Raw genomic sequence first — 288,358 nt, forward strand, 5'->3', positions numbered from 1 at the left:
CACATTTACTTAACATCTACAATATGCAACACAAGACGCAGACTCTGAGGGGAATACAAGGCTATATAAGACAAGAGTCTTACTCTTAAACAGCATGCATTTCAGTAGAAAGAGGATGCAGATTTATCACCAACCTTTTGCTTTAAAATGTAGGTCATGGAGGAAATCTATCAGTGCCCATCATTGCCCAGTCACTCCTCTATATACAGCCCAAATCCTAATGCTTAATGGACCATATGACCATATGCAGGGTCAACTTCAAGGGCATGTGAGTTGTGCAGTTGCACAAGGCCTCCCTCACAGGAGGGACCCAAGCTCCATTTAATCCTTTGCTGTTGCTATTTTGAAATTCCTTATAATTTTACCTTTGAACTTGTGTTTGGTAAGTGAAATCCAATGGGACGAATGGAGCATGCTTGTGAGCAGTGAGAACACCAGGAGGTAATGCATGTGTGTGTGCAGAGGGCTCAGGTCATGTGACACCACCCTGCATGCAGCCCATGCTTCAAGGACATCCAGGGTGCAGCTAGACCAGGATTCGGGCAGGCATAGCAGCAAAAGCAACAGTGGTGGCAGCAATGGCCATAGCTCCAGAGATAAGACGGCTGTCACTGGAACTTTAAACTTGCCAGAACTTGTAGTAGGAGGTCAACTTGCCTGTCCCTCCCCAGAACTGATCCTGCATCACTTGCACAGATATTAACTCTTCAGCATATACATAAACATTGCCATAAAAGCATAACAGGGACTTATTAGAATTCTTCAAGAATTTAGATTCTTTAGTTTTGAAGACTGTTGCAACATTACAAAGCAAACAATCATAGGCTTAGAAACAGAAATTGCAGTTAGAGTCCTGCACAGTGGTGAGCACCTGTGGTCCCAGCTACATAGGAGTCTGATGTGGAAAGATCACTTGAATCCAGGAGTTCAGACCAGCTTGGGTAACACAAGTGCAAATCTATCTCTGAAACACAAACACACACACACACATACACACACACAGAGCTAGGGATGTAGTTGCCTAGTATGCACAAGGCCCTAGATTCAACCCCCAACACTGAAAATAAAAAAATGGCATTTCAAAATCATCAAATACTACAGAAAAAAATTTTTTTTTTTCTTTCTATGAGAGAGACCAAGCTGGTCAAGTGACCCTCCCATGTTAGCTCCCTATTAGCTTGGAACTCCAGGTGTACCACAGGACTTTGTTTAAGAACATTTTTGTGTGAAGAATGAATCAAGCTGAGTGCCGTGGCTCACACTTGTAATTCCAGTGGTTCGGGAGGTCAAGGCAGATCACGAGTTCAATGCCAGCCTCAACAAGTTAGCAAGGCCCCAAGCAGCTCAGTGAGGCCCTGTCTCTAAATAAAATACAAAATAGGGCTGGGGATGTGGCTCAGTGGTTGAGTGCCCATGGGTTCAATCCCTAGTACCAAAAGAAAAAAAAAAAGAATTGTTTATAAGGAAGAATATTTAAATATTTTCTCTTGTGATTGGAGATACAATGACAAAATGCATAAACAGACTTTTTGAATCTTATATACAAACTATGAAGCCACTTTTGGTTTCTTGTATGATCTCCACAAATTTGAGGAAACATTTCTTCATGCCTATAGAAACATTAAAATACCATTGTAAAATCTATATACAAAATTAATTTCAGACTTACATAAAATTATCTTGTATGAAGAGTTAAATCTGTTTAGAAATATTGTTCCACAAGAATCAACAACTACTAAAGTATTAAAATTGATATTTTGATATAATTTATCAAAAATTTAACTGTGTCGTCAGTCTAAGCTATTCTTAACAGTTGTACCAGCACAAAGATCCTCTTCAAAATGAAAAATTATCAAAATTGACTTCTGATCTTACATTTGCCAAGAGTGACTGGTGTTGTTTCAGTCACACTTTGAAAAAAAGAAATTGCATGACATGAATTTCATTATCAATTAAAAAATGAAAGGAAATGTATAGTTTTTGATGAATTTGCAAAAAAGTAAGCCAGAAAAATTTTAATAAGTAATCAAGATTATCATATTAGCTTAATACATAATATAAAATTATGTCAACAAGAATATTATTTTGGCAGTTTTTAGTTTATGTGGTTACTCATGTAACTCCATTATCCCTATTATAGCAGCATTTTTGGGAGGAGAGGGGTACCAGTGATTGAACTCAGGGACACTCAACCACTGAGCCACATCCCCAGTACTATTTTATATTTGATTTACAGACTGGACCTCACTGAGTTGCTTAGCGCCTCATTGTTGCTGAGGTTGGCTTTGAACTTGTGATCCTCTGGTCTCAGCTTCCTGAGTGGTTGGGATTGCATACATACGCCACCACTCCCAGCAGCAGCATCTTTTTACTCCCCTTTTCCTGCTTTTTTTGAGTGCGGGAGGAGATGCCACATTTTCAATTTGCACTGGGCTCAGTAAATTATGTTGCCAGGTCTGAACACAGGTGAAAATATCACTGATTTTTGTTATAAGTCTTGATGAAAGTTAATGTATGCCCTTGAATGCTTAAGGAGTATGAAAAAGAACAAGAAATCCAAGAAATTGCATGTTCTTGATGCATTTCATACAAAATGTATCAGGTAGTAGGCATTTAATATATGTTAATAGTAAAGCAATGTACTACTCTGGGCTATAGCACAGAATATGGCATACGGTTTGCATTTGGTCCAAGACTGATGTCCCAAAAGAACAATCTGGGACAATGCCTTCAATGAGTGGCATCCTCATTAAAACTACAGATTTTGCCATTGAAAACAAGAGTTTGACAAAAATGTATACAAATGAGATCAAATTCAAGTATTGGAAGCCTGTCAAATTGTTCTCCTGTGAGCATTCTATGATTTTCAAGTGCAAAGAGTTATTTTTTCAAGGATCAGATAAATGACCACAAAGATATGGGCCCACTTTCTAGTTTTGGTTTCTTTAGGAATGACAGCTTTCAGTGAACTTTACAGTAGAAACAAAATCACAATAAAGATGTCTTCCTTTTGAAAGGGTGAAAGGAGAAAAGAACTTTAACCAGAAAAAACAAATTTGCTTCCTATGGAAAGCTCACCAAGATCCATTGAATTATAATTCTTTTTATTTTTGTGTGATGGTAGTCGAGTAAAACAAACTTACTGTGGAAATTGTCACAGAGCTGGGGCCTTCTGAGAAACTGAAGCAGAGCAAAGGCCCTCCTTCAAACCCCAGTTCTTGAGATCTCAAGTCAGAAAGATTTCAGACATGTTGCTCAGCGTAACAGGCATGAGTTTATTGAAGAGAAAGGAAAATAGAAAGGGGTAATCTCAAGGGAGAGAGTGGGTCTTCTCAGAGAGTAGAGGGACAGGATGCCTCTTTCTCACTCTAGTTTTATTGGGGATCCCAGAGAAGTTTCCAGAGAGTTCCGCCCAGCTCCACCTCTTGATTTTTGACTGACAGCAGGGTGGCCTTAGACTTAAAGTCCCCACTGCCATCACAATTCTAGGTCACCTTGACCCATGCTGACCAGTTCTAACTGAATTCTTAACCATAAATTGTTACCGATTTATGGTTAGGAGGAATTATCCTTATCCCTGTGAGTTTCAGGATCTGGTCTGTGAAAAGTGTCACAAAAGTCTCCCCCTGAAGGGTAACTAGGGTTGCTCTTATCAACATTGTTTCGGGCTGACATTTGTCCTGCAGATAACAGTAGTTTGCTGAGGAATGTGACATAGCCTCTCCACTTAGACCAGGCAGGGCTGCAAGTAAATTTCTTCTTGGAAAAGAAAGCATGCGGGGATCAGCACAAAGGGCCCATTTTACAGAATTATTTCCTTAACTTCGTATTCACACCATTTGCTCCTATCTGTCCCCTTAGCGAATTAAGAAACATAAAAAAGCTGCATTGTTACCCCCAAATTATTTTAGTTCTATTTTCTAAACTTTTAATAAAATTAAATTATGGATTCCTAAGTTTTGCAATTTATATGCCAGTGCTTACGAGGATCCATTTCAGTCACATACGTAGTAATTAAATTGCTCAAATAGACACAGAAAAGCTGCTTAAGCATGTGCAGTATTACAGTGAAGGACATCATAAACAATGTTTTTAAAATAAGTAAAACCAATTATAATCCATACAAGGAACAGAAAAAAATTTTTTCATAATATGTAAAACTTGCATAGGAATTAGTGACAAAACAGCTTTCACAGCATGCCTCCATTTTCTAGGCTGTTTCGAGGTCAACTTTGAAAGAGAAACACAAGTTGAAATGAACTGTGTGAGGAGAGTGTGGGTGATTTTAGGCCTGAGAAGGGTTTTTTGCTCCAGTTCATTACCATCCCCCATTAACCCTCTTGCCTGCCTCCAGTCAGTCTCTAAATTACTACTAGCAACATAAGTTTGGGTTTTACAGTGAAAATAATTTAATGAGTTGGAAAGGGGCCTGGGAGAAAAATGTTTTGTTTATCAAATAGCATTCCATTGGCCAAGTAGTTTAAAAAAAAGAAAGAAAGAAAGAAGAAAGAAAACCAAACCAACCAACCAGGGCTATCTATTTAAGAACAGTCTCCCAGGAAGGGTGGGACTTTGAAACTTACTGCTGAAACTCTTGTCAGGGTGTATGTGTGATTCCAGTTAAATGATGAATTACTTTTACACGTGGGTATATAAAGGGCCAACCTCCTTGCTCCACCATGTAGAGAAAAAACTACAAACTGGCAGGTTCCAAGTCAAACCCAGCTCATAGGGAAGTGCTATTATGCCACAGTTTTTTAAAATTTTGAATTACTGTAATGGTAAACTTAATGTGTCAATTTGGCTAAGCAATAGCGATTAGCCTTTTATTAAAACACCAATCTAGATGTGAATGTGAAGAAATTTTGTAAATGTGACTAACATTTACAATCAGTTGTCTTTAAATAAAGGAGGATTACTCTCAATAAAGTGGGAATCAGTTGAATGCCTTAAGAATATAATTTAAGGTTTTATTCATTTATTTATTTAAGAAAAGGAATTCTGTCTCAGGAAAATAATATAAAAACATTGCCTGTGCTTCCAGGCTGTTGGCCACCCTAAAGAGTTCCAAATTATTGTCTGTCTCCTATTGGTTCTGTTTCTCTGGAGGATTCTGAATGATATAGTTACTATGACATAGACTATTAATTGCTGATCCCAGGAGCCTTTCTCCCCTTATTCTCTATAGGAAAATCCCTGACATAAAAACTACATTTCCCAACTTCACCTGGGGCTAGCTGTGGCCCTGTGCCTAAGATTTAGCCAAGAAGATGTAAGCACTGTGGTTCTGTGGCAGCTCCCTTAAATCATGCCTAATGAGTACCTTGTGTCCCGTCCCCTTTTTTTCCTGCCAATTTTCCATCCTGCTGTCTGGAACATAGATGGTAGGGCTCTTGCAGTCACACTGGGTCATAAAGATAAGCACCACACCCTAAGAGTGGACAGAGCACAAAACTAGCAGGAACTTAGATCCCTGATCTCTGTGGGGCTGCTGGGTTAATTCTGAACCACAACTAATGAAGGAAACATTTCTAATTGATGCTAATTTGATTTGGGATTTTATGTTATATTTAGTGAATCCTAGTTTGATACACATGCCAACTTTTAAAAATTAGGAGATTTTGCATAAAAACTCAGCACTCTGGTTTCTATCTTGAAAATTTGGAATATCTGACAAATTTGGAATCATGTTCTCCATTCTAACAATTAACCAGCAAAGGATAATGGATGCTTATCTCAGAGATGGAGAGCTTTATCTTAAAAAAAAAAAAAAAGCAAGAACAAAGGTCCTGAGGTGGAAACAAGCTTGGCTGGGCATGGTGACCAAGAGAAAAGCCATCTCTTGGAGAAAGCCAAGAGATTAGGTCACACAGAGAGGCAGGGGTAGGTAGAACTTTCTTTCATTCAGAGATAGGAGCTTAGAACTCATTTAGAAATCATTAGAGAATTTTAAGTAGGCTAATGAAATTCCTTTTTTTTTTATTTTGAAACCTCTTTTTGGATGCTGGTTAGATTATAAATTGGCAAGAATAGAAGGAGACCAATTAGAAGGCTATTTAAAAATCCAGGTGAGAAATGACTCCTGATTTGGAAAATGTGGCAATAGTAGAGACAGAATGAACAGATTCAGGATTGAATTTAGTGGTAAAAACAACAAAACTTGACAGTAGATTGAATGTGATGTTTGAGGAGATGATAGGAATCCAATAGGACAGATGAGGGTTGCATTTACTGAGATGAGGAACCTCAAGGAAAAACAGGTTTTTGAAGGGAAATCAAGAGACCTATTTTGCCCATGCTTTGTTTGAAATGCCTGTGAAACATCCATATAGAGATGACAAGAAAATATTTGGATAAATGAAAATGGAGCATTGCTTCACATTCATTTTGTAATTTGTAATCTAGTTTCCTAGTTAGGAACCTCTGAAATTCCATGAATTCGTTCTGGACTGCCTTTTTTTTTTAAGATTATATATATATATATATATATGAGAGAGAGAGAGAGAGACAGAGAGAGAGAGAGAGAGAGAGAGAGAGAGAGAGAATTTTAATATTTTATTTTTTTTTTAGTTATCGGCGGACACAACATCCTCGTTTGCATGTGGTGCTGAGGATCGAACCTGGGCCGCACGCATGCCAATCGAGCGCGCTACCACTTGAGCCACATCCCCAGCCCCTCTGGACTGCCTTTAATGAAGGAAACATTTTTAGTTTATGTTCGATGTTGTTTGGGACTTGCCCTGGGCCAGCTGAGCTTCCCAAGAAGGGTCCAGGTCTTCATCACTTCAAGGGGCTTATCATGTCTATGGGTATTGTTATGCTCTATTTCATGTATTAGGTGTGCTTTTAAAAAAATCAAGAAGGTCAAGTTGCTATTTCTCATTAATTTACATTTCAGTTGGTCAAGTGCCTTTGCTTTAATTTTGAATGATCTTCAGCTGACTCAGTGTGAAGTTTCTGGTTTACATTTCCTCTTCTCCCTTTTTATTTCTCCCTGCCTGGTATCTTCTCTAACAAGCTTTTACTTCATGAACTTATTAAAAGGGGGGGGGAGGGCTTTAATTCATCCTTTGATGATTCTGAGGTGCTGAGGGTGATTTTTCAGAGAGTTTAGGAAATGAGTCACTTCTTTGCTATTTCTGAAAAGTTGAGGATAAAATCAAAGAGCAAAAAAGACAGGAGTCCAGGTTGGAAGGAGTGGTTGGAAGGTCTGATAGCCAGGTGAGCTGGTCTCATACTGACTTTCAGATTCAGAAGTTGTTCCACTCTGCTGCAAAGAGTTTGAGTTTGGGGAAGTCACTAGAGAGAGAGTAGTTAATGTTTTTCCCTGTGAACTGCATCTTCCAAGAACAATAATGCACGGAAGTAAGTCCAATATGCCCAGTTGTCTTGTCCAAATTACTCTCGGTCATCAGAGGTGGAATGGTAAGGAATTGAGAGAGGCCAGGAAATAGTTCTTCTAGAAATTTGGAATGGAGGGGCTGGGGATGTGGCTCAAGTGGTAGCGCGCTCGCCTGGCAAGCGTGCGGCCCGGGTTCGATTCTCAGCACCACGTACAAACAAAAGATGTGTCCGCCGATAACTAAAAAATAAATATCAAAAATTTCTAAAAAAAAAAAAAAAAAAAATTTGGAATGGAGAAAGGACATTCTCCAACAGGTGATGGAAATGTTTACCATGAATTAATTGGTTTGTTCTGTATGTTTAAATTTTCATAAATTGGATTTTCAGTTCGTTGGGCACCATTAAATTCAACAAGCAGAAATCACGCATGATCCTGCCACTTTCTAGTTGGATAAATTTGGAAAAATTCCTTGACCCAAATTGTCATGTTCCTCTTGACAAAAACACTCAGGTTCACTCCAGGGGAACTGGGCTACACGAAATAACCACACAAGAGACAGAGATACCTTTTTCTTTGGGGTCCTATGACAGCTCCTCTGACCTTAAGGGTCCACAGAAAGAGATTGAGCATGTGCTGAACCCTTTTATTGAGGAAAAGCCATTCAAATGAGGCAAGGGGTCAGGTTTCAGAGGGTTGAGTCCAGCTTCATGATGTCTGCTATCAGCAGGTTGACTGACATCTAGGAAGGCCACACCCAAAGGCAGAGCAAGAGAAGGGAACAGAGTGTTTCTATGGAACATTCTATCCCAAACAGGGCAAAGGGGTAATATTACAAAGGAACAGGTGAGTGTAGCTCAATCCATGGGGCAACATGCCTGCATCTGAAGATGCATCCTCAACCTCCAGGACCAGGGCAATGTCCAGGATACTAGGAGATGTAGTGACGATCAGAACCTCTCTGCTCAGGGAAGGAGAATGCGAAATCATTCAGATTGGCACCCCACACCAAATCTTGCATTTCTCATTTGTAAAAATAACGGCAATAGTACAACCTTATGAGATAACTCATGCAACATACTGCTCTGCCTGGGTCAGAATAAGCACTTGATAAAAGTTTACTACTCTAATTATACTAATTATCATTACCATGTTGGATAATATGCTGGGACAATAAAGATAAAAGGTATAAATTTACCATCTAGAAGGCTTAAGACCCACTACAGAAGTATTCCAGAGTTCAAATCTTAAGTGTTCCCCAGAAGTCTATGTATTAAAGACTTGTTCCCCAGCTTAGTACTGTTGAGCTATTGGAAGGTGGTAGAAACTAAGAGTTGGGCTTAGTTGGAGGTCTTCCAGTCATTGGGGGTGGTCCCCAAAGGAGACAGGGGAACCTCAGCCCCTTCCCTTTTCTTATTTTCCCTTTCCAGCCATGAGGTGAGGGGCTTTGCTAATCCACACTTTTTCTACCATGATGTTGCTGAGAGCCACCCCTTTGGGACAATTCTTTATCTCTATTACTGCTTTACCTCTATTACTGCTTTACCTCCATCTCCTGCTAAACACCTTTGCAGCTTTTCCTCTGAGCTACTTTGTGCTCAGAATCCAGTGCCTCAGCATCCTGCTCTGTACCCCATCAGTTCTCACTGTCTGCTAAAGTGACTGGAATTTGGCCAGGAGCCCTGGCAACCAATCCCAGAAAATAAATCAAGCACTCTCCAGCAATCAGTGACACAACCAGTTCACATTCCCAACAGGGTCTCTCTAAATCACAGAGGCTGATATTGAACTTGTGATCCTCCTGCCTCAGCTTCCTCAATAGCTGGGATTATAGGTGTGTGTCATCATGACTGGTTCATGTCCCTCTTAAGCAAGGCAAACCTTGCATGCATTAAGGGGAGGTGGTTGAAGGAATATAGACTTTCAACATTTTTATTAGTTCTGCATTGTGAGGGCTCAAATATTTGCACTCCAGGGATGAAACAAGAGTTGCCCTCCAAATGGTGTAGAAGACATCCTGTTACTTACACAATACCAGAAGCATAAATTAAGAATGAATTCTGTATGGGGAGCTGTTGGGGAAGACGTAGAGTCTTTTAAAACAAGTTTTGACAATAGCAGTAGGACTTTACCAGGAAATAATGGAAGAAGGGAATTACAAACAGGAAGAACAAGATGAACAACAGCTTTACCAACACACATGACAAAATGTTATCATCAATTAATTCAAAGCAAATTTGCACCCTTTGCCACAAACTTTTTTGGAAGATTAATTTCTTGTTCCATTAGTCATAAACTTCCTTACCTCTTTACCCTGTACAGATTTAACATATGAAAATATATGTAAAGTACTTATAATAGTGCCTGGTACATGGTTAAAACTATTCGTTCGTTTTTAAAACCAGGGGCTGGATCTCTTGAACTTTTGGTAACTAAGTAGCTGAACTTCTCTTATCATGAGATATAAATAAATTCTCGAGCCTACCAATTATTCTTTCATGTCTTTTAGCCTTGCCCACCTCGACCTCCATCGTGCAAAAGTGCTCAAGATTCAATTTCAAAAGCCAGACGTTTTAAGGGGCCAGTCCAAGGTGCAGCACAAAACCTGAGCCTCCAAAACGGAAAGGTATTCAGGACCAGTCAGATAGTTTGGGTTTGGGGCTATTTATGGGCAATAACATCTTTTAAAAAAAGGCTTGAAATTTTTAAAATCTATTTCTGAATCCTATTACAAAGCTCAAAAAAAATAGCATTCTGAATCCTTAAGAACGTTCTGTGCAGTAGGTTGACACGCCCAACCCGGAGAGGTGTGACAGTTCCTGCAGGCAAGGTGCCACGTAACCAGCGGCGCTGGAACTAATTTAACATCTAAGAAAGGTCGAGAGTAGGCAAAGGCGGGTCTGGATATTAAGGCCGAAGTCGCGAAAGGAAGCATAAGTAATAGCTGAACAGTCTTGGGACAGTGAGGCACAGAGCGGGGAGCCGGGTTCCAGATGGGATGCGGGAAAGATGCCCACAGGGAACTGTCAACCCGCCCTGGGTACCTGCCTGAGTGCCGCGTCCAATGGGAGGGGCGTGCGAGCCGCACCTCAACCTGCCCGAGGACGTCACGACGCCGAGGCGGACGCCGGGCCAATGGGAGCCCGTCAGAGATAGGGGGCGGGGCCCGGAGTTGGGGCAGGGCCGCACGGAGGCAGTTAGAGGAGTCGTGTGGCCTCCGCGGGTGAGGGTGCCTGCCCGTGGTGCGGCTGCGGACGCGGCCTGCCTCTGACCTCTCCCGGTCCTCTCCCACCACCCGCATGGTTCAGGCTGCTCACTGAGCGGCGGCGGGGCGTGACGGACGCGCCGTCCAGACGGCTCCGGGTCGCAGCTTGCCGTCACCGGCACTTCCTCCTGCGGTGCCCGTGCGCGGGCGGCTGGGCGGGCGGGATGGCGGCCCGGGGGAGCGGCCGCGCATCGGCGCCCCGGCTGCTTCTGCTCCTGCTGGTTCCTTTGCTGTGGTCCGCGGTCGGGGTCCGGGCCGGCCCGGAGGAAGACCTTAGCCACCGGAACAAGGAACCGCCGGCAGCTGCCCAGCAGCTGCAGCCGCAGCCCGCTGGCGTGCAGGGGCCCGAGCCGGCCCGGGCCGAGGTGAGCGGGCCGGGCTGGGCAGGAGGGGGATGGGGCGCACGCGGCTGCGGAGCCGGCTGCTCTGGGTACCAGGCTCGAGGCCCGCGAGAGCGCCGCCCTCCGCCCCGGCGCCGGCTGGGGGAGGGGAGCCCGCCCCGGCTCGCCCGGGCTCGCCAGGAGGAAGGCGATCCTCTGCGTCCTTCCCCGTGTGAGGCCAGGCCTCGCCCAGCTCCTTGTGGGGGAAGGGAGAGGGAGAGCCAGCGGAGAGCCTGCCGAGTGTACCTTCAGTTCCGCGGACCTAGATGCTGCCCGGAATCCGCGTCTCGATCACATGTGTTATACTGGAAAGACTGGAAATGCGGATCCCAAGTAGAAAGTTTTTGGCAGCTGGGAGAATTTTTTAATTCCCTAAGGATGATCACATCGGCCATTTCGTTATTGAAACAGCATATTCAAACTGCTTATCAGGCCTGTGGGTTTTGCCAAATTCAGTGTGTGTGGATTATGTACCCCGACTCTGACTTTTTAACAACGTGGCATGGTTTGCCGGGAGTGGCCCTCAGGAACGCGGAGGAATATCACTCTGGGGTAGTATAGATTGATAGAGCAGTGTGGGATGTCAAAACTAAATTTATTAGTAAACCAGAATCTGTTTTGTTTGGCCTTACCTAAATAGATGTAAACTAACTTTTAAATCGGCTTTAAGAGAAAGCTTTAAGAGAATCACCCCTTTCTCATTCACTTGGCAACAATTAAGAATTTTCCTCTTTCAGTCTTGGGCGCGCTCTCCATTTCCTGTTCAGCTCTCAAGTTCTGGACCTTTTATCTCCCCTAGTAGGACTAGTTTGGGGTCCAGCTGCCCATCCCTAGCCTCCATTTTATCTCCCCTAGCCTCCATTCAGCCCATCTGCACCTACTTTTTCTAAACATTGAATTCTACCATCATATCAGCAATCTAAAGTGAATTGCCCCTGCATAGTAATTTCAGTGCAGCCTTGTTTGTGGAATGGATATTCAGGTTTCTAAATGTTCTGGCTCCAGCTAACCACCACGCTTTTGCGCAACCACTCCCTTGCTCATATGGTGTACTATTAAAAAAAAAAAAAAAAAGAATGTTTCAGTGAGACTTTCAGACATGCCAGGTGATCTTTTCTGGTCTTCCCAAACAAAAGACCTCTCTAAAAGAAAGACTAAAGTATGAAGCCTGTGGGTCAGACCTTTCCCACCTTCAAGAACTTGCAGATACCTACTCTGTCGCCTTCTCTAAAATTTCATTTATTCACATCATTGGATGTTACCTTGTTTGGCTTTTCCAGTTTTTGTTATTTTATCTGAGTATAGAAATTTCACAGAGGCCGATTTTGGTTTCAACACATCAAGAACTTTCTAAGAATTAGAGCTGTCCAAACTGTAGTAGTCAATTTTGAGAAATAATGAAATTCTCTTCACTGGAAGTACTCAGGAAGAAGTTGAATAACTAGCCACCTCTGAAGAGATTTAAAGTTACAGGGAACTTTAGATTCTGGGAGCTGATTTAATCTTCAAAACTGCTGTTCAGCAGGTAGAGCAGGTGCCATTTCCTGTTCATGGATGGGGAAAACTAGATTTGGAAAGAGTGATGTTTAATGTCTCAGAGCTAAGAAATTCATTCTCAGTAGAACCAGAATTAAAATTCAGGTTTCAGAGTCTTACCAGGTGTCCTAAGTGTTCATTGTATCAAACCAGAGCTCTTTTAATCTATTTATTTATTAATGGATTTTAATGGTTGGTTGGATATTGGGCCGATACAGGTCTTTGATCCTGATGCCTAGCTTTCCTTTTCCCCTTTATGGGGTGCTTTAGCCTTTTGTTTCTGTTTCTATCTTTACAGTTACATCCTGCTACCTTGGGTTCCCATAATTTGTGTACATGTTTCATCTGCCCCTGTTAGCTTTTTAGTGTCTGGACAGCCATGGTTATATCTTATCTTTGCTCTCCCATAAGGCATTGCCTGTTGGTGTTTATTGAGTAATTTTCTGTGAGTGAATTAAAGTAATTACATTTCAAGTTTCTATCAGTTATTAAATCCTTCTATGGAAAAACTATGAAGTGAACTCAACAGAAAATATTTTTAATTGTATCTATCTAGTCTCTTTCTCTCATTTGCTGAAGGATCTGCTAGATGAAATTAAGAAAAACCAGGTATTAATCACCTGTTGCCTGAAATGAGATCATATCCATTCATAGATTGGTGTTGGGTTTAAAAGTTTTAGCTTTAGCTGGCTATATAGTTAATTCTGAGATTTTTTAAAGTTAAAAAAAAAAGCATAAGAAAAGCATTTGAACTCAAGAGTAATAAACATACCATGATGACAGAGATGTGCAGTGTAAATCAAGTCAGAGGTATAAAAGAAGTGTGCATCATTTACCATCATGAGAAGTCAGGGTCTCTACTGGTGCAGGGGAAGTGAGGAGTGGGCTTCTCTGTCCTCTTCTTTTGCCTAGCCTCCCTGCTCAGCCATGCGTCAGGAGTGGGGCTGCCATTCAGACAGCTATGCCTGTCACTCCCTGGCTCAGCTGATGTGCCTCCTCACATCTACTTCTGAAGTTGAACTGATTAATGAACTTTATTCTTAGTGTTCATCATTTAGCCCATTGTCATTTAACTCAATATCAGAAGTTTATTTTAAAATAACAACTATTTTGGGTTAAGTAACTGTGAGAGTGAGATTTATGAATGAGTAACTTTTAGGCATTTTGTTGAAGTTTGAGTCATGATTTTTAAGAAGACTAGTGGTAGATATTAATAGTAGTTATGGCTATTAATAACCCTTTTTAGGAAGCTGGGAAAAATGCAGCTATGTAAATAGAGGCCACAGTGGCAGAAACATGTCTAGTGACCATATTTGAGTGGTCAGAAGGATCTTTGTCTTTAAAAAACTAGGGGTGGGGAGGGAAAGGAAAGACTCAATATAATGTTATTTTTTGCCTTCTAATATTTTCATGTATTCTTGGTCCTTTGGAGTTAGGAATTTATTTTTAATTCTTATAGCAAATATAATTGCCTTGTTTTTAATATATTTTTACTTAATTTTTTGATGTCAAAAATAGTTGATGCTCAGCTTTTTATTTACAGTGCTACTGTATGTTGACAGTTTTTGCTTTCACATATTTTCTAAATTATGCAATATAATTATCATTTGCTTTTTTGGTCTACCTAATGGAGGTAAAAAATGATCAAAGTACAATTTAATAGCCACATAAACAAGGGTTCAGCATTGCTGAATATCGAGTTTCAGCTGGCTTTGCATCTACACATAGTATATCTTTTAAAGGGACAAGATGTTTAAATTTAACCTTTTTTATGCAGCTGTGAGTGGACTTCTAAAAATGAAGGGAAAAAAAAATCCCTTAGTAGATTCATGCATTGAAGTGGAAGATGAATTGTCAACATGTAGTTGCATCTTACAGGGTGCTTTAAAGTGAGGAGACTGAACTTCTAAATTGGGCTTTCTGTGTGGATATGTTTTTGTTTAATAAGCAGGTTAAAAATAAATTGGAGGAATTTACTCTGAACTTAAGTCATGAATAAACTCCAATTTACAAACCATGGGAATAAAGTACTCTTGGATCTCAAAAGTATCTTTTGGATCCCTTCTTCTATGCAGTTTATGTTTCTAGTGACCTACTTAGGTTCCCCCCACCTTTATTCCTTCCATAGGTAGAGTACATATATACGAAGCATAAGTCCTTAATGTTGGGGAAGATCAGGTCAATTTAATAAAGGTAATTTATAATTTGCTGAATATTCTGAAAGTCTAAAGGAGAAATATTCTGGTTGCAGTTGCCAGATCACTGTTGATAAGCCTGCAAAAATCCTATTACCTGACCCAGTATAGGTTCTCATTTTCATATTTTTACTGTATTGTTACTTGACATTTTTAAAAATTATCTTTTAATCATGAGAACACCTTTTACAGGTTCTTTTAAGATTTCCCCCATTTTTATTAAGTTGCAGTCCTGCTTCATTCAGTTCAGCCTCCTGATTTATTACTAGGATTGAGCCTCTTGCCTATGAGGACTTTAACATATTCATAATTACCCTCTCTGTTATATTACTGAATTTATTTGATGGTGTCCTGTCATCAAAGCAATTCAGTAAGAAAAATTGAGTCCAGTGTGTTAGTGCATACCTGCAATCTCAGTTACTTGGGAGGCTGAGGAAGGAGGATGGCAAGTTTCAGGTCAGTTTGGGTAACCTTTTTAGCTTATTAGCCCCTATCTCAGAATGAAAAGGGCTGGGGATGTAACTGAGTATAAAGCACTTGTCTAGGGTGCAACAGGCCCTGATTTCAATCTTGGATATTCCAGGAAAAAAAAAAAAAGAAGTGTGGGAGGGAGAAGAGATAGAAGAAGAAAGAAAATTCAGTGAAAACTACATACACTTGATATATTTCTAATTCTAAACTTTATGAAGCATTATATAATGGTAACATAAAAATAAAATTGCTAAGCATTAATTATATTTTTCAAAAGTGAATGTTAAACATGAATTAACATAACATTAATAAAATGTTATTTTAAAAACAAGCTGAATCATCTACAAATACAAAAACATAATAGCGGAAATTTAAAATAAAATGTTATATCTTGGGCTGGGAGTTTAGCTCAGTGGTAAGAGGTTGCCTCGCACACAAGAGGCTCTGAGTTTGAATCCCACTACCACACACGCAGAGTTACATCTTTAATTTGAAAGTTATGTCTTCAATTTGCAGTCTTGAAACCCGGCTTATCCATGGTGTCATTGGTTTAAGTCAATGTGTGTATTTGTGCACATTTTTATAACTTCTGAAAAAACTTTTCAGATTCATATCAGTAAAATAGTGTTGAGGAAACAGTTCTGAGCTAATGATAAGCATCTTCCTCTGACACTTAAAAATAAATTCAGTAGAGTCCTTGCTGCACATGCGCAAGACTCTGGATTCAATCCCCAGCACCACAAATAATAATAATAATTTCACCTCTTGTTTGATAACTTTTGTTGAGCAACTTTGGTTTTTTTGCAAGGACATAAGTCTTTTTTTTTCTAGGTATCAAGCTCTAGATTTCGTTTCAAAGCAAGCGTCTTCTCTAAGTTTCATCATGTAGATAGATGGAGATTCTGGTGCAGGTTATCTATTCATTTTAGCATTTGTGTTAATTTGAACTCTAGAGCCAGAATAGGAATTATTTTTTTCTTTATTGATTGTCATTTTTTTCCTTCTTTTGAGTATCAAGAAAGCATAAAAGAATACCTTCTAAATGAGGACCACACACACAGAATTTTCTGATTTGGAATCAAATTGTAGTAGAAAAGAGTTTTATTCAGCAAGGTTTTTAAATTACAAATTGTTGGTCCCGTTCTTAAGATATTATTTCTTTTCAAACATTAAAGTAGTGGTATTTATACCACTACTTTAATACCAAGAAATAACACAAGCATTTGATGACTTTCTCTGGTAGATTATTGTGTAACTGAATAGCGGAATTGTACTAAATGGGAATTGTACTCTCTGCATCTGACTCCTGTATGCTTCCAAATATTTCCTTCTGTGCTCATACTTTCTGCTCTTTTTTTGTGCTTTGGACAAAACTATTCATCCTTTCCATACTTCCTCTCTGTAACTATGTTCCTATTCTCCTAAGTCCTTTAGTACTTTCCTTCTTTAATACCTTTATTCTCTTCATTGTTTTCTTCCTATCTGCTTCTATATAGTCATGGGTTTCTCCTATTTTGGTAAAGGAAAAAAAAAAAAAAAAAAACAAACCATCCATTTAGCCCTGCTTGACAGCATTAGTTTCTGTTCTTCAGTTTTATAAACCAAACTTCTAATTAGGGAATTAGCTGCTTTTGAACTTTGCTTTAATATTTCTATCTGGCTTCACTCCTGCCTTTTTGTTGAAATTCCGGGTACCATAACAGCAAATTGCCAAGTCCAGAGGTCTTTTCAGTTCTCATTTGACACTGTTAACTGTGATTTGAATTTTTTAAGAGTCCTACACCATTGGGCCTATTTGGCATCCATTTCTCATCCTCTGTTAAATTGAGCTAATAACTTTTTGAACAGCAAGTGAAACAATATGTATGAAAATATCTGGTGTATCTAGTTAATGGCTCAATAAATAATAACTGCCCCTGCTGTTAAGTACAGTGCCTAGCTGTTTAAGACAACTTTTATTTCTGTTTTTGTTTGTTTCTTCCTTCTCCACCCTCAACCCCTTCCCTAAATAATGTCTTTTCTAAGATTGTTTGTGGGGTTTTTTGTTTTTGCTTTTTTTTTTTTTTTTTAAATATTTATTTATTTTTTGGTTTTTGGCGGACACAATGTCTTTGTTTGTATGTGGTGCTAGGATCGAACCCGGGCCGCATGCATGACAGGTGAGCGCGCTACCGCTTGAGCCACATCCCCAGCCCCTTGTTTTTGCTTTTTTAAAGATTTATTTCAAGAATTTGGCAGTTGCGAGGCATGACCAGGCAAGTTACTTATCTATAGGGCAGGCCAATCCAGCAGGCAAGGTATTATTCTCTGGCATGGCTTAAAGCTGCTTTAACAGTTGTACTTTGTGCTTTGCAGAGGAACCTCAGCTTTGGTCATATGGCCTTTCAAAAGATTGAATGCAGTCTACTCAGATAATCTCAAGTAAACAGTAAACTCTCTTACTGAAAACCAACTAATTGTGGACTACAATCACATCTGCAAGAGACCTGCATTGCTGTAGCACACTTAATGTGGGATTGCATAATCAGGGGCTGTTGCCTAGCCTTGGTGGTCATAAAACTGACCATCACACAGATCCCTGGCTTAAAACTGGTTCAGTAAAAAATGACATTTAGTATGTCAGAACAGTTTGCAGACATTAACACTAAGGCTGTAGGTCAGTTATGCTGGAGCAGAAAATATATGCAAAACAATCCATTAAGGATGGTAGTTTAGGGATAGGATGTATAGTATATACTTATTTTGTTAAATTCTATAGAATATCATTTTATTTATATATATTATATATATTATAATATTATATATAAATTGTATATCTTTTATTTATATTCATATATATATATATATATATATATATGAAGTGTGCTCACCAGAATATTCAGAGTAATGAGTTTCTACTAACATCCCCTTTCCTCTTCAGGCTTTTAAAGATGTTCAGGCATTATTTATATAAGAAAAATATGAGTGTGCCTTTTTACTTTGAACATTTCAAAAAGTTCAACTGTCTGGTAGGTTCATGAATGGTTGGAATGGCAAAGTAAAGCCACAAGGAATTATTCAAGTATTTCTCTTAGATTTGGCATGTGCAGTAGGGCATGAAGTTCGCAAATGATTAAGAGATGGAGATTCAGAAAATAATTTGTTTAGAATTTCCATATTTGAAATGAGAGCTATTGTGGTTTTGGATTCAGATCCCTAAATGAAAATCATATGAGTATGTTGAGACATAAATAATGTGGGAAGCTCCCTCCTTTTTAGAAACACAGAAAAATGATATAACATTACCTCCAAGTGTTAAAATGTAACCAAGCTTAAAGTAATAGAGAAGTACTCAGGATAAGAAATGATAAGTCCAGGCCATGTTGACAGATGGGAGCTGGAAAATAGGCTGGAAATTAATCTTAGGGTATAGATGAGAGTCAAATTTAAAGGCATTGTGAACTTTGAAACACATGACTACATAATGCTACAAATGAGACAGCTCTCTTCCCTTGAGTTGACCAACCTGAAGATGAAGGTAATTCAAGAGGAACACTGTAAATCCTACCTTGTTTTTTCCATGTCTGGGGAACAACAGAACTGTTGTAGGCTTAATCTTAAGACTCATTTTCTGAGTTATCTCTGCCTTTTGTGGAAATCACATCTACTTACAAAGTTTCAGCTAATTGAGGTAGCAGCAACCAGGTACAACTGTGAGGCTGTCCTGTCTTAATAAGAGCCACTTCTGAGACCTTTTAGAAAACCTCATTTGAAATGCTCCATGTCACTTCAAATTGAACACATCTGAAACCAATCTGATTCCTCTTTCCCACCTATCTTTTAGGAGTACTAATATTTTTCTCATTCAACGAGACTCAAAGCTATTTCTGATCCTATGCTCTCTCTTTTTAAAGGCCCATTGATCTGTTTTTTTCCTTTCTATCATATGTATACTTTCTTCCTTCTCTAATTTGTCCTCAGCACTGGTGTTATGCAGCTGACCTCCTAATTAATTGGTCCAGTAGCTGGTATTCTCAACTCTGCTCTGATTATTTGTCACAGTGCCTATGTCTTTTACTGTTGCTCCTAAGTTAGACTATAACTAAAATATTTTCAGTCTACACCCAATATCTTTCCCATCTTGCCCAGTCATTCATCTGATGGCTTACTGCCTGGTCTCAGAACATGCTTGTTTCTTTCCCATTGCCAGTACAGGAAAGGAGATGAACACTCCTGGTGCAGCTAATTCAAGTTAGCTGCACCAGGAGTGACTAGTACTGCATAAAACTAGACCTTCAAGGAGCCTTATGATATGAATCTCACAACAGACTTCCCTAATTGGTCAAAGGTTGACCCACCATTGACTCCCCACATGCCCAGGTAGCAAAAGTTAAGTGCAGAACAGTGTGCTTTCAGGTTGGACCTGCCTGAAGCCGGCCTTAGACTGCAAGGAATGATCTCCAAGAGCTGGAGTAAGAGGCTAGGTTAAGAGGTTTTTGAAGTGATGCACTTCATGTCTATAATTGTGTGCGTGATAAAATCTAGAAGGTAGAGAGAAACCTATAGTGAGAAATATGCTGCTTTTCCCCCTTGAATTCTAGTTCAGGGATCAGTTTTTCACTAACTGCTTGTTTTTGTGAATAAGGTTTTATTTCAACACAGCAATACTCACTCAGGTATCACCTATAGCTGCTTTCAAGTTGCAGCAGCAGAGTTACCATGGAAACTAAGTAGCCCATGAAGCTATTAAATATTTGATTAAGAAAAAGTTTGCTGACTCCTAGTTATTCTGGTTCCTTCCTTCGAAACATCCATTACTGTTTCTTGAGATTTGGTCCATATTTACAGTTGTATACATATTATATATTACATGTGTCCCCCATTATGATGACTACAGACATATTTGAAGCTTCTTAATGATTTTTCTATATTAGTATATATAGAACATCTTTTAGCTCCATATTATTGTTACATGGATTTACCATTTAATAGTTTCTATTGATAAAAATTTATTTTTTTCTTTACAAATGATAGCATTACATTTATATATGTTTCTAATACAAAAAGGTGAGTTCCTGAGTGTTTCAATCTTAAACTTAGTTTTTTTCCTGTCTCTGCTGTGACTTACTGCCTATAGTGTGTGTAGAGTTTTATTTTAGGGCGTGCAGGATCATTAACAGCTGAAGTTACTGGGGTAGGCTTTGCTCAAGAGGTTCTACTTGAGTTGTCTCTTGAGGAGTCTATTTTTACTTTGATTCTAATTAGTTATACATGACAGCAGAATCCATTTCATTTCATTGTATACAAGTAGAGTGCAATTTTTCATTTCTCTGTACATGATGTAGAGTCATACCATTTGTGCAATCATACATGTATCTAGGGTAATGATGTCCTTCTCATTCTACCGTCTTTCCTACACCTCTGTCCCCTCCCCTCCCCATCTCTTGAGGAATCTTGATTAATAGGACCATAATGAAAAGGAGGTCAGGACGGTGGGACTGTGTGATTCACTCAGGGCCTGTGGTAAGCAGAAGCTTGGCAGATTCTCAGGTTACACTGCCAGTACTGTAGCCATGAGCCATGTGTCATGTACACTAGAATTTAAAGACAGCATGAAAAAAAACCAATTAACATATTTCATTAGTAATTTTTAAAATATTGCTTACAATTTAAATAGTAGTTTAGTGGTATTGGGTTAAAATAGTTCAAATAATTTTACTTCTTTTTATGTTTTAAAATGTAGCAACATGGTATAATTAGTTTCACGAAGATAAATAAGCTGGTCATGTTGTGTGATGCTACAAAAACTAAGTGCTAGGCACCATCTTAAGGACTTTATTCATATTCATTAGCTCATAGCAATCCTGGGGCATAGTTACCTCTTACTTTAGAGATGAACTTGAGTCACAGGAAAGTTTACTTACTGGCCTAAAGTCACAGTAAATGGTAAACCCTTGGATATGAACCCAGACCTTTTGTTTCCAGTGCTACGGATTCTACTGCTGTGACGGTAGAGCAGAGAAAATGATCCTTGTATATAGTGAGCAGCCAGTGAATGATAACTGATAATTTTCCAACCCTTCCAGTATTTTTATAATATTTTTATTTTAAAAAAATCTTCTGTCATTCCAATGCCCTGGTACTTTTTGTCTCCAGTTGTTTTGGTTTTGTTGTTGTTTGCTTTTTCTTTCTTTCTTCGTTTGGCAATACTGAGGACTGAACTCAGGGCACTCTACCACTGAGCTGTATCTCAGCTCTTTTTTTATTTTTATTTATAGATAAGGTCTTGCTTGGTTGCCCAGATTGTCCTCAAACTTGGTGATCCTCCTGCTCCAGTCTCCAGTTGTCATAGGGTTTTATCACCAGGATCATATTTAACAGTATGATTTTGGCTATCTAGGGCTTTCTACACAACAAAAGCTATAAATTAACTTTTCTTATGTTCTCTATATAGGAAGGTGTTTAAGATTATGTAGTTTTGTTGTAGTCTCAAGTTTTATTTTAACCTCCACATCTCACAGAGGAACAGAAACTAAATAATGTAGCCAGGGTTTTGTGGCTAGGAATTATAAAACCATGGAAATATGTAGTTTTGGTCACTATTGTGATTTGATTTTAAAAGTAAACATTTTCCTTTTGACCTTAGTGTTAATTGATCATAAATTGCATATATTTATCCCTCAAATTTTCCTTCAATTTAAGATTTTGAAATTTTACAATGAATTTTTTTCATATAAAAAGCTTATCCAGCAGGAAAGCACTATGTTAAATAGAGCCTAGGTGAAATGCATGTGTCTTTGGGATGCGTAATGCTAGGGTATCAGAAGAGACCAGAGCCTCATTTTTAAAGGCACACTGGATAGTGTGGTGTAGAGAACTGGTGGTGATGTAGAGAACCTGGAAGCCCTTAAGATGGTACATGCACAATCCAGAGCTGACTGTCAAGGCTGGAAAAGTTTTTTATCAGTTGTTAAATTACCCCAGTTTTTAGCTCAGAGGTCTAATCTGAGTAATACTTAAATTTTTCTTATTTGTACCATGGGTTTTGAAGTGAAGTTTTATGCTGTGTGTTAAGGAATGACATGTACACTATAAATTTAGGATTTTATCCTTTTGATATCTCTGATCAGGACCTTCAAGGACCTTTACCTTTTGTAAAACATGTTACTTCGTTTTTACCTTTCCAAAACAATTTATGTTCTCAGGTTTCTTTTTTATGTCTTGAATTTGTAGAGATTGATAAGCTTTAAAAATTAATCAAAGATAAGCTCTTAGGGTCAAAGTGAGTTATCTAGCCCAGTGTTTCTCAATCTGGGAACTATCTTGGATGTATAATTTTTGGATATATAATTTTTTGTTGAGGGGGAAGTCCTGTGCATTGTAGGATATCTAGCAGTATCTCTGCTTTTAGATTTTACCCACTAGATACCAGTTGTTCCCCTTCATTTGTAACAACCAGAAGTGTCTCCAAACATTGCCAGCTGCCCTCTTGGAGATATAGGTGTCCTGGTTGAGAACCAGAGTGAAGTCAGTTTCTTGGAGTGGTGGTTCCCTTCCCTGGCACTCGGACATTGAGAAGGGAAGTTCTCATCTTCTCTTACAGCCCATTCCAGCTTTGAGTGGCTCTTTTGAATAGGAATCTTTTCTCTGAATTAATCTGAAATCTGCACCTATAATTTTTTTTTTTTTTTTTTTTTTTTACTTCTGCCTCTTGGGATCATATAGGGGGGATAGACTAACAACAGACTTTACCAATTACTGTCTTTCCTGGTTTCTTGTGATTGTCTTAGAGTCCAAGCCAATACACTTTTTGGTAATGAGCCAGACAGTATTTTAGGTTTTGCAGGTTACATCTTTGCTGGCTACATGAGATCACTGTTGTGTAAACTTATTTCTTTCCTTCCCTCTCCTTCTCCCATCTCTTAACCTCCCTTCCCTATTTCTTATTTTTTTACATCTTCTTAAATAGGTAAAAACATCCCTTTCTCAAACAGGCTGCGTTGACCTCCACAGAGCTTGCCAAGCCCTGGTTTTAGATTCTCTCTCCATCTTGGGTGATCTTCAGAGGATGGTGCTTTCAAGAGTGGGACCTCAGAACTGTGTACAGCACTTTGGGGAAGGGCCAAGCAGTGTAGAATACTACGGGGCTTGCCATTAACTCCTTAAAGCACAATGCTTATTGCCTTTTTGAAACTTTGACACATTTTCAACTTCATGCCAACCAAGACTATGGTTTGTCTTGTTATTAGGCCACATTACCTTCAAGAATTTTTTAGACCTAATTGTGGGACCATGTACACATCAATCTATATTAAACCTTGTCTTAGCTAAAACCAACTCTTTTTTTATTTTTATTTTTTTTTTTCCTGTACTGGGGATTGAACCCAGAGCATTCTAGCACTGAGCTACATTGCCAGCCCTTTTTATTTTTTGTTTTGAGATAGAGTCTTCCTAAGTTGCTGGAACTACAGGCATGTGCCATGGCATCCAGCTTAGCCAATTCTTAATATAGCCTGTGAGAGCTTTTGGGTCCTACTTTGTTAATTTTATAGTGTCTCAGTTGAAGTTTGTCTCTCAGTTCATGTCACTTGAATGCTTGATAATCATACCTGGGACTTCCACCCAAGTTACTAATAAAAATTTAATGGAACATAGCTAAGAACTAAATCTCAGATAACAGATACTTAGAAAATAAGGTAATTTTAATGTTTGAACATAGCTGGTCTATATTTTCTTTAAATCAGTTTGGAGAATTTTTACATAGCTGTGCATTATAGGATCGACCATCAAAGTCATTACCATTGACTTTGAAAGTGATAAATATGATCATGACAAAAAAAAATCTTATTCACATGTAAAATAAAAGAATGTTAAATAATTTATTTTAAAAAGTAACTAATAATCATTTAATAATTTTTTTTTCTTCCAGAAAGGATTTACACCAGCAGCCCCAGTTCACACAAATAAAGAAGACCCAGCTACCCAAACCAATTTGGGATTTATTCATGCATTTGTCGCTGCCATATCAGTCATCATTGTGTCTGAATTGGGTGATAAGACATTTTTCATAGCAGCCATCATGGCGATGCGCTATAACCGATTGACGGTGCTGGCTGGGGCTATGCTTGCCTTGGCCCTGATGACCTGCTTGTCAGGTGAGTGGTTTCCCCCAGTGAGAGGTGAATGAATGGAAAGCATTGTGCGAGGCATTGACTACTGAATCACTGGGCCAGTTATATTGGAATGTGTTTTATATTCTAGAAATTAGTCAGCAAATGATGTCAGTACATAAATTCTTAAACGCCACATCTCACTTTTAAAATGAAATGTTTTGCTGTTCACAGCCAAGATGCATACTCCCTCATCACTTATTCAGTGATGTTTTATCCTTACTTTTATTCTGTTTCAGCTTTTTTTTTTTTTCTTTTCAGTCTGGATAAGCTTATTTATATTTGATATTTTAGAAATAGGATTCTAGAAACAACAAAAGAATTGCATATTTTCCTGTTGAAGGACATTTAGGGAGGTAATCAGTGAGAAATAGCTTTCAGTTTATTGTGATATTAAGCTGTTTTTATCCATTATGGTCAGGTACTCCCTGCATGTGCTGCTGTTTGATATACTACTTTATGGGCATTACTTTTGAGTATCAATTAGAAGTCAATGCCAAAATAACTGAACAAAGTATGGTCTCTACATTCAAAAGCTACCTCAAGCCACATGGTTTCCTGGAAAATATTGAGCTTTTCCCCTTTGAGCCAGACTTGTATTTGAGTCTGAATTGCAATGTATTAGCTTCACAAAAGTTATTTAATCTCTTTGATATTTAGTTTTCCCATCTGTAAAATGGAAATAATGATGCCCACTTACACTGTGGGCTCTGGTCTATATTAGTGAGATGTTTTATTTAGAGTGCTTTGCCACTCACCTCTCTTTCCTCAGAATGTTTTAGATTTATCATAATGAAACTCATTTTTGAAAGTACAGAATAAATTATTTTCTGGCTATGGGATGCCTTAATACTTGTTAAAAGATTATGTCTTTATAAACATATAAATGAGTTTTTTAACAATTAAAACAACTTGAATGCTTATCACTTTTTGGAAATTAATAAGGGAATTATTAATTTTTCACAGTAAAAACAGTTTCTCCTTGAAGGCAAGTACCTATGATGGTAAATACGAATAGGAGAGAATTGCAAATGGCGACATCACTTATTTGGAATGAGTTTGAATAGTATCAGAGAAATCTTTTGTTGAAGCTTTCGCTTCAAGGGGGCAAGAGGCTGTCATCTCTGTGCCCTTCCTACCCTGGGCTTGTGGATATTTGTCCCAGTGTCTTTTGTGTGTTCGGTTCCTCCTCAGCTATGGTGTCTGTCTTCTGTCCCAACCCTTTCACATCATCCTCTAGCCACTGGTTCTGACAGCACTTTTCACCTTTACTTTTTGAAACAGTATCAGGGACTGGCACACCTTTTTCCTGTGTAGTCTTGAAAATAATTTTGAAAAATTATGCCTCCCCCTGCCACTGAACTGCCACTTATCTGAAATTTTTCATTGCAAATTTAAGAAGGAATAGCAAAGGTCTAGTGTCTAATATATTTTATAAAATAAAACTGTTATGGTGTTTTGAAATATACCCAATTCCAGCTGGACAAACTCTTTTGAGAGTCGGAAATTTATTTGGCTGATTTTTTTATTTGATTTAAACTTTCTTCCTATAATTATTTTTATTTATTGAGTTTTATGATGATAAGGTTAACTTAATGCTAAGGTTTTGCTTGAAAAATCTTAAATGAATCCTATTACATATATCTGCAATAAAAATATACTGAATTTTAAAATATAAAATATACTGAATTTTGAAAGAAATTGAAAGTTTCTTTTGTTAAATCTCTTACAGATTGAGTTATAGTTATTAGTTTATTAAAAGCAAATCTATGCCAAATTTAAACTGAAATTTAAATTGAAATATATATAGAATTTTTTTGGTATGAAGATTGAACTCAGGGCACTCGACCCTTGATGATCCTCAGCCCTTTTTAATTTTTGAGACAGGGTTTCGCTAAGTTGCTGAGGTTTGTCTTGAACTTGCAGTTTTCCTGCCTTAGCTTCTCAAGTCACTGGGATTACCTAGCTGAAGTTATGCATTCTTGACTAGAAAACTCTATAGATGATACTGTGTTCCTCGAACGGTAGCCCATCTGAAAAGCACACAATGTCCATTTTCCCCTTATTGGGATGTTCATTTTGATCACCTAGTTCAAATTTCTCTGGTGCTCTGTTTTTGTTTCTGTTTTTTCTCTATAGGGAGTCACTTGAAGACAGTACAAATACCCTATTACTTGTGACAGTTTCCCCATAGGTTTAGGATGACTCTGGGATGATGTAAACCTTCCCTCTATGCTTGTAAATTGATGACTTTGTAATTCCAGTATTTGATTCACATTTAACAGTGAGCTTTGGAATTCTATAAGCAAGTTGCCATTTGTTTGCCTGTTCAATATAGGCTCTTTAACTCCTTTTTCTAGTGATTTTAATTATTAAACTGGTGTGTTGCTACACTGCCCCAGATTTGGCCAGTGGGAGCCCCTTCAAGCTGTCTCTAGGGCCTCGTGATATCCTCTTTTGTTTTTGCTTTTCCTTACTTTCTAGTATAACAAAATATTGCAGGTTCATCTTGAACTTTCTCTGCCCAGTCTTGGAATGGACAAGTTCTCTGACTAAGGAGCCTTGAGGAGTCATTTAGTGGCTAGATCTAGTATAAGGTGGACTCTTTGTTACTGAGACATCTTTGTTTCTTGCTTTTCAGTGGACATATCTAGAAAATGTATGTCTATGTTGTGTTTATGTATGTATACACACATATCTATAAGGAATTTCTAGTTTTCTTTTATAAGACATACTTATTACCCAAAATAAGGGGATGGGGAGAGAAAAAGGGGAAAAAGGGGATTTCATCAAAATTGAGGAAAAATCAGTAGAATAGATGAATGGGATTGAGTGGGGAGGAAGGTAGGTCAGGAAAAGAGAAGAAGAGTGGAATGAATCTGACTGAACTTTCGTGTGTGTGTGTGTGTGTGTGTGTGTATATATGAATATAGCATAGTGAATCACATCAAAGAGTTAAAAAGTAGAGGAGTTTGAATCATTTAAAGATTTGTAATTAAGAATTTATACCTACATATGAAAGGGGTGTGGCCTCAGGCTGTAGAATCCTTATAGGACATCAAAGTTAGCCTACCTCAAGTCTTAGGCCCTGTACAACATAAGTGGCAAGCCAGACCCTGGCTGAACAGGTCTGGAGGGAAGGTCAATATGCCATCTTCAACTATGCCATTGATGTCTTAGTAAGCTGTGTGAGGGCCATGGTTAGACTTAAAGGTTCAGTATTGGTGGAGGGAAAGATGGAGTTGTTTAAGGTTATTACAGTAGTTGCTAATGTGAACCATCTTTTCTTTAACAGTGGTAAGTTATGATTTCTTGATGTTAACCCTGTCTTTGGTTGTTGTGGTAAGGCCAGTAAACCAGACACACTGTTGGCATTTTCTTTCAGTTCTGTTTGGCTATGCCACCACCGTCATCCCCAGGGTGTACACATACTATGTCTCAACTGCATTATTCGCCATTTTTGGCATTAGAATGCTTCGGGAAGGCTTGAAGATGAGCCCAGATGAGGGTCAAGAGGAACTGGAAGAAGTTCAAGCAGAATTAAAGAAGAAGGATGAAGAAGTAAGTTATAGCACTGTTAAATATCTGGGCCAAAAAGGCACTCAGTGAGGAATAAGCACTGTTCAGGGTTTTTCAGTGGCCACGTGTTGAGTCTGAGCTACAAAAAAATATCTTGTTTTGTTCAGCTTCCCTTCTTAAAGCTGACGGTGACAGAATTCTGGGTTTTATCATTTTAAATGTTCCTTCCATAGCATCTAGGATAGTAAGTGATCAATAAATGCCATTTGATTTGTTTTACTGAGGAACAGAAGAATTGAGAATATAACATATATTACTACATGAAATCAAAGGAGAAATCTGGGGTCACAGAAATTTAGTTTCTTTGGAACATATTCTATAGAACTTAAGCAAATAAAATAATAATGATTTTGTGCTATTTCTATTGATTCCCAGTATTGATGTAATTTTTTGTTTTAGTTTCAACGAACCAAACTCTTAAATGGACCAGGAGATGTTGAAACGGGTACAAGCACAACAATACCTCAGAAAAAGTGGCTGCATTTTATTTCACCCATTTTTGTTCAAGCTCTTACACTAACATTCTTAGCAGAATGGGGAGATCGCTCTCAACTCACTACGATTGTTCTGGCAGCTAGAGAGGTGGGTGAGACTTAATACTATGATTATATTAAAAGTAAATACAATCAAGTGACTTTGCTCAGTGTCAGTGGTCAGCGAGTTGTTTCCCATGTTAGACTCTCTAATCATCTCATCTCATATTAGCCTTCTTGTTTCTGCTTCCAGTCTGATGAAGTTTTTATATCCAAATTAAATTGTTTTCTCTTTTCCCCTTGCTTGGTCCTTTTCCCCGATTTTCCCAAAAGTTATGGCCATCTTGGCTTGGCTTGCTTGCTTTTTTCAGAACCTGCCTGTATATGCTTGTTGAAAATATAAATTGTCCTAATATTTTTGAAGACCAGTTTGGCAATAAATGTTTATGGCCTTTTAAAGTGTGTAAATTTTGGTTTCTCTATTCCTTATACTGAAGAAATAATTGAGTGTTGCACAGGTTACTTATGTTTTTATTATAACTGAGTGAACTAGAAACAGACTGAACTTTTAATGAAGAATTGATTCAGTTATCCACAAATTGTTATGTAGCTCTTGGATTATGCACTTTTTAACATCATTTTAATGACAGAAATTTTAAAAGGTATTCAAAGAACAAGAAGCACTTAAGGAAATCAGAATGTTGACAGTGCTTATCTTTGGGCACTACTATAATGGGTGAATCGTTTCTGTATAGAAAATTTTTGTTATGTCTTAGCTCTAGATTATTGAGTGCTAGGATGGTGAGATACAAGAGACCTCAGTTCATCTCTTTCCAGCCTTTACTCAATAAAGATAAATAACCTGAGGCCCAAAGAAATTGGGTGACGACAGGAGTTGGTTGGTAGGCAGGGCAAGGACCAGACCGAGGCCATCTGCCTTTGAAGCCCTTTCTTCTCTGTTTTGTTCATAGTTGTTGAAAGCCTCTTATTTTAAAGATACTTGTTGGTTTAGTTTCTTACTTAACCTTTCTTCCTTTTGAGGGGAATAGACAGAATATTTTAATGTTCACATAGATTTATCAAGATTTACTGAGGAGAGGGTTATGGAATAGAAGTTGCAACTACTTTTCAGGCTCTTCTTGATCTTAACTAGTATACTTATCTATATTTACATCCAATTGTACAATTTCAGATTAAAATAGTTTTTAAATCCTTGGAAATGTCTTCATAAAAGAATAAGTTTATTAACATAGGCTGCAGTTTAAAATATAAAGCATTTTGAGGGCCAGGACTAAGATAGCTGGGGAAAGGCTGTTTTGTCAGAGAAGTCTCAAATGCTGTATTCTGGGAAGAGGGGGAAAGAGAAGAAAGGATCTCTATTTTTCAATTCCCGTAAGACAAACTTTGTTTTAAAATGTCACTTTATTGGCTGTATCCGTATTCTTCTTGATTTCTAGTCTTTTGTTGACTTTCAGATTGCCAGAATTGGGACTTGAAAGTAAGTGACCATGTATGTGGTGGTCGTGGGAGGTTCTGCAGGGTGAGCTCTGATGGCAGAATCCCTGCTTTTCTTCTATACACTCTTCTGTGTGGCAGTAACCGGGCAAGACTGGACTCCCTCTCTATGCCGGACACTTGGTCCATGCCTCCTAGAGCATGGCACATGCTGCTGGTTTCTCGTTGTGTGACCATATCGCTATACTTCCTCACTCGAAAAGGGAGATCACCTACTTCATGGGTTGATGCTGCATGTAGGCAGCACAGCCTCCAACACAGCACTCCATCAGCCACCCTTCCATACCCAGCACTGCAGTGGTGTTTAGTGAGCTGTTAAAGGGCAAATGGTTGTGTCTATTTTGTTCGCTTAATATTCCTTTTTTTGGTATCAAACCATTTTACTCTGCATCTCTACTTCCAACATTGAAGTTCCTAAATTACGTATCACAGAACCCTAGTGTCTTTGAAATGTTAATGGGTACGAGGTGGGTTGGGAGTAGAGAACTTTGGGTCATACTTGTCAAGTGATGTTTCCTTGGTTTTTTTTTTTTTTTCTTTCTTTTTTAAGGATTCAGTCTATAAATTAACAATCTGAAAAATGGGTTTTACTTAATCTAGTGATTTTTTTTCAGGTATCATTCTCAAATAGAATGATGCTATCTTCTGGGGTAGCAGTTATAGAGGTTATAATACACAAATAGAATTTGGGAAGTGTAGTCCTAATTTTCCATTCATGCTTCATACCATTTCCACTTCCTGTCTGTGCACATACACTGCCCTTGCCAAGGCACTGGGCCCCCTCCTGCTTCAGAGAGCAATAGCCTGCTTTTCTTCATTTCCATTTCCTACCCCTCACAACTTCAGGTGCTTTCTCCTATGTCCTGGCTCTCAGCTTCTCGAATATCTCCCCTGCCCCATCTTAAATCTTTACCTTTGTCCCAGGGCAATTTGGGGGGCATTTTTAGCATGAGTCTTTTCTCATCTTTGTTGGGGGTGAGAAGCCCCCTTTCTTCAAGTCTAGTTCTCTGCCAAATAGCACTTTCTTCCTCTTCCCACAGTCTCAAAGAGCTTGGCTGTGATAGGAATAAATGTCATTGTACTTGGCTGCCTTTGAAACCACAGATCTAACCTCACCACGAGTGCTGACTGGGGGCCTTGAAGAGCTTACTGCAGCCACTGACAAGACCTGCTGTGGTCTCTTGGGAGGCTAACTGCCTGGCCACCTTTCAGTCTCCTTTGATTCCTCTTACTCTGTCATCCTTTGAGGATTGTTTATGAACATCCTTCTTTAGCATCCTCTCCCAGGGTTATTATGTTCAGTCCCTTAGCTTCTCCACCATCACATTCATCTGATTCTTACACTTCTTACTCCTGTCAGCAACTTTAAGCCTTTCTCTGCTCCTCCTCTCTTTTTAATCTCAATGGAGTTACTTTAACTCACCCAGATAATCAAGAGAAACTTGGGTGTCATGCCTGATTTTCAGAGCACTTATCATTTGTTTATCCTTGAGGCATTAATTATGCCACACAATTTCTCTTAAAGTCATCTGCCTTTTCTATGCCTATAGCTTCTCACCTCAACCAGGCCAGTGTTGCTTCTTTCTTTTTTTATTTTTATTTTTTATTGGTTGTTCAAAACATTACAAAGCTCTTGACATATCATATTTCATACATTAGATTTAAGTGGGTTATGAACTCCCATTTTTACCCCAAATACAGATTGCAGAATCACTTCGGTTACACATCCACATTTTTACATAATGCCATATTAGTAACTGTTGTATTCTGCTACCTTTCCTATCCTCTACTGTCCTCCCTCCCCTCCCCTCTTCTCTCTCTACCCCATCTACTGTAATTCATTTCTCTCCTTGTTTGTTTTCCCATTCCCCTCACAACCTCTTATATGTAATTTTGTATAACAATGAGGGTCTCCTTCCATTTCCATGCGATTTCCCTTTTCTCTCCCTTTCCCTCCCACCTCATGTCTCTGTTTAATGTTAATCTTTTCCTCCTGCTCTTCCTCCCTGCTCTGTTCTTAGTAGCTCTCGTTATATCAAAGAAGACATTTGGCATTTGTTTTTTAGGGATTGGCTAGCTTCACTTAGCATAATCTGCTCTAATGCCATCCATTTCCCTGCAAATTCCATGATTTTGTTATTTTTTAGTGCAGAGTAATACTCCATTGTGTATAAATGCCACTTTTTTTTATCCATTCATCTATTGAAGGGCATCTGGGTTGGTTCCACAGTCTAGCTATTGTGAATTGTGCTGCTATGAACATCGATGTGGCAGTATCCCTGTAGTACGCTCTTTTAAGGTCTTCAGGGAATAGACTGAGAAGGGCAATAGCTGGGTCAAATGGTGGTTCCGTTCCCAGCTTTCCCAGGAATCTCCATACTGCTTTCCAAATTGGCCGCACCAATTTGCAGTCCCACCAGCAATGTACAAGAGTACCCTTTTCCCCACATCCTCGCCAGCACTTGTTGTTGTTTGACTTCGTAATGGCTGCCAATCTTACTGGAGTGAGATGGTATCTTTGGGTGGTTTTGATTTGCATTTCTCTGACTGCTAGAGATGGTGAGCATTTTTTCATATACTTATTGATTGATTGTATGTCCTCCTCTGAGAAGTGTCTGTTCAGGTCCTTGGCCCACTTGTTGATAGGGTTGTTTGTTATCATATTGTTTAATTTTTTGAGTTCTTTGTATATTCTGGATATTAGGGCTCTATCTGAAGTGTGAGGAGTAAAAATTTGTTCCCAGGATGTAGGTTCCCTGTTTACCTCTCTTATTGTTTCTCTTGCTGAGAAAAAACTTTTTAGTTTAAGTAAGTCCATTTGTTTATTCTTGTATTTAACTCTTGGGCTATGGGCGTCCTATTAAGGAATTTGGAGCCCGACCCCACAATATGTAGATCGGAGCCAACTTTTTCTTCTATCAGACGCAGAGTCTCTGATTTGATATCAAGCTCCTTGATCCATTTGGAGTTAACTTTTGGGGATTCAGTTTCATTTTGTTGCATGTGGATTTCCAGTTTTCCCAGCACCATTTGTTGAAGGTGCTATCCTTCCTCCATTGCATGCTTTTAGCCCAAGATAGTTGTAACTTTGTGGATTAGTCTCTGTGTCCTCTATTCTGTACCATTGGTCCACCCGCCTGTTTTGGTACCAGTACCATGCTGTTTTTGTTACTATTGTTCTGTAATATAGTTTGAAATCTGGTATCGCTATACCACCTGATTCACACTTCCTGCTTAGAATTGCTTTTGCTATTCTGGGTCTTTATCTATTTCTACAAGAAATGCTGGTGGGATTTTGATTGGCATTGCATTAAACCTATGGAGAACTTTTGGTAATATCGCCATTTTGAGTGTTGCTTCTTTCCATATCTTCTCACCTTATCTTCAGTCTCGTTCCCCTCCAGTACATTTTGTCCATTTAGATCTTTAAGCATAAGCCTGTTATGTCATGCCCCATGTAGAAATCAGACAGTGTGTAAAGACAAAGGTTGAACCCCAAGTTTACAGTATCCTTCATGACCTGGCTCCCTTGTGGAATCCTCTGGTGCCTTGTTGGTTCTCTGTAGAAAGGCTGAAGAGCTCTGCAGTTGGTTTTCTTTTATCGTTGGTCTGATGCTTTCTCCTTAGCATTTCCTTCCCCTACAAAACAAAAATCAAATCCACTTGCTAACAACACCTGCTGCCCTTCAGAACTGTTTTCTGGAAAACCTTCGCTGATTCTAATTTGACTGGATGAAAAGTACTCCAGGTACTGAGCTAACAGCATGAAGACTAAAGAGTGAGGTTTTTTTCTCAGGAAGCATAGACATACTATACCATAAAGGTTTACTTAGTTTTTTCTAGTTTAGGTCAACTGGTACATATGCCTTCAAGAAGCTGTTATATTCCTTTCATGAAGTTCAGTACACCTGGGTTTTTATACTGTTTATATTTTTTGTGACTGGCCTCCATCTTCAGTGCTTCTTAACAGCAGCACTTAGTAGCAGTTTCAACTTTCGTTTCAAACTAGTAAATTAATGCTGGTTATGTTTCCTTTCCAGGATCCCTATGGTGTAGCAGTGGGTGGAACAGTGGGACACTGCTTATGCACTGGATTGGCAGTAATTGGAGGAAGAATGATAGCACAAAAAATCTCTGTCAGAACTGGTAAGTCAGTTGTTTTTCTTTTTTCTCATTCTGAGAGGTTAGAAATAGGGTGTGTGTGTTAGTTCTGTATTTAAGTTCTTTCTTCTAAAATACACCTGGTCTTTGTAATTATCTTCTTTGAAGTCCTAGGTATCACCCAATGCTATGGACTGCTTTCCCCATGGGTAGAAGTCAGTTAAATAAAACGTGCATCTAAAAACACCAGTGATATCATAGTAATTATCATATTGGAATATGGGAAATTTTGGATCTTAAAAACACATTAAGACTGAGAATCAGGTATGAACCAGGTGTACTGATTCTGCTGAACATTTCGTATGCAGCTATAAATAATCTGGAGGCCTACCGATGAAATAGGGTTTTGGGATGTATAGTTGTAATGTTGTTTATCAGCACTATCTCAATTTAATGCTATGATTTCCCAAAATAGTGTCAGAAAAGAAATTGATTAGGAATGTTAAGTGTTGTTCTTTGCTATAAAAATAGTGTGAATTTGTATTCAAGCTTAGTTTACTAGACTAGAAATAAACAGGTAAATTCATTGTCTCCCTCAAAATTTTGTTTGTAGAATATCAGGGTACAGGAGAAATTTTGCTTCATTTAATTTTTTTTCTTCTTTTCCAGTGACGATCATAGGAGGTGTCGTGTTTTTGGCGTTTGCATTTTCTGCACTATTTATAAGTCCTGATTCTGGTTTTTAACACACTATTTGTTCATCTGTATTTAGTATAAGATAGGTAACTACTGTCATTCTGTACATAGTGTACATTACAACTAAAAGCAATGGAAAATACTGTATTTTGTAGCATTGATTTTTGAGTTTGACCCATTTAATGAAAGTATTATGTCCAAAAAAAATAATCACTGATTTGTAAAATGGATTTTTAAAAGAAACCCGACTTCTCAGTGTGGACTTTTTGCAACATAATTGTCAATACAGTCCCCATTTCTGTTTGGTATGTGTAGAACCATTGTGCAGTGGGGTCTACCACTTGATTTTCTTTCAACATGACCCCTTTATAAGGAATATATTCTCCTTGGTCACTGAGGCATTTCAGAGGTTTACCTTAAAAATTTCCTTGTGGAAAGAATGAATGAATTTCTTTTAAAAAAATATTTCCCTAAGCCACTAAGCAGTAGTTTAATCATGTCTTTTCAAAATTAGATTGTTTTTAAAAAGAGACAAATAAGGTAATAATTACTATATCAATAACATGATGCAATTAGAATTGTTTGCTAAGTCCATTCTTTTTTTTAATTGGGTAGGACACCCAATATGAAAATAGTCAATATTTGACAATGTGGAATTACCAAATTAAAAGAGAATACTATGAATGTATTCATATTTTTTCTATATTGAATAAACAATGTAACATAGATACAATGTAAATAAAAGTGGTATGACCAGTGCTTGTTTTTCCTTGTGTGTTATACAAGTCATTAACTTTTCTAACTTACCGAAGTAGTATTGCTATTATCTAGGCCATTTCTAAAGTAGATGTAAAAACAAACACTGATGTGTAGCTAAACAGGAGATAGATATTATTCTGAAGCACTGTCTCACTTGGCCTTCACGATTCTATTAGGTAGTAGGCATCAATACAAGGTTTTTTAAAAAGGGCAACTTACCCAAGGTGACATTGTAGAGCAGGGAGGCAAACCAGGCAGTTTAATGTCAGAAATTATTCCTTATGCTAAGGATGCCTCATTTTATCATAGCAGCTTCAGTCATTTAAAGTCTACTCGAACTTTACCACTCCACTCAGTCAGTACAACAGCTGTTCTCCCAGCCTGTGTGAGGTCCACAATGTAATCTATAACTTGACAAGACTGTGAAAGGACCCAGCTAATCTCAGTAGCTGTGGAAAGGGCAGCAAGTGGTCCTCAGCTACAAAGTAGCTTTCAGCTGTTAGGCAGCAGCATAATACTATCAAAGAAAAACATCATTTTTGGAAACTTCTAAGGAGTTCTCTAACTCCATAAAAAATGTATATTATAGGATAGAAAAAAACAATATCCATGAATTAAGACAAAACACTTCAAAGAAACAGAGCCTCCTAATTAACTGCCTTAACTTACAAACAAAGGAGGAGGAACTATTACTAATATTTAAGGAGATTTTCTGGTAGAAAGTAGCTGGTACCATCACAGACTGATGAAGATTAGGTGGCCTGGTACCACACAGCCTGGCCCCAGTAACTAGCTTGCTATGTGAATAACAGCATAGGCTTTTGTTGTTGTTTTGTTTATTGTAACAGGACAGAATTAACTACTTAGAGATTCTGGTAATTCAGACCTAAGCTACAAGGTAAAAAATGCTAATACAATTAGCTTCTGTTGAAGAAAAGAAAGGAAAATGTCATTGATGGTGATTTTAAAATATTTAATAGTCTTTTAAACTCCAAAATGTGATTCTTACAAGTTACGTGCCACATAAAGCAGATGTTACTTTTGGAGAAATGCAGGTGATACTGAAAACATAGCACTGAGGTATTTTTTATTTTTAAAACTGAAGAAGGAAACAAAGTCTGGATCTAATTATTTTTACATTTCCCAAAAAAAAAAAAAAAAAAAAATCCACAATACTACTGCTTGGTTCTCTTGATATAATTTTAGGTTCTGAATATACAAGAATCTATGGGAAAGAACATTATAAGAGTACATGTAGATTTGAAAAGCTATGCACATCATAACTTGGAAAAATGATCACAGAGCAAGAAGCCTGAGTGGAGGTAGGCTAGTCACACATTTTGACTTTGTTTTCAATGGACAACTTTGAAAAGTGAGTGTAGCCAATTGTAACATCAAATTAAAATGGCAATATTAATTTGGTAACAAAATGATCCACATATTTTATACAATATTTCCAAACATAGCTCACAGAAATCAAAGACTCTAATATAGCACCATTGAAACCATTCATTATCCCTCATGCTTCTATGCAATTTAGGACTTTGGCAGGAGACAATACCTGAAAAATGCCAAGTCTCATTTTTGTAAATTAATTTGGATTTCATTTAAATGTTTGCTTTAGGGGAAAAAAAGGTATTCAGTAGCCATTTAATAACAGCTCTACCCTTTTGGAAATAAGAATGACAGGCTACGTCTACATTTTTATTTTAAAACCAAGAACCAAGCAGTAAAGACAGCAATGTCAAGAATAAAGAATAGCACACTAAGAACCACACAGAACATTAGAAAGAATTTGGTGTGTGTTTTTACAACTACCAACTTGATGTTAAACAATTAAAAATTTACAAAGATAAAACTTTTTTTTTCTTTTTTGCACTAACTGGTTTCAATACAGCACTGATTTAACTCATCTTTGGGTTTTGATCTTCACACAGAGTGAATATGAAAGTGCCATACTGAGGCCCTTCCCTAACTTAAACCATAGTAAAATAGATTTCAAAATAATTCTAGAATGGTTTAAATTATAGCCGTTCACTCTGGCTGACATTTTTTTTTTTTTTAATTTTTCCTGGACAACTTTTTTGCTTGAAGATGATTGTCTAGGTACACATCAATTTGAAGATAACGGCTTTCCCCACATTCTAGCTTTTAGTACTGGCACAACCATTGCCAGCAGTGAATCTGCACCAGTACAAGCCAACTCTCTCTCTCTCACCTCACACACACACACACACACACACACACACACACTTGAATGTTATTTCTTAAAGCGATGTCACAGTTTGTTTGCTCAGAGATTTAAAAGCATGCATTTGAAAACAGCATATCTTTGATTTAAACCAACATGTGGTTGACATGTTTTAATTAACATTCTCTAAGGGATCCCTGTGTGTGCTATTCCTAGCCTATGGGACTCCAAAGTTACTCTGGGAGCTCTAATGTGGAGGATTATGTAGCAATACATGTAAGCAAGAAGAATCCTCAAATAGCTAGGCTTCAGAATGTTCAAACACTGCTTTATTGGACAATGCTATGTATGGAGGTTTGGTTTGTTTTTAAAACATCAAGCAACACTACACTATATAAAGACAGCAAACTTTTGTAGTACAAGTTTTCAGTGTGTATACATTATTCCATTTATATTTAAGGACTTTAATATGGATATGATAATGACAGCCATTAGAAGATGCTGTTTTACTAACATGACTTGAAATGAACAAAATAGAGGCAATGCATGCCATTGGTTCTGTCATACTGGCCTTTGGCTGTATTGGGGGACGTAATCATACAAAAAGTGCCTGTAAAATAGAGAAGGCAGCAAGTGAAACTAGAAAAAGATCCGAGTTATGTAAAGCAGAGTTTAAAGGAGTTACCTTTTAATTTTTTTTTCTTCAATTATTTGAGAGCAGGAGGGAAGTGTAGAGGCATCTGAGTTTGGGCCCTCCACTGCCATCCTGCAGTGAAACAGATTTGGATTGTTCATGGAGTCATCAAAAGAGCTAGCAACAGCCCCAAATAAGAGCCAGTTCTCCAAGTACAAGATGATGCAAGACAACCAACCACAAATTAGATACATGACACTTAAATCACAGATGAGAAAATAGAATGCAAAGATACCTAAAAATATAAATATATTTAGCTGATTTTTACTCAAGAAACCCAGAGAACTGCTTTCAAAGCAATTGCTTCTTTCAACCACTTTCTAAATACTTACTATTTTGATTGTCATTTAATGCAGCACCTCAGTGTTTGCTGGTGGTGGAGATGGAATTTTACTTAATAGTCTCATTAGAAACTATATCCTATTATGCTAAAGATCATTCCCTAGGAATAACCCAGGTATTGTACAAAATATCAAAACCTGCAAAGTATTATTTAAGAAAAACAAGGAATGTAGTGTTATGACAGTGTGGGGGGGAAAAAAAACTATGCAAAACAGTCACATGGAAAGAAAGTATTTTAATTTTTAAATATCCAAGTTTGCTTAATTTCTTGTGAGCTGTTCAACACTGTTTTAAATATCCTGAATTAATAACTATACCAACAAAATTTATCCCCAGTGCTTCCACAGGAGACATTAAAATAAGACCAAATTATACTTTTCTTTTTCTTCAACCAAAGTAGTCTTTTTCTCAGTTCTTTTTGTGCAAAAATATTACAAGAGAATTCAAATGGAAACGCTGAAATGACATGCCAACATTTCAGGGCACATTTAAAACACTCAGAATAATTCTTGAAATTACTGTATTCTAAAATATCACTACCAATCACTTTTAGATTAGTTCAGTACATCTACTCACATGGATGCAATTTTCCTAGACCTCTGAAAATAAACAGGCTCATTGGTCTCTTTTGGTGTCCACACAATAGGCAAGATAGGTTTACAATAGTGTTTAAATGGAACTAGGCATCTACAGTCTCTTAATTCCACCACATTCAAAACAAAAGTCAAGAGTTCATTTGGCTATCTTGAGATCACTCCCATAAACCTACTACGGTTCACTGGATCTAAACATTTCTCAGAAATGTGTCATTTTATCATTTCACCTAAGTGGTGATTTGGGGATCCTTTAGAAATGGTTAATGCCTAAGATAAACTTTATCAAAATGAATAATTGCAATAAAGTGCTTGTTACATTTCAAAATGATGCTTTTAGACTGCAGTATGTTAAGTGTGTGCTATTCCTCCCATAAAGGATCCCCAGGCATGAGAGTCTGGTCTTCTCACCTGTCTCAAAAAGCAGCAGCACTATCTTTTGGTAGGCTGACAATAGGCACATTACCCATGCGGACGAGGCTATACTAGGGCTATGGCAAAAAGGGGAGGAAATTAGAAAAGTGGGAAGCATGTGGAGGGTTTCTACTATACTCATAGTTATATACAAATATATTAAATATGCTATAAAAATAGTCGACTCTTTTCCTTTGCAATGACTTCAGAAGCTCCTTTTATAAGAATGCTCACCCAATTCAGACAAACTTAAAAAGATCTCTCTCTCCAAATCATTATTAAAATGGCAAGTGCCTTTGTGCTGTGTTTTCTCCACCACTGAAAAGTTCCAATCAGCTTCCTCCTGGCTAGATGCACTCAGCAATATTAATATCCAGTGTTTATACTTTCCAATGTGGACTCCCGTGGGACTAAGAACAGGGCCACAGATATAGGAAAGGTTGTAGACTTGAATGAGCTTTACACAAATGTTCAAACAAATCTTCAATCACCAAAGAAATAGAAAAAAGTAGAAAAACTAAAGTTAAATGCTATCTGTAGTCCACTTAAAAGTTTGCCTCAATGTAGTGGAGACATTTTTAAACATAAAGAATAATGTCCAGTTGAAAAGAATTTCTACCTTTTTAGGCTATTTTCAGGGTCCTTTTCTAAGGCTTCTTGAACAAGGGTTCCTATCTCCCTTCAACACAATGCCCTTTACAGAGCTGGACTGCTTCAGTGCTCCTAACTTCAAGAGACTGCTTTAAGGCAACAACCAACAACTACAGCACATCTGAAGAATTCAAACACACTCACTATTCTGCACTAAATATTCTCTAACAAACAAGATCACTGGCATCCTTTTATTACTAGTACATTCCTAAGCCACATCTAAGTGACAAAGCAGAGCACATCACTCTAAAATTACCCCCTGAATTTAGGATGTAGTTCGGAAAACTGAACTGTAGTATTTACTTTCACACTACACCGCCCCTTCCAACCCATTCACCACATTTACTTTTCTGCCCATATTTTACTCAAAACAAAAACAAGTACTTTTCAAGTGTCTAGGTTCTGGTGTGACATCACTCTCAGCAGCAACTTTATTAATCCCTGCGGTTCTCACTTGTATTTGCGAGGCAATACTGACTCACACTGTGCCCCAGCAGTCCACAGAAAGATAACTGCAGGGGGGCTGGCATCTTTCCTTTACCTCCACAGTTTCTTATCTAAAAAGTGCCACCCAGAATAAAATGTTTTTAAGAGAAACTGAATCCCTGTGAGAGTGAAGCAGAGGGAAGCTGAAAAGGGTTCCATTTGGCATCTTTTCATGATTTAGGTTTGGGATTTGAATGAACAACTTTGGCTATGAAAATGGAATACTGAACAGACAACTGCTGAAATCTCCCTCTCAATGCTTAAGTCTCACAGGGAAGGAAGGGGACAGGGACTAGCCTTGCAACTCAAATTTAGGAGAAGCACAAGGAAACCAAAGTAAAGAAGGGGCAGCTTGTGCTGACCAGTTTTTCCAACACAATGCTCCATACTGACAGCAAAGGAAAAGCATGGCTACTTCTTTAAATTTAGCAACTGTAAATTTCAAGCAGGAAAAAGATGAATCATGAAGAACAACAGGAATTGTGACATAAATTTTTTTTCTTCCCCAAATATTCAGTTTAGATGGAAAATATTTAAAGGAGTTAAGAGTTGAAGAATGTGAGTTAAACAAACAACCTGCAGATTTACTTTGTGGCCTGTTTTGCTTCTGTTGAGTACATAGTATTCACAGTTCATAATCTTTCTTTTAAGTATGGTACTTAGAGGGCAAGCCTGAACATAATATTTCATATCTTTTGTTAGCTAAGTCCTTATCACTAGGTATTGCCAATAAATAAATGAGGCACAACTCAAGATTTATACGGAATGGCATAAGGTCAAGAAAGGCAATTTGGAAGGGGAGAAAAGCAATGCTATTGTCATATTTTACAACACTGATTTTGCCATGTGCACACATGCTCAGGTACACACATTCTGACAACCATTCTTGACATTCATGGGAATGTCAGGAATCTCTTCTGGATGATCATTTAGCTAGAACTCCATGATATGTTAATTACTAACTGGTATTTAGTCACACTTCTTTTGTAGAAGGGTAAGTACCATTTTCTTTGGTTGTTTTCTTTTACAGTATTAATTTTCTAATTTAATTATAGACAGTTATGGTTTTGTTTTTGTTACAGAAAAACAATATGTCCCTCAAGGATGATAGCAAAGCTAGGACAGAGAACTGAATTGGCATTCCCCTGAGCCTTTTATCTAGCACTTCTGCAATAGGTGATTTTCATTGCACAAAACCATTTCTGTTTGACAACTTCAATTCTGTTACATTTTCTTTTAAGGTCAATTTTGATTTATTACATTTGTCTTCCCCTTTTTTAGTAATAATTTTTTATATTATAATAAGAAATTTCCACTAATCTTTTGTTCTATAGTTGTAAATTTCAGATTTAGTACCATAAAATCTAAAAAATTACTATTTTTAATATATGTAACTTGTGTTGAAATTTATTACCTTTAGAACATGATATTGCCAGGTGAAATCTTAGTTCATGTTTACAAAGCATGTGAGTTACAATATCCCAATGTAGTGAAGGCAAAGCCAATACTTGCCCTTTTTGGGTAAAAATATCAATATTATATTGAGCCAATATTTACTGGTAATTCTTAAATGACTGTTTAGGGTTTTTTGTTTTGTTGGGTTTTTTTGGGGGGTCTTTTCTTTTGGAGGAGGGGTACCTGGGTTTTAACTCAGGGGTGCTCAACCACTGAGCCACATCTCCAGCCTTATTACATATTTTATTTAGAGACAGGGTCTCACTCAATTACTTAGCGCCTTGCCATTGCTGAGGCCGGCTTTGAACTCGCAATCCTCCTGTCTCAGCCTCCCTAGCCGCTGGGATTACAGGCATGCACCACCACGCCCAGCAACTATTTAATTTAGGAAACAAATTTTGGAACCTTTAAAGTGTGTAGTGTTAGGTTGTCATCTTTTTTTATTTCTAAATTATTTGTACCCCAGTCCAAGAGACTCACAGCAGTCTTCATAGGAACTTAGGTAATGACACTGACACCCACATGCTGTTAAAAATGTACTAAGGTTTCAAAAACTGCTACTGAAACCAGACAATAAGTTCAAGATGGTGAGTTATCACCTGAATTAAAATCAAGGCACTATGGGTTCCCCCCCCCTCAAATAACCCTGAATCATTTCTGACTAAAAGAAGCATTGAAATTGTGAAGGATAATAAAAAGATTCCAACAAATCCTAAAAGTTAAAATTCCCACCATTGGGAATGTTAAAAGTGCCTATAATGTTTGTGTGCAAATTTTATTCCTATAACTGAAACATTCTTGAAATTACTTTCAGGCTTGTTGAAAACCATTTACATAAATACTTGCAACAATGAAATATATCAAAATATGTGATCAAACTCCCAACCATCTAAAATAAAGCAGTGCAAATCCTATTTTCAAACAAAAATAATGAAATGAGGGATATTTCTGAATAACTCGAAAGTCTTGTTGTATCAATAATTTAACCTAAAAAAAATTCCATTCCCAGCAGCACATCATACCTCACTGAACAAACTGTGACATCACAGCCAAAGTATGAACAAAAAGACTTGTGCCCTGGAAAAGTGAATAGAACACTATTATGTTGTAAACAAAAGGAAAAACAGAGACTGATGTATCAGTTTGTACATGGTGTCGGAATCTAATGAAATGTACTCATATGGAAGAGAGAATGCTTTCATGCAGCTTACACAATGTTTTGCTTTCTCTCCTTCATCCAGACATATACATATTTTTACAGTATCTGTACACAAAAAATTTAAACCCACACAACATTCTGAAATTACTGTTCCATCATTATCTGAAAAGGGAGAGGGGCTTAAGGTGGGGGCTATTGACTACTAGATTATCTTCATGGCATCATTGTAAGCAAACCCCTGACATGGCAGTGGTGTGTCCTCTGTAACACTTGATAACAGGCACAGACCACTAGAAGTGACTAACATTGTTAGTGCCTTTCTGATTCACTGGAGGTCATTTCATAGCTGAGCTTCTTAACATTTGGCAATATACTCTTTTTCCATCAAAAAATATCTGGGCAACTGAAACACTGTCAGAATTGGCTATGTCCCTATGATCATCTTCTGCTGGCTGGTATTTAATGTACATCTATAGCACTAGGCACATTTTCCCTACCAACTAATTCCAGGAACTAGAACACTCAATACTGTATCTCATGAAACTGCTGGAACTTTTCCTCCTAACCTCAGGTCATCTGAGCAACGTTTATGGACCACCACCTTCCTCCTTTGGCGCTGGAGGAAGTACTTGTGCTACTGTGATTGAACCTTAGAAGGATCAGTCAAACTGTCAGTCCTGTGCCGACTAAGTTGCTGCTGTTGCTGAGACTGGTGTTGCTGGTGATGTGACTGAGAGAAGGTGCTCTGTTGTAGTGGAAACGCAGCAGAGAGGATGAGCTGAGTTGAAGGATTCCCATGGAGCAACCTAGAAGTCTAAAAAGGAAAAACCAATGTATTACCCAACATTATTTTACCCTCTCCATTATACTGTGCACATAAGATTTGCTAAAGTTGTGCACTATCCAAGGGACATTTTTGCTAAGATTAAAATCATATTTTTGCATGCTTAAGAAGCTTTTCCTCTCTGAAAATATAACAAAAATTTCACTTTTCGAGGGAATCTGGACTGGAGATTTCATGGTATAGAAAGCAACTAATGTCTTGAGAGAAACCACACATTCTTAGGATGTTACAACAAAAACAACCCAAACCAAAAAAGGCCCAGGATCTGTAGTCAGAAGCCCCGCATTTGGGTTTTGCTCTGCCATTTATAAGTTACCTGACCTGATGCAAGTCTCAATTCTATGCACCTCAATTTCTTTTACCAAGTTTTTACTTCTGGTATATTATTTATAAATGTAACTCCAGTATATATATGAAACTAGCTAAAAGAAAGTTAAGATTTTAAAGTCCTTCCCAAAGACAATACATTTGCCGCAAGATTCTTAATTTTAAAATGGAGTTGTTGTGGGTGATGTTTGTGTGTATGAAGGAGTCTGTCTCTGTCTCTCTCTGTCTCTCTCTCTCTCTTTCTCCCTCCCTTAAACCTGAAAGACCATTAAGCTTTTTGGTAAGTACCTTTAGAGTTTTCTTTCTCTCTGTTATTAGCAAAACTCTGTGTGAGATGAATTCAGGATATGTAAGAGCTTTACAGGATTACAACTTAAGTACATTTTGGGACAGAGAAACAATTTTAAAAAGCAAACTGTACATTTATTATACACAAGTAAGTATATTTATGAAGGGCATCACTCATCTTTTTCTATGGATATCTTTAGGTGCCTTTTTTGAGAGAATCAAGAAAGAGAAGGTTAATTCTTTTAGAGGTCTTTCTTCCTTGACAGACTGAGATCTTAAGGCAAATCCTCTTTTTTTATATAAGTTTCTGCTTAATTATCATTGGATATATTTCCCTTAGATAATAGTTTAGGACTTGTTTTAAATTCTTATTACTTTATATTAATAGCAAAGCCATTTATTAATGGCTACAGTACAGGCTGTATGACTACCAGATGTATTTTGGCAACTAATCTGTTTTTGTCTTCCACATCATCAAAACAAGGATTATATCTGGACTAGGATACAAACAGTGATAAATTAAAGCTGTATTTACTTTTTAATATATAGTATACTTTTGAATATTCTAGTTGTATAACTGTGAAATTGATGACAAGTGCCTGTTCCAGATGAGGTGGTCTCCAGTACAAATCAAGGCTAATCTACATACAAACGTGCTCAAGGTAAAAGGGAAGGGAAAGAGCTGGACTTCCAAGTGAGGGTACCGAGATCCAGAGACTGTGTTTATTTCTTTGCTGACAACCCTGCCATAGGTAACTTATGCTGTAACCTTTGGATAAGGAGATCCTATATAATTTACCCACATACCTGTTTTTTGGTTAATCTGAGTGCTTATTACATTTGTCAACATAGTGGTTATACATGACAGCTAGCTAGGTGCATTATACTACAATCAGCTATTTATACTTTTTAAATATCTGTGAACTATTGTCACATCCCGGCAATAAGTGAGGCTTGTCAGTTTAACTTGCCAAAGGTCACACAATATGTGGTATAGCAGTGATGCAATCTCAGAACAGTCTGATTTTAGAATCCAAGTTGTAACTATAACACATACTGTGTACCACCACTATTTCTCCTCTGACATTATTTATAACAGAAAAATTCCAATAAACTTTATTCCAACAAAATAATTTAAGGTAATATGTAGACTGATACAGAAATCCCTTTTATACCCCTGCTTATGCAGGGCAGAATTTGTTGGGTATTGAGAAAGGAAATAGACAGAGAAAGGAGTCTCTGCTTGACTTCCAGAAACTGTAGTTCCAGAGAGGAAAATAGACTTTACAAAAGTACCCTCATATAGGCCAAAAATTACATATTCTACCCAGCAGCTCAGATCACTATCCAGCAGCTCAGATCATTGGTATACCAATGGCAGGGCTAAAAGTCTTTCAATGAAGAGAAGGAAAACAATGGCTACCCAGGACAAGCTTTCTATCTTCGTAGAGATTTAAATTGTACATAAGCTTTTATGAGTTTTTGAGATAATTTACAAACCTTTAATTTAGCACCTAATTGTATTATAAATAGGTTTAAGGTGGCTTCTTATAGGAAGAGTTACCTGTAAAAACTGCTGTGGTGTTTGAGTCAGTTGAGCCTGAGATGGTTGCTGAACTGGAGGAAGCTGCTGTTCCTGGGAACTCTGCTGCTGCTGCTGCTGCTGCTGCTGCTGCTGCTGCGTTACTGACAGTGTCTGTGCCTGCTGCTGTTGTGCAGCAAAAGTAGGATAGGCAGTCACCACCTGACCCATGAGCATAGTACTAGGTACCATGACTGCCCCACAAGCTACAGGAGCAGTCACTAATTTGGTCACAAGTTGCTGACCTTGAGAAAATCTGTAGAGGAAAGAAAGAAGTAAACTCAAAAGTACAAAGTATACATCACAAAAAGGCAATGAGATGAACCCTTATCTAAGATAATAATACTGCCAATTTATTTTTATAAAAGCTATATGCTCCTATTTTGCTTTTGTTTTTAAAAATTCTCTTTGGGATTTCAGCAAGACATAAATGTATGTGGCAAAATCAACATATGACAACAAAAACAAATATAATAAAAAATAACTTTCTAAAATATCCATATTCAAAAGAATGAAGTTAATTAGTTCTTGATTAATTAGTTCTTTTGATTTACGTCATATGCAAAAATCAATTCAAAAGGAAGCAAACACCCAAACATAAAAGCTAAAACTATAAAACTCTTAGAAGCAAATGGGAAAAGTTTTGCGATATTGTAATTGGCAATGATTCCTTGGATAACACCAAAAGCACAGGTGTCAAAAACCATAAATAGACTGCCCAGGCATGATGGTACACACCTATAATCCCAGCTGTTTGGCAGGCTGAGGCAGGAGGATCTCAAATTCAAGGCCAGCCTGGGCAATTTAGTGAGACCTTGCCTCAAAATAAAAAGGGCTAGAGATGTAGTTCAGTAGTAGAGTGATTGCCTAGCAAGTACAAGGTCTCAGTTCAACCTTCAGTATCTCTCTATCTCTGTCTGTCTCTCTCTCTCTCACACACACACACACACAGATAAACTGGACTACACAAAATTAAAAATTTTATGCATCCAAGGGCAAAACTGACAGCATGAGGCAACTCAATAATGGGAAGAAATGCTTGCAAATCGTGTATCTGATTTATCTGGTTATTATAATAACCAGAACATATGAAGAACGATAACAACTAAACAACAATCAACCCATTTAAAAAATGGACACAGGTCTAACTTGAATAGGTATTTCTCCAAAAAAGATATATAAATGGCCAATAAACACATGAAAAGTTGTTCAACATCATTAAGGAAATGCAAATCAAAACAAGAAGCAGCAGCCACCTTACACCCATCAGGATAGCTATTACAGAAAAATCCAACAAAAATAACCACTGTTGGCAAAGATGTAGAGAAACTGGAACCTCTGTGTACTGCTGGTAGTATTGTAAAATGAAAGACCATATGGCAATTCCTACAAAAATTAAATAGAATTACATTATATGAAGCAATCCTACTCCTGGGCATATAATTATATGAAGCAATCCTACTCCTGGGCATATAATCCAAAAGAAATAAAAGGAGGGACTCAGATACTCTTATACCTATGTTCATAGCAGCAGTGAGTAATCATACTTAACAAAAGGTGGAAGCCACTCAAGTGTCCACTGGCAGGTGAAATCAATAAACAAAATACAGTATATAATACAATGGGATATTATTTCACCTTAGAAAGGAAGAAAATTCTGACACATGCTACAACATGGATGAACCCTGAGAACATTAGGCTAAGTGAAATAAGTCAATAACAAAAGGATAAATGCTGTATTTTGACTTACATGAAATACTCAAAGTAGTCAAATTCATACAGATAGAAAGCAGAATGGTGGTTGCCATAGGATAAGAGGCAGAGCTGGGCAAGCTAGGAAGTTGTTTAATGGTTATGAAGAATGAAGACTCAGTTTGGAAAAATGAAAACAGTTCTGGAGACAGATGGTTGAGGGTAGAGTGACAACAACTGTGTGAATATACTCAATGGCCATTCAACCATATACTTTAAAATGGTTACTATGGTAAATTTTTTTATGTATATTTTACCACAGTTAAAAAATTTTTAAACTGAAAAAAAAAATGAACTTTTTCTTTTCATAAAGTGGCTAGGTATTTAGGAGTCAGATAAAGTGGCACATAATTCAGGAACAAACTTAAAGCTACCATATGGTAATTTTTTAAAACTTTATATTTATGTAAGAAATGTACATTTAAAGGTGGTAACTTAAAAAACATAAATCAAGGGCTGGGATTGTGCTCAGCAATAGGTCACTTGCCTGGCACGTGCGGGGCCCTGGGTTCGATTCTCAGTACCACATATAAATAAAATAACTACAACTAAAAAATAAATATTTAAAAAAACATAAATCAAAACAAATGAATAAAGTACTTGTAGTTTATAAATTTATCATATTTTTTTTTAAATTTAGAGATAGGGTCTCACTGAGTTGCTTAGCACCTCACTGTTGTTGAGGGCAGCTTTGATCTCACAATCTTCCTGCCTCAGCCTCCTGAGCTGCTGAGATTATAGGCATGGGCCACCGCACTCAGTGTCCCCAGCCCTTTTAATTTTTATTTTGAGACACGGCCTTGTCAAGTTGCTTATTAGAGCCTCACTAACTTGCTGAAGCTGTCCTTGAACTTGCAATTCTCCTGCCTCAGCCTTCCCAATCACTGGGTTTATAGACGTGCACTACCACACCCAGTTCCTTGTTTTGTTTTTTTGAGATGGGTTCTTGCTAAGTGGCCCAGGCCATTCTCAACCTGTGATCCTCTTGCCTCAACCTTCTGGGATGCTGGGATTATACGTGTGTACACTATGCCCAGCTCCTTCTTCTATTTTCTTAACAAAGACAAAAAATAATGCCTCTTTGGGGAGCAAAACTTTTTCCATTTCTTTCTGAGAAGAAGTTGGTTTCTAACATTGACAACTACAGCAAGGAAACAGATAAAATCATACTGTAGATACAGTATGACATAACCACATTATAAACTATTTAAAGTAGGTACAAATATTAAGCTTAGTACACATGTACTTTATTTATATATTCACAGACAAAATAAATTTACTTTTATTTATTTACTTATTTGTTTTATGGTGCCAGAAATCAAACCTAGGGTGTTGTACATGCTAGGCAAACATTATACCTCTGAGCTAAAACCCTATCCCCTAAAATAAATTTAGTTTGTGTCCATGCCAGATCTTGTAAATAAAATACTGTATTTTATATACATCAGGGCCAAACACTTGAATGCAACAAACAAAAAACAACAAAGAAACAAAACAGAATTTTTAAAAATTCTGTATAAGAAAGCTCAAAGAAACAACATGAACAAAGTATGTTTAATCACAGAAGAGCTAAGTGCCAATTTCTCTGTAATCTTAAACAAAATTAATACCTGAAATGCAATGAGTCACTTTTAAAGATAATACTTTATCTATCTCATCCCAAGACATTCTTTAATCTACTTATGCTCAACCACACTCTGTGGCTTTGTATATACTGTTTCCTCTGCCTAGAATTCCTCCTTGAATTCCCTGCCACAGGCAAACTCAAGGCCAAGCTCTTTAAGACAGGCCAATTATCTCCTGTGGTGAAGCTTTCCTGACCACTCCTCCCTTCACCTGCCTGCCTCAATTCATAAAACTGCTCACTTCTTCCCTTCTAAAAGCCTACTAAGTATTCATTACACCAAATAATATGACTTGTTTCCCTTTCTATAACTTTTTAAAAATATTTTTTAGTCATACATGACAGCAGAATGTATTCTGACATATAATACATACATGGAATGTACATACATCAATCATATTGTCTATTCTATTCTGCTGCCCTTCCTATCCCCACTACTTCTCCCCTCCTCTCCCATCCTTTCTCTCTATCCAATCTAATGTGACACACTTTTTTTTTTCTTTTTCTCATTACAACATCATATATGTATTCAATGAGGTTCTCCTTCCATCTTCCATGCAACTCCCCTTCTCGTTCTTTTCCCCTCCCATCTCTCTTCCCTATTTAGTGGGAGTCTTCTTCTCATGCTCTTCCTCCCTATCCCATTTTGAGTCATCCCTCCTTATATCAGAGAAGACATTCGGCATTTGTTTTTTAGGGATTGGCTAACTTCACTTAGCATAATCTGCTCTAGTGCCATCTATTTGCCTGCAAATGCCATGATCTTGTTATTTTTTAGTGCTGAGTAATATTCCATTGTGTATAAATGCCACATTTTTTAAATCCATTCATCTATTGAAGGGCATCTAGGTTGGTTCCACATTCTAGCTATTGTGAATTGTGCTGGTATAAACATTGATGTAGCTGTGTCCCTGTAGTATGCTCTTTTTAGGTCTTTTGGGTATAGTCCGAGAAGGGGAATAACTGGGTCAAATGGTGGTTCCATTTCCAGCTTTCCAAGGAATCTCCACACTGCTTTCCAAATTGGCTGTACCAATTTGCAGTCCACCAGCAATGCATGAGTGTACCTTTTTCCCCCGCATCCTCGCCAGCACTTATTGTTGTTTGACTTCATAATGGCTGCCATTCTTATTGGAGTGAGATGGTATCTTCCTTTCTATTACTTTTACTACTCTGGTCCCTCAAGGGACAGGACTATGCCATATACAAATATGGTAGGCTTCATATGTCTGCTGAAATGTTTTCCTCTCCTCAAGAAACAGATATGTATGTACAAAGAGTTGCTAAACTGCACCCTCTAAAATGTATGTCAGCATTCAAATTTAATGTCTTTCCACTCAGGCTTTAAAATTAGTCCTCTGACTACAGGTGTAGCTCATAGTAAAGTACATGCAAGGCTCCGGGCTGAATCCCCAGCAACCTAAACAAAAATCAGTTCTCTGAATTTCATTGGAGCACATTTATAAGACTTCCTCTTCAGGATGTGAGAGCTAAAAGTTGAAACTTTTTTTAAGTTGAGGGAAATAAGCTTCAAAGAGAAGTAATAAGTTCTCTGTTTTCACTGTCTAGTAGTAATCTTGCAGCTTCTTTCCTATGGAAACTATTAACATGATTTTAATAAAATTATGCTTAATAATACAGAAAACTGTATATAAAAGAACATTTGAAATAAAAAATAAAAGCATTTAAAATTGCAAAGATCCTATAGTTTTTATTTAAAAAGATAGCTTCCCAGTATAAAAACAGAAACAGATTTTTCAAAGAAATGCTAAGCCAGCTATTTGAACTTCTCACTAAAATAAGTCTTAGACTGTTGTTTGTCTAGAACAGCACACAGAAACTTCCTGTAATTTATATGTTTATTCAATGGAACTTTGAAACCAGACACCCAGGTCCAAAGCCTCCTCACTGACTTAACCAGTGACAGGCCCTTGTCTAAATTATTAAAAATTCACTTTTTCTTGGGAAAGAAGATCTGAACATACATTTTAAAAAAATGAAATAATATATTTTGAGCACTTAAATACTTTAGAAGCTACCCTAACCACTGTTACTACATGAAAACTCTCTAACATCTATATCTTAAAGATTAATATCACATAGCCCTTGTACAACAATGAGCTGCAGAATTTGGATTCTGTAATATGTGGTAACTCTTTTTTTTTGGGGGGGGGTATTGGGGATTGAACCCAGGGGCACTTAACCACTGAGCCACATCCCCAGAACTTTTTTGTACAGGGTCTCACTGAGTTACTTAAGGCCTTGCTAAGTTGCTAAAGCTTGCAATCCTCCTGCCTCAGCCTCTGGAGCCGCTGGGATTATACGTGAGCAGCATAATGCCTGGGTTAATAACTCATGTTTAGAGAACAAACAAAATTTGGTACTCTTTTATTATAAAACCTTTAAACAATGGATATATCTTTAATTTCAAATTTAAGAACCATGGCTTCAATGAGCAACAAACTAAAATCATGTTTTAAAAAAATCAACTTATCAGATATTTTTGTTTTGTGTTTTATAGTGCTAGGATTGAACCCAGGGCCTTGTGCATATTAGGCAAGCACTCTACCACTGAGCTATGTCCTTAGTCCCAAATCACTGCTTTAAATTAAATCAATTTACAACTCTGAAAATAACAAATGAGGTATGACAACTACCTTATCTGTCTGTCCTGAGTGAATGTAGTTACTGCAGCACTCTGGGTACTGTTCTGTGGCATACTGGATGGAATCTGGACCATGCTTCCAGCTGCAGGCTGAGAAATCACCATAGTATTATACAGTGGGGCTGTAAGAGTGCTCTGCGTCTGACTGGGAAGAGATGTTTGCTGACTGTGCCCACTCAGTACACTTTGTTGATTCTGCTAGAAAAGAGAAGGTTTTACAGAAAGATTAGCTGAGCAAAGTTATTTGGGATGTATGCTTCTACTAGTCACTGTTTTAACAACTAACCTAACAGTGTGTGGCAGGACATATTACTCTGAAAGAGATCTAATTACAAAGGAATGACTGGTAGTAACAATGAATTAGTCTTGACTTCCCTGTTAGAAGGTAAGCTATAACTTTAAAAGGAGTGTGATCCTAACAGTGATGAGAGAAAACATACATGAATGAGTGACTGATGGTTAGGTATATTTATTCATTTTTCATTTTATATTTTTCATCTATAGTCACAAATATACACTAGATACCAGAATTTTATGGAATGTTAGTTAAACCACCACTGATCTCAACAGTCTATTATGTACATGTGAGATATGAGAACATGTTTCCTGATCAATCTCCTTCGCAAAATTTTAACATATGGTAGTAGTCTGTAAGTTATAAGAAAATTGTATAATTAGGCTAGATCCTTAAACAGATCATAAAATTTTTTAAATGTCAAAACAGAGAAAATATTTAACATGAACATAATTTTGTACAAAATATTTTAGTGATCATCTCAGTATTTTGTGTTCTAATTACTATTACATTTTAAAAGACGGCGTAAGATAGGACTTTATTTTCGTTTTAACATTAGTTCATACTTCAATTACTCAACATTCCATTTCCCGTTGTACTTGACATTACCTGAGTAGATGTACTCTGTAAAGTCTGTTGTTGTATCATGTGCGGACTTGTACCAATATGTCCAGTATTCATTCCACTTTGAATTTGGTTAGTAGAAACAACCTGGCCTTGCATATTTACAGGTGTGAGTTGCGGGATGTTAGATGAATTTCCAGAAGTAAGCTGAACAGAACCAAAGTTCAACCCAGGGTTTGACTGCTGCAAAAACATCTGTGAAAATAAAAGATTACATTTAAATGAGCTTTTTTTCTTTTTTTGGTGGGGGGGGGGCAGTGATGGTGCTGGGAATTAAAGACAAATGATAGCAAACAAAGTTTCAAACCAAGTTTAAAAGACAATAAGTAACAACATCATAAATCATTTTGATTGATCAAAAATAATTATTGAATAAAATGTGAAATTTCACATTCATAATTCCAGTCATCCTAACCTATTGTGTTTCCAATTGTAGTGTTAACTCAGTGCCACTCAAAGGTCTGTGGACTGGTGGCTTTGTATCATCCATCATTTAAAATTTATGAAATTAGGCAGAAATAATTCATTTAAAGTTTTCCTTTACCAAAGTTCTAGTCACCTAGAATAGTCCTGTTGGTTGGACAAGTAAGACAAATATGTAACATACCTATTGGTATTTACTATTACTTACAAATTCTGCACCTTAAAGCTTCTTTAAAAAAATGTAACTTTTCTATTAAGGATGTAAATACTAAAATTTGTATTTCAGTAATCTGGAAAGACAAAGATGCTGGTGGAAATATCCTTAGGAATGAATATCTTTGGAGAAAGTAAATATAATCATATTGATCATGTAATTTATGGGTATTTACGGAATGGAGTCTGGGAAATGCATCTTCTTTTCATTAAGAAAAGCCAGTTTCCTAGCAAAACAAAATGTGAATGGCACACTTTCTTTGCACTCAAAAAAAAAAAAAACAAAAAACAAAACAAAAAAAAACATTAACTTGCCTGCAGCCCTTGACCATGGACCATTTGAAGTTGTTCTTGAATTTTCCTTAGTTCTTCTTGTTGCCTATGAATATTTGCCTCTATCATCCGTGTCCGTTGCTCCAACTGGTCTTTCAGATGCTGCATGGCTCCTAGCTGTGCTGAAAACTGAAACTGAAGTACCACGTGTGGAAAAAAGTATAAAATATTTTAGAAATACTTGCTTCTTTTAATTGTGCAATGTGAAAAATAAGCAGTATACCATGAATTAGGAATGTTATGTCAGTTATCATGTATTGCCTCTCAACTTCTAATCTGCCATCTTTGCTTTGTGACATGGGACCTAGGACTTTCTCCTTTCCTGGCATGTAAACATTAGCCATGTCAGCAGATGGTCCTAGAGGGCAATGCAAACAAAGGTGCTTATTTTCCTGCTTCTGGTGCTTTTCCTTCGTGTTCGTATATCAGTGGTGCCAGTGGAAGGCTTTTCAGTGAGTCTCAACAGCATCTCAGCAAGTCTCAATGATACCTTAGTGGGCTGTAAGTTTCCCAAAGCAGTTGACTTCCTGCTCTCCAGACCTCCTTTGTGCAGCTATTTGAACTTTTCCATCACCCAGTGGCTATAGCCATGCCTCCCCAAAATGAGATATGACTCTCAGCCTGGCATAGGGGAAGAGATGTTTGGTCAGTTAGTGGGAATCCTTCAAGTCTGTCTTTCTTGTGTGCTTTCCCTGACATCTAGTTAGTGGCTGCTGTCTACATCTCCTATTCCTGTATTCTTCAGATTTTCTTAGTTACTAGTTAATACTTTTAAAAAATATTATCCCTGTTCAAATTTCTGGTTTGCTTTTGACTTCTGAGTGGATCTTGAATGTTTACAAGTATACCTGGAGTTAGAAGACCGGAGTTCAAATGGTGGCTCAGTACTTACTAGAACAAATTACTTTTTATGTTTGTGTCTATTCTTCACCATGTGGAAATGGAGCCTATACCTAGAATTCATTCATATCAAATTCTGTCATTCCTACAATGTCCTTTTACTTGCATTATCAGTAGAGATACCTAGAGTGACAAAAATCTGATAGATAACTAATATTACTATTTTCACTCATGTTTTTAACTGATACTGTCATCAGACAAGTTTAAAGCAGGCTTTTAAAGACTAAGCAATTATGAATAAATGCATGTATTATGTAGGAAAACAAAGTTACTCTACTTCCAGGGCTTTCAATCTTATTTCTCTATGATTTACACTTAAGTAATAAACAGTGCCTGTTTTCTACTGCTTGTAATTTAGCCACATTTGATAATTCACCTCTTAAGTCAACATAGTCTCATTTGATTATTTCCATGAATATTCAGTACATGATATAGTATAAGGGCAGAAAAAAATTTCAAGTTACTGAAAATCTATTTTAAAATATTCTCCTACAGTGAACTGTATGGTTTACCCCATGCTTTTTTATCCTATCTTCAAAAGTTTGTATTAAGGATACCGAAAACTACTTTCCAAAGTATACAAACTTGACTTCTGAAGATGACAAACAACAGACCATATTATATATACATTAGATTCTACTAGGTTTGAGAAAATATTACAAATTTAGTACCACAACTGCTTCATGTCTTCTTTATATTAGTCAAAATATGTTGTACTTATATTATCGAACATATTTTAACTAATGTTATTTGAACCTGTAGGTGAACATTATGTTGTCACCATTTAATGGACTTCTATTAAGTACATAAAAGAAAATAGAAACAAACATAAAACAAAGGATAACAGGAAATACAATTATAGAACAAAAAGACAAAGTATTGGAGCTTTATTAGTGAATGAAATGTGAAATTTGAATGCTTACTAGTATGTTTGACATAGTACATTACTTATTGCATAAAAATATCCCTATGTTATGAAATGCTTGGGCTGTGGATATAGCTCACTAGGTAGAATGCTAGTCTGTAAGTACTTGAAAACAAATAGCATTTTTTAAATTTTTATTTGTTCTTTTTAGTTATACATGACAGTATAATCTATTCTGATACATTCATGCAAACATGGAATATACCTTATTTAATTAGGATCTCAGTCTTGTGAATGTACACAGTGTTAGGATTCACTGTGGTATATTCATATATGTAGACAGGAAAGTTACATCATATTCATTCCACTGTCTTTCCTATTCCTATCTTCCCTCCTTTCCCTTCATGCCTCTTTGTCTAATCTACTGAATTTCTATTCTACCTGCCTCACTTCTCTTGTGGGCTAGCATCCACACATCAGAGAGAACATTCAACCTTTGGTTTTGAGGGGACTGGCTAATTTCATTTAGCTGACAGTCTCCAGTTCCATCCACTGGTTGGCTAATGTCATAAAGTCAGTCTTCTTTATGGTTGGGAAATATTCCATTGTGTATAGATAACACATTTTCTTTATCCATTCATCTACTGAAGGGCACCTAGGTTGGTTCCATAGCTTAGCTATTGTGAATTGAGGTGCTATAAATATTCATGCAGCTGCATCACTATAGTATGCTGATTTCAAATCCTTTGGATATATATCGAGGATTGGTATATATCAAATATATACCAATTGGTATATATCAAATATATACCTGGGTCAAATGGTGGTTTCATTCCTAATTTTTTGAGGAATCTTTATACACCGCTTTACATAGTGGTTACTCTAATTTGCAGTCCCAGCAGCAATATATCAGTTACCCTTTCCCCCACATTTATTGTTACTTGAATTCTTAATAACTGCCATTCTGGCTGGAGTGAGGTGAAACCTCAGTGTAGTTTTAATCTGCATTTCCCCAGTAGTTAGAAATATTGAATGGGGAAGTTAGTTCCTAAGCTGACAATGTTGGAGTGCTGGGCCTATACTTTCTTCTAGTAGATGCAAGGTTTCTGGTCTAATATCGAGGTCTTTGATCCACTTTTGAGTTGAGTGCAGGATGAGACGGGTTAAATTTCCTTCTATTATATATGGATTTTCAGTTTCCTAGCACCATTTGTTGAAGAGATTCTCTTTACTCCAACGTGTGTATGTGTGTGTGTGTGTGTGTTTTGGTGGTAGTTTTGTCTAGTATAAGATAACTATATTTATGTGGGTTTGTTTCTCTGTCTTCTATTCTATTCCATTGATCTTCACACCTCTTTTGGTGCCAATACTATGCTGCTTTTGTTACTGTAGCTCTATGGTATAATTTAAGGTCTGGTATGACTGCTTTAGCTATTCTGAGCTTCTTATTTTTCCAAATGAATTTCGTGACTGCTTTTTCTAGTTATATGAAAAATATCATTGGAATTTTAATAGGCACTGCATTAAATTTGTATGGCACTTTTGGTCGTATGGCCATTTTGACAATGTTAATTCTACCTATCTAAGAACACAGGAGATCTTTCCCTCTTTCTAAGGTCTTCTTTAATTTCTTTAGTTCTGTAGTTTTCATTGTAGAGGTCTTTCACCTCTTTTGTTAGGCTGATTCCCTAGTATTTTTTTTTTTTTTAGGCTTGTGAAAGGGGTAGTTTTCCTATTTTCTCTTTTAGCTGATTATCATTGGTGTATAGGAATGATTTATGGGTGTTAATTCTGTATACTGCTACTATGCTGAATTCATTTTGAGTTGTAGAACTTTTCTGGTGGAGTTTTTTGGGTACTAAATATAGGATCATGTTGCCAGCAAACAGGGATAATTTAAGCTCTTCTTTTCCTATTCATATCCCTTTAATTTCATTCTTTTGCCTGATTGTTCTGGCTAGAGTTTTCAGGACTATGCTAAATAAAAGTAGTGAAAGAGGGCATATATGTCTTGTTCCAGTTATTAGAGGGAATGCTTTCAGTGTTTCTCCATTTAGAATGATGTTGGCCTTGAGTTTAAAAATATAGCTTTTATAATGTTAATGTTCCTACTATTCCTAATTTTTCTAGAGTAATGAACATGAATGGATGCTGTGTCAAATGCTTCTTCTGTGGTTCTTGTCTTTAAGTCTCTTTATGTGGTGAATTACGTTTATTAATTGCTGTATGTTGAACCAACCTTGTATTCCTGGGATGACACCTACTTGATCCTGGTGCACTATTATCTTTTTAATGTGTTTTTTTAAATGAGATTTACCAGTATTTTATAAGAATTTTTGCATCTATGTTCATCAGGCATATAGGTCTGAAGTTTTCTTTCCTTGATGTGACACTGTCTGGTTTTGATAGCAGGGTGATACTAGCTTCATAGAATGAGTTTGGAAGGGTTCCCTCCTTTTCTATTTCATGGAATAATTTGAAGAACACTGGTGTTGGTTCTTCTTTCAAGGTCTGGTAGAACTTGGCTGAGACTCCATCCAGTCCTGGGCTTCTCTTTGCTGGTAGGCTTTTCATGGTGTTTTCAATTCCATTACTTAAAGTTTTAAAAGTTTCTATGTACTCCTGGTTTGATATGGGTAGGTCATATGTCTCTAAAAATCTGTCGATGACTTCAAGATTTTCTAATTAACTGGAGTATAAATTTTCAAAACAGTATCTGTTATCCTTTATATTTTTGTAGTGTTTGTGGTGATATTTCCTTTTTCATCACAAATTTTAATAATGAGTTTCCCCCTCTTTCTTTTGGTTAGTTTGACTAAGTTTATTTTTTTCAAAGAACCAACTTTTTGTTTTGTTGATTTTTAAAATTTCACTTTCATTGATTTCAGCTCTGATGTTAATTATTTCCTGTCTTCTACTGATTTTCATGTTGATTTGTTCTTTTTTTCTAGGACCTTAGATATAATGTTATGTTATTTATTTGGTGTCTTTCTATTCTTTAATGAATGAGCTCAATGCTATGAACTTTCCTCGTAGAACTGCCTTCATAATGTCCCAGAGATTTTGATATATTGTATCACTATTCTCATTTACCTCTATGTATTTTTTCATTTCACCCTTGATTTCTTCTGCTATCTATTCATCCTTCAATATTGTACTACTTAGTCTCCAGGTACTAGAATAGCTTCTGGCAAATAGAATTTGAGGACTAAATCGTAATACCTAACAAAACATTGATGTTATAAAGTCCTTATATGATAACATATTATTAGAAATCAGAATTATAAAAATATTTAATGACAAACAAGTCTTAAGATTTTATATTTATTACTATTAAGAAGTATTCTTAACATATCTGAGGCACTGAACAAGTTATAAATCACAAGTTAAAATGTTAAGATCAAAAGTAACAGCATCACTTTTGGAATCACCCTTGTCTTGCTTATTTATAGACCTTCTTTGGGTTGTGGGCCAGACAACAATTCTCCTAGAAAGGTTTTCTTCACTTCTTCAGGCTGCATTAAGGGTCTATATGATGTACAGAGACTATATAATAGTATCATAATTAACTTTTTTCGCTTTAGATGCAATAGCCTTTTAGTAAAGCTAATATAAATATTGTCAACACCTACAATTCCTGCTACACCCAGGAAATCAATAAATATCCTATATTTGAACACAAAAACTAAAATATGCATAAAGTTACTCAATTCTTCCAACATCCATAGGAAGAACAAAATGAACTGTTACACTTCACCTTTAATAACTTCATGTCTTTAGTATTTTTCAACAGAGGAAATGGTGTTTTAGTATATTAAATAGTACACTTCTTTGTTGTACAAGACTGCCATGCATCTCAAAAGACACCTGACACCTCTGGCCCATGTCTACTAAGGGCTTGTGGTATTCCATAATCATTGTATCAAACAAAAATGTCCTTAGACACTCTAAATGCCCCTAGTTAAGATTCATTGCACCTATAAGTGTAAATAAATAAATATGCATGTGTACTTACATAGATATGTATATATATATACACACACACATAATAGTTATATTTTATTTATTTTAAATATATGTAAAACTATTTATAAACTTAATCATATTTACCTAAAACCAATTTATCATTTGTAAATACTCAACTAAAAAAAAACAAAAAATACCTGGGACATGCCTTGTGGAATTGGTAAATTTGCAGCTTGCGACATCACTGGCTGTGTTAATGATGGACCAACAGACTGGGAATTTATGGACTAGAAGCAAAATAAAAAATATCACTGAAGTGACACTCGTTCTCAAATATGAGTACTTCCACCAGAAATATACACACGATATACTGATCACTGGAACTTACAATATGCCTCATATTTTTGTAAATTGAGTACAGGTATGTCTCCCTCTCTACACTGGAAAAGCCTTTTCCCTATTTATTTTGTGTCTTCCAAGGCACTGCCGTAGTACCATGCATGAGGTCTCAGAAGTTGGCTGGACTTAACAATAGGTGATTGGCATCTGAATGTAGATATAAAATTGTTCTTAATTATCAGCTGTTCACAACTGGGAAAAAACAAAAAACAAAACAAAACAAAAAACAACAACAAAAAAAAAAACCCCTAACATTTTACCTGAAAAATAACAAAAATGACTTATATGTATGGTAACCACTTCAAAAATTAAAGAAAAATCTTGAGTGTCATATACCAACTACTTTTCCTGAACATTTAGATAACTTTCCCTTTTAATTAATCTTTATTCAAAAGTGTATTAACTATAGAGCTTACCTGGCTACTAAATGATGACCTCCTTTGAGCTATCTTTTCATGAGCTGGTAAATGTTGTCTGGGAGGAGTGCTAGTATCTGTTGGGATCTTTGTTGGTGTTGCTGAAGTTAGTCAATAAAAGCAGAATAGCATTAATATTTAAAAATACAGTTTTCAAAGATCAATCTCAAAATGTACTTCAGTGAATAAAAACTTTTTTTAGTTGGTTTTCTAAATCAATAAAAGTAAAGTCCATGACTATGAAATTCATTTAAATTGCTTCTATCTTCTTTAAAGATAAAAAAAAAAAACATGAAATTGAAAAAATTTCAATCTAAAAATAGTTACTAGTCATTCCCTGAAAAGGGACTGATTCTAGGACTCCCTGTGGATACCAACATCTGTGAAGCTCAAAAGTTCCTGACACAAAATGGTGTAGTATTTGCACATAACCTATGCACATCCTTGTAAGTTCTTTAAATCTTCTCTAGATTACTTATAATACCTAATACAAATACTATGTAAATACTTGATATATTCTATTACTTAGGAATAAGGAAAATAAAAAGAAGTCTGTACATTTTCAATACAGATACAATTTTTTTTGAACCATTTTCTATGTGCACTTGGTTGAATCTACAGCACAGAACTATTGATATGGAGGGCCAACTGTAACATAAGGACAATTAAGCATATCTTCATAAAGAAAAAACACTGCAAAATTTTTTTAAAAAACAAATTTAAAGAACATTTGCTGGCTTTTACAGTAAGAATAGTTTTGTTTTATTTTTGAGGGATGATTAAAAATTTAACAATAACAACATTATAACCTACATGTTTTATAGGCCACTTGATGATCTTAATTCTTTGCTAACAGTGAGCACTGCACCTCTTACTCACTGGAAAGGTTAATATACCTCAAAATTATGAAAATAAATTATAATTTTAGAGAAGCATTTGACAAATAACCTTTAACACAAACAGTTTAGTAGTACTCCCTTTAATGGAAGTTTAAGTTAAGTACTCACAGGAAGGGTCTGAGACTGCTGTATGAGATGATTTTCTTGAACTCCGGGAGGAGGCAGAAGGGGTTGGACTGTGATCAAATCTTTCCAATGCTTCCTTGAGACTGACTGTGTTTATGCGATTATCAGACCCAGAATCTTGGCTCTAAGGAAACAAAGAAATGTTTTCTTGAGGTTCAGTTTAGAAATCTCAAATTAGAAATACTGCTTACTAACAAAAAAATAAAAATAAAAAAATTCATTTTTTTACCTGTAAGACAAAACTACCTATGTAATATATAGTAGGTAAAAAAAATGATAAATTTTGACTCAGGAGACTAAAGGTAGGAAGATCGCAAGTTCAAGGCCAGTCTCAGCAATTTAGGAGGCCCTAAACAACTTAAGTGAGAATCTGTCTAAAAATAAAAAGGGATGGGGATATAGCTCAATGGTAAAAGGCCCCTAAGTTTAATCACCAGTACCCCCCCCAATAATAATAATAATAATTATTATTATTATTTAGTGGGGGCAACTGGAGATTAAACCCAGGGGCCCTTTACCATTGAACTATTTATTTTTCTATTTTAAGGTCCTAGAACTTTTTGTTTACTCATTATTTATTATTTATTTATTTTTTATTTTAAGGTTCTACTTTAGGGTCCTAGAACTTGTGTTCTTCTTCCTCATCCTTCCCTAGTAGCTGGCATTACAGGTGTGTGCCACCATACCTGGCTTGAGAACTTATTTTGTAAAGCATGAAAGTTTTGGCTTCATTCTCTATTCAAGGAAACAGCAAAAAGACAGAAGTTGGACTACACCTTACCATATATCATATACAAAAATTAGAATGAATCAAAGACCTAAACATTGAGAGCTGAAATTATGAAACTCTTGAAGAAAACATTGAGGAAAGGTTTCATGATATTGGATTTGCCAATAAAATGACTTTTACCAAAGTTAAATGCATCAAATGATACTATGAAAAGAGTAAAGAGCTCCCATAAATAAACAATGAAAAACAAATGACTCAATTAAAAAATGGGCAAAGCACAAAATAAATACTTCTCCAAAGAAGATTCACAAATGGTTAATAAGCATGTGAGAAGGTGTTCAGCCTCACTAATCAGGGAAATGTGAATTAAAATCACAATGAGATATCACTTTACACCCATTAAAATGGCCACTATAAAAAAAAAAGAAAGAAAGAAAATACCCAGTGTTAGCAAGAATGCAAAAAATCTAAATTCCTGTGCCTTGATGGCATAGTCACTAGGGAAAACAGTGTGGCACTTCCTCAAAATTGAAAAAAAAGAATTACTGTATGACCCAGCAATTCTCCAAAAGAAATGAAAGAACTCAAACAGTTATTTGTACATGTATGCTCACGGTAACATTAATCACAATGATTAAAAGGTAACAGCAATCTATAAGCAAAATATGGTATGTACATACAATGAAATATTACCCAGCTTTAAAAGGAAAGGGAATTCTGACACATGCTACAACATAATCAACTCAGACTACATTATGGCAAATGAAAAAAGCCAGGACAAAAGGACAAATATTATATGATTCTACTCATATGCAGTAATTAGAGAAGTCAAGCTAAAAAAAAAATACTAAGTAAAATGTTGGCTGACAGGAGAATGAGAAGTTGTTTAATGGGTTTGGAGTTTGGAAAGATAAAGAAGTTCTGGGCATGGATGGTAGTGATAACTGTATAACAGTGGGAATATATGTAACTACACCAACTGTACCCTTTCAATGGCAATTTTATGTTGTTTCTTATCACATTAAGAAAGAAAAAAAAGATAGTGATAACATTTTACTTTATATTCAAAATACTGTAATGACCTTTGGAACTCAGCATTTGATGGCTCAAAATCTTTACTCCAATTCTGATCTTTCTCCAAAATTTCAATATCCATAAGGAAGAATCATCCAATATCCTCTCTTTATCCTACTTCTTAGCTTTGTACTCATCTCTAGTAATTTTTTCCCTTCCCCTACCTTCCATCCCTCGGTCTCTGCCTGGACATCAACACTGTAGCACCTCTAAGAAAACAAATTAAAATACCACTTTAAGTCATACTCTTTTATTCTTCTAGTTCAATTGCTCAAAGGTTCCTCTAGGAACAAGTGCAGTCTGACTAAAGGATCATGAACTTCAGATGGATACCCAATACTAGGTAGTAGCATTATTTACGTTGGGCTCACTTTCCTACCCTTCACAATTATTCCATGCCTTTTCTTTTCTTTTTTTTTTAATTAGTTGTTCAAAACATTACATAGCTCTTGACATATCATGTTACATACATTTGATTCAAGTGGGTTATGAACTCCCATTTTTCCCCCGTATACAGATTGCAGAATCACATCAGTTACACATCCACGTTTTTACATACTAATGTCTGTTGTATTCACTGCTCTTAAATCTGTCTCCCTATACCAGCCCTGCCTTATACAGATAAGAACAATAATCTTGCCACCATCAAAAATATAAACTTATCTGCTAATATAGGATGTATATACAGTACACCTATCTTCTTTTCCTCTAAATTATAATAGAGCAAAGTGTCCTATCAAAAACTCTCATATGCAGCAGTAAAAAAGAAGTAAATACCTATTCTTACTGCAGGAGAGCACAATATATATATGTACACATATATACAAATCTGTATAAACCCATGCACACATACACAAATAGTATGATCTCAAAGTTACTTGTGCTTAGGGGAAAAAAACAGGAGTGATATCACCCAATGCTTTGTTTCCTCTACCGTAACTACTATTCATTCAGTCCTTCATTCTATTTGTCTCCTACTTTCACTGCTTCCTAGCCTTCTAAACCTCCCGCTTGCATTAAGCGTCTACAATTTTTTTTTTTTTGAGAGAGAGAGAGAGAGAGAGAGACAGAGAGAGACAGAGAGAGAGAGAGAGAGAGAGAGAGAGAATATTAATATTTATTTATTTTTTTTAGTTTTCGGCGGACACAACATCTTTGTTTGTATGTGGTGTTGAGGATCGAACCCGGGCCGCACGCATGCTAGGCGAGCACGCTACCACTTGAGCCATATCCCCAGCACCAAGTGTCTACAATTTTAAAAATGCTCTGTATTCTCAACCTCAGCTCTGAACATTCCTTCACAGGCTTGCTCTAACTAAAACCCATACTGCCCCAGAGGACACTACTTTCCTTGTAGTTTTCTTCAGCAGTGTCTATTCTATCTCTCACAACTCTCAGACCACAGCTCTACAAAAGTCCTTCTACTGATGGTTCCAGACCACTTCCCCTTCCTTCTTTCCCCAAACTCACAACTCTGAAACTAACATTAAATCATATGCTATAATTCACTGTCTCTTACAGTTATGTACAGACCCCATGGTCACTTCACAGCAGTTAAATTTTAGAATCTGGCTCAGTATTCCCCTCATTAACTATTAATCCCAAGGTTATTCATAGAAACATTCAATACCACAACCTCTCTCTTCCTTATTGTACTCTCCTCCAAAGATCTCCTCTTCCACCAGTCCTCATCCACTGATTCTTACAGTCATATCCTAGAGTCATTTTCAATAAGAATAAACCTTCCCATAATCTCAGTTTCAATCATCTTTTTCTCTGACCACAATTCCCATATTTCCTACTCATTCCTTTTAGTATCTCAATTCCAATAATCCTTTGGCTTAAATGGAACCAACAATATATGTATTCAACCATATTTTCACAATCACATTCTCTCTTTTTGTGTCTTCTCTCTTTATCCAGCTTAAATCCATGGCTAATTGTTTATAACCATGTATGTATCTTTAATTTCTTAGTTCCTATATCCCTTAATCACACTTGCTTGGCAAAATTCTCAGTGTTGGTTAAACCCATTTTTTTTTTTTTTTTTACTTCTCCCATATCTGCTCCTACAGAGCTGAACATGGCAGAAGAAACACAATATGATTATTTTTTCATATCAAATAAATGACCAAGAACTGCTAGTGGCTTTTATTCTGCCTGCCAAGCAGACTATAATTTCCTAGAATAGTCACTTTTCCATTTGCCTACACAACCATTTAACACTTTCACTTCCCTTCTCAAACCTCCAAAAACTCCTGTCCTTACTTGACTCTTGGCTGATAACTCTTGGTACCTATTTACTGAGAGTACTGCTATAAGCTCTCACTACTATACCTATCCATTTAACAGCTGGGTTTAACCAGCACTGAGATTTTGCCAAGGATTTGTGATAAAGGGTGACAGGTGCTAGGGAGCTGAAGATACATGCATGGTTACAATAATTAACCATAAATTTAAGCTGGATATAGACAGAAGACATAAAGTGAGAGTGTAACTGTGAAAATGAGATAGTCACGTATTTATCCTTCTTCATGTTGCTATAAATCAGGGATCAATCAATTATTTCTGTAACATTTACTGGTTCTTTCAGAGAGTCAATCTCTTAGGTTCTGTGGGCCATAGAATATGTCACAACTATTTAGTTCTGCTATTGCAGTACAAATAGAGCCACAGACACTTTATAAATGAATGTGTGTCGTTACGTTATTTATGAACACTAGAATATGAATTTGATTTACTTTTCATGTGTCATAAAGCATTATTATTCTTTTGATTTTCTTTCAACCGCTTAAACATGTAAAAATATTTGTAGTTTGTGGGTATTACATTCAGAGAGCCAGATTTGGCCTCAGGCCTCAGGCTGCCAACTCTTGCTATGGTCAAATAATCTGTCCCCCTAGCTAAACATGATCTTTCCACTTGTGTTCTAGATCTCACCTTCTCTTACCTAATCAAAACACTGCTCAACTTTTCTTGCTCTACCAGATCATTCTCTTAGTATACAAACATGCTATTATTTCTCTCATCTTAAAAAGCAAAAACTTTTTAAGTACAATTGCCTGGTACTTTCTCTTCCTGTACTTTCTTGCATGCTTGCTCAGATGGAAAGGGTCACCTGGAAAGGAAATGAAGGTGGCCTCTGTCCATCAAGGAACTAAAGCCCTTAGTCCAACAGCCCATGAGGAACAACTGGGCCAACAACCACTAAGTGAGGTGGAAATGAACAGTGCCTGAGTGGAACTTTGAGAGGACTTTAGACTTCTGATGGATCCTCAAGTGGAAGCCCCAGCTAAACTGTGCCTGGATTCCTGATGCACATGATCTAAGAGATAGTAAATGTGTGTTGTTTTATATCACTAAGTTCTGGAGAAACCATTACATAGCAACGGAGAAGTAATATACTATACTTCAACACGAGCAAAAGAAAGAAACCAAAGTTCAATTTCTGACTATAATTTCTCAGTCATGTATCATGAAGGGCAGGTTCAACCCTCTCCTTTAAATCTGAGTTCAGTGGTTCCAAGAAGTAAATCCAAGGAGTAAATCACACACCATAATTCATATGAAGAATCAAGCTAAAGTCCAGCACATCAAAGGTAACTAATAATAGTAGTTTTAATCTGAGATTAGATGTCTATCCTTATTATTGCTAAATGGTAAGATCTTCAATTTTTTTTAGAAGTAAATGAAATTTTAAAATGTTAAATGAAAAATGAAAGTAAACAGTAAAGTATAATCATACTGTCATACTTGAGAAAAGGATGTATTTGAGACGCAATTTTCCTACTGATTGAGTTTGAGTTTCAATGGCAAGAAATTAGGTAATTATATTTTTAAAAGACTATAAGAAACATACTTTGTCAGCAGCTGTCTCAGGAAGAGACTCTTCAATGCCAAGTTCTCGTCTTCTTTCAGCCCTAACTTCTGCATAACTATAAATTGAAAAAATCAAATTTTAGTGTTTGTTCATTCATTAAGATATTGCAGAGTTGCAACCATTCAATATTTGTTATGTGCTTCACTTAAATTCTTCACTAATTCTAGACTCTTTTCTATGTACTACACAAACCTAAAACACATCCACAGGGTACTCTTAATTCAATTTGCATTTTTCTAGGTATATGAAAATTTTATATGCTACTATAAATAATCTCTGACAACACAGTATGTATATTAAGAGGAACTAAAAAATGAAAGAATATGCTCTTTCCAGTTTTCCAGTTGCATAACTGACTTTGGTACATAAGTGATAGTATGAATTCTACGGTAAAGCACAGAACTTATGTCAAGCATTATATATCTACTACTTATATGACATTCCTAAAATGCATGTAAGAAAATTTAATAATATATTAAAAAAATATTACTTTGTAGTTTGACACATTAAAACATTAAGGTTAAGTTACCTGTGATTTAGAAACTTATATACTATGTCAGGCATAAAAATTACATTGCCAAAATTGTTAAAGAATGTTATCATAATTCAAAAGTTCTTTGAAAGAATTATTACCTTACTACAGTGTGAGTACAAACAATAAACTCTGGCCTTGAATTCCACTGATGATAAGTGATATAATAATGAGTTTGAAGCCAAATCCACTGTTGCCCTTTGGTCAGGAACCTATAATAACACGATTTGCCTTTTCCATATTGCATTACTGAAAAAGAAAATAAAAATATTTTCTTTGATTCATACTTAGTTATGAAGAATCTGGTTTTTTTAAATCAAAAACTATCATTTACATTTAAATGATACATATAGTTCTTCTACATATAGTTCATTCTACATATAGTTCTTCTCTTGGTTTTTCAAAAAATATATACACCAATGATAGGAAAATGCAATTCTTTAGGGCTGGTTTAAGTTCTCAAGTAATTTTCACATCTTCTATACTGTCAAACTTTGAAGCCAGTCATTGCTGATCTTATATACTTTTCACATACAATAAAAGTTCCAAATATTCAAGGATTCAACTGCTGATTTCCTTCTATATTTACTAAGGGTAGCAACAGGAAGTAATCACATCAGACCTTCTTTTTCCCATAGACACTCTCAAGTACAGTATCTCTGAGGCATTTATTTTGTAACCCTTAACTAACCAAAAGCAAAATAACATCACTGTTTGAAGTAATTGTTATTCCCAACACATGCTCTGCAGGTTTTGAGTTCTGAAGTCTTTAACAGATGGTAAGCAAAGTGTGTGTGGTTTTTGTGGTTAATTTGAGAAACTTTGTCTTTTTAAAATACTAGATTCAGCTTTATATGGATAATCAATCAAGTAGGAATCAGATCAAATTTAAACTAAACTTGTTTCTATTTTATATACTTACAAAAAATTACAGCAAATCTACATTTTACTACCTTTCATTAATGGGACAAGATTTCTCTTTATATGATTTTAAAAAGTTAACCTTACCAGAAATATTAAAATTTACTTACAGTGTTCGTGACATTTTGCCAGATTTTCTAGGTCATCCACATGATAGTAATCATAGCCTGATGTTCCCAAAACTTCAAATGGCAAATATCCTATTATTGGTGGTGCCCTAAGTTGAAAAACAATAACATTATAAGTACCCCACAAGAAACATTTTAACCAGATATTAATTTGGGGAGCTTTTTTTTTAAAATGGAAAATGGATTTGAAAATCCTGATTAGAAAAAAAGTTTGTCCTTAAAATCCATTAGTCAAGAATAATGTAACATAACTATTACCTTTTTTATAAAGTTTAAAAATGAAGTTAATTACCTGTGATCAAGAAATAGAAACTTCCATTCTAAACTATGTCTAGATGTAAACTCTTCATTGGGTTCTTCAACAGTACACATTTCCTACAAATAAATCGATAATTAAAATTCAGAAATATTTCCCTGTGTTCTTAGAAGAATCCTAAATATTATTAGATATAAAAGTCACTGTTAGATGACTTTTCCCTAAATAAATTTTTAACAAATTTAATTTTTTAGTACTAAAATGTGATAAGCTAGAGATACAGCTCAGTGGTCAAGTGCAAGCCTAGGAAGGCCAGCATTTGAACACCTTTGAAAAAAATTAATATATTAAAAAATATATTTTCTTTTGGTAAGTTTGAACCCAGAGGTGCTTTACCACTGAGCCATATCCCCAGCCCTTTTTATTTTTTATTTTGAGACAGGGTCTCCTACTAAATTGTTTAGGGCTTTGCTAAGTTGCTGAAGCTAGCCTCAAACTTGCAATCCTCCTGCCTCAGCCTTCCAAATCACTGGAATTATAGGAGTATATTACCACACCCTGCTTTGATAACAACTTTAAATGGAGCAATAAATGATACTAAACGCAGACTGTAGAGTTATTGCTTCAGACTTCTCTCCTGAGTTACTGTTCTATATTTCTCTTCAGATAGCCCCATACACCTCAAACAGTATGCCCCCAAAATGAACTAATTGTACAGTTGTACAATTTTCCAACTAATTGATGGACACTTACCTGTGCAGTGCCAAAGTCTAGAAATCTGATTTTCATAACGTACTCTTTCATTTTTTCCTTTTAGCATCCAAGTGGCCACTACTAATCTTCTCAATTTCACCTTTTAACATTCTTTTAAAAAAATCTATATCCCATCCATTTTCTATGGCTTAGTTTAGATCATCACCATCAGTGATATCTTACTATGCTAACATCTAACTAAACAGCCTCTCTGTCCTTCAATCTGTCTTCTATTCTGGGGTCACAATTACTCTACTAATACTCAAATATGCTTATGTAACTTTCTTGCCTAAAAATCTTCTGTGGGTCCTCATACTGAAATTTCTTCAGCATGGAGAAAAAACAGAAATAAGTTTCATTTCTTGCTTTTGCTTACTTTTCTAGCCATACTTCCTACTATCCTATTTTCTCCAATATATGAACCCTAGACTCTGGTCACACTAGCTAATATATTATAAACTTCCTCTGTACCCTTAAATAACCTCCTGCAGCACAATGTTAATATAGTCAAGGAGCTGGGCTCTGAAAGAAAAAGAATCAAGACTCCAGTTCTGACATTTAATAGAGACTTTGGGGAAGAAACTTAACTTCTCTAAGCCTCAGTTTCCTTATATACAAAATAGGGACTATAACAGCATGTATTTCAGGGCTGTTATAAGAATTACATGATAATGCATGTAAAAAAGTATAGCATGCAATAAGTGCTCAAACACTAGCTATTGTTATTACTTCCTAAGATCAAAACAAACAGAACAAGACTTATTTTGGATCTTCTAATTGCTAACTCAGTACTTAGTGTCCTACACCATGTGTCTCTCAAATCTTGTCCTGGTTTCTTCATTCCAGCCACTAAGTGGTTGAGCTAACCCATTTCCTTATTTGTCTGCTTGCTGGGCCCAGGAAATAAAAATAAATTACTTAAATTTGAAAATGTAAAAGGTAAATTATATGCAATAAAAACCACTTACACATTTCAAAAGAAAATTTCAAAAACAATCTTTAAAAAATTACCTAGATTTTTTTTGGACTTTCTCTTTTAGTGAAGAAGGTGAATTATATACCAAGTATCCTAAATCTGGCACAAAAGCAGGGCAAATGGTGACACATAATCACTGGCTAACTGCAATATATGCTTAAAAATTACTGTTTTCATAACTCATTGTTTCTGAAATATCACAATCATAATCATAATCATACAAATTTAATAGCCACTCCTACTTCAATGCTTGCAGAAAAATTCAGTCATTCTAGAGACAAAAATTATGTAAAATTATATTAAAAATTATATAAAAATTATATAAAAACGGAAAACCTCTTAAGCACTTAAATTAGAAACATACCTTGATAAATTGAGGTGTAGCTAACCTGACAGTAGCTACAAAACAAATTCTATCTTCATAAGAAGGTCTATGTGTGCGTTGTATAGTTCCTTCAAAACCATTATGTGCAGCAGTAGATACTAAAACAGTAAGGAAATATGTATCATCAGTTATTCCAGTAAAATCTGGCTGTTACTTAGAAAAATATGAAGTTTTAAAATACATTCTAAGAGAAGCATTTAACTCACCACTGTTTAAAGATTTGAAATTTCCTATAAATCTCACATACTCATAGGTAGATGGCTCCTTTGGATCTATTGTTCCTCGAAGCATATGACAACAGAACTCTAATTGATTTTTTGCTGAAATAAATGATTGAAAAGTCAATATCTGTCATATACCACATGAAATAAGATTACAAAAGTTTTTTTCATTGTTGAATAAGTTCACATTTTCTTCAGCAGACGTCTTCAATGACAGATTATTTAGTCCATAAAAGTAAAGTACCTTCAAGAGCTATTTCACCTTGTACACACAACTTACTGTTCTCTATTTTTACCTGTCCTTTCTCATTTTTCACTCTAATTTCAAAGAAAGGTTTTGCTTCCCAACCTAAAGCTAATGCTTCTACTTTGAACAGCTGCTGTTCCTATCTTCTAAAGACCAGGTCTACATCACTTTTTTTTTTTTTTTGGACAGTTGCTAATACATTATAGAATTTAACAATTCAAATACAAAGAAGCTCTAAGATGACTGATGTCACTATTACCAAATAAGGCAACATTTAAAAATCATGAAAAGATGATTACAGAATATATCTAATAACTAATGGCCATGAATTTTCTTCTTTAGGTCCTTAATTTCTACAATTTTAAATTTGATCAGGTCTTCCATTTCAAAGAGTTTTTTTTTTTCATTTTTTAGTGTCAGAGATCTCCTTTCTTTTCAGTAAGTGTTTCTGTTTTCATGTATTCACTTCCCTTTACCTCATGCACTATGGCTTGCATCCTTGCACCTCTACTCTCCTAAAGCCTATCAACATTTTTACTGTCAACTTCAATAGTTTTTCCCTCATTCCTGTAACATGAACTTGCCTTCTTACCTATTGACTATTCCTCTGTTTTCTGCTAAACCATCTTCAAAAACTAGCAAACTTCACAAGGGTTCTTTTGATCTTCATCTTTTGAGTTCTGCTATAAACTGACTGGTCTTGGAAATCTTATTTACCACTCCATATCTTTCCCCAACACTAACATTTTATGTAACACAAATTCTCATATCATTATTTGCTTTCAGGATATTTCCACTCAATGTCCCATCAGTAATTTAAACTCGAAGTATTTGAAAGTGAATTTTTCCTGTTTCTTCCTAAGTTAGCTGTCCTCTTTGCCATATGTATATTTATTTCAAAGTTAGAAACCATATCCCTACTTCCTCTACATATCAATTTGCTCTCTTCTCTACCTATTACAAATCCCAAAGCTAATATGTCACCAGGCCCTGCTATTTATTTCACCAAGGAAACTCTCATAAATCATTTTTCCACTTAACACTTAGGACCATCAACTCAGTGGAGTCACAAATTGCCTTGCACCTAGATAGCTGAAACATTTATTCATTGTGCCTCCACTCTCTTGCCTTGATTCATCCCTTCCTACTACACTTAGACTGTTGCAAGCCATCCATGGGCTGTGTATGTGAGCTATACTCATTGGAGCTATATGAGGGGACAGGTCTGGCACTTCACACTGATTGGGCTGTGCGATGCAAGTGCGCCGCTTCTCTTGCTCTGCCTGTGATCCCATACAGCACCAGTAACTTGCCAAGATGTCAATCAATCTGCTGACCACAAGACACCACGAAGCAAGACTCTACCTTTAAAACCTTAATCCACGCCTTATTTGGTGAAGAACATTCTCTGGAATCTCCTTTGTGTGTCCCCCCTATAAAAATAAAGAGATTCTGGGTGCACGCTGTCTTTCCAGCACCTTCCAGTGTGGAAGCTGACCCTTAAGGTCGCAGAGCCATCCTACCCTCGACATGAAAACTACTTCTGTATTGTGTGACTTTTCACCATTTTCTTAGCTTCATGTTGCAGCCAGCTCTTTGGAACCCAGCTCATCTTGTCAGAGCAGATCACTGGTAAGACTTAGACTAATACTACTTTTATAGCATTGCTTCAACACTCAAGGATTATTAACACTTTCCTTCACTCACCACATCAAGCTCATGCTCTTTTATTATCAAAATAAATGGTTTTATCATCTAACTCAACAGGTTCAAAATCTAAGTATCATCGTCTTCCCAAAACCCTCCCCAGCTTGGTCACCAGTACCTAACATAGAGCCTACCGAGTTTCCCTACATAACATTCATATACTTTCCTCTTCATCCTTACTTTGATTACAACAATAATATCAATTTTCCCTTTTTGTCCTGAGTGCAGTCCTTTTCAAAATTTTTTACTCAAGTGACTCCCCTTTCACCCTTCTGATTATAAAACCACCCAAATCTCCTTCACTCTCTCTCCACAATGTAAAACATTAAAACCCTATAGGATGAAATATTAGGCTCTTTATAATTCTGCCCTTATTTCCCTTTCTAGACATAAGTTACATCAAATGTACCACCTTTATCACAACCAAAATGACCTACTGAACTCTCTAAGCAATGTCCCCTAAGTTTTAACACACATCAAACACTTTTTTTTCTGGGGAAGAACTTCTTTTGTGTATCCAATGCTTCAGGCACTTAATTCATTTATCTACTGAAAAGTAGTATTGCTGTTCTCATCTCTGATCTTAGAAACAGATGTCTATGGTCTCTACTTTATGCCCGATATTCTGATTCACTTCTATGGCCAATTCTGTCCTTGTGAGGGTCTCTAAAGCCAATTCCTTCTTCTTTGTCCTCCTGTTTCTCTCTCCCAGGGTCCCTTTCTAATTCTTCTCTCCTTACTCTACATATTTACCTCAAGCAATATTGTTCATTTCATTACCTCAAATACTACTTATAGGCACATTATTGGCTTTTGTATCTATTAGATCCAGTCAAATCTTTCTCCTAAATATTAAGATTATAATGACCTAGGTCAATGTCATACAAACTTGATTATAAAAAATTACAGCTAGGCTTCAAATGAATTCTCTCCCTGAAAAGCTAGCCATTCTTAAAAAAAGATAAACACCTGTATATCTTAATTTTTGGTCATTAATAAATTGTAGAATTTTAGGATTTAAATACAAAGAAGCTTTAAGATGATTGATGTCACTATTTCCAAATAAGGAAACATTTAAAAAACATGAAAAAAAATTATTAAAAAAGATGTCTAATAACTAATGGCCAAATACAGTGATGTAACAATTCTGAAGTTCATACTGAGTAACAGTGAAGAAAATGTTGTGCACTATTTGCCTAACAAATCTAGTAGAAATGTTCAATTATACCATAATATTTTGTGTTTTTTGATGATAAGAAATGTTTTTCACTATTTTGGTTCTTTTTATGATAAAGCATAAGTGCCTAGCACATTACACACATCCAATAAAAGGTTACTTAAATCAGTTTAATTTAAAAAGTAAATAATTTTTCTTTTAATTTAATAATCTTAAAAGATTTGCAATTTTTTCCTCCATAGTTTGAGTGCCCACTTAGTCCACAATGAACAAAACAAGAAGGTTTAATTATCTATATCAATAAATACAACATGATTTTATTCAAATATTAAAAAGATATTGATTGCCAGGTTTCCATTTCTGTATAAAACAATTTTATGGCTTAGCTGTGGTCAGATTTATTATAATAAAACAAGATGAAATTTCAGTTTACTTTGGAACAGATTTCAGATTTAAAATATGAACACAATTCCATTATATATAGATACATGTATACACATATACATATATTTTTAATATTTAAAAAGCACACAATAGGGTATAGGGAACAACGCTGTATTTTACATTTTTGTGTATGTGCAGGAGTACCTGGGATTGAACTCAGGGACACTCAACCACTGAGCCTCAACCCCAACCCTATTTTGTATTTGATTTAGACAGAGTCTCACTGAGTTGCTTAGCGCCTCGCTGTAGTTAAGGCTGGCTTTGAACCTGCGATCCTCCTGTTTCAGCATCCCAAGCTGCTGAGATTAGAAGAGTGCACTACCATGACTGGCTGCATTTTAAATTATTAAATATGTCTATTTTTCACAAACTTAAAAAAGTAAAGGATAAGGCTATCAAATATAATATTTGAGTTTGTTCTTCACAGTCACTACTTACATTTTAAGTATTCAGGAGTTAATGAATCACTTTCCAGCAGATGGGTAGAGAGTATTTTATAAAACTCTGAATGTTCCCCCTCTGGGATAAAATTAAATATACTTTGATCCACAAGATCAGACTGAAAAATAAATTTTAAAAAATAAAATAGTTTAATGATTCAAGAAGCATTTATTTTGAAAATGTAAAATCACTATCAAACAAGAGTATGAATGATTAGCTTTCAATTATCTAAGAAAACCAACAAATGTCAAGTAATAGAATACATCTTTAAAAACAAGATTGAAAAACTGGAAGAAGGTTAATATTACCCTCATCCTCCGATATTAGTATCATCAAATCTATGACCAATATGACCTAAAAGGCTGGCGTATTATTTGCAAAGCTGAGTTTTGCTAAGCTTGAACATTTTAAAATACAATAGGACTAAGAAAGTTAATCAGAAATCTCTGGCTACAAGATATAGCCTTACCATTTATTCAAACCTATGCTAAATGATGGTAGTAGACATAACTACAAAGGACCAGTGTCTGGTTAAACAAAAAGGAGATCTGACTTAGTTGTCATTTCAGTTGTCCAATGTGCCCTTTTGTTTTTATTCTATCTATTCCAGGCATCTATTCGATATTTCATTGTTAAAAAGTTCTTGCTCAAACAGAGCATTCTTGCTGATATATGGCTTTAATTATGATTCATTAATCAACAATAATTTGAGAAGCTTCAGGGTGCCTACAGTATGTGATGGCTGTGGAATTAAAGATGAATATGATAATATGAATAGGATAATTCTATCATGAACTACTAATGACAACCAAACTCCAGTGACTTTCACATTTTTTACTGAATACAGTCCATTCTATTTGATTTCTCTACATTTTCAATTGCCCTGTACTATCCTAGGAATACTGAGTGGGTATCTCAAGGACTGTGGAGGCAGGGATGAAGAGATTAGGAAGTAAAAAAACAGGAAGGTAGGTCTGTTTTCAACCAAAGTAGTTATGCATCCATTTTGTTTCTATTTATACATCTTTTAAGATTTTCTTTGAACAGCTCTGTTGCTTAAAAATAAAATCAATAAAACAACAAAAAAGAGTAAGAGAGACACTGGAGATGGTAGGCTAGAGAGGAGTGCTTGACTACTCCTCACATAAGCCATACATCCATATTCGTTCTGTTTTTCCTCTAGCCCTCAAAGTTCACCCCACAAAGTGAAACAGCCTTCCCCTACCACTATATATCAGTACCCTCCATTCTTTTTTTTTTTTTAATTTTTATTGTTGGTTGTTCAAACATTACATAGTTCTTGACATATCATATTTCACACTTTGATTCAAGTACCCTCCATTCTTTCAAAAATTTTCAAATTATTTCCTTTAAAAAAGCTTTCCCTTAACACCAAAATCCGCAATAATTTTTTTACTACTTATTGCATAGTATTTCATACTTACCATTAATTAATGATGTGAATTATTCACTTCCCAATAAAAATATTTGTTGTTTTAATGTTTATGTCCTGTTGCCCCATAAAGGATGAAAGGGCCCCATCTCTTATACCTTCTTCTTTCTCCCATCCAATCAAGGAAACCTAAACCCTGCCCCTTGCATTTAACAACTATTAGCATAATAAGTAAGTTATTTGGGGCTAACAAGCTATTTAATAATGGTCTAAGGGGTAACCACACCAAAACTGTTATCTATATCTTAATAAGGAATTATTCTAGAAGTTTGAAAAGTCCTAGAACTGAAGGAATGAATTAAAAATACAGGCTTCTATAATAAAAATGCTAGAAAAATATCTTGTATTGACAATAATATATCAAAGATAGTCACTGATACAAATTTTAAAAAGTCTTGATAGAAAAATAAGATATACCATTTGAAATAAAAATTTCATCTTGAGAATGATTATTGTTTTCTACTACTGTTTATTCTTATTATTTCTTCTTTATTTCAATAAATTGTAATCCAGTCTATTTTACTCTTGTTTTTCTATCTATAACTTCATAGGATGTGTCCTATTTACAGAGAAATAATTATGAATGGCTAAATTTAGAGTAGGGTCACAAGTACTGCTTCTCTTCCACTTTACTTCTTCTGCCAGATTATGAAGAGTGTCAAATTTTCCATTAACTGCTATAACTCAAGTTTCTTTATGAGGTTAATCATACTTGATGTTGTCATGAAATCCACTCGGTTCCCAAACACCATTCCAAGGTAAGAAAAAAATGGTAGCTATCTGAATCCTTTTATATTCCTAAACCATTTTAATAAATAAATAAATGTATTGCTGATTTAGTTATATGACATGTTTCTACGTTAGATCAAGGTTACCATCTAGTGGAAATTAAAATTACGGCCAATTATCTTTTCCCTTTGGTAGACAAGAGACAGTTAATTGATCCCTATATACAACAGCTGCTTAGGAGGGATGGAAAGCTCCTTTGAAAAAATGTCAAAGATATTTTAGATATAAGCAATTTTTAAACTTTTATATTTCTTACAGACATAAAGGTCAGAAATTCTGACCCTCTCAAATTGACCTTTGTTACCATCACATAATTATTCAAAAATTTCAAAATTATATTTCTGCATATTGTATCTTATACCAAAGACTGTATTAACTTTCCTAAAACACACTCGTGTCTGTTCTTAAACTACTGGGTTATGGCTGGGCACATGGCACATGGTAATCCCAGCAACTCCAGAGACAGAATCAGGAAAGTCACAAATTGGAGTCCAGACTCAGCAACTTATTAATACCCTGAATTACAATAAAAAATAAAAAAGGTCTAGGAATATAGTTCAGTGGTAAAGCATGCTTGGGTTAAATCCGCAATTATTACAAGAAATAAAAATTTTGAAAAATAAACTACTGAGTTATGGAAAGTAGCTAATGAGAGGGCCATCGGTTTCTGAATAGTGTAATTTTTAGTCCTGGACTCTATGAGATTACAACATGGATAAATCACCTTCCCTATGTTACCTGGCTAAAAATCTTAATAAATTCTTTCTCAGGAACACATCTAAGCAAGAATTTTATAAATTTTAAGTATTTATTAGACTAAGAAACAAGACCTGTCATTTCTGGCACTTCCACTCAATTGCTATACAATTAAGTCCAGTTTTTCTGGACTTCATATTTTTTGCCGATAATGTAAAGGGACCATTAATGATCTCTAAAATCCCTCTGGCACTGAACTATATGACTCTTATGATTTTGTTAACAGAAAGGGAAGGATAAAATATTTCTTAAATTTTGTTTCTAATCTTAAAAGTGATTATCAGTCATAAATAGGTTAAAGTGCACCCAAATAAATTATAAAATTACTGATTTTTTCAAGTATGAGATAAAGAAAATTGGTTTTGGTAGGACCCATATATAGACTTTTATAATTTTAAGTCAGTCTTATCATTTTAAATCAGATTTAAATTGAAATTGAAAAATTTTAAGTCATTACCATCCACTCATTAAAGTGGCAAGTTTTAATTTTTAAACAGAACTGAATTGTAAATGCTAAAGCCAAATCTAGGGATTTGCTAGTGTTTCTCTTCTTCTGGGCAAAAGTCAAATTCTCTTTTAGACAAAATAGGAATGCATATTAAAATACAAAAAAAGGATATCATTGTTTTAGACCTTTTATTTAGCACGATTTTTTTATAGTTCGTAGTTTAATTATTAATGACAATGCAAAACAGAAAATCAAATTTTTTTCTTATGTTGGATCTTAAACAAGGATTAGTTTTTTCAAAATAAGCTGTGTCAGTGATGCAAGGGAAAAAAGCCATAGTAACTAGAAAGTAGTTTTTTAAAAAAACTTTCTAATAAAGTATATTATAATTCAGTATGGAAAGAAATGGTCCCTTGGATCGGCAACAATCTCCCTTGCCTAAAAATTCACCTGTCAATCTATATTCTTTAGACATCACAAACAAAAACAAAACCCAGAAGATATTAATAACCAAGGAACCGGAGTGTGAGACACATGGGAACTCTCTGTTCCCACTGTCAGAATTTTTCTGTAAACCTAAAAATGATTCTAAAAAGTTAAAATTCCATGAGGAAATTGGGAGGGTTTTTATTGAGTGTGGGATGTTAATGATCAAACACTTGACTCCAATTAGATTTGTCACATGTTGCTTATTTCAAAATGTAATTAAACTTTCCCTCACAAAAGACTCACCACCAACGTGCCATTAAAAATAATTTAAAAAAAAAAAAAACAGGCACATCAAGTGGCCTGCTCATTTCCATCTACTCAGTAAATAATCACCACATGTCTGAGAAACCAACTAGAACTTCTAAGAATCTTACAACTAACCTAACAAATCCAAGTGAACAAAATGAGAGTTTACTCAAGTATGTAGAAGGTGAAAGACAACAGACACCAGAGGCCTCAAATTCTGAATGGAGTTCAAGGACACCATCGAGAAGCAGGTTTTTGCTAATGATGCTCTCATTATGACTAAACAAAAAGTTAACATATAGTTACACAAATGAAAGAAAAACCAATACAACTCTACATGGCTTAAAAGTATATAAAATATACTCATTACTATACTTATTCTCATATTACTTACATCATGGCTTATTCATACAAAGGGATTCTTTCCCTAGGTTTTCTTGCTATGCAAATTTTAAAAAAAAATAGTTGCCCAAATAATCCGCTTGGTCTACCCTTCTCTCTGTCCATTCTAGTTTACTTACATGCTGTTATAATCTCATGCTTTGCTCAGATAATTTTTTAGATGTTGGGTTCATCACCTACTATTTGAGCCTATTGGAAAGAAAGTCCCCCGTCCCCCCGCAGAAAAGCGGTAAAAATATAGTCATTTTCTATGTGAACCAAAGATATCAGTACATCACTCAATGCCTGGCTTTAAGTGTAGAGTCCATTCTCTTTATGAAGTATGAAGTAGCACAGTTACCAAAGAGAATTACTGCTTTTCAATATCTCTTAAAAGTGACATTTGCAGGGCAATTTATTTGCATTGTTATGAATTATCAAAAGAAAGACATTTTAAGACTAATTTATTAATAATGTTAGAATATCTATACTTCAAGAGCCAGTTTAGATAAGAACTATTAAATAAAAAATGCAAATTCATTTCAAATACCATCAACTGCAGCAGAACACTTAACAAGTGTTTGACACAGAAAAGATGTACAAAACATACATGTTAAATGAAAAAGCAAACACAATTTAGGTATTCACTACCCTTCTCACAATTACACATTTTTTTTCTAATTCTTTATACCTTCAGTAGTATTGACAATGAACTAAGTATGGTCATTATTACATTATCAATTTAAGTCATAGCAAAAAGTTCTGCACCCACTATTTTTAGTATATTTTTATAAGTCGTTCCTTTGAGAAAATTATTTGAGTTAGCCTACTTGCAACAGTATCTCAGCAGAACATTGATTATTCTCAATATATTCTCAGTGTTTTACCACCTTCATCAGACTGATTAAAAAGGAAACACTAAAAAGTTAGCATTAGAATAAAGAAGGGAAGAACAACCAAGATTCAAGTGCAGTTGAATATTCAATTACCACAGATTAGAGTGATGACTGATTTGAGAAAAGACATACTTAGAGCTTTTATCCCCACCCTTAATCACTGTTCAACACTGCTCTCAAGTCTTTAGGATATTTAAAATGGACATGAATTAAGAAAGAGACTGTAGGATTTTATACTCACTGGCAAATGCTCAAGTAATGAAGTTACACTCTCAGACACATATATAATACTTCCATCTGTCATGATTGCTAAAAAAAAACCATCAAGAGCCTGAAATTAAACATAATGGTCAGTTAAATGAAAAAAGTATTTAACAGGACAGAAATAAGATAAATGTCTAGGGACATAACATGGAAATATCCATAGTACTGACCTATCTTTTCCCCTTTATAGTACCTTTAAATGTATTATTTATGTATCTTTAAATGTCTTATGGGGGGAATCACTCTCTGGCTATCTACTGAACAGTTGATTTCTATACATAAAGACTAAAGTTCTGCCTTTATCACTATATACATTATACAATCCAACTATATATATAACATGGCTTAAAAATGCTAACATCTTCAAAGTATACATACTACCAATAATACACCGTCAGCACAAAAGAGAACACATCATTATTATTTTGGATATGTATATTAACAGAGAAGTGTATTATTGAAATGTAGGGAGATACATAGGTAATAAAATAAAGGAAGTGGTAGGGATATTAAGTGCAAAACTAGGCTGAGGCCAAATCATCAAAGCCTCAAATACCAAGTTAAGTCACAAAGACTTAATTCTATACACAATGGGAAGTCAATACATTTTAGCTCCCTAAAATGTGCTTTAAAGAGAGTAGTCTAGAAGAAGTGTATAAAATGGACTTAGAGGGAACAGAGGACTGAGTCAGTGGCTTTTGGGAAATTATTCATGGGATTCTGAAAGAAATTCTAATAAGAGGAAAAGAGAAGAAAAGATTTATTAGGTGAGCACTGAGAAATATGAACTTCTTTGGGAGAGATGTTAGACCATCTTGCTGTTAGACTTAACAACAAAACAATCCTACATTTCATATTTTCCAAAGTATTTTCATTTGAGAACTCTAGGAACAGAAATGACAGCTGAAGAAATGAGATCTTCAAAAGACAGAAACATGCCAAAAACAAATACTAGGAAGAATGACCTGCATATAGGGATGAGAAGAAGAGGAGAATACACGGTCATTAAAGAAGCGGATAAAAGCTGGACTTGGCACATCCTGTAATCCCAGCTACTCAGGAAGCTAAAATAGGAGGATATCAAGTTCAAGGCCAGGCTGGAAAATTTAGCAAGATCCTGTCTCAAAAATTTAAAAGCTGGAGATATAGCTCAATGATAAGAGTGCTTGCCCAGCATGAGCAAGCCCCTAAGTTCAATCTTCAACACAATTAGAAAAAAAAAGGTGGCAGAATAGAGTATGACAAGGTCAGTGAGGATAAATAGGAGTGAAATCAAATAGGATAAGGAATAAGGAAATGAAGTTTGTTGATTTTCACAAGAGTTATGTCAACAGGAAGGCAAATAAGACTCTGATGAGTTTAGAATGAGTGGGTAATAAGAGGCTAACATAACCCACTCATTCATAAACTTTATTAGGTGAGCACTAAGAAACAGTCCTCCCTGAAAAGGAAGGAGGGAGGGAGGGAAGGAGAGAGGGAAGGAGGAGAGGAGGGAGGGAGAGAAGGGAGGAGGGAGGGAGGGAAGAAGGGGAGGAGGGAGAGAGGGGTGGAGGGAAGGGAGGAGGGGTGGAGGGAAGGGAGGAGGGAGGGAGGGAAGGAGGAGGAGGAGGGAGGGAGGAAAAAAAAAACAGTTTTAAGGGGACCAAGTATTAGGGGAATGCATTTAAACAACAACAAAAGAATAATCAGGATATCTGAGGCTGAGAAAAAGGAAGATCCAGTGGACAGCTAAAGATAATTTCTTTTTAATTAAAGAGTGCTCTCATAGGACAGTAACCTTTGGTAGGAACAAAGCAAATCTTAGTTTTCTTTATATCTGAAGTACCCAACATATGGTATAAGTAAAAACTTTTGATAGTATATAACTTATGAACCTGGGAATGAAAGCAACCTCTAGTTCTAAGTAACTGCTGAGATTACAGAAATAGTACTCCTCTACCTCCTCTGCTCTTGAGGGAAGAAATCTGGACAGCAGAGAAAACTTATTTTGAGTAGATCTCTATCTTCTAGAATGGCTCAGGCAAACCCATATTAGTTAATTGAAGAGGAGAGTAGAAATCTTGTAATTTAAGCCAATTTATAAATTATTTTTAAAACTCTTTAATAAAATAATACCAGTATTATTCCACTATTAGTAATTGTCTTATTATTGTTGTTATTTTTAGTAGGGCCAAAATGATTTTAAGAAGAAACCTGTGCTTTTCTCATGTGAAGCTAGACTGTGTTACCAATGATAACAAATCAACATTTACTATAATATATCTACTTGCTATTAGGTCATTTGCTATAAATTGATTGCAGTGCGTCTCTCTTCTGTAAAGAGAAATGAATTGAAATCAGAATTTCACTTCTAGATCTAAAGCCCGATCTTTTCCTCTTTCAAAACAGGCAGAGAGTAAGCAAAGAAAAGCCTCCAATTGTATCTTGCCAAAGTCTTGACACAGAAGGACACTGAGTGTCCATACACCTTTTGAGTGAGGGACATAATTTCCCATGAGGTAGGTGTATATCAAAAACTAAAGATTCCCTGAGGAGTAGTATTAGAGAGACGCAGAGAACCATTCTCATCTCAAGAATGAAGACTATGAAGCCTCCCCCACATTGTATGAAAAAAAGGGCCAGAGCACATAGTTAAAAACCACTTGTTTTCCTATTTGATATCCACTTGACCCCCAGCAGTGATTGTTTAGTTGGGAGAAAAGTAGAATGCAAATTCTAAGGAAGGGAACAAAAGTTCCTTGTGGATCTACAGCAAAGATAAAGAGCACAAACCCTCTCCTTGTAGATTACTGGAGAGACCTGACAGTTGCCAAGGGATAAGAAATATATACTAGGACATTACTTCACATAAAGGTGATTTTGCAAAGAATTGATCAGATTCAACTATCCTGATTGCCTTGCCTATTCCTTCTCCTTCAAGGGCAGCAGGAAATATTTCTCAGGCAACAGAAACAAATAAGAGAGGGGAAGAGGGGCAGGTGGCAATGAGGGACGGGAGAGAGACAGACAGCACCTAAGTTTTAAGTGAATTTTAAGACCTCAGTTTCAGTTCTTCCACTAATTTGCTACCTGACTGTGGACAAACTGCAATATCTCAGTATCTCTGTAAAATGAAGAAGAGGTTGAACTAAATGATCTAATCTCTTCTACTAGCAGCTCTGACATTCTAAGATACAGCCTACATCTGAAATTCTGCTGAAAATAGTAAGTGACCTGCTTATCTATAATCTGATCAACATGACTGGTCAAGAAGATAATAAAGCTAGGTTATATTCTGGCCAAATGAACTTCACCCTCACAAAGTCAGTTTTATTTAAGTTATGAATCAAAACTTTTCATATTCAATAAACAAATATGGAAAGACTTTAGAAATGTAAAATCTAACATATCTTTTGAATTCTATCTTTCATTCTGGCATATTAACGTCAGAATGTATATTTACTTAATAGCTGTACATATTAAAAATGCTTGACATATTAAAAATAAAGAAAAAATTTTTTTAGGAATGTATACTAAAATCTATGAAGGTAATCATGAGAGAATTATATTCTCAAAGTTCTTACATATCTGTTTTCTGTGTTACCACAACAAATGTAGTAATCTCAAGAATCTTAGGTTTAGTTTTTCTTTAATGCTTATCTATTGACAATTAATAAAAAAAAAACTTTCCATTAGGAAGAAATATTTGTAAATAACCTTTTAATGTTTATTGGTAAACATTAAGGATATCAATAAATGAGAGTAGATATTACACCAATTTTTTAATTTATAAGAATTTTTCATGCCAACAAAGCAAATAGTTTATGATTAATATTATTAAACAACATACGAAACGACTTGCAGACAATGATAATATTATCATAAAATAAAATTTAGAAACAGTTATTTCCTTTTTCTGTTCTAGACATTAGCACATTATATTAGCATGTACGACATATTTTTTGACAATATCAAACTCTTTTATAGAGGAAAAAACAAACAAAATTTGGGAGCTAAGGTTTATAAGTAAGTATATACTAATTTAAAGAACTAACTGCTGGTTACACAGTAAAAAGTTCCTTGCCATGGCTGACTTTCACTAAAAATAAAAATTTGGTGGCAATGTCCACAGTAACTAAGGGCCTGGGATCAGAGGCCAGTCTGCCTGCAGTGAATCCCAGCTGAGTCACCTACTTACTAGCTGTGTGATTTTAGACAAGTTTCATAATGCCTTTGTTACTTAATTTCCCTATATGGAAGTGAAAAAGATATTAATATCTACTTCATAATATTAGTTATTATGACACACAAATACTACAGTCTAGGATTGTTATGAGGATTCAGTGAGTTAACAAGTGAAAAGTGCTCAGTTATTTTTCAGTTTCAAAGTAGAGATTTAAATTTTACAACACATTTATATTCCAACAAATTTTCATAAGACAATGTTTCTGGGGAATACACAAAAACTTAGTCCAACAACTAACTGTTCCACCTAAAGTATAAGCAGAAAAACTCTAATTTGCAAAATACTTTGCTTCAGACTTTAGTAAATATACAAAGATATTTGAGACACAGACATTACATATACATATGTTATAAAGATAAATGCTTAATATCTAAAATAATAAACACAAAGGACAGAGGTGAGTACATTTAACAATCTCTATATCCTCACTTCAAATGCTTTCTTGCATTTATGTCTACTTTATGTATTTTTCTTGTCCTTAACTTTATCTCCAAAGCAAACTACCTCTCTCCTATTATAAATTTTTGTGGGAATTTGATACTAATTTCTGTATACTTTGTATGCTTAGGTGACACCTACATTATTCTCCATGGGGAAGGATTAAAAAGTAGAAAAGTAAAATTAATAAATGTAAGTAATTCAAAACTTTTGTGGTATTATCACTGGTTGTATGAGGTATTAGGTTCTGTTATTACAAGCAAAAGTGCTCTGAATTGTTCTTCAAATAATTTTGTCACAGAAGAACATCTGTTCATTTCCTTTTAAAAGCTTCTACTAAATTTCACTTTTTATTTTTCTATTTATATTTTTCCAAACTCTTCTTTTATTATTATTTTGTGTTATTTGGGGCAGATTTTAATTCAGGGTTTAAAAAAATAGTCTCCTGCCCAGTAGGATACTACTATAGACTGAATGTTTGGGTCCCTCTGAAACATTCCTATGTGGAAATCTAATTCATGAGATGAGTGTATTTGAAGGTTGGACTTGATTAGTGTCCTTATAAAAATGGGCCTACAGAGCTTCTTTGCCCCTGCTGCCACATAAAGTCACAGAAAAAAGATAAACCAGGCATGGAGGCACATGCATGTAATCCCAACAGCTCCAGAGGCTAAGGCAGAAGGATCACAACTTCAAAGCCAGCCTCAGCGAATTAGTGAAGCCCCTGAATCAAAAAATAAAAAGGGCTGGGAATGGGATTGGGATGTGGCTCAGTAGTTAAGCACCCCTAGGTTCAACTCCCCATACGGGGGGGGGGGGGAGTAAAAGCAAAAAGACAACCATCTATGAACAAGGAATCAAGAGCTCTCACCAGACATCAAGTCTGCTGATGGACTGTTAGCCTCTAGAACGGTGAGAAATAAATTTCTGTTTTTCACAAGTCACCCAGTTTATGGTATTTTGGTATAGCAACTCAAATGGACTAAAACAGACATATTTCATAATAATATCTAACATGTAATGAGTAATAATTCTACTCTTTTTCAGATGCAGTTGGTATAGTCTCAGGTTCAGAATTCAGTATAGACTTTCATTAAGTATCTCAAAAATTCAGGTACTGAAAATATAAAAATTTGGTGCTACTCTACCAAACAGTATTATTTGTTTATAACACTTGATAAACTTTAATTAAATACATAATTGCAGTGAATTAAGATCTTCCATTATTAACAACACTTCTAAGACTATGTAACAGTTAATCACACACCTATGATTTCTTTGTGGAGGAAAACAAAACTTTTCAAAAATTAATTCTGAACATACCTCTAACATTAATTGTGTAAACTCTTCATTACTAAGGAATGTTGGTTTCCAGTCCTGTCGAATTTCACTAGCATCTGACTGTGCAGTGATTTCTGTAAACAGATTGACACATTAGTGACATCCTCCAATCACTCCAATTAAAGATGAGAATGACAGGCAACAACATTTATTGGTCTACATATCAAGAGGCCAGGTTCTGTTGTAAAATAAAATATTTGTGTTAATGTGGGAAGTTATCTCTTTGTTAATACCAGTCAACGTTTTTTTGTTTTTTAAACCCTAAGGAACTATCTCTGATAGCCTTTATGGATGATAGGCAGGCCTGAGATTGCACTCTGTTTCATGCAATGACCAAATAAGTATAAGAACAAGCAGTTGGGCAAAGTGGTGCAGGCTTATAATCCCAGCTACTCATTTGAGAGGCATATAATATATGAAGAGTAATTAAAAGGCATAGTTACTAATTCCATGGAATATAGTCATTCTTTTAAAATTTATATTAATTACATAAATTTAGAGAAAAGTCTTAAATTCTCAAGCAAACCCAGTGAAGTTTAAACACAGGCCAATTTCACAGGGTTAAGTACTTAAGAATTACCCTTAAACATAAATTTTATTTTTGTAAAAATTATATATTCAATTTTGGAGGGAAAAATGATCTACTTAATGCTCAAATTAATCCTCTACTGTCAGAGGGAAAAGCATGCATTTTGAGCCATTTCATTCAATAATTATTTATTAAATTCCTATAGTGTCTAAGAAACTGATTTTATAAAAATGCCATCTATCAAAGGGTGATGAGATTAGTAAGAATACTATTTATAAAGGTAAAATGTAATGACAGTCATGGCAATAAAAGTGAAGGAAAGCAATTCTAATACATTTACAAACAAATCAACAGAATTTGGTAACTCTCTTATGGTGCTGAAGTGTATAAAAAAAATCCAAAAGTATTTTTAAGTTTGAGTCCTGGCTGACTAAAAAAATGGTGGGATAAAAATGAAAAAGCTAAGTTAAGAGAAAGAAGTGACTTGACAAAAGGAAAATGAAATCAGTTTTAGATGTACTGAGTTTGAGGAGACTATGCAAAAGAAATATCTAGAAGTTATCTGAAAATACGAGGTTGAATATTTTGTATCTAAAAGATTTGATAGTTTAACCCATTAAGTCTCAAGTTTTCAATTCTGCAAATATTTCAATGAAACTGATGTGGGTTAAAATAGGTTGGAAATCATAATCCAGAACTTGCATATTATTAATATTAGTAAATATAATAAAAATATGGTAAAAGTATAATATTATATAATATATAATACTATATTTAAGCATTTATAGATGTTCCACATCTGGGACAAATGAACAAAATGGGTTAATAGAGATACTACTGCCAAATCTATAGAAGGAGGCAACCAAGGAAAAAATGTAGAGAAATTAAGAGCACAAGGATAAGCCTTTGAGAAACATCCATTTATAGAAAAAGAAAGAAGGAGGAAAGTAATTTTAATTAAGAAAGGGAAGAAGCAGTACAATTTAGTGAAGCCAAGGGAAACCAGTCTAGTGAGGCATTACTAAGTGAGCTAGGGAGAAGTAAAAAAGAGGCACTAATTACTATCTCTCCTCCTGAAAAGTTCTGCAGTTTCATTTAAATCTGAAAAATGAAATATCCTTTTATCATTTTTTCTAATCTAGTATATCTGCTACCAAAACACTTGATATTCTTGAATTTTTTTTCCCCTTTGTGCTAGGGTTGTAACCTGGGGCCCTCCAATGATAGGTAAGTGAAGTGCTCTACCACTGAGCTACAAACCTCAGCCCCCTTCAAATTTTCTTTTCATGAATTGTTTAGTTAAGGTGATTTTCATTAATTAACAAATACTCAATTTTTAAAATATCATGTTTATTTCTCAGCTATAAACTGAAATTACCTTTTAAAATAACTTACAAGCTCACCCCCCCCTTTTTTTAAAGAGAGAGAAAAAAGAGAGAGAATTTTTTAATATTTATTTTTCAGTCTTCGGTAGACACAACATCTTTATTTTATTTTATTTATTTTTTTTATGTGGTACTGAGGATCGAACCCAGCGCCCCACGCATGCCAGCGAGCGCATTACCGCTTAAGCCACATCCCCAACCACCCACCCTGTTATAGATTATTTTTTTTTAGTTGTAGATGGACACAATACCTTTATTTATTTGTTTTTATTTTCATGTGGTGCTGGGGAATGAACCCAGTGCTCACACATGCCAGGCAAGTGTTCTACCACTGAGCCACAACCCCAGCCCCTTACAAGGCCCTTATTAGATGTGATCTTTTCCCTTCTTTCAAATCACCCATAACATTCCAACAAAACATGCTCCAGTTACAATGAAGTCTCCTTGCTTCTCTTTTGCATATGCTACCTTCTTTTATGTAAAATGAAGTTTTCCTTACTTAATCTAAGACTCAGTTGAAAAATTAATTATTTTAAAGTTTTATCTGATATATTCTTTCCTTTGTGTTACCATTGCGAATTTACAGTTTTTAAGCATTATTCATATCATGGTCATTTGTATTATAATTATCTACTTAATGTTTGTCTCCCCTGGCTTGAGATACTTGAGGACCAAGAATGTTATCCTGCATCATAAAGATCTAGGATACTGTAGGCACGAAATAACTGTTAGTTGAGTAAAAGAAAGAACATACCAGGAAATCTGTTTAATAAAGGTGATTGGTTTCTTTCATGTCCATAATCCAAGCTACTTGAGAGACTAAGGAGGAGGATTGCTAGTTTGAAGCTAGCGTGGGCAACTTTGCAAGATCTCTTAAAAACCAATAACAACATTATCAACAAAAAACTCTTTGAATAAAGTTGAGGGATGATCCAATCTTCCATATCTGTGCCAAGATCCTAACTCATTATACTTTAAGAGATAGTCTTATTCAAAAACAACAACAAAAAAATGTTTTACAAATTAAAAATTTACCTTTATGTTTTCGTAAAAAATCAATGCTCTTTTGCAAAACAGTAGATTTGTCCATCTTTCTAGCATTACCAGGAAGCATGGATCCCAGTTCTTTAATAAGAACATTAAATTGATCTCTTCGTTTCTTTTCAGATTTGTTTCTTGATACTCTAATGAGAAAAGAAATTAAATAAGCAGGTTTTTTTTAAACAAACTATTACAAAACAATTTAAAAACTCAATTTGGATGCAACATAAATTTCTGTAAATATAGGCAGTGATAAATATTTATTTCCAAGGTTTCCAACAATATAGGGTTAATCTCGACAACAAATTTTCATCTCAGTTTACCACTAAAAGAAGCTTTGATTTATCCAACATTTGACAAACATGTTTTGTATGAAAATACCAATAAGACAAACTGAGTTCACATTGTAAGTTTCAGTTCTCTAATATTCCCAAGGATTATAAATTTACAAGATTATGAACATTAATGAGATACATTTTATGGAAGTATATGGAATATGTATTAAAACTAGTGAATAGGAAAAAATTACCCACCTAATGTAAGTTTTAAACTATACACACGTCTAAAAATGAAACTTTCTCTACTCCTAGATTTACTCACAATGGTGAATAATCTATACTTCAAAGACCCAGCCTCCAATATAGAGTTGTAACATTTTGTATCTCTCTGTCCATTAGGAAATGAGCCCTAATTTTTCACCTAAGCATTAATGAATAATTATTGTTATTCTATGTGAAGTAGCAACCAATAAACAAAGGGCTCTTGAGACAAATAAACCCAATTATTTATAAAGCAATTAATCATTTTATAAGAACTCCAATTACTTGTTCTATAAATCAGATTTTCTTTCAGTTTTTGTTTAAGCATAAATATTTTTCCAAAAGGTCAAAGAATAATTTTATTTAATGTATAAACTGCATATTGATGTTCTAAACTCTTCTCCTTTGCTAATATACATAAATTCTAAAAGAAGATAACTCTTGAAAATCATTAATTTTCTATTTACTCACAATTACACTTATGTATCATTCATTTATTTCCTATTTCACATCTCATATCAAGCTACCTTTTTGCTTTGTCCTTGTCATCTTCTTCCACCAACCCATCAAAAATACTACTGTCATCTCTAAAAGAAAGAAGAAAGTATATAAAGTAAGAGCAGACTAACCAAGCAACAGCAACACTAAAGTACCAGGTGAATTCATTTGGTTAAATCCTAGGATGTTTGTAAAGTCAATGGATTGCACAAGCTCAATAACTACTAACCTATTTTCTAATAAAGTTCAGCTATGTTTAAATTTTGAAAGCTTTTTACATATGTAAATTTTAGAAGTATTTATCTTAGCACTACTATAGATACACAGCAACAATGCTAAGCAAGAAATTAACCATTTTAAATATCTTGTTTCACACTTTTAATGACCAGTGAAAACCTATAGAAAGTCCATTTGTCATTATATAAATTATTCACTTGGAATTATTTTTATTAACTATAATAACAGGGCTGTGGTTGTGGCTCAGTGGTAGAGCACTTGCCTAGCATGTTTGAAACCCTGGGTTCAATCTTCAGCACCACATAAAAATAAACAAAATAAAACTATGGTGTCCAACTAAAAAATAAACATTAAAAAAACCAAAAAAATATAATAACATAATTTAACATTTTTAAGACAGTCACTTCATAAAATCAAATTATTCGCAAACATCAAAATATCTAACACATTAATACCCTTTCATCCATTTACTGATCTATTTGACAAATATTTATTAGCACTCATGTGCTGGGGTCTATTTTGGATGTGGTTACAAAGCAGTGAATAACACATGTAGCTGCTCTCTTATAGCTTATTTTTTAGTAGAAATAAACATGAAAATTTGTGACAATAGGTCTTATTTTTATAAAAGAGATAATGTTTTAGTTACTGGGGGTTACTTTAGCTTGAATGCATAAGGAAGGACCAGTCAAGTTCCATTTAGGGAAGGAGATATTGAGATGGAGAGCAGTGATCTAAGTGACAAGACAGAGTAGCTATGGAAGGAACCGAGGGAAGAATATTATAGAGAATTACATCAAGAGTACTAGTGGCTAACTTCTTAAGCTAAGGAATGATATTAAACAGTTTCCAGTGGCTTATGAATTTTTGTGTGGATTCTCCATTTACTACTTTAGCCACAGCTTTCTAGGACTCATAAAGCCTAGTAGCCAGGACTGGGGTTGTGGCTCAGCGATAATAGCGCGATCGCCTAGCATGTGTGGGGCAGTGGGTTCGATCCTCAGAACCACATAATAAAATAAAATAAAATAAAATAAAGGAACTGTGTCCAACTACAACTAAAACAAAAAAAAGGCTAGTAGCCCATAAGGTGCTTGTTGGATTCACTATTGAGGTAAGCCATAAACTGTGTTTCATGGAAGTCCGTGACTAGATTTTAGGGATTCTATTTATGCCCCCAAATCATAACATTCAGAGACATAAGGAACCCACTTTATGTATCAACACATAGATATCAGACCTAAAGTCCTATTTTCTAGAATGAAAACTGGCAATCATTAAAAAACCTAGGAGCAAAATCACATTTAATCCCTCTGGGGCAGTGAAGAAATATCCCTTCCTAGGGAAGAGTTCTCAGAGATTACATATGCAACTATGGCAGGATCCAAAGCTATAGTCATTGTGAGGCAACCTCCCTAAAGAAATTCCTTGCCCCTCAGGTCTTACGTTCTGGTAGAACACAAATTATCACTATTTAGTTCACAGAAAGGGAAGAGGGCTGCCTTCAGATGTCAATAGTCACTTCTGTGTGCAACTCATGTAAAACTCTTAAAAAAGAATCCTCCACAGGCAAATCACAGTGTGCAATATAATAAAGGCACGTAACTTTAGGGTCAGACATATCAACACAGGTTAAGATTCCAGCTCATTGCTTACCAGCTATGTGACCTTAAACAAGTTATTCAACCTCCTTGACCTACACCTGTAAAATCCTATGAAATTATTGTGAGGTTAAATAAAATAATATGTAAAAATATTTTGGGGCTGGAGTTGTAGTTCAGTGGCACAGTGCTTTGCCTAGCATATGTGAGGCACTGGTTTGGTCCTTGGCACCACATAAAAATAAACACATAAAACAAAGGCATTCTATCCATCTACAACTACCAAAAATTTTCTTTAAAAAATTCTGTTGAATATTTTTTTAAAATCTTTTTTAAAAATGCTGTTGAAGGGTAGGTGCTTCAAAATTATTCTATTTCATTAAATTTAAGACTCTACTGGCTATAAGATTCACCATTACTTATGTATGCTAAGAAAAAAATGCTACCAATTAAATTATAAGTTAATTCTAAGACTCACCAAATGTTAGATGTTAAAATGTTAAAATACAAACAACAACAACAACAACAACAACAAACCACCTTAGAGTCAAAGAAATAAGGAGGTTTGTCCTTTCCCAAGAGTGAAATTTAAAGATTACAATTCAACTAATTCAAAGAGATTCTCTTTGAAACTACAAACACCAAACTGTTTTAACATCCGAATTTCCTCTAAGAATGAAGGCTGAGGACCTGACCCCTGGATCTAATGGGCACCAGGGAAGCTGGTAGAATTGTTTCCTAGTTAAACCTACATATATAGATTTATGTATATAATATATGTATATTTTCTACCCTACCTTTTTTCACACTGTGACTTCTCACCTCCTATGAAAGTTTTCTTTTCACCTAAGTCCCCGAAAATGGAAATCTGAGAAAGAAAAAGATCTCTATTTTCCTCAGAGCTGGCTTTGAATAAAACCTATTCCCTTACCAACCTGTTTTCTGAGATTTAGTGGAGCATAATAAAAGGTATTCTCTCTCCCCAGTTTCATAATAATCCCAATTATAGTTACCTCTCATCAGTCACAAATGCCAAGATGGTTGAAGGGATGAAGTTAGCACCAAGAGATTCTAGAAGGTGCTAAGGAAACATTTGAAATTGTTACAATTTCCTTCAGAGCAGCTTTTGACCAAATTATTCAAAATTACAATTCAAGACCTATTTAAATCACAAGCCATATGCTGCTGACTTTGGCTCTTGTAAAATACTTATGTACCTTACTTTATAACATGTTTGTCATGTTTGTTCAATACAAAAATTAAATATAATAGTAATTATGCTTAAGCACAAAACTTCTATTGATTTGATATAGACCATTGTTTAATAGTGAATTTAAAGTAGCCTTATATAATTCAAAATAAAGGAGTTTCTAAAAACATACCTGTCAACAATTGAGCTCATTTTACTACAGCTTACGGTAAACAACATAACATATTACGTTTTCGTCTTGTGGTAGACATTTGTACTTCTCCTTGGACGAAAAGAAAAATAATTGTCATTAGTTTTCTAAAACACTTCCTTCTACAAAGTTACCTTGAAAAATATCACATGTTATCATGTATACTATATGTTATATATTATATGTTACCATTTATGTTAATTCACTGATAGGGCTAGGCACTGGGCTAGGTAGGTATGCTAGGTAGGTAGGTATGCTATGGTTGGAGGAGGAAGATCAATGGGAGGTTTATATTTTGTCCCTGGTGAATGGAGCCCTCTCTCTGCTCCCTAGTTGCCATGTCCTGAGCTGCTTTTCTCCACCATGCCCTTTAGTCATGATGTTCTGCCTCAGCTCAGACCCAGGACTTCAGAGTTTGCCTACCATGGACTGACTTTGAAAATGTGAGCCAAAATACACTCTTCCTCCTCTAAGTTGTTCTCTTCTGGTCTTTTGGTCACAGCAACAAAAACTTAATAAACAATCAGCAATAAAAAATCTGATGAAACCCTATTTTCCCCTAACCAGTAGGGCACGCTTTGGAAATGAAGGGATGAAAGACACAGTCTCTGTAAGCAAAAATTTGCAATGAACACAGAAGAAGATACTAAATAATTACATTAAGATACATAATGAGGCAAATATTGGCAAATAGCATCCCTGGTAAAGGAGTAATTAGGTTTGCCCATGGAAATAAGAAGGCAAAGTCTGAAGAAACAGTCTTGAGGACAACAAGTCTCCTTAAGAGTCAAGGTTCTTGTTATTGAAAGTATGTTCCAGATGCCAGCAGCATCAGCATCTTCTGAGATTCTGTTAATTGGCAAATCTTGGGTTCAATCACAGTCCTATGAATCACAATCTACCTTTTCACAAGATCTCCTTGTAATGTATATAACCATTTAAGTTTGAGAAGTAAAAGACTAAAAGACAGGAAGGGGTAACAACAGCTGAAAAGACTCTAAGCCAAAGGAATGGAAATTTACAAAAGCACAGGGCTTCATGAAATGAGAGAACTTATTTGGTAACTCAAGAGATTCAGTATTTTCTTCATAGAAAAACTAGGCATATTACAATGTAAAGTTTTAATTACTAGAGCATAAAGTGAAAAGAGAAGTGGTGGAGGGGTGAAGGCAAATCAGTACAGAAGAGCCTTAAATAAATAAAGGGCCTCACACCTTTTATACACAGAAGTAATTAAAACTCACTGTTTTTAAACTGAATCACAAGTCTAAAATTTGACTCTCTAAATTCTATGTAGATTTACTGAAAATATAAGGCAGATTTATCTTATGTCTATAGTCATGAATTAAATACTTAATAACTATCTTGAGTCTATGAAACATACTAACAGTTTGAGGCATAAGAAATTCTACTTTAAACATAATCATCTTTCTTTAAAAGTTAGAATACGTAACTCCAGCTAAACCAAAGAAATTTAAAGTACTATTTAAGAAAGGAGAATCTAACATATTCTGCTGTTAACAGACAAGAGTAGTAGGAATATGAAGTTAAGGGAATAATTCTACAGACCGAGCCTGTGCATTGGCCCTCGACAAGCTTTCTTTTTTAAAAAAATTATTTTTGTTTTAATTAGTTATACATGACAGTAGAATGCATTTATATATTTTGATATATTATTCATAGATGGGATATAATTTCTCATTTTTCTGAGTGTACATGTTGCAGAATCATATTGGTCATGCAGTCACATATATACATACAGTAATAATGTCTGTTTCATTCTATTATCTTTCCTATCCCCACATCCCCTCCCCTCCCCTCCCATCACTTTCCTCTACCTAATCTAAGGTGATGTTATTCCCTAGTGCCACCTGCCTTATTGTGAATTAGCATATGCATATAGAGAAAACATTTGGCCTTTGGTTTTATGGGACTGGCTTATATCACTTAGCATGATATTCTCCAACTCCAACCATTTACTGGCAAATTCCATAATTTTACTCTTCTTTAAAGCTGAGTAATATTCCATTGAGTACATATACCACATTTTCTTTATCCATTCATCTACTGAGGGATACCTAGGTTGGTTCCATAGTCAAGCTATTGTGAATTGAGCTGCTATAAACATTGATGTGGTTGCATCACTATTCCTACTAAAATCCCAATGACATTCTTCATAGAATCAGAAAAAGCAATCATGAGATTTATTTGGAAAAATAAGAGACCCAGAATAGCTAATCCTTAGCAAGAAAAGTGAAGCAGGAGACATCACAATACCAGACCTTAAACTATACTACAGAACTGTAGTAATAAAAATGCTTGGTATTGGCACCAAAATAGATGTGTAGACCAATGGTACAGAATACAAGACACAAGAGACAAACCCACATAAAAATGGTTATCTCATACTAGACAAAGGTGCCAAAAAACATTCACTGAAGAAAAGATAGTCTATTCAATAAATGGCAAAACTGGAAATCCATATGTAGAAAAATGAAATTAAACCTCTAGCTATAGTCCTATATAAAAAATCAACTCAAAGTCAATCAAAGACTTAGGCACTAGAACAGAGACCCTGAGTCTAATAGAAGAAAAAATAGGCCCAAATCTTCCACCTCGTCGGCCTAGGATCTGACTTCCTTATCAAGACTACTAAAGCGCAAGGTGTAAAATCAAGAATTAATAAATAGGATGGATTCAAATTAAAAAGCTTTTTCTCAGCAAAGGAAACAATTAATAAAGTGAGGAGAGAGCCTACAGATTGGGAGAAAATCTTTACCACATGCACCTCCGATAAAGCATTAATCTGTGGGATATATAAAGAACTCAAAAAACTCAACACCAAAAAAGCAAATAACCCAATCAATAAATGGGCTAGGGAACTGAACAGACACTTCAGAGAAGAAGAAATACAACTGATCAACAATTATATAAAAAAGTGTTTGACATGCTTTCTTTTAAAAGCAATTACCTAAGACCAGTTTGGTACTGCTCTGGCTTAAGTCAATAGGATGTTACATTCGTTGCAAAACAACTTGTTATCCTCACAGCTATTCGCAAGAAATGGAATACCCTACCCTGCCAATGAGGAGGACATAACTTGTCCTGAAAGGGAACTTTTGAGACCTTTATACAGACCAAAGATTTGAAGACTCAGGAAGAGAAGATAATTAGAAGCAAAGGTCAATGAACATAAAATCTCTAAAACATGTTCCAAATAGAGTTGGTCACCATGAGTCACAGTGACCGAGAGTTGTCTTCAGATCTTCAGCATATCATTTTAATATCTCTGTAATAGTAATATCTACCGTACCCCCCATAGATTTTGCCTGGGTACCTGTCGGTAAAATAACGCACAGCAGAGACTTAAAAATCTGATGCTATTCTACTGTCAGTCAGGAATTGGGAGGTAGTAGCTAGGTGGGACTTTCTAGAAACTTCCATAAAACCCCAGTTTTAAAAACTAAGGAACAAAGGGGCGAGTTGTTCCTGTCTGGAGACAACCCATTCTTTCCCTTGAGGACATCTTTCCTTTCTCCTAAACTTTGCTATACTACATTTGGTGTTTTGTTTGACATTTTCTCCAGTGGTAACATGTTAGGGTCTGTAAACAAGTCTGGATGGCGCCTGGCATTTTGCCAGAGGGAGTGGTTTGTGAAGTAACGCCAGCGAACCATTAAGTGTGGAGATTCCTTATTGGTTGACTGCTGTATCTAGTTTATGTTAATTAAGATAAGCTGTGTGGAATGTATATATACCACTCCTGTCCTATAATAAAGGGCTCCTACTCCTGCTGTATCAATGTACACAAGTTGCTCGTCACCCCCACCCCCCACCCCGGTTATTTTGCTGCAGCCGGACTGCGGCAGTAACACAAGAACTGAGTGACAGAATGCGACCCTTGGACCATAGATGGTAACACTGTGTCTGTTTTCCAATGGACTTTCATAAGCAGAAGAGAGAATAATGCTTGATAAATGAAACTGCACTGCCTTTATAGTTTTAGCTGCAGAAAAGGCACTGTGAAGGCCAAGAATTCTTAAAAGAAAATGACTGAAGGAGTCAAAAGTAAGAGTTAAAAAGACTAACACATGATAAAATACTCTGATTTTTAAGTGTCTGGGCTAACATGTGCAAATGGAACATATAATTGCAGAAATTTATGGCCAGAAGAGAATTTAAAGATCATTTAAGAACACTCCCCTGATCCAACAGAAGAAATACTTATCATGGTAATGACAGAGATTGGCTCTATCATTAGACAAAAAGAATAAGGCAAAGGTAACAGTCAGTTTGGGTGAATTAAAAAAGAACAGTACTACTGAGAAGGAGAGATTTGAGCCTTACTTAACAAGACACCTAATAAACCATCAGGATGCCTGTTTAGTTATCAAAGGGTAGAAGATCAAGACGGTGGAGTAGAGGGTGGCTATGATTTTAGTTGCTCCATGGTTTGAGATTCAAGCAGCAGGATTACTGCTTCTCAGTGAGTGCTGGGATGTGATTGGGACACTACAAATTAAGAGGGTAGAGACTCTGCTGCTGAACTACTCCCAGCCAAGAGATGCTGTATCTTGCTCCACACACAAACTACCATGCTCAAACTTAGTGATATTTTGATACAAACAATTGAAGTGACAAAAACTCCAAATTAATGACCAGGCCCTAAGTATGAATGGCTTGGGAATGGCCCTTGGGCCCCACACATAGACACCCACTCCTACGGCAAAAAGAGAATTAAAACAAAGACTGGGATGGGTGCAGTAGCACATGCCTATAATCCCAGCAGTTTGGGAAATTGAGGCAGGAGGATCCAAAGCCAGCCTCAACAACTTAGGGAGACCCTCTGCAACTTGGTGAGACTTTGTCTCAAAATACAAAATAAAAAGGGTTGGGATGTGGCTCAGTGGTAAAGTGCCCCTGGGTTCAATCCCTGGTTTAAAAAAAAATGACTGTGGATACCACATCTAAGAGGGATCTCCAATCTATTTCTCCCAAACCATTTAAGAATGTCTACAGTTGTTAAGTGAAGAGCAACCTCACATACCCTGCTACACACAGCACAACTACCAAATCTCCACGAAGGACCTGACTCTTTTGAGACCTACAAAGAAAGTGGAATCCTCAAGCTCTAACACAAAGTACACTGTATCAAAATATGCTACTCATCGCCAAAGAACTAACAGGGAAACTATATTTCAAAACCCACTTGGAAATATATTGAAAAACACAACAACTTGATATCCAAAAATACCTTGGGCAAGAGAAGGCTAGGTAGGCCCTAAAAAGAACTACACATAAGCCAGGGAGAGAAATGTACAAAACCCAACAAAGAAATACAAGAAATAAGAAAAAATATGGTAACATGATGTTTACTATAGTTCATAATTCATTAGCAAGAGACTCAAAAATATTGAAGTGGGTGCAATACCACATAAGGACTTCAAAACAATGACTCTAAAATGTATTAATAAATTCCAAGAGAATACAGAAAAAACAACTAAATGAATTTAGGAAGTCAGGACAGGATACGAATGAGAAATTCAAAAAGGAGATAGAGATATTGAAAAGGAAACAAATGAAAGACACAATAAATCAAATAACATGTTTAATTGAAAGTCTCTCTAAAAGTGAAGCAGGCATCACAATACCAGACTTTAAATTATGCTACAGAATTACCGTAACAAAAACATCACGGTACTGGCACCAAAACAGGCACAAAGACCAATGGAATAGAACAAAAGACACAGAGACAAACTCACATAAATATAGGTATGTCATACTAGACAAAGACACCAACAAAATACATTGGAGAAAAGATAGCAAATTCAACAAGTGGTGTTGGGAAAATTGGAAATCCATATGTAGCAGAATGAAATTTAACCCCTTTCTCTCACCCTACAGAAAACTCAACTCAAAGTGGATCAAAGAGCTAGATTAATATCCAGATCAGAAACCCTGCTTCTACTAGAAGAAAATGTCAGTTTAGGGACTGACTTCCTCAACAAGACAACTAAAATAAAAAATCAATAAATGGGAGGGTATCAAATCAAAAAGCTTCTTCACCACAAAGAAAAGAATCAAAACAATCAAGAGCATGAAGAGATCACCTACAGAATGGGAGAAAATCTTTGCAACCTGCACCTCAGATAAGCTGTCAATTTCCAGTATATACAAAGAACTCAGAAAACTTAGCACCAAAAAATCCAAATAGCCCAATGAATAAAAGGGAAAAAAAATAAACAGTCACTTTTCAATAGAACAAATACAAATACACAGCAAATGTAAGAAAAAATATTCAACATCTCTTAACAATTAGAGAAATGAAAATTAAAACCACACTAAGAATTCATTTCACTCCAGCCAGAATAGCAATTATCAAGAATACAAGTAATAATAAATGTTGGCAAGAATGTGGGGAAAAGGGTACACTCATATATTCCTGATGGGACTACTAATTGGTGCAACCACTCTGGAAAGAAGTATGGAGATTCCTCAAAAAATTAAGAATGGAACCACCATTTGACTCAGTTATCCCACTTCATGATATATATCCAAAGAATCTAAATTGGCAATACTACAGTGATGCAGCTACATCAATGTTTATAGCAGGTCAATTCACAAGAGCTAAGCTATGAAGCCAACCTAGGTGTCCTTCAACAGATAAATGGATAAAGAAAATGTGGTATATAAAAACAATGGAGTATTACTCAGCTATAAAGAATGACTATGATATTTGCTGGTAAATGGATGGACCTCAAGATTATCATGTTAAGTGAAATAAGCCAATCCCCAAAAAACCAAAGGTCAAATATTTTCTCTGACATGTGGAAGCTCACCCACAATCGGGGGAGGAGAGAGGAAAAATCAGCAGTTTTGTGGATTAGACAAAGGTGAATGAAAGGAAAAGAAGGGGGACAGGAATAGGAAAAACAGGAATGAATCTGACATAACTTTCCTATGTACATACATGAATACACCACAGTGAATCTCAACATCATATACATCCACAAGACTGAGATCCTAATTAGAATAAGATATATTCCATGCTTGTATAATTATATGGATTCTAGATAAAAATGGATTCCTTTGTCATTTATAACTACAAAAATAACCGATAAAATAAAATAAAGGCACAAAACACGTCAAAAAAAAAGATAAAAGAAAAATAAAGGGGGATAGTAGAGGATAGGAAAGGCACCAGAATACAACAGACACTAGTATAGCAATATGTAAAACAGTGGATATGTAACCGATGTGATGCTGCAATCTGTATACGGGTTAAAAATGGGAGTTCATAACCCACTTGAATCAAAGTGTGAAATATGTCAAGAACTATGTAATGTTTTGAACAACCAACAATAAAAATTTAAAAAAATAAATAAATAAAAATAAAAATAAAAGAAAAGAAAAAGAAAGTCTGTCTAAGGTGCTAAAAACATGCATTGGAGAAAATATAGCCTCTTCAACAAATGGTGCTGGGAAAACTGAAAATCCATATGCAACAAAATAAAATTAAACCTCTATCTCTCACCATGCACAAAAATTAACTCAAAATGGATCAAGAACCTAGGAATGAAACCAGAGACCCTGAGCCTAATAGAAGAAAAAGTAGGCCCTAATCTTCATCATGTGGGACTAGGCCCCAACTTTCTCAATAAGACTCCTATAGTGCAAAAAATTAAAACCAAGAATCAATAAATGAGATGGATTCAAACTAAAAAGTTTCTTCTCAGCAAAAGAAACAATCTGTAAGGTGAAAAGAGATCCTACATCTTGGGAGTCAATTTTTACCCCCCACACATCAGATAGAGCACTAATCTTCAGGGTATAGAAAGAACTCAAAAAGCTAACCATCAAAAAAACAAATAACCCAATCAATAAATGGGCCAAGGACCTGAACAGACACTTCTCAGAAGAGGATATACAATCAATCAACAAATACATGAAAAAATGTTCATTATCTCTAGCAATTAGAGTAATGCAAATCAAAATTACTCTATCCCACTCCTCTGTCTATACTCAAAGGACTTAAAAACAACATACTATAGGAACACAGCCACATCAATGTTTATAGCAGCACAATTCACAATAGCTAAACTGTGGAATCAACCCAGATGCCCTTCAGTAGATGAATGGATTTAAAAAAATGTGGCATATATACACAATGGAATATAACTCAGCAATAAAAGAGAATAAAATCATGGCATTTGCAGGATGCAAATGGATGGCACTGGAGAAGATAATGCTAAGTGAAGTTAGCCAATCCCCCCAAAACAAATGCCTAATGTTTTCTCTGAAATAAGGAGGCTGACTCATAGTGGGGTAGGGAGGCAGAGCATGGGAGGAAAAGATGAACTCTAGATAGGACAGAGGGGGTGGGAGGGGAAGGGAGGGAGTAGGGGGTTAGCAAGGATGGTAGAATGTGATGCACATCATTATCCAAAATACATGTATGAAGCCATGAATGGTGTGAACATACTTTATATACAACCAGAGATATGAAAAATTTTGCTCTATATGTGTAATATGAATTGTAATGCATTGTGCCATCATGTATTTAAAAAAAACAATTAAAAATTTTAAGAAAAAGAAAGTCTAGTAGATCATATTGAAGACAAAAATCTCAGAGTTGGAAGACAAAGGGGCCAGCACTGAACATTCAGTCAGTATGAAAGAAAATAAGTAACCATCATCAGAATATAAAAGAACTTTAGAGATTAAATTAAAGAGGGTTGTGAGATATAAGTTATATCATGAATTATCTCTTTAGGAAAATAACAGAAAATTTTCTGTACCTTAAGAATGGCAGCTATCAGGAATACAAACAATAATAAATGCTAGAGAGGATGTGAAAAAAAAAGGAACACTTTTACACTGTTGGCAGGATTGTAAATTAGTACAACCACTATGGAAAGCACTATAGAGGTTCCCCCAAAAGACTAGTAATGGAACCACCATATGACCCAGCTATACCACTCTTTCATATATATATCCAGAAGAACTAAAGGTAACATAAATAGCAATACATGGTATACCCATGTTTGTAGCAGTAAAATTCACAATAGATACTATGGAACCAGGTTAAGTGTCCATCAAAGGATAAAAGGATATAAAGTAAATGTGGTATATATACACAGTGGAGTTTTCTTTAGCTATAAAGAAGAATGAAATTAAGTTATCTGTAGGAAAACGGAGGGAACCTGAAAACGTTATGTTAAACAAAATAAACCAGAATCAGAAGCCAATGATCGTATATTTTCTCTCATATGTAGAAGCTAGAGAAGATAAAGGAAAAGAAAGTTTTGGTAGTGGGGAATCTCATGCAAATCAAAGAAAGATGAGTAAAGGAAACAGGGGGAGTATAGGAGAGGAGGGCAAGAGGAAACCCTGCAGAATAACATTGACAAATTATTTTATTATATCATAAGCATTCATGAATATGCAACATAAATCTCACCATTACATATAACTGTCATGCACCAATAAAAAATATGAAAATTACATGACAGAAAAAAAAAACAAAACTAGAAAACAAACTGGGCACAGTAGCATATGCTGTAATCCCAGTGGCTGGAGAGGCTAAGGCAGGAGGATCACAAGTTCAAAGCCAGCCTCAGCATCTTAGCCAGGCCCTAAACAACTTAGTGAGACCCTGTCTCAAAATAAAATAAAATAAAATAAAATAAAAACATTGGGGATGTGGCTCAGTGGTTAAGCATCCTTTGATTCAATTCCCAGTATCAAAAACTTTAAAAATCAACAATTGAGTCTTGTAATATATAAGAAGGGCCTTGCTGACTATAAAAACAGTGAATCCAACACAGTTTTTAAGATATAACCGATTCTTCATTAGGCTGTTTTGCTACTTTTGTTAGCAATATTCTTCCAAAAATTATTTGCTATCCATCTTAAACAACTTATCTCTCTCCCAGTCTAGCTCAGGATTCCCTCCTATTTCTCCAGCCTGCTGATCAACATGCTTTTATGTAAGGGAAAGGTAAACAAGGAGAAACAAGGTCTGATTTGAGTACCCTAAAGCACCTTAAATGTCTTTAAGGGTATCATATTAACAAAATGATAAAAAAGGAACAGCCAAAACACTGTCTGGGGAGTACCCTGTGAAACACAATTTCAATTTGAAAAGACTAGCTAGTCACACTTGACAATGCTATGGATTCTAAGAAAGATTCAGTTTTATATGCTATGCCATATCCCTACAGAAACTGAAGAATAACTTTATTCTACTAAAAACAAAATAAATTTTATCAAATTTAAAAAATTTGACATTAACAGGCCAGAATATATGTAAAAATATATCTCTGAAAAGATCAGTTGTAATTACTAGAATTCAAAGTTCACCAATTATAGTTATAGCTAAGAATTAAATGCTCCTTTACGTAAGCCACTGAAACCCATAGTCATTCAGTGATTTGACTTACCAAGTAAGCACGCATGACATTGCTATTTTATGGCAACCAGAAGCAATGGTGGCATGCATCTTTCATAAACACTATTTTTAAAATTAGCTTAAAAAACATTCATCAAATGGAGATATTAGCAACTAAGAAACTAAACAACTCAAATCTCGCAAATAAAGAAGCAGATTTTTTAATTCAGCATACAACATTACACATAATTACAGAAAATCTGTCAGTTCCTCTTTGGAACAGAAGCCTGACACATAAAACACCACATCCTGTATTAAAAATAAATGTGCAGTTTATTATTAATGACATGATACTACTTTTTTTCTTGAATCCTATCTGTTGCTATCTCTGAAAACTTTCCAGTCTTAGCACTAATTTCTCCATTTATAATCATTCTAATTAACATATTAACATATATATCTTATCTTAAAACTACACTAAACAAACAAAATAACACACCAACCCCCTTCAGCTACTGTCCCACTTTTTTTGTTCTCTTTCCCAGGAAAACTGCTCATACACATGTACACCTCCCCAACTTTCCAATATCTTAATTTTGGTTAAGTGGGTGTTTTGGAATTAACATTATGTTGACTCCTGTAAATGCAATTCACAGCCCAGCCATGTAGTCCTATACTGTAGTTACGTTCCCCTTCTACAGTCAGTGTTGTTGTTTTATTGTTTAACTATCTTTGTGCATACTTATTACCAATTTAGCCACAAATTTCACCCTAAATCTACTCTCTATATCCTCGAACACATTATATTCTAACGATCTTACCTTCTCACAACTCTTTATCTTGGAACCTTTTACTCCATTCACACTGGGACTAGGTGTTATCTACTATACCTGGAGATCAGCTGTCATTTTGGCATCACTATTCAGCATCATCCTGGTAATTCACTAGGTCTCTAGTTAAGGTACATGCCCTGTTTCTTGTAACTCAAGCCTTCACTTTTTTAGTTACTTTTTATTCTTGTTGAATAACTCCTTTAATAATGACCTGAAAATGGGGACATGGCAGGTAAATTTTCTGAGACCTCACAAGTCTGAAACTGTCAATAGTGTGTATGTAACCTACAGTTCAGTGAACTATAATCCCAGCGATTCAGGAAGTTGAGGCAGGAGGATCCCAAGTTCAAGACCAGCCTCAGCAAATTAGGCCCTAAGCAACTTAGTGAGACCCTATCTCAAAATTAAACAAACAAACAAACAAAAAAGGATAGGGATGTAGCTCAGTGGTAAAGCACCCCTGGGTTCAATCCCCAATACCCCCTACCCCTCCAAAAAAGAGTTTAGCTGGACACTACATGCTGGATAGGAATAATTTTTCCTTCAGCATTTTGAAAATTCCAGTATGGTGCCAAGAAACCTAAAGTCATTCTGAGTACTAATTCTTTATATGTGACCTATTAGTTCTTTCACCCTGGAAAGCACCCTGTGTTCTAAAATTTATAGTGATGTGTCCCATTTGAATTTATTTTTATATTTCAATAGGTACTTTCTAATGAAAAATTCATGATCTCTTGTTCATGATCTCTTGTTCTGGAGTTTTCTTGAATTATTCTCTATTCTTTTTCTCCTCAATTTCCTCTCTCCTGTCTTTCTGGAAATCCTATTATTTGAATGTTAGAGATACTAGTTACTCTAATTTTATCACATCTTCTCTCCCACTTTTATCTCTTTTTCCTCTTTGCTTTAACATACCAGTTTCATTCTTCAACCTTTCCACTGAGTTTTTTTTTAATTTCTAATTTCACTTCTCTTTGTTTCTATTTCATATTTCCTAGATGCAGAATCTACTTTGACCTTTCTGAAACTATTAAATGGTAGGCTTATGTTTCTCTTAATTTCACTTTCCTATCTGGTCTCCATTTCCCCCAACTTGGTATTCTCTCTTTTGTTTTGACCTTTGTCTCTCACTTAAGAGGTTTTTCTCAGATATCTAGTGATCTCTGGCCACAGGTTCGAATTTGGGGGAGGGAACACTAGAAAGATCACTGGAAGCTTTGTCTTAAGGATTCTTGACTGTGAACTTTACTTTGGAGATAGAAGTTGGACTATATCTCTAGGGGAACTCTCAATGTAATTATCTTCAGACCTTTTCTCTCAGGCCAGTTACAATGCACAGAAAAGCATATTCTCCACTCTTGCTTGAAGTGTATAAAAACCCGTTAGCCTGGGTTCTTAAGTCCCCTGTTTTCAAAATCTTATTCCCATTCTCAGCTATGTTTGTTGTTTATTTTATCCTTGATAGTACATAAATATCCATAATTCACAGAAGGGGCAGTTGTCTGTTTCAGAGATAAGAGTGAGCTTTGAAATACAATGTTCTCTTAAAAAGATTTGCAACCCTCAATCCTTTTTTCAGAACATTGCTTTCAATTTACAAAAATATTTTGAGGTTTTATTCTGCCAAGAAGTTTGTTTCTCAGCTTTCCCATAGCTGCTTATGATTCTTTTAAGTTCTGCAGGAAAATAACTACACTTCCTTTTGTTTTTCAGGTTTTGACATTTTGTTGCCATTGTTTTCTTTCCTATTTTCCATATCCTGTGAGGCTACATTATTTGGGAAATCCTTTTATATTATTTATTTTCAATGAAGTTTCAAAAATAGGTGAAGTTTAATCATATTGTTTGCCATCTCAAAGTGGAGGTTTCCCATTCTTGCTCTTCATGGACTTTCATTCCTACCCCTCTGATGAGATTACTCACTCTTCATCAGAAACATTCATAGTGCCAAATCTAATTGCTGTTTTACTGTACTCACCATTTGACCTCTTGGTAGCTGTGATTTATTAAATATTTTCTCTTCTTGGTTTCTGGGACAGAACATTTTCCTGTTTTCCCATTCATTTTAAAGTCTGCTCCTTCTCCTACAATTAATATTGGCACAAGCCAGGGTTGAATACTTCTCAATCTGTCTACACTTCCTATATAATTTAATCTAGTCATTTGACTTTGAGTACTTCTATATGCAAATGATTTCCAAATCTATGATCTCAGACCAGATTTTCAACTGCAGTCATATACACAACACTGTATTTTGACACATCTACAGAAATGTCAAAGGCATCCAAAACACTATTTAGCCAAATCAGAACATTTGATATTCGATTTTAAATTTGCTTCTCTCCCAATTTTCTTTTCCATCTTGACCTCCATTTACTCTCCCCATCACATAACTATACTGCAGCCACATGTGCACTATTGCTTAAGCATCCTACATTCAGTCACTTTTGTTCCCACTGCCAGTAAAGCTCTTTTCTCAGATCTGCACAAGCCACCTTGTTATTCCAATCTCTATTAAATTGACTCCACTCAATACATCCTTCTTGGACTACCTAGAGGAAGCAGTCATCAGTTTCTACCACATTATACATGTTAATTATCTGCACAGTACTAATCACAAAACATTTGTCTACCTCTAGAAAGCAATCTTCATAAAAGCAGGGGTGGCTTCCGGGTGTTACCCACTGTATACTCATTATCTAAAATAATATCTGAATATAAGTAACGATAGATGTTGGCAAGGATGTGTGGTCAAAGAGTTCATTCATAGATTGCTGGCCGGACTGCAAACTGGTGCAACCACTCTAGAAAGCAGTATGGAGATTCCTCAGAAAACAATGGAACCACCATATGACTCAGCTATCCCACTCCTCAGTATATACCCAATGGACTTAAAATCAGCATACTAGGTGTCTCAGTCACATCAATGTTTATAGCAGCTCAATTCACAATAGCTAAGCTATAGAGCCAACCTAGGTGTCCTTTAACACATGAATGAATAAAAAAAATGTGGTATACATACACAATGAAATATTACTCAGTCATAAAGAAGAATGAAATTGTGGCATTTGCCAGTAAATGGATGATCTGGAGACTATCATGTTAAGTGAAATAAGTCAATTCCAAAACACCAAAGGCCAAATGTTCTTTCTGATGTGCAGATGCTAACACACAATAAGGGGAGGAAGGAAAATAGAAGTTCATTGGATTAGACAAAGGGAAATAAAGGGAAGGGAGGGGGAATAAGAATAGGAAAGACAGTAGAATGAATCAGACATAATTTTCCTATGTTCATAAATGAATACATGACCAGTGTAACTCCACATCATGTACAACCATAAGAATGGGAGCCTAATTAGAGTAAATTATACCCCATGTTATGGTATGGATGTGAGGTGTCCCCCAAAAGCTCATGTGTGAGACAATGCAAGAAGATGTAGAGGAGAAATGATTGGGCTGTGAGAGCCTTAACCCTATCAGTGAATTAATATCTGGATTAGATTAACTGGTAACTGAAGGTAGGTAGGGTGTAGCTGGAGGAGTTAGGGCACTGGGGGCATGGCTTTGGGGTATATATTTGTATTAGGCAAGGGGAGATCTATCTTTGCTTCCTGAGCTGCTTCCCTCCGCCACACTCTTCTGCCATGATATTCAGCCTCACCTCAAGCCCCAAGGAATGCAGCCACCCTCCTACAGACTAAGACCTTTGAAACAATGAGCCCTCAAATTTTTCTTTCTCTACAATTGTTCTGGTCAGTTCTTTAATTACAGCAGTGAAAAAGATGACTAAAACACTCCATATACGTATAATATGTCAAAATATACTCTATTGGGCTGGGGTTGTAGCTCAGTAGCAGAGCATTAAGCTAGCATGTGTGAGGCACTGGATTCAATTCTCAGCACCATATATAAATAAAATAAAGATCCACTAACAACTAAAAAATAAAAATTAAAAAAATATACTCTACTGTTATATATATCTAAAAAGAACAAATAAAAATTAAGTAATATCTGAACAGAACTACACCTAACATCCATACCATAAACTACAAATGTTTTTTGATAAATTAACATAAAAAGACAAATTTTTAAACAAACCCTTTCTAAAAGTAGTGTATGAAAATATTCATGGATTCTTTTATTTATTTATTTTTTACTGGAAAAATGTCATTCAGTGATGCATTATAAGATGCACCTCCTTTACCTTTTGTACTCTGGGGATCTTTTGAACTGATTCTTCAGAAAACTATAAGTTCAAGGATTTCTTCTATATGACCATCAGCCTCAAAATTCTGTTTAAACAAGAAAAAAAAACGGTCAGATTTATTCAAATTATATAGATTGTTTTCATGAAAAGGGTTTTAAATAGTTTTAAAACATAACAAAATTAAAACTGTTTAAAAAATGCAAAAAAATTTTCAAGTTCTACAATTATTTCTAAAAGGAAAAACCCTTAAAATCATGAATAAATAAATCATTCCAAATTCCAGAATAGAAGTTAAAAGACAAAATGTGTTAATGAACAGACAATATAAATGGACACAATTTGTGACATCCGTAAGTTAAACATAGAGTTTTTGTATGCAATATAAGTTATTAGCTTAAGATAGATCATTATGCTTTTAAAAGCCCCATGATAATCATAAAATATTGATAGTATACAAAAAAAATGAGAATGAAAGTATAACAATACCAAAAAAAATCAATAAAATACAAAGAAAGACAGCACAAAGGAAAAGAGGGACAACAGAGTCCTCCCTATCAGTAATAAGCTCTTCCCTATCAGTAACCACTTTTAATCTAAGGCACACATATACAGAAAGAGAAAGGATGGAACGAGATATTCCAGTCAAATAGAAACCAAAAGAAAGCATAAGGGGCTGACTTAAGTAATACAAAACAGACTTCAATTGAAAACTTTCACAACACACATAGTAGGACAATAAAACAGGCAAACTCCAGTACCAGCTACTTGGGAGGCTCAGGCAAGAGGATAGCAAGTTCCAGATCAGTCTGGGCAACTTAATGAGACCCTATCTCCAAAAAAAAAAAAAAAAAAAAAAGAGCTAGTCATGTGACTCTCTGTTAGTTTGGCTCAGTGGTAAAGTGCCCCTAGTTTCAATCCCTAGTGCCACAAATAAGCAATTTTTAATAATAAAGAAGAACTAATGCCAATGTTACTCAAATTATTCCATGAACTAGAAAGAGAGGGCACTTTCAACTTCATTTTATGAAGCCAGCATCATCCTAATAACCCAAACAAACGAGGTCATGTCAAGGAAAGCAAACTAATTAATAATATCCCTGGTGAACATAGATGCAAAAAATCCTATTAAAATGTTAGCAAATTGTCAAAAATACTTTAAGAAGGTTATATCTCATGATCATGTAGGATTTATTCTGGAGATACAAGGATGGTTCAACATATGCCAATCAATAAATAAATTTCATCATATAAACTCATGGGGGGGAAAAATCACAGATCATCTTGACAAGATACAGAAAAGGCCTTTTAGAAAAATCAGTACCCAATCCTGATAAAAACAATGAAGAAACTAGGCATAGAAGGAACTTATCTCAACATCATAAAGACTTACATATGACAAAGCCAATATCACACTGAAATAATTTCCTTCAAATAAGAACATCCATTCTCACCACTCCTATTCAATATAGTTCCTAAAATTTTAGAGCAATTGAGCAAGGGACACAATAGTAAAGAAAACCAAATTATCCCTGTTTGCAGATGGTATAATCCTATACTTAGAAGTTCCCAAAAGCTCCACCAGAAGACTTCTAGAACTGATAAACAAATTTAGCAAAAATAGCAGGATACAATATCTACATCCAGAGCCAGGTGCAGTGGCACATGCCTTTAATCCCAGCGGCTTCGGAATCTAAAACAGGAGGATCTTGAGTTCAAAGACAGCCTCAACAATGGCAAGGCGCTAAGCAACTAACTCAGTGAGACCCTGTCTCTAAATAAAATACAAAATAGGGCTGAGGATGTGGCTCAGTGCTTCAATCTGAGTTCAATCCCCCCCCCAGAAAAAAAAAAAGAAAAAGACCCACATCCAAAAAATTGATAGGTTTTCTTCATACTAATAATGAATCCACACTGAAAAAGAAATCAAGAAAACAACTCCAATCATAACAGGTTCAAAAAGAAATTTTTTTACAATGTCTCTAACCAAGGAGGTGAAAGACCTCTATAATGAAAATTATAAAGCACTTAAGAAAGAAGAAAACACTAGAAGATAAAAGGTCCACCCATGTTCTTGCATATGCAGAATTAATGTTATTGAAATGGTCATATTATCAAAGCATCTACTGATTCAATCCAATCCCCACCCACCAAAATACCAATGATATTCTTCAGAGAAAAAGAAAAAATGGTCCTAGTGATAGCCTTTTTAACAAATGGTGCTAGAGAACTGGGCATCCACAAGTAGAAGAATGAAACTAGATTCGTATCTTTTACCCTGCACCAAAATCAACCCAAAGTATATCAAAGACCTAGAAATTAAGAGCAAAAATTGGTAACTGCTAGAAGAAAACATAGGGTCAACATTCCAACCTACAGGCATAGGCAATGACTTCCTCAATAGGACTCCTAAAGCTCAGGAACTATATATAGAATTAATGTAATGCATCAAACTTAAAAGCTTTTACAGAGGAAAGGGAACGAAGTACAAAGAGAGTCTACAGAAAGGGAGAAAATCTTAACTAGCTACCCTTCTCACAGAGGATTAATATCCAGAATATATAAGAACTCAAAAAATGAAAACAAAAAAATAAAAAACCCAATCAATAAATGAGCAAATGAACTGAATGACACATCTCAAAAGTACAATGACTGTTTGCTTTCCCACAACTAAGATCAACATGCCCTGGAGTAGGGAGGCTTCCTGATTCCTGTTGTGACGTATGAATTATTTTCCTTTCTCCTCTCTCTAATGGCCAACAAATATATAAAAAAATTTTTGTTCAAAATCTTTAGCAATTAGGGAAAGCAAATCAAAAGTACAGTGAGATTTCATCTCACTCCAGTTAGAATGGCAAACATGAAGAATACAAATAAATACTAAATACTGAGAGGACGTGGGGATAAGAATACAGCTATGTACTGTTGGTGGGACTGTAAACGGGGACAACCACTATGGAAATCAGTAAGGAGGTTTCTCAAAAGACTGGGAATGGGACCACCATATGACCCAGCTATACCACTCTTTGGTATTTATCCAAAAGAACTTAAAGCAGCATACAATAGTGATATATGTACACCCATGCTTACAGCAGCACAATTCACAATACCCAAGTGATGGAATACACCTAGGTGTTTGTCAACAAATGAATGGATAAAGACAATGTGGCATATATACAGACTGTGGAGTTTTATTCAGCATAAAGAAGAATGCAATTAGGTCATCTACAGGAAAATAGATGGAACTGGAGATCATCATGTTAAGTGAAATTAAGCCAGACTCAGAAAACCAAGGGTTGTATGTCTCCTCTCATATGTGGAAGCTAGGGAGAATAAAAGGAAGAAAAAACAAAAAAGGAAAATCTCATGAAAATAGAAGGGAGATGGAACAGAGGAAGTTGACAAGGGGAAGGGAGGGTAGGAGTGAAACGGAAGGTGTTTAAGAATGAAACGGACCAAATTATACTGTTATAATGTGTGCACTTACACATCTATAGCAATGAATTCCACTACTATATATAATCACAATGCACCATTATAAAAGAAAAATAATAAAATGAAATCATATCAGAATAATTTTTAAAAAGGTTAAAGATCGTGAGATGTGGAGATTATCCTGAATTATCCAGGTGGGTCCTTTGTATCACAAGAGAGTTAAAAGTCAAAAAACTTTCCTGGCTGTAGTCAGAGATACCAGATAGAGGAAGGGTCAAAAGATGTAAATGCTGGCTTTAAAGATGGAGGAAGGTAGCCACAAAGCTTAGGAAAGTGAGCAGCTTACAAATAAGAAAGAAGAATGCAGGCCTGCCAACAACCCGAGTTGTTGCCCAGCAAAGGCCTGTTGGAATTCTGAGCTGTAGAACTGTAAATATGAATTGTTGTAGGCCATTAAGTGTGTGGTAATTTGTATGGCAGAAAGAGAAAATTAAGGCCTAAAATCTGTGTCTGCTCTTAATAAATCTGCCTTTCATAGACCTCTCCTCCCCCTTAGACATTTGCAATAATTTGCCTAAAACAAATCCTGTTGTGCTCTATATTCTTTTTTATCAATTACCAGAAGTCTAAGACTTCCAGGTCATTCCTCCATACACTCTATATCCCCCACTCCACTGATGCCTGTTCCCTTCCTTCCCCATTTCCAAAATCATTTCCCTATGTCCTCTGAAACTTAACAGTGTTTCATCATCAAAATGTCCTGTTTCCTCAATAATGTTCCTCATTTTTATAACACCAAATGAAACCTCAGTCTCCTCTAAGGATTCTGCTCTATCTACAAAGCTTTAAAATAATGACTGTTTTTACTTTTCCACAACTCAGATTCAACATGCCATGGAGTAGGGAAGCTTCCTTATTCGCATTGTCATGTATGAATTATTTTCCTTTCTCCTCTCTAAAATGCCAGCTTTGAATCTACTATCCCCTTCTTCTTGTAGCTATTCACAAATTCCCAGGACAAGTCCTCTCATTCCCTAAAGAGTATTAACCTTCTCAATTTTCAACGAATATAAAATAATTCAGTTCCCTGAACTCTTGTGCAACAATGTTGTGCTCCTCCTATCTCCCACTCACTCCACTATTATTCTGGAAGTCACCATTACCAATAATGATCCACCCTGCCCACCTATATTCTCTATGTCAAGTACCTTATCCCTTTCTCTTATAAGCTAGAATAACATGTGATCCCTGATGCAAACAGACAAAAACATACCTTTTTAAAAAAACTGGCAACATAGCTCTAATTTGTTTATGTTAAGGTGGAGGCAGCAGAGGAGAGCAGGAGAAAGAGAAAGAGGGAGAGGAGAAGAAAGAGGAGAAGGAGGAGGAAAAGGAAGGAGAAGAAAGAGAAGGAAGAAAATTGTCCCAGCTCACAGGAAGAAAATTGTCCCAGCTCACAAATTTTTGCCAGTCCTTCAGTTTCACATCCTAGTAAAGACCCAAAGGAGCAAGGTAAGTTACTGGAGATTGTCAGGAAAATCAAACACAGTGGCAGTCTATGATTGGTCAAGTTGTTCAACAACCTCTATCAGAAATGCTTCATTCTTGTTCATATTTGTCTAAGCTCTGTTCTTCCTTTTTGCTAGAGTTCTTTCCACATTTATCATGTAGACAAGACATTTTAGGAGCTATTTATGACTACGACTCAAATATAGCTCAAGTAGTGCTAACAATAAAAACTTAGGGATCCCAATTTACAGTATTTACAACATGTGCATACAACACAAAATGAGGAACTTGTTGAACTGAAACCAAAGTTTCTGAAGATTGTTTTGCCACATCACAGAATATAAAATTCCTTTCTAGCTTTAATCTATATCTTCAGTTTCATCCCCCATTCTATCCTCACGGTACACCCATACTTCCTATTCTCTAGCTACACTAGACTTCTTACCATTCCTGTGAAATAGAAAACAAAGATCCTTGGGTAACTAAAGATCTGCCCATCAATGCCCAAGATACTATCAGCACAAATGTCTTTTTCATATAATAAACTAGAATTATCTTCACAGAAAATCACACTGTCATGTAAATCAGGATTCAATTAATTGCTATAAAAACTTTATGGTATATGCTATTTGTAAAAACCTAAACAGAGCTACCATCTATTGATCTCCTATGCCTGCTGTGACAGATGACCACAAAAATTGTTTTGTTTTAGTCCATTATCTCACAGTTCAATGAATTGGAGTCACTTGGCTAAAATTAGGGTATGAGCAGGACTGTATTCTTTTCTGGAAGCTCTAACAGAGAAATAGTTTACTTGCCTTTTTAAGCTTCAAGAGACTGCCCACATATCTCTTCTGCCTCACTCTTGCCTTATGACTTAAAAGACCCTTGTGACTACACTGAGCCAACACACATAATTCAGGACAATCTCAGTTCAAGGTTAGTTGATTAGCAATCTTTAATTGTTCCTTGCCATGTAACCCATCACGTCACAGATTCTGGGAATCAGAATAGAGACATCTTTGAAGGGTCTTATTACGTCTACTATGTACCATAAATCAAGAAGTCTTTCTTTGGAAGAGAGTAGAATTAATCAGACATAACTTTCCTATGCTCGTATATGAATACACAACCAGTTTAACTCCACATCATGTACAACCATAAGAATGGGATCAAAATTGTAATACATAATTGTAATACATAATACATACACTCCATGTATGTATAAAATGTCAAAATACACCCCACTGTCATGTATATCCAAAAACAACAAATTTAAAAAAAATAAGAAAAGCAAAATCAAATACTTTGAAGCAAAGAAACATTAAAGAATAATTTGATCTATTAATAGTTAAAATATTCCTTAACTTCTGAACTATTCCTTTCATGTTTCTTCAAGGAAATTATTTTTAAAAAAAGTAGATGATGATTTGGGCTGCTGAATTCAACTGCAACTAAAAATCTAACTTTATTGTTATTATATGGTAGCAAGAGACTATGAATGTTTTGCCAAATGGGAAAATTTGTTAATATCTAAATGAAAATAAAAACATATTTTTCCTTTTGGAAAACCATTTAACTGCTATACGATATTTTAAAATTGACATGATTTCTAAACCTCAAATAGACTTCCAAACAAGATGAAATAAACCCCAGAATTTGTGAAACAGTTTATTGTTGTAAAAAGCCAAATGTGTACAAATTTCCAAAATAGGTCTCCAGAAAAAAGTAAACTGTATCAACCTGAAAGCAGCATAGAATTTTATTAGTGTCATAAATCTTCGAGGAACTTGTTAGGAAATTTGAGCAAGTATTATTATACAACTACTGGGTTTAGAGCTTTCTCATCAGATAATTAATAACATGTAACTAATATGTACAACATGTTGACATATATACTCTATCATGAGATCACTACAGCCACTTAAAATGCTACTAAAAATATATCTATTATCATGATACAAACTTTTTGTAGTGTAATCACCTCATTAAAAAGTCAGTTGTTTTGACCCATTAAAATACACATAAACTGCCAAGGCATTTGTGTGCAGCCAAGTGGGCCACGCAAATTTAGAACCATCTGAAAATGAGTTACAATAAGCATCCTGAACCACACATTCAGAAAACAACAACCATAAATCATTTATTCTTCACTAAAATAATCACTATTTCTAAGCCTGTGTTAAAGATAAATTTGTTCTCTTTAAACTATAAGATGTTACAATCTGATTTACACGTTATCTGTTTCTACTTATCTCTCTGTCCCTACATACTTTCAAGGCTTTCAAAGAAAAACACACATGGGTATATTTAGTCCCACAGATGATTATTATTTTAATTCACTAGTTGATCATCTGGTCCCTACCCATGAAATGATGAGGTCTGAGATAGGGTTAGGCCAAGATGCTTTCTGAATCTGTGGAGTGGCAAGGTAGATAGGCTCCAATTACACAGACAGATCTCTGCAGCACATAAGGAATATGAGGCTATGAGGCTGTGTAGATGGAGGATGCTAATTCACCAGCCAGAGGCTTGGGACCCGGTTTCACAAGTGCAGTACGGACTTAATAAGTATTACAGAAGAAACATGCTCTTTCTTTATACAGAAGATGTAAGACTTGATGATATTTCTTCTGATTTATCTTCAAGTTCACTTTCTTCCTCCATCATCTCCATTCTGTGATAAGCCGATGCAATAAATTATATTTCAAATACTATATTTTTCCATTCTGAAATTTCTATTTAATTCCTTCATATAATATTTTCTTTTTCTGAACTGAGGATTTTACTCAGGGGTGCTCTAGCATTAGGTTACAACCCCAGCCCTTTCTATTTTGAGACAGTGTCTCGCTGAATTACCCAGTATGGCCTTAAATTTGCAATACTTCTGCTTCAGCTTCCTGGGTAGCTGAGATTATAGGCATGTACCACAACACCCAGCTTCATTTCTATTTTTCATAGGGAAAATCTGCAGTCTTAGAAGCAAATCCTACAAATTTATGGTCTGTCTTTCTATTCATTTTAAGTACTTACTCTTACCTCATGAGCAGGAGCTACTACAGAATTATCTTTTTCTGATAATTCATCTTTTGTATCACGTCAAAGGTGACATCTGTTTATTGTCTTTTTTTTCCCCCCAGTAAGAAATGGTCAGATTTTCCTGCTTGTATGTCAAGCAATTTTGGATTATATTCTAGACATTCTGAATATTAGGCTACAAGATTCTAGGTTCTAATAACATCCTCTGGAGAATTTTTAAGTTTAGACTGCAAGTTCTGTCTTGCCTTCTGTAGGTGGTTGAACCAAAGTCAACTAAGTTTTCAAAGCCTGTACCTTACTATTTGGATTCATCCTCTGCCTGCATCACTCAAGGACAAGTCTGCAGTATGAGCAGGGGCTTATATCATAGTTCGTACTCTAAGTCTTGGTTATGTTTCTCTGGTTCTGTTCTGTGCATGTACAGCTTGGATGTACAGCTCTGTGGGCTCAGACACACAATTTAGGGCTCACTTCTTGAAATTTCCAAATCATGCCCTGGCTTTCAGGGGCATCTTCTTGATTCCTTTGGCCAGAGATGGTTTTCTCTTGAGAGTTTTAAGAGCTGGTGTCACCATGGCAATGAAACTTGACAAGTAGAGATGGTCTGAGGGCAAGTGGGGAGAGAAAAGAAGAAGGCTACTTTTCCTTGTCCTCTGGCTAGAAATAAGGGATTTCTCTTGGAGTTCTTGTTAATAGCTCCATCCCATGTGTAGTGCTACAATCCAACCAACTGTTCTGTTAAAGCTAGGTCATATAAAGAAAAAAAAATTATAAGTTCGCTACTACACAAGCTAATCTTCTAATTTTCTCTTCCCTTCCAAAACTGTCTTCTATCGTTTACTTTTCAGAGTCTTTAGATACTTGGTTTTTGTATTCTATTCAGAGCTTTTAGTTTTAATCAAAGAGATTCTTAATATATTTTAGTCTATCCATTAGATTTTACCCATTTCTCAACAAATTTTCATCTAACAGCTTTATGAATCTGACTGCTTATCATCTAGAATCATTACTATATTAAGAGTTGCACTATGGTGAGTTTCTTTTATTCGCCAGATTTTTTTGTGGGAAGGGGAGGGAAGTATTAGGGATTGGGGATTGAATGCAGGAATGATTTACCACTGAGCTATATCCCCAGCCTTTTAAAAAAATAATAATGTTTTATAGTGCATTATAGTCATACATAACACTTGGGTTGATTTTGACATAACCATGCATACATGGAATTTAATTTGTCCATTTCAGTCCCCAGTATCTCCTCTTTCCCTTCCCCTATTCCCCTTCCTCTACTGGCCTTAAATTAATTAATTAATTTATTCATTCATTCATAGCTTTACTGAGGTAAAACTGACATAAAATAAAATGCACATACTTGAAGTATGTAATTTGATCAGTTTTGACATGTTACATTCATTCATTCATTCATTCGTTTAACTGGTGTTTCATGCATATACAAAAGAATTCACACTGTATATTTACATAGTGTAATTTTGTCAAATTCATTCTACATTTCCTCCTCTTTCCCTTCCCTTCACCCTCCCCCTCAATCTTTTTTTTATTCCACTGATCTTCCCTCTATCCTTAACAAATCTGACCACTACCCTTTTTCCTTTACTTCATTGTAGCTTTCACATGAGAGAAAACACTTGACCCTTGATTTTCTGAGTCTAGCTTATTTCACCTGGCATGATGTTCTCCAGCTCCATTCATTTACCAGCAAATGCCATAAGTTCATTTTTCTTTATGTCTAAGTAAAACTCAACTGTGTACACATACCACATCTTCTTAATCCATTCATCTACTGAGAGGCACCTGGGCTGGTTTCATAACTTGGCTATTGTGAATCATCTCAGTCCTTTTTATTTTTTATTTTGGGGCAGGGTCTTGCTAAGTTGTCTGAGCTGGCCTTGAATTTGCAATCCTCCTGCCTCCTCTCAAGTTGCTGAGATTACAGACATGTACTACTATGCCCTGAAACTCCAGCTATTAAGAAATTAAGCTGTAATTCTTCTACAAATAAAACTTTCTCTCCTATTTGGTAATCCTGGGATATAATCTGCATAGAAAAAGAACAACAAATGATCGAAGGGTTTTTTGCTTTAATTTACCAATTGTTTTCAAAATAATTATTTGGTGCCTATGAGGTATTTTTTAAATATTTATTGTGAAATCTTGGGTTCTTAAATATTTGTGTATTTCAATCAACTACAGTTGTTATTATTATTATTTTGCTATATCATTCTTGCTAGTCTTGAAGCCATGGACTCAAGCAATCCTTCCACCTTAGACTCCCAAGTATCTGGGACTACAGGTATGTATCCTCATGTCCAGCCCATTACACTTTTTAAAAACTATTATGGGGAATCACAAAATACACAGAGTAAAAAGAATAATATGATTAATCCCATATATCCAACACTCAGTTTCAACAGTTATAAACTCATGGCTAACCTTGTTTCCTCTATTTTGCCCCTTCCCCTTTCTTGCCACTCCTTTGGATTATCAGAAGCAAATCAAGAAAAACCATATCATTTTATCTGTAAATGGTCTAGTGTGTATTTATAAATTACAAATATTTTTAAAAACATAACCATAGTATCATTATCAGACCTTAAAAAGTTAACAAAAGATGTTTAAGACATCTATACATAAAAAAAGCATTCTGGCTAGTGTATTGGAAATTTCAATACTGAAAAATGTTCAATATATCCAAATTGATCCACAGATTCTATACTAAGCTAGTCAAAATTCTAGCAAGCTATTGGGTTGTTTGTCTTTTTGATTTTGAGCCAGGATAACAGGTGAAGAGATACTAGTAGAACTAAGACAATTTTTTTTAAAAAAAATATTTTTTAGTTGTACATGGACACAGTATCTTTTTTAAATATTTATTTATTTATTTTTAGTTATATGTGGACACAATATCTTTATTTTATTTTTATGTGGTGCTGAGGATTGAACCCAGGACCTCACACATGGCAGGCAAGTGATCTACCTCTGAGCCACAACCCCAGCCCGACACAGTATTTTTAAAAATTTATTTATTTACTTTCCTCACATGTGGGAGGCATGCGCTTTACCGCTGAGCCACACCCCAGCCACCGAACTAAGACGATTTTGAAGAACAAAACTAGATCATTTAAACTGAGATGTATTGAAAACTACAATAATAAAAAGAGCATGGCACTGTTACAAAAGCAGACAAAGAGACCAGTAGAACAGAAGTCCAAAGATAAATTCATGAATAAAAAGCCACCTGAATTATAACAAACATGCTATTTCATTTCACTAGGAAAAGGCTAGTCTTCAATAAAGATCACTGGAAGTAGTCAATATTACACAATATATAGAAAACAAGAGTACCTATATTATAACAAAACTTTGTTCACAAATACTAAAATCACAATCTCACCTGACTTTCATGTAACACAAATTAGTATTCTTTGAGTTTTTTTCACCCATTTAAAAATTAAAACATTACTCTTAACTCATGCATCATTCAAAAATAAGTAGCAGGTTGTATTTGACAGTGTATGGATCCATGATGGAGACTCATGTATAAACTTGGAGCTATAGCAGGTAACTGGCCCTTCTTTACCTCAGTTAACTGATACTTAATTTCTAAGTAAATAATTCTTATTTAGCTTTTCAGTCATTTGCAAATCATCTTTTATCTCAGAAGAAAAGCTATGATTTTAATTTTTGAGCAATAAGAAATTTCAGAAATTACTAAAATGAAGGTACTTTCCATCTGGATCTTAATTATTTTGCCAATGAATACCTTTTCATTCCTCATAAGAATTGAAATTCTAGGGCTACAGCTGTAGCTCACTTGGTAGAATGCTTGCTTGCCTAGCATGTGTGAGGCACTGGGTTTGAACTTCAGCACCACATAAAAATTAAAAAATAAAGGTATTGTGTCCATCTACTATAAAAAATATTTTTTAAAAAGAATTGAAATTCTCGGGCTGGGGATGTGACTCAAGCGGTAGCTCGCTTGCCTGGCATGCATGCGGCCCGGGTTCGATCCTCAGCACCACATACAAAGAAAGATGTTGTGTCCGCCGAGAACTGAAAAATAAATATTAAAAAAATTCTCTATCTCTATCTCTCTCGCTCTCTCTTTAAAAAAAAAAAAAAAGAACTGAAAGTCTATAGATAAATAAAAGTTACCAAAGTAAATAGCTGATTATGCCCAAAATATTTTTATAATTCCTTGGCTTGTATGATCACCAGGATACTGCAAATCACTCTACCATGATTAAGAAGAGAAGTGGGGAAAAAATGATGGCATACCTCTAAGCTCAAAATGAAGAATGAAGGTATCTAGTGAAACTCACCAAGTTCTAAAGATTGATCTAGAAGAACTGCAGAATTTTCCAAAGCTATCTTATATTATGACAAAAATTGGCTTCTGAGTTTTAGAGTTTTACAGAAAAAATAACAACTTTATAAACAAGGGCAGTTGCTGAAATCATGCTAACCAACTTCTATGCTACATTTTCTACAATATTTTTTTTCATCCATGTAAAAAACATTTATGGGGAACCTGCTGCATACCAAGAATTAGGGATGCAGAATGAACACATCAGATCACTAGGGGAAATCAGTCTCTAGAGCAACTGGAAATGGGAAGGAAAGCTTGATGTACCACAATAATGTAAAGGGAAACCATAACAAAGATACAAACCAATCTTCTAGGAAATGGTTAGGAATGATCTCCAAAAGGAAGGGCATTTAATGCTAGCATTAGTATGATCTACTCAAAAAAAAAAAAAAAAACAGGGGTGGTAGAAAAAAATATTTTGTCCATAGGGAACAGCATGTTCAAAGGGACAGACATAGGAGAGAATATGACATTTGTATTAAGTCCAACTCATCATGCAACATTCTCATGCTATGACACACACCTGTAATCCCAGCAGCTCAGGAGGCTGAGGCAGGAGGATCACAAGTTCAAATCCAGCCTCAGCAACTTAGTGAGGCCCTCCCAACTTAGCAAGATCCTATCTCAGATTTAAAAAAAAAAAAAAAGATTAAAAAAAAAAAAGAATATGGCTCAGTGTTTAAGCACCCCTGAGTTTAATCCCTGGCAATAATAATAATAATAATAAAATAAATCCAGTATTGCTGCTTAGAGGAAAAAAAGGAATGAGAGGGGAAGAAAAGAAAGTAAAGGGCAAAGCAATTTTCCATAAATCACAAAAGACTAAAAGTTCATTTTAAATCCTCACTACTTGAGGACAATATACTAGCCATTCTGATGCTCTGAGAAGGAAGCTGAGAGTTCCTAGAGAGGAATTTCAGAGGGCTCCTGTACAGGCCCAACACTTCAGTGGGCCAAGAGTCAATTCCTACAGATGGAGAAAAGAATCAACCAACCATCAGGAACTCATCATGCAACATTCTCAGTTACTAATTAATAATTACCAAGTACTTCACTATGTATAAAGCCCTGTTTTAAGGGTTTTACATATATTAATTCAATCTTCATAGCATCCCGATGAGATATGTGCTTTTATTGTCCTATTTACCCAGTATGATTTTAATGACAGTCTAATTGTGGCTATTAATTTTCTTTTATTAACAATTAATGTTAAAATGATCAGAAATAACACCTCTGCCATAGTACTAAATGCATTTTAATTACCCTTATATTAGTAAAGTACTATTTTAAGTATCAATTATTTACAACAATTATTTGTGTTTTTTAACATTTTCTAACTTAAAGGAGTTATTGTAGGTTCATAGCAAAACTGAGTGCAAAGTAGAGATTTACCATATGCCCTAGCCACAACACATGCATTGCCTTTCTTATAAACAGTACACCACCACCAGAGTGGTACATTTGTTATGACCTACATCGACACATCTTCATCACCCCAAATCCAGTTTATATTAGGGTTCACTCTTGATGTTGTACATTTTATGGGTTTGAACAAACTGACAATGACATTTACCATTATATAACACAGATTAAATTCATTGTCCTAAAAATCTCTGTGTTTCTTTCTCTCCACCTCTGGAACCAATGGTCTTTTTACTGTCCCCATAATTCTGCCTCTTCCAGAATGTCATACAGGAATCATAAAATATGTAGCATTTTCAGATTGACTTCTTTTACTTAGTAATATATTTAAGATTACTGCATGTCTTTTTATGATAGCTCATTTCTATTTGGCACTGAATAAAATTTTCTTATCTTTCTATCACAAAGCTTGCCTTTGATGTTGTGAATTGAAAAATCATTTGCCAAGCTCAATGTCATGTAAATTTTCTTTTACTTCTCTTCTAGGATTTTTATGCGTCTATATTTTACATTTACAACCACGCCCTATTTTGAATTGATTTTTATGATATTTTTATGATTTATATAATGAGATTTTTCTTCTTTCCTTGGCATAGGGATATCTAGTTTTTCTGTCTTTTCTCCATTATAATGCCTTTGCTCCTTTGTCAAACATCAGTTAGCTACATTTATGTAGGACTGCTTCTATGATCTCTACTCTATTCTACTGATCTGTTCATTTTAATTTTTTACCAATGCCATAATCTTGTTTACTATGGTTTTATAGTAAGCCTTGAAGTCAGGCAGTATAAAACCTCATTGTATAAAACATCTTTGTTCATTTCCTTCAGTTATGAGTTGGCAATTCTGGGCCCTTTGCCTCTCCATATAAACTTCAAAATCAGTCTGTTAATATGTACAAAATAAATCAGTGGGATTTTGATTGGAATTGCATTGAATGTGTAAATAAAGTCAGGATAAATAATATTTTAAAAACATAGTCTTCTTATCTATGAACATGAAATATCTATTTAGATTTTCTTTAATTTTTCATCAGTTAACATTTTTATAAAAATCTTGTACATAATTTTATCAATTTCTACCTATGTATACATATTTGAGAATGTTAATGGAAATGTTTTTTTTAACTTTCAAATCCCCTTGTCTATTGCTTGTATATAAGAACATTTGCTCTTATATATTAATTTTGAATATACTGCTATCTTGTTATATTTGCTTATTGGTTCCAAGAGTGATTTTTTTGTCCACTGAATTTTCTACATAGATAATTATGTCTTCTGCAAAGAAAGTAAGTTCTTTTATTTCATTTTCTTGTGTCACTGCATTAGTTAGGATTTCCAGTGTGATGTTGAAAAGGAATGGTAAAAGGGGACATCATTAACTTGCTCCTGATCTTACTGGGATATTCACCACCAGATTCTCACAAGTATAATGTTAACTGTACAGCTGAATTTTTTCCCCACATTCAAGCAATACTTACATTTAATCTTCCATACGCATTCCAACACCAACAGCTAACCTAGTTACTAGGTTTCTTCCACACCCTGATGCCCACAATTCTAAGATACAGTTCATATACTGTATAACTCACACATTTAAAACCTATAGTTCAGTGTTTTTCAGTATATTTACAAACTTGTGCAACCATCAACACAATCTGATTTTAGAAAACTTTTGTCCTTTGTAGAGATAGTTTTTTGTAGATGTCTTTTTTTCCTTCTTATCCCCCCTCCACACCGACCCCCACCATGTGCAAGAACTCATACCAAACATCAAACCCAGAGCCCTGAGGATACTAGGCAAGTACTCTGCCACTGAGTTATCTCCCCAACCCCTACATGTTCTATATTTAAAGTTAAAGAAGTTCCCTTCTATTCCTAGTTTACTAAGGTTTTTATCATGAATTTGTGTTGGAATCTGTCAAATATTTTTTCTGCACCTATTGACATGACCATATATAATTTTTCCTCTTTAGCCTGTTGATATGATAGATTACAGCAATTTTTGTATGCTGGGTCAGGCATGCATGCCTGGGATAAATCCTATTTTATTTTAGCATATCATTATTTTTATACACTACTGAATTTGATTCACTGTTATCTTACTAAGAATTTCTCATTTATATTCATGAGAGATGTTGGTCAGTAAGGTTTTTCACCTACAACATCTTTGGTGTTGTGAACTAAAAAATCATTTGCCAAATTCAATGTTCTTCTAGGATTTTTAAGTGTCTATATTTTACATTTAGAGTGATGCTTCTCACCAAGATTTAGAAAGTACTCCCTCTGCTTCTATCTTGTAAGAAAAGAGACTGCAGGAAATGATATGATTTTTCCCTCAAATGTTTGGTAAAATTCATTGGGATCCATCTGAGCCTAAAACTTTCTATTTTATTAGTTGATTAAATTTCTTTAAATAGATAGAGGCTGATTCAGATTAAGTCCTTCAAGGAATTGGTTCATTTCATCTAGGTTATCAAATTTATGGACATAGTTTACTATTATAGTCCTTTACTATCCTTTTAATGTCTTTAAGACCTATAGTGATGTCCCTTCTTTCAGGTCTATTAGTAATTTCTGTCTTTTTCTCTTAGCCTAGCTAGAGGCCTCTAAACTTTACTGATATTTCAAAAGAACCAGATTTTGGTTTTGTTGGTTTTATCTGTTGATGTCCTGGTTTCTGCTCTAAATTTTACTTTTTTTTTTTTTTTTTTAAGTGGTTATGATAGGGATTGAACACAGGGCCTTGTATATGCTAAGCAAGCACTCTACCAACTGAGCTATATCCCCAGACTGCTTCTGCCTGAATTCAATTTGCTCTTCTTTTTCTAGTCTCCTAAGTTAGAAACTTAGATTTTTAGATCTTTATTATTTTCTAATATAAAAACTTCTATCCATAGCTTTTGTAGTATCCCACATATTTTAATTATCTTCATTTTCATGTAGTTCAAAGATCTTAATATTTGTCCTCATAGTTCCTCTTTGACTCAGATGTTTAGAGGCATGCTATTTAATTTTCAAATACTTTGAATTTTTCAACTATCTTTCTGTAACTGATTTCTAGTTTAATTCTATCGTGATGTGAAAATACAGTGTCAAATTTCTATACTTTTTAAATTTGTTAACAGTGTTTTATGGCCCAGAAATATAGATTAACTTAAAGAATATTTTGCATAAGCTTGAAAAGAGAATGTATTCTGCTATCACTGAATGAAGTAGTCTATAAATGTCAATTACATCCAGTTGAGATTGATAGTGTGTTGTTAAACCAAACTATGTCCTTACTGATTTTCTGCCTCCAAATCTGTCCACTTCTGATAGAGGGATACTAAAGTCTTCACTCTAATTAGTGAACTAATCTATTTCTCCTTTACTTCTAGCACAGTACTGTCAGTTTTTGTCTTATAATGGAACATTTTTGACAATGTTTCATTGTTAGCCAAATATATACATTTAGGACTGTTATGCCTTCTTGAAAAAGTGACCCCTTTATCACAATGCAATGACCCACTTTATTCCTGATAACTTTTTCTTGCTCAGATAATCACTTTTGTCTGAAATTAATATATCCAGTCACACTTTCTTTTAATCTGTCTTCATATTTAAAGTGGGTTCCTTTAGATAATACAGAATTGAATCTTTCCATCTGTTCCATTCTGATACTCTTTTAATTGTTATATTTAGATCACTGACATTTAAAATGACCACTGATATAGTTGAATTAATACCCAGTATATTTGTGACTGTTTTTTGTTTCCCCTGTTCTTGTTCCTATTTTTTTTTCTTTCAACTCTTTTTCTGCATATGTGGCTTCAATTGAACATTTCATATTCCACTTTCCTTTCTTAGCATAACAATTATCCTTTTAAAATAATTTTTACTCTTTCAGTGGTTGTCTTGAAAGTTTTTAACATACATTTACAACTACTCCAAGTCCACTTCCAAATAACATTATACAATCTTGTGGTTAGAGCAAATACCTTACAAAGTGCAAGTAATTCTAATTCTTCTCTCCTATTCCTTGTATCATTCCCATTACTCATTTCACTTATGTATAAGCACATGTATATTATATGTACATAAACACAATCAAATACCTTGTGGGTAATACTGAACAAACCTTTCTGCTACATAAATTAAGAATAAAATGTTTCTATTTTCCCTTCACCTATTCCTTCTCTGACAGTCCTATAGATCCTCGTTTCTGACCTATACAATTTTCATTCTTTCTAAAGAACATTTTAAGCTTAGCATGGTGGTACATGACAATAATCCCAGCTACCTGGGTGGCTGAGGCAGGAGGATCACAAGTTCAAGGCCAATCTAGACAATTTAGCAAAACTGTCTGAAAATAAAAAATAAAAAGGGATAGGAATGTAGCTCAGTGGTACACACCAGTGGTTGGAACCCCAGTACTCCAGCCACCAGTAACAAAAAAGAAAAAGAAAACCTTCCTTTAATGTTTCTTACAATGTTGGCCTACTATCAATTCATTCAACCTCTATTCAATCAAGAAAATCTTTATTTTTCCTTCATATTTAAGGAATAATTTTGCAAGGCACAAAGTTATGCGGTTAGTAGAATTTTTCTCTCAACACTTGAAATATTTCAATTTTTTTTTTTTTGTCTGAATGTTATCTGAGAAAATGTTAAATGTAATTCTTATCTTTATAGGTAAGGTGTTTTTGCCCTCTTTGTCTTCTCAGAATTTTCCTTTTTTTTTTGGAGCTACAGGTTGAACCCAGGTGTGCTTAACCATTGAGCCATATCCCCAGCCCTTTTTTAATTTTGAGATAGAGTCTCACTAAATTGCTTAAAGCTTGCTCAATTGCCCAGGCTCGCCTCGAACATGAACACGCAATCCTACTTTAGCCTCAGAGGTAGCTGAAATCACAGGTATGTGCCACCAGGTCTGGCCTGCTGGAGTTTTTATCAAAGTCAATTTAACAAGATCTAGTTCCAAAATAAAAATTTTTAAAAGGGCAGAGGATGCAGCTGGGTGGTATAGCATGCTTACCTGACATATGCAAGGCTCTGGGCTTAATCCTCAGTACAATTAAATACACACATACAGTTTAAGGTTTGCTTAAATAGTTTTTCCCAAGGACAGATTAAGAACACATTAATCTAGCATATTTCAAAATGTTACTTTTCCTCTCCCCTTGCCAGACCCATGAGGGGATTTTCTCTAATATTTATCATGACAACCTGATCAAGGTTTGGAGGTAATATTCAGAAAAGTAGGATCACCCTGCAACTATGATCTCACTAAGTTTTTGTCCCTCAGACTTGTCCATAACAAACCTTTAGCAAAAGTCAAAAACTGCCTAGGTTTTCCCAGTGTGGCACTGATTCCCACAGAGGTTTTGTTCAAGAGTTCCTGTTTTGATAAGCTGTGATTTCCTGTTCTTTTTCTTTCCAATTTTGGGAACAGCAGTTTGCCATGTGACTTTAATTTTCTTAGTGTCCTAAGATTAGCTGATTTCTTAGTTGGTTCAGCTTTTTACATGTCATAATGAAGAAGTAATTTCTAAACGCCTTAACATGCCTGACTGGAAACCAGTTATTTCTATTAACATTCAGTTCTACTAAAGATGAAGCTGGAGAAATCCTGTTCTTTACTCTTTCATTCATTCACTATGATAGACTCTACACAGGCTTTAAGCTTAGCATGATGGTAAATGACAATAATCCCAATAGGAAACTATATCACATTCTTGCTGTCCTTCAGTTTTAGTCATTAAAATACAATGAAGATGACTCAGCCACAAAGAAGAATGAAATAACAGCATTTGCCAGTAAATGGATGGAACTGGAGAATACCATGCTAAGTGAAATAAGCCAATCCCCCAAAAATCAAAGGCCAAATGTTCTCTCTGGTATGTGGAAGCTAACCCAAAACAAGGGAGGGTGGAGAGGAAAAGAACAAAATCCATTCCCTTTTTATCTAAAAGTGTTTTGAATGAAGGAAGAGCCAACCACCACATGGAACAAAATCTGATGCAACAGAAGAAAATAACCTGAAGGGGAATGGATCATGAATTAAAAATATATATACACACTTGTTAAAGGAGAAGAAAGAAAAAGCTGCTCCACTGAAAATATTAAGACTGGAAAAAACTAGACATAAAATCAGCAAGCATACAGAAGAATTTAACAATTCTACCAGACAAAAAAATCTAAACACTTATAAAACACTTATAATAACCACAAAATAGGAGAACATACTTTCTTTTCAACTTATGTCATATAATCAAGTATATCATATAGAACATATACCAATATAAACCATATCCTGGACTATAAGACAAACCTCAAAAAATTTTTAAGAACTGAAATTATAAAGAGTTCTCTAATATAATTCAACACAATGGAATTACAGTAGGGATCATTAACAAAGATAATAAGAAACTCTAACAGCACATTTCTAAATAATCCATAGGTCAAAGAGGAAGTCTCAAAGGAAAATGAAAATAAAAAAACAAAATGTGTGGGACACAGCAACACTGATAGAAATTTATATCACTAAATAAGAGGGAAATTATCAAAAAAATCTGAGTCCCACACAAAGAAACTAAAAAATAGTAAACTAAACCCAAAGCAAGAAAAAGATAATAATAAAGAACAGAAAAAAAATGAAATTTGAAATCAAAAAGTAACAGAAAAATGAAAAAAAGAAAAATCAATGTTCTTGTTTTCTGGTGGAGGTCAATAAAACTAACAAATTTCTAACAAGATTGTCAAAAACAAAAAAGGACAATATACTATCAATAAGAGCAATTAAATAGGGACTATCAATATACACCCCACAGATAAATAAAGAATAAAAAGGGAAAACGATAAACAACTATATACACAAAATATGTTAGATGAAATGGACCAATGCCTTGATACATATAACACATACTATTGCAATTTAGCCAATATAAAATATATCATTTGAACTACCCCATAATCAATAACCTATTAAAATCCTAAGATTTCAGTTCTGTAAATATTTCAATGAAACTGGCACGGGTGCATTAAATATATTAAAAGTTATAATCTAGAAGTTATACATTCTTCATTATCATTAAAAATGAAAATACAGGGTTGGGGTTGTGGCTCAGTGGTAGAGCGCTTGCTTATCTAGCATGTGTGAGGCACTGGGTTAGATTCTCAGCATCACATATAAATTTTTTTAAAAATGAAAATACAGATTGTTCTATAAATAGAGCACTGGAACAATACAGTACCTTTTACTAGATTTAGAAGCCATTCTATAAATAGAACATCGGGCAAATAAATATCCTTTCACACTTCACGAAATATGTAAAAACCAGATCAACAATTAATTTTGATGGAAAGGAGCAAATTACTTCAAACATAGGGTTACATTATTGACAATATGTTGGTGGTTTCACATAACAGAATTTGTTCTGTCATCATCATTGTTCCTGCAATTCAGGAGCATGGCCGCTCATGTTAAATCTGATATCACTATGGGAGTAGTAGGTCTGGAAGTATTACATTTTTTTCCTCCTGATGGTTTCTGACTGCATCATTTTAGGTATACTAACTGCATCATTTTAGGCATACTCTACAGAAATACAACAAACTCATGAGATCTTGTCTTTGTTCACAATTGTTTGAATAATCCATGCACTTATGATACACACACCAATTATTCAAGTGAACAAAGTGAATCAGTTTTTAGTTTTAATAAAAGGGGACTATTAGAAACAAACCAAATGTATTCATTCTCACCACCACTACCTTTGGTTAAGGTACACTGACTTTACTCTATTTCTCTATAATTGAACTTTGCCACTATTGTTTTTAATCCAATAGTGACACATTTTAAAATCTATCCATTTTAAAATAAGAATTTCATTATTTGTGTCAAATCTGTAACCATAGGAACCTCAGACCTGTTTTTTCATCAATGTTGTTGGTTTCAGCAGGTAATTGTATAGTCTGTTTCCTTAGTGGTGCCTGTAGCCTAGAATCCAATATTCCACAGGTGTAACAAGTCATAACCAATGAATAGATTGTTGGAAAAAACACAGTATGATTGTGGATTCTCTACTACTTCGAGCCTATGTAGAATTACCTTACTCCCAAGCAAAGAATTATCAATGGGTTCTTCTCAAGCACTTTTCCCACAATATAAGTCAAAGTTAAGCAATATTCTGATACTTCACATAGTGCCCAGAATTTAAAACCACATCTTACTAAGAGCTTACCTCTTATAAACTGTTTCAGCAAACTGGGTCCATGATATCTGCTAACCATTTCATCCACTGTCAAACATTCTTCAAAGATACCAAATTTCATGCATGACTTTTGTATCTTATTTATTAGAAGATGAATTTTAAAACCTTTATCTTCAACATTCTCTTGCCATTCATTATTGTTGCAAAAATGTATGGTACTTTTCAGCTCCTGGAAACGATTTCTTGACACTGCATTTTTGATGCATATACCCAAATCTTCATCATTTGACCAGTACCTTCTTATGGAGGGTAGCTTATGATAACCTGAAAACATAAGAATTCCTAAAAATGTTTTTAACATCTATACTACGTACTTCAAATTTATTCTTACTTTCTGAACATTTCCGATATCAATAGTTCTTCAAAAATCTCCATCAAGCTGTAATGTGCCAATGAATTCCTCATTTTCCCTAAGCAGTCAAAAATAAGTGCTTTCTCTAAAATACTCTTTCTTTCTTTCTTTCACTTTTTGGTACTAGGGATTGAACCCAGGAGTGCTCATTATCACTAAAGTATATCCCCAACCCCCTTTATTTTGAGGCAGGGTCTCACTAAGTTCCCAGACTGATCTTGAACTTGAGATCCTTCTGCCTCATTCTTCAAAGTTGGAAATATAGTCTTGGACCACCATACTCAGCTCTAATATATTCTTTAGAGTAAGAAAACATAGGTCATACTTGTCAATTAAAAAAAAAATAAGTAATAACACATTAAAGTTTGTCAGCCAGCAGTGCGGCATACTACTATACATTGTCCCAGTGTACTATTTATAGGACAGCTATGTTTGAATATTGATATTTGAAACACAGGGCATTCCTCAAAATAGAAATAACAAGCATAGTACTAGAAAATACTTTCATAAATGCAATTCTTATATTACATATCAGTTATGTACATATATTTTGTTAAACTGAACAGTAGTAACTTTTACAGTATTGTTTATACAATTTTCACAATAAATTCTAAAAATATTTTCAAACACTCTAGTCATTTACTTTTACTATTCTCAAAAGTACAGAAATCCCAAAACATAATTAAAGTTCCTAAAAATGGTATATTTGTTGTTCAATTTAAGTTTTTAATAGGTGTTACACACCTGGGACAATAGAACAAAGTGGGATAAAGAAACTGAAAAAAAGAAAAAAAGAAAAAGAAAGAAATCTCTTTCCCAATTGGTTTCACTGTAGCACCTTATCAAACATTTAAAGAAATAATATTGGTGCTACACAATGCTTCTAGAAAATACAAGAGATGAAAATTTATCAAATATTAACCTTAAATCACAAACAGAAAAAGGTTGAACCAAACAAAAACAAGACCCAAATGATAGTCTTCATGAGTTTAAACAGAAAACAAAAAAAGCAACATATGAAAAGAATTTTAAATTATAACTTTAGGGGGTTTATTCTAGGGATACAAGGAAGGTTCAATATTCAAAAATCAACTATGAGTTTAAAAAACATAAAAAATAAATTTGTATTCAATACACATTAACAGCTTAATATCTATCAACTTATACAGAAAAAGAATTTGACAAAATTCAACACCCATTCATTAACAAAACTATCAAAAACCTTGGAAGAAAGGGGAACTTCCTCAACTATATAGCTAACATGAAAAAATGAAAAAACATTAAATGTTTTCCTTCTAAAACTGAAAATGGCAGAGATGTCTGCTCCCACACTGCTATTCAACAAAGTACTAGAAGTTCTATCCAGGGCAACAAAGAATAAAAGGCATACTGAAAGGAAAAGAACCAATAAAGCTGTCACTTTTTGCGAATGTCAAGTTAGTCTACATACAGTCCTAAGGAATCAACAAAATGCAAAAGCAAAATCCAAAACAATACTTATTAGCTACAACTAATAAATTAGGTTTAGGAAGGTAATATATAATTTCAACATATAAAAATCAATAGTATTTCTGTATATTAGAAATGAACATACACAAGTACCTTAAAACACAACACCAAATACTTGGCTACCATCTCTCAAAAACACCAAATATTAACAACAAACCTAATAAAACATACACGGGACTTCTAGATTAAAAGATTTTATAAAACACAGAAAAAAAGATCTAAATTTTATGCAAGTTTAACACAATTCCTGTAGACAGGATTATTCTAAAGTTTATATGGAAAGACAAAGAAACTAGAATAACTAAATCCCAATTTTGAAAAAGATTCAAACATAAGGAAATCACTGATTTCATGATTACATAACTACATTTAGACGCTATGGGACTGGCAGAGGGAAACACAAATGGATCGCTCAAACAGAATGAGCCCAACACAAGTATACCCAATAGAGTTTTTACAAATGTGCAGAAGCAATCAAATGGAGAAAGGCTATCTTTTCAACAAATGGTACTAAAGAAAATAAAGGAATCTGACCTAAAGTTCAAACCTTATTGTATAAATCAACTCATCATGGATTTAAATGCATAAAATTTTGGAGAAAAAATGATGAAATTTTTTAAGACCTAGAACTTGATGAAGAGTTCTCAAACTTCAAAAACATGAGGCACAAAAGAACAAAAATTGATAAACTAAACTTCATCAAAATTCTAAAATTTTACTGTAAGACTCTACTTAAGAGGATGAAAGGACCAGTTACAGATTGGGAGAAAATACCTTAAAATCACATATTTGACAGAAGAGTCACATTTAGAATATATTAAGAACTCTCAAAACTCAACAGTAAGAACCAAATAATCCAATTAGCAAATGGGAAAAAGACATGAAGAAACATTTTACAGAAGAGGAGAAAGGGATGGTATATAAGAATTTGAAAAGATGTTCAATATCAGCAACCATGAGGTTGTGTATTTGTGTAGTTTGAGTTCATGCAAAATAAGACTGCATGAACTCAAACTACATAACGAGTAGAAGAGAAAATAGAATTCTAAATGTTGATGAAGATGCGAAGAAACTGGATTGCTCCTTCACTGCTGCAAATGTAAAATGGTTCATCTGGAAAATCTTTTAACAGTTTCTTGAAAATCTAAATATATACTTCCCAGATAATCCAACAATTACACTTCTGGCATTTATCCCAGAGATATGAAAACTGTGTTCAAACAAAAATCTACACATGGCTGTCCATAGAAGATTTAGATGTAATATGAAAAACCAGGAAGAACAAATGTATCCTACAACAGATGGTTAAATGAACTGTGATACATCCATACCACTGAACACTATCAGCAATAAAAAGGAACTTAGGTTACTGGGAACAACATGGATGATTCTCCAGGTCACTATAGTGAGTGAAAAAAAAAAACAATTTTTAAAAAATCATATACTATATGATTCTATTTATGAACCATTCTTGAAATGACAATATAGAGATAGAGAACAGATTAGTGATTAACAGCACCTAGGGATTTGGGGGAAAGAATATGTGGTAGTAGACTGGTTCTGTCCTTGGCAGTGGTATTTACACAAATCTACAATGAGGAACTAGAAGGTTTTGATATTGTACTATAGATATGTAACATATAAATAATGAGAAAATCAAGTGAGGGATATACAGGATCTTTGCAAATTCTTGTGAATCCATAATTATATAAGGAAGTACGTAAATTTTTCAAAATCTTGGGGGACACATTAAGAAAAAAACATCAACAACAAAATGAAGACAGGGAAAGCTGATGGCTTCCAGACTTCTTTATCACTGTCTTACTGTTACTTAAAAAAAAGAAGTTGAGTTAAAGCACAAGATACTCTAACTATAAAAATGTTAGGTATTGCTTGAGTTTGAAGATACTGATGAGTCACGCACTCTAGGTATAGACTTCTCAAAGCACCCTGGTCAGCTTTAGCATATTTCAATAGGCTACCAGTGAAAGGATAAATTGGTCCAAACTATATGGTCAACAAACGTATCAATACCCTAACAAAGTTGCAAATGTTTTTACCCTCTGGCCCAGCAATATAGTTATGTCCAGCATTTTTTAAATGAAACAGAATACAAAAAGAAAGCAACTGAGTACAGGATGCCTAGTAATGGTATTGTTTCAGATATCTGCAGACAGTATTGTTTCAGATGTTTATGAGTACATATATGTATACTGGATGAGAATGCAGAGTTTTTTGTGGTATTAACTACTGAACTCAGGGCCTCCCACATGCTAGGTAAGATCTCTATCCCTGAGCTACTTCCCCAGCCCATATAAAATAAATTTCTTACTATAGGCTGCCATCAAAGAAGCTTAGAAGCTGCCATTTCAGCTTCAAAAAGAAAACCTGAGGCAAAGGTGAAATGCTGACACTAAGAAGGGAGCATATAATGCCAGTCTAGGAGGAGAATGTGAACTGGGCATGGTGGCACACACCTATAATCCAAGTTACTTGAGAAACTGAGGAAGAAAGGTCACAAATATAAGTCAGTTTGGGCAACTTAGCCAGACTCTCTCAAAAGAAAAGAGTTGGGGATGTGGATCAGTGGTAGAATGCTTGCCTAGAATCCATGAGGACCTGGGTTTGATCCCCAGCCCTGCCCACACGCGCAAAAAAGAGAGCGAGTCGGAGAGGTAATTAATTGGCACACTCAGAACATATATTCAAATTCCCATCATCTTTCCCCTTTTCCTCCTGAAATTGTTAGTTGTTTCTAATTGTAGTTGTTTGTTGTAGGTTAGCGCCTATAGAATGAACTTTTCAGTCTTCTCAACTTAAAATTGTAACCCTGCTCAAATGAACTAAATGTCTGTTTCACCCCAAAATACACATGGTGAAATCTTAATCCTCAAAGCAATGGTATTAGGAGATGGGCTCGTGGGAGGTAATTAAAATGAGGCTGGCATCCTTATGAATGGGACTAGTGTCCTTATAAAAGAGATCCCAGAAAGTTCCCTAGACCTATTTTGGTCATTGGACACAAAGATGGCTGTCAAGGAAGCAGGCTTTTTACCAAACATCAACTCTATTATCACCTTATCTTGCACTTTCTTCTCTCCAGAACTGTATGAAATGTTTGTTGTTTAAGCCACGTAGTCTGTTGGTATTTTTGTTACAGCAACTCAGAATGATAAAGACACCAGTCCTCTCCCCAATACAATCATATATTCCAATTCCTGACACCTTGATTTGGTTTTCTCCTCAGTGCTAATGCCTATGAAGCATATATTTAACTTGGTTTCTCAGTGCCTGGCTCTTAGCAGATGCTCAATAAGTACTTGTTAAAGAAAAAAAAAATCCACTATTGAAAGTATACTCAAAAACCGTAAAGCATACTTTCGAGAAAATAAAGGCCTAAGTGAATAGAAGTATGCTGTATTCATGGATCAAGAATGGAGCAAATGAAACTTCCATACATTGCCAAGGGAATGTGAAGTGGTACAGCCACTTCAGAGAACAGTGTGTCATTGTCTTATAAAGTTAGACACAATTATCAAGAAAATCAGTAAATCCATTTGCCCAAATGAAATGAAAATACATGTCCACAAATGCTTGGAAGTTTCATTCATAACAGTTAAAACCTAGAAAGCAACACAAATGTCCATTAACTGATAACTGGATAATCAAATTGTATCATATTCCATATAATAGAAAGGTGTTCAGCAATAAAGAGACAACTATTAACATAAGATCATTAAGTGAAAGACAGACCTAGAAGGCCACATGCTCATGCCTTTCATTTATGTTGCAGTACAGAAAAGTCAAAACTACACTAATAGAAAAGGGATTAGTGGTTGCCAGGGAAGAGAGAACTTTTCCAGGTGATAAAAATTTTCTGTTTTGAGATATGATAAATTGTGGTATAAAGGTGTATTAAGAATTGTAATGCAAAAATAAATAAATTATTTTTTTTAAAGTTCCATCCATTTCCTGGGAAAAAAAAATTCTGTTTTTTGGTCATGGTGGTAGTAATAAGAAAGTGTGTATAGTTATCAAACTCAACCCATATACTTCAATTGGGTACATTTTAAGATACGTAATGATATTTTAATGGTGCCAATTTTTAAAAACTATACATCAAAAACTAAAATCTAAAAACATAGTACCTAAATAACACTATATAAAACAAAATAATTCATAACAATTGACTATTTTGTGCACTTTTAAAAATAGGAAGTTATTCATATCAAGGTAAGAAGGACAGCTCACAGCAGACTATTCTTGCTAGGAACAACTTGAAAAGCAAAATGAATTATGTTTTTAAAATTACATTTTTTAAGATTGTAGAGAGCTGTAGAAGCCATGGGGACAAAAAAGCTTGAGAATCTTTTAAAGATGTTCAGATAATCAGCATTTGTCTTCTTTTTTTTTTTTTTTTTTTAATGGTGGGTATTTTCTGATTGTGGGCTGTTAGGTTTAAATATGAAGTGTCCCCCAAAAGCTCACAGGGAGAAAATGCAAGAATTTACAGAGGTAAAATGATTAGACTCTATGAGGTACAACCTGATCAGTGTATTAATCCATTGATATGGATTAACTAGGCACTAACCATAGGCAGGTAGGATGTGGCTGGAGGAAATAGGTCACTGGAGGTGTGCATTTGGGGTTTATATTTTGTCCCTGGTGAGTGGAGCTCTTTCTTTGCCTTTTGGTTGTCATCTCAGCTCTTTCCTCCACCATGCCCTTTTACCATGATATTATGCCACACTTGGGGGCCAGAGCTATGCAATCAGCTGACCATGAACTGAAGCTCTGAAATTGTGAGCCAAAATAAACTCTTCCTTCTTAAAGTTGTTCTTGTCAGGTCTTTTGGTCACAGTGACACAAAACAGACTAAATCATGGGCTCAGATCAGAGGCTGATAGTTTAGTCTTAGTCTGTGCAGAATATTTCTGCTGAGGAATAGAGAAGCTAGGAGAGCTTCTGATATTTAAGCAGAGGCGGACTATTAAAATTAGGAGACTGCAAGAATTTTAAGTTCACAGTCATTATTTTCCTCAGGACATTTGCTTAATTTAAAAACTATACAAGGGCTAGCATGGTGGTGTGCACCTGTATTCCCAGCTTGGGAGGCTAAGGCAAGAGGATTATGAGTTCAGGATCAGCAGGCAACCTAGTAAGACCCTGTCTCTTACAAAAATTTTTAAGGGGGTTTGGCGGAGGTGGGCAGCTCAGTTATAGAGCTCATGTTTGCTTGATCTCTAGCAGTACAAACAAAACAAAAATTGTACAAGAGGCTGAATAGTTAACTGAAAAACTTTGAAAAGCATAGTGAAATTTACCACCTTTGTATTATTAAAAGCATAAAGACCCTCAAATTTTAAATTGAAAGCCCTGGAATGTAACATCTTGAATAAGCACAAATAAAAGAGTAACATCAAACTACTAAAATAGCAACCCAGCCTCCTTGTAATTTAAGGTGATCAGCTTTCCTATTTCATCTGCCTAGAAGAAAAGGTAAATATACTCTAGCAGAAATACCATGTCTGGCGTTCATTCAAAAAGAATAAAGCATAAATAAAATAATCAACTTGGCCTAACTGACATTTATAAAACATTCCACCCAACAAGAACAGAATACATGTTCTTTTCTATTGCATTAGAAACATTTATCAAGACAGGCCATATTCTGGGCTATAAAATAAATGTCAATAAATTTAAAAGAATCTCATGCAATGGAATTAAAGTAACAGATCTCTGAAAAAGTCCTCACATATTCATAAACTAAATAACACTCTTATAAATAATCCACAGATCTAAGAAAAAAGCCCAGTAGCACAGTGGTGTGTATCTGTAGTCCCAGCTACTAAGGAGGTAAAAAAGGGAGGAGGGTAGGATCTCTGAGGCCATGGATTAGAGGCCAACCTTGGAAATAGAGAGACCCCCAACTCAAAAAGGCAGGGGTGGGGCCGGGAGGGATTCTTAAGTATCTTAAACTGAAAATGAAACAATATATCAAAACTTGGGAACGGTTGGAATAAGGATTGAAGCATGTTTACATTAAAAAGGAAAAGAAGATCACAAATCAATGCCCTCAGCTTCCATCTTAAGATACTGGGGAGGGACAAATTAACCCCCCAAAAAGCTGAAGAAAGCAAATAATAAAGATCAGAATAACCAGGCATTGTGGGGCACTCCTGTAATACCAGGCACTCATGAGGTTGAGGTAGGTTGATGACAAGTGTGAGATCAGTCTGGGCACTCAGCATGACCCCGTTTCAAAATAAAAGATGATAAATGCTGGGGATGTACCTCAATGGTAGAGCAGTCCTGGGTTCAATCCCCATTACAACAAAAAATAATAACAATTTTAAGAGAGTAGAAATAAGGAAATTAAAAAACTAGAGGAAGTCAGTTAAACTAAAAGCTAACTCTGAGAATTTCAATAAAATAAATCTCTAGCCAGACTGATAAAGAGAAAAAGAAGACCCAAATCACCTGTAACAAGAGGAATATTCAATCTCTACAGGTTATACATAAATGAGACTACTTTCTATAAATATTAAAAGAAAAATGACAGAATATTATAAACAACTTTATGCAAGTAAATTCAGTGACTTCAATGAAATGGACAAGTTCCTTAAAAATTTTGACAGGCTTTTAAGACACAATCATATAACACATGATCAATAACCAGCAAAGACACAATAGAAGCGACCGATGATGATGGGGATGATGAAATTAATAGGCAAGCATTTAGATAACTATAACTAATATGTTCAAGGGAATTTAAAAACCTATAAAGTAGAATCAAGTGAAGTTTCTAGAACTCAAAAAATTACACTATAAAGTTAAGACCACAATATATTGATTTAAATAAAAGAAAAGATAGTTTTGGAATACTGGACAATAGGCCAATAGAAGATATCAAAACTGAAATATAGAAATTAAAACAAAATTTTTTGAGACAAGTAGAATATGGTAACTAGAAAAATGCATTACAATTAAACCCCCCAAAAGAAGAAGTAATGTTTAAAAAGGTAATAACAGAATTTTCCAAACTAGAAAGCATTAAGCTACAGATTTTAAAAACTAATATATTGCAACATACTTATAAAATAAAAGCACACCTCAATACATAATAGCCAAAGTGCAATAAAACTAAGAAAGTTTCAAAAGTAGCCAAAAAAAACACCAGACACACTATTCCCCACACTAATATTGCAAACACATTACTCTCAAAAAGATAGGTAGCTAATTTCAAGGGGAAACAAGGAAGCCAGAAAGCAAGGAGACATTTTAAAAGGCTGAAAGTTAATTACCATTTTATAAATTTATATCTAGTGAAAATATCCTTCAAATAAAGAGCACTAGAAAAGGTAAATATGAGCAAAAACTGTCCAAAACCCATACTAATAGTATCTGGGAGTTTAATATGTGTATAAATAAAATGCAGAAAAATAACAATGCAAAAAAGTTGGAACAGGGGCTGGGGATGTGGCTCAAGCGGTAGCGTGCTCGCCTGGCATGCGTGCGGCCCGGGTTCGATCCTCAGCACCACATACAAAGATATTGTGTCCATCGAAAACTAAAAAGATAAATATTAAAAAAAATTCTCTCTCTCTCTCTAAAAAAAAAAAAAAAAAAAGTTGGAACAGGAATTAAAGAAGAACTGGAATCACTGGGAAGTGTAAAGGTAGTAATTTGTATTACATTATTAAGGATTCTTGACTTTGTCTCTGGAATAATCACTAAAGATAAACTAAAAATATGTAACAAGTTAATAAAATGAAAAAAATTGAAGAAAATAATTTGATCGTGACACAAAAGGAAGCAAAAAAGAAAAATAAAAATTCAAAACAGATGACTCAAAGAGAAAAGCTATTTTTAAGAGAAAATAGATATGACCTTAAAGTTAATGGCAGGTAGCAGGGAATGTATGGGTAAGCAAAATTGCTCTTCATGGCCAGGGAAGTGAGAAAGAGGAAGAGACTGAGGTCCCATAATAACCTCAAGACCTTCCATTAATCCCCACCAATTCCCAAGACCACTGCCCTGGGGAGCACATCTTTACCACACAGATCTTTGGGGAACATGCAGATCCAAACAATTACATTAATATTCCTTTTATTTATATAATTTTTGCATTTCTAGTGGAACTATCTGATAAGTTGCAAAATAAAATTTAAGTCCTACCTTTTTTCATTTTAATTTGTAGGGATGTTTTTCCTAAATAACTTCTAATTATCTCAATGAAAATTTTACTTCTAAACATAGGCAACAACCAGTCATCAATTTGTGAATCAAAACTTTACTTGCCAAAGCTTTTTTAAAGAAATATGCAATACTATTTATCTTGGAAACATGTTCTAGTGACACTTTTATTATTCTTAATTACATAAAAAGGTCATGTTCCCCCAAGCTCACTATGTATAAATAAACTCTAAACAACTTATTGGCAAGAACAAAAGAAAAGAGTACAGTTGGTACACACTATGAAAATAACAGAAATAGTGAATAAATATTTGTTTTTAAGTTATTTCCATTGTTATATTATTTAACTCACATAATACTAAGAACTTCACACAATCTCATGAATTAATATTATCTTCACTTTTTTTTTTTTGGAGGCAGGATTCTCACTGTGTGCCAGGGCTAGTCTCAAACTCATGAACTCAAGTTTTCTTTCCATCTCAGACTCTTAAGTCCTAGGACTACAGATCTCATCATTGTGACCAGCTACTCTACTCTTAATTAAGAAACAGAGGTACAAGAGCTGACATTAATTTGTGCCTGGTCATATACCCAATATTTGGTAGAAACAAGATCTGAATGCCAAACAGGTTAGTTACAGAACTGGGCACTTAACCACTACACCATACTATAAATATAAGTAAGCAAAACACCTTGTTAAAGTAGTTTGCAGACTTTGCTATCAAATTTCAGGTATTAAATAAGAAGCAGCTCTATTCAGAATAAAACCAAGTATTTTAACAATCTAGTCAATCACTTAGAGAAAACAAACATCTAAAAACTTCCCAGTTTCTTGATAAAAGCTTTTAAAAAGGCAGTGACTATCAAAAATAATATTTATTAAAGCATTTGAAAGTGTACAATTCCTAAATTAGACAACCCATTACAACTATTGTATTTATCTTTAAGATCATATCTATTTCCTCTTGAAAACAAATTAGGGTAACAGTCTTCTTAATGTAAACTGTAAGATGTAGTATACATTAATATTTATGTCTAGGAGTTGAATGAAATGTCAAGATCTCCTATGAAAAACTAATGTCCACTATGTGAACAAAAAAGAACTATTCCTTGGTATTTATATTTTTTATTTAAGGAAGTGTTTTTGGACCAATAAAATTCTTCACTGAATTTAAGACTATTATAAGAAATGTTACAGCTCAAATTTTAACTGGGCAGACTGCTTCACAGATTGCCATGCTACTTAGAAGGCTTGTATAAGAATATTAATACCCAAATGATTTATACTGATGAAACACAAAGTTAATTTAATGCATTCAAAGCAAAAGATGTTTTAGAGAGAAAACATATCACAAAAATCTTGGATTAGGGGCTGGGGATACAGCTCAATGGTAAAGCACTTGCCTAGCATGCTCCAGGTCCTGGGTTCAATTCCCTGTATAAAACACACACACACACACACACACACACACACACACACACACACTATCTTGGATTCACTTCATTATTGTGGGTCATTAGTAGATAATTTATTATATACTTAAGGTATTTTTCCCCCACCAATACACAACATTTCAGCTAGGCAAAACTGTCCAGCAACTCAGGAGGCTGAGGAGTAAGATCACAAGTTTGAGTACAGCTTGGGCAACTTAAGAAGACCATGTTCAAACAAAAAAAAAGGTGGGGGCTGGGGATGTAGCTCATTGGTAGTGCACCACTGGGTTCAATCCCCAGTACCATAAAAGAAAAACAAAAAATCATGTAGAAAAATAGTGACATACGTTGATTAGGGGCTGGGATTGTGGCTCAGCAGTACAGCGCTCGTCTAGCACGTGCAAGGCTCTGGGTTTGATCCTCAGCACCACATATAAATAAACAAACAAATAAAATAAAGGTATTGTGTCCAACTACTTCTAAAAAATATACAATGATTAACAGTTAATAGAATAATTTGCACTATAGTGGATGCACTACAGGCCTGTGCCATCCTGCATCTGTAACTGTATATACACTTACATAATGGCTCAACAAAATGCAATAAAGAAGATAGTCCAAAAGACTAACAATGGCTTCTCTTGATGATAAGATTTCCAATGATACTTTTAAAATTCAAACTGTGTATTTTTAGTGTTTCCCAAGTTTTCTACTGGAATATACTATTCTTATAATTAAGGGAGGACATTAAGAAAATCAACTATTTGCATGAAATCATATTTTAACATAAATAATAAATTCTTAGCTAGGTAAATATTTTAACCTTCATTGGTACAATTCCCATTTATGTGTGTTTTCTTTTTAATACAAAAACCTTTGAACATGAACCTGTATTTTCATTTTCCACTATTTGTAGTGAGAATTTAAATGTAAATTATTTAAGGAATTTTTGTCTTAATATTTGACCTTAGTTTTTGAAAAGCAAAAAGTAAATAGTATCCAGCAGTGCAGACTTTAAAAATCAAAGACATTTCATAAAAATTTGCTTTTTATAAGTGATTTTTCTCTGGAGACTTCTAAGTCTTTAAATAATAAGCAGAACTGGTGATGTAATTCAGTTTGTAGAGTGCTTGCCTAACATGCAGGAAAGCCCTGGATTCAAACTCTAGAACCACAAAAATAATAATAATAAGCAAAATTACTTCTCTATGAAATATACAAATAAAATAATAACTCGGTTAAACTATATTTATCAGAATGAGTTTAGATAATTCAACATATGCATAATAAAAAACACTGAAAAAAACAGGAATCTCTTCACTTAATTCATGGAAAATACACAGAGCAGGGTTATTAACAAATGGTGGTAAAAGAACCTAAAATATAAATGTCTGGGGCTGGGTTTGTGACTCAGTGACAGAGCACTTGCCTGGCATGTGTCTGAGTTCGATCCTCGGCACCACATATAAATAAAAAAATAAAAAATAAACGTACATCAACAACTAAAAAATATTTTTTAAAAATATATACATATATATATATCATATAGTTAAACAGTCAATCAGAAAGGATAAATTTCTCTGACACTTGAAAGCATTCTACAAATAATTTATCTAATTCCATCCGGAATTTTAGACTCAGAAGAGGAGAAAATATAATGTCCGATGGTATAATGCCAACAAGAAACAATACTTCAAAAAATATTTTCACTTTATGTAACCACAAAAACTAGAAGGAAACAGACACATACAAAAAAGTTTTGCTATAATGTGGAACTAATTTTCTCCCCATGATGATGTTTTTATTAAAATATTAACAGCAAATAAGCATTTTATTTGACATAGTACCAGAAGTAAAAATGTGAGGAGAAAATGATATAGGACAAAACAACTTTTTTTAAAATACTAACATTGCCTGACACATTTGAGACAGACAACAATTAACTGATAGCATTACATTTCCCAATTTAATATTTCTAACAATTCTGAAATCTAAAGATTACAGACTAATATAATTAATGACCAAATAAAACAAATGTCTCTTTCCAGTGGGAATGCTTTAAAAAAAATACTATTAAAATAGCCACCAGTCTCACAGATACCTCCTATAATGCTGCAACTTAACTCCTTAACATCAAGAGCTAAGATATGAACTTTTCAAGTTTGTTCTATTCTTTCTTTCCTATTTAAAAGGTTGAGGTAGAATATTCTCCCTCAAAATCCACACACACTAAACATAAACAAATCAAAAGGCTGGCAATAATCTCAGCCTTAAAAACTTTGCATTTTTTTATTTTATTTTTTTATTAGCTGCTCAAGACAATACAATGATCTTCACATATCATACATTTGATTCAAATAGGGTATGAATTCTCATTTTTCCATGTGTACAGATTGCAGGATCACACTGGTTATACATCCATGTGTACACATACAGCAATCCTAGTGTCAGTTGTATTCTGCTGCCCTCCCTATTACCCCCTCTCCTCCCCTCACCTCTCTCTCCCATTCTACTGTGACACTTAACTCTCTTCTTTTTCCCTTCCCCCTCATACCATCATATATGTATTTTATGTAACAATGAGGGTCTCCTTCCATCTTCAGTGCAATTCCCCTTCTCCCTCCCATTCCCTCCCACCTCTCTTGCTTGTTTAGTGGTAATCTTCTTCTCATGCTCTTCCTTCCTACTCTGTTTGGAGTCACCTCCCTTATATCAGAGAAGACATTCGGCATTTGTTTTTTAGGGATTGGCTAACTTCACTTAGCATAATCTGCTCTAGTGCCATCCATTTCCCTGCAAATGCCATGATTTTGTTTTTTTAGTGCTGAGTAATATTCCATTGTGTATAAATGCCACATTTTTTTTTATCCATTCATCTATTGAAGGGCATTTGGGTTGGTTCCACAATCTAGCTATTGTGAATTGTGCTGCTATGAACATTGATGTAGCTGTGTCCTTGTAGTATGCTCTTTTTAGGTCTTTTGGATATAGTCCGAGAAGGGGAATAGTTGGGTCAAATGGTGGTTCCATTCTCAGCTTTCCAAGCAATCTCCATACTGCCCTCCAAATTGGCTGCACGAATTTGCAATCCCACCAGCAATGTACAAGTGTACCTTTTTCTTCTAAAATATCTTTTCAAATCTTGTTTTACTATGAATGTGCATGCTCTTTAATCTTATTAGAATTAATCACGGAACTCAACTGTACTGCAGAGTCAATTGTACTGCACCTTTCTATGTACCCTACATAGTTGTAAGTAATAGTTTTAATATTTTGAATTTTCTGCAATCTCTATCACCTGAAAAGTTTCAAATAACTTGGAACTTCTTTGTAACTTGGTTTAAAAAAAAAAAAAAAAAAAAAAAAACAAGGAGGTAGGTTCTGTGAGAGTGGAAGGGTTGGGTACAACTTATCTGTTGTCAGTTAAGCATAAACCAAACTAAAGAAGTCCCTAAAAGTTGAACTCCAAAGAGTCCTATTAAAAAAAAAAAAAAAAAAAAAAAAAAATCATGGAATCTAAGTCTTCGTGCTGACTTCAGTCTACATGAGTTCAATCTATACAGATAAACCTCACATCAGTTTGATTTCCCTGCAAACTATAAATACCTCCAAACCGACTGGCCCCTCACCAGTAAAAAGATGAGTATCCTAAGGGGTTTATCACATATTAAACTTTCTGACATACTCCAGGTCATTTCCCTGTCCTGTAGGTAGGAAAGAAAAAAAAAAAAAAAAAAGAAGTCCAGAATAGAGACAAACTGGCAGAACAAATCATGAACACACCAATTCAGTTTGCAAGATTAAAAAAGGATATATCTGTAAATAAAAAGAACTAGGATATATACCAAAATGATAACAGTGATTGTTTCCAAAGAGAGATGTGAGACAGAAATGGAAACGTATAAAGAGGGTTTTTGCTTATTATAAATACACTATATTGTTTTAATTTTTCATAAGTGTCACTTCTGTAATTTTAAAAATCAAATTTTGAAATGTTATTTCATTTGTTAAAAAGATTGAAAAGATCTACATACATGGAGTTCAAATGAAAAGCGTCATTCTGTACTACTGTGGCTACTATCCTAGCCTACAAAATAAAAAAGATCATTATTACTAAAGATGCACACAGCAACTGTTAAACCACCTCTATTAACTACTTTGACTATATAATATTAAGTCACAGAAAGAGTTTGAGTAGGCCCTCCCTAAAATTATATCCACTCTGACAATCCTGTTTTTCAGTCTTAACTTCATTAAAAAGGTGAGACTGGCAAAACTAAAAAATCATTAACACAATGCTTAGAATAATTCATAGCCAACATAACATTGCTTCTCAGTTTTATTTCTCATAAGAAATAAATACGCATGTGTGTATATGTGAACACACACACACTCTCACACATAAATTTATATTTCACTGCAACTCATGACTGATTTCCTTAAAGCAAAGTTTCCCAACCTGAAAAGCACCCTAATTTAGACAATTAAATTTATTAACATTTTATTATCATTACAATGGAGTGTTCAAATTTTGAAGTCAATAAAAGCAAAACTTTATACAACTCTAATTCCTGAAAAAAAGGGGTAACACAAAGTATACTCTGAAGAAAGCAGCATAACCCAACTGTTGTGCCAAAGGTAAACATCGTTATTAATTACCTTAACAAGGCAAATCAACATCTCTAAAATGTTTTTTTGTCTCAGTTTTTTTTATTTTAACACTAAGAAAAACCATATGGAAAATGGCCAAAATCACCATCAATTAGGCAACAAAAACCACCTAAATTATTTCAAGGTGGAGTTTTGTTTAACCTGGTTTATTAGTCCCTAATATAGTCCCAAAATTTTAAAACTCTAGACATACACATGGTACATCTATATCCCACCCTTCCTATCATTATTAGTTTTCTGGTATCCTCCTAGTTACTCTATTAATAGGAGAACAAATGCAAGTTTAGGCTGTTATTACAACTCGCCCAACACATTGTTCTACAACTTGGTTTCTGGGTTTTGTTGTTGTTGTTGTTGGTTTTTTTGCTCTATGACAAATTTTTGAGATCTTTCCACGTCAGTACACAGAAAGTTTCCTCATTCTTTTTCCATAGTTGATTGTGACTAGTTCTACCACATTTTCAGTCTGCCTTCTTCAGGCTAACCTTTAATGACATTCTGTTGGGTCAAATACTTAACACAGGAATTAGTTTCCTTCCTCGAGTGAGATTTTAAAACAAACCAGATTTGAGGTGTCGTTTTGAGGGATGTTTCAGAAAAAGCCATTCATTCTATAAATCGCATCTTTTTTAAAAGAATGTTAATTTCCAAACAGGTAGGAGGGGAGAAATAATTCCACAAGTCTGTCCGCTGATCACTTAAAGCAATCTTAAAGTGAAATTACCTTTACTTTGATTTGGGGGATCCGCGTACTAGTCAAATCAAAATGACTGTAAAAGTTTCTTCTTGTGCTTTTCTTTCACTGTAAGAGAAAGAAAACATTTTTTTAAGAAGGCTAGAAAGCCTACTAAGCATGACATTCTAAGAGCGAAAAACCACAGCCCGACTTATCTGTCATCTGCCAGGTCAGAGGCCACGGCTTTCATCTTTCAGGATTCTACCGTCTATTCTCAACAGAACGACTTCAACGCCAAAGAAAAACACCCTCCCGAAAATACACTGCGGCTCTACGTGTTAGACAGTACACACCAGCGGCCGGAGCGCCGGGACCATCTCCAGGGAAGCCAGCTTCGCAGGCGGAAAGGGATCCAGAAACGCCAGCCGCCGCGGCGAATCGGAGCTCGAGGCGCCCGTCAGGGCAGAAGGGAAGCCCGGCGCCGCGCCCTCCAGCCGCGCGCAGCTCAAGTCCGACGTCCCGCGCCGCGCGCTCCCCAGGGACCGAGCCCCGGAACCACGACCACTAACGGAACCAGCCCACGGGCGGCGGCAGCGGCCGCTCGGACTGCGGACGGCGACGCGCGGCCGGGACGCCAGGAGGGAGGGGGTTCCCCGGAGGAGCTGGCCGCCCCAGCGCCCCATTGGGCGCCGCTCCAAACGTGCCCGAGTGGTGACAGGAATAAAAGTGGGTCACAAGGCCTAGCGGGTCCCGGGCGAAAGCCCTCTCGGCACCAGGCTAGCTTTCCCGGTCGCACGGCCGCTGGAACCGGCTGGAACCCGGTCACCCTCCGGTCACCGGGGCCCGCCGCGCACCCCAATCCCGCCCCTGCCCCGCAGGTAACCCCAGCTGCCCCCGAAGCCCCGAGGCCCCCGAGGGCCTCCGCCCCAACTCCCGGGAAGAGGCACGCTAAGCAAGACGCAAAACTTGGGCTTCAGCTCCCGCCTTCCCCTCCTTGGCCGCCGCCCCCCGGCCCCACACACCGCCCCCCGCTCCCTCCCCTTGCCCGCGCCCTCACCGTGTGGCTTGCGGCGGCTCCGGCTGCTTCCCTCCCCCACCCAAGACTCAGGCTGCGGCTACTCGGAACCGCCAACCGGCTGCGTCCAGGAGACACCGTGGCTCCCAGCGCCAGCAGCACCTGGTGCTGCGAGTGGCGCCCCCACCCACCCCCAAAAATTCACCGCTACTGCCGCCCGCTCCTCCTCCCCCTCCCTCCCTTCCCCTCCTCCACCGGCACCGGCAGCACGCATGCGCCACCGGGACAAGCCAACCGGTGGACGTCAGGCCCGGGCCCACCCGGTGGGGCGCCACTCACCGGGTGCGCGCACGCGGCGGCGGCCAGATTTACTTCGCGCTCTCGCTGCCCGGGGTTTCCTTTTTTAAAGCGGTAGCCGCAAGAGAAGTCCGTGATTGCGCTCCCTCCCAGCGCATGCGTTGTCAGTGACCCCCGGGTTCCGCGGTCAGCCGAGGCTCTGCGTTCGCCCCTCCCCTCGCTCTCGCTTTCCCCGGCGCGTCCCGGTGCGCATGCGACTTGCCCCGTTAGACAGCGCGGAGCTGCGCCAGGGAATCCCGGGCGCCCGAGACTCCCGCTCCCTCGGGCCGTGAGTGTACGCGCTCTGCGGTCGCCGAAGGAAACCGGGATCTCCCGGCGCCCCCTTCCCTGAGCCTCCCGGGAGGGCACCGGTTATGGAAAGCCTGGGAGTCGGGACCGGGGAGCTTTAGCGGTAGGTCGGGGCTTCTTTGACTTTCACCCTGGATGCTGGGCAAGGAGGTGAAGAAATAGCTTCCTGATGGGTAAGAGATCCAGAGGCCAGAAAGGAGATGCTCCCTTCCTCGAAAAGCAGAGCTTTGCTGATGCCAGGCTAGGCTTTTCCAGTGTTGGATGGACACGCCTCAGCACTCTGATTTCCTCTCCTGGAGGTTGCGAAAATTCCTGGACCACCAATGACCCTGGAGGCGCGCGTCTTCGAGTGCTTCTTACTGGCTGGTGGTTGGGCTGGGGAGACACGACCGGCACCTCAGCCGCAGCAGTGGGGCAAGAGGTCTGGATGTATTTGCTCATTTGTAGTTTCCCCGCTGGCCTTTTAGTGAAAACCAAGTGACAGTGTAATGGAAGACGTGGGTGCAGGGATGGGGAGGTGGACACGCAAAGAGGATGGACCAGGGTCGTAATTTGCTCTTTTGGGGGGGGGGGGGGGTTAGAACAGCGTGTGAATATTTACAGCTTACCTGGGGAGAGAGGTGAAATTACTTCCCCTGATGCTTGAAATACAATTGGTCCACTTGAAAAAAGAACGTCAGAGTTGAAGAACTTAATCCAGATCCCTGATCTTTCTCCTGAGTATTTGTCTTTGGGAAGTGGAAAAGCGTGATTTATTAATTACTCCATTTAGTAGAAGGAATTTTAATAGATGTTTCTGTTTGTTCCGCATTCACTCCCATTCTGATAATTTCATTTGGAGAACTATCCTCCCGCTACCCAGTCCATATGGTCTGGAAAGGACATCAGGGAGAAAGTATATTTGAGTTGATCTTGGATGTTACCTCTTTTCCAGTGGATCTGAATCTGGAAGAATGGGGGACTGGAGCCAGCTTTTCATGTGTGATTAATGAGAAAGTACCCTGGGGCGGGGGCGGGGGTGGGAGTGGTGCAGATTCAAAGATGGATATTTGGCCTAAAGTCATGTTTGATGTCACGGAAACCATTGTAAACTAGGTTGCTCTGGAAATTTCAATTAAAATAATAAATTCTTGGATGTGTTTTATTGCTAGAACCAGTGACAAGTTTTCTGTCACCCGCAATTAAGAGTCCTAATACTGTTAGGTAGCAAGAGAATAATACTGATGAAATAGGTTGCAGCCAGACAAGAGAGTTTAAATGTTTCTAGGGTCTGATGTTTGGATTTTATCCTGAAGACAGTGATCACTATATTTCACATCCTCTAGTATACATATTTCAAAAATACCTTTGCCCTTTTGAGTGGCTTCATTGTCCTCTTAGTCACCAGAATCAAACTATGTTCATCTGACTCCTCCCTTTTTCATATTCTGTGTTTAATTATTTACAAGACCTGTTGATAATCTCATTTTTCTGCTCAGTCCTCTGCCACTGCTCATATATTTCCCATAGTTCAGTTCAAAACTCTTTTCTCCCCATATTCTTTCCCAGAAAAAAAGTTATTCCTAATGGTTTTTCCAACTTCCCCACACCTGTTTCCATTAAACAAAAATACTGTTCTCATGGTTTCATAGATCCTAAATTAATGTCCTCCAGTCTAAACACAATTTTTTGTGTAATTCAGATATTCTGTTCACTCCATGTATGCCTTGCTATCACTTAAACTAATCATTTCAAACTCTTTTCAACTTCCCTGTTATTCTTTTATTTCTTCGTCTATAAAATGAGAATAATAAGTCCATCTCATGAGATAATTGGAAGAAGATTGGGGGGGGGGCGTGTATAATGATATCTGGCACATAAGAAATCCATTAAAGTGTTCGCCATTTTTTTAATCAATGATTTTTTTTCTATAATTCCCTTATCTCCTTTGCTCAGATTCTTCCCCTATCTCCTATGTTCCATCAGTCACAAATTGTGTCTATTCTTTTATAGTACCTCTCTCATCTGTCCTGTCAATGACATTCCTAGTGTTGCCAAGCACCATTTAGAGTGAATTGGAAAATAAGAAGCTTAAGATATGCATAATAGAAAACAAAAGTAATTTCTTTTTAATGTATGGTTTAGTCAATTACTCATATTCTTTCTAGTCCCATTAAAATATAGGGAAGTAGAAGATATTGTGGACTTCATAGTCAAAGTTTAGGCTTAAATCCTGACTAAAACTTCCTAAGCTGGGGGACACTGAGCAAGTAATTCCTCTGAGTGTCAGGGTTCTTATCTATAAGTTGTGAGAATAGACATTTCAGAGAATTATCTCTTGGGTGTTGAGGATGGTGGTTGTAGATCTTTACAATTTATTGTTGGAACCCTAGGAAAGGTTAAAATGACTCAAAACTTTTTGACTCGAGCCTACACCTCTCCTTTGGGTTCCATACACATATGTCCAATGACCTACTTGGTGTCTCTTCTTAGGCATTTCAGATTCAGAGATACCCTCCTTCAATTTGTTCTCTACCAAGCAACAAGAATATTGCTTTTGGAGCTGAGATTGTGGCTCAGCAGTAGAGCGCTTGCCTAGCATGTTTAAGGCCCCGGGTTCCATCCTCAGCACCTCATAAAAATAAATAAAGATATTGTGTCCAACTAAAACTAAAAAATATTTTTTTTATATTTATTTTTTAGTTTTAGTTGGACACTATCTTTATTTATTTTTATGTGGTGCCGAGAATCGAACCCAGTGTCTCACACATGCTAGGCCAGCGTGCTACCACTTAAGCCACATCCCCAGCCCCCCAAAATAAATATTTTTTAAAAAATAATGTTACTTTGAATATATAAGTGGAATGACATTATGTTTCTTTTTAATATCCTTTTATCATTCATTTCCCATTTCATCCAGACTATAATCGTGACCATTATACCATTTGGATCTGACCCCTACCTAGTTCTCCAATCTCATGTCCTATAATTTTCTCCCTTTTCTATAACACCCACCCAGAAACTTCTTTTTAATTCCTTACTAATCTCTCTGCTCCCAGGCTTTAGTACCTGTCATTCCATTGCCTGACCTACCACCCCACCTTATCTCATGGCTGGCTCATCACCATTTATATCTCAAAGATACAACTACTGTTTAAGTAAATCTCCCACCTCCCTATTTAGTACCCATAGAAAATCTCTTTTATTGTGTCCACTATTTACCCCATAATACTTTTTTTAATTACATGTATTTAAAACTTGTTTTCTTATTTATTAACTATCATTCCTATTACCACATGATAAGTAGAAAAAGAACTATTTGTTTTGTTAACTACTATATATGCAGCATCCATTCCAATGCCTGAGGTAATGAATAATTGAATGAATGAAATGATATGTAAACATACTTTTTAGAATCATCTTTGCATTCCAAATTATGATTGTGGTCAGACTGTTGTCAAGAGGTAACCTTGGGCTGGGACTATGGCTCAGTGGCAGAGCACTTGCTAGCACATATGAGGGTATGAGGCACTGGGTTCCATCCTTAGCACCACATAAACAAATAACAAAGGCATGCTGTCCATCTACAACTACAAATTTTTTTTTTATTTAAAAAAAAGAGGTAGCCTTAACAATGCATATGAAAGGAAAGGTAAAAAAAAATAAAAAGGAGAGGTAAAGTGAAATCAGCGAAATTTGATGTAACGATAACACTGCACTGACAACTGAGTATTTGAGCACCCACAAGAATACATAATACTATAAAAATAACATTTTTTGGACACATATGCCTTTCCGCAGCACTAAGCCCTGATGAATCCAAATTTAAAAAGTTTAGAGTAAAAAGGGTTATTTTAAGTTTATCTTTGGGGAATATATACCCCTTCCCAATTCCTTCTTTTTGCTTTAATAAGTACATTTTAATAGTTTGATGAGCTCTTTCAACTATGCCTTGTCCCTGTGGATTGTATGGGATTCCTGTTATATGAGTAATGCCAAATGATGAGCAAAATTGTTTAAAAGAGGTAGAAGTATAACCAGGGGCATTATCTGTTTTTAACTGTTTTGGAATGCCCACAGTGGCAAAATTTTGTAAGCAATGAGCTATAACATCTTTAGTTTTTTCTCCGGCATGAAGGGAGCCCATCAAAAATCCAGAAGAAGTATCAACTGTAACATGCAAATATTTTAATTTTCCAAATTCTGGCAAGTGTGTGACGTCCATCTGCCAAATATGGTTAGGTATCAATCCTCTAGGATTGACTCCAAGATTAACTTGTGGTAAAAAGGTCACACAATTTTGACATTGTTTTATTATTTGTCTAGCTTGTTCCTTAGTTATTTTAAAACGCTTTTGTAAAGTATTAGCATTGACATGGAACTTTTTATGAAAATTTATAGCTTCTTCTAGTGTAGAGAAAATATGTATGTCATGTGTAGTTTTATCTGTTAAATCATTGCCCAAACTAAGGGCTCCAGGCAATCCTGTATGTGCCCTGATATGTCCTATAAAGAATGGATCTTTTCTGTCCCAGATTAGACTTTGTATAGTGGAAAACAAAGAGAAAATAGTGGAGGAAGGGGAAATCCTACCAGCATCTTCAAGGGATACTATAGCATTAACTATATACTGACTATCGGAAAATAAATTAAATACAGAATTTTTAAACATCACAAAAGCCTGTAATACTGCCTTAAGCTCTACCTTTTGAGCTGATTGTTTGGGTACTAAAAATGTAAAAGTTTGATCAGGTGTAACTATTGCTGCTGTACCATTATTTGATCCATCAGTGAATATATTTGGAGCATTCCCGATAGGTGTTTTTCTTGTCATTTTTGGAAAAATTACAGGATGCGATGACCAAAAAGACAATAAAGGATTAGATGGTAAGTGGTTATCAAATGAAACATTAGATTTGCACATGATTATTGCCCAAGTATTTAACTCATTAGCTAACTCATCAATTTGATTCATAGTATATGGAGTAATAATTTTATTGGGAGAAATTCCAAACACTCCCTTTGCTGCTTTTATTCCTTTGAGTATTAATTGTCCTACAGCCTCAGGATACCTAGTAAGAATAGTGTTAGGAGAATAAGATAAATGTATCCATAATAATGGGCCTTCTTGCCAAAATACTCCTGTAGGAATATTTTTTGTTGGTAGTACAATAAATAATAAAGGCAAACTTATATCAATTCTATCCAAATGCATATTTTCCATGTATGTTTCAATGATTTTTAATGCCTTTCTTGCTTCAGGCGTTAACATTCGGGGTGAATTTGGATCTGATGGACCTTTTAGGATATCAAATAAAGGTCCCAACTCTCCTGTTGGTATACCTAGATAAGGCCTTATCCAGTTTATGTCTCCTAATAACTTTTGAAAGTCATTAAGTGATTTGAGTTGATCTACTCGTATTTGAATTTTTGGTGGACGGACCATGGTTGAGGATAATAGAACTCCTAAATAATTAATTGGAAAATTTAATTGTACTTTATCTATTGCTATCTCTAGATTATAATTTTTTAATAAGTTTGTAAGTGTGGCATAACAGTCCAGCAATGTGTTTTTAGCTTTGTGTGCTAATAATACATCATCCATATAGTGAAATATTTGTAGTTCAGGATTTTGATTTCTAAGTGGCTGGATTGCTTTGTTAACATAAATTTGACACATAGTTGGGCTGTTAGCCATCCCTTGAGGGAGTACTTTCCATTCATATCTCTGATCAGGCCCTTCATGATTCAGTGCAGGGATAGTAAATGCAAAACGTGGACTATCCTCAGGATGAATTGTATAAGCTGTTTTGTTTATCTTGTGTGGTTCTAAAAATAAAGTTAGTTTCTTTTGACAAGTGGCTCCTGAATTGTGCCCAGCCAGACTGCGGCATTTGGTGGCTCGCACGGGGAGCGACTGAGGGTAAGTAAACCGCTCGCCCCTGAGGGCAGGGTGAGAGGATGGGGAGCCATTTTAAGATTCCTCTTTTGTTTTGCTTCATTTTTGTTTTAAGTTGCCTGTCCCTGGAGATGAGTGAGACGGAAGAAAAACCGCTCACTTCTGAGGAAAAACTATTTACGTCTGAGGAACAGATAGGGAGAAAGGACGGATGCACATGTAAGGAGGATAGAAAGGTTATAATGATTTTGTGTGGTTCCATTTTTATTTCATTCTGTCTCGGTTTTGTTTGGCGTCATCTTGTTGGGTTGTATTATAGTAGAAATATGGGATCAGAAATTAGTAAAAAACAAACCGAAAGAGTGTTAAGTAAATTGTTAGAGGAAGGAGGCATCCCAGTAAAATCAAGAGCAGTCAGGGCATACGTTGATACAATGCAAAAATGTAGCCCATGGCTTTTTAAGGAGGAGTTGTTAAATATATCACAATGGAACCATCATGGTGAAGATTTAAAAAGAATAGAAAAGAACAGCCCAGGAACTCTGCCAGCTGGCACATTGCCATTGTGGACGTTCGTATCTTGTTTGCTTAGTCCAAAACCTTCAATTCAGACAAAGGTAGAGGAAGGAGAAGACATATTGATTCAAGTAAATGAGGAGGTCTCTCAAGTTAGTCAGAAAGAGGAAAAGATTCAAGGAAAAGAGAAGGTCTTTCGAGCTAATCAGACAGAGAAAGAAAGTTTAGAGCAGAAAAAGCCATCAGGGGGAAAGTTACAAAAGGAGACTGCTACTAACACCTTTCTATCACCAGAGGACGTAAGTGTCCAACTGACAAGGCCACCTTCATATGCTGAGAGGCCCCCAACCCCCGCAGTGGATAGTTCAGATCCTGAGACAGGATCTCAAGTATTAACATGCCCTGTATTTGAGGTAGGAGGGCAGCGAGTTTACCATACTTTAAATTTCAAAACAGTGAAGCAGCTAAAAGAGGCTGTGACAACCTATGGTCCTCAAGCACCCTTCACTGTAAGCTTGGTCGAATCCATTACCAACTTGAACATGACGCCAGCAGATTGGGCTAATATGTGTAAAGCTGTGCTAAATGGAGGACAATACCTGTTATGGAAGGTTGCCAATGAGGAATTTTGCAAGGAGACAGCTAGGCGAAATGCAGCAGCTGGTTATCCTCAGAGAAATCTAGATATGTTGTTAGGAAAGGGACCTTATGAGGATCAGCAGCAACAAATTGCATATGATCCTGGTGTATATTTACAAATTGCTGTAGATGCAGTTAAGGCATGGAAGACTTTACAAGGACATGGAGGTTTACAAGGTCAATTATCTAAGATAATACAAGGAACTAATGAATCTTATGCTGAATTTGTAGATAGGCTTATTCAAACAGCTACCAGAGTTTTTGGGAATACAGAACAAGCAATGCCATTAATAAAACAACTGGCTTATGACCAAGCGAATCGTTGGTGCAGAGATATCATTAGACCATGGAAACATGAAGATTTAAACACATATATTAAATTATGTAGAGACATTAATGAACAAGAGCAAGTCATGGCAGCTGCAGTAAAACAGGCTTTAGATGCCAGAGACATTAATGAACAAGGGAAAATTGTGGCAGCTGCAGTAAAACAGGCTTTAGATGCCAGAGACATTAATGAACAAGGGCAAATTGTGGCAGCTGCAGTAAAACAGGCTTTAGATTCCAGGCCAAGAACATGCTACAATTGTGAACAAACAGGACATTTTAAAAGGAATTGCCCCATAGGAGGAGGGTTTAACAAAACTAGGTATCAAAGGAGTAGAATACCGGGTATTTGCCCACGATGCCGTAGAGGGAGACATTGGGCTAATGAATGCCGTTCTCAAACCACCATAGAGGGTACTCCATTATCAAAAAACGAACAAGGACCAAGTGTTTATCCACGATATCGTGGAGAAAGGTACTGGGCTCCATTGCCAAAAAATGGACAGGGGGGCCCAATGCTCCGGGGCCCAAAACCACAAATATACGGAGCACTGGAGGAACCCAGCAACCCCATCAGGGTAGTGCCCAGGACACATTGTCCATCAGATCCCTCATCAGACAAACCAGAGGGAGCGCAGGGTTGGACATCTGCGCCTCCGCCAGATCAGTACTAACTCCAGAGATGGGAGTTCAAATCATTCCCACAGGGGTGAAAGGACCTCTTCCCAAAGGAACAGTAGGCTTATTATTGGGACGCAGCTCTTCTACTCTAAAAGGACTTATGATAAGTCCTGGGGTAATTGATCCAGATTATGAAGGTGAAATAAAAATTATAGCCAGTTCTCCAAATGGTATATCAGTAATTTCACCAGGAGATAGAATAGCACAGTTACTAATAATACCAAGCCTACATGATAAATTTTCCAGTCGTGCTATAGAAAGAGGTTCCAAGGGATTAGGCTCCACAGGTGTAGATTGGGCTATGCTGTCTTTAAATTTAGATTCTCGCCCCATGCTAAAACTAAATATTCAAGGACATGAATTTAATGGGCTACTGGATACAGGTGCAGACCTTAGCATCATCTCTCGTCAAGAATGGCCAAAACATTGGCCATTACAACAAGCCACTCAAACGCTTCGAGGCCTAGGAGTGGCGACTAATCCCCATAGAAGTGCAATGGTATTAGATTGGAAGGATCCTGAAGGATGTGAAGGAACTATACAGCCATATGTATTGGATTATCTTCCTATAAATTTATGGGGACGAGATGTCCTAGATCAATTAGGTTTGACATTAACAAATAACATCAACCAAAATGCACCCACTATTATGACTAGACAAGGTTTTAGGAAAGGAAAAAGATTAGGAAAACAAGAACAAGGTATAGCAGCACCAATACAAATAGATCAAGGAACAGACAGACATGGGTTGGATTTTCAGAAAGGGCCACTGAGACAATAAAAATTACTTGGAAATCAGAAAGACCAGTATGGGTTCCTCAGTGGCCCCTGACTAAAGAAAAGATACTAGCAGCCCATGATCTGGTCAAACAACAATTAGCAGAAGGACATATACAACCTTCTGTATCTCCCCATAATACTCCCATTTTTGTCATCAAAAAGAAATCTGGTAAATGGAGATTATTGCAAGATTTAAGAGCCATTAATAATGAGATGGTTATTATGGGACCTGCTCAATCGGGGATTCCTCAATTGTCTGCTTTGCCAAAAACTTGGTATGTTTTAGTTATAGATATTAAAGATTGTTTTTTTTCAATTCCAATTCATCCTGAGGATAGTCCACGTTTTGCATTTACTATCCCTGCACTGAATCATGAAGGGCCTGATCAGAGATATGAATGGAAAGTACTCCCTCAAGGGATGGCTAACAGCCCAACTATGTGTCAAATTTATGTTAACAAAGCAATCCAGCCACTTAGAAATCAAAATCCTGAACTACAAATATTTCACTATATGGATGATGTATTATTAGCACACAAAGCTAAAAACACATTGCTGGACTGTTATGCCACACTTACAAACTTATTAAAAAATTATAATCTAGAGATAGCAATAGATAAAGTACAATTAAATTTTCCAATTAATTATTTAGGAGTTCTATTATCCTCAACCATGGTCCGTCCACCAAAAATTCAAATACGAGTAGATCAACTCAAATCACTTAATGACTTTCAAAAGTTATTAGGAGACATAAACTGGATAAGGCCTTATCTAGGTATACCAACAGGAGAGTTGGGACCTTTATTTGATATCCTAAAAGGTCCATCAGATCCAAATTCACCCCGAATGTTAACGCCTGAAGCAAAAAAGGCATTAAAAATCATTGAAACATATATGGAAAATATGCATTTGGATAGAATTGATATAAGTTTGCCTTTATTATTTATTGTACTACCAACAAAAAATATTCCTACAGGAGTATTTTGGCAAGAAGGCCCATTATTATGGATACATTTATCTTATTCTCCTAACACTATTCTTACTAGGTATCCTGAGGCTGTAGGACAATTAATACTCAAAGGAATAAAAGCAGCAAAGGGAGTGTTTGGAATTTCTCCCAATAAAATTATTACTCCATATACTATGAATCAAATTGATGAGTTAGCTAATGAGTTAAATACTTGGGCAATAATCATGTGCAAATCTAATGTTTCATTTGATAACCACTTACCATCTAATCCTTTATTGTCTTTTTGGTCATCGCATCCTGTAATTTTTCCAAAAATGACAAGAAAAACACCTATTGGGAATGCTCCAAATATATTCACTGATGGATCAAATAATGGTACAGCAGCAATAGTTACACCTGATCAAACTTTTACATTTTTAGTACCCAAACAATCAGCTCAAAAGGTAGAGCTTAAGGCAGTATTACAGGCTTTTGTGATGTTTAAAAATTCTGTATTTAATTTATTTTCCGATAGTCAGTATATAGTTAATGCTATAGTATCCCTTGAAGATGCTGGTAGGATTTCCCCTTCCTCCACTATTTTCTCTTTGCTTTCCACTATACAAAGTCTAATCTGGGACAGAAAAGATCCATTCTTTATAGGACATATCAGGGCACATACAGGATTGCCTGGAGCCCTTAGTTTGGGCAATGATTTAACAGATAAAACTACACATGACATACATATTTTCTCTACACTAGAAGAAGCTATAAATTTTCATAAAAAGTTCCATGTCAATGCTAATACTTTACAAAAGCGTTTTAAAATAACTAAGGAACAAGCTAGACAAATAATAAAACAATGTCAAAATTGTGTGACCTTTTTACCACAAGTTAATCTTGGAGTCAATCCTAGAGGATTGATACCTAACCATATTTGGCAGATGGACGTCACACACTTGCCAGAATTTGGAAAATTAAAATATTTGCATGTTACAGTTGATACTTCTTCTGGATTTTTGATGGGCTCCCTTCATGCCGGAGAAAAAACTAAAGATGTTATAGCTCATTGCTTACAAAATTTTGCCACTGTGGGCATTCCAAAACAGTTAAAAACAGATAATGCCCCTGGTTATACTTCTACCTCTTTTAAACAATTTTGCTCATCATTTGGCATTACTCATATAACAGGAATCCCATACAATCCACAGGGACAAGGCATAGTTGAAAGAGCTCATCAAACTATTAAAATGTACTTATTAAAGCAAAAAGAAGGAATTGGGAAGGGGTATATATTCCCCAAAGATAAACTTAAAATAACCCTTTTTACTCTAAACTTTTTAAATTTGGATTCATCAGGGCTTAGTGCTGCGGAAAGGCATATGTGTCCAAAAAATGTATATAAGCCCAAGGTACTTTGGAAGGATATTCTAACAGGACAATGGAAAGGTCCTGACCCAGTAATTGTCTGGAGTCGGGGGTCTGTTTGTGTGTTTCCACAGGGAGAACAGCAGCCGATTTGGATTCCAGAGAGATTAACTAAGGTTCTGACCCAGTGATTGCCTGGAGTCGGGGGTCTGTTTATGTGTTTCCACAGGGAGAACAGCAACTAATTTGGATTCCAGACAGATTAACTAAAACGATTTCTACAGACCAAAAAGAAGATGTGATATCCAGAACTCCAGTTTGGTTATTCTTACATCTGCGACAGAACCAGAATGCTTTTTTCAATATCTATTTTATTATTGCCCTTTCCCATATTTTTTTTTTTTGAGCTCATACAGACCTAGGTTAATGTTTTGCTGATCAGTCCTATTTTTTGACTATAGAGTTTTTAAACATTGCAATGGAGATTTCACCTGTAAAAAGTTATAAGGCCTTTACTATTATGTTATGTGTCATATGTATTATGTGTGCACACTTGTGTTTTGTGTTTGAATGTACGTATGTCCATATGTCATATATGATGAGCGCTCATGAAAAAATGGATCCAAATAATTTTTTTTTTTATTCACGTGATTTAAATGGTTTAATTTAAATTGGGTAAACAGCTGTTGAAGATTGTTTTAAAATGTGAACAAATAAGGAGATTAACAGATCTGTTTGTTTACTTTCACCTTTCCTTTTCATTATATTTAATAATTCTCTTAAAGATAATGTAAATTGATAAGAAAATTGTTTTCTTTTAATGCCTTCTGGAACGTTACATAATTTTTTCTTCAGCCATTATTGTCAGAATTCCTATCTTCATCCCAGTACCGGTGAAGACAATGTAAATTGTTAAGAAAATTGTTTTCTTTTAGTGCTTTCTGGAATGTTACATAATTTTTTCTTTAGCCATTATTGCCAGAATTCCTATCTTCAGTGAAGACAATGTAAATTGTTAAGAAAATTGTTTTCTTTTAGTGCCTTCTGGAATGTTATATAATGTTATATAATTTTTCTTTAGCCATTATTGTCAGAATTCCTATCTTCATCCCAGTGCATGAAGACAAAGATAAAACCAATCTACAGCTTCTGCTATAGCCATCACTGAACTGCTTGCAGAACTTGCCTGGACTATGTATCACTTATATGCATTGTGAACTCACTTGTATGCATTGTGAACTATCTGTTGGTGCAGCAACTTCTGGTAGTGTTGGGGTATTTATGCTGATGGTGTCATCGGTGGTACAATTTTTCCAAAAGGAGCCGTCAGCTGGCTTGGTGTATCTTCCTCCCTTCTATTTGTCATGATCGTTCAGCTAAAATTTGGGGGCCAACAGAGGTGAGGCAAAGAACCTCACCCCCCCCCCCGCTGGTACGAAGACCTCTACACAGGTGTGGCTGTATACTGGACTGGTAGTCAATGACGGGTAAGATCCAATTACTATGGTACCAACCTAAGACAGGAGGCTGACGCCTTGAGGTCAGCTCATCCAATAACGGGTAAGGACCATATGTACTATTGGACAACCTAAGGCAGACACGGTCCCTAAGCCACATGCTTCTTGTTTAAACAGAGAGGGGGAGATGTTGAGAGCCACAGCCGAAGGGGCTCCAGCAAACTTTCAGACTGCCAGCTGATGATTGGCTCACAGTGGCCCCAGCAACACCTAGCTGATTGGCTCCTCTGTGGAGATGCTCATTGAGCTGTATCCCTGCCCTTTCAGACTGCCAGCTGATGATTGGCTCACAGAAGCCCCAGCAACATCTAGCTGATTGGCTCCTCTGCGGTGATGCTCATTGGGCTGTTTCCCTGCCCTTTCAGACCACGGAGCTGCTCATTGGGGGACTTTTTTGGCTCCGCCCATGCGACCCAGCCAATCGGCCTCAAGAGCAGGAGGATTGTGGGAGGAAGAGGTTGTTGGGTGTGTGTGGCTTGTGGGAAGCCGGTGGTGGCAGTTGGGCTCTGAGGGTTTTTTCCTGAGGAGCTGTTTTGTTTATCTTGTGTGGTTCTAAAAATAAAGTTAGTTTCTTTTGACAAGTGGCTCCTGAATTGTGCCCAGCCAGACTGCGGCAATGCTGAGTAAAGTCCAAAGTAAAACTAAACCTATCATAGCCAAAACTTCCAACTCCACACTCTCAACCATATAAGCACAATGCTTGGGAAGAGGAGGAACTTCAAATCACCGAAACTGTGTCTTCTTAGGATTCTAGTAAGTATTGTGGCTTTTCCTTTTTATGCTCCATCCCACACCAACTTAAGTGAAAAAGTTTACAAAAGAATCTGCTAGAGAAACTGGAGGTGATTGTAGACAGGAAACTGGTATCTCATCCACTAGCAGATTGGTGGATATTGCCCTATATTTACCTGAACATGGAAAGAAAGACTTAGAGAGAAATGGCTGACCAGGGAGTGGGCTAAAGTAAAACAATCTGCACTTCGACCGATGGGCAAGAGAAGGATATGTAAATTTCTCAAGGATCAACTGATACCATGTAGAAAGTGCTGTATAGGTTTGAACCATCTTGACATTTATGGGGAAAGGAAATTCCAGCAGCAAGAAGCTATGTATACCTTTGGGGGAGAAAGCAAAAAGATTAGAAGAGACAGGGCCAATTTTGATCCATCTCCCAGGATGAGTGAGGGAGTACAGTCGGAGGCTGCCTCACAGTTTCTAGGAGAACTCAATGTACAATTCATGGAAGAGTGAGCATTTGCAATATGGATTGTATATTTATCCTTTTTCTCCTTCCCAGTTCTCAGCATGAGGGGGAAAGAAAAGAGAACTGATTGAAAACAGTTCTTAGCCAGATGTAGTGGCAAATGCCTGTGATCCCAGCTGCTCAGAAGACTGAAGCAGGAGGATCATGAGTTCAAAACCAGCTCCAGCAACTTAGCAAGGCCCTAAGCAACTTAGGGAGACCTGTCTCTACATAAAATATAACAAAGGGGGCTGGGGTTGTAGCTCAGTGGTAGAACTCTTGCCTGGCACATATGAAGCATTGGGTTCAATCCTCAGCATCACATAAAAAAATAAAAAATAAGTAAATAAGATATTCTGTTCATCTACAGCATATATATAAAACAAAGGGCTGGGGGTTTGGCTCAGTGGTTAAGTACCTGGCATTCCATCCCAGGTACCAGAAGAAATAACAACAACAAAAAAAAAAATTCTTTTCATCTTCAGAGTTCCTTGAGTCATAAATTCAGCCAGAGAATGTTTGGCTTATTACCGAGATTGGACTTTCAAACTGAATGGACTTAATAATCTAGAGTGTGCACAAAGACTTAAAGAACATATTCAAACTGAATTTAAGGGATTTTCTGCCTGGTGCTTCTTAAATTTTAACATACATGCCAGTCACCTGGGGATCTCATTAAAATGAAGATTCTGACTCAAGTTTCTAGGAGACAGGACCAGAAATTGTGCATTTCTAACAAGTTCCCTGGGCTCATTCTAGCTAGGACCACACTTGACACACAAGGCACTATAAAGTCTGGACAGGAGTTTCAGTAGAGCAGTTGGCAAGAATAGATAAAAATATTAGACTGAAAAATATGAAATACCCACTTCTGTAGGTCAAAAATGGTTGAATATTATTGGCCATTTAAACCTCTTAAGTCTCTACTGATTCAAATAAAAATTTGTTTAATACAATGGAGATCTATTTTCCCCACATCCTGACAAATATTTATATCCTACTTTAATGAGAATGTGTCAATGAAGAAGTGTATGGAAGTAGCAGTAAGCTATGTTGGTAGGCATGAATCCTTGCTAGAAGAATGTACATGTGCATATGGCAGAAGAGCAGGGCTGGAATAGCAACCAGTCCTGACATCCTATAATTTTAAGATTTTTACAAATGTTAAGGTCTTTAAAACCTTGTGGATAAAAATTTCTGCTTGGTGGATCTTAGTTAAGAGGGAAATATGCACTTTTTATTTCAGCTTTCCTGTTAATTTTAACTTAAAGAATTTTATTACATTTAGGGAGACATTTTGCACCTGTTTCAACTGGAAAAGAATACAATGTTCATATTTATATGTATTAGGTGGCATTAGAATTACAATGTAACTTTATCATAATATGCCTCTTCCTTTCATTTCTACCACTGTTTTATCATGAATATGAATTTATCCATCAGTTTTAAGAAATTTTGGTAGTCTAGGGGCTATGGTTGTGGCTCAGCAATAGAGCACTCACTTAGCGGGTGCAAGGCCCTGGGTTCAATCCTCAGCACCACATAAAAATAAATAAATAAAACAAAGATATTGGGTCCAACTACAATTTATTTTTTTTTAAAAAGTAGTTTTGGTAGTCTACATTCTCTCACAAACATAATAAGTTTGTGAGTGATATTTTGGAAGTGATATTCATTATTACACCAAGATAAGACATTGTGCTGGTCTTCTTCCATGTCCTAATACTATTTACTTATGATGTTTTCTTCTGTGATTACTATTAAAACACAGATTAGTCCCACAATACATTCTTCTCACCTTCCCATCTCAGGATTTAGAAACTTACATGTCATAGTACTGCTCTAAGTTTAATTATTAGCGAGAATCTTAGTAATTTTCTAACTTAATAGCAGAACTATTCAAAGCAATAATAAGTGGGGATGTTTTTTACATACATTCAGAGGACTTAAATTGCATTATCCTATTCAGTGGTTTATTTTTTAAATAGGTAAGAGATTTCATAGAAAAGGCATATAATTATAAATTTAAGAATCGTTACCCAGGGCCCATAAATAATAGATTTAAAAATATGTTGACTGACCTAAATGAAATTTCTTTCTTTCTTGACCTGGATTGAACTCAGGGGCACTCAACCACTGAGCCACATCCATCCCTATTTTTTGTATTTTTTTTAGAGACAGGGTCTCACTGAGTTGCTTAGTATCTTACTGTTGCTGAGGCTGGCTTTGAACTCATGATCCTCCTGCCTCAGCCTCCCGAGCCACTGGGATTACAGGCCTGCGTCATCACACCCAGCTAAATGAAATTTCTTAATTTGTTCATAGGTCGCTTTTGAAGTGAATAGGCAACACAAGAATTTGTAATCTTTGGGTTTTTTTTTTTCCAACAGGGGTCATAAAAAGAATAACCCATGGAAAAATACCAAGGGGTTAGTAGAAATTCTTATTTGTCAGAAAGAATGAATATTCTAAAATACCAGAAAATTTTTGAAGTGACATATAAGCTATAGTTCTAACAAAAAAATGAAAATAAATATATACATTCTCTAACCTCTCATTATAAAGGCAGGAGTAAATAAAGCATTTGGTATACATATACTTTAAAGCAATTTATTAAATATTTCTATTTGGTATCATTATCACTGTTGGAACTATCACTGTCATAAATAGAAGTGTTTCTAATTGAAGATACCATCATATCTTCAATGACTTTCTTGGGGTTTTCTTCTAACTCAGTCTGTATTGCTCCAACTTCTGCTAGCTTCCATTCAAGTTCTACAATAAAAAAAAAAAAAAAAAAAAAAAAAAAAAAAAAAAAAAAACATCATTAGACTTGGATGGAAATCTTGGAAAAATGAAAAGAAGAATTTCTGATCTATAGAAAATAAAAATTGACTAGTAATATTAATGTGCAAAGAGTATATATTTAAAACTGTATTATAGTGAAAGTGTTACAATATCAGAATACACATTGGATACAGCAAAGTTATATTTTACTTAAAGGGAGAAAATATGGTTAAAATGTTTACTTTTAAAATGGCTGAAAATAAATAAGTCTAAAAATTCAAACTGAAAAGCTATGATGAAAAGAACAATGAAGTAAACCTGAGGAAAACCAAACATGATGAAGATAATACTTAGAAAAAATAGAAAAGCAAAAACAATAGGGATGACCAGCAATGTCAAAATCTGAATCACAAAACATATCTCATTCATGAATGACCACACTCACTGTTAATAGAATGTCACCTCTCTAACAATCTATAAATGATTTTAATAAATATTCCACAGTATTTTTCACTGAATTTGACTAATTCTAAATTATATGAAATTCTCAAAGTATTCCTAGAGATAATTAGATTATTATAAAGCTACAGTAATTACACAGTGCTATATTAATCTAGGGATAGATAAAAAGACAAGTAGAGCATAGAGGAAACTTCAGAAACTAACCCAAGCATTTTTAAGCTGTTAAAAATGGTACAGGAGCCCAGGCAAAGGTGGCACATACCTATAATCCCAGTGGCACGGGAGGCAGAGGCAGGAGGATCATGAGTTCAAAGCTAGCTTCAGCAATTTAGTGAGGCACTAAGCAACTCAGTGAGACCCTGTCTCTAATAAAATACAAAATAGGGCTGGGGATGTGGCTCAGTGGTCTAGTGCCCCTGAGTTCAAGCCCCAGTACCACCCCCCCAAAAAAGATATAGGAAACATTAAAACACTTCACACCCATTTGGATGACTATTATCAAAACAACGAACAAAGTGTTGGCAAGGATGTGGAGAAATTGAACCCCCTGTGCACTGTTTGGTAGCGTAAAATGGTGTAGCCACTATAGAAAAGAGTGTGGCAGTTATATATGATCTGGAAATTCCACTTTTGGGTATATAACCAGAAGAATGAAGAAAGGGACTCCAATGGATATTAGTACACTCATGTTCAGAACAGCATTATTCACAATATACTAGATGATGAAGGCAGAGCCCTTAAAAATGGCTTTAAGGCTGCCGCAGACACCACTGCTGCCATGTCAGAGTTCTTTTCTCTGGGCACTTCAGCACTACCTCCGATGCTACCTTCTAAGGTCACTGCTGCTGACACCCAGAAGTCTCTTTTCCAGTCCACTGCCACCTACACTGCTACTGCCAAAGCCTGGAGGTCTTCTTTCTGGGTGCTGCTGCCCACATGACTGCAGCCACTCACTGCTGCCACTGTAGACACCGCTGCCCCCCATTCATGCTGCTGCGGCCTTCCCCTCCCACCAGATCGCCTGGGTGATGCTGCCCACACAGCCACAGGTGCAACCGCCACTGCAGACACTGTTGCAATACCACTGCTGCTGACCCACCGCCTGCTGCCACCAACCATCACCACTACTACTGCTACCACCTCTTAGAGGACTGCTGCGGGGAAAACTTTGGTTTGGTTGCACATGGCTGCAACCATCTTGGGGCACTGACCAGGGCCTGGGGCCAGGATGCTAGGAGGCATACCACCACAACAGCACCTGTCTGGGGACTCTGCCAGGACCTGCAGGTCCAGTGTGGGGGTGCCTGCGGGTTTGGAGGCACCTGAGGTCTTCCTGCTGGGAGTGCTAGTGGCCCCTGTCTTCCTGTGCATCTCAGGTTTTCTCCTTTGCATGAGTGTATCCCTGGTGGTCTTTCTGCAAGTAGGAGCAGCATTTAGATCTTGGAACTACACTGTGACCAAGCCTGAGGAATCTGAAGCCCAGATAGGGTAGTGACTGGGTCTGTGAGGGCAGGTCTGGGCCTGGTAATCCAAAGAGCTATTAGAGAGAGGCTGAGAAACTTTTGAATTCTGACAGAGATAGTTTAACTTTCCAGCGAGATTTATTTTATTTTATTTTTCTATTTTCTTTACCATATTTGGATCAGGGTATTTTTCATGCATCAATGTATTGAGGACAATGATATATGAATGGTGTTTTGCATTTTTATTTAATTAAAGATATAAAAACAGAATAAAAATGCAAAACACCATTCATATATCTTTAATTTTTTCCCTTTGTTTATATTCTTCCTATCATTTTTCTGTTTTCTTGGTTTCTCTTTCCAGCTTTTCCCCAACCAACAGCCAATCTGTGTTAGCTCCTCTTCCACTTCCTATGAATCTTTGCTTCTAGCTTTTTCTTCCTCCCTTGCAAACATTGCATACCGTGCTACTTCTGTTCTCTCGCCCACCATTTGAAATAGAAATCATTTTAGCAAATTTTCTCTTTATACTATAGATAGCTATTGAACTCATCATTTTGGCTTAAGGCAAGAAAGCAATAGATGACTAAGTGAGAGCTATTCGGTTTAAGGCTATATATTGCTTATACTGGGTGCTGTTGATATTGGTCTCACCATTAAAGGTGAGGTGCTGGAATCCTTCAGGGACACTATAGGTCTACAGGGTAGAATTTGTGCTGCTTTAGATCTCTACTGCTAGATGGGAAAACATGCAAACAACATGAAAAAAACAAGGGAATAAAATGCCCCAAACAAACTTAGATGCTCCAATGATAGAAGCCACAGATATCACAGTTGAAGAAATGTCCAAGAAGGAGTTCAGAATGTATATAGTTAAACTTATCTGTGAATTAAAGGATAGTATAAGGAGAGAAATCTAAGAAAAATACAGGCAGTGAAAGACCACTTCAATAAGGAGTTAGAGATTGTGAAAAAAAAAAAGCAGAAATCCTCAAAACGAAGGAATCAATAAACCAAATTATAAATTTAATGGAAAGCATCACCAAAGACTAGACTACTTGGAAGACAGAACCTCACACAATGAAGACAAAATATATAATCTTGAAATAGAGATGACCATGAAGAGATGATAAGAAACCATGAACAGAACATCCAAGAATTATGGGATAACATGAAAAGACTAAATTTAAGAGTTATCAGAATAGATGAAGGAGCAGAGATACAAACCAAAGGAATGCACAATATTTTCAATGATATAATAGCAGAAAATCCCCCAAACCTAAAGAATGGAGTGGAAAATCAAATACAAGAGGCTTACAGGACCCCAATGTAGAAAATTACAGCAGACCCACACCAAGACACATTATAATGAGAATGAATAACATACAGAATAAATATAAAATCTTAAAGCCATGAGAGAAAAAAATCAAATTACATTCAGGGGAAAATCAGTCTAAATCTCAATGGATTTCTCAACCCAGACCCTCAAAGCTAGGAGGTTCTGGAATAATATATTTCAAGCTCTGAAACAAAATGGATGTCAACCAAGAATTTTATATACAGCAAAATTAAGTTTTAGATTTGAAAATGAAATTAAAACCTTCCATGATAAACAAAAAGTAAAAGAATTCACAACTAAAAAGCCTACACTACAGAATATTCTCAACAAAATATTCCATGGGGATGAACTGAAAAAAAAAAGTGAAAACCAGCAAAGGGAGGACCCACACTAAAGGGACATTGAACCATATGAGAAACTAAGTCAAATTAAAAACCAGAAATAAGTCAAAATGACAGGGAATACAAATCATATCTCAATAATAACCTTTAATGTTAACGGCCTAAAGTCATCAATCAAAAGACATAGGCTGGCAGATTGGATTAAAAAGAAAGACCCAACAATATGTGGCCTTTGAGAGACTCACCTCATGGGCAAAGACATTTGAAGGCTGAAGGTGAAAGGATGGAAAAAAAAAAACACCATATCATGCATATGGATTGCATCAACAAGCAGTGGTTTCCATCCTCATCTCAGATAAAATAGACTTCAAGCCAAAGTTAACCAGAAGAGACAAAGAAGGACATTTCTTACTTCTTAAAGGGAGGTATATAACAGCAAGACATTACGATTACAAATATTTATGCCCCAAACAATGGAGCATCTACAAACATCAAACAAATCCTTCTCAATTTTAAGAATCAAACAGACCACAACAGAATAATACTGGGTGACACACCTCTCTCACCACTGGACAGATCTTCCAAACAAAAACTCAATAAAGAAACTATAGAACTAAACAATACAATCAATAATTTAAACTTAACAGACATATATAGAATATTTTATCCATCAACAAGCAAATACACTTTCTTCTCAGCAGCACATGGCTCCTTCTCTAAAATAGACCATATCTTATGCCCAAAGCAACTCTTAGTTAAAAAAAAAACAGAGAAAATACCTTAAAACCTTGCATTCTATCAGATCACAATTGAATGAAATTAGAAATCAATGATAAAGTAAAAACTAGAAGATACTCTAATAAATGGAGACTAAATAATACCCTATTGAATGGATGGTAGAAGAAATCAAGGATGAAAAAAAATCTCAGAGGTAAATGAGAACACTGATACAACATATCAAAATTTCTGGGACACTATGAAGGCAGTACTAACAGGAAACTTTATTGTACTGAGTGCATTCATTAAAAGAATAAAAAGTCAACAAATAAATGACCTAACACTATATCTGAAAGCCCTAGAAAAAGAACAAATCAACAATAGAAAACAGGAAATAACTAAAATCAGAGCTGAAAGTAATGAAATCAAAACAAAAGAAACAATTGAAAAAATAACTGAAAATTCCAACAAAACAAAAAGTTGGTTCTTTGAAAAAATGAATAAAATAGATAAAACCCTGTCCATGCTAATGAAGAGAGAAAGATAGAAAATTCAAATTACTAAAATACATGATGAAGAAGGAAATGTCACAAAGGACATGTCTGAAATATAGAAGATAATTAGAAACTATTTTGAAAACTTATATTCCAGTAAAACAGAAAATATAGACGACATCAACAAATTTCTGGAGATATATGATCTACCCAAACTGAATGAAGTCATATACAACTTAAGCAGATAAATTACAAGTAGTGTAATAGAAGATACCATCAAAAGCCTACCAACCAAGAAAAGCCCAGGACCAGATGGATTCTCAGCCAAATTCTACAAGACTTCAAAGAATAATTAATAATAATACTACCCAAAATATTCCATAAATATGGAAAAGGAGGGAATCCTTCCAAACTCATTCCATGAAGCTAATGTCACCCTGATACCAAAACCAGACAAAAGACACATCAAGGAAAGAAAACTTCAGACCAATATCCCTGATGAGGGCTGGGGATGTGGCTCAAGCGGTAGTGCGCTCGCCTGGCATGCGTGCGGCCCGGGTTCGATCCTCAGCACCACGTACAAACAAAGATGTTGTGAAAAAATTCTCTCTCAAAAAAAAAAAATTCTCAATAAATTTCTGGCAAATCACACACAAAAACATATAAAAAAGTGTACCATGATCAAGTGGCATTCATCCCAGGGTTGGTTTGACATACGGAAATCAATAAACATTATTCATCATATTAATAGACTTAAAAACAAGAATCACATGATCATCTCAATAAATGCAGAAAAAGCATTTGACAAAATGTATCACACCTTCATGTTCAAAACACTAGAAAAACTAGGGATATTAGGAAGATACCTCAACTTTGTAAAAGCTATATATGCTAAACCCAAGGCCAACATCATTCTAAATGGAGAAAAATTGAAAACATTTTCTCTAAGAATTGGAATAAGGCAAGGATGTCTTCTTTCACCACTTCAACATCATTCTTGAAACTCAAGCCAGAGCAATTAAACAGAAGAAAGAAATTAAAGGAATACAAATAGGTAAAGAAGAACTCAAACTATCACCATTTGCTATGACATGATTCTATATCTAGAAGATCAAAAAAAAAAAAAAACCCACCAGAAAACTTCTAGAACTAATAAATGAATTCAGCAAATTACCAGGATATAAAATCAACACCTATAAATCAAACACATTCCTATACATCAGCGATGAATCCACTGAAAGAGACATTAGGAAAACTATCCCATTCACAAGAGCCTCAAGTAAAATAAAACATCTGAGAATCAATCTAACAAAAGAGGTGAAAGACCTACAATGAAAACTACAGAACACTAAAAAGGAAATTGAAGAAAACCTCAGAAGATGGAAATCTCCCATGCTCCTGCATAAGTAGAATTAATATTGTCAAAATGACCATACTACCAAAAGCATTATACAGATTTAATGCAATTCCTGTTAAAATCCCAATGACATTCTTCATAGAAACAGAAAAGTACTCATGACATTTATTTGGAAAAATAAGAGACCCAGAATAGCCAAAGCAATTCTTAGCAAGACATGTGAAGCAAGAGGCACCATAATACCAGGCCTTAAATTATACTACAGAGCTATAGTAACAAAACCAGCATGGTATTGGCACCAAAATAGACATGTAGACCAATGGTTAGAGGACACAGAGACAAACCCACATAGATATGGTTATTTCATTCTAGACAAAGGTGTCCAAAACTTTCACTGGAGAAAAGATAGCCTATTCATCAAATGGTGCTGGCAAAACTGGAAATTCATATGTAGTAAAATGAAATTAAACCTCTCTCTCTCTCACCTTGAACAAAAACACTAAAAGTGGATCAAAGACTTAGGCACTAGGACAGAGAGAGACCCTGTGCCTAATAGAAGAAAAAGTAAGCCCAAATTTTTACCATGTCGGTCTAGGTTCTGACTTCCTCAATAAGATCTCTAAGTGCAACAAGTAAAATCAAGGATCAATAAATGGGATGGATTCAAATTAAAAAGTTTCTTCTCAGCAAAGGAAACAATCAATAACGTGAGGAGAGAGCCGACAGATTGGGAGAAAAATCTTTACCACATGCACCTACAATAAAGCATTAATCTGTGGGATACATAAAGAACTCAAAAAACTTAACACCAAAAAAACCAAATAACCCAGTCAATAAATAGGCTAGGGAACAGAACAGACACTTCACAGAAGAAGAAATACAATCGATCAATAAATATATGAAAAAGTCTTCAACATCTCTGGCAATTAGAGAAATGCAAATCAACACTACACTAAGATTTCATCTCACTCCTGTCAGAATGGCAATCATTAAGAATATAGACAACAATAAATGTCAAGGATGTGGGGGGGAAGGTACACTCATACATTGCTGGTGGGACTGAAAATAGGTACAACCACTATGGAAAGCGGTATGGAGGTTTCTCAGAAAACTTGGAATGGAACTACCATTCGACCCTGCTATCCCACTTCTTGGTTTATACCCAAAGGACTTAAAATTAGCATTCTATGGTAAATGCAGCCATGTCAATGTTTATAGCAGCTCAATTCATAATAGCTACTGTGGTCTTAATATAGCCAAAATTAGTTTTAGGAGATTGACAGAGTCAAAGAATAAATGTTAAAAGCAGTCTTTCAAGGTGGCTTTAACATGAGGATGAAATAAGATGATGTTTAGTTCTACAATATATGTTAAGACAGTTCTAAAAATAATGAATGAAACAAAAGGATGGCCTTAGGAAATAAAAATCATTAAATAAGATAAAAATATAAAGTCCTGTGGTGTGTATTATGATAAAATAATTGGAGATGTGGTCCCTGCACTTGTTAGGGAGATGAGACTTGGAATAAATCAGCAAAAATCAGGATTAAAAAAATACATGGCATAGAGAATATACACTATAGAAAATGAATAGAGAAGTGAAAGACGAGTTATTAGTCCAGGGTTACATAACAGAGTACGGAAATGAGGAGATCTGTGCGCTTAGAGAGGAAGAATAAAGAAGGATGGGGAATTTTAGATAAAAGGAAAGAGCATATAACCAAGTGAGATAGCATGAGTGAGTGAGGTGCTGTCTGGGGTTGTGGCTGAAGAGCAGCTAGGGTACAGCTGGGCAGCACTGAGAAATGTGACTGGAGAGGTAGGCTTAGATGCTAAAGGGGAAGATTCTAAATTTTAGACAGGAAACCATTAAGGATTTTAAGCAAAAACAGTGTTATGATAAGAGTATTATTATAGGAAAATGAATCGGGAGACATTCAAGAAGGAACTAGAAACAAGGGGAAAATAACTTTTATGTTTTAAGGAAATAAACTTCCATGATACTTGTTCATCTATGGAAGTTTTCACCTGTAATTTTTATAAACAAATTTTTAAAATAACATCATTACCTTCTAGTTTGAGATTTATCCCTCCACATTCTACGATTCCAATGAATTTGCCTTCTATCTGACCACTTTTATAAACAAAAATTGTTGGTAAGCAATTGTCATGGTAGTGTTGAATACAGCTATTCACGATGGCTTTAACAAATTTAGTTTCTGGAAACTTTCTTGCTAGAAGACTAAGATGCTGGTTCACCAATAAACACATTGGGATGCTAAAAAAGAGAAACAGCACACACAATATATTTTAAAACAGACTACTCACTTCAGCCTAATAAAATAAGGAAGTATCTTTGTGACAAAAAGAATGTTTCCTTAGTTTTTCTTTTAACAGAAAAGAATATCCTCATCTTCCTCTACTGTGACCTAGCACAGATGAATGGAATGGAGAGTCCTCTGGTTTCCACTGGAAACATTACCATACCCTGGCCATGCAGTAGCTACCATGGGAGTCTGATGCCTGAGTTGGGCAAACTACATTCAACTTAGTGCCAGTTCTCAGTTGGTAGGACACATGAAAAACAAAACAAACAAACAACAACAACAAAATCTTTGGCAGTTCTGAGTGAAGTAAAGATATCCTAACTCTTGTCACCATATTGCGTTTATCTTCATGTAATGAGATTATCACTTCCAAAGTTCCTTGTTTCAGACAAGAAATTCTTGACTTTCTGGACCTTAACAACACTCCAACCTTAGTCTTCCTGGAGTCCCACTCCACACCACATCCTGCTCCCCATCATCCAGAGTTATTTCATTTCTCATTAGCAATTCAAGACTGATTGAAAGAATGACCCAAACTTTCAATTTTTCCTGCTCAATCACTTCACTCCTGTTACACCCATTCTTCAATTAGTTCCCTCTCTTCCAGCTTTACCAAATTGTTCTGGGCTAGTTCCATCACCTTTGCTTTATAGTGCATGCCCCTTCCATTTCCTATAGTACTGTCCCTCTGTGGGTTATTTGGCTTCCCTCTTCTGTTTTCTCATCTTTCCTTCTCCAAAGACACTTTTCTAATTTTACATACACATATCAAGTCAATAAATTTCAGTTTTTTAAAAACTTCCTTTCTACTCTTTGTTTCTTTCTAGAAACCACTCTTTCCTTCTAGTCACAATCCAGATTGAAACAAACAAACATAAAACCATCTGTTTCTATGTTTTGTTCATCTCCCTTCTTGAAACACTCTTTTCTTTTGGCATAAGTAAAAAATACATGGCATAGAGAATAAACACTATAGATATACTTCTATGATTCGCTTTTCTTAGGTTCCTGCTAATATCTGACTTTCTTCTTCTGTCTTTGCCTCAAATGTAGATGTGTCTTATGATTATATCCTGGGCTCTTTTCTCATTCCAGATACATCCACTGAACTCCTAACCATCTTGATATCAACAGCCAATGAATTTCATCTCCTTTCCACTCAAAAAAAAAAAAATCTGATTTTTCTCCAATATTTTATTAGTTTGGCACTCAGGCCTGCCCTTTTTTCTACAAGGTCTAATCAGGAATCCAATCATATTGATTCTACATCCTTATTTTAAGTCTGTCTTCTCCTTTCTTTGGCCTTTGGGCTACTCCCCTCATTTTTAAATCTAAGCTATGTCAGATTACCCTAAATCTCAAATCTTATTGTGTAAATTTGAGATTCTTCCATCTCCCCACATTGAAAATATGGCAATGGTTCCTCACTGCCTTCAGGATAAGTTCTAGACTCTTCAATGTGGCCTTCAAGCATGCCTGCCTAGCATGAAAGAGGCCCTAGGTTTAATCTCCAGTACACCACCACCACACACACACACACACACACAAAAAATAATAATAATAATAATAATGTTTTCTTTTATGGGCATGTTATCCTATCAAAATATGATAACTTTGTAATCTCAGGGCTATTATTTGCAAAGATTTCTCTAAGAACCTGAAGAGAGATGAAATTAATCAAAGATTGAGATGAAGACAGTAAGAGCAACTGTCATGGTCTCTGGAATGGTTTCAATGAGAGAAACAGGGAAACATCTACTCTCCCGGTTTTTAACTATATGAGGTTGGTGAGGCCTAGGGATATTTAAGTTATAATCAATACAACTGGGCGTTTTAAAATTAACTATCAGGGAAATGGGGAAATACAATAGAATTGTTCTATTTAAGAGGGACTTAAGAGACATGAAATATCTGTATGTACTGCATGATCTTTAATTGGCTCCTTGTATGTGTTTATTAAAGATATTTTGCAGTCAGTTGGAAAAAAACATGAATAAGGTTTAGGTATTGTGGTTATCTAGAAGAATGCTCTTGAGGGAGCACACAGAATGCCATCCCCAATATGCCTTGCATAAGGATTATTTTGATCTGAATGTAACTAAGAAGAAACATACAAGAAAACTCTCTTGATCAAGGGCAGGATGACTCTCAATCGTTGAAGACAACCCAGCTTTTATCAGCCCAGAGTAGCACCAGAGCCATCAGTACAGCAAATCTTACTATAATAAGTCCTTCTTTCCCATTAGTTTTCCCCAAATAATTGTCTCCCACAACATATACCACCCCTAGAAGATCAAAGTCCCTTTCCTTTGTCTTGATACTTTTCTAAAACTTGTTCTTTTGTTAAGATACTATATAAACTTCAGTTCTCAACATCACTTTGAGTAACTCCTCACTGAGTTCTCTCCCCTTAATAGTTTTTTTTTTTTTCTCTTGTCAATCTGTCCTTCCTCAGTTTAATTTGCAGGCCCCTGCCAGTAAATCTAAGATAGAGGAAACAGGAATTTTCTTCCTCTAGACACCCTTATGTTTTGAAGACACATGCTGAAGAATTTAGGAAAATCACAACGCTGTGTGCAATTTACTTTGAACTGGTTCTGCATAAGCAAATTACACAATGATATAAAAAGGTACAATATTCATTGTTGTATTTAGGTTGTTCATTTTAACATTCTATTTCTGTATCTTTTTAAATTTCCATAATAAAAAGTTATTTTTTAAATAACTACCAAAGAGAGTTTATTTCTCTGAAGAATTGTAACAAGTTGTTTAAATTAGAAATGAAAATATTTAAAAATACCCAAGCTTAATCTTTGAAGCCCATGATTATAAAGACTCCATAGATGTATTTATGTGAAACATACACATTTTCCTTTTCCTATGTACTCTTGGTTATATGCATTATAGAATCTTAAAACGAGCAATGTCTTGAAAAGACATTAAATCATTATTCCATTCACATTTTGAAATGCTATTACCTTGATCTGTATAGATGAATTATAACCCATACATCTTTTTCTGCATTTGTAACTTCATTCACATATTGATTTCCAGAAATTTCTTTTAATTCACCAAATTTTTGTTTTTTCTTAAGTGCTTTCCATTCCTGTAACCGCTTTTCTCTAATTAAAAAAATAAAGTTAACTTACACATGAAAATTGTTATATTCTTAAAATCATTCTTATACACAGTAATAATTTAGGACAATGTATGTTCATAGCAAATACTTTAGTATTTTTTTCAGCAAATACTTTAAGTGATAGGATAACCATTAATGATCTAATAAAGCCAATCTCTCTTCTTATATGGGAATTTGTGTTATCATAAGTACTGTTATTAACCCATTTAAGTAACATCCCAAGCTGCTTTCCAGTCCAAAGCCTTTGTGAATATTTATTATCAGTTTTAAGCATAAATTTATTATAGGGAAAGAGGAAGTAGAGGAGAAGGAGTAGAGGAGAATGATTCAGAGGTCAGATCAAACTGGGTTTATGCCAGTTTCAGTATTTAAATAGTAGCATGAACTTGGGCAAGTTATTTAATCTTTCTAAACTTCAGTTTCCCTAACTGTACATGGGAATAATGGTAATACCCATTCTTGTGGAATTGCTGGAAATTACATGATATAACACATGCAAATTTATTAGCATAGTGTCTGGCACCCAGTGAGAATTCAATAAATTTTATGTATTTGTTCTTTCATAGAGAACATTATAAAACTTTGTTAAACAATCATCTCAAATTTTTCATACTTTGATGATTAATGCTTTGATGGTGAACGCTTGGATTTATGAAATAAACCCAGTGGTTTCTGACATTTCCAAATTTCTTTTTTATTTGGTGGTGATACTGGGGATCATATCCAGAGGGATTCTACCACGGAGCTACATTCCCAGCCCTTTTTATTTTATTTTAAGACAGGAACTTGGTAAGTTGCTAAGGCTGGTCTTGGATTTGTGATTCTCCCGCCTGAGCCTCTAGAGCTGTTGGAATTTCAAACGGGTACCACTGCACCAGAAAAATTTCTTAACATTTACTGATTCTATGCCTCTTAGGTTTGCTGGGGGTATTTACTTCCTCTCGCTCCACTTTTCTATGTGTTAACTGTATTTTCTCATTTTCTGTGTTAATGATGTGCTGGCATCTGGAGCCTTGCCTATCTTCTAGAGAATGTCTGGCTAACTCCAAGAAAGAGAAACACCTCCAGAGAGTAGTTCTTCAAGTGCAAACCAGCCAGTCCAGAGTACATAGCTCAATCACCTTCTTTATCAGGCTGAGCCATGGCCCCTGCCCTGGGACCAGACAACTAGAGATAACCCTACAGCCCAGAGCCTACCAAAACCATTCAAACTAGCCAGTCCTGAACCTGCAGAAACCACATTGAAGTCTCCTTCTGACTCCTGACCAATTCAGGTACTTTCCCATGTGGTCCTATGTGGCATGGCATGATCCCTCCTCTTGGGAACTGTGAATGACAAACTATCCTTTCAAGGCAGCCATAAAGACAAAATCCTGGGTACATTTTAAAGCACTCTGCCTTTCACACATTAGAAATATGTCAAGTGAAACCTCTCCCTTTACATAACAACTGATCCAAGCAAAATAAAGGCTAAATGGGAGTGCTGAGGCGAATAGTGCAGGGCCAGGCCCTCTCAGAGTGTGCACATCGAAGCCCTTCCATTTGCCTTCTACTGGCTGACGTAATATAACCTGGATTTACTCCAAAAGTCTTTTGGGTACCCTCCTATTTTGGGACTGGAGATTTAGTATCACTCTCACTAACTTGCCTCAATTTGATCTAGCTGGTTTAATATCATTCAGAAATTTCAAAATGTTCCTGTTCCAAGGATGGCACCATGCCCTATTCAGTGGAACAATTCACAACTGCTTCTCTTCCTTGTCCCCTGTTTCACCTTCTTCTCCACCCCCTCCTCCTTTCTTTCTCTTTGGAATTGGGCTGGGGAGAAAGGTAAACACCTGGGCTAGTTTTGCCATCAGGAAGTCACCATGTTCAATGGCCTGCATTTTTTCACCTAACAATCATATCAGTTGGGATTCAGTTGCATAAACAGAAAGCCCTCTGGCTATTTTAAGCAGAAAGGAGCTTAATCTGGGGAATTATATGCTTTGAAAATCTAATGGAAAGACAGAAGGAGTAGGCTCTAGGCTGGGCAACCAGGAATGACTCTCAGAACATTGCAAAACTGGTCTGCCAAGGCTCCTTGCTGCAATCCAGACACTGGGGAATCTGGAACTGCTGTTCCAATTATTGGCCCTAGTGTCAAATTAATCTGAGACTCAGAAAGTCGAAGTAATAGCTATTGTCTCTAGAAACCCATCTCTCCAGCAACAATCTGAGGATGAGAAACTGCTGCCGGAATAATGGTTCCAAAATCATGATGCAAATTCTAGATTAGTACCAGCTAAACAAAAGCTTTGTGTGCTACGAATTCTTCCCCCACTTAATTTAGCTCTTACTTCAAATAGCCAATGAATGTGGACATCACATCATTATCCATGTTGCATCAAAGACTGAGAAATGTAGTTTCTTTTTTTTTTTTTTTTTAGCTTCTGCAGTACTGGAACACACGCCACGAGAAAGAGGAACATATGTCAAGGCAGCCAAATTAATGCATTTGCCACAAAAAATATGCTGCAGATATGTCCATGACTACATATAGATCTTTCTTCATATTTTAAGCTTTAAGAGCTTCTAAATTGATCCACTTGTTATTTTACAGCTAATCACCTATACAATAGCATTTGTCTCTTCTTTTTTGAATATTATATCTTACATTTCTTTATCTTGTCCTGAGGCCTGGTTAGAACCTACAATATCATTATAGCTTCCTATTCTGGGGCTCACAGGAAGATCACACTTGCCAGCTTCCTTTGCAAATAGATTAGGATCATGAAACTAGATTATACCCAATGGAACCTGAATGAAAGTGACAATCCATTTTTCGACAACTCATCCCTAAAATGTCCCTCTGATCTTTCACACTGAATCTCTGATTCACATGGTTGGAGATAAAAGATTCTTAGATGATGAAGCTCCTAATGAAAAAAGCCCAGACCACAGTCATTGCCAGGAAAACAACTGCTTAAGGGAACTATAGGACATGGATCCAAAAGTTGAGGAATGGTCACTACCATTTAATCCAAACACACTTTTATCATTCTAAAATAAACTATGTATCCATTTACAGTTACTCCCTCTTTGCTCATTCCAAGACCTGGCATCCAAGAAGCTGCTTTCTGTTTATATGGCCTTTGTAACTGGTTTCTTTCCCTTGACATGATGCTTTCAAAGTTCACCCATGGTATAGAAGATACTGATACTTCATTTTGTTTTATGGCCAAGTAATATTTCTTATTCAGATATACCATTTTTGGTTATGTTTTTGTCAGTTCATGAATACTCAGTAATGTCTACTTTTTGTCTTGTGAAATACATTGCTAGGAATATTCTTATACGAGTTTTGTGTTTTCAGTTCTCTTGAGCATACACCTAGGAGTGGAATTGCTGGATCATAGGATAGCTCTATGTTTAAGCTTTTGAGGATTTTCCAGAATGTTTTTCATAGTGGCTGCACAATTTTGCATTCTCACTGGCAATGTCAAGGCTTCTAATTTCTCCACATCCTCACCAACTTCTGTTACTGTCTGCCTTCTTTGTATTATAACACCTTAGTGGGTATGAAATTATCTCTCATTGTGGGGTCTGCACTCTGATTGTTAAGTGTCAGAATTGAATTGAATTTCAAGATACCCAGTTGATATCTGGAACTCGTTAGTCTGGGAAAAATAAATCCTATACATTTCATGTCAGAAGCAATGTGAGTAGCCTGACATGGTGGTGCATACCTATAATCCCAACAGTTGAGAAGGCCAAAGCAAAAGGATCACAAGTTCAAGGCCAACTTTAGCAACTTAGAGGGACCCTCAGCAACTTAGTGAGATCCTATCTCAGAATACAAACATGGAGATGTGACTCAGTGGTAAAGTGCCCATGGGTTCAATCTCCAGAGCAACAACAAAAAAAGTGGTGTGAGAAAAGCATACCAAAAAAGTAAAATAAACTGAAATGAAAACAATATACTGGAGAGCTTCCTAGATTTGAGCAAGCAAAAAAAAAAAAAAAAAAAAGACAAACTTGAAGATAAGAAAATGGCAATTATTAAGTCTGAAGAACAATAATGAAAAAAAAGTAAACAAAGACTAAAGGCCGATGGGATACTGTCAAGCAGTCCACCACATACATTGTGGGAATCCCAAAAGGAGGAGAGAGAGAGAAAAGGGCACTTAATAAATAGTTGAAGAAATAATGCCTGTAAACTTTTCAAATTTGAGTAAAGACAAGGAACTAGAAATCCAAGATGTCCAAGCAGGACAAACTCAAAGAGCACACATCATGACATCATAATCAAACTGTCAAAAGGCAAAGTCAGATTCTTGCAAGTAGCAAGAGAAAAGTAAGTCATTACATATAAGAGATCCTTAATAAGACTATCATCCAATTTCTCATTAGAAAGTTTGGAGACTAATTAAAGTGCTAAAAACTGTCAACTAAGAATTCTATATCTGGAAAAAATACTATGCTTTGAGAACAAAGGAGAAATTAAGAAATTCCTAGATTAAAATAAAAAGAGCCAACGCAGTTGTTACTAATAGACCTGTCCTAAAGAATATGCAAAAGGAGTTCTTTCAACTGAAATAAAAGGTCTCTAGATAGTAATTCAAAGCCTTAGAAGATAAAGAACATTGGTAAATTTAATTAAATAGAAAAATACAAAACTAAGTATTACTATACTTTTGGGTTTTAATTCCTTTCCCCCTATATGATATAAAAGGCAAATGCATAAGCAATAATTATGAATCTATGTTAATGAATATACAATATGTAACAATGTAGTCTATGACAATAACAATATAAAGGGACAGAGATAGAGATGTATAAGGTCTAAGTATTTGCAGTCTTTTGGATTTAAATTGATATCATTTAAACTAGGTCATTACAGGATGATATTTTCTATCCTTAAGATAACCACTAAGAAGGGCTGGGGATAGAGCACATGCACAGGGACCTGGCTTCAATCCCCAGCACCAACAAACAAACAAACAAACAACAACAACAAAAAAAAAACCAAGATAACCACTAAGAAAAGAAAAAAAAAGGAAATTAAAATGGCACATAAAATGAAAATCAGCTAGATGTAGAAACAAAGTAGTAAAGAAAGAATTGAAGAACAAAAAGCACTTAAGAGGACTGGGGATATAGCTCTGTGGTAGAGCACTTGCCTAGCATGCACAAGGCCCTGGGTTTCATCCCTAGAGCAGAAAACAGCTACAACAACAAAACAAAACAAATAAAAAATACATAAGAAATATAGAAAACCAATAGTTAAATGGCTCAAGTAAGAACTTCCTTAATCAATAATTACTTTAGATGTAAATTATTTTAGATTAATCTGTTTAATCTCCAATTAAAGGCAAAGATTGACAAAATGAATTTTTACAAAGTTCTAGGTGGGGCACAGTGGCACACTCCCAGCAGCTTGTGAGCCTGAGGCAGGAGGATCTTGAGTTCAAAGCCAGCCTCAGAAATTTAGCAAGGCCCTAAGCAACTCAGCAAGACCTTGTCTCTAAATAAAATTCAAAAAAGGTCTGGGGATGTGGCACAATGGTTCAGTTCCCCAATATCCAATGCAAAAAAAAAAAAAAAAAAAAAAGTTGTAGCTAGTCCCTCTGGAAACTAGCCTCCATTCTAAAGCTATCTAAGTGGAGACCATCTACCAACTGTCGTCTCATTAGCTACCAAAGGCTCTCTGTAAGGCAAATCATGACTACCCTTTTATTTGTCTTTTATTGATATTTTCTGCTTTATTCATAGATAACTTGATAAAAATTCACTCTATGTTACTGGATAATTTTCTATTTCAGCAAAGGCAAAAAATAATTTTTAAAAGATCTAATTTCATCTTATATGAAGAGTTTTAAAATTTGGGTGAGTGGGTTGCTGGGGATTGAACTCAGGGCACTCAACCACTGAGCCACATCTCCAGCCTTATTTTGTGTTTTTATTTTATTTTATTTATTTTTTTTATTTAGAGATAGGATCTCACTGAATGGCTTAGTGCCTCACCATTGCTGAGGCTTACTTTGAACTTGGGATCCTCCTGTCTCAGCCTCCCAAGCTGCTGGGATTACAGGCATGTGCCACCACAATTAAAAATTAATTTTATTACATTAAGACAAAAATTCTTAGTTTTGCTCTTATAATTCTTCTTCATTTAAAGATACATAAGTAACCAAAATGAATTACTGTACCTATATACTTCGATAGCTTTCATATCTTCTTCATCAAATTCATCTTCAGCTTCTTTCAACTGTGCAAGAGACATCTTTTCATATGGTTTCACTAAAACAACATAAATGGTAGATAATCAAGTTGTTTGAAAATATTTTTAATTTTCAGTCAATATCTAGAAAAAAACAATATCTTTGGTAAATGAAGATCAAGAATACCTTTAAATACAACTGAAACAGCCACAAAATAGTTTACACCTTGTGGAAATTACATTAAAGGGTTTTTTTTTTACATCCTCAAAGTTCACAGCACTGATAGGTTACATGTAAAAAATAGATGTGAAAAATTAGTTAGACCCCATAAACTTAGACTCTCCCACAAGTACCTGGAATTCTTGACAAATAATATATGCTATATGAATTATTAGGATAGAAGGTAATCACAAAGTAAAGAGATATGGTGGGGTAAAATCTCATTAAGTTATATAATAACATGCTTCAGCACTGTTATTAACCAGCATATGATTTCCATGTGAATTAGCCATTTTAGGTGTCAGTATCTTAATTTTGAAAGCCTGGGTGGGGGTTTATATTAAGTTATTTCTAGTGCCTCTCTTCTATGTTCATGAAATATATTATCACCACCTTCATTGTATTATTCCCTTCATATCCATACCCATCGCCTCTTTCTGTAAACGTAAAACCATTTCTTCAATTTCATCTTTTGGTTCCTCTTTTGGAGGAAGAATACCAAAATCTCTCAGAATTTCATTCCATTCCGTATCTTCATTTGGGTCCTACATAAGAGAAAAGAAAATCTGTTGACATAGTCATTCATTTTAACATGTGTTTGTAAAGTTGAATTGTTTGTAAAGATGAATTGCACTTGCAAGTATGCAGTTATTCATGAACTCCACAGAGAGTTTTGAAGAATTTATTGAAGTGGGCTACTTCTTCCCACTTCTTGGCACTAATGGATTACATACTTTGATGAACAAGATACGTCTTCTAGCCTCAGTGCTACACTGAAAATTTTAATAAAAATATCACTTTAAGGACAACCTGCTGTCAGGTTCCCTCTCACCTTGTGAGAGGTGTCTTCTTCTTTCTAACTTGAATAAATCCTAATCTTTTCAAAAATATCAATTTAGGACACATATCAAATGTTAAGAAGTGAACTTATGATCCATAGAAAATTCACCGATAATTTCAGTGGGCAAAATTAATTCAAATCATGCACCAATATAATTAGGTTATCTTTTCTATATAAGCGTTCAAGACCTTCAATTGAACCTACTTCTATTTTCAGCTATATAGCTTTATGGGACTCTCACTCATGGGTTAAATCTTAGAAAAAGCTAGGGGTCTTTCTACAATTTAGTTTCTATCTAACCATCATTGCTTTCTATGAGAGTTAGCCTTATTTCCCAGTATCCTTATTTTCACTGAGATTTTATCTGCAATTTTTTTTTCCAGAAGTTGCCTATCATATGTAAGCTATTGTCTCTCTAGCCTTCTATCCATATCCTCTGACATTTTCAGGAGAGAATTTTATACATGAGTGAAGACCATGGCATCCAAAGTCTAGAATGGCTTTGAATGATCTCCTTAATTATGGGTGGAGCAGTGGCTTGCTTCTAACAAATGAATGTAGTAAAGGTAAAGGAATGTAATTTGTGTGATTACATTCTGTAAGATGATAGCTACAATCTTCACAGTAACTTGCTGGCTGGATTGGATGAAGCCAACGGCTATATTGTGAGGTGTCTTATGGAGAGAATCATGTAACAAGAAAACATGGCCAAGAATAAATTAGGAAGTAAAGTTTTCAGCCAAACAACCTCAAAGAGCTAAATTCTACTTACTACCATGTAAGTGAACTTCGAATGAGGCCCTGGCTCAGTCTGATACCTTGATTACAATCAATTGTCTAAAATATTTTTAAAGATAACCTTTTAATTGTCTGGTTGAATTTTTTGTCTCCAGTTTTCTGCAGTTTTGACATGATGCATGGAGGTGTATATTTATTTGCATTTGGTTACATGGGTTCACTGGATTTTTAAAGCTGTAGGATAGTATCTTTTAACATTCCTGGAAAATTCACAGAAATTATTTCTTCAAATATGCCTTGACCTCTGTTATTTTTTTTTTAATTTCTGTTCTTCTGGTCTGAAAAACCCATTCACTTATATTTTTTTATTTCATTTGTTGTGGTTTTAGTTTTTAGAACTTTATACTAGGGTCTTCATCAAATATTTTGTGGTAAAATGTATATAACATAAAGTTCATCATTTTAACCATTTTTAAATGTACAGTTCAGTGGTGTTAAGTACACCCACACTATGGTGCAACCATTGCCATTATTCATTTCAGGGTCTTCCAACCTTTTTCTTTTTCAAGACTTTTTTTTTACTACTGGGGTCCCTTGTGATACCATATAAATTTTAAGGCAGGTTTTTCTATTAATGCAAAAAAAAAAAGTAGGTGAAATTTGACAGGGATTGCATTGAATCTATAGATTCTGTAGGTAGCATAGACTTTTCAACAATAGTAAGCCTTCTACTTCACAGACTTGGGAATATATTTTCACTTATTTATGCCTTCTTTAATTTCTTTGAGCAATGTTTTAGAGTTTTCTATATAGAAGTCTCTGGCCTTCTTGGTTAAGTTTATTCGTAAGAAATTTACTATTTTTGATGCTATTGTAAGTAGAATTGTTTTCTTAATTTCCTTCCAGAGTGTGAAGTTACTACATGGAAATGTCTTTATCAAAATCTCAAGGTGACTTTTTATAGTTTTCTATTTCAAGTATTATTATTATTATTATTATTATTATTTTGGGACAAGGGATTAAATCCAATGGTACTTAACCACCGAGCCACATCCCCAGCTCCTTTTTATATATATATTTTTATTTACAGGGTCTCACTGAGTTGCTTAGGGCCTCTTTGTTGCTGAGGCTGACTTTGAACTTGTGATCCTCCTGACTTAGCCTCCCAAGCCACCAGGATTGTAGGCATGTGCCACCATGCCCAGCTACAGCAGATATTTTGAAACAAGTCTTTATTTATTTTTTAAAACAATAAGCACGGGCTGGGATTGTGACTCAGTGGCAGAACGCTTGCCTCACATGTGTGAGGCACTGGATTCGATCCTCAGCACCACATAAAAATAAATAAATAAAAATGAAGGTATTATGTCCATCTACAACTAAAAAAAATATTAAAAAAAAAAAGAAAGAAAGAAGAAGCATTGTTTTCTAACCGGTTTCGACCATTCTAATACCTCAAGCATCTACAGGTCTGTTTTTGTTGGTTCATGGTTATTGTTCCTGTTTTTCCTTATGTGCTTGGTTACTTTTGACTAATTTCTGCTTTCTATCCTTGAAAATTTATTGATGGGCTGGGGATGTGGCTCAAGTGGCAGCGCGCTCGCCTGGCATGCGTGCGGCCCGGTTTCGATCCTCAGCACCACATACAAACAAAGATGTTGTGTCCACCAAGTACTAAAAAATAAATATTAAAAAAATTCTCTCTCTCTCTCCCTCTCTCTCTCACTCTTTCTTTAAAAAAAAAAAAGAAAATTTATTGATGGTAAATTTAAATTTATTTATTTAAAAAATTTATTTCTTCCAGGCATTCAGGAGCACTACAGAATGTAAGTAATTTATATCAAATTCACAGTTTGAGATTTGCTGGACCACCCAACAATGAACCTCAGATTGCAAAGCCATGTGAAAACTGTCTTGGGCCAAAACTTCTTGAGGACAAGTTATATCCTTGTCCACTGAGCATCAACACAACCTTCCCTGAATTCCCCTAGGCATGAGTTCTAGTTTACCCTGCTATTAATTCCATCCTTTGGTGACCCATAGTCTTTGGCTACCCCTCACCCTGTGATTATACCTATGACCATAATACAAACTGTTAATGCCTTCAAGTAGGGAGGTTGTAGGGCAGGAAAAAAAAATTCTCTCCATACTCTGAGTTCTTAAACAGGACAGACTCCTGTAATAAAAGACCAAATTAACAAGAGAAAAGCAAACAGAAGTTAGTTAACATGTATACCCCACGTACACATGGGACATATAAGGGAAAATGAGGTGGCGCATGTAACTTCTTCAGCTGAAACAAAGGAATAAGGCAAGTTATGGGAAGGTGACCACAAAAAGCATGCTAAACAAAGAGTCTATCATGCAGATCCAAGTTGGTACCCTCTCCACTGATGAGACTCCCCTGTGGTGATACAGAATCATTCCTCTCTTCCTGGAACAAAGTAGACAGCTTTCCTTACGGAGACTTCCTTTGTGAATGTAAACTTCCCTACAAAAGGATAACTTCTCTGTTTTCAGAGCTTTTTCTGTGTCTGCTGTTTCTCCAAATAATCAAAGAAATCTTTCAGCCAGAGAGGCACAGTGACTTTCTAGCTGGATTGGATGAAGCAAGCTGCCACATTGTGAGGTGTCCTATGGAGAGAATCATGTAGCAAGAAAATATGACCAAGAATAAGTTAGGAAGTAAAGTGTTCAGCCAAACAGCCTCGAAGAGCTAAATTTTACCTACTACCTTGTAAGTGAACTTGGAAGTAGATTCTTCCCCTGTTGTGCCTTCCAATGAGACCCTGGCTCAGTCTGATATCTTGATTACAATCAACTGTCTAAAAGATTTTTAAAGATAATTTTTTAATTGTTTGGTTGCATTTGGTATAGTCTAGTCTCTTGTGTCACATTTTAGAGTAGCTTATTTTGGTCTCCTATAAACTCTAAAAGTCTACGAGTTTCCACACTTTCCCTTTGATTTTTTTATGTCATAATTTCTTACAATCATGCCACCTCTTTGACGCTTTTAGGGGATTCCCTTTGATGCTTTTAGAGGATCCTTTAACAAATAGAGTTAGTTGCAGTAGGATTTAATGTAACAGTCAATGTTCTATAGTCTGCTGATCCCATTTAGAAATTATTGATGACATATTTTTGTTATTTTTAGATATATGTGACAGTAGAGTGTATTTGAACATACCACGGATGAAAAATTATCTAACAGAAATAGGGAGCACAATCTATTTCCTCAAACTATAATGGCATTTTATCACGCCAGTTGTCTCTCTTATTCCCTCATAGTAAGCTCTTTTACAACAGGTCCATATCGAAAACATAAATTCTCTATAACTGGCCTTTGAATAAATCAGTGAATTAAATAAAGAAAGCAAAGTTAATGTGCTTTCAACTTTATTATCAATTACATTGCAGCTAAATTCCTAAAAAGCAGACACAAATCAGGACAAATCCACAATTTTTTTTTTTGCACACTGTATAAAATGTGAGGAATTCATTATTAACATGAAAAGACTATCCATTAAAACTTCTATGTAATTTATGTTCAAAATGTCCTAATATTTTGTATAATATATACAAATACCAAAATCCCAATGGTTTTAATTTCAGGGAACAGGTGGGAAAAACTGTTTCTAGAAATTGGAAAGTGAGAATTTTATTTTGCTAATAAAAGAAGGAAGGAAGGAAGGAAGGAAGGAAGGAAGGAAGGAGGGAAGGAAGGCAGGCAGGCAGGCAAGCAATCACAGGCTCCTGGTAAATAAAGAAGTTTTTAAAAAGGAGGAGTCTTCTAAGGAATAAGTGGAAGTCTAACAGATTTTTGATGAACAGGTAGGCAGGAAAATTCTGGAATAGTGAAATCTTTAGGATATGTTTGACTATTAAAGAGTCTCCACTTTTCCGTGTGGGGGATTGAACCCATTGAGCCACATCCCCAGCCTTTTGATTTTGAGATGGTGCCTCCCTAAGTTGTTGAGACTGGCCTCCAATTTCCCATCCTCCTACCTCCGCCTACCAAGTTGCTGGGATTACTGGCATGCACCACCATGTCCCGAGCTACTCTCTAAATGGGAAATTGTGTGGCTGTAGGATTTCCAGAACTCAGGTGCGAACAACAACACTCAACAAGTCTAAACAACAGAAGTCCTGAATGTTGAAAAACTGGCGTTTTCCTGGGGCTAGTTCGGATTTCTCTCAAAACTAGACAGAGACGCAGGCAAAATTGAGCACTTAACAAGAACAAGGTTAGAACCCAACCCTAGGAGCCGCCCTCCCTTCAGCCCAGCTAGGGATCTCCGCAGGCTGCTCCAGTGCCCCGCATGGGCTGCGGCTCTCACCTGCATGGTACTCTGCTCTGCCCCTCAGGTGCTGGCGTCGACCTGTCACAGGTGAGGATGGAGACGTCAAGCCTCCTCCAGGCTGGAAGAAGGCCCCTGCAGGCTAGGCGGTTTCTAACGCCCGCGGGCAAGGGGCAAGAGAACCGGACTTGTTCCCCTTGTGCGCAGGTGACTCCGTTGCCAGGCAACCCAGAAGCCTAGTCTAGTTGGCAGCTTTGGGTGCTGATGCAGTAGGTCCTGGACCATCTCCCGCAAGCAGTGCCTGTTTGCTGTGTGGTGCTGATGCTGGTGTTCCTCCCACCCTTCCCTTCACCCCCACCATCGCCAAATCAACCATTGTTTTCCAGTGTCTCTGGTACCTTTCAACTCCTGAGTCCTCTCTTCAAAGAGAAACAACAAATTCTTGAGGTGAAGAATCTTTCACAGAGGTTCTTAATCTGGAGACCATAACCTGTATCTGGATGAATTTCAAGCAGTGTCGAACCTCTAGACCCCTCTTGTACACAGAACTTTAATCTATATGTACATTTTATTTTTTGAAATTAATAAACAGAACTTTCATCTAATACTCAAATGGGGCTACAGGCTGCCCGAAAACAAAACAAAAACTCACTGCCTTAAACAAAACAAAAACAAAACCCACTGCTTTAGGAGACAGACACTTTTAGGTAGGAAATCCAGAGAGTTGGATTCCTTGTTGGTGACATTAAGGAAAGGGTATTCACCTGGAGCTGCTAGGAACTTGGGGAAAACACTTGATGTCATTCCCATGTTTATGCACATGGTCCCAGAAATATGCTCAAGAAAAATTTGAGAACAAGACAAAAATGGTTTTGATCATAGTTTTAAACTTGGGTTCAGCATTGGAGTGCTTCAACTGTAGTGCCTGGATTGCTTCATTTGTAATACCCATGAATCCTGATCTCCTAGTAGCTGTTATGTTCCAGTTTAGATCCAGAATGACCACCCCCCCACCCCCCCCCACACACACACATTCAGAAGTTCATGTGTCAGGCAATGTTGGGGGGTGGCAGGGAGTGGGTAGAAAGAAGTCAGTCACTGGAGATGGCCTTGGGGACTCTATCTGTTCCTGGTCCCTTCTTGTCAGGCTCACTCTTCTTCCTGGTTGCCATAAATTGAACAGCTTTCCTCTGCCATGCTCTTCCACCATGTTTCTGCCTTGGAACCAGTGGACCATGACCTGAATCTTCTGAAACTGTGAGCCAAAATAAATCTTTCCTCCTTAGGTAGTTCTTGTCTGGTATTTTGACCAAAAGCTGATCCATAAATTTTGTTGTGTTTATGTATGAGACATTAATTTATTAATTTCAAATACTTAAAAAACGTATCATAAGTTTTGCAACTGGGTCTTGTTATTTCTCCTCTTCCTTCCTTATCCCAGGAAACTTGGATATGTACAGCAAACATTTTTCTGGATTTTTGAGAGACCCTGGAAACTGTCACTTAGTATTCAACTACCTTTCCTTATTTTACCAATCAAAAATCCAGATTAATTGATTCACGGTGCACAGAACTAGTTAGTCCATGCTGTCCCATGAATTTGTGGCTTTAAACCTGCGTGCTCCCAGGACACCATCCTGTCAAGGCAGTCTGTTTTAAAAGAATAATGCAATTTTTGCTGTCTTCTGATTCTTTTCTTATGACCTTTGATCAAGTTGACAAAAAGTGAAACTCGGGAACATTTTAGTGAACGGTACAATATAAGTTACAATCCTTGGTCAACATCAGACAAAGGATTGTAAGATACTTGGTTCTTAAAAAATATATGGACCCATTCAAATAGCCACCCCTCTCTAAATAGCAACAACATCCTTGGTGAAGGTTGGAATCCAAGAGGGGTCAGAAGGAAAAAACCGAGGCATAATGGAGGGGTGTAGTAAACTCAGTCTTCACCTGGGGTTGATTTTGTGTCCACTTAACGCTGATTCCATGTATGCTCATGCTCCTCTACTAGTAAGATTTTTTTTTTTTTCTGGTAACAGACAAAGACTGGTTGCCTTTCAGATATTGAAGGATAAAAAAAATTATTTTAGGATAAACTGAATGTTCTGAGTTGGCAAACAGAATCCCTTGCTGTATTTGTAGCAATCAGAAATCTGTTTTATACTATTTAAATCAGAACTTACTTATTAAGTCACTGTATGAGTCATGGCCAAATCCCTCAACTAGCATAGTTTCAGTTGGTATTCACATTATGGATATTAAGCTACTGGGCGTTCTGGTGTTTATAAGACTTGGTGATTTTGTTACTGAAAAAGTCCAAATGTGATGAGTTAAAATAGCTTATTCAACTCCTTATATGTGACTTTAATAAAATATCAAAAAAGCATGTGTGTCAGTACATCAAAGGCTGCAAGCATCCAAAGAACATCACCAACTTACAACTTTATTGTAACTATTTATCACTATCACACTAAGAAAAAACACTTTAATATGCTTTATTTTCAACAAATCAAACATTTACAATTACAACTTTTACTGAGAATGTTTACAATACAGGAATTTTCAACAGAGTTAACTTAGGAAGGACTGTTTTTGAGAAGAAAGCAAAATGATGTCAGTACATTTTTTATCTCATAGCATTGTTTCTGTGAAAAAATTAGTGGGCATCTGCGAAAAAAAAGAAAAACTACATTAGATTCAAGTGTAAATGAGCATATAATAAAATATATATATGTATATATGATGTTCATATAAATTTCTATAATTATATTGTCATCATGTAATAACATGTATCTGAGATATTTCCCAGCTGTTCTTCAGTTTGTATATTTTTTACTATTATCAGTTAGTATTTCTCTGAAGGGAGATATTTGTTTTGCCCCTTTCTAGATTAGATTAGGTTAAATAGGCTTTTTTTCCTTTGAAGAATCAGATTTTTGCTATGCCTATCAATTTTTCTACTTTGCCACCTTTTAATTTCTTCTGTTATTTCTTCCTTCTGTTTTCCTGAGATTCATCTTACTATTCTTTCTTGACTTAATGAATTAAATCCTTAATGTATTAATTTTTCCTTGCTTACTCTAGGTCTTCACTAAATAGGGCTTTGAAAAAGTCTCCTGAGATCTAATATACAGTATTTTCCTTATCTTTTCCCCTCTAGGTATTGTGTGATTTTGGTGTCAATGTGTTCTTTAGGTGGAAATGATGTGTTTTAGTTTTGTTTCTTTGAAGAAAATATTAAGAACTTTACCATACTTAAGCTGATATAAATGAAATATTTGCAAAAAATATATTCAGGAAAGAATCTGAATTTACTATTACATAAATTTTATATTTCTGTGCTATAAATTTATCAATCTGTATTTTAGTTTAATTTCAAAATTTATAGTCTAATAAAAAGTTATGGCCAGGTATGCTGGCACATGCCTATCATCCTAGTGTCACAGAGGCTGAGGCAGGAGGATTACAAATTCTAAGCCAACCTACACAACTTAGTGAGACCCTGTCTTAAAAAAAAAAAAAAAAAAAGGCTGGAGATATAGCTCAGTGGTTGTGTGCCCCTAAATTCAATCCCCAGTACATCCCCCCACACAGATATTAGGATTAGCATATTTTTTAAATTTATGGGGCTAGTCACCAGCCACTGTCCTTACATGTTTAATAAATATTGCTCAATCCCACCACCTACTAGCTACTGAGTTTCTACTGTGTGCTCCATACTGGGATAGGAACTCTGAAAGTACCAAAGTAGAAGTTATGTTCTCATGTCTTTTCACATTTTCTTAATTCCCTAGAAACCATTACATCATAAGCTTATAAAAGATTTTTTGAATGTAAGTAATCTGGAGGATGGAAATGAATTCAGTCTGTAAATCCTGGTCCATCATGATGGATGTTGACTACCACAGTAAGAATGCCCTCTCTGCATGATACCACTTTCACAATAAAATATGCCGAGGCTGATGTCTCCAAAACCAATCATGATGATTACTGTTGTGGTTCTGTCTGAAGAATATGATGGGCAAAATACTGGTATTGTCCATCATATAAAACCCTCATTGCCCCTATAGTTGTAGCATTTATATAAAATATTAGTGTACGCATACAATCAAATAATAGAAATATATTGGATATAGCTTAATTTGTCAATGTTTGAAACCAACAGAAATTTTCAAATTAGGTTGAACTGTGAAACATATACCAACATTTCATTTTTATTTATTAACTTATCTATTATTTTTTTTCAAAAATACATACCATTTTAAACAAAACCTGCTGACCTTCTTCCATTACGTGGCTGAAAAATAATAAATTAGAAATAAATCAGTGAAACTACAAATGGAAGCTAATATTCATAGAATATTGATATATCATAATGAAATAGAGGAAGGTTTATTCAATGTACATCAGAATCATCTGGAAGGCTTTTGACAATGCAAAAATGGGACATCTGGATCCCATAGCTGGAGTTTCTAAGTCTGAGGTGGGCCCCCAAATTTATATTTCTAACAAGTTCTAAGGTGCTGTTAAAGCTGCTTAAGACCAACAAGAAATTACATACTATTTGATTTTTTAAATTAATTAATTATTTTATTTATTTATTTTTGCATTACAATTCTTAATACACCATTATACCATAATTTATCATATCTCCCATTTGATTTTGTTTATTTCCTTGATGGTGCCAAATTTTTAGAAAAGATGATCTGAAATTTAATTTGATATGGACCAAAATTAACTTACTGAAATCACAGTTATTTAGTATTATGTTTTCCTGCTGTCAATGTAGTTCCTTCATCCAATCTACTCTCCCAAGTTGCTGTTAGAATTATTTTCCAAAATACAAATCTTACTCTATGGCCTCCTTTACCTGCTTAGTTTTCAAAGTAAAGTTGAAAATTTTCAACTAAATATTTCATCAAGCAATTTCTGTTGATTTCTGAAGAAATCAGCCCATAAAGACTTCTCTGTATCTCTCCTACTTTCTTTTTATTTATTTTTTACTCTACATCCCCTAGACTTAAGATGTACTTAACACAATACAGTCAGCCTTCCTATGAACCAACTCCAAAAATATTTCTTGCAAAAATTGCATCTATAGTAAACACATACTGAATTGGGTTTCTTGTCATTATTCCCTAAACAATATAACAACTATTTCCATTTCATTTACATTGTATTAGGTGATATAAGTTATCTAGAGATGATTTATAATATATAGGAAGATGTGCTAGGGTTGATTACTAAAGGATGACTATATTTTATATTTGTTTACTTATCTATTTCCTCTACTAGACTATAAACTCCTAGGGTGTGGGAATTGAATTCTGTTTTTATTCCCATGCATTGGTACAATGTACATCCCCAGTAGAAGTACAATAATTGTTGTTGAATGAATTAATTTTTCTGGTAATGTAATAAGGAGCAAATATTTCAGAAAGTATAGCTGCTTAGAAAGAAACCCACATTTCATACACAAATTTGGACATACAAAATGAGAAATGTAATCATAGTATTTTACAAAATGAGAAATGCAATCACAATTTTTCTTTACAGAAACTATTGTAGTTGAGTCTTTGAATTTTAAAAATTTGTGAATTTTAAAAAATTTAATTTTTTTTTCAAATTTCCAATCTACTTCATCAAAAATTTAGCAAATAAAAGAATAAAAATTTAAAAATTAGCAAATGACTCCTTGGAACATAAGGAACAATGTGTCTTTAAGACATTTATATCCTATGTATGAAATATTATGGAATTAAATTATTAAGTAGGTGAATGTCATTTGAGGTATTTATGAATATGAGTAGTGAATCAGAGTAAAGATTAAATATGCTGTAGCATCGAAGCAGTAAGACTGACAGAGTGAATCTCAGATTCTAACATCTGATGTCAAATATCAATATACTTTAAAACTTATGAATTAATTAAATGTACAGTGAGAAGTATTTTTAACTTTGATATTAATTGACTTTTAAAAAGTACAGCATGTGCCTACCCTAAATAAAAAGTATCCTTTACTTCGACTTGCAAAAGGACTTTGGAATTCTTCCTGGAAGAAAAGAGGAGGGCATTACAAATCAAATAATGGTAAAAATAAGTGAAAAGTCTTCTAAAGAGCATAGTGAAACTCAAAGTTACTTTTAACTATTATAAACACAGAAGGCATCAAGGACTTGAGTAAATAATTAATATCAGTAGAGAATCATATTATTTCCTGAAAAATTTCAACAAGTATCAGTATATCAAAAAAATATTTTTCTTATCAACATAACACATTCTTTTTCAGGAATTTTGTCAACTGTACATGTATTTCATCAGCAGGTAGAAAAGTAGCTTTCAGGCATATCATTATTAATTATATTTAAAATATCCTTTCACCATCTTGTTAGAATAAAATAATTTCTTTAAAATATAAGTTATTGTAATCCCAGCTACTTGGGAGGACATGGCAGGAGGATCACAAGTTCAAGGCCAGCCTGGGCAACATATCAATACCCTGTCTCAAAAAAATATAAGTAAAAAAATAAACACGTAAAATAAAATATATGTGTTATACATGAACCAGAAACAATATAAATAAGAATTGTGACAAAACCAAAAAATATGGGCTGGGGTTGGGGCTCAGTGGTAGAGTGCTCGCCTAGCATGCATGAGGCACTGGGTTCGATTCTTAGCACCACATAAAAAATAAAATAAATCTTGTGTTTTCATTGGAGATATAGCAAAAGTTGGGAGATAGGGATAAAGACATGAGATGGCAATCAAAAAATAAAATAAATGTATTATGTACATCTACAACTAAAGACATATACATATATATTCAATATATATATGTAAAAAAACCCCAAAATATAAATATTAACCAGAATTGTGTCAAAACGATAATTATATAGTTATGTAGATTGAAATTGAAGGACAACTTTGGAAAACCATGTTTATTCAATGATATTTTAGAAAAGATTTTCCTAATTGAATTATTTGTACAGAATGGTAGTAAAAAAAAATGAATTACTCATAATGGGTATATTTTGTTGTGTTTTTTTTTTCTTAAACATGTCCTTTCAAACTTAATGGAAAAATCTTTAACATTATGGTTTCCATAAAATTGGTTTGTAGCTTCCTATTTCCATTAACAATTATTGATTATAAAAATATTAACAGAATGACAATATAAAGTTTATCAATCAAGACTTTTTTCAAATATTCCATAAGTAAAAAAATATTCTTAAATTCTAAGAAATGGCTCTGATATTTATTTAAATTCTGAAATCTTTGATTTATAATAAATGCATCTTAAATTCTCAATATTTGAATTGAATTCTCATTTTTACTGTAACCCCCCAAAAGTATAGATTGAAAAATTAGTATTTAAGAATATATACATAACTACTTAGTTGCCTACATGAGAAAAATTCTTGTGACTATTATATTAAAGAGAAAAAAGGTAGAACAAATTAAAATGCATCAAATATTTAAAACTTTCAAATGTAAAACTCATACAGTTTTTTTTTTCTTTTCATTGGTGATAGAGCAGAATTGGGAGGTAGGGATAAAGACATGAAGATGGCAATCAAAATTCAAGAAAATTCAATCATAAAGACATGAAGATGGCAATCAAAATTCAAGAAAAGTGTTTGAATTCATTAAGATCTGAAAATTCATTTTCTTCAAATATTCAAAATATTTCACTATCAAAAATCTATACATTAGGGCTGGGGATATAGCTCAGTTGGTAGAGTGCTTGCCTCACATGCATAAAGCCCTGGGTTCAATCCCCAGCACCACAAAAAAAAAAAAAAAAAAAAAATCAATATGTTAGGTAACTTAGGCAGCATAGTTAACACTATTGCATTTTTTAAAAAATTCATCTCTTACATTCTTTTTTATCATAAGTTCCCAGGAATCTTGACTTACTGCAAAATACTTTGAGGATCTGTCTGACAGTATAGATTATTCAGTCATCGAGTTCACCTCCTCAGCCAGTTGTCTGGATGGATAGATGGGTTCAACCAGCCACAACACTGAATGTTTATCTTTGGATGTGTAAATAAAAACACTGAAGTAAAGTTGTTAAATTAATAATTGTTGGTGTATTTTAAGAAACTGGATCCATAAGTTTAAATTTTACACTATTTCTACGTTAAGCAAACATTTTGGGTAATAAAAGGTAAAAAAAAAATGTTTAAAAAGCATATATTACTTTTTAGGAAGTCCAACGAGAACTGCGTTTTTGTTTTTCATTCTGGAAATTCTAAAATTTGAAGGGGCAACTACATTCTCTCTTACATTTCTCTTTAAATTTAGTAGCAGATGCTGTCCTTGATGGAATCCTAGTATTAAAATGTGAAGAATTTAGGGAGACAATTGTAGTTTGCCTACACTGTATGATTATTTTTAAAGTATTTGAAGTTTAGATAACACTTTAAGAAAAATAATGTAGATATGGTATTGAAATTAGGAAAAATTTGTCCTGAATTCATCTTTTAATAATAAAGTATGTCATTTAACAATAAAATAACCAAAGTATCTAAGATTAAATTATAAAGGGAATATCATGATGAAAAAAATATTTGCCTAGATTAAAGGTCAGAAGACTATGTAATCTTTCTAGTTTGATCTGGAAGAACTCCTTTATTCTAAATTGTTCTATAAACTAAAATAACAGTACTTGTGTAAATACTAACAGAATTCCCAAAAGAATAAAATGAGATAATATAAGGAGAAAATTATAATGTGTTGCATTACTTAATATAATGTGAGACATTACTTAAGAATATCACCTAGGAACTTTCAGCATTGAAAAACATTTAGATTCTTCTTAGATATTAGTTAAAAATTCCACAGTTTCTAGTTAAGAATATGTTAATTCAGTTATATATTCATCTTACACATAGAATTTAGGTCAAATTTTGTTAATTGTGGAAAAAAACTATGTACATTCAGTTTATGATCTGTATATTTCATAATATTTACTCCTATCAACATTTTAACACTTGGATAAGAAATGTGCCTGTCCTAGCTATGTGCCAACACGAATGCAAAGGGCAGTTACATTTTATTCTATTTATTCCCCTATTCCTAAAGACTAGACACCCTGCAGTGTCCTTTCCTACCCCAAGAACAGGTTTTTCTCATTGGGAGGGCCATGAAGGAGTGTAAACCCAGATAGCCTGACATCGGGAGCTTGGGTCAGAAGGGGCAGACCATGGGGTGCACCAGGGTTGAAAGGGGTTGAAGAATTCCCTTCCCCAGCATGAACACACCTGCACACACCGGGCCGGTACCGTGGCTAGCCGAGTGTATGCGTGCCGCTTATCCTGAACAAAAGCATCTCATAAACCACCATACTGGGAATTCACAGAGTGGCAAAGCAAACATGCAGTGGGTGTTACATACGTCCACTTTGAATCTCTTCATTCTTCTCTCATGCAGTTGAGGAACGAGCTGCAGCAACGGATGCACGACAGATGACTGAGAGGACATGAACACACAGGACATGAGCACGGGGGCTTGTCGGCATTGGGCATACAGAAGGTTTCCTGCTTTGCTTTGCTCTGTTTTTGTTTTACTGACTATATTTGCCCCAGAACCCCCACCCCCATAAAAAGGGAAATTAAAGATGTTATTTAAGACAGCTCTTTGTAAGAACTTCAAAGAAGTGAAAAAGCCAAGGGATGGAATAAGATTTTTATTATTATTTGAAACGCAGCTTCCTGAGGGCCTCTGCTCTATCCTCAACTGCCAAGTAAAACCCTTCAACTCATCTCTGGAGGAGAAAGGCCATCTATTGGCTTCTAGACATACTCAAAATAATTTGGTCCAGATGAAACCAACTTGTGAATATCAGTTTTCCACGATGACCATGTTTATCTGGAAGGTTATACTTTACACTTATCTGGCAACCTTTTTATAAATTACATATTTACAATGGAAACATATGGAGCAAGACACTGGGGACGTGAAAATGACAATGTGCTGATGGTGAAAAATGGGGCTGAGATATATCTTTCTTAAAAGGTAAAGATGCCAAGGAGAAGACAATGAAAACACAGTCGAGCCAAAGTTGCCTGATATGGCTGCATTTTTTTCTAAGGTATACGGATCAATTTCAGCCTTCTCACTAATTTTAAAATTGCTTATCAAATGGATTACCTTAAGCCCTACATATGGCTATCTGTTCATGAAATCAACTTGTATTAGGTGTAGAGCCAGTCTGACCTCACTTTTTCAAGTGCTCATATGTCAGAATATTCCATGCGATAAACACTTAAAATTGAGTTTAAGTTCATAGTTACCTTTGAAACATCAATGTAAATTTATTACGTGTGTGTGTGTGTGTGTGTGTGTGTGTGTGTGCATGTTGCTGAGGATCAAACTCAGGGTATCACTCATGCAAGGACTCTGCCACTGAGCTTACCCTAGCCCCATTCAGCCTTTTTTTTAATCCGTGCAAATAAAAAGAAAAACTACCACTGAAAACACACAAATTTGGACTAAACTGATTTCATGTTACTGGTTTCTGGCTAAACTTTGTAAATTCTCCCATTAAATGTCCAATGATTGATAAGGAATAAGGATTATGCATATAGAAGAGGATATTTCTAGTTATATTTAATTACATTTTGATTTTTGATCCTCTTTTTAAATAATTATTAAAAAGCTTTGGATAAAACTATTTTTCCTTGCATCAACTGCCATCCAAAATAATGTTTTCTTTCTTTCTTTTCTTATTTTTTTTTCCCCCTCCATAAACTGTAAATTCCAGGAGGGAAGGGGTTTCTTTTTTAAATGTTGTTTTGCTTACTGCTATATTTCTAGACTTAAAACTTTACTTAGCACATAGTAGATACTCAATAAATAACTGTTGAATGAATGAATGAATGAATATAATGTACATGTAGTTGTTGACATGTAAAATAAATCAAATGTATAATAAATACTGACTTCCATTCTCACTGACATAATAAGCTTTTAAAGTAAGAAATCTGAATTTTGATCAAGCTATATTAGATAAATTGCAAAAGCATATGCTTTCTTTTAACTAATACTAATTAGACTAATAATAATAAGTAGTTCTCCAACTTACCACAACATTTGAATTGCCCAACTTTTGTGTCTTCGAATAATGAAATAAGAACTGTTTAAAGAAAAAAACAGTGAGTAATACATAAAAAAAAATCAGTGGATTTTTTATTGTTTTCTAATTATATATATTTATAAAAATCACCTTACCCGTTTAGCATTATCTTTTTCATCTTGTTCCTATTGAAAAATATATATAATCATTATCTTAGATATTATAAAATTATTTATAAATTTAAAGTTTACAATAGGCTACACAATTAGACCATATACTTTTTTAAAAACATGATGTGCATTACATATAAAATATAAAACTGAAATAAGTATCAGTTACTCTACAAATAAATGGGAAATAAATACTGTTCATAAAGAAAGATGTGAACAGCAATCCTTACAACATTATTCACAAGAGTAAAAGCTGGAAACATCCTACATGTTCAATGTGGTGGAATGGGAAATTATAATATAATTACATGATGGAATATCCAGAGAAAAGGACCAAGTGCATTGCATCAAAATGCTAGTCATTGTTATGACTGAATAATAAGATTATGAGTTATTTTGCTTTCTTCTATAAGCTTTTCTAAATTCTTCTCCCCCTCCAAAAGTCTGTTTTTAAGACTCATAAAATTTCTTTTTTGTTGTTGTCATTGTTTTTTCTTGTTTTTTTCTTTTAAATACAAAAGGAAAAGAATGGATACACACCTTTGTCATTTCTTCTATCTTTATTAGAAAAAAAAGTCAGTTAAGTTTTTTGGAAAATGCCACCATTAAAAATAATAGATAATATATAGTTGTGTCTAGAGTTTCAGATAACAGTCAAACCATCAAGGTTTCTTTCTTTGAATTTTTGTATATGCAAGGGATACACATTAGAGTGGACCAATGATCACAGGTTAAATTAGTTACTCATGAAAAATGTAATTTTAAACTCAAGACTTTTATCTTTAATACAGTAGTTTTAAAATAATTTCAATCCTTTCCTACGATATGGAAGAGAAAATGAGGCATAGTGCTTATGCTTACTTAAGTTCTTATCTATCTTGCCTTAGGACAAAAAGTTCTCCCAGAACGATTAAATCATTTATATAAGAAACCAGGACATGAAAGTAAGACTATAATTTTCAAACTGACATTGATAATGTGATTTTGCTATTTTTACTTTTTTTTCTTCTATTTTGATAGTGCTGGGGATTCAACCCAAGACTTTATACTTTGCTAGGAGAGTATCATTGAGCCACACCCACCCCCCAACCTGCTTTTGCATTCCTAGTGTTCTATTCGCTAAAGAAGTACAGTATCCTAACCTCTGAACCATAAGACATATTTGGCAGCTTAGAAAGATGCATCTGGTCTCCAATTGTAGTATGAGTCAGGGAGAAAAATACAGCCAATATGACCACAAATTTCTCCCATCAGACTGGAATACATTTTATAATTGAGGGAGGCATATAATTTCTCAATTAGATGATTCTAAACTCCATTAACATGACCCTAAATTATCAGGCAACAGAAAAACTAAAGTATTTTTTTCTTATGCAAAAAAATCAATGTTTCCTCTTCTAGTTCCTCTTCGAATACTTCCAAAACGGGTATAATTTGTTCCAAGAGGAAGTCCAAGAATTTTTTAGGCAATGTTTCTTTTGCCAAAAAACCAGAACCCTATTTCAACCTTACCTGAGGCTTTGGTAGAATTCCCATCACCATAAAGCAAAACTCCTTCAGTGCAGTGGATGCCTAAGAAAATGAGAAAATGTATCTGCTTGCACAGTGTCTGCAGAGAAGATGTAACTCACAATATTAGGAGCACAAGAATATTCTAGCTACACAGTAAAGAATTCTTGCTATGGGCCACCGGAACTCTACTGGAATCCCTTGATTTGTCTCATTACAAAAACTTGACTGTTAAAAGTAAAACCTTCCTTCTTCCTTCTGATCAGAGCAACAGCAACAACAACAACTAAAAAAGGCTGGGTATACACACTGGTTAAGGCCTCCACTGTGGTCCAGTTACATAGTTCTCGGCATTTGCTCTCATGAAACTCTATGACTAAGAGTAACCAGGGCAGTGCCAAATAGGGATTAGTCTGCCCAACTTGTAGCAAAGTGCATCTACATGCCAAAGCCATGAGCCTTGCTGAATATTACTCATTATTGGCTAATTTGAAAATCCTGCAATTGCTCCCAAACAATGGGAACAGGAGGAGAAGCAGCCATGTGTGGTGCCCTTAATCTGAGTACCACCCTTCCAGCTTGCTGACTGCACTCCCCAGGATCAGGTTTGTCAAAGCATTTGGGCTCAGAAGTAGGGCAGGGCTCTTTGTGGTTAGCAGCCAGCTGGGTGTGGTAAGGAGTAGCACAAACGGACAAGCAGGGGCAAAACCTGCACTGCACAGGATCTAGCACAGTATACCAGGAGACAATTGATTGCTTAATAAATGCATTTTGGAAGTAATGAAGAGCTGGGACAATCGGGGGCAATATAATTAGTGGTTAAAATCGTGAACTATGGATGTGGGCAGCCTGTAACTCTACAGCACTGCAAATTCCATTTCTACTCTTAATAGCTGCGTTGCCCTGGGCCGGTTACCTAATCTCTCTAAACTTCAGTATCTTAAGCCAGGAATCAGGGGTGACATCACTGCAGGGAGTTCCTGGAAGGATTAAAGGTGAGTAAAAATCTTAGGTTTGATTTATAGATACAGTTACTCTTGATTAGAAGAGATGTAAAAAGTTGTTCGCAGCCGCCAATATTCTCACCCTTGGAAATACAGCGCACACTTAGCATGGGTGGTTGTGGTCAGAGATACAGTGAGAGTCAGGACACAGTATCTCTGTGTGTCCTTCCTGGCATCGGAGGCCTGCTTTTCTCTTCTTTTCATTTGTTTCCCTGCCATGCAAGTTGTTGAGCTATTTATTAATAATATTAAATGGTTTATGTTTATAGTGTTTCAATAAATTACAAACACTTTCTTATACATGGTTTGCATTCAGTCCTTAAAACTCAAGAGTGAGGTACTCTGGACAGCAATGGCTATTCTCATGGATAGAGGAAGTGGGTTCTAAGAGATTACTTGTCCACTCCCATGAAAGGCTAGTTTTCACTAAAGCGTGGCCTGACCTATTGATATTCCTGTGCTGCAATGGCATTGTCTGTTAAACCTGTAGTTAAGAGCTAGTGTTTCCTATCTCCCCGCTCCTCACCCCCAATACTGGATTGAATCCAGAGACTCAGGCAAGCTAGGCAAGTGCTCTACCACTGAGCTACATCCCCAGCCTGGACAGTTGGGAGTCAAACAAGAGAAAATGGTTATATGAACATCGATACATCCTTTCTCACTTGTTCCCTCTCAGGTCACCCCATGAAATCTGGAAATAAAATCTCTAAAGCACCTTTTATGGTCCATGGAAAAATAATGAAAAATATAAGGCAGTAAAACAAAAATATTTGGACATTAAAAGTAAAATTACATATGTAAGTTGTTTCTCCTTAGAAAATAGTTTCTAGGCCAGATGAGGCTTGGCAATAAGATTGAATTTGACTGGAAAAGTTTAAAAACAAATGCATTTTCCCTAGTTAGTTCCCTTTATAAGAAGCCGTTATTCTCAAACATTCTTTAAGGATTTTAAAAAAATTTAAATATCTTTTTAAGTTGTAGATGGGTACAATACTTTTTGTTTATTTATTTTTATGTGGTGCTGAGGATCGAACCCAGTGCCTCACACTTGCTAGACAAGCGCTCTACCACTAAGCTACAATCCCAGCCCCAAGAATTTTTTTATATATAAAATTTTTACTCTTTTTTTTAAATTTATGGACCTTAAAAATCTTTTATTTTCTATTGGCAAAACCACTTTAAAGCACTGTTCAGATAATCAATAAGTAATAAAATAATATGGTGAAAATTAATGATATTTTTAAAATGTAGCAAAGTACAATGCAATTTGCATTGTAAGTGTAAATTATTGAGTAGCAAATTTACCAAGCTCTTCTTACACAGAACTGAAACCAATAAAAGGTTGGTTTATCTTGACGGGGATTTAAAGTGAGTGGCTTTGAAATTCACCCTTCTGGTACTTCAAATATAAAAATGATTCTGAAGATGTTTCTGAATTTTACATACAACAGAAACACTTATATGCTAATATCCATCTCATGTTATACATCTGTAAACATTCTTTGGGTAACAGGCTCCTGAGTTCAATCTCCAGTGCATACACACATCAAAAAAAGAAAAGAAAGAAAAGAAAAAGAATAAAAAGCCACCTATTGTGATCCTAATCTTGCTTTACCACCTAATACCTTTAACTTCCTGCAGGTGATCCTTCTTAGCCTGGGGACTGGGCAGAGCTAGGTAAACTGTAGCACTTCACAAGACTATTCTCTACACCAGTTATGACAGCTGTCTACAAGGACTGTGTGAATGACAGCCTGGGCCCTTTGGCAGGAGTATGTAGGAAGTTTGTACCTGAAACATACTAGTCTTTGTCCAGGAGACCAGTGATAGGGACTAAGAAGGTCAAGACAATTAGATGAACTGTCTACTCTCAGCTCTCAGACATGGATCTTCAGGCAGGAACAGCACATCCAGCACAGATCATGTAAGGAGAATGCACTTATTTCCCTCCTGTTTCCATGTAGGGAAACTGGACTAGCCTTCTTGGCCTCTGATTGCAATCCCTGCTTAACTCCCATGGAAGAGGTGCAAGCTGTCTGCTGAATGAATTGGGAAGGGGATGTTGGGCATGTTCAGCCTTTTTGGTAGGGAACCAGTGCTTTGGCTGGTGTCAGCTCTGAGGACGAGAACCTGACTCTGGTGGGAGATTCAGAGCAATAGCCTGAGACTTGCAGGCAAGTTTACATCTGGGAACAAACACACTTGGCACTAGATCTAAAGCCACATTCAAATTGAGTTTTAAGTTATAATGATAAAACTTTAATTTCCAAAAGTCTGACTCATAGTAATTTTATCAATAGGTTTCAAACTCAACTGGGGATAGAATTTTAGCTCTCTAATACAGCAAGAGAGTATTTTAAATTTAACACAGAATTTGATCTGAAATTAGCATTATAATTTGAAAATCCATAATTCCCAAATGTACATTATCTATAAATCTAGTTTATTTAGAGATAAAAGCCCAAGCATTTCAAAACACAAGCACATAGTACTGTTTATTACCTGCAGGTGATGTAATAATATCTAATAATGTTGACATGTTTTGATGAGTCCATAAAGGTCCAAAGACAGAAGTAGATAATTTCAACACTACATAAATGCCTACATTGTTACCAAACACCTGCAATTGAAATTACCTGAGTCTGGGAATCAACAGTCAGAAAAGATGAACAAGCATCATCTATCTGTAGAAAACAAAAATGTCAGTTATATCCTGGAAATAAAAAAGAGTAGAAAACGGATTTTACAAAATCAAGTTACATTCAAAACAGTGATCAAAGTTGCAAGACAGCTTAGAATACTGACTATGGAAGAGAGAAATCCATAAAACTTTATGCAGCAAGTCCTGGAATTGGGAATTGGGACCAGCTCTCCACCATGAAATCAGCATTTGATAAGAGTTCTATTTTATAACAAATATTTGTTGAACTATGGTTGGCAACTATCTGTTCTCAGCTTTTATTATAAAAGGAAAATTTTGAGACTTTAATTTATAATATAAGAGATTTTTTATCAATCAAAAAAACTGCTAAGAATTTAAACACTAAGCTGGATTTCAAGAGTTGCTTATGGTACTTATTTCTTTGGTGACCTTTTCAGATGGCACTGGAAAAAAATGGTACTGATTCTTTTGTGTCTGAAGTGATTTAGGTTGAGTTCTGTTTATGGCATAAGATCAGAGACCTCTTCCCATCCCACAATCCTTTGTTGATCAATTTAATTTAATTTGTATTTTCACACCAAATTGAAAGGGGGCAGATTATCACACTTTTCAGTCATAAAATTCTCAAGCTCCTTACTGCTGCCAACTTGATCGTGTCCTAAAATATATGTTTCTAGTATGATCAGCACACTACACATGATCAGCTTCTTGAGGCAAGGTCAATATGACTTGTCCAGAGTAAGTGTTCAATAAAAATTCTTCAGCTGGGGCTGGGATTGTGGCTCAGTGGTAAAGCACTTGCCTAGCATGTGTGAGGCACTGGGTTTGATTCTCAGCACTGCATATAAATAAATAAAATATAAGTCCATTGACAACTAAAAATATATATTTAAGAAATTCTTCAATTAAGTTGAATTGAATTTGTGTGTGTGTGTGTGTGTGTGTGTGTGTGAGAGAGAGAGAGAGAGAGAGAGAGAAAGTCAATTGAGAGGGAAAACCCAAAAGATGTTCTTTTAAGCTCTGAATTTTGACCAAAGCTTAATACACTGCCTCCATCTATGTGGTCTTTGCTTTAGTTGGATAGGAGAATGTGTTCCTCCTGGAACATTTGTGGTGCGAAAGTATCTGAAGACATTAACACTCAGGGGAATGTTGTCCACTCACAACCCTGGCTGCCCATCTCTGAGGTGGTCTGTGTCCAAGAACAGAGAACCCTCGAACCTCAGTACTAATGAATCAGTGCCTCAATGTTGTTTGAGTAAAAACATCAGAATTTCTAAAAGCCTAATTAATCAAATTAGGAAGTCATTGCAAGTTCCCAGTCTTTGTTCTTATTTTTTTGAAGGGTACAGCAACACTGCTTGCCTACCTTCCATTTGGGCATTCAGCTTATGGCTCTAAGGGTTTCAAGGACCCCTAAGTGCTTTTGAGAACTCTGAAAGATCATTGCTGAAGCTATGTGAAAATGGTTCAGTCTCTGTATAAGGTCAGGAAAGTATGTTTTTCTAGTGTCTGAATAGCTCTATCATTTTTAAAACCTCCAGCAGAAAAATTAACTATATGATCTAAGCATCTTCTTTAAATATCTTTTTCTATTTGATAATTTATTGTTTTAACCACTCTAAGTTTCCTTCCAGCAATATTGTCTAAAGTATTTTTCCAAAGATTTTCTATGAAAAAATAGAAGATTTCAAGCCAAAATAAATGTTTCTGTATTATACATTATTATCTCTTGTCTCAATTGTTCTTCATCTTGTTTTATATTTCTACCAAGGCAGAGACCCTCACAATAGGCTTTGTGAATTTCCATATTCTTAAAGACTGTTTAGATCCAGGAATTTATTCTCTATCTTGCTTTTTCTCTTATGTATTTCATTGAGGTGGCCTAGGTACAAAGGGTATTCTCCCCAGTTCAAAGCTCACATTAGCCTTGTTTTAGTATTTATTATTTCAATATTTTGATATACTCTCATTCCATCCTTCCATAGGCAATTCTTGATTTATTTGAGGTATATCCTACAATTTTGTATGTTTTTATAAAACATGTTTTGTCTAAATGTATGGTATTTTCTTTCTTTGAAATTTCATTTAACTCTATACTTCAGGATCTATCCATGGTGCTGGGTGTACAACTAGTTTGTTGCTTCTAACTAGTGTACAAAACTTTATAATGTGTGTCCATCATATATTACCCATCCACTACCCAGGAATGGACAGCTGGGTTCCAATTCTTTCCACTACAAACAAAGCTGCAACCAACCTCCTTGCAGGATTGCTGTCTTCTGCATATGGAGAATATCTTCAGCCAGAAGAGAGAATACTAAATCGTAGAGGTATCTAGGCTGCTTTCCAGATGGTTCCACCAGTTAGCAAGCCACCCTGACCAGCAATGCATGAGGGTTTGTATACCTTACATCCTTATGAACATAAGCCATTAACGATTTCTATATATTTTTTTTTTGCCAGTCTAATGAGAAGGAAATAACACTGTTGTCTTAGTTTTCATTTATTTTTACCAATGAGTTTGAGCATCTCTCTAGATGTTTGTTGAGCTCTGGGACTTTCTTGTTTGTAAACTATCTGTTCTTATCCTTTGACTATTTTTATTTTGGATTCCTGTCTTTATCCAGTTGATTTGATGGTGATTCTTGAATGGTCTAGAGAAGCAATTCTATTAGTTGTAGATATTATCAGTATTTTCCTTCAAAAGCTCTTACTTTTTTCCAGAGTTCCAAATTGAAAGAAGACTTTTCTCTTAATGTAATTCAATTTATTATGTTCTTCGTATTATGATCTATATTTAAAATTTTATTTAGGAAGTCTTTCCTGACCCTAGCTCACAAAGATATTTCCTAAAATATCTTTTATTAACTCTAGAACTTGCCTTTTATGTTTAGATAGTTTATCCACCTGGATCTCATCTTTGTATAAGGTGTCAGTTTTATTTGTCTCCATACAGTGAGCCAATTTCTCAACCCGCATTTGCCAAACAACCTGTTCTTTCCCCCACTGAGTTCTGGTGTTACTTTTGTTGTAGTTTAAGCTTATGTGTGTGAGCATTTCTGTCTTAGCCTGGGTTCTGCCTAGAAACAGGCCTTGAGATAAAGATGTGCAAGCAAGTAGATAATTTGGGAGGTGATTCATTAAACACTGGTAGAAGAATGGAGAAGCCAAACAGAGAATAAAAGGAATCCAATTAACGTATGCTATTGAGCAGGTTAACCACAGTAACTGGGGCACAATCTGTCCAGGGAACTCTGAAAGACAGCATAGAGCACATCTCAGAGAAATCCCAAATGAGGGGGTAAGACAGCTAAGGTATTTATCTATCAGCTCCCCTTGGTCACCCATTGAGGGCTGCTCTCAGTGGCTGGGGGCATTTCTGGTCACCTGAGCACAGGTAGGCCATGGATACCTATAAGTAGAAATTATTAAGTTTGGAGAACCCTGGGTTGGTGAATGCCAATTGGATGTTGCAGGATACTGATGGTGACAGTTGTGTTCTCCAAGCTATAGTCTCCATGCCAGTGGGTCATTTCTCTGTTCTTAGGGCTTTACCTTACCTTTTTTTTATTACAGCAGTTTTATTGTATGTCTTAATAATCTGGTAGGGAAAGTTTCTACTTTTAACTCTTTGAATTTAAAATGCCCTTAGCTATTTGTAGATCTATTTTTTAAAATGTTTAGTTATACCTTTATTTTATTTATTTATGCAGTGCTGAGGATCCAACCCAGTGCCCCACACATGCAAGGCAAATACTCTACCACTGATCCACAACCCCAGCCCTATTAGTAGATCTTTATTTTTCTATGTCAACTTTAGTTTAAATTTAGAAATTGCTGTGTGTGTGTGTGTGTGTGTGTGTGTGTGTGTGTGGTGTTGGGGATCAAACCAGGGCCTTAAGCATGCTAAGCAAGCACTGAGCTACACTCCCAGTTCCTTATGAGTTTCTTAAGAAACCTAAATGGAATTATTATATTTGGAATTGAATTGATTTTATGGGATTTACACTGATTAATTTGGGGAGATTTGATACTTTATTATATTAAATTATAAACAATGCTGCCCCATATATTCACATAATCATCTATTTCCTTTATTAGAACTGAATTTGTTTTTTAAATATTTTTTAGTGTTGATGGACATTTATTTATTTATATGTGGTACTGAGAATTGAACCCAGTGCCTCACACATGTGAGGCAAGCACTCTACCACTGAGCCACAACCCCAGCCCCTAGAATTGAATTTTTTTCTGCATAAATTTATTGCATAATTTTGGTTAGGTTAATTTCTAAATACTTATATAGTTTTTGTTGCCACTGTAAATGATACACAGTTGTTTCTCAGTATCTTTAAGGGATTGGTTCCAAAATCCTCCAACAACACCAAAATCTGTAAATGTTTAAATCCCTTTATAAAATGGTGTGATATTTGCATATAATCTACACACACCATCCTGTATACTTTAAATCATCTCTAGATTACTTATAATACCAAATACAATGTAAATGCTATATTACACTGTCTAGTGACAAGAAAAATATCTGTACATGGTAAAGGGAGACACAATATTTTCTCCAATTATTTTTGATTCATGGTTCATTGAATCTGTAGCTATAGAACTCACAGATTTGCAGAGCCAATTATAATATTTTTAAACTATATTATTATGTTTTTCTGGTGAAAAGAAACATTCTTGGCTGGTTTTTTTTTTTTTTTGTCTTTTTGTCTTTTTGTTTTGTGATATAGGGATTGAACCCAAGGCCTTATGCATACTAGGCAAACACTCTACCACCCAGCTGCATTCCCAGTCCTTTCTAAGGTTTTATGTAAAAGGAAGACAGGGTTGAGACAGCCTTGCTAAGTTGCCAAGGCTAGCCTTGAACTGGTGAATCTCCTGTGTCAGTCTCCTGAGTATCTGGGATTATAGGCACATGACTATGGATGTATTATACCCCTCATCTTCTGCACTCTTATTTTAGTTTTAGCAGTCTGAGAGCAAGAAATTTAGTAATTTAATTCCTCACAACTGCAGACTAAAGGACAAAAAGCATATTGCTTCTCTTCAATTAACACAAAGTACTTAATTCAAAGTTTATTTAGGATTTTCAAAATGTAGTGAGATAGGAAAAGAAAGAAACTCCTTAACTAGATAAAAGGTGTGTATCCAAATTCTAGAGCAAGTTTTATGCTTTATAGAGAAGCTTTAGAACACTGACTGAATAAGACAGTACACAGGGCAGGTCCAATGAAATGAGGAAAGAAAGTGTTTCTTCAGAGTTTATCATATCATAAGTAAACTTTTCTTTGACATCAGATATTTTTCTAAGAATTTATCCATTTCCTCTAAGTTTTCAAAATTATTTCCATATAACTGTCTATAATACTTATTCTTGGTAATAGTTTTACTGAGATATAATCCTCATTCTATACAATTTACCCATTTTAAATGTACTATTAGTAGTTTTTAGTGTATTCACAGAAATGTCTAACTATCACCACAATCAATTGTTCAATTGATACTTTAAAATTTTAAATTTTAAATTGATACTTTAAAATTGATACTTTAAAAATTTTTAGTCTCCAGTTTTCTTGGTCGTCTACCCTTTTCAGGGTTGTCTATAACTTGTCTATCTTCATTTTTTTTTTCATTTTAGGTTATAGTTAAAACAGTAGTTGGAAAGAAATTGTAGATAGATTGATATTAGATATAGTATATTCTAACACATGTTCTAATGTGTATTAGCCTACAAATTTTGACTTACAATGTTTTTGTCATTCAGTTCTAAGTATTTGTAATTTCCTTTTTACCCCAGGATTATTTAACAAAGTGCTATTTATTTTCCAAACAGATAGGATATGAAAATTATACATTCATTATTATATCTTATTTTATGATAGTATGTTTAGAAAAATTTAAGACATATCCCTTCCTATTTATGAAAACTTCCCTTCTATTCTATGACATGTTCTATTTCTTTTAATGCTCCAATTATTCAATAAGAATGTGCACACTATCTAGTGTAAGTTTTTTAATAGCTCAAATTCATTTATTTTATAATTAGGTATTTGATATATCTACTGCCTGTTATCCACTTTATCAGTTTCTGAGAGAGATGTATTAAAATTTCCAATTATAATTGTTGATTTACCTGTTTTTAAAAAATTGGGGTGGTTTTAGTAGTATGCATTAATAATGGCTACACCTTTTTGTATGTTATTCTTTTATCAGCAAATAAGATGCCTATTTGTGTGTTATGATGGTTCATTCATTTGAATTCTATTTTATCAGATATTAAGATTCCTACTCTGATTTTCTTTTAGTTCATATTTGCTTGGTACATCATATTTCATCATTTTATACTTAGCCTGATTTTGTTGTTGTTTCCTATTTAAAATGTGACTCTTACATGTAATTACTTCTGGATCTTTAACAATAATGAAAAAATTTTCAAACCCTAAAATCCCCATTTTTTAAGTGGTATATTTTAGCACATTCACATTTATTATATAATAGTTAGCCTATTTTAGGACTTAATTTCTTATTACTTTACCATTTACTATAGTGATTGTTTCTTTCCATCTTTTTTAATATTTATTTTTTAGTTGGACACAATATCTTTATTTATTTATTTTTATGTGGTGCTGAGGATCGAACCCAGGGCCTCGCATGTGCTAGGCGAGCGCTCTACCACTGAGCCACAATCCCACCCCTCTTTCCATGTTTTATTTTAATAAAAGCAATACTTATATGGGAATGTTGGTTAAAAATCATAGTTATCTCAAAGCTCAATTACATTATTTAATTTTACCATGAAAATTTCAAAGGTTAAAGTTTCCACTAATTTGTGTGAGAATAATTCTTTACCTCATTCCACAATTGTAGTTCTTGTTCAGGCTGGAATCCTTGAGGAAATATTGGAGCACCTAAAAGTTAAGTTACATCAACATGTTAATTTTATAGTATTTCTTTTAAAATTAAATATCCATATATAATTACTTTTTAGATGTTAGTTCTCATTTTTCACTGTACATCATTAACCACCAACTTCAGTTAGATAGTTCAGCATTCAACTTTATATAAGAAGACATAAAATAAACTTTAATAATACTATAAAGATTTCTTCTCAAGAATGAATCACTTACATGTCTACATAAAAACTTGAACATGAGTGTTCAGAGAAGCATTATTCATATTAGCCCAACAGGGCTATCATCAATAGGGGAAAAAATAAACAAAATATCTACACCATGCAATCCTCTTTGGCCATAAGAAAGAAATGAACTAATGATACATACAGCATGGATGAACCTTAGGAACGTTGTGCTGTTAAATAAGCTATTCGTAAGAAACCAAATAGTGCATGATTTCATGTATATAAATTGTCCAGCAAAGTTTATTTATATCTATAATCATACAAAGATTGGTGGTTGCCTGGTGCTAGGAGTGGGGATGGGAATTAACTGCAAATGTATGCAACTAATCTTTAGGGGTGATGGAAACATTCTAAAATTGCTTTGCCAAGATAACTGTATAACTCTTTAAAAAAATTGTTTTTAGGTTATAGATGGACATAATACCTTTATTTTATTTACTTATTTTTTATGTGGTAGTGAGGATCGAACCCAGTGCCCCATACATGCTAGGCAAGCGCTCTACTACTGAGCCCCAACCCCAGCCACTATACAACTCTTTAAGTTTACTAAAATATCACTCAATTATATACTTAAAACTGATGAATTTTATGGTATATAAATTATATCATAATAAAGGTCTTTTAAAAAAGCATTGCTTATAAAATAAAGAAAAACATTATTTGTTAGATCCTTAATTATTATTGAAACAAAAACATGACCTAGCTTACATCTTCCAAAATAACATTTTCTCCATAAGTTTAATTTTCTAATTCATACTATGCAAATTATAAATATTATCTCAATGCTTTTTCTGTTTTTACTAATACTTAAATATAATTAGCATTTATGGTCTTATATGTGTATAGTTGTCTTTACTAAAACAAGAAAACATGTTGTAAAATAAAACTATACTTTTTTTCTTTTACAGTACCCAGGACCAAACTCAGGGGTGTTGTATCACCGAACTATATGCCCAGTTCTTTTTCCATTTTTTACTATGAGATAGGGCCTGGCATTGATTTTGTGATTCTCCAGCCTCAGCCTCCTGAATAGATGGAATTACAGGCTTGTGCCACCATACCCAGCTAAATTTCTTTTTGGAGATTTAAAATGTAGCAAAATTAAATACTTAAAAAATAATCTTCTGGCCTATGTATTTGCATGGTTTTTCAATATCTGAAAACGTATTGTACTACAGTTTGTAGTAGTTTGTAAATAAAGGTGATTTGACTGTAAAAATAGCCCTAAAGAAGAGAACTTTAAAAAAAAAACAAATACTAACATTGCACCTATCAACATTTGATGCCTGATGTTATACTAAGAATTTCAAAAGTCCTTTAATTTTCATATCAACCTTTCAAGATAGATGATGTTATTATTCCCATTTTAAGATGAGGAAATGGAAGAAAGGAAGGGTTGAGTAATTTTCCCCAGGCCAACTAAAATATACATGTAACAGAGGCAGATTTCAAATACAGTATGGCCAACTGCAGACCCGGAGAGCAACTCCCCACCACGAATTCTACCACTTTGTAGTCAAGTCTTACCTCGAGGTTTTACTATTTGATTTACATTCTAATAACATTAATAATAGTAATTAATTATATGTTATATGTTACTGAGTATTAGAAATAATTTATAGAGGTCATGGGGCAGGACCTGCCTGAATCCATTTTCACAGAGCAACTATTTACAGTAGACAAACAATCTTACATATTTCTCAATAATAAATATCTTTTTTTTTAAAGAATTTTTTTAAATATTTATTTTCTAGTTCTCGGCAGACACAACATCTTTGTTTGTATGTGGTGCTGAGGATGGAACCCGGGTCGCATGCATGCCAGGCAAGCACGCTACTGCTTAAGCCACATCCCCAGCCCAATAACAAACACAAACACATATCCAAAGTTACAGTTGTCTGGTGAATCATGTTCTGACCTTTTAACATCACTTATATCCTGTTGCCAAACCCAAACATAAGAGAGAATTATCTTTCCTTTTTCTTTTCTTTTTTGAGAATTATTTTTCTTTGTCTATTTGTTAACTAGAATTGACATGATGTCCCTCCCAAGATTTTAGTGGTTATATTAGTCTATTTCCATGGCCATAAGAAAATCCTTGAGGCTGGGTAATTTTAAAGGAAATAGGCTTATTCAGCTCACAATTTTGGAAGCTACAGGTTCAAGATCACGTGGCCCTATCAATTTAGCCACTTCTGAGGGTCTCCTGGTAGATGGGAGTGTCTGCAAGAGTGATCACATGGTAAAAGAGGAAGCCTAAAGCCCAGAGAGGAGGAAGAGGCCAGTCTTGCTTCCTAAAATAACATTTCATTCTCTCAGGAACTAAAGGGAGATCCATGAGAGCTACCTTAATCCCTTCCAGGGGCAATGTTGCCAATGACCTAACTACCTCCCACTAGACCCCACCTCTTAAAGTCCCAACACCTCTTAGTACTGCCATACTGGGGGACCAAGGTTCCAACACAAGAATGTTTGGGGAACACACTCAACCCATATCACCTTGATGTGGGCTTTATACAGTACTTTTAAAAAGCAAAATTCAGGTCACTTTCAATATTTTCACAGTGTTACTATCTTCTATATCATAAAAACTGTTACTATTTTTGATCTGTTTCATTGATATATTTATACTCCAGTCCTATCTAGTAAAACAGAATTGATTATTTAAAAGATGGTGCCAACTTTCTTTTCTCATTAATGGTACTTTAGTGCAGAGTTAGAAAATGAGAAATTGTTACTACTGACTGAATGTTAAGAATTATTTGGTGAATAGGGACCTAGATAAGAAAAGACATGACTGAATTTAGTCTTGGGCATTTGATCACTTATTGTCAGAGGCCTATTCAAGTGATTGTTTGCTGCAGTTATTCAAATTGTGGTTTTTAAATAGGAAATTTCCTTCTTTTAATAATGTTCTGTGAATGAACTGTCTCTATCCACTAAATCTGTGGCTGGTCCATTCTCTAGCTAATGTACGCTCTGCTAATTCATTTTGTGCTGAGGATGCTGCATTTATTGACACTATTATTTTCCTCTGACTTTGTGACATTTGTTTTGTTGTTTTTAGATATATCCAGTTACATTTACATGATGATAGATCATGGTAGATTGTCTCCAAGTTTTGCTTATATATGGCTTCCATCACCCCCCTCCCCACCATCATCTTTTAGGACTCAGGACTAAGGCAAGCCCCACCCCAGCACATTTTTAGTGAAATAAAATTAGGTTTTTATTATTAAGTCAGGTCTGAAGGAGAATGAAGACACAAAGGGACAGTCTAGAGGGTCTCTAGGTAGCCAAGGAGGCATCTCATTCTTTTGCTTGAAAAAATATTGAGGATATTCATGAGACAATTAGTTAGCCTGCAGATCTGCTCTTTTGGAAAAAACCTGACTTATCCTTTTAGGAACCAGCAGCCATTATTTCTTCCATTGTTACTGCTCAATTACCAGCAGCCTGAACTGGCCCCTCCCCAAGGCATTTGTCTCCCATGCATACCAAAAATAAATAAATAAATAAATAAATCACTGCAAGCACACAGTTTGTAACATGCATGGAAAGCATAGTTTCTTTACGTAACTTTAAAAACTATCTGCTGTGACTCTACCTTGTGTACAACCAGAGACATGAAAATTTGTGCTCTATTTGTGTAATATGAATTGAATTACATGCTGTGGTCATAAATAACTAATTAGAATTTTAAAAAAAACTGTCTGTGGGCTAGGGTGGTGGCTCAGTGGTAGAGTGCTCACCTAGCATGTGTGAGGCACTGGGTTCAATTCTCAGCACCTCATAAAAATAAATAAATAAAATAAAGTCATTGTGTTCATCTACAACTAAAGAAAAAATATATATTTAAAAAAAAAGATCTGCTTTCTCAAGAAGGCAATGGTTATCATCTTAATTTTTCCAAAAACAAACTTTCAATTGAAAAGGAGGAATATTTACCTTGTGTAGGTCATATCACATCACTACTGCCTAGGTGGAGGTTTAGGTTTAATTAGCTTAAATCCAGTAGCTTAGATTTACAGTTAAACTCTCTTGCTTTTCCAGTCAGGGACCCCTCTCCCCCACTCCAAGGCCTCGGGAAAAGTGAAAACCAAAACAATGAAATGAGGACAAAAATAAGAAGATTAGGAAAAGAACAATAGCCTCTGTTTCCCCATCTCTAATTGAGGGCTGGGCTGAGCTCTGAAAGATACCTGCAGTTGTGATTTTAAGTTCTCAACGTTTTGAAAAGTGACAAAACAGCCCACCTCCACCACACTCACAAAAGAACAGAGGAAAGCTCAAAGAACCTGAGGCTAACCCAAAGAATTCATGGCTGTAATAGGGCAACGAGTGGCACTGAAGGGGCCCCCAGAGTTCAGGGGTGAATGGTAGTACCCCAGAGTACCAGGCAAGGTAATCTTTAGAGAATCAAGGAAATAGCCCGGTTTACTGCTACACGCCTGTAATCCCAATTGCTTGGGCAGCTGAGGCAGGACGATCTCAAGACCAAAGCCAGCCTCATCAATTTATTGAGACCCTCAAATACTCAGCAAGACCCTGTCTCAAAAGAAAAAAAAGAAAAAGAAAAAGAACTGGAGATGTAGCTCATTCACAGAGCACCCCTAGGTTCAATCCCAATAATAATAATAATAATTATTATTACTATTATTATCATTGTTATTATTATTATTATTTAAAGGGCAATCAGGGAAATGATCTTTCTACCAGTACGTTTGTACCCTGACATGTCTCCAAAGCTTCAGATCTCCATCCTGACCTGCCTTTCTTATTTGGTTCCTCTAGGCCAAACTCGAAAGTCCCAATTGTTATCAAACCACATCTGCCATGTCACTGGCTTTAGCTGTACACTGCCTTGCACGATTGCTTTCTAATCGTTTTTCCAGACCTGCTGCCTGAAAATTTGCAAGACACAGAACCCTCTCTTTTCCCTGTCTACTTGGCTAGAATGGACCTGGTCGCTGCTCAGGATTACCTGAACAGAGCGCGCACTCACTCGCTGCAGAGGTTGGGGGCACTCCAAGCACCTCTGCCACAGCAAGGGTAGCATCAAACTCTGGTTTTGCCTCAACCTCGGACGCCTTCAATAATTGCAATGAAAGGGAAAGCTTTTGAATTTTTTCTAATTTCCGTTACCCACGGGCCATGGGCTGTGAGTCGCGCCCTTTAGGTCTACACCGCCAGCAACCTGCTCGGTGTCTGGAGATCTTTGCCAGGGACCCAGACGCCCTCGGAGCCGAGCCACCCCACTGCCCAGCTGCAGCGACTCCCGCCTGTGGTCAAGAGCGAGAACCCGCGAGGTCCGCGGCACTAGGGAACGGAAGGTCCTAGAAGCCAAGAGGAAAGGAGAGCAGTGGAACCAAGAGCGAGCGGCGGGGACAGCCGCTGGACGGCGGCGGGCGCCGGGGAGGTTTGGGGCCGTCTTACCTCCGCAGGCGCCCGCGCACCAGGCGAGCAGCAGCAGCAGGAGCGGGGACACCACAAACACCTGTCCCGGGGGTGGCCCGGGACGGCGGCTGGTTGATCGAGGCATTTCGGCGCTTCAGGGCAGCTCGGACCTCTGGACTTGGGACTCTGCGCCTGCAGCGTTGTCTCCCTGGTGATGCCTCCGCGTCCCTGGAGCTCAGCTGGTGGGTCCGACCACTGAACGCGCCTAGCGCGCCACCAACTTTTAAATCTTGTGCACACGTGGGCTTGGGTGGCGTGGTCCCAACGCGCGTCACTTCGCAGCCCGCCGCCCCCGGACTCCTCCGCGTCACCAGGACCCGCACATCGCCCCCATCACACGCTGCCGGGGGCCACTCACCCCTGGTCTGAGAATCTGATCAGGGCACCACCCGATTTCGCTCTGGGATGGGGGAGTTAAAATAATTCACGTCCACTCCCACCTTTAGAAGGATTTGGGTGGGAGCAGGAGCTGGATGGTAAACTGAGCCGTCCGAAGGGTCCGGGGTTGTAAATAGTCAGTGGCTGCTCCTGAGTCTGCCTGGGGCGCCCCTTCTTCACTTTCCCTAGGAAGCCTTCCTCTGCCACACTGGTCTCTGCGGGGTCTCCTGGCCTGAAGCTCCAGAGGTCCCAACTGCGCCCCGCGCCGGGTGGGAGCGCCTGATTTGCTTCCCTGGTTTAGCACCAGCTCCTCTCACAATGCCCGATGCGTATTAGGACGAGGCTCCTTTTACCACGGTGTTGATACTATTGCCCATCCCCCAAATTACTGCTAAGTCTACCCATTTAGGAAAATGCTCTTGTCTGTTACTGAAAGGTCGAGAAGAAAGGACAGTTGGGGCTTGGTCCTACACACATTTCTAACAGGTTTGAAAGTGCGGTTGTCCTATGGATATCCCCGCCTAAGAGAACTCCTTTTTCTATGAATTTCTGCAGCTATGGCATTCTGACTTCCTCTGACCCTCTCCCCTCCTTGGTGTGGATGCCCAGGAAGCAGCCTTTTCCAGGACACTTGCTGATACAAGTCTAATTTCCTTCTGCAGAAAAAGGGAAAACTGATCTAACTGACCTCCTTTGAAAGGTGAGGAACAATGAAGAAGGAAGTTCGTTGCCACTTTTAAAGGGGCATTTTTGTGTCCTGTACTTTCTCGGGCTATTTCATTTAACATTCATGATATCTTTGTGATGTGAAGTATTGTATAAAGATTCTAAAAAGTATTTTTAAAATTCCTGTAAAACGTATGGTAAAATACATTAAATATGTTTAAAGATTTTTATTTGATGATGCTTGGAGAGATTAAAGAATCTGCTCAAGGATATGGACAGTGAGGAGCCCCTATGATATTTCTCCCTCAACCAGGAGTGTCAGGCACTACTGTGCAACCGATTGTAAACAAGGCATCACCACTGGCAATACAACTTTTAGTAACAGCAGGGCCTTTCCTAAAGGAAATTAGAATGTGATAAAGAACCCCAAACCCATTCACAAATAGCTGTGATTACAAGAGAGACTATGCCAGTGCTTTGTCAGAAATAGAGAGGTAGAAGGAAAACTCTGACACAGCAGGTGAAGAATAATGGCTACCATTTTTAACACATGGAAAAGACCAAATTATAAAGACTGGTGCAGGTTCAATGATGGATGAGAATAGATTTGATTGAATTATTTACACTTTGATTTATTGCCAAAGTAGTAATAAATAAATGTTATGCAAAAGACGTAAATTATCTGAGGACGTGGGTAAGGATGGCAAGCAGAGGAACATGGTTCCCCTGTCCCTTCCTAGTGCTTCTCATCCATGTGCTGAAAGATGTCTAGTCTCAGCAACCAGTGTGGCCAGCTGTTAGTGAGAACAGAGAACCTGAATCAGTAGGCTGAATGCTTTCTCTATCAGTCAGTAAAAGAAACAACTTGCACGTTACAAATTTTTTTCTGCATGAATGTTCTTGTATGTGTGCATTGGTGCACATGTGCAAGAATTGTCTGAAGTATGTACCTAAGTAGAGTTGTTAAGCCATAAGGGATGATTTAGTTAAGCTCTAAGTAGTTTTCCAAAATGTCACACTGATTTATACTCCCACCAGCAGTGAATGGAATGGTACATGGCTGCACATCTATGCAAAAATCTTTGTCAATCTGGTGGATGTGACATCTCAGTGTGAATTTAATTCACAAATCCTTGTTTACTAATGAGTCAGTTGAAGCTTCTGCCTTGTCTGTCTTTTTATACAGGTATGAGCCATTATTTTCTCCACAGTGAAATGCCCACTTATCTCTTTTTCCCATTCCCCCTTGGATATTATTGTTTGTTTGTTTTGTTTTGTTTCATGATTATAGGAATGATTTATTTATTCTGGAACTTTTGTAGATTAAATATCTGACAAAAATGTCTTCCCTCTTTATGACTTCTCCTTTACTATTTTTAATAAGAGTTTGTATTTTGGGGAAGTGGATCCTGGGGATTGAACTCAGGGGTGCTCAACCACTGAGCCACATCCCCAGCCCTATTTTGTATTTTATTTAGAGACAGGGTCTTGCTGAGTGCTTAGCACCTTGCTTTTGCTAAGGCTGACTTTGAACCCATGATCCTTCTGCCTCAGTTTCCTGAGCCTCTGGGATTACAGGTGTACACCACTGCGCCTGGCTAAAGTTTGTATTTTTGAAAAAACATTTAAGGAAGACTTGTAGACTTCAGGTCATTCCATATGTGAGTTTTATGTAAAGACAAGATAGATGGGGTGGGGTGGGGGACAGACAGGCACTTTATTTCCCTAGGAACCAAGGTTGGGAGCGAATGACTAAATGGAAGTTGATTGCACAGGTCCCCTTTTGTCCAAGCATTCCAAAACAGCTAAATTCCAGATCTCTACATGGAGCCTTGATTTTTATGTCACTAGAAATTCACATTTACTTAAATTGAACTAGTATATAGGCATGTTCCACCAGGAGGAGTGGAGCATGGCAGACATTTACATTGACTCTGTTCCAGACTAAAAGTTTGATTCTTAGTATCATGTTGATTCCTCTTACCTATTGCCATCTATATTCTTGACTACAGATTGGCAACAGGACTTTGCTCATTACTGATGACCTATAAGAATGAAGGCTTAATTAGGTTATGAGACTGCAGATTAGCAAAAGCTGTTCGTGGTAGAAATGTCCTAAAAAGCTACCACGAAAGGCATTAGAAGAGTAGGATAGTGGGGTGACAAGAGAATGGGGGAGTCAGCAATGGACAGAAATCTGGTCAAGTACTAGTTGGTAACTGGAAATTCTAGAAATAGGCAAAGAAATGCAGTTTCAGAAACTGGGAATAGAGGGAAGATTTGAAAGATCTGAGAGTTCAGGCAAGATAATCATGCAGACCTTCAAATATTATTTGAACTCCCACTAGAAGTTTAATTAAGATACCAGGGTGTTCAAGTCTCTGCCTTGATGAAGTTGGCATATTTTTAAAGAGAGTTAGATAATAAACTAGTAAACAAAAAATAGCAGCTATAGACAGTGATAAAAAGCTATAAGTAAATTATAGCAAGATAATAAAATAAAAGAAGATAACTGGGAGTTGAGGAAAAGATTCTGGAGACAGGATCATCTAGGCATGGCTCTCTGAGAAGGGGATGAAAGAAGAGAAGAAACCCAGCGTGGGAAAAACTGTGACCAAAAGCACCCCAGACAGAGGACCTCAAGTGCAAAGTCTCTGAGTCTGAAACAAACTGGAAAAAAAAATTCAATATCCTAAGAGGAAGGAGCCAAAACCATAAGGCCATATAATTGCAGCAATGTGTGAAATCCAGAATAAGCAAGTCATAGACAGAAGAATAGAATAGTAGTTTCAGGAGCTGGAGAGTATGAATGCTAATGAGTATTCTTTTGGGAGATTGAATATTCTGGAATTAGATAGTAATGATGGTTGTGCACTCTTGTGAACAGAATAATCAACACTGTTTCCTACACCCTGAGTGGATGAGCGATATGTATGTGAATTTTATCTCAAATTTTAGAAAACACAGAAGGGCCAGATATGATGACAGGTTGGACTGGATCATGGAAATCTTTGCAACTTAGCAATATGCCTATTTGGGGCAAGAAATATCTGAATTTTGCTACATTGCCCTGAGAGAGATTTTCTTTTGAGAAACATAATAAAAGAATTTTTTAAACAACAAAGTCAGTAGCTTTTTGCAGTTACATTGATGCCCACAAGGCTGGATTTTTCACATGATAGATGTTCTAGGAGAAGGGCCATTATTAAAAGCAGCAATGCTACTGCTAATTTGAAACATGACATTAAAAGAATTCCAATCCGTTGAAGGCAGGATCTGTTCTTTGTTTCTTAAATTGCAATTAAAATATTAATACATACTAATAAAAGATTTATTAGGTTTTCTTGACATATTTATGAATCACATCCGGACAAAGCTGGCAGAAAAACAGATACTTCCAAATTTATGAGGTTTTATAAAAATGGAACCTAAAATTAAATGATAGCTATAAAAATACAAGGACAGATAAGTAATTTTTATTATTTCTACACAGTAAATTGTATGACCTTTTTTTATTGCTAGTCTGGTTTTCAATCTATTTAAAATGAACTAAAACATTATCATATTTTCTAAAAGTATCTGGTATTTATGAAACAATACATAAATTCCTTATATAGACATGCTAAGATTAAGATTGTTATTGTATTAGGTTGAAGTTAATTGAAAAAGGAGAAAAGAAAAAAGTGGATATAATTTGACATTTTTAAAAAGTTAAAATAATCAAGAAATTTGGAATACATTCTGAATAGAAAAAACAAGTGACATTTTAGTCAATGTCATACAAGAGGTAATACCATTTCAGTTTTAGCTCTGATTTTTTAAATTGACCATACAGATATGAAATGCTGAGAGTTGTATATGTATTTATGTCATTCTGTTCTGAATTAAATACTAGTTGGTATCATTTAAGATATTTATGTTCCAAGAAGAATAAAATTAGCTAATGTTGAGTAGTTTATTCTCTTTACTCATCTGTAATCAAATTTCTTTTTCTCAAAAATTAATCAGAGGTCCTCTTTCTGTTTTCACCCATTAGTGTGATTTCTGACATAAGCTATTTTCAATCAGTGAATTTCAACCCTAATTTAAAAGTTTATAATGGCTTAAAAAATAAATAAGACAATATATTTATTTCTTAGAGAAAATTGAAAAATAAAGGAAAGGCAATCATTGACTTATCTGAGTAGGTTTCCACACAAATTATCTCTGGTATTCTTTTTTATGACCTCTAGTTGTCTACCGTCTACTGGTTCATCCACTGAAAACTGATTTGTGTCAATCATTGATCCATTAAAATCAACTTGAACTTTTTGTTCTCACCCTTATTTCCTCCTATACTTTTATTCTCCTTCTAAAAACAAAAACAAAAACAAAAAAACAAGAGGTTGCTGCCTCTGACTTCTATCCTGTTCTTACCATATCATTATTACTGTACGCAACAGAGATCTTCTATACTCAAGAAAGCATTTGGATAGGGACCTGAGGGTGGTGGCTGGGGATATAGCTCAGTTGGTAGAGTACTTGCCTAGCATGCATAAAGATCCTGAGTTCAAACCCCAGAACCACCATCCAAAAAAAAAAAAAAGAAACCATTCATGGAGGTAATATGTTACCATATTGATGACATTTTCCTCTTCTGAACTCCAGGTAGTGAATAATACCCTCCTTCCTCTCAGTACTTCCAGAGCACAGCTTTATTTATTCTCTTGAGCACTTCCTACCACTGATAGATCATACCTACACACACACACACACACACACACACACACACACACACACAAGCATATACATACATATGTGTGTGTACACCAATTCTTCAGGGAGGCAGAAGGAGAAGATAACCTTTTGCACAATAACCTTTTACCATGCAATCTTCGCAGTAAACACACAACCTAAGCATCCATAAACTCTGTTTGTTTTGAGATAACATGGAAGTCTCTATTCCCCAGGTTGGGCCTAAGCAATTCTGTCTTAGCCTCTCAAGAACTCTACAGGCAGCTGCTGCAACTGATTTAAAAACACATTTGTTTTGATGATGTGGAGGATCAAACTCAGGGCCTGGCACATGACAGGAAAGCACTCTCCACTGAGTTACACCCCTTCACAGTTTTTCTAAGAAAACCTTTTTAATTTGACATAATTATAGATTCATAAGAAGTTGCAAAAGAAAGGTACAGAGAGCTTCTATGTATATTTTATTTGCATTTTCCCCAGTGATAACATCATGAATAACAAAAAGCAATACCAGGACATTGACATTAATACATTTCATACAGCTTATTCAGCTGTCACCTATTTTACATGTACTTGTGTGTGTGTGTGTGTGTGTGTGTATGTGTGTAGTTTATGCAGTTTCACCAGATGTGCAGATTCCTATCCAGATATAGAACACTTCCATCACCACAGGGCTCCCCTATGTAATTCTTTTGTAATCATACTCATCTTCTCTGATCATTCCTTACTTCTGGTAAACACTAACCTGTCCATCATCTCTATAATTATATTTTACAAGTGTTGTGTAAATGGAATCATAAAATATGTCATCTTTGGAGATTAACTTTTTTCAGCACAATTCCCTTGAGATCCATCAAAGTTATGTACGTCAGTAATTTGTTCCTTTTATTGTATTTCATTTAACCATCCTCCTATTGAAGGACAATGTTTCCAGGTTATTATGAAAAAGCTATATTTTATATTCAGTTTTATATTTAAAATGAGCACTATTTTAGAGATTTTTGGTGTTGACACAAATTTTTACCTCTCTAAAATCAATGCTTAATAGTGCAATTGCTGGGTTGTATACTAAGTATATGTCTAGTTTTCAAAAAGGTTGACAAACTATTTTCTAGAGTGGCTGTTCTGTTTTACATCTCTACCAGCAACATGTGATCCAGTTTCTCCATATCCTTGCAAGCATTTGGTATTATCAGTGTTTTATTTTAACCAATCCTGATGGGTATGTGATGGATACAGTTGTTTTATTTTGTATTTCCTTAATATTGTTGTTGGGCATTTTAAAATTATTTATTTATTTGTTTATTTATTTATTTTGCCATCTGTCTTTTTCATTGAAATGTCTATTCATGTCTCTTTTTCAAGTGGATTTTTGTTTTACAGTTGAGATTGGAGAGTTCAATAAATTCTAGATATAAGACCTTATGTTGACTCTGTGATTCTCAAATGTTTTTTTTTTCCAATCTCTTGCTTATTTTTCACAGAGCAAAAATTTTAATTGTGATAAGGTCCAACTTATTGACAATTTCCTTTTATGGATAACACTTTTCCTACTAAGTCTGAAAACTCTTATTTAGCCTAAATTCTGAAGATTTTCTCCTGTGTTTTGGAGGTACTGGGGATCAAACCCAGGGTGTCAGATAGACTAAGCATGTATTCCACCACTGGGTTACTTCCCAAGAGCCCGCTCAGTTTTATATTTAATTCAGTGAGTCTTTTTCTTTCTTTCCTTTTTTTTTTTTTTTTTTTTTTTTTTGGTACTGGTGTTTGAAACCAAGGGCACCTCACCACTAAGTGACATCCTCAGTTTTGTTTTGTTGTTTTACTTTTTATTTTGAGACAGGGTCCTTTTAGGACCTCATCAATTTGCTGAGGCTGGCCTCAAACTTGTGATCTTTCTGTCTTAGCTTCCTGAGTCACTGGGATTACAGGCATGCACCACAATGCCTGGCTTACTTCTGTAAGTGATTTTTAAGTTAATTTTTATATAAGGTGTGAGGTTTAGGTCCAGGTTAACTTTTCTGCTTAGAGACATCCAATTGTTCCAGCACCATTTTTTCATAAGACTCTCATGAATTTATAAGAACATTAAATTGCCTTGTGTTTTTATTCTTTTGGTATTTTCCAAACTGTCTGGAAAGTGGGATAACCAATTTTTATTCAAAAGTCACTTTAGTATAATCTTGTTTGCTTTGATTCGATTTTTACTGTACTTGCAGTCCCGAAAAGTCATTTTTGCTGACAGATCAATTGTATCTCATTACATCTCAAGAGAAGGAACAGAAATCTCCATGAAAAACACTCTTAGAAATGCAGTGACCTTTTCCAGACCAGGAAATAAATGTTGTTTATAAAAATAATCTCCAAAGTCCAAAGTTTCTATCATCTAACATAATTTCTTCTTCCTCAACAAAACCTGGCGTTTACATGAAAGTTACATGAGTCTATAAAAAAATTAATGCTTCAAAGTTTTACATGGCAATTTTCACAAATTTACTCTGGAGTAAGTCATGTTACAGTTAAGTGTAGATCAAAACATGCTGGGACATAATTTTAGCTTCAAGAAAACATAGTTAGCTTAGAATTTGAAAATGTCAAAGAGACAACCTGTGTAGTCCTTCCATCAGTTGAAAAGTTCTACCAGAAAGTGAGTGTGGGTCTGTGAATGGAATACAGTGTCTTTCCCCTTGAATCCAACACAGAGAACTTTATATAGTCTTGGGAAAACTTAAGCAGGTCTATGAAATCATCAAACCATCAGAGAATAGAAAAATAACATGCTGAAACATGCACATCCTCTGCCTGTCACTTAGACGTGGAAATGAGAGAATGGCATCAGATAGAATGTGTGAGGCTTCAAAATTCAATGTGAATGCATTCATAAGATTTACAACTGCAAACTTGGAATGAAACCACCATTTAACCGAGCTATCCCACTCCTCAGTCTATACCCAAAGGACTTAAAATCAGCATACACAGTGACACAGCCACATCAACCTAGATGCCCTTCAATAGATGAATGGATAGAGAAACTGTGGTATATATATACAATGGAATATTACTCAGTATTAAAAGAGAATAAAATTATGGCATTTGCAGGTAAATAGATGGAGTTGGAGAATATCATGCTAACCAAAGTAAGCCAATCCCCAAAAACCAAATGCCAAATGTTCTCTCTGATAAGTGGATGCTGATCCCTAATTGGGAGGGACATGGGAAAAATGGAGGAACTTTGATGGGGCAAAGGGGAGGGAAGGGTGAGGAGAGGGCATGGGGCAGGAAACATGGTGGAATGAGATGGACATCATTACCCTATCTATGTGTATGACTGCACATATGGTGTGAAGCTACATGTACAACCAGAGAAATGAAAAGTTGTACTGCAATTGTGTACAATGAATCAAAATGCTTTCTACTGTCATATGTACCTAATTAAAATAAATAAATTAATTAACAAAAATATTTATAACTGCAAACTTCCCAAGTAATACATGGCTTTGGAACAATATTATTATTAATAATAGAATGCATAATATACATAGAATTTCTATAATATATTTCTATAAAACATAATATTTCTATAATACATAATAATATAATTTCATTGCAAAAGAAGCATTCATGGGGCTAGGGGTGTAGCTCGGTATAAAGTGCTTGCCTAGCATATATGAGGGTCCTGGGTTAGATCCAGAGGATTGAAAACAAAACAAAACAGTTGTTATAAAGAGATTAAAAGAAAAAAAAGGTGATTATAGTTTTTTTCCTCTAATTTTCAGATGTTTTAAAATGTTGTTAAATTACTTTATAATTAAAAATACATGTGTATGTTTAAACATGCATGTATATGTTTGGACTAAAATTGGACATTTTAAATTTCTCAATAAAGTAATAACAATAATATAGAGTATATGAAATACATATGCAAAACACACTCTGCCTAAAAAGAAAGTTCTTTTTTTTTTAATTTTTATTGTTGGTTGTTCAAAACATTACAAAGCTCTTGACATATCATATTTCACACATTTGATTCAAGTGAGTTATGAACTCCCATTTTACCCCGTATACAGATTGCAGAATCACATCGATTACACACCCACTGTTTTACATATTGCCATACTAGTGTCTGTTGTATTCTGCTGCCTTTCCTATCCTCTATTATCCCCCTCCCCTCCCCTCCCCTCCCCTCTTCTCTCTCTACCCCCTCTACTGTAATTCATTTCTCCCCCCTTGTTTTTTTTTCCCTTTCCCCTCACTTCCTCTTGTATGTAATTTTGTATAACCCTGAGGGTCTCCTTCCAATTCCATGCAATTACCCTTCTCTCTCCCTTTCCCTCCCACCTCTCATCCCTGTTTAATGTTAATCTTCTTCTCATGCTCTTCCTCCCTACTCTGTTCTTGGTTGCTCTCCTTATATCAAAGAAGACATTTGGCATTTGTTTTTTAGGGATTGGCTAGCTTCACTGAGCATAATCTGTTATGTTTCTTAAGGAGGAAAAAAAAAAGGAGTGAAAGTTACTTCAGAGGAGTATCAAAGGGAATGTATGGAATTTGTTTATATACCAATTTGAACAAACTAATTATATATAAATAAACAATTAGAGGATTCGGAACTGGATACTTGGTGATAATAAGGAATTAATATGTTCTTGATGGATGTTTAGTTTGCATACAAAGAACGCACAGATCTTAAGTATTCATATGACAAATCTTAAGGACTGCATTTGCTTGGATAACTACTAGCCCAAAGAAGATGAAAATGTAGATGTAGGACATTTTCCTCATCCAGAAGGTGCCTTACTTTTCTTCTGCAATCAATAACTATCCCCTCCACCCTCAGGGGCAAATGCTTCCTGATGACTAGCACCATAGATCAATTTTGCTTGCTCTTGGACTTTGTATAAGTAGAGTCATACACTCATGTACTCTTGGGTCTGGCTTCTTTCACATCTCATTAGATCACATCAAACCCACCTGTTCTAAGTATACAACAGAATACCTTTTAGTCAGCCCCTTCATTCATCATATTCCTGTTTTAGAATGTTTTTATCATCCCAGAGAGATCCTCCTGCTCATTTTCAGGTAATCCCCATTCCCACTCCCAATCTAGGCAACTAGTAATCTATTTTCTGTCTCTACACAGTTGCCTTTTCTAAACATTTAATACAAATTGAATTATAACACATGTGGCCTGATGTGTCAGATTTCTTTCCTACAGCATGACATTTTTGAAGTTCATCCAATGTGGTGGCATGGACCTGAGTTTCATTCCTTGTTATGGTTGAATACTATTCCAGCACTTGGATATATCACATTTTGCTTATCTATTTGTCTGTTGATGAGCATTTGAGTCGTTTGTATTTTTCAACTAGTGTAAATAATGCTTCTATGAACAGCCATATGTAAAACATTGCATATATGTTTTCATTTTGGGGGGTAGATTAACTAGAGGTGACATTACTGGGTCATATAGTAAATTTATGTTTAACTTTTAAAGAAACTGACATATTATTTTCAAAAGTAGCTACAGCATTATACATTCCAACCAGCAGTATTACGAGGGTTTCAATTTCTGTCTATACCCACCAACGTTTGTTACTGTCTTTTTATTATAATATTCTAATAGGTGTAAAAGCTTCAGTTGTTCCATATACTTACCAGTTTTTGATGTCAATTCTTTTTCTTTCTTTCTTTTTTTTTTTAGTTAGCTTTCTTAATATTATTACTCTTAAATTGTGACAAGGGCATTGTATAAATATGTTTTTTTTCTAAGTGCCCTCATCATTTAGGTATAATGCCAGATTTTCTAGATATGAAATTATGTTATTTGGAACTTGCTTCATAAAAATCCAATGGGAGAAAGAATCAGAGGATGAGGTTGAGCTGGTTGAAACAGGAGGGTGTGAGCTGGTGGTTTTGTAGCTGGGGGATGCATGCCTTGAAGTTCATTGAGGTCCTCTCTAATCCTATGTTTGAAATATTCATAATAAAACGGAAAAGTTGAAAAAGGTATATAAACATTTTTAAAAAGGAACCAAATGTTTAACTTGTTGAACTGGCCATACTATTTCATTCTGAAACTTGTTTACTGTCCCTTGGGTACTTCTAAGAAAAGTGTTTCAGAACACAAAAAGGTACTAGTGCCTTATACTGAACATAGTTACTCCCTCAAAACTGTCGCGGTGGAAGAAAATATCATACATTCAATATGATGGCCATATTGTCCAGTGATTTGATTATGAGAAAGAGAGGTTTTAATAAGAAGGCAATGTTACAATTAGGTGATTCAGATACATACTAGATCTTACCCTGAGTCAGTTGTTCTGTTTTTCTTTTGGGAAAATCTAAGAGAAAAATAGAATTTATAAACAACTCAATTTGTTTTACCCTCTCTGAGCACCTTAATAACCCAGGAGCGTAGAAAATGACCTAAAGCCATGGTGATCAAACTTTATTAAATCACTAGCATTATTTACAATATCTTAAGTAAATTAACTTGTCCCAGACCATAAGTAATAAAGAAATGTTATCTTGGGAAATGTATTATTTTTCCTACTGTTTTCTAATGTATTATTTTATTATTATTATCTTTCCTTAGTGTATTGATTTTTCTTGTCTTAGAAATTGGTTTTTGTGTTTGTTAGAGATATTCCACCTGCCAAATATTAGTATTCTCATCTATAATCACTGCCATTTTGTAAAACCACGAGGACATTCTCTAGACTCAAACATCCAAGGAAACTGACCATCCTTATTCTTATTATGTCAGAGGACAGTCCAGAGAAAACAGTTCATTCTGAACATCATCCCTAAGAATACTAACATCCTCTTGGGGCAGAGAAGAGTAGGCTCCCATTGCCCAACAGTAGCTTTGACAGAAGATTTTCACTTCCAAGTACACGCAGTACTCATTTAAAACTCATAACGATATCAAGGGGATAATATCTCCTTTCTTCTGAAGGTTTGATTGATGATTTCATCCTGTGATCTGCTTTGTGAGGATGTGATTTCATGAGAGTCATTTCAAGTCTCTTAAGACTGGGATGGAACTGAAGTGTTACTTTCTTGGTTGTTAATTGTGAAATCCTGAAATTCACTTTTGACTCACTTTTGAGAATTATACACCAAAAAAAAAAAAAAAAAGAAAGAAAGAAAAAAAAAGACCCTCCAGACATTCTGAGTTATTTAATTTCACTGTGTCCAACTCTAGATTTATGAACTGCTCTTAACTTAAACTCAGTTGGATTGTGATTATGGCAAACGTGAATGGCTCTAGACAGTCCCCGAATCCTGTATCTTCCCAAATGAAGGACTCTTAAACATCAAAAGAAGTGTCCTCTCATGAATTATATTAAAAGTAACATCAGTGGAGTGTCTACTTCTAAATGTCCCTTTTAAGCAGGATTACAAGTAACTTATAAGTGAAATTTTAAAGTTTTTAAAAGTTTGTTCCACAAATGAATTTTCTGCTCATTTAAATATTTAAAATGCCCTCGCTCTAACAGCTATTATCTAAAAACTTTTTATAATTTTTTCTCAATCTCTTAGAAAAATACACCTAAAGTCCAGGCTAAGCTTCATATTTTATTTTCATATTTGTATGTTTCTCATGGATATGTCACACCCAAGGCAAGATTTAGCTGCATACGAAACAAAAGTTTGTGTCTCTACTTAATGCCAAAAGATATGGCATTTGAGGCAGCAAAACAAAAACAAACAAACCACAGTAGTTTTCGTTTCAATTAAAAAAATTTTGATTTTTTTTTTTTTTTTTTTTTTTTTTTTTTTTTTTTAGTACTGGGGATTGAACCCAGGGTCTCATGCTTATGAGGCAAGCTCTCCACCACTAAGCTACATCCCCCGCCCCAGCCCTTTCTGTTTTGAGACAGGATCTAACTAGCTTGCTCAGGCTGGCCTCACATTTGCAATCCTCCTGCCTCAGCCTCCCAAATGCAGGTAGGCACCACCTTGCCTGTCTTCAGATTCCTTTTTGAACAATCATTTTTTTATAAGCTTCCCCATCTGGACTGTGTCCACTACTTGGGAGTGACAAGCAATTAGCTAGTAGTCAGGCTGCTGAGCTCAGTAACAATTTCTCTACTTTTGAGGATAGTGATATTAATTGGTGATACTCATAATTTTGCAGTCTTATCAAATCTCAAGATAAAGCCCATGAGAATGTCAAGGGTCCACAGAGTCATGACAAACACTTTACAGATGAGAAAAATAAAGCTCAAGGAAGGTAAGTTGCTTTCTCAAGGAAACACAATGAATGGCAGAGAATGGATTCAAACCCAGCTCTAACAATGAAGCCTGTTTCCTTTCTTCCTTCACAAACACTGAGCAAATATTCTGGGAACAGGTGAAATTTTCCCTCTATAATCCAAGCTTGAGTTATATAATGGCAATGGAGTCCACTAATCTATAGCTTCAATTTTGAAACTGAAAAAGCCCTAAGTAGATTTTGTATGTCATTTGGCAGCAAAACCTGAACTCATTTTAGCTCATTTAGTGCTAAAACATGACCTGAAATGTAAAGACTATTCATTGCTCTTATCTATCACATTTAATGTATAATATTAATATATTTTGCTGTATAAATATTAATGCATTCTTTCCCAGACCAAATGGGGGTTGCTGTGTAACAACACATTGTAAATATATGGTATTACTCATCGATTTTTTAAAAAATTCTGAACTCTGAAACACACCTGGCCTGGCCTAAGTTCTTGAATTAAGAAACTATAGACTTTAATAATAATAGTATTGATAACAATAGTATGATAGTAGAACTTGCATTCTACGGTTTTATATCATATTTATGTTTTTTTCCACAAAATACTTTCAAATATATTTTACTGCATTTTTCATCATAATATGAATATTTCTTGACTTTGGGTATTTATTTTTTGGCTATCTATTTAGAGTGAGGAAGAAAAAAATCCCTTTTTGAGGATGCAGAGAAAGGGAAACTCTTATGTACAGCCATTCTGGAAAACAGTATAGAATTCTTCAAAAAACTAAAAATAGAACTACCATATGATTCAGCCATTCCACTACTGGATATATATATCCAAAGAAGATGAAATCATTACAAAAATACCTGTGCTCTCATAATACTGTAGCACTATTCCTAATAGCCAAGATATAGAATCAACCAAAATTCCTATCAGTGTATGAATGGATAAAGAAAATGTGGCATATATACACAATGGATTATTATTTAGCCACAAAAATAATGAGATCCTGTCATTTGCAGCATCATGGATGGAATTGGGGATAATTATGTTAAGGGAAATAAGCTAGATGCAGAAAATTAAATACCACATGCTCTCACTTATTTGTGGAAACTAAAAAGTTTATATCACAGAACAGGATGGAACAGTGGTAACTAGAGACTGGGAAGGAGAGTGGAAAGACGTCAAGTAAGGAGCACCAAATTACAGAGGGGCAGTTATGGTTTTCTCATGTAGCACAGTAAGGTAAATACTGGTTAAAACAGTCTATGATATATTCCAAAATAACTAAAATGAGTATAAAATTCTCTATAAAAATGATTAACATTTGAAGAAATGGAAATGCTTATTACCCTGATTTAATTGCTACACATTCTATATATGTATCAAATTACTATAATGTAATTCCATAAAGTTGTATAAATGTTATGTCTCAATTAAAAAAAGTTAGAAGGAGGAGGAAGAGGAAAAGGATGAAGAAGAAGCAGGAAACAAGTCCTTGGCCAAATGTAGGCCTGATCTCAAACTGAGTTTTAATTTTCTATGTAGGACTTAAATGAAATCAGAGATTTGGTGTGTGTGTGTGTGTGTGTGTGTGTTTTGTTTTTTGCTTGTTTTTGTTTTCTGAGTTTAAAAAAAAATCTCTTTAGTGATTTTATGTTAAAAAGCAATGGTATAAAATTTTTATTTAGTTGTCTTAAAAGTAACTAGAGCACTGTAATAAATTAAATAAATTAAGGAACTTAGTGACCTGTTTTAATTAAAACAGGATTCTAGAGGCCATGCTAAGAAGGAGAGAGTTAATTTTCATGTAAGCATAAAGAATTATAAATGATCATTTGTATATATATAACATTATTTCTTTATTTATTATAAATCCCCCCCGCCCTGTACTGGGAATTGAACCCAGAGCTGGTACATGCTAGGCAAGCACTCTACCACTTAGCCACACCACTTCAACCTTTTATTTTATTTTTTTGAGACAAGGTCCTTCTATGTTGCTCAGGTTTGCCCCAAACTCCTGGGCTCCAGTGGTCCTCCTGCCTCCCAAGTATCTGGGGCTGTAGGGGAATGACACCATGCCCAACTTTCAGTTATACATATCTAAGCAAGATATTTACTCTCTAGAACATTTTAAATTCAAATTGAATTTTCCAAATATAATACAAGTGGCTTTCTAGATTAGTAGTTTTCAACTCCTTATTTTTTCTGTCTCAAACTACAAAAAAGATACAGCATATTTCCTCCAGCAAAAGTGATTCACAAAATAATTGTTACTTATACAACCAGCAATCATTTCCATGCTTGGAGTCCAACAGAACCAGATGCTGGGTGAGTTTGGATTTTAATCAAAATTGAACACATTTCACAGGTTCTGGATGCTCACCTCCTACAGTAGCAAGTTCCTCTTAGTCTAGCTCATACTTTATTAGCCTTGGTGCAGACCTAAAGGAAGGGAAATCTAGAATGGATGGAAGATGAGGTAGGGAATAAATATCAACTGCAGCCTTGGGATCATTTGCAGCATTACAGATCGTAACTTGTTTTGACTTTCCTAAATTGAACCTTTTGCAGAGTTGTGGCCTGCCACTATTTTGAAGCACCTGGATTGGACTTAATGTAGGGCACAAGTGTGTCTTGTGGTGCAAGCTGTAGCCTGTAATGGATATCTCTGTGCTCAGCCTCACACCCTCTCAGGTCATCTTTTACTACTGACATTTTAATGGCAACCAGCTTTGCACAGGTGTAACCCGACAACACCTTACCTAGGCTCTGCCAAGTACTTCCTGTTTTCTGCTCTGGGGCTTCTTTGATTCCTCAATGTCTGACACACCCAGACATACGCAGTCCAAATGTTCAAAGTTTAAGGGAATCATTACCCTTCTGAAAAAAAAGTTTGAAAAGGTGGTGGTGGTGGGGATTGTGAAGGGGTAAATGCTTCTACCTCCTCCACCAGAAGACAGTTTTGAGAGATCTTCTATAGCTCCTCAGAACATCTCATCAGCATTAAGCCTCACATCCACAATCATCACCAACTTGCTAACATGTATTCTGCCCCCCCTTCTTTCTGTTTCTTGGATCACTTCCTAAGTAAACTGCATCATGGGGAGAATCAGGATTTGTCCTGCCTCGTCTATGTTTTGTTAGGAGTCCCCAAGACTACCCTCAGGTTTGGCAACTTGAAAGAAAGATTCACGGAACTCAGAAAAGGCTGTTATACTCGTGATTACTGCATATTACGCATTAAAATTAGCAAATTAGCATTCCTGAATTCCTGAACTTAGGACAGGTTATGAACACTCTCCAGGAGAAATAAGGCAAAAGCTTCCAGCTCTCTCCTCCTGATAGAGTTGGGTGAGGATCCATTTAATTCTCCAAGCAATAAGTAACAACATGTGAAATATTGCCAGTCAGGGGAGCTCACCTGAGCCTTGAGGTCCAATATTTATTGCAAGTCAGTCACATTGGTATTACTGGCCTAATTACTCAGACTTCAGCTCCCCTACAGGTAAAACTGAAACATGGCTAGGATCCTCAGAGATACAAAAACACTCTTCTCGGGCAGTGTTCCCAGGGCTCAGAGGTTATCTCCCAGGAGCCAGTCAAGGGCTGGTCCTATGAAGATAAGCTTTATTTGGAATGTAGAGAGAGAGAGAACAATCCAGATCTGCTAAGTTAACCCTTTTCTATACTCATGCATTGGTTTATCACTGTAAGTAGATCATAAAGTACTCAAAGGATCATATATTTATAAAGATTTGTCTTAAGTAAATACCTGTATATTTCTTTGCCAGAGATATAGCTAATTAGCACTCCTGAATTCCTGAACTTAGTTTTCTTCCAAAAGCATGTTTAAGTATTACATTGGTGGGCTGGGATTGTGGCTCCGTGGTAAAGTGTTTGTCTAGCATGCATGAGGCACTGGGTTTGATCCCTAATACCACATGAAAAAAGTAAACAAATAAAATAAAGGTATTGTGTCCCTGCACAACTACAAAAATATTTTTTAAAAGTTTTACATTCATAAAGTATTCTGGAATTGCTTTATAAAGATGATTTGATGCCCATTTGATTTATGCAGTCATTATTTACCTCCATGGAAAGCACAAGAATTCCCACCCCTGTTGACCTCCTACTTCAAATCCAGACCTGTGATATGGCTTCTCAGCCACTGAGCTACACAACCAGCCCACTAATCTCTGCTGAAAAGTGGTGGTAAAGCTGCAGAGTCGTGGCACAAACAGGCTGAGCATGGGTGGCAATCAGGGGCCAGGACTGTGTAGAGCCTGACTTGCCCAGGAGCCTGAGGAGCTGTGAGCCGGGGCACACTAACCTGTTCCACCATGGTGGCCCAGCCTGGGCCCTGTGTGAATGCCCACTCTATACCGCTCTGCACCAGACCTGGAACATCCATGGTGCAATGACCTAACCTCTTCCCAATGAGCTGGGGTGGGGAAACAAAAATGGGGCAGACTTGAATGGGATTGTAGGGATAACCAACAGTACTTTTAAAAACTCATTAGCATAAATTTGGACCAATAGCATTGGTGCTTTTCCAAACCCTGATTAGCATAAATTTGGACCAATAATGTTGACCCAAATGCTATATAAACCTCTAGACTAGTGCACCCAAGCTGGAAACCTCTATGGGGGGGTCCCCTCTTTCCCCACCAAGAGTTCTGTTTCTATTCTCCATACATAAATAAATCCTACTCCTTTCATTCTTGCCTTCCATTTCATTCTTTTCATCTAGGAGACAAGAACCCAGAAAGAAATTGGTGGTGAGCTGCTGGGGTCTATTGCAATACCAGAGGGCACAGCCCACCATTCAGAGCTGCTACACTGAGAGCTGCAACACATCACTAGGTAGCAGTGAAGAACCTGGCTTTGCCAGCTGTGACTCTCGGAGCTGATACCACTAGACATCCCCTGCTGAGATTAGTTTTGAACACTAAAACAGGCTTTTTCATTTGCAGAGGGCTGCAGTTTACACAGACCCACCTGCTCGCAGAAGCAGAGAATGGAGTTTTATCTCAAACTCGAGTTGCACAGGGTCAAGGGTAAAATCGTTTTATTGGATTATAGTGCCCAGGAAGAATTTCATTGTCAATGCAGAGAAGTTAAAAGTATGAGTTTTCCCAGATGCATCTCTTTTTTTCACCCTTACTTTTTCATCACTCTACTACCCATGAATCTCAATCCTAAACCAGGACCCCAGCTGTTGTAATATGCAGCTGCACCTGAGAACCACTAATATGAATGGCCAAGATTCAGGTGAGGACTCAGGCAAGCAGGTGCAGAGGAATCCCCTAGACCCACTAAACTAAACTAACAGGCCCTACTCAAAGTGTGGTCCATGGACCAGCAGCATTGACTTCATTGGGGAACCCATAGAAATGTAGAATTTCAAGCTCCCCTCAGACTGTGGACTCAAAAATCTGCATTTAAAAGCTGGGGTTGTAGCTCAGTGGTAAATCGCTTGCCTAGCATGTATGAGGCATTGGGTTCAATTCTCAGCACCACATATAAACAAATAAATGAATAAAGGTCAATCAATAACTAATAGAATTTTTTTAAAATCTGCATTTAAAGATTTTTAGGTAATCTATCTGTACATTAAAGTTTTAGAAGCATTGACAGAGGTAACAGGACTCTTCATTGGATTTAGAAACCAAATCTCCAGTTGAAATAGTATTCCTTGGCCTTATAGGTAGTTGGTGAAGCATAAATCAGGTTCCTACATTTCTCATTTCATTTAGTCTAACTACTTACAGTTATTTGTAGGGAAATGAAGAAGAGGCTGGAAAAATGCCAGAATTTATTCCACTAATGATATCAATTTATGTAATAAGGATAGAAATTAACAATGGATTTTACTATGTTCAGAAATCCTGATTTCTTGCAAAATGAAGATAATCATGGCTCGGGGAATTGCTTAAAATCTGAATTTTGATGAGCAAAATTTAGGGAAAGAGAAGTCAATAATTAATATCCCATAATCTTCACTTTATTTCCAAGCTACTAAATGGCACCTCACTATAGGAACTGAAGACAAATCTATCAATCCACATTCTCCAAGCTGACCAACCACGTCTCTGGATCACTTTGTAGCTGCATCCTTGGAGTAGGACTCGTGATCTGAAGATCATGGCTTACAAAACTCAGAACTCAATAATGGTGCCAATGAATGTGTTTTGAGCACTTACTATGTGCTAAACACTGTTCTTAAGAGCTTTATAAATATTATTTCACTTATTCCTCATTACTATTTGAGATATCATTCTCCCTATTACAGATATGAAAAAAAGGTACAGAGAAGTTAATACAAATAGTAAAGGCAGGATTCAAACCGAGGGAGTCTGATACCTCCTACATGAGGCAGTAGACCTCACTGTCCAGAGAATCAATATGGTAAAGGGGAAACAGACGTCCTGCCCAAAGTGGTCAGAGACCTCAAGATGGAAGTCTTCTAAACTCTATTGGTATGTAAACTGTGTCTTGCTCTATCAAACAGATTCTACTTCAGTTTGGAGAATCTTCCTTAAATACATATTTTATCTCCTCATGAAATACCTTTCAAATGTTAATGTGCATATAAATCAGCCAGGGATCTTGCTAAAATATAGATTCTGATTCAGTAGGTCTAGAGCGGTGTATCAGAAAGTATAGAATAGTGCCCAGGATTCTAACATTTCTATCAAGTCCCAGGTGATGCCCATGCTGCTGGTCCAGGGACCACGCTTAGTGTAGGAGGATGTAGGATCCATAAGTATTTTGTTTGTTTGTTTGTTTAATGTATGAACTCACAGGATCACCACTTGTTAAGTATTAAGAATTTCATTCTTGTTAAACAATTATTCCCAGAGGACTCTGAGATTACTGCTATCTAATTGCTTATAGGACTTAAAAATATTCCCCTGATCAGTGAAATGAGCGGTGAGAATTTGAATTGTTTTCCTTGCAATGTTGGTATTACTGATACATTTAGCAAGGAGACATTCTAAAGTGTTTTTTATTTCACTACTGAAAACAGTTGCTAATATAATTTCCTTATTGGTTACCTAACCTACTTGATGTTTAGCTTTTACCTAAAGCAATAAAATATTAATCAACTTAGTAATAAAAAGAATAATTCAATTTCTGGGCTGTGGACACGAGTGAATTTTCTTTTATTGCTCTCCATTATAATGAAAGCAAATAACAAAATGTCTTACATGTATTATTTTGAAAAATGCTTAAACTTGGATTTTAAAAGTAGATTGGGCAAAGGATGAAGATTAAAGTACCATGTACCTACACGGTGCAAGGGAGCACAAGTTTTAAAGTATCTCACACACATCTTTTTTAAATTTTAAAGTTAGATGACTATCAAACATTTTTTGTAACATGATTTATTGTCCAATAAGGAAAGCTAACAGGTTTCGGACTAGCATATATAATATGATGCCAATGGTATTCTCTCTCTCTCTCTCTCTCTCTCTCTCTCTCTCTCTCTCTCTCCCTCCCTCCCTCCCTCCTCTCTCTCTCTCTCTCTCTCTCTCCCTCTTCTCTCTCTCTCTCTCTCTCTCTCTCTCTCTCTCTGTCTCTCTCTCACACACACACACACACAAAAGAAAGTGACAAGGATATAATCAATGATTATATGTAGATGATTGAATTATGGGTTGTTTGTCTATGTTAAAAACATAATCAAAGAAAACAGAACAATTTTATTTTGGCCTGATAGTTCATTTCTCTTTATTGCTGAATAATATGTCATTGTCTGGAGGTACCACAGTTTATCCATTTACCTACCAAAGAACATCTTGGTTCCTTCCAAGTTTGGGCAATTAGAATAATGCTTCATTAAACCTAATAATAATAATAATAATAATAAATTTAATTTTTTCTTTTCCTTTTTTTGATATCAGGAATTGAACCCAGGGGTACTTAACTACTGAGCCACGTCTCCAGCCTGTTTTTTTTTTTTTTTGAGACAGGTTCTCACTAAGTTTTTGAGGCTGGTTTTAACTTGTATTCCTCCTGCTTCAGTCTCCTGAGCTGCTGGATTATAGTCATGCAACACCATGCCCGGCTATAAATTTAATTCTTTAGAAAAAAATATGGCCTATAATCCTATTAAGTCAGTCTGTCTGTCTGTCTATCTATCTACCTATCTACATATATGTAAATATATATATTTTTTCTAGACAATCAGTTTGAATTAACATTCAATAAGTCAACAATAGGATGTTTTAATTTTCCTCAGTAACTAGTTACAAGCTAAAATTGTTTTTCATAGCAGACTCTTACTACCTCAAAAATTGTTTGCATATTCTCAAATTAGTTTTGTGCTACAATAGTTTGGTTTTTTTTAAAGCTCAAAAATTCCCTAAATTGGAAGCTGCAATTTGTTAAATTAAAAAACTACAAACAAACAAACTAGTGTCTAAATTATATCAATTTAGATACCAATTATTAGCTGGTTCACTTTGTTACTCTGTAACAGAGAAGCATGAACATGAGACAGAAAATCGTTTTTTATGATGAATTTCCCTGCTTGTAAGAATAAGGATTTTATAATCAATATGGAATATATTAAATGTTTTAGCTTACACATGAAAATAAGCATTGGCTCTTGGGTAGTAAACATTTATGATGGATACAATAAGGATTCCTTTTTTTTTTTTTTTTTAAGAAACTGGAAAAACTAATCTCAGTGGGCTTTGGAGGCTAGGGTAGGAGGATCACAAGTTCAAGTCCAGCCTCAGCAATTTAGTGAATCCCTAAGCAACTAAGTGAGACCCTGTCTCAAAAAAATAGAATAAAATAAAAGAACTGGGCACGTAGTTCAGTGGTAAAGTGTTTCTAGGTTCAATGTCCAGTTCAATGTCTGGCCCCCCACCCCCACCCCCGGCAAAGACCCTGGAAAATGGCAAGATTGATCCAAAAAGGTAGTGATGAGTTTGTTGAACTCTTTTCAACACTTAAATATTTCTAGTGGACATTTCATAGGCCAGAAGCCATTGGAAGACACAGAATCCACTCTATATAGCTTAGGCAGAAAGAGGTTGTTGAGGTTTGGATATGAGGTGCTCCCTAAGAGCCCCTGCATTAATGCAGGAATATTCAGAGGTGAAATAATTAGAGGAGCCATAACCTGATCAGTCCATCCTAATTTGAATGGACTAACTGGTCAGTAACTATAGGCAGGTGGGGTGTGGCTAGAGGAGGTGGGTCACTGTAGCCATGTCCTGGCCACGTTCAGGTACCTGGAGGCCCCTTCCCCACTCCCTCCTCTGCTTCCTGACCCTGCCAAGAGCTGAGCAACGCACCCTCGCCACGCTCTTCTGCCTCACCTTGGGCCTAGGGAATGGAACCAGCCAACCTTGGACTGAACTTCTGAAACCATGAGCCAAAATAAGCAGTTCCCTCTCAAACTAGTTCTCTCTCTCTTTTTTTTATTAGTTGTTCAAAACATTACATAGCTCTTGACATATCATATTTCATACATTTGATTCAAGTGGGTTATGAACGAGGATAGGAAAGGCAGCAGAATACAACAGACACTAGTATGGCAGTATGTAAAAACGTGGATGTGTAACCGATGTGATTCTGCAATCTGTATACGGGGTAAAAATGGGAGTTCAAACTAGTTCTCATAGGTTGTTTTGATCACAGTGAAAAAAGCCAATTAACACAGAGGTATATTTCAGGGTATTAAATGGCTCACAGAATTGCTGGGAGGGCTGAAATCATAGACTTCAACTCAAGATTTCTGAACCATCTCCTGAAACCATAACCCAAGAACTGGGCTGTCCAGGAAGCTATTTGTTAAATTGGGTCAGACCATGTTTCTCTGGTAAAGGTCACAAGCCAATGGGTGCCGCTGCACCTTGCCTCTCTCCCCACTTCAAACCCCCCCAAAGTGCGTATTGTTTGTAGAATTCAATTCACACCCAGATCTTTGGATAAAAGGGACTCTTGGAAATTTCCTCTATGACTCCCTGGCATCTTCAGGGAAGAAAGGCACACAAAAAGGATGTTGGAACAGATGGTTGGTGATCCAGTGAAGCTGCATCACACAGGTCACACAGTCACCTACCACTGAATTATATATAGTCACGAGACGCTTGTCTTGTTGGGTTCTGTCTGGAATAATGTCCACCATTGCCTTCACTTTAGGCATCTTTCCTCTGATTTGTCACGTGTTCATTTCAACCTCTTTTCCTTATTTGTGAATTCTTGTGAATCCCTTGCTATGATTTTTATGATCCAACAATTATTATTTCTCTGTTGAAGCAGGTTTTTGGTAGGAAAAAAAATTTCAAAATAAAATCAACATAGAGGAGGGAGGAATACAACAAAAGGCCTTCTTGATCTAAATTAGGGAACCAGTGGTCTAAACATACCCACACAATAGATAAATGACATAGTCAATGGTAGAGAGTTTTCTCCCAAGAGTCTTCTCCCATTGCTTAAGGAAACCAGAAAATGGCCCGGCAATTACTTGTGAATGTAAAACTCTGCAACATTCAAGTTCATTATATTTTATTTTTAAAAAATTTTAAAATTTTATGTATTTTTTTAGGTATACATGAAAGTAGATTGTATTTTAGCATATTATACAAACACAAAGTATAACTTATTCTAATTAGGATCCTATTTTGTGGTTGTTCATGATGCGTAGTCACCCTGGTCAGGTATTCAAATACAAGGCTTTGGGTTATTTCATTCAGCATAATATTCTCCAATTCTATGTATTTTCTGGAAAGTGCCATAATTTCATTCTTTTTTTATGGATGAGTAAAATTTCATTGTGTATATGTACCACATTTTCTTTATCCATTCTTCTGTTGCAGGGCACTAGGTGGGTTCCATAGCTTGACTATTGTGAATTGAGCTGCTTGAGAAAGTTGAGTTTCACCTCTTTTGTTTGCCTCACATGAAAGAGATCAATGAAAAGACAAAAATCAGGAAGGCACTTAGAAGTTTGCAGTTTGGCCATCAATGCTTTTCTAAGTTACAAATTCATTCAGGCCAGGAATATAAAAATTAAATCACAATACTCATGTACCTTTCTCTTTCCAGACTCATCTGCTTCCAGGAATTTGAAGGTCAAGTTCTAATATGAAATTGTCATGGTGCCTCTGAGAGCCTAATTTTGAACTTGAAATTTTTTAAGATGTTTAGTCTTTTAAGATGTCACAGCTGATTAGCTGGGGCATTCAGAAACAGAACTGGAAGCTTTAGGAGTAAGCTCCTTCCAGATGGTAACTCAGCAGCCCTTTTCACAGATAATCAAAGCCATGTGTATCTCTTTATTGGGCTGGGCCACTTCCAGACTGCTCACTGAAAGCCTCATAAACAGCGTAGGAGAGTCAAACTTCCATGGAGTCAGACAAACCGGACAGAATTCGCTGCTCCAAACCTTATCCTGGAATTCATTGCCAGTTTTTTGATTTTTTTTTTTTTAATGGGGATTGAACCCGGGGGCACTCTACTACTGAGCTGAATTATGGCTTTTTATTTTATTTTGAGACAAGATTTTGCTAAATTGCCCAGGCTGGTCTTATACTTGCAATCCTCCTGCCTCTACATACATCCTGAGAAGCTGGGATTAGAGGCAAGGGACACCGCACCTGGTTTTCTTCTTTTTTTTTTTTCTCTCCTAAATTCCTAGAGGCCTAGAACAGTGCTCAGGTACCTTGGTGACTCAACAACTTATCCTAACTTCTTTAGCAGTTTCACTAAAGGACTGTTCTCCTTAGATTCTGGTCTAAGCAAAAGACAACTCTCCAGTGGGTTCAAATTCTTAGAGCTGTAAAGGGGAAGTGAGGCTGTGTGATTTTTGCACTACATCATTCTTTCTTTCAACAGCCTCCTTGGGTGAAATGACTGCTAGGGATGCTATTTAGTGGTGTCTGAACTCAGGTATAGGGATCTTACAGAAAGGCATTGGTTTTCCTTTCCCTGAGCTCTTCTAAAAACACAAAGGCACATATAATAACAGCAATGACATTACTGAGCACCTGCTAAGACCTAGGCCTTATTCTAAGAAGTTTACACGAATTCACTCATTTATACGACTAACCAATGAGGCAACTACACAAAACATTGCTATAAAATAAAATAATATACTATAATATATAGTATATAAAATATAATATTTTATATACTATAAAATAATATACCTGCACATAGGGTGTGACTCTACATTGTATAAAATCAGAGAAATGAAAAGTTGTGCTGCAATTGTGTGCAATGAATCAAAATGCATTTTACTGTCACATATATATGTAATTAAAATAAAATAAATAAACAATATTTTACTAATATAAAATAGTGTTATCTGCATAGTACAGGTGAGGAATCTAAAGAACAAAAGATTAAATGATTTAGTACATGTAAAGCACTTCAAATAATGCCAGCATCTAGTTGACTCAATAAATGTCAGCTGTTATTGTCACACGATCAGCGAGTGGCAGGGGACAGATCAAGGAATCTCACATACTTAACCACTCATTTCTACTTCCCCACCTAAGTAAACTGAGCTCCAAGAATAGACTGATTGCACCAGATACATCTAGAAGCAAGGTTTTCTAATCTAAGATCTGCTCATGTTGTTCCTTTGTTTAAGATTCTTTGATGTAAAGTTATGTCAGATTCATTCCACTGTCTTTCTGATTCCTTTCTTCCCACTCTCTTCCCTTCATTCCCCTTTGTCTAATGTACTGAACTTCTGTTCTACTTCGCACCACTTTTTTTGTGTTAGAATCCACAGTGAATCCCCATATCATGTATAATGACAAGACTGGGATCCTGATTAGAATAAAATGTACTCTATCTTTGTATAAATAAGTCAAAATATACCCTACTGTCATGTGTAACCAAAAAGAATGAATAAAATTTAAAGAATGAAAATAATGATGGGGCTACCCTTATAGCTCATCGGTAGAGCCCTTGCCTTGCACATGTGAGGCACTGGGTTCAATCCTCAGCACCACATAAAAATAAATAAAATAAATAAAGTAAAGATATTTTAAAAATTAAAAATTAAAATGATGAACAGAAAAGAAAAAAAAAGAATCTTTGGTGTCACCTGTCTTTCCTGTCACCTGAAGAATGAGGCCAACTCTTTTTAACATGGCCCTGGAGACTTCTCAGCATCTCATCTGAGCTCCTGCTCCCCACACACTCCACATTCCAGCCTCTTGTTCTTGCCAAGTCAATACTCCCAAATGTTTTCCTCTCTTTCTCTCTCTCTCTCTCTCTCTCTCTCTCTCTCTTCATTCTCTTCTATTTGAAATTATCTTTTCCAACTTCTCTACCTAATGTTATTTCATCAATTAAACTTTCCCTGAAAGCCCCCCTCCAGCCCAGTCCCCCCTGCAGAGCTGTTGACTGTCCTCTGTGCTCCCACAGGAAGTTTCTCACAGCTTCTTGCAGCACTAACTACACTGCATCCAAGGCTCATGGTTTCTGTGTCAACCTCCCCCACCAGGTTATGTATTGCTTGGAAGGAGGACTGCAAGTCATGATTATTTAAAAAAACATGATACAACAATATTATCAGGTTTCAGGTGTTCATTATAGCTATATGCTTTGATTGGTCCTACAGCCAGTGAGTTTCCTTGTCTCCATTATTTCACACGTTAGTTTGGATTTCCCAAAAGCAGATCCTGAGATACGGGTTTGAGTGCAAGTAGTTTGTAAGGTGCAGGAAGCACAGATGGTGGAGTGGAGGGAATGAAATGGGAGAACTGAGAGGAGAAACCAGTAAATAATGTTACTCATCCAGCTGTGGCTGTAGGCAATTGGAGCTCAGTGCTGCTGGGACCCTGAGGAAATGGTGTAATGTACTGGCAAAGCTATCTGTCCCAGAGGAAGGCTTGTCAGCTGTTTTGTGTCTGGAAAGAGCACATGTCTCTGGAAATGTCCCCAGGCAAAGAGGTATAGGTATCAGCCGCTGGAGGAGGATTGCAGCATCTGAAGGGGCAGCAGGAGGCATCTGCATGGGTTATCAGCAGCACCTGCACCCTGCCACCTGAAATTCTCCAGGGTTGTGGAGGAGGAAAGGGAGTTAGAATTTTGTAAAGCTTCAAGTTATTCTCACTTGATGGTAGAATTTCTTCACTCCTAGAACACAATACATTCAATCTTTGCAGCTAAAGAATATAGGTAGCTCAAAGCCAAAAGTAATACGGGACTGAACCAATGAGTAAATTGGTTTAGGCCTTGTTTGCGTTAAAATTGAGGCTTTACTTCAAGGAATAGGTGAACATTCCTATAAATTCCTTATACCTTCTAAACATCAAGAATTTTTGAAAGGTTTAGTCAAAACAAAACAAGTACACGCTCCGAATGGAGAGAGTAGCCTTTAGTCGTGACTATAAGCCAAATGAACACAGAGCCATTTACAGATTAAGTTAATAAGGGATTCAGCAGATGGGATCTGGAAGAGTATACCCGAAAGGAAAAAAATGTATTAAGAAGTGGAATAGTCATCTGACATGAGTGTACTTATTGTTTCAAGATCTCTTCTGGGTCTTTGTAAGGGAGTTTTATGGAGAAAAAGCCAATATAGGGGCAAAATATAAATGGCTGGGATCTATGATAATAGCTCATGGGGAATAGTGCTATGTTTTTTCTTTAATTTTCTCAAACAGTGTTTTTACAGCATCTTAGGGAGGAAAATATAAGTTTTAAAATTAACTTCTTTCATGGAGCAGTCTGATTTACTCCATTCCAAGGAAGATACATCTGTGTGAGCAACAGAGTATAGAGGAGGAAAGGGGGCAAAAAACTGACTTGATTGAAAAACATCCACACAGATGCAGAAGGTAGATAAATTTAAAGGAGGAGGGCATGTTTCAAAGGTTTCTGGACCCAAAACAAGAAAAGTGATACTTAACCTCCCCCAACCTCTACCCCACCCCCCTGCCTTCTCTCTCTTTAGTGCTGTGGATCAGACTCGGTCTTTGCACCTGCTAGTAAGTGCTCTATCACTGAGCTTTAATGAAGCCTTGCCTACAAAACCAGTCTTTTCCATATCTTACTGTTGCAGTATGAAATATAGAAATGATAATCAGAGCAACAAAAGTCAGAATTAGCAATGTCCATCCAGCTAATATCATCCATGGGAGAAGACACTGACCCTAAGAAAAATATACTCATTGAAGAGCTGTGTCCTGCTTAGTTAGAAATGGCGTTACCTGTGTTACCCGCCATATCTGTCAACCTCCCTTTACTCTGGCTGTGTGCTCACAGGACAACCAACATTTATTTCCACACAGGTGTTAAAAGATACCTTGAAACAAGGAAGATTGCCAAAGGGCAGATGTGACCATGTCTCTCATTGTAAAAGAGCAGTCCAAATTATCATAAATTGATTATTTGGTAAGTGTCCTTGACTTAACTGTGATGATTTTTTCTTTTTTTGGTAGATTGGGGAAGTCTAACTTCTGGATCACAAAGCTAAACATGAGACTTGGGAGTGTGGAGATTTCACCAAGTTAAAGCCAATCTTTAATGAGGCCTTGCCTGCAAAACCAGCCAAGCCACCCCCACCCCTTTGACCTTTGCACCTTCACACTGGATGGCAGTAACCATATTAGTAGTGCATGTGTGAGACACACACTGAAAAACTTTCTCAAAGCTCACAGGCAAAAAGGGCTGGTAGAGCATCAGAGCCCAGCCTTTGGAGGGAAGAAAAGCAGGATGCTCTGTGCCTCTAAAAGTAGAGAGATTTTTAAAATGGGAATAATTTTATTATCTGCTCCTGTCATAGAACTAGAACATGTACATATAGTAAGCACTATCCTCCAAATTCATCCAAAGACTGTATACGCTCTTTCAAAAAAAGCATTACCATTTGAACACTTTTTGGAACTCTACTTTAGGAATCTCCCTCAAAGACATTTATGTCATAAATGCTTTTTGTTTAAGCCACCCTGTCTATGGTATATAGTCATAAGTTGCTTAATATAGGTGGACACATTCTGAGAAATACATGTTAGGCAGTTTTGTCATTGTGTGATTGTCCTAGTGGGTACTTACACAAACCTAGATGATATAGCTTAACACACACCTGGGCTGTATGCATAAATATGGGATGATCTATTGCTCCTATGGTTGTGATGATTAAATCAAACCCAAGAGAAAATGATGTGATCAAGAGACAAAATAAGCATGAGATAGGTGAGGCTGTGCTGTACTGTACATAATCATATATGCTACACTTTAGTACAGCAGAGAGCCAGTAGATTTGTTTACAAAGGTGTCACCACAAACATGTGAATAATGCATTGTGCTGTGGCCTCACAATGGCTAAGACATCATTGGCAATGAAAAATGTTCAGCTCCATTATAATATTATGGGACCACCATCATATATGTGGCATGATATAGCTTAACACACACCTGGGCTGACTGAAACATCTTCATTGGGCATGTATTATGCTCGTTATAGCAGCCTGAATTGACTGAGACACACCCCTCTCATATCTCCTGGAGATCTCCTGGAGAGCAGGAACTGGGTCCATTCTTCTCTAGAGCCCTCAGCAAAATGCATACTCAGTGGAGGTTTGTTAGACCAAGACCTCTGTATAGGAGACTTTTTGCAAATGGACTCAAAAATATTTCTTTTTTTTTTTTTTTTTACTATCTAAACTAGAAAACAACTTGCCATTAGAACTGAAATCTGGGTCTGATATTCCTGTAGGTGAGCTCATCATCCTGTCCATTAGCTCTTTCAAACACTCCTTTCAGAAAGAGAAAAAATGATCAAAACATAAAGGCCATGTCAGGACAGGAGTCCCTTTACTCACAGCAATATTTTTGCTTGCAGAGAATTTCCAATACTGCAGGTATTTCCCAAGTTTCCCTCAAAGCCTTTTCTTTCCCAAGGCATGGCAAAGGCCAACCAGTCTGAATTTATAGTGGATGCTCAACTGTTGAATGAAGAACTAATGAATGAACTGATGCTCCATCACTTAAGAAACGCCATGCTAAACAGGCATGACACAGTAGTAATGTTCATTCATATAAAATATCATAAAATGGTATTTTCTATTATGTGGGCTTTCTAAGCAAGATGATATGTTCTTCAGTTTCCTAGATTTCTAATTGTTTTGTTTGACCATTTTTATTTAAGACTCTAAAAATATTCTCCTATGTGTTTGTTTTTTGTCAAAGTAATCAATATGCACATAGAGAGCAACATTAAAACCAAAACTTTGAAACTGACAGTTACAAGACAAGATGTTTTTAACATACATTGGAGAAAAGATAGCCTCTTCAACGAATGGTGTTGGGATAACTGGAAATCCATATGCACCAAAATGAAAATAAATCCCTACCTGTCAACATGCCCCAAACTCAACTCAAAGTGGATCAAAGACCCAGGAATTAGACCAGGGCCCCTGAGCCTAACAGAAGAGAAAGTAGGCCCAAATCTTCATCACGTTGGATTAGGCCCCCACTTCCTTAAAAAGACTCCTAAAGCACAAGAAATAAAATCAAGAATTAATAAATGTAATGGACTCAAACTAAAAAGCTGCTTTTCAGCAAAAGAAACAATCAATGAGGTGAAGAGACAGCCTACATTTTGGGAACAAATTTTGCCACACGCATGTCAGATAAATATACAAAGAACTCAGAAAACTTAACACCAAAAAAATCAAACAATCCAATCAATAAATCAGCTAAGGAGCTGAACCGACACTTCTCAGAAGAAGGTATACATTCGATCAACAAATATATGAAAAAATGTTCAACATTTCTAGTAATTAGAAAAATGCAAATCAAAACTACTCTAAGATTTAATTTCATGCCAGTCAGAAGGGTAGACAACAATAAATGTTGGCAAGGATGTGAGGGAAGAGGCACACTCATTCATTGCTGGTGGGACTGCAAATTGATATAACCAATCTGGAAAGCAGTATGGAGATTCCTTAGAAAACTTGGAATGGAACCATCATTTGACCTAGCTATCCCACTCCTCAGTCAAAGGACTTAAAGGACTTAATACTCAAAGGATTTTAATCAGTGTACTATAGTAATACAGCCAAATCAATGTTTATAGCAGCTAAATTCACAATAGCTAAACTGAGGAAGCAACCTAGATGCCCTTCAATAGATGAATGGATAAAGAAACTGTGGTATAGAAACACAATGGAATATTACTTAGCATTAAAAGAGAATAAAATTATGGCATTTACAGGTAAATGGATGGACTTGGAGAATATCATACTAAGCAAAGTAAGCCAAAGCCAAAAAACCAAAGGCCAAATGTTCTGATAAATGGATGCCGATCCATAACAGGGAGTGGGAAAAATGGAGGAAATTTGATGGGGCAAAGAGAAGGGTGGGGTGGGGGGGATGGGGGCAGGAAAGACGGTGGAACGAGATGGACATCATACCCTAGGTACATGTATGACTGCACATATGGTGCAAGGCTATATCATGTACAACCAGAGAAAAGTTGTGCTGCAATTTGTATACAATGAATCAAAATGCATTCTGCTGTCATATAAACCTAATTAAAATAAATAAAAAATAAATTAACTAAATAAAAGATGTTTTTAATTAATTGGAAAATGGGGATTGGGAATATGTTTTATGTGTATGCTGAAAGCAACTTAATTATTTTAATGAGGTGCTTCTGGATGGCCACTTCTGCAAGTTCTGCTTTATTTAAATTGACTCAATTCCTTCCATCATTTCTCAATATTTGAACTTGACATTTTTGTGCATCATTTATGTCCCAGAAACAATGTAGTCTCTGTTCTGATAGAGCTAATTTCATAGGTTGAAATATAGAAAAGCAGACAGGAATAACTACAATAATAAGCTCTATAGTATAATAAATTGCCATGTTTTGTGTTGTATAAAGCACAGGGGGAAAGAGGGAATGATTATTTCTGCGGCAGAGAAATAATTATCACCAGATTATTTCTGGTGAGCAAAATGAAAAGAGGAATTCCAGGCAGAGGAAAAAACAGGAGAGAAGGCTTGGTGTAGGATATGCACAGCGTGTTCAGATAAACAAAGGTGAGCAATCTGTCAAGGGATAATGAATGGAGGCAGGTCTGGAGAGATAGGCTGGTGACGGTTATGAAGGGGCTTTGTTTATTGTGCTAAGATGTATGGGCTCTTTGAAAAGGACAACGAGAAGCCACTGAGAGTTTCAAGTGGATAAGTGTCTTGGAAGACATGTGTTTTAGAAGGATCACTCTAATGCAGTGTGGGAGGCTGGATGGAACAGGAGGGCGCTGGGGGGTGTGCTGCTGGGCACATTCAGGACTGATTCAGGCAGTAGGGTCGGAGGGGCAGAGATGGACCCGAGAGAGTTCAATAGATCTCAGTGGCCTCATTTTTTAGAGAGACTGTGGCGATATGATGGGAGAGAAGCAGAAGAGCAGCACACACAGGGTGTGGTTAAGTGGAGCAAATCTGTTTAATGCTGGAAGACAGAAGTAGCATGAAAAAATGAGAATGTACAGCACTTTTGACCAGGTTTCCACCCCAAAGTGCTGTCGTATCTAACTTCATTAAATACATGTCATTGTATTTAATGGACTGACTTTTGGTGAGCCAGAGAGGTAATTTTCAGAGGATGGAAGAGGGAGAATTAAGTAAATAACTTGTGAGAAAGCAGCAGTAAGAACTGAAATAAGGAACCACAGCAGTGACTCAGACTGTCACCTCTTGTTAACCACCAAGTAACCATAAAGTTAAGCTGGGTTTGTTTCCACTGAGTCCTCAAAAGTGTTCGAATATGTAAGGAGAGAAAAGCAAACCATTCAAATTCCCTTTTACCAGGATATTGTTAGTGGCCAAAGGTCCACTGGTAATCAATTGCTTTGCAATTTTATAACTTCAGTGTTCTAAAACTCTGTATCTGTGGTAAAAGAATGAAGTGAGACCTGCAGCTCTTTCTATTAGGAGAACAGACCAAGTGGTCCACGAAGGAATCGAAGAGATAGATCACTGATCTATCTATCTCTTTGTCAGTCCAGTTGATGGTGGACTGACTTATCTTCAGTCCAGTTGATGGTGGACTGAAGATAAAATGAATCCTTGGCTGATACTTAACTTCTCTGTGTCATTTACTATTTATTATTTTCTTGCTGACCTGCTCAGAATTACTTGGGAGACGCATGTATCATTATTAAATACATTTCTGCTATCATATACTCTGGAATGCACTGCTCAGAGATGGCCACGTGAAAAGCAGCTTGCAGGAAAATTAGTGCCATAATTGATGGCCTCCGTACTTGAACCATTCCCTTTGGTGTCTACGTTTGCAGGCTCTGATTTCTCTATCCACACTGGCTTAACAACTAGAGCACGTGGTCTACCTTATATCAGCAGGAGGTTTTGTGAATGGCAGGAGTTTTTTTGTATATTAAGATAAGGAATATTGAATCCAGAAAAACCAGAAAGAGGGGGCGGAGAATTGAAAATACAATTGGAAGAGAAGATAATGCAGCAAGATTTTGGAGGAGGCAAGAGACATGGAAAAAAATGTCCCCATTCATTGGAAAAGTCATTTTAAAACTGAATTCCAGAAGGCTGCTAAAAAATGTTCCAAGTTCTCTAACTTGAAAATCATTCAACTTTGCAACTCCTCTCTAAGTTTCTTCGAATCAGAGTAATAGAGTAAAATAATAAATCAAGAATTGGTTTTTGCTGTTCGACTCTCTGAATTCAGGCATTCAGAATACAAATTTAAACTGTAGTGGCTCCATTGCATTTAAAATGTTTGAATTCCTGTGAATTTGGATTTGAGTTGATTATTCTATTTAAGAGCCATATTATGTAAATGCAACTTTATGAATGCATGTGTAATGAGCACAATATAAATTATTTACTATGCAGGCATATCCAGATTGTTCAATACCTAGACAAACTATTTTTACTGTGTCAAGCCTCAGTACTAAAAACAACATGGAAAAATGGCTGTCAAATTAGTGGTGATGGTACAATTAGATGACCTGTGAGGAAATAATATATTAACTAGGCATTTGAGAGTAGTTAATTTTATATTTTTATATATTTTTTTAAATTTCATATTATGAGACATTGATAATGTAAACAAATAACAGGATAATATATACCATTGAATACTTAGCTTTGACAAGCTGGTTTCAGCCACACTCTGCTCATTCTTGATGTGTTATGGTTTAGATATGGGGTGTCCCACAAAAGGTTCTATTAATGTGGAAATATGCAGATGCGAAATGATTGGGTTGTGAGACCTATAGTTCCTCCTAGTTTGAATGGACTGAGTGGTGGTATAACTACAGGTAGGTGTGGTGTGGCTGGAGGAAGTAGGTCACCGATGCATGTCCTGGAAGAGTTCATTTTCTCTATGGCCCCTTCCTTCTCCCCCTCTCTGCTTCCTGATTCCACAATGAGCTGGGCAGCTTTCTTCCACTGGGCCCTTCCCCCATACGTGCTGCCTCACCTTGGGCCAAGAGCAATGGAACTGGTCATCTATGGACTGAGACCACTGAAATTGTGAGTCCCAAATAAAATTTTCCTCCTTCAAGTTCTTGTCAGATATTTTGGTCACAGTGACAGAAAAGCTGACGAAAACAGAAATTGTTCCTGAACAGTGGGGTAATTGCTGTTTCTAAACTGATTATGTGACTCAGAGTACTTTGGAGCTGGTTTGCAAGAGGAATTTTGAAAAATTTAGAGACTCAAGCTGGAAATAAAAAACTATGTTGTAAGAAGGGCTTAATGGGTGGTTTTGGTGGGAGCTCAGAAGACCAGAATGTCAATAAGTCCAATTTTACTTTGGTTCAGTTTTGGAGGTTCTAGTGCATGATAATTTGACCCTGTTTCTTTGGGTCTGTGACAGCACATCATGGCAGAAATGTGTGGTAGATCAAAGCATTTACCTCATGGCCAGGGAGTGAAAGGGAGGAAGAGAAAGGGATTGGGGTCCCACCATCCCCTTCAAGGGTATGCTAAAGATTACCTAAAGACCTTCCACTAAACTCTGCATCTTGAAAGTCCCACAATCTTCCAGTAGCATTAAGCTGGGAACTAAGTGGGCATTTGGGGAGCATTCCAGATCAAACGATAGCACCAGGCCGTTGGCTAATGCACATGAGTTCAGCTAGAACCTAATCAAGGGCTCTTACTATTGCTCAAGTCTTCCATCACCACCAGGAAAACAGTATGCAATTCAGCTATTGAGCTAATTTGTCCCTACCTCCTTCAATCAGAGTCTTTTCATCTGCTAGTCTTAATATGTTAAATTTCAAAATGGGCTACAGTATTGTCCATTTACCTTAGAACTCCTATCTGTAAATCAAGCAGATCTTTCCTAGTTGATTGAGAGTTTTTTGTTGATCACTGTCCACATGGCAATAGGTAGTTGATTCCAAAAACAGTCATAAAGAAAAGGAGGTTACTTGCCTTTGGCTACAGTGGATGCCACTGTGCTTTTCCCTAGTGGCATGTTCCTGTATAAACCATTTCCAATTCCACAATTTATTATGGAATTCTCATGGGCACTTCCTTTCTTATTAGAATGTTACATAACCCAAGATATTATGGGTATCTCAGGTTTCATGATCATTTTGTCTTTTCATAACCCAAGATATTATTGGTATCTCAGGTTTCATGATTATTTTGTCTTTTTAGTCACTGAGACAATCTCAATTAATGCTCAATAGCAAGTTAGTAATTGTCTCTCAAATGGTGTAAAATGGCAGACACATCTGGAAATGTACTGTTCCCAGATTCCAATGGTGGCCACTGAGAGGTGCTCATGGGCTTCTTTCATAAGATCCAGTTTTCATGAGGTGAGTGGCAGATGTTTCCAAAATCATCTGAGAGTGAATCATAAGGCCCAAAGGCCCCGAGAGTACTACTGTTTTCAGAATTCAGGCTTGGCTTGCTTTTGTTTAGCTCTCCACTCAAACATAGTTTTCTTTCCTATAGTCTTATAGATTGGAGCTAGAAATGTTTCTAGATGGTGCATTCTCCAAAATTCAAATAAGCCAATCAAATGTTTATCATCTTCTTTGGTTCTAAGGGTGGGTAGCAACAGCTGTTCTTAGTTGCTTGTAGACTGTTCCAAGTAGTTCCTGCCCAAACTATTCCTAGGAATTTCACTGAGCAGGCTCTTGGGTCTTTGCTGGATTTATTAACCAGCCTTAGTCAGTCATGTGAATCACCATTGCATTCAAATAAGTCCTAGCTTGATCTTCAGTTTGTGATATTATAATAAGGTTATCAATATAGTGTACTATTACACTGAGACTTGCAGGAAGTGTAATTACCCCAATTATGACAGTGAACTGATAAGTTCAAGATTATCAGGCAGCAGCACAGCTAATTTAAATTGGAGTCCTTCCCACAAGAATGAAAACTGAGGTTGGCTCTTCCCAAGATAGAGAAGAAAGTATAAGATCAAACACTGAAACCAATTTTCCTTAGACTGTTGAGTTATTTATTTTGTTGAAAAAATATCTGGGATTGCTGAAGCTATGGCCAGTGCAACTTTATTTAAGCCTTGGAAGACTGCTGTTAGTCTCCATATGAAAAAGTCATCCACCTTTTTCAAAGATCACAGAGGACTACTATACAGAGATTTCATTAATACCAGTACTCCAGCTGGTAGCATGCCATTGATTAAAATGGCACTCCCTTTTTGCCCAGCAGGAATTCTATGTTAAATTAACCAATCTGTGTAGCTCCAAGCATTCAAGTGTTCTCCATTCAGCATGTCCAACCAAGTCTGGCCTGAGGGCAGACTAACGTGATTCCTATTTTACTAGGTATGAAGGGGAAGAATCCTCAGCTGGACATAGTATTCATGCTAGTGATACATTCAGATAAAGGAGACATGACCACTCATATAATATCTGTTCAAAAACCTCAATTTTCACCTAAACTTTCACCTTAATCTCATCAACTATTGCATCTCTATATCCTCCCAATCTAACTTTAGGTCTATTAAGATTACCAATAACTTTCAGAATCACATTGCCTGGGATCCTCATCAAGGAGTACCAGAACAAGTATCTGTCCCCTGGCCATTTTATCTACACAAGAGTTTTAGGTGTCTAGTCCAGTTAGAAGACCCTACTTTTTCTATTAATCTTTGCCTTGACTAATATGCCATGTCCATGATGTGAGAGTAGGCATTTTATAAGTCCACAGATAGTCGCTTTGGTAAAAGTATTGTGTTAATCAGCTTTCCATTTTCTATAAAGAAATATCTGAGATAACCAACATATAAAGATAAAAGGTTAGTTTTGGTTCACAGTTTTGGAGGTTTTAATCCACGATTATGTACAGTGCCATTTTAAGATCCCCACCTATGTTGGAATAATGTAAAGTATCCAGGAAGCTGTGCCCAGCAACTCTGCCAATCCAATCATGTGAAACAGCCAAGTGGCCCTGCTTACCTTCACCTCCACACCCACAGGAAGCAATCGGGAAGCCCATCCTGCATGGATTAGCTTACTGAAGCCCCCAGGAAAGTTATCAGTCAGCTCCACCTACCTTCCTGCTGCCTCCAGATGGCCCCAAATACTCACCCTCATCCCTAGCAAGTGGCCAGGCAGCCTGCCCAGAGTGGTTCAGCCCACAGAAGACTTGGTAAGCAGATGGGCATCCCTACCTACCCACCCACCCATGACCCTGGGAAGCAGAAAAACAGCCTTCCCTGACTGATTTGGTTTACCAAGAGCCCTGAGAAGTAGATGGGCAGCCCCTCCTGCCCATCCACTGTGGTGGCCCTGACCCAACATGACCCTCAAAGATTGATGGGTGCCAGGTGCACCATGTGCAGAGCTAACTGAAAACCTGCTCCACTTAAGAAAGCTGAATCCCAGATGACAGTGCCTGTGGTCTAGGCCTCTGAGGCACCTGCAGATAGTACTGATGTTAAAAACAGCTGTTGAAGTTTCACCTTATAATACTGGTAGAGGCAACTTACCTGTCAGATGGACAAAGCAACAAAAGACAGAAGAAGAATGCAAAAATAAATAAATAATGTGTTACCACTTAAGGACTATAATAATAAAACCCTCAAAAAAATTGGTATAGAAAGAATGTATCTCAACACAATAAGGGGCATCCTCTTTTTCATCCTAAATTATATTGAATGAGGAAAAGCTGAATTTTTTTCCCTCTAAGTTAAGGAATAAGACAAGGATTCCACTTTTACCACTCTTATTCAATATTGTCTGAGCAATAAAGCAAGAGGAAGAAAAAAGGAAGGAAGGAAGGAAGGAAAGGAGAGAGGAAGGAAGGAAGGGAGGGAGGGAGGAAATTCCTATAGGAAAGGAGGTGGTCTAATTATCCTTTTTTTCCAGATAATATACTTTTATGGTACAAACAGTCCTAAAGACTCCACCAAAATAAATTGTTAGGACAGATAAACAGATTCAGTAAGTTTGCAGGATACAAAATCAATGTGCAAAAATCAGTAGTTTTCTTATACATTAATAAAGAAATTTCTGAGAAAGAAAACAAGAAAGAAATTACATTCACAATAGCTACAAAAATACCAAGGAATAAATTTAACTATAAAAATTAATATTTGTTAAGAAATACAAACATTGGTGAAAGAAATTGAAGAAGACACAAAAAATTGGAAAGACATTTCATGTTCATGAATTAGAAGAATTAATATTGTCAATTACTCAAAACAATCTTCAGTTTCAATGCAATTTCTATCAAAAGAACAATGACATTCTTCAAAGAAAAAAAACCTCCCAAAATTTGTATGAAACCACAAAAGACAGAATAGCCAAAACAATCTTGAGCAAAAATGTATTACAAATTGATAGAACCAAACCAGTATGATACTGATTTAAAAACTGACACACAGATCAATAGAACACAATATAGAAACAAATTCACATATTTACAGCCAACTGATCTTCAACAAAGAGAACAAGAACATACATCAGAGAAAGGAAAGTCTCTTCTATACGTGGTGCTGGTAAAACTGGATATCCATATGCAGAAGAAAGAAACTAGACCCTTATCTCTTACCATATACAAAATAGAACTCAAAGTAGATTGAAGATGTCAATAAATATAAGACCTAAAATCATGAAACTACTAGAAGAAACTGGGGAAATTGCTGCAGGACATTGGTCTGAGCAAAGACATTTTGGATATGATCCTAATGGTGTAACACACACAAAAAAGCAAAAATTTACAAATGGGGTGACATCAAACCAAAAGCTTCTTACAGCAAAGGAAACATAAACAGGGTGAAGATACAATTTACAGAATGGGAGAAAATATTTTGAAGCTATTCCTCTGAGAAGGAATTGATATCTAAAATATATAAAGAACATTCAACAGAAAAAAATCTGATTAAAAAATAGGTGAATGACATGAAAAGATATTTCTCAAAAGACAATATACCAACAGCCTACAAGTGTATGAAACATTATCATTATGACTAATATATCAGGGAAATGCTAATGAAAACCACGATGAGATTTCAGGTCATCTCAATTAATATGGCTATACCAAAATACAAAAAAAAATGGCAAATTCTAGAGAGGATATAGAGAAAAGACAATTCTCATACACTGTTGGTGGGAATGTGAATTAAAATATCCACTAGGGAAAACAGTATGGAGGTTCCAGAAAAAAATTAGAATGATCCACCCATCACAGTATATCCTAAGGACCTGAAATCAGTATGTCAAAAGATACATTTGCTTTAGTATGTTATTGCAGAATAGTTCATAATAGCCAAGATATGTAATCAACATAGGTGCCCATAAATGGATAAAGAAAATGCTTATATGTTTTATAAATTTTTATGTTATATAAATGTTTTCATATATAATATATACAATAAATGCTATAAATGTTTTATATATGTAAAATTATAATGGAATATAATTAAACCATTAAAAAGGATGAAATTCTATCATTTGCAGCAACTTGAATGTAACTAGAATAAGTAGGCACAGAAAGACAAATATCATATATTCTGACTTATCATGTAGAAACCAAAAAGTTGATCTCAAAGAAGTGGATAGGGCTAGGGCTGTAGCTCAGTGACAGAGTGCTTGCCTAGCATGCATGAGGCACTGGATTCAATTCTCAGCACCACATAAAAAGAAACAAATAAAATAAAGGCATTCTATCCATCTACAACTACAAAATAAATTAAAAAGAAGAAGAGGAGGAGGAGGAGGAGAATTGAAGAGTGGTTAACACAGTCCAGGAAGGGTATAGGGGTAGGGGTGTGGGGGAGGATGGACAATGGGTATTGGGATGCAGATGTACTGAAATATCACACTGTATCCCATAAAGGTGTAAAGCTGTGTGTTAATTGAAAAAAAAATTCAAAAAATATTTAAGTCAGTGGAAAATGACCACAACCTAATTCAGGTAATTTAATGGCCCAAACCCCTCAGGAATGAATGTTTGGCTCACCCCACCAGGTAAATAACCATGACCAACTGAAGGGTTTTGGTGAAGACCAAGGGAGTACAGATTATGCTGTCTAAGGTGGTTATGAAAATCAGCCATGATCACCTGAAGAACTATAATTGTCATGAGCATTTTCTCCTTGTGTTGTTATGGATATGTTTGTGTATTTTTATTCTTAAAACTTTTTTCTATTGTGTATATTTTATATTTATATGCACGATGTTTTAATTTTCTTCCTTTCTTATCCACTAGTCTTGGAACATAAGATACAATGACATTATGTCATTAGGTACTATTAACCTTATGTCGTAGTGTCCAAACCACAGGATATCAAAGAGAAAAGTAAACAGCATCTCAGGACCATGGATCCTCTTCCAGGGACAGGGTTAATGCGCTTTCGGTTTTACACAGGATGGATGTCTCAAGTTAGATACGAGTATGATCTTATCATCGTCTTCATTTGAGATAAAATATGATTTAATGAGGTGCATATGGGTGCCAAGTTGACAAGAGTGGATTTGTAAATGTTAATTTTATGTGTCAACCTGATATTTTTGGATGAAATTAATACTTAAATTGGTAAACTTTGAGTAAACAAACTGCCCTCCATAAAGTGGTGGGCCTTGTCCAATCAACTGAAGGCCTGAATAAAACAAAAAGACCCACCTCCCTGAGCAAGAGGGAATTCTCCAGTAGTCAGCCTTCATTTGCACTATCAATTCTCGTAGGTTTCCAGCCTGCCACCCACACAGCAAATTTTGGACTCTGCATCCTTAATAATTATATGAGTCAATTTATTATAATAAATTTTCATACAAACAGATTTTCTCTCTCTCTCTCTCTCTCTCTCTCTCTCTCTCTTTCTCTCTCTCTCTCTCTCTCTCTCTCTCTCACACACACACACACACACACAAACACATACACACATTCTAGTGGCTCTCTTTCTTTCAAGAACCCTGATTAATATAAGGAGCATGATAAATGCAACCTACTTTCAAAGTTCAGCAAGCATTTAAATTAGAAAAAAATGTGGTAAAATATTAAAAATTGATGAATATGGGTAAAGGTATATGGAAGTTCTTTATATCATTACTGCAAATTTAAGTTATTTCAAATGAAAGCATTGAATATTTGTAGTAGGTGGCCACTTATTTTTCAATTAACAAAATTCAAGGAAGATCCTGATTGACATTTTGCATGATGGGCCAGGATTTCCCTTACTTATTTGGAGGGTTTTTTTTTTTTTTTTTTTTTTTTCTGAAATGAGAACCCAAGTCAGACTGAGACATAGGGAAGTCATGGGGGAGTGAGGGTGTCAGGAAGTAGAAATGAGGGAATGGGAGAGGCATACATGGAAGTAGAAAAGGACAATACCAGAATGCATGACCAGTTGATCTCTCACATAGACACCTGGGACTACTCCTGCAGGAGACTTGTGGTAGGCAGCCTCCAAGATATCCCCCTATGATCCCTGCCTCCATGTTGTCATACCTCTATGTAGCGCCCTCCAGTGCTGCACCAGGGTTGGTCTGTGTAACCAGTAGCACACCGTAGAAATGATGATGTGTCACTTCTGAGATTAGGTCATAAAAAAGACTATGGCTTCCATTTGGGGCACTGTTCTCCCTCTTTCTTTCAGTTGATTCATTTTGGGGAAGCCACATAGTGAGGACCCTTACAAAGGGTCCATGTGGCAAGGCGAAGCTTTCTCAGTTGAAGCCTCCTGCAGATGGGAAGAAGAGAGCTTGGAAGTGGATCTTCCAGACTCAATCAGGCTTCAGTTGACCGCAGCCTTCGCTGACATGTTGATGAAAGCCTTGTGAGAGGCAAAACCACCCAGTCAGCTGGCTCCCTGGTTCCTGATCACAGAAACTGTGAAATAAGAAATGTTTGTTATTTTAAATCACTGTTTTAAGTTATTACACAGCACAGGTAACTAGTATTCGACCCTTTGAGGGACTGTGTTGAAAACATCTTAGAAACATTCCACCAAAGATTGAAGGCTGGAACGTTTATCCATCCAATCCCATTCTCACTCTGCTTGAGAACCCTCAGGGGGGCACTGGAGGAGAGATGCTGTGGCCCTGCCAGAGTGCCTGAGAGCCGAAATCAGAGGTAGGTACCTGGGGAGGAGGCATGAACAAACATCCACTAAAGTATCTAACCATTGTACCATCTTTAACTCTCCCAGGACAAGACACAGGTTTCATATAATGTGAAGTTCTCTGCAGGATCGTTTCCCTCTTTACTCACTGTGTTAATTTTTCAGTCTGCCAAGTTTATATCATGGAAACAGTAGTCCAAGAAGAACCAGGATTTTTTTAAGACTTTATTTTTCTGATTAAAAGAGTAATTTGCTAGTAGAATATTCTTGAAAAGACAGAAATGCTCAAAAAAAGAAAAAAAAAATAAACACAAAAATGCATAACTTGGAGACTGGGAATTTAACCCAATGGTAGAGTCCCTGCCAGTACACATGTGGTCCTGAGTTCAATCCCCAGTACTGACAAAAGAAAAAAAATAAAAAACAAAAAAACTACCATTCACAATTTACCATTGCTAAAGTCTTGTGCCATTTTGTATGTGGTAAACACACACAACACACACACGCGCACACACATATTTTTAATTGGAATCATATTAGTCAGTTTTCTAGCCTGCTTTTATTACTAACAAATGTATTGAGCACACTATCCAATGTGAGCTAAAACCTCTTGGATAACTAAATCTTGAACACATCATTTAATGAAAAATAACAGTACAACTTCTCAGATTTCAATTGTGTTTTCCAGTGTAACAGTTACCAAGATACAGTTCTGAGCAAATTCGAGTGTGACATCATCTTTTTGAGCAACACTGCATATATATATCCTGTGCCCTCATCTCCGTAAAGGCAGGTCTTGGAGCATACTAAAATGAACTTTCACTTGTGTTTTTCAATGTCTTTTAATATTTTTCATTAAAAACAAAAATGAGCTCTGCCAGTGGCCCTGCTTCTTGTGTTTGGGTGCTGTGCCAAGAGTCTGGCCTTGTACTCATTCCACACTTGCTGTGTGGCCAGGTGCTCCTGAATGGCCTCCTCTGTGGGGTAAGGACACACCAGCTCCAAAGCTGCTCTCCTGAATTCAGTGCTGGCTTCTGCTAGAAATAAGTTTTTCGGAATAAAAATGCATTCTGCTCCTTCACTAATCTAGAAGAGAGAAAAAATATGGAAAGCTTAGTTATTTAATGCACAAAGGAAATGTAGTGCTGGATCAAACATGGACTTGAAAAAGTTAACTTGCCCCACCCATGCAAGGGCCTAATCAATCAACATGAATGTGTCGAATGTAGGAGGAGCTATGAACTGAGCTACCTAATCTGGGAACCAGGTGGCAACTGTAAGGTCATTTGGGTCCTTCTACTTCTGATATCCTTCCTCGTCAATACCTTAAGAGATAAGATTCTACATAAGGAGTGCAAAAGGGTTAATTTAGAAAATAGAAATGCCAACTGGGTGTGGTAATGTGTACCTATAATCCCAGCTACTCAGGAGGCTGGGGCAGGAGAATTGAAAGCTTGAGGCCAGGTTGAGTGATTTAGCAAGAGCCTGTCTCAAAAATTAAAAAAAAATGAAAATAAACAACTGTGGATGTAGCTAAGTGGTAGAGCATTTGCCTAGCATGTGTGAGGCTCTGGGTTCCATGGCCAGTACCAAGAAAAGAAAGTATGAGTGGAGGGGAAAAAAATCTAAAACAAAAGAAAGGATGAATGCCAAATGGGACAAATCATACATGGTTTATGTACCAACAGTTATCAAGAATACAGACAACAATAAATGTCAGCGAGGATGTGGGGAAAAGGCACACTCATATGTTGCTGGTGGGACTTCAAATTGGTGCAACCAATCTGGAAAGCAGTATGGAGATTCCTTAGAAAACTTGGAATGGAACCACCATTTGATCCAACTATCCCACTCCTTGGAATATACCCAAAGATCTTAAAATCAGCACACTGTAATAACGCAGCCACATCAATGTTTATAGCAGCTCAATTCACAATAGCTAAACTGTGAAACCAACCTAGATGCCCTTCAATAGATGAATAGACAAAGAAACTGGTATATATACACATGGAATATTACCCAGTATTAAAAGAGAATAAAATTATGTCATTTGCAGGTAAATGGATGGAGTTGTGAAGTGAAGCATGATATTGTCCAAACCCAAAAAAACAAAGGCCAAATGTTCTCTCTGATAAGGGATGCTAATCCATAATGATGGGGGGGGAGGCATGGGAAAAATTGAGGAACTTTGATGGGGCAAAGGGGAGGGAGGAGTGGGCAGGGGACACAGGGGCAGGAAAGATGGTGGAATGAGATGGACATCATTGCCCTATCTATGTGTATGACTGCACATATGGTACGACGCTACTTCATGTACAACCAGAGAAATGAAAAGTTGTGCTGCAACTGTGTACAATGAATCAAAATGCATCCTGCTGCCATGTATACCTAATTAGAATAAATAAATTAATCAATAAAAAAGGTAGATATATAACAATGTGCTGGTGACATAGAGTATGGTTCTGACGTTAACTATGAACTCTCCCTCAGGAGGACACAGCCTTCCAGTCCAGATGTTGCTCTTCTGTTGGTTCCGGTTCTGAGCTTCTGACTTCTGTTTACACTTTGCCCTTGCAGTTGGGTCCGAGTGTGCCAGGGATTCAGCAATGAACCCGGCACCGGACACTTCCTCCCATCAGACCTCCTCTCTCTTTAATCATTTAAAATTTCTGTCTTCTTAAGGTTTGTCAAGGTTTTTTGTTGTTTTGTTGTTTTGCAACTTGTATTCCTTCTTAGTTGGTTCTATTCAATGCCAAAGTATCCTAACATAGGATCCTGATCCTCTAAAATACTTTCTACAGCAGTGCAGGAGTGGATTAGACTAAACTAAAAAAAACAATTTTTTTTTTCTTTCAGATTTTGAAAAAAGGAAAACTGGCATATTCTTAGTTGGATGCTGCCTGGACTGCAGTCTCTTATTATGTAAGTGACTCTTGAGCTCTTCCTTTGTCACAGTGCAAATGCTTTCCTTGCTGATGGCTGCTAGGAGAACAGAGACTGGCCTTGTAGCCAAGAGTTCTGCAGCTACCTCCTACCTTACCTCCTCATTATCGGTCGTATAAACACAGGGATGGCTCTGGCTATGCAAGTTTTAAATTTCCTGAAAGATTCCTTCCTACTCTGTGTGTTAGAAAACTTTTGTGAATCTCAGGAAGGGGGTGAGGGGAGCCTAAAGGACTACTCCTAGGAAACTCCATAAAGTTTCGGTTAACATGGGTAAATCCCAAATATGTGTAACATGGAAAACAGCACATGAAAAAAAAAGTACTTAAAAAAGAAAGAAAGAAAGAAAAAATCCAAGGCAAATTCAAAAATTTGAAATTCTATTTAAAATATCTCAATAAGTTTGAACTAGAAGTTTTATGATTTCCGTGAATCTCTTGGGACTTCTACTCATAGGATGCTGCTAGGAGTGCTATGTCCTGTCCATGAGCTCCTGTGTGCTGACTAAATGGACATAGCATAGGGCATTTCTAAGAATGACCAGACATCATTTTGGAAAAATGACATGCTATTACCAAGCACAAATGAAGATCACAAGGTTCCCCCACTGTTTCTTCCAAGCCCTGTAATTGAAAGAGAACTCAAATCATTTAACTTCAAAGGCACGTCAAATAAGAAACATGATTTTTAAAAAGTAATTCCACTATAGCGATGGACCTACACTTGATTCTTTAGGAGTCAAATAAAGTGAGAACTAAACCATGTGAGAGTACTCTAAAATCCATATGAATCTGAGAATCAAATATTCACAGGAAATGAACTACATCACCAACCAAAACATCACTTAACATGACCAAAGCAAGTAATCCACTTTGTTAAGCTTTAAGAAATTTGTTCTAATGGCAAAACTGAATGAGTATTACTTGTGGGGATTATTGGACTAGGGTTAGGACTTGTAAGACAGAAAAATTCTCATTCAGGAGAGCAGATGATATAAAATAATCCCCATTTACTTAGTTATCAATATGTATGACTCTTACTTTCAACCCATACATGACTTTTATTTCTTAACTTAAGAGACAAATATTCATACATTTTTCTTCAGTGAAGAAACTGAGAACAGGGCAGACGTTGGTAACCATGTGTTTAATACTCAGCTTTCACTTTGACACAGGAAAGTGAACACCTCAATTAAGCAGGAAATTACAAGCCAGTTTGAAAAGCCTGAACCCAGAAGCTAAATGCCCTAAGGTCTATTAAGCAAAGGTTTGGGGAGGGAAAAACTTTTCAAAGTAAGCATTATGTGATTATAAAACAAAAAGGTTGGTTCATCTAATATTCCTTTTGAAAAAATATAGGTTCTGTCAAAAAGAAGAAAATTTTGTAATTATTTATCAGTTAATATATCTCAATATTATGTGTGTATATATAGCGTGTGTATAAATTTTATTAGTACATTATAGTTATACATAATATTAGAATTCATTATACATTCATTATATATATATTATAATTCATTTTGACATAATTATAAAAGCTTGAAATACAATTTGCTCCAATTCTGTCTCCAATGCTTCCGCTTTCACTCTCCTCCTCCCTCCCCCTGGTCCCTTTCCTCTACTGGTCTTCCTTCTGTTTATTTATAGTTGTTTTAAAGTAATGCTTTATAGATATACATAGAGGTGAAATTCACTGTGGCATATTCATATATGTACGTAGCCTAATTTGGTTAATTGCATTCTATTGTTCTTCTCTTTTCCCATCCCCAATCCTTTTCCTTCAATCTTCTTCCTCTACTCCACTGATCACTCTTCTATTTTCATGGTGTTTCTTTCCTCATTCCCCATTCCTTGGTCTAGCTCCCACATCTGAGAGAAAACATTTGACCCTTGACTTCCTGAATCTGGCTTATTTCACTTCGCATGATGTTCTCCAGTTCCATCCATTTACTAGCAAATGTCATAATTTCTTTCTTTCTTTCTTTCTTTTTTTTTTTTTTAAAGTGTCATGATCAGACTATTACATTTAGCAATCAAAGCATGGGTGCAAAAAAAAAAAAAGAGTCTACATTAAAACCCTTTGTATACTTTCCACAGAACAGAAACTAAAGTAACCTGTTATACAATTAGTCACAAATACAGTCCTCGAGTCTTTTTGCCCATACCCAGGAGTATTGTCTAGACCATGTCTTCTTTGTAGCAGCTAGGCCCTGCCACCACTGCGCTTGGTTGAGTTCACAAACCTGTTGTAACCTGTAGCTTCCCTGTCACTTCCTGGCTCTCCTCTGCTGCTAGGCTTTGTTTCCTGGCAGGACTAAAACCTTCTGCCACTGCCATAGCTACTGCTGCTGCTGGAACCGCCATAGTTACCTTGGCTTTGTGGTTTGGCAAAGTATTGGTCCCCACCACCAAAAGGTCCAGAGTGTCTGTCTCCAAAATTTCCACTCTCCATGGGTTCAACATTTGATGACTAATTGTTGTAACTGCCAAAATCATTGTAGCTTCCACCACCTCCAAAATTGCTTCCATCATTACCAAATCCATTGTAGCCATCCCCACTGCCACCATATCCACCACCACCACAACTGCCACCAAAGCCACCAGGACCACTGGAGTTCCCTCCATGACCAAAATTGTCATTTCCACCAAAACCACCTCCACGACCACCACCAAAGTTTCCAGAACCACTTCGACCTCTTTGGCTAGATGAGGCACTAGCCATCTCTTGCTTTGAAGGGCTTTCCTACCTTCACAGTAGTGGCCGTTCACAGTATGGTATTTCTGAATGACAATCTTATCCACAGAGTCATGGTCATCAAAAGTTACAAAAGCAAAGCCCCTTTTCCTTCCACTGCCTCGGTCAGTCATGATTTCAATAACTTCAATTTTCCCATACTGTTCAAAACAATCTCAGAGGTGACGTTCTTCAATGTCTTCTTTAATGCCACCAACAAAGATCTTTTTCACAGTTAAGTGGGCCCCTGGTCTTTGAGAATCTTCTCTTGAGACAGCTCTCTTTGGTTCCACAACTCCTCCATCCACTTTGTGTGGTCTTGCATTCATGGCTGCATCCACTTCCTCCACAGTGGCATAAGTGACATACCCAAAGCCTCTGGAACGCTTGGAGTTCGAGGCTCTCATTACCACACAGTCCGTGAGTGTTCCCCATTGCTCAAAGTGGCTTCTCAGATTCTCATCAGTTGTTTCAAAGCTCAGCCCTCCAACGAATAGCTTCTGCAGCTGTCCGGGCTCTTTAGGGGACTCTGATTTAGACATGATGGCAGCAGGGATAGAGACTTGAAGGACGCTTTCTCGGGGGTGTCCATGGGCAGAAAGCAAATGTCATAATTTCATTCTTCTTTATGGCTAAGTAAAACTCCATTGTGTGTATATATACCACATTTTCTTTATCCATTCATCTGTTGATGGGCCCCTGGGTTGATTCCATAACTTGGCTATTGGAAATTGTGCTGCTATAAACATTGATGTGGCTGCATCTCTACAGTATGCTGATTTTATATCTTTTGGATATATGCTGAGGAGTAGGATAGCTGGGTCATATAGTTTCCATTCTAATTTTTTGAGGATTCTCCAGACTGCTTTCAGAGGAGTTGTACTAATTCGCAGTCGAACCAACAATGCATGAGAATACCCTTTTCCTTATATCCTCATCAACATTTATTATTATTTGTATTCTTAATAATTGCCATTCTAACTGGAATGAGATGAAATCTCAGAGTAGTTTTAATTTGCATTTCTCTGATTGCTAGAGATGTTGAATTTTTTTTTTATATATTTATTGGTCATTTATATTTCATCTTTCTGAGAAGTGTCTGTTTAATTCTTTTGCCCATTTATTAATTTGGTTATTTGTTTTATTTGGTGTTTTTGAGTTCTTCATATATTTTTGTATATTAATCCCTTGTCTGAGGAGTAGGTGGCTAAGATATCCCATTCTGTAGGTTCTCTCTAGATACTTTATATTATTTCCTTTGCTGTGCAGAAGCTTTTTAATTTGATGCTGCCCCATTTATTGATTCTTGGTTTTATTTTCTTGTGCTTTAGGAGTCTGGTTAAGGAAGTTGGTGTCTGTGGCAATATGTTAGAGTGTTGAACTTACATTTTCTTCTAGTATTTACAAAGTTTCTGATCTAATTCATTAGTCTTTAATCCACTTTGAGTTGACTTTTGTGCAGGGTGAGATATAGGGATCCAGTTTTATTCTTCTGCATATGTATTTCCAGTTCTCCCAGCACCATTTGTTAAAAAGGTGTCTTTTCGCTAGGGTATGTTTTTGGCACCTTTGTCAAGTATCAGGTGGCTCTATCTATGGGGATTTGTTTCTATGTCTTCTATTCTATTTCATTAGATTTGTGTCTGTTTTGGTGCCAATACCACGCTGTTTTTGTTACGATAGCTCTGTAGTATAATTTGTGGACCAATACTGTGATGTCTGCAGCATTGCTCTTCTTGCTCGGGATTGCTTTGTCTCATCTGGGCCTCTTATTCTTCCAAATGAATTTTAGGCCTTTTTTCCCACTAGTTCTGTGAAGAATGGCATTGGTATTTTGATGAGGATTGCATTAAATCCGTATAATGCTTTTGGTAGTACAACCACTTGGATAATATTAATTATTTCCATCTTCTGAGGTCTTCTTCAATTTCTTTCTTCGGTATCCTGTGGTTTTCATTGTGGAGGTCTTTCACCTCCTTGGTTAGATTTATTCCCAAGTCTTTTGTTGTTGTTGTTTTTGTTTTCTGAGGTTATTGTGAATAGGATAGTTTTCCTGATTTTTTTTCTCAGCATATTCACAATTGAAGTAAAGGAAAGCAGTTGATTTATGTATGTTGATCTTATATCCTGCTACATTGCCAAATTTGTTTATCAGCTCTATAAAGTCTTCTGGTGGAGTTTGTGTGTGTGTGTGGGGGGGGTGCAGTTCTAGATATAAGAGCGTGTCCTTAGCAAATAGAGATAATTTGACTGATTGCTCTGGCTAAAGTTTCAAGGACTATGTTGAATAGGAGTGGTAAGAGTGGACATCTTTGTTTTGTTCCTAATTTCAGAGAAAATATTCCCAATTTTTCTCTGTCCAGTATGATGTTGGCCTTGTATTTGTCATCTACAGCTTTTACAATGTTGAGGTAAGTTCCTTCTATCCCTAGTTTCTCTAGAGATTTAAACATGAATGGTTGCTGGACTTTGTCGGATGCTTATTTTACTAATATTGAGATAATTATATGATTTTTATCCTTAACTTTATTTATGACTAGAATTACATTTATAGATTTGTGTATAAAAACCCACCCTACTGGATCATGGTGTACTATCTTCTTAATGGTTTTTTTTTTTTTTTGGTTGTAGATGGACACAATACCTTTATTTTATTTATTTATTTTTATATGGTGCTGAGGATCGAACCCAGTTTCTCACATGTGCCAGGCAAGTACTCTACCACTGAGCCACAACCCCAGCCCCCTTACTGTGTTTTTTAATGTGATTTTTAGATGTTCTATTAAGGAATTTGTATCTATGTTCATCAGGGATGTTAGCCTGAAGTTTTCTTTCCTTGATGTGTCTTCAGTTTGGTATCATAGTAATGGCTTCATAAAAAAAAAATTTGGCAGTGTTCCTTCCTTTTCTGTTTCATGGAATCATCTGAGGAGGATTGACATTAGTTCTTTTTTAAAGGTCTGATAAAGGCCTGACTGAAAATTCATCTGGTCCTGGGCTTCTCTTTGTTAGAAGACTTTTAATTACCGATTCAATTTCATTGCTTAATATTAGTATGTTTAAGTTTTCTGTACCATGCTGGTTCAATTGGGTAAGTCATATGTATCTAGAAATTTTTCAATATCTTCAACACCTTATAGCTTATTGGAATAAAATTTTTCAGAATAGTTTCTAATTGATCCACTGTATTTCAGAATTGTCTATGATGACATTTCCTATTTCACCTCTAATTTTGTTGATTTGGGTCTTTTCTTTCTTTCTTTTGGTTAGTTTGGCTAATGGTTTATCAATCTTGTTTATCTTTTAAATGAACTGTTTCATTGATCCTTTTTATTATTATTATTCTCAATAATAATTATTGAGATCTTAATTATTTCCATTGTTCTATTAATTTTGGAATTTTTTATTCTTTTTGTAGGGTCTTGAGGTTTACATTAGACTATTTATTTGGTATTTTTTTTATCTATTTAATATAGGAGCTCAATGCTATAAACCTTTCTCTTAGAACTGCCTTCATACTTTCTCAGAGATTTTGATACGTTTTATCTCTATTCTCATTTGCTTCTAAGATTTTTTAAATTTCTCTCCTGATTTCTTCTGTGACCCATTTCTCATTCAAAAGTGTAATATTTAATCTTGAGTTGTTAAAATTGTTTTTATCTTATCATTGATTTCTAATTTCATTCCATTTTGAGATAATAGGATGCAAGCAATTATCTCTATATTTTGTATTTGCTAAGGTTTGATTTATGCCCTAAAACATAATCTATTTTGTAGAAAGTTCCAGGTGCTGCTGAAAAGAAAGTGTTGTTGAATGAATGAAATATTCAATAGATGTCTATTAGGTCCTTTTGATTAGTAGTATTTTTTCTGAAGCTTCTTTACTTAATTTATGAATAGATGACCTACCTAATGGTGAGGGAGGTGCATGGAAATCACCCAGTATTATCTATTGTGGTCTATTTAGTTCTTTATAATAAGTAGGGTTTGTTTTATGTACATAGTTGCACTGTTGTATGAGGCAAAGATTTATAGTATCTTTTTATTAGATGATTCTCTCCACCAGTATGAAGTGACCTTCTTTGTCTCTTCTGATTAACTTTGACTTGAAGTCTACTTGATCTGATATGAGAGAAGCTACAGCTTGCTTTCAGTTTCCATTAACTGAAAGCAAGCAGGTGTAGCTACTCTTATGTAAATGGTGCATGATATACCTTTTTCCATCCTTTCACCTGCAGCGTGTGGATGTCTTTGCATATAAGGTGAGTTTCTTATAACTAACAAATAGTTAGGTTTTATTTTTTATCAAAGAGTTAGGTTTTATTTTTTAATCCAATCTACCAATCTATATCTTTTGGATTAGAGACTATAGACCATTATTTACATTCAATGTTATTATAGAGCTGATTTTTATTTTCTACCATTTTTACTTATTTCTAATGCTTAATTCAAACTTGATTCTCCTTTAGTTAACTGTTCTTCTAGTGTGCTGTATCTCTGTGCTGCTTTTCATTATTATTTTTCATTTCTTCTGTATGAAATATTTCATTGAATATGGCTTGTAGTGTAGACTTAGTAATTATGAATTCTTTTAGTTTCTGCTCATCAACAAAGGTTTTTATTTCACTTTCAGTTCTGAAGGATAATTTTGCTTGGATAAAGCAATCTTGGTTGGTTTTTTTTTAATTAATTTTTATTGTTGGTTGTTTAAAACATTACATAGTTCTTGATATATCATATTTCACACTTTGATTCAAGTGGGATATGAACTCCAATTTTTACCCCATATACAGATTGCAGAATCACATCAGTTGCACAACCATTGATTTACATATTGCCATTCTGGTGTCTGTTGTATTCTGCTGCCTTTCCTATCCTCTACTATCCCCCTCCCCCCTCCCCTCCCCTCTTCTCTCTCTACCCCCTCTACTGTAATTCATTTCTCCCCCTTATATTTTTCCCCCTTTCCCCTCATTTCCTCTTGTATGTAATTTTGTATACCCCTGAGGGTCTCCTTCCATTTACATGCAATTTCCCTTCTCTCTCCCTTTCTCTCCCACCTCTCATCCCTGTTTAATGTTAATCTTCTTCTCATGCTCTTCGTCCCTACTCTGTTCTTAGTTACTCTCCTTATATCAAAGAAGACATTTGGCATTTGTTTTTAAGGGATTGGCTAGCTTCACTTAGCATAATCTGCTCTAATGCCATCCATTTCCCTCCAAATTCTATGATTTTGTCATTTTTTAATGCAGAGTAATACTCCATTGTGTATAAATGCCACATTTTTTTATCCATTCGTCTATTGAAGGGCATCTAGGTTGGTTCCACAGTCTTGCTATTGTGAATTGTGCTGCTATGAACATGGATGTAGCAGTGTCCCTATAGTGTGCTCTTTTTAGGTCTTTAGGGAATAGACCGAGTAGGGGAATAGCTGGATCAAATGGTGGTTCCATTCCGAGCTTTCCAAGAAATCTCCATACTGCTTTCCAAATTGGCCGCACCAATTTGCAGTCCCACCAGCAATGTACAAGAGTACCCTTTTCCCCACATCCTCGCCAGCACTTGTTGTTGTTTGACTTCCTAATGGCTGCCAATCTTACTGGAGTGAGATGGTATCTTAGGGTGGTTTTGATTTGCATTTCTCTGACTGCTAGAGATGGTGAGCATTTTTTCATATACTTGTTGATTGATTGTATGTCCTCCTCTGAGAAATTTCTGTTCAGGTCCTTGGCCCATTTGTTGATTGCGTTATTTGTTATCTTATTGTCTAATTTTTTTAGTTCTTTGTATATTCTGGATATTAGGGCTCTGTCTGAAGTGTGAGGAGTAAAGATTTGTTCCCAGGACGTAGGCTCCCTATTTACCTCTCTTATTGTTTCTTTTGCTGAGAAAAAACTTTTTAGTTTGAGTAAGTCCCATTTGTTGATTCTAATTATTAACACTTGTGCTATGGGTATCCTATTGAGGAATTTGGAGCCCAACCCCACAGTATGTAGATCATAGCCAACTTTTTCTTCTATCAGACGCCATGTCTCTGATTTGATATCAAGTTCCTTGATCCACTTTGAGTTAACTTTTGTGCATGGCAAGAGAAAGGGATTCAGTTTCATTTTGTTGCATATGGATTTCCAGTTTTCCCAGCACCATTTGTTGAAGATGCTGTCCTTCCTCCATTGCATGCTTTTAGCCCCTTTATCAAATATAAGATAGTTGTAATTTTGTGGATTGGTTTCTGTGTCCTCTATTCTGTACCATTGGTCCACCCGCCTGTTTTGGTACCAGTACCATGCTGTTTTTGTTACTATTGCTCTGTAGTATAGTTTGAAGTCTGGTATAGCTATACCGCCTGATTCACACTTCCTGCTTAGCATTGTTTTTGCTATTCTGGGTCTTTTATTTTTCCATATGAATTTCATGATTGCTTTCTCTATTTCTACAAGAAATGCCGTTGGGATTTTGATTGGCATTGCATTAAACCTATAGAGAACTTTTGGTAATATCGCCATTTTGATGATGTTAGTTCTACCTATCCATGAACAGGGTATATTTTTCCATCTTCTAAGATCTTCTTCTATTTCTCTCTTTAGGGTTCTGTAGTTTTCATTGTATAAGTCTTTCACCTCTTTTGTTAGGTTGATTCCCAAGTATTTTATTTTTTTTGAGGATATTGTGAATGGGGTGGTTGTCCTCATTTCCATTTCAGAGGATTTGTCGCTGATATACAGGAATGCCTTTGATTTATGCATGTTGATTTTATATCCTGCCACTTTGCTGAATTCATTTATTAGCTCTAATAGTTTCTTTGTAGACCCTTTTGGGTCTGCTAGGTATAGAATCATGTCATCTGCAAATAGTGATAATTTGAGTTCTTCTTTTCCTATTTTTATGCCTTTAATTTCTTTCGTCTGTCTAATTGCTCTGGCCAGTGATTCGAGAACTATGTTGAACAGAAGTGGTGAGAGAGGGCATCCCTGTCTTGTTCCAGATTTTAGAGGGAATGCCTTCAGTTTTTCTCCATTCAGAATGATGCTAGCCTGAGGCTTAGCATAGATTGCTTTTACAATATTGAGGTATGTTCCTGTTATCCCTAGTTTTTCTAGAGTTTTGAACATAAAGGGATGCTGTACTTTGTCGAATGCTTTTTCCGCATCTATCGAGATGATCATATGGTTCTTATTTTTAAGCCTATTGATGTGGTGAATAACATTTATTGATTTCCGTATATTGAACCAACCTTGCATCCCAGGGATAAATCCTACCTGATCATTTGGTTGGTTTTCTTTCACCTGTTTTCTTTCAGGAGTTGGTATATATCATTCTAAACCTTCCCTGTTTTCAGGGTTTGGGTTGAGAAATCAGTTGAAATCTGAATTGGCTTCCCTCTAAATGTAACTTACCATTGTTTTCTTGCAGTTTTTAAAATCCTGTCCTTATTCTTTATATTAGGCATTTTAATCATAATGTGGCTTGGAGAGGATCTCTTTGGATTTTACCTATTTGGTTTTCTATATGCATCTTATATTTGGATTTCCATCTTATTCCCAGAATTTGAAAAAATTTAAGATATTATTTCATTGATAAGGTTCTGCATTACTTTAGTTTGTATTTTGGAGTTCTTCACTTATTCCAATGATTCTTATATTTGGTCTCTTTATGTTATCCCAGATTTCTTGAATATTCTAATGATGGTCTCTAAACTTCTTTTCTATATTGTCAACTTTTATTTTTAAGATTATATACTTTGTCTCCAAGGCCTGAAAAGTCTACCTTAAAGTGATCTAATCTTTGTTGATGCTTTCCATTGAATTTTAAATTTGATTTATTAAATCTTTTACTTCCAGGATTTCTGTTTGATTCTTTTTCAGAATCTCTATCTCTTCATTGAAATAGTCTTCCTTTTCCTATGTTTACTAAGTTTATTCCTTACATCTTCTTTTAGATTACTGAATGTTTTAACTGTGAACTTTTAAAATTCTTTCTCTGACATTTCCTCCACTGTGGTGTCAGTGTTGTGGGTTGTTTGGGGTGGTTTATTCCTTTGCTTTTTCATACTGCTTGTATGTCTACCCATCTATTGGGATGATTGTCACTTCTACTTTTATGCAAAGGACCGTTTAGTGAGCTTCTTTCTCTTAAGCACTCCAGGCTGGGCAAACATCCAGGTATTGATACTTTCACTCAACACGTGTCTTCTGCTTTTCCCAGTATCAGCACCACTTTAAGAGAAGACATTAAACCCTATTTACTACAGACACTTCAGAGCAAAGCCATGTATTGATCAACCTTAGGGAAAACCAAAAAGTTGTTGATAACATTCTCCACAGTTCCTCGAATCCAGGTATAAAATTATAGTAATGTTCTGGAATAGGTTGAGAAATTAGTAATATTACTATTACACTATATAGGGGCAGAAAAGGAGAGGAGAGTAAAAATGAGCAAAAGAAAAATAAATAAAGAGAAGACAGGAAAGAATAGTACAAGCCAAGAAAAAAGAAGGAAAAGATGGATGGGAGGGGTGAATTTGAGGCAGCAGCAGGTAATGTAAGAAAGGGAAAAAGGGACTAAGAGAAGCAAGTGTCAACCTGATACAGAAAAACAAAAAGGGGATGATTCTAATTAATGCTGTAAAACACTGGAAGAAATACAAACAGATGGACTCAGGGCACAATATTTGATACTAGGGAACAACTACCAAATCAAAATGAAGAGTAATATACTTATGATCAAAATTGACATTAGGCATTATGATTGCTGTGTGTATATAGGTGACTCTATGACCAGTGAGATTCTGCAATCTGTACAATCAGAAAAATGAGAAATTATACCCCAATTGATTCAAATGTATGAATTGCCAAGATCATTGTAATGTCATGTGTAGCTAATAAAAAAATTTTTTAAAATTGACATTAGGGCTATTTTTGATAATCCAGGCCAAGGTGGAGAAAACTTACTGAGTCTTCTTGGATTGGGGGCCTTTAGAAGATACCCATTACTATTCAGCTTTGGATCCTTCCTAAAGGTGCTGAGGAATGAATTCCTCACCAGCCAATTCCTGATCATCAGCTTAGGCACCAAGTATACATGCTGTGTTGGAGGGTGCTGGGTTGAGTCTGTTGTCTCTTTCTACTGGGTGCAGGAGTACAGGATGCAGGGCTCAGGACTTCCAATCTGACTGCTGCGGGGTGTTGTGCACTCATTCCCCTCCACAGAGTTTTCTTTAAAGTGGTATAGAGCCCAGTGGCTGTCTGCAATTGTGGGGCTTGGGATTGCGAGCTCTCTGTGGGCCATCTGAGGCACAGAAGCCTCAGCCCAGGCTGATATAGATCATGGGGCTACCATCCTCCTTGTGGCTGGAAAAGAGAGTCAGGTGGTCTGCCTGCGTCTGAGCGCTTACTGACCACAGTAGTGAATCCTGGGCGTTTACTCCCATCTTTGCCTGATCTCCCACAGAATTTTTATGGAGTACTGGGTTAGGGATAGTGCTCCCCAGGAGTGAGTAGCTCTTGGGTTTGCTCCACCCACAATATTCAATATCTGTGGTGAATTTCAGCATGCAGCAATTCCTCTACAAATCCTTCTAGATGGATTATTGAGACATCCCATTTCAGAGGCATGTCCCCTGGTTTTATTTGTTGCTATGTGAAGATGGAGAGAAGCTGCATTGATTTTATTTCTTCTAGGGAGGCTGGCTAGGTATGGAGTCTACAAAATGGCCACCATGTTCTGTTCAGCTTTTAGTCCACAATTTGAGTTTAACTGCCTGGTCTCTTTCACTGTCTTTGCTATTCCCGTAGCATTTCAACTTGGTCTGTTTTCTTTCCAGCTGTTGATAAGGAAGTAAGCTTATGGGCTTTTACTCTCCCTCTTTCTCTCTCTCTGTTACTCCTCCCTCCCAGTACTACCCTGGTCTGGGTTCAGGGTTAAGGATTTCTGACCTTATTTTCTGCTCCAGTAACCAAACTTCAAGTCCCTCCAAGTCACAAACTGTCCAATATTGAGTTTTAGATTATTTACTCTATCAGCCACCTCTCTCATCATCTGTTCTTTCACTGTTTTCCTTTCTGGGCTATGGAAAGGTCAAGGAATCTATCCTCTGCCATCTTCCACAACTAAATATGAACTTTTTGTGAAGCATTATATTACCTGTGCCTATGATGGAATTTGTTATTATTTTAATTCATGTGCATCATTTTATCTTATTTGTTTCCATCTTGTATCTTTTGATTTTTGGTTGCAAAATTCTAATATTGTTATAAGAGCAGGAATTTGGGAATCAATTCCTGGTTCTGTAAGGTAAGATACTGGACTAATCCTTAACTTTATAGAGACCAAATTTTGTTTTCATTGTTTTTAAATTTTAAAAAATGGAGATAATCATTAATTTATGGACTCATTATAAGGATCAACTAAGAAAACATACATAAAACCCTTACTGTAGTTTTTCCTATATTGGTTACTTGAACGGGAGACTCCTCCTTTTGTATAAAGCAGCACAGACAGCCTCACCCTAAAACTGATAGTTGTCTAGACCATGAGAGTACATGTAAATATCCACTTTAAAATCGTGGTTTCAATCAAATGTATGCAAACTGAAAAGTAAGTGCAGTATATATTAGACTCTAATAGCAGGCTGCGAGAGGACTATAATCTAATCTTAAGTCTCATTCCTCCAGAGCTCATCAAGAATGGAGTCAGTCTAAAAGCCAGATAATGTGAAGCCAAATAAGCTTTATTCTTATCCTCTGTCTGCGCCTCTTCCATAGAGACATAGCCCCGTGAAAACATGCAAAGGCCATAATCAGTCATCTCATGTCTGTGGCAACCACTTGAAGAGCTAGAAAAAGGTCTTGCTTCGATTTGAGGTTTATAGTTAATGATAACCCATATAAGTTACTGAAAAGTATTTTATAAATGTACTTGTCTGAGAAGAATGGCTAGCAATCAAGAAATATTTATGGAGAATGTGTGATACTATGGGAAAGATGAATAAAATGTGTTATTGCCTTCAAGAAAACCCAGTCTGCTTTGGGAGACAAGACTTGATCTTCAAGTCCAGCAAGGTGGCACACACCTTTAATCCCAGGGGCTTGGGAGGCTGAGATAGGAGAATTGCAAGTTCAGAGTCAGCCTCAGCAACTGCAAGGCACTAAAGCAACTCAGTGATACTCTGTCTCTAAATAAACTACAAAATTGGGCTGAGGATGTGACTCAGTGTTAGAGTGCCCCTGAATTCAATCTCTGGTACCAAAAGAAAAACAAAACAAAACCCCAAACAAAAAAAAATTGCAAAGAGCTAATGTCTAATAGCAAAGAGCTAATTTTAATCAATAAAAGTCACATAATGAAGAAATTGACATATTTTGCATGCTGAATATGTGCCAATCTCTGGGGGACATGTTGCCTCAACACTCACAGAATTGCTGTGAAGTGGATATAATTATTCTTATTTTGTAGATGAGGTCATTGAAGTTTATACAGGTGAGATGACTTGGATATGTTCACATAACTAGGGAGTGACCATTGCAAGAAGGCTATGCAGGCCAGTGTCTCTGGATCCAATGTCCTGCTACTTTCACTACCCCTGGGATGGTAATAGGGAGAATGGAGGAGAGAAAGCATTACAAAATATACTGTGAAGGGAGAATTTGCAAATTCTTGTGATAGCTTGAATATGGATGATATTAATATCAATATTTTATTAACAAAACCACAGGGAGCCCTGAATGAATCTTAATAAAATCTTTCATAAATGAGACAAGGTGAGAGCATAAGGAAACAGAAATCCAATTAAGTGTGTTGCAAGAATCAGATTAGATTATATCTATCTATTTTGAAAGACTCAATAATTTAAGAAATCATATTACTGTCCTCTTATGCAGTGTTTTAATTGTTGACATTTAAATTTTATTATTGTTATTGTTATTAGTGTTATTATTATTTGCAGTGCTGGAGATTGAACCCAGGGCCTCACACACACTAGACAGGTGCTCTACCAATGAGCTATGCTCCCAACTCAAGCCTTTGAAATTTATAGGGAAATACTGTAGAGAGGAAAAGGCTTCCATTAGAAGATCTGGGTTTGAGTTTCAGCCCCAAATTACTGTGGCATGACCTTGGGAAGCTCATATAATCACTTTTAGTCTTGTAGGAATATTAATACCTATCCTATCCAATTCAGTCATCACTTACCTGCCCCCCCACATGTATTTACATATCCATCTTTCATTATCCCTTCTAAATGCATTTATTGAGTATCTAGTAAGTGCCAATCCCTTGGGACATATCAGTTAAACTAGATTCAGACTCTGCCCTTGAGGAGCCCATAGTCTAGAAAGAGAACAGACAGGCACATAAAACAATGCAGTAAAACATGGTAGGTACTATAAAGAAAAACTGTCTTGGTCACAGTGAGCAGAAAGGAGAGGTCATTTCCACTTGGTGGGAGATAGAGTGAAAAGACATCTCCCTCACACCGTAGGAAAGAGGTGGGACAGGTATCATGAAAAAGGTGATGCTTGAGCTGAGTCTTGGTAACGTCACTCTGGGTGATGTTGGAAATGGTGTTCTAGCTAGAGTAAAAAACGTATTGGTGTTGTGGTCAGCTTGATCTGGTTGAAACATGAGGTAGAGGAAAGTCACAAGTGGAGGCAGGCTGGAGGGGATGGTGTGCCATGCAGAGGAGGTTAAACTTTATTTTGGGGCATTGGGAAATCATTTAAACCTCATAAGTAAATAATCAGATTTGCATTTGAGTTCAGGCATTCTCTGAAACATAACTAAAGGAGACAGAGAAAAGAAGGCAGAAACATCAAATGTCAAATTCTTAAAAACAATAACTGTCTGTAGCATGGAGAAGCTATGTAAAGAAGCTATGGAGATCAAGAGAGGCAAAATGTGACGCATAGTAAACTGCAGATTACTATCTATACCATTACGTGTTTGCTTTTATTTGTAGCATGATATAAGTCAGAATTTGCTATATTATAGCTCATGTGTAACCGAAAACCATGAATTCTATTGTACTCTATGCATTTATTTAAATAAACAGATCTATGAAGTAAAATATTTTTCTTCAATCAGAATTAAATTATAGTAATAAACTAAAGGAAACTCACAAAAATTCCGCCTTGTTCCAGAACTCTTATCTCAACAAAACATGTTGCTGGTGAAGATCCCTGAAATGAACAAATCAAAACATTAATGATCTTTGAAAATAACAGGTTGATGAGGATCTGGAGAAACTGGAACATCTGTGTACTGTTGGTAAAATGGTGCAGCCAGAATGAAAAACAGTAGGACAGTATCTCAAAAATTTTTTTAAAAAAAAAAGAACCATTGTATGATATAGCAATTCCACTTTGGGGCAAATATCCAAAAGAAGTAAATTCAAAACATGAGCAGATATTTGTACATCCATGTTAATAGCGGCATTATCACAACAGCCCAAAGCTGGAAATGATGCAAGGTTCTACTGATGGATAAAGGAATAAGTAAAATGTCTATACACACAGTGGAATATTCTTCACCTTAAAAAAGGAAAGAACTTTTGACACCTACACACGTTAGAGATAAATTACTTCCAATTTGTTAGAATGGTATTTTCCAAACCTGAGTAAGAATAATAATCACCTGGGGAATGTGTGAAAATTGCAGATCTCAGGCACCATCTCCTCTCACCACATTCTGATTCAGTGGGTGGTGAAGCCAAGGAACCTGCATTTGAGCCATATACGGGGAGGGATTCCAGTGCCTGAGTTCATAGGCTATTCTTTGAGATAAACTGCATCTCAGATGACATAATAAAAACAACCTCTCGTACATGCTGCCTTGAATGTTGAGATGAGGTTGAAAATAGTCTGTTCTAAATGAAAGGCTCTTTAACTTAAACAAGAAGGCTCATATCATGCTGGGTTTATCTTTGGAACAAGATCTCCAACAAGCGGACCATGATCCACAGGTCAGACTTGTGTCTGAGATGGTTGTGACTGTGACATGCACTGGCAGGTTCCCAGTAGGCAAGAGTATTGCCGTGGTCTCTTCTGTGGGAAACTTGCTCTCTGATTGTCCTAAACTCAAAAAGGGTTACTTTAAGTAGCTATTGGAATTCTCTGAAACATAACTAAAGGAGACGGAGAAAAGAAGGCAGAAATGTCAAGGAATCCTGGAATTTTGGAGCTAGAAGTTGATGCCTGATTGAGGATCTAAGTCTCTAAATTCACAGACGAGGAATCAAAATAAATAAAAATATAAGCAACTTACTGAAAACCACAGTAGTGGGGTTTCCCTAGACTCCATGGTAAAGATGGATTGCTATTCTTCCCATGTACCAGGAAAAAAACAAACCAATTAGATACACATTTTTTAAATTTTGAATGGCAAAAGAGATTCTTGCAGGATGATAGCAGGCAATTGGAAAGCTGGCAATCTTCCTTATAAGTATTTAATTTAAATTTTTAAAATCTGACTTCTTTATGCCTATCTCCACTGGTTATGAATAATGACAGGGATGTAAATTTACTAACTAAAATTTCACATCATAGAAATGTTGACTCTCAAAGTTGAAGAAAACTCATTGATTTTTTTTCTGGTAAACTACATAGTTAGTTTTTATTTACTCTTAGATTTTTATATTGTATCTACCAATACAAGAAATAAATTGAAACAGTGCCTGATTTGATAAGTAGCTAGCAATTATAGTAATACGTTAATAACAGTATATCAGACAGGAAGAAAACAAGTGGTCATTTTGGGTAGTCTTTGGGGACCAGAAAGTGAAATCTATACTCTTGACTGCAATTGAAAAAGTAAATCACTATAAAAATGACATAAGCATTAATAAAATGAGAAAACAAATGATTCCTACACTCAAGACCAGGTGCTTCTTGTAGGCTATCACAAACCCTTTGTGAAATAAATCAAGGTATAGACCGACATGTGCAGACCTGTGCATTCATGTACTCTAACTGAATTTCTCTTTCATGTCACATTCAGTTAATTCAACAAATATTTATTGAGTGCCTACCAGGTGCCAGATGCTAGTGTGAAGAATAGCAGCAAATGAGGCACCTGGTCCTCTGGAGCCAAAAACCTAGAGGCAGAGAGCCAGACAACAAGCAAGAAAGCAAACAGATATAGAAGGTGATTTCAGAAAGCAGGACAAGCACTAAAGAGTGAACCAAGCTGTGTGGGAGAGCCTAGGTAAGAAGAGGTCATGAGAATGGAAAGTCCCTGTGGAAGAAACAGCATAGGAACCCGAGATGGGAACAATGAGAAAGGGTCTGCCAGTGCCAGGCACTGTTGGGGGAGGAGCATCTGAGCAGAGCCAACAGCAAGTACAGCTGTCAGTCAGGAGGCGGGAAGGAGGCTGGCCTGAGCATCCTGAGCAGGGAGGGGATGATACCAGCTGAGGCAGCTGTCCGGTGGAGCTGGGCTTCTGGGGTTATTCCAAGGTTGCATAAGCAATAGGGTCAGAACTTGGACCTTCTTCTATGTCTCGCTCAAGGTCCCTTTGTTCTCACTCTTACCACTCTGCTCAGTGGGGAACAAGAAAGGGAATAGATAATCACTCACTCAAGTTAAACATAGGAACCCCACCCCCAATCTCTGGAAGGCATGAGAGAGGTGACTGCCCATCTCTCATTCTGCCTTCTTGATGTGGCTCCCTCTGGGTTCTTGATTTCTATCACTCCCATTCAAGTCCCCAAAGTATGGTGGTCCACACATAGATAAAGAAATATTCTTGTCCTTTTTTCTTTCTAGAATGTCTGAGATGAGCAAACAGTTTTTTTAAAGAGAGATTTAGAAAATGTGAAAGGGAAAATAGACTTCCAAGGTAAAGGTTCCTGAACATAAGATTCATTCTTCCTATATGGACTGGTGTAGATCCTCAACTATCTCATCCAGCTTGTTTCTAACCCAAGTCCCTCCTGACATTTGGCATTCAATCTTGGGTTTCTGTTATGGTTTGGATGTGAGATGTCCCCCAAAAGTTCATGTGTGAGACAATAAAGGTTTAGAGGAGAAATGATTGGGTTATGAGAGTCTTAACCCAATCAGCGAATCAATCCCCTGAATGGTAACTGAAGGTGGATAGGGTGTGGCTGGAGGAGGTGGGTCCCTGGATGTGTACCTTTGGGGTATGTATTTTGTTTCTGGAGAGTGGTGTCTCTGCTTACTGATGATCATGTGAACTCCTTCCTCCACCACACTCCTCTACCATTGACGTCCTGCCTCACTTTGAGCCCAGAGGAATGGAGCCAGCTGCCTATGGACTGAAACCTCTGAAACTGTGAGCCCCAAGATAAACGTTTCCTCCTCTACAATTGTTCTGATAGGGTCTTCTAGTTGCAGCAACGAAAAAGCTGATTAAAACGGTTACCATTCAGTTTTCTAACCCTGGGAAATGACTTACTTGTCCAATCTATATCATTATGAGACAAGTTTCCAAAAAGGTCAAGTTAAACTTTAATTTAAACTACTCTCTTTATGAATGAGTAAATATTGGCTCTCTCAGGAAGACCTCTCTTTCTTTACTTCCTATCCAAATCCTTTGCGTTCATTAAGATTTCAGTTCCCATCATATCTGACCACTGCAGGTCACTTTACTGTCCTACTGTAAGTGGCCACCTACTAATCACTTATATAAAACAACAAAGTATTTATTTACATATAGTTTTTTTCTCAAATCACAGCAGCAAAGCTGTAGATTCCCCAAAGCAAGAGACAAAATTATAATATTTTAAGATTATTTTTATTTCTGCTGATCATAGATTGAAACTTGAATGCATATTTGTTAGATTGAATGTTACTCTCCAGGCCTTGTTTTTAAATCTTAAGCTCAACTTATATCTTTAAAAGTTAAACAAAAAGATATGTTTTCTTAATTAAAAAGTTTAGCATAACTTTGAGAACAATAGTATGTATCTAATATCTTTGTTAAATTTAATTAGGAGGTAGGAGGTTGCACTAATACTCTAATGGTTTTCTTTGTGCCAGGCAATGTTCTTAGTGCTTTGCATAAATAACTTTATTTAATTAAACAAAATAAGATGAGTCACATGTAAACATTATCATACATTTAAAATGTGCAAATCAGATGTATAATTTTTATCAACTTAAAAATACCAGCTAACCCAATTTGACTATCCAAGAGATCATTCCTCAGAATCCCAAATTTTTGTCTTGACCTATTCCATCACAATGAACATGATCAAACTTAGAATATTGGATACACTTGATAACATTACTAAGCATAGTCTCCAACCATTTATAGTGATAATCATGTTTTAATATTCTTATAAAATTATTATAATTTTTTTGAAAATATTTTTCATTTTATGCATTTGAATTATGTCATGAAGTAAATAATTTCTTCCAAAACAACTATTTTATCTTTTTTCCCCTAGACTATGATTTCTTTATATTAAATTCATGTGACTGTCAAAATATGTAAATATGGGTGCCAAAAATATTTTCCAGATCAGAGCAAATAATTCTCTGAAAATTTTTGCTATTTTTTGCTAAAATAATTTCTGATAACTTTTTTCTAAAAATACTCAATGTAAAATGTAGTAGAATTATTTAATGTTTGTACCACAAAACTTTAATTGAAATACTGTTCACCTGAGTGAATGTGAGTCATTAAATGAAATAAAAAGATACAACCCGTATTATGACTGAAATATTAAGATTTCTAAGCTACATCTCCAGTCCCTGGCACTCAACATTTTTAATGGTGAGGTTTAATGAGTGTTAGGGAGAAGTTATTTGTATGTCAGTCCTTCATAAAAGTCTCAATCTTCTCTTATTTAAAATAGTTACTCACACATATATACATTTTTAAAACATTTTTGTCTACATAATATGTGCCTGGTCCTAAAGAATTACATGTTTTCTATGATATATATAGAATGTGTATACACATCAGCACCTAATACTCCAAAGTTTCAGTATTATTTAATCTCTCTCCCAGGGAGTAGTCATTGAACAATGGACATACCATGTTTCTATTTACATTTCTAATGAAATAATGAATCTTAAGATCTAGAACCCCTCACTGGCACAATCCCCTTACAAGACCTAAGAGGAGCTCTAGGAGCACATTCACATGGGCTTATATTTTTGTAAACTTTGCCAACGTAAAGCATATTAACCATAATTGTTTAACTTAGCTTTCTCTTTCTACCACTTTCCCTCCACCACATTTTTCATCTTGTTGGATGGTGCTGGAGTAGTCAGAGATATTTTGAGAACCAACTTATGGGAAGCTGAGTTGGACCCACATCTAGCTTGGATTCAATAGGACATACTGGTGCAGTTGTCCATCACTTTTCTACATAATGAGGTTACTGCTGGCCCCCACCAAGATAAAATTTCTCTCATGAATAGTCCAAGTGACCATGCTGGGACTCAGCTGGCTGTATTGTGTTATAAATGTGGAGACAAACAGCTTCAAAACATACAGATCAGAAGCTCATCTGTAGAGCCAGGTATGGTGGCTCATGGCTATAATTCCAGCAGCTTGGAAAGCTGAGACAGGAGGATTGACAATTAAGATCAGTCTCAGCAATTTAGTGAGGCCCTAAAGCAACTTAGCAAGACTCTGTCTCAAAATAAAAAACAAAGAGGGATGGGTATGGAGCTCAGTAGTAAAGCTGCTCTGGGTTCAGTCTGAAGTGGCAAAGGGGAGAGAGAAAGAGA

The 288,358-nt window shown here is 36.1% G+C and overlaps 3 protein-coding genes, 1 long non-coding RNA gene and 1 pseudogene across 8 annotated transcripts; 2 read left to right on the forward strand and 3 right to left on the reverse strand.

Annotated features, from left to right (window-relative positions):
- The first annotated feature begins 10,530 nt into the window (after positions 1–10,530).
- On the forward strand, positions 10,531–35,461 carry Tmem165 (transmembrane protein 165). The gene is made up of 6 exons (XM_076864517.2): positions 10,531–10,972; positions 24,098–24,323; positions 27,724–27,899; positions 28,317–28,499; positions 33,946–34,051; positions 34,676–35,461. Exons 1-6 carry the CDS (start codon positions 10,772–10,774, stop codon positions 34,750–34,752), a joined length of 969 nt encoding a protein of 322 aa, XP_076720632.1. The 5' UTR covers positions 10,531–10,771; the 3' UTR covers positions 34,753–35,461.
- Positions 35,462–36,413: 952 nt separating this feature from the next.
- On the reverse strand, positions 36,414–150,639 carry Clock (clock circadian regulator). Of its 5 annotated transcripts, XM_076865261.2 has the most exons (24): positions 150,181–150,309; positions 149,172–149,249; positions 132,256–132,549; positions 110,243–110,330; positions 94,798–94,887; positions 91,607–91,666; positions 90,535–90,683; positions 87,568–87,659; positions 81,559–81,648; positions 75,857–75,977; positions 71,829–71,942; positions 71,602–71,720; positions 69,545–69,627; positions 69,235–69,341; positions 68,305–68,452; positions 67,651–67,726; positions 61,970–62,111; positions 60,963–61,063; positions 60,345–60,434; positions 54,399–54,551; positions 53,433–53,642; positions 52,521–52,726; positions 46,470–46,743; positions 36,414–44,260 (listed from the first exon to the last, which is right to left on the reverse strand). In XM_076865261.2, the coding sequence occupies exons 5-24, from the start codon at positions 94,842–94,844 to the stop codon at positions 44,081–44,083; spliced, it is 2,562 nt and encodes an 853-aa protein (XP_076721376.2). In that variant the 5' UTR covers positions 94,845–94,887; positions 110,243–110,330; positions 132,256–132,549; positions 149,172–149,249; positions 150,181–150,309; the 3' UTR covers positions 36,414–44,080. The 5 variants fall into 5 exon arrangements, with proteins under 5 accessions (XP_076721376.2, XP_076721377.2, XP_076721379.2 ...); XM_076865262.2 differs by lacking the exons at positions 132,256–132,549; positions 150,181–150,309 and adding an exon at positions 150,478–150,639; XM_076865264.2 differs by lacking the exon at positions 132,256–132,549 and having other exon boundaries at positions 52,521–52,723.
- On the forward strand, positions 149,871–151,795 carry LOC143642098 (uncharacterized). The gene is made up of 3 exons (XR_013155580.1): positions 149,871–150,001; positions 151,083–151,204; positions 151,718–151,795. It is a non-coding gene; the product is annotated as an uncharacterized LOC143642098 (long non-coding RNA).
- Positions 151,796–167,304: 15,509 nt separating this feature from the next.
- Positions 167,305–186,080, reverse strand: Pdcl2 (phosducin like 2). Its single transcript, XM_076865058.1, is given in 5 exon segments — positions 167,305–167,456; positions 175,711–175,919; positions 178,947–179,090; positions 185,299–185,389; positions 185,954–186,080. Coding segments are annotated over 5 exon segments (723 nt in total).
- Positions 186,081–269,239: 83,159 nt separating this feature from the next.
- On the reverse strand, positions 269,240–270,201 carry LOC143406332 (heterogeneous nuclear ribonucleoprotein A1-like; annotated as a pseudogene).
- Positions 270,202–288,358: the final 18,157 nt, after the last annotated feature.

The sequence above is a fragment of the Callospermophilus lateralis genome, chromosome 8 (assembly GCF_048772815.1).
Source record: "Callospermophilus lateralis isolate mCalLat2 chromosome 8, mCalLat2.hap1, whole genome shotgun sequence".
In the NCBI taxonomy this organism is placed as follows: domain Eukaryota; kingdom Metazoa; phylum Chordata; class Mammalia; order Rodentia; family Sciuridae; genus Callospermophilus; species Callospermophilus lateralis.

What these genes read in the sequence shown, in the direction of transcription:
- Clock (XM_076865262.2), bottom strand. Translation starts at nt 94,844, where the DNA reads ATGTTGTTTACCGTAAGCTGTAGTAAAATGAGCTCAATTGTTGACAG. An exon ending in AACTCCTGAATACTTAAAAT is followed by an intron (nt 71,943 to 75,856) that starts GTAAGTAGTGAC and finishes CATTTATTTCAG; the next exon opens with CAAAAAATCAATTAGAGTTC. An exon ending in CTACACCTCAATTTATCAAG is followed by an intron (nt 69,628 to 71,601) that starts GTATGTTTCTAA and finishes ATTTATTTGTAG; the next exon opens with GAAATGTGTACTGTTGAAGA.
- Tmem165 (XM_076864517.2), top strand. Translation starts at nt 10,772, where the DNA reads ATGGCGGCCCGGGGGAGCGGCCGCGCATCGGCGCCCCGGCTGCTTCTG. An exon ending in CCGAGCCGGCCCGGGCCGAG is followed by an intron (nt 10,973 to 24,097) that starts GTGAGCGGGCCG and finishes TTTTTCTTCCAG; the next exon opens with AAAGGATTTACACCAGCAGC. An exon ending in TAAAGAAGAAGGATGAAGAA is followed by an intron (nt 27,900 to 28,316) that starts GTAAGTTATAGC and finishes TTTTTGTTTTAG; the next exon opens with TTTCAACGAACCAAACTCTT.